Source organism: Grosmannia clavigera, assembly GCF_000143105.1.
Source record: "Grosmannia clavigera kw1407 unplaced genomic scaffold GCSC_167, whole genome shotgun sequence".
Lineage (NCBI taxonomy): Eukaryota > Fungi > Ascomycota > Sordariomycetes > Ophiostomatales > Ophiostomataceae > Leptographium > Leptographium clavigerum.
In genome coordinates this window covers 825,076-1,092,094 of record NW_014040772.1, presented here as the reverse complement: position 1 = coordinate 1,092,094, position 267,019 = coordinate 825,076, and the positions used below count along the sequence as shown (strand labels likewise).

The 267,019-nt window shown below is 55.3% G+C and overlaps 77 protein-coding genes across 77 annotated transcripts; 42 read left to right on the top strand and 35 right to left on the bottom strand.

Moving 5' to 3' along the window:
* Positions 1–1,757: 1,757 nt before the first annotated feature.
* On the top strand, positions 1,758–3,073 carry CMQ_6439 (FAD-binding domain containing protein; the record flags this gene model as incomplete). Its single annotated transcript, XM_014315504.1, has 4 exons — positions 1,758–1,961; positions 2,081–2,227; positions 2,277–2,516; positions 2,588–3,073. The coding sequence occupies 4 exons, from the start codon at positions 1,758–1,760 to the stop codon at positions 3,071–3,073; spliced, it is 1,077 nt and encodes a 358-aa protein (XP_014170979.1).
* A 254-nt stretch (positions 3,074–3,327) lies between these two features.
* On the top strand, positions 3,328–3,708 carry CMQ_6068 (adenosine deaminase; the record flags this gene model as incomplete). The annotated part of the gene is made up of 2 exons (XM_014315133.1): positions 3,328–3,596; positions 3,654–3,708. 2 exons carry the CDS (start codon positions 3,328–3,330, stop codon positions 3,706–3,708), a joined length of 324 nt encoding a protein of 107 aa, XP_014170608.1.
* A 340-nt stretch (positions 3,709–4,048) lies between these two features.
* On the bottom strand, positions 4,049–6,877 carry CMQ_6360 (uncharacterized protein; the record flags this gene model as incomplete). Its single annotated transcript, XM_014315425.1, has 2 exons — positions 4,049–4,318; positions 4,379–6,877. The coding sequence occupies 2 exons, from the start codon at positions 6,875–6,877 to the stop codon at positions 4,049–4,051; spliced, it is 2,769 nt and encodes a 922-aa protein (XP_014170900.1).
* Positions 6,878–8,079: 1,202 nt separating this feature from the next.
* CMQ_6306 (uracil phosphoribosyltransferase) lies at positions 8,080–8,973 on the top strand (the record flags this gene model as incomplete). Its single annotated transcript, XM_014315371.1, has 3 exons — positions 8,080–8,219; positions 8,309–8,839; positions 8,922–8,973. 3 exons carry the CDS (start codon positions 8,080–8,082, stop codon positions 8,971–8,973), a joined length of 723 nt encoding a protein of 240 aa, XP_014170846.1.
* A 314-nt stretch (positions 8,974–9,287) lies between these two features.
* On the bottom strand, positions 9,288–9,942 carry CMQ_6370 (transcription elongation factor; the record flags this gene model as incomplete). The annotated part of the gene is made up of 4 exons (XM_014315435.1): positions 9,288–9,445; positions 9,533–9,580; positions 9,646–9,784; positions 9,895–9,942. The coding sequence occupies 4 exons, from the start codon at positions 9,940–9,942 to the stop codon at positions 9,288–9,290; spliced, it is 393 nt and encodes a 130-aa protein (XP_014170910.1).
* A 1,018-nt stretch (positions 9,943–10,960) lies between these two features.
* CMQ_6493 (GTP cyclohydrolase) lies at positions 10,961–13,986 on the top strand (the record flags this gene model as incomplete). The annotated part of the gene is made up of 17 exons (XM_014315558.1): positions 10,961–11,298; positions 11,365–11,483; positions 11,577–11,585; positions 11,654–11,723; positions 11,786–11,925; positions 12,005–12,048; positions 12,118–12,155; positions 12,224–12,293; positions 12,368–12,407; positions 12,477–12,532; positions 12,602–12,644; positions 12,708–12,778; positions 12,851–13,010; positions 13,187–13,349; positions 13,450–13,479; positions 13,703–13,788; positions 13,913–13,986. 17 exons carry the CDS (start codon positions 10,961–10,963, stop codon positions 13,984–13,986), a joined length of 1,551 nt encoding a protein of 516 aa, XP_014171033.1.
* Positions 13,987–17,786: 3,800 nt separating this feature from the next.
* CMQ_6162 (uncharacterized protein) lies at positions 17,787–18,422 on the top strand (the record flags this gene model as incomplete). The annotated part of the gene is made up of 2 exons (XM_014315227.1): positions 17,787–18,255; positions 18,334–18,422. The coding sequence occupies 2 exons, from the start codon at positions 17,787–17,789 to the stop codon at positions 18,420–18,422; spliced, it is 558 nt and encodes a 185-aa protein (XP_014170702.1).
* Positions 18,423–19,818: 1,396 nt separating this feature from the next.
* On the top strand, positions 19,819–22,568 carry CMQ_6302 (40S ribosomal protein s3ae; the record flags this gene model as incomplete). Its single annotated transcript, XM_014315367.1, has 8 exons — positions 19,819–19,832; positions 19,980–20,064; positions 20,140–20,165; positions 20,308–20,809; positions 20,876–21,013; positions 21,614–21,653; positions 21,757–21,827; positions 22,092–22,568. 8 exons carry the CDS (start codon positions 19,819–19,821, stop codon positions 22,566–22,568), a joined length of 1,353 nt encoding a protein of 450 aa, XP_014170842.1.
* Positions 22,569–22,776: 208 nt separating this feature from the next.
* CMQ_5988 (alpha beta hydrolase fold family) lies at positions 22,777–23,895 on the bottom strand (the record flags this gene model as incomplete). The annotated part of the gene is made up of 5 exons (XM_014315053.1): positions 22,777–22,808; positions 22,881–23,386; positions 23,459–23,583; positions 23,639–23,678; positions 23,741–23,895. 5 exons carry the CDS (start codon positions 23,893–23,895, stop codon positions 22,777–22,779), a joined length of 858 nt encoding a protein of 285 aa, XP_014170528.1.
* A 495-nt stretch (positions 23,896–24,390) lies between these two features.
* CMQ_6235 (uncharacterized protein) lies at positions 24,391–26,235 on the top strand (the record flags this gene model as incomplete). Its single annotated transcript, XM_014315300.1, has 1 exon — positions 24,391–26,235. One exon carries the CDS (start codon positions 24,391–24,393, stop codon positions 26,233–26,235), a length of 1,845 nt encoding a protein of 614 aa, XP_014170775.1.
* Positions 26,236–27,681: 1,446 nt separating this feature from the next.
* On the top strand, positions 27,682–29,400 carry CMQ_6214 (cyclic-AMP receptor-like protein; the record flags this gene model as incomplete). Its single annotated transcript, XM_014315279.1, has 2 exons — positions 27,682–27,944; positions 28,014–29,400. 2 exons carry the CDS (start codon positions 27,682–27,684, stop codon positions 29,398–29,400), a joined length of 1,650 nt encoding a protein of 549 aa, XP_014170754.1.
* A 154-nt stretch (positions 29,401–29,554) lies between these two features.
* Positions 29,555–31,442, bottom strand: CMQ_6072 (uncharacterized protein; the record flags this gene model as incomplete). The annotated part of the gene is made up of 2 exons (XM_014315137.1): positions 29,555–30,183; positions 31,301–31,442. The coding sequence occupies 2 exons, from the start codon at positions 31,440–31,442 to the stop codon at positions 29,555–29,557; spliced, it is 771 nt and encodes a 256-aa protein (XP_014170612.1).
* Positions 31,443–34,496: 3,054 nt separating this feature from the next.
* On the top strand, positions 34,497–36,853 carry CMQ_6060 (purine transporter; the record flags this gene model as incomplete). The annotated part of the gene is made up of 3 exons (XM_014315125.1): positions 34,497–34,631; positions 35,870–36,280; positions 36,356–36,853. 3 exons carry the CDS (start codon positions 34,497–34,499, stop codon positions 36,851–36,853), a joined length of 1,044 nt encoding a protein of 347 aa, XP_014170600.1.
* A 772-nt stretch (positions 36,854–37,625) lies between these two features.
* CMQ_6458 (26S proteasome-associated ubiquitin c-terminal) lies at positions 37,626–38,603 on the top strand (the record flags this gene model as incomplete). The annotated part of the gene is made up of 1 exon (XM_014315523.1): positions 37,626–38,603. One exon carries the CDS (start codon positions 37,626–37,628, stop codon positions 38,601–38,603), a length of 978 nt encoding a protein of 325 aa, XP_014170998.1.
* Positions 38,604–38,775: 172 nt separating this feature from the next.
* On the bottom strand, positions 38,776–41,241 carry CMQ_6112 (ring finger protein; the record flags this gene model as incomplete). The annotated part of the gene is made up of 4 exons (XM_014315177.1): positions 38,776–40,226; positions 40,280–40,970; positions 41,042–41,146; positions 41,218–41,241. The coding sequence occupies 4 exons, from the start codon at positions 41,239–41,241 to the stop codon at positions 38,776–38,778; spliced, it is 2,271 nt and encodes a 756-aa protein (XP_014170652.1).
* Positions 41,242–41,820: 579 nt separating this feature from the next.
* CMQ_6392 (putative carboxymuconolactone decarboxylase) lies at positions 41,821–42,826 on the top strand (the record flags this gene model as incomplete). Its single annotated transcript, XM_014315457.1, has 3 exons — positions 41,821–42,069; positions 42,231–42,548; positions 42,650–42,826. 3 exons carry the CDS (start codon positions 41,821–41,823, stop codon positions 42,824–42,826), a joined length of 744 nt encoding a protein of 247 aa, XP_014170932.1.
* A 12,944-nt stretch (positions 42,827–55,770) lies between these two features.
* Positions 55,771–57,715, top strand: CMQ_6356 (c2h2 finger domain containing protein; the record flags this gene model as incomplete). The annotated part of the gene is made up of 2 exons (XM_014315421.1): positions 55,771–56,269; positions 56,337–57,715. 2 exons carry the CDS (start codon positions 55,771–55,773, stop codon positions 57,713–57,715), a joined length of 1,878 nt encoding a protein of 625 aa, XP_014170896.1.
* A 2,354-nt stretch (positions 57,716–60,069) lies between these two features.
* Positions 60,070–61,385, bottom strand: CMQ_6204 (fibrillarin; the record flags this gene model as incomplete). The annotated part of the gene is made up of 5 exons (XM_014315269.1): positions 60,070–60,385; positions 60,454–60,607; positions 60,670–60,751; positions 60,812–60,985; positions 61,377–61,385. 5 exons carry the CDS (start codon positions 61,383–61,385, stop codon positions 60,070–60,072), a joined length of 735 nt encoding a protein of 244 aa, XP_014170744.1.
* A 558-nt stretch (positions 61,386–61,943) lies between these two features.
* Positions 61,944–62,951, top strand: CMQ_6301 (60S ribosomal protein l17; the record flags this gene model as incomplete). Its single annotated transcript, XM_014315366.1, has 3 exons — positions 61,944–61,946; positions 62,319–62,720; positions 62,799–62,951. The coding sequence occupies 3 exons, from the start codon at positions 61,944–61,946 to the stop codon at positions 62,949–62,951; spliced, it is 558 nt and encodes a 185-aa protein (XP_014170841.1).
* A 1,104-nt stretch (positions 62,952–64,055) lies between these two features.
* Positions 64,056–64,262, bottom strand: CMQ_6222 (uncharacterized protein; the record flags this gene model as incomplete). Its single annotated transcript, XM_014315287.1, has 1 exon — positions 64,056–64,262. One exon carries the CDS (start codon positions 64,260–64,262, stop codon positions 64,056–64,058), a length of 207 nt encoding a protein of 68 aa, XP_014170762.1.
* Positions 64,263–64,924: 662 nt separating this feature from the next.
* Positions 64,925–66,305, bottom strand: CMQ_6324 (uncharacterized protein; the record flags this gene model as incomplete). The annotated part of the gene is made up of 4 exons (XM_014315389.1): positions 64,925–65,022; positions 65,090–65,296; positions 65,555–66,169; positions 66,224–66,305. 4 exons carry the CDS (start codon positions 66,303–66,305, stop codon positions 64,925–64,927), a joined length of 1,002 nt encoding a protein of 333 aa, XP_014170864.1.
* Positions 66,306–67,693: 1,388 nt separating this feature from the next.
* On the top strand, positions 67,694–69,712 carry CMQ_6244 (uncharacterized protein; the record flags this gene model as incomplete). Its single annotated transcript, XM_014315309.1, has 2 exons — positions 67,694–67,862; positions 68,010–69,712. The coding sequence occupies 2 exons, from the start codon at positions 67,694–67,696 to the stop codon at positions 69,710–69,712; spliced, it is 1,872 nt and encodes a 623-aa protein (XP_014170784.1).
* A 2,555-nt stretch (positions 69,713–72,267) lies between these two features.
* CMQ_6107 (cytochrome p450 monooxygenase) lies at positions 72,268–74,159 on the top strand (the record flags this gene model as incomplete). Its single annotated transcript, XM_014315172.1, has 6 exons — positions 72,268–72,555; positions 72,619–72,744; positions 72,807–72,966; positions 73,023–73,631; positions 73,696–73,848; positions 73,891–74,159. 6 exons carry the CDS (start codon positions 72,268–72,270, stop codon positions 74,157–74,159), a joined length of 1,605 nt encoding a protein of 534 aa, XP_014170647.1.
* Positions 74,160–75,663: 1,504 nt separating this feature from the next.
* CMQ_6218 (c6 zinc finger domain containing protein) lies at positions 75,664–77,808 on the bottom strand (the record flags this gene model as incomplete). The annotated part of the gene is made up of 7 exons (XM_014315283.1): positions 75,664–76,755; positions 76,825–76,861; positions 76,923–77,150; positions 77,207–77,506; positions 77,563–77,604; positions 77,676–77,708; positions 77,774–77,808. The coding sequence occupies 7 exons, from the start codon at positions 77,806–77,808 to the stop codon at positions 75,664–75,666; spliced, it is 1,767 nt and encodes a 588-aa protein (XP_014170758.1).
* A 15,695-nt stretch (positions 77,809–93,503) lies between these two features.
* On the top strand, positions 93,504–95,456 carry CMQ_6124 (FAD/NAD(P)-binding oxidoreductase; the record flags this gene model as incomplete). Its single annotated transcript, XM_014315189.1, has 1 exon — positions 93,504–95,456. One exon carries the CDS (start codon positions 93,504–93,506, stop codon positions 95,454–95,456), a length of 1,953 nt encoding a protein of 650 aa, XP_014170664.1.
* Positions 95,457–96,125: 669 nt separating this feature from the next.
* Positions 96,126–96,799, top strand: CMQ_6478 (nitroreductase family protein; the record flags this gene model as incomplete). Its single annotated transcript, XM_014315543.1, has 2 exons — positions 96,126–96,422; positions 96,482–96,799. 2 exons carry the CDS (start codon positions 96,126–96,128, stop codon positions 96,797–96,799), a joined length of 615 nt encoding a protein of 204 aa, XP_014171018.1.
* A 300-nt stretch (positions 96,800–97,099) lies between these two features.
* On the bottom strand, positions 97,100–98,864 carry CMQ_6410 (phosphatidylserine decarboxylase proenzyme; the record flags this gene model as incomplete). Its single annotated transcript, XM_014315475.1, has 3 exons — positions 97,100–98,216; positions 98,277–98,408; positions 98,485–98,864. 3 exons carry the CDS (start codon positions 98,862–98,864, stop codon positions 97,100–97,102), a joined length of 1,629 nt encoding a protein of 542 aa, XP_014170950.1.
* A 686-nt stretch (positions 98,865–99,550) lies between these two features.
* Positions 99,551–101,609, top strand: CMQ_5978 (uncharacterized protein; the record flags this gene model as incomplete). The annotated part of the gene is made up of 3 exons (XM_014315043.1): positions 99,551–99,826; positions 99,891–100,583; positions 100,893–101,609. The coding sequence occupies 3 exons, from the start codon at positions 99,551–99,553 to the stop codon at positions 101,607–101,609; spliced, it is 1,686 nt and encodes a 561-aa protein (XP_014170518.1).
* A 405-nt stretch (positions 101,610–102,014) lies between these two features.
* On the top strand, positions 102,015–102,971 carry CMQ_6245 (short chain dehydrogenase reductase; the record flags this gene model as incomplete). The annotated part of the gene is made up of 2 exons (XM_014315310.1): positions 102,015–102,127; positions 102,209–102,971. The coding sequence occupies 2 exons, from the start codon at positions 102,015–102,017 to the stop codon at positions 102,969–102,971; spliced, it is 876 nt and encodes a 291-aa protein (XP_014170785.1).
* Positions 102,972–103,146: 175 nt separating this feature from the next.
* CMQ_6470 (methyltransferase family) lies at positions 103,147–104,540 on the bottom strand (the record flags this gene model as incomplete). Its single annotated transcript, XM_014315535.1, has 2 exons — positions 103,147–104,368; positions 104,431–104,540. 2 exons carry the CDS (start codon positions 104,538–104,540, stop codon positions 103,147–103,149), a joined length of 1,332 nt encoding a protein of 443 aa, XP_014171010.1.
* Positions 104,541–104,837: 297 nt separating this feature from the next.
* On the bottom strand, positions 104,838–108,842 carry CMQ_6263 (hydantoinase; the record flags this gene model as incomplete). Its single annotated transcript, XM_014315328.1, has 3 exons — positions 104,838–107,640; positions 107,752–108,329; positions 108,429–108,842. The coding sequence occupies 3 exons, from the start codon at positions 108,840–108,842 to the stop codon at positions 104,838–104,840; spliced, it is 3,795 nt and encodes a 1,264-aa protein (XP_014170803.1).
* A 906-nt stretch (positions 108,843–109,748) lies between these two features.
* Positions 109,749–110,246, top strand: CMQ_6323 (L-psp endoribonuclease family protein; the record flags this gene model as incomplete). The annotated part of the gene is made up of 3 exons (XM_014315388.1): positions 109,749–109,901; positions 109,964–110,121; positions 110,180–110,246. The coding sequence occupies 3 exons, from the start codon at positions 109,749–109,751 to the stop codon at positions 110,244–110,246; spliced, it is 378 nt and encodes a 125-aa protein (XP_014170863.1).
* A 162-nt stretch (positions 110,247–110,408) lies between these two features.
* CMQ_6096 (saccharopine dehydrogenase) lies at positions 110,409–112,488 on the bottom strand (the record flags this gene model as incomplete). Its single annotated transcript, XM_014315161.1, has 12 exons — positions 110,409–110,447; positions 110,519–110,637; positions 110,703–110,812; positions 110,883–110,971; positions 111,048–111,391; positions 111,461–111,499; positions 111,559–111,641; positions 111,707–111,830; positions 111,908–111,928; positions 111,986–112,267; positions 112,319–112,398; positions 112,475–112,488. 12 exons carry the CDS (start codon positions 112,486–112,488, stop codon positions 110,409–110,411), a joined length of 1,344 nt encoding a protein of 447 aa, XP_014170636.1.
* Positions 112,489–112,815: 327 nt separating this feature from the next.
* CMQ_6253 (uncharacterized protein) lies at positions 112,816–113,336 on the top strand (the record flags this gene model as incomplete). The annotated part of the gene is made up of 2 exons (XM_014315318.1): positions 112,816–113,007; positions 113,058–113,336. The coding sequence occupies 2 exons, from the start codon at positions 112,816–112,818 to the stop codon at positions 113,334–113,336; spliced, it is 471 nt and encodes a 156-aa protein (XP_014170793.1).
* A 1,147-nt stretch (positions 113,337–114,483) lies between these two features.
* On the top strand, positions 114,484–117,450 carry CMQ_6286 (importin beta-2; the record flags this gene model as incomplete). The annotated part of the gene is made up of 4 exons (XM_014315351.1): positions 114,484–114,585; positions 114,639–115,608; positions 115,786–117,296; positions 117,349–117,450. The coding sequence occupies 4 exons, from the start codon at positions 114,484–114,486 to the stop codon at positions 117,448–117,450; spliced, it is 2,685 nt and encodes an 894-aa protein (XP_014170826.1).
* A 1,170-nt stretch (positions 117,451–118,620) lies between these two features.
* Positions 118,621–120,219, bottom strand: CMQ_6137 (endosomal spry domain protein; the record flags this gene model as incomplete). The annotated part of the gene is made up of 3 exons (XM_014315202.1): positions 118,621–119,516; positions 119,585–119,890; positions 119,955–120,219. 3 exons carry the CDS (start codon positions 120,217–120,219, stop codon positions 118,621–118,623), a joined length of 1,467 nt encoding a protein of 488 aa, XP_014170677.1.
* A 441-nt stretch (positions 120,220–120,660) lies between these two features.
* Positions 120,661–120,900, top strand: CMQ_6073 (uncharacterized protein; the record flags this gene model as incomplete). The annotated part of the gene is made up of 1 exon (XM_014315138.1): positions 120,661–120,900. The coding sequence occupies one exon, from the start codon at positions 120,661–120,663 to the stop codon at positions 120,898–120,900; it is 240 nt and encodes a 79-aa protein (XP_014170613.1).
* Positions 120,901–122,117: 1,217 nt separating this feature from the next.
* CMQ_5931 (phosphatase dcr2) lies at positions 122,118–123,977 on the bottom strand (the record flags this gene model as incomplete). The annotated part of the gene is made up of 4 exons (XM_014314996.1): positions 122,118–122,382; positions 122,448–122,974; positions 123,058–123,888; positions 123,960–123,977. 4 exons carry the CDS (start codon positions 123,975–123,977, stop codon positions 122,118–122,120), a joined length of 1,641 nt encoding a protein of 546 aa, XP_014170471.1.
* A 1,468-nt stretch (positions 123,978–125,445) lies between these two features.
* Positions 125,446–125,979, bottom strand: CMQ_6030 (high mobility group protein; the record flags this gene model as incomplete). Its single annotated transcript, XM_014315095.1, has 1 exon — positions 125,446–125,979. One exon carries the CDS (start codon positions 125,977–125,979, stop codon positions 125,446–125,448), a length of 534 nt encoding a protein of 177 aa, XP_014170570.1.
* Positions 125,980–127,392: 1,413 nt separating this feature from the next.
* On the bottom strand, positions 127,393–128,272 carry CMQ_6387 (uncharacterized protein; the record flags this gene model as incomplete). Its single annotated transcript, XM_014315452.1, has 2 exons — positions 127,393–127,693; positions 127,752–128,272. The coding sequence occupies 2 exons, from the start codon at positions 128,270–128,272 to the stop codon at positions 127,393–127,395; spliced, it is 822 nt and encodes a 273-aa protein (XP_014170927.1).
* A 619-nt stretch (positions 128,273–128,891) lies between these two features.
* On the bottom strand, positions 128,892–130,249 carry CMQ_6236 (uncharacterized protein; the record flags this gene model as incomplete). Its single annotated transcript, XM_014315301.1, has 2 exons — positions 128,892–129,666; positions 129,732–130,249. 2 exons carry the CDS (start codon positions 130,247–130,249, stop codon positions 128,892–128,894), a joined length of 1,293 nt encoding a protein of 430 aa, XP_014170776.1.
* Positions 130,250–138,413: 8,164 nt separating this feature from the next.
* CMQ_6428 (uncharacterized protein) lies at positions 138,414–139,247 on the top strand (the record flags this gene model as incomplete). Its single annotated transcript, XM_014315493.1, has 1 exon — positions 138,414–139,247. One exon carries the CDS (start codon positions 138,414–138,416, stop codon positions 139,245–139,247), a length of 834 nt encoding a protein of 277 aa, XP_014170968.1.
* Positions 139,248–140,951: 1,704 nt separating this feature from the next.
* On the top strand, positions 140,952–144,833 carry CMQ_6168 (RNA polymerase 2 mediator complex subunit; the record flags this gene model as incomplete). Its single annotated transcript, XM_014315233.1, has 4 exons — positions 140,952–141,879; positions 141,954–142,129; positions 142,322–143,456; positions 143,509–144,833. 4 exons carry the CDS (start codon positions 140,952–140,954, stop codon positions 144,831–144,833), a joined length of 3,564 nt encoding a protein of 1,187 aa, XP_014170708.1.
* Positions 144,834–145,122: 289 nt separating this feature from the next.
* Positions 145,123–150,059, bottom strand: CMQ_6303 (uncharacterized protein; the record flags this gene model as incomplete). The annotated part of the gene is made up of 2 exons (XM_014315368.1): positions 145,123–146,919; positions 147,276–150,059. 2 exons carry the CDS (start codon positions 150,057–150,059, stop codon positions 145,123–145,125), a joined length of 4,581 nt encoding a protein of 1,526 aa, XP_014170843.1.
* Positions 150,060–150,699: 640 nt separating this feature from the next.
* CMQ_6348 (flavin dependent oxidoreductase) lies at positions 150,700–152,238 on the top strand (the record flags this gene model as incomplete). Its single annotated transcript, XM_014315413.1, has 1 exon — positions 150,700–152,238. The coding sequence occupies one exon, from the start codon at positions 150,700–150,702 to the stop codon at positions 152,236–152,238; it is 1,539 nt and encodes a 512-aa protein (XP_014170888.1).
* A 582-nt stretch (positions 152,239–152,820) lies between these two features.
* Positions 152,821–155,069, top strand: CMQ_6258 (aromatic amino acid aminotransferase; the record flags this gene model as incomplete). The annotated part of the gene is made up of 3 exons (XM_014315323.1): positions 152,821–153,046; positions 153,126–153,828; positions 153,908–155,069. The coding sequence occupies 3 exons, from the start codon at positions 152,821–152,823 to the stop codon at positions 155,067–155,069; spliced, it is 2,091 nt and encodes a 696-aa protein (XP_014170798.1).
* Positions 155,070–155,551: 482 nt separating this feature from the next.
* CMQ_6116 (60S ribosomal protein) lies at positions 155,552–156,744 on the bottom strand (the record flags this gene model as incomplete). Its single annotated transcript, XM_014315181.1, has 3 exons — positions 155,552–155,758; positions 155,809–156,467; positions 156,540–156,744. The coding sequence occupies 3 exons, from the start codon at positions 156,742–156,744 to the stop codon at positions 155,552–155,554; spliced, it is 1,071 nt and encodes a 356-aa protein (XP_014170656.1).
* A 2,830-nt stretch (positions 156,745–159,574) lies between these two features.
* On the top strand, positions 159,575–162,805 carry CMQ_6480 (uncharacterized protein; the record flags this gene model as incomplete). The annotated part of the gene is made up of 2 exons (XM_014315545.1): positions 159,575–159,624; positions 159,700–162,805. The coding sequence occupies 2 exons, from the start codon at positions 159,575–159,577 to the stop codon at positions 162,803–162,805; spliced, it is 3,156 nt and encodes a 1,051-aa protein (XP_014171020.1).
* Positions 162,806–163,528: 723 nt separating this feature from the next.
* CMQ_6166 (duf1531 domain containing protein) lies at positions 163,529–164,035 on the bottom strand (the record flags this gene model as incomplete). The annotated part of the gene is made up of 1 exon (XM_014315231.1): positions 163,529–164,035. One exon carries the CDS (start codon positions 164,033–164,035, stop codon positions 163,529–163,531), a length of 507 nt encoding a protein of 168 aa, XP_014170706.1.
* A 436-nt stretch (positions 164,036–164,471) lies between these two features.
* CMQ_6331 (apoptosis-inducing taf9-like domain protein) lies at positions 164,472–164,840 on the top strand (the record flags this gene model as incomplete). Its single annotated transcript, XM_014315396.1, has 2 exons — positions 164,472–164,616; positions 164,668–164,840. 2 exons carry the CDS (start codon positions 164,472–164,474, stop codon positions 164,838–164,840), a joined length of 318 nt encoding a protein of 105 aa, XP_014170871.1.
* A 194-nt stretch (positions 164,841–165,034) lies between these two features.
* CMQ_5989 (uncharacterized protein) lies at positions 165,035–167,061 on the bottom strand (the record flags this gene model as incomplete). Its single annotated transcript, XM_014315054.1, has 4 exons — positions 165,035–166,286; positions 166,338–166,501; positions 166,572–166,913; positions 167,026–167,061. The coding sequence occupies 4 exons, from the start codon at positions 167,059–167,061 to the stop codon at positions 165,035–165,037; spliced, it is 1,794 nt and encodes a 597-aa protein (XP_014170529.1).
* Positions 167,062–167,322: 261 nt separating this feature from the next.
* Positions 167,323–170,341, top strand: CMQ_6435 (small nucleolar ribonucleoprotein complex; the record flags this gene model as incomplete). The annotated part of the gene is made up of 3 exons (XM_014315500.1): positions 167,323–167,499; positions 167,568–167,595; positions 167,652–170,341. 3 exons carry the CDS (start codon positions 167,323–167,325, stop codon positions 170,339–170,341), a joined length of 2,895 nt encoding a protein of 964 aa, XP_014170975.1.
* Positions 170,342–170,733: 392 nt separating this feature from the next.
* On the bottom strand, positions 170,734–172,013 carry CMQ_5972 (heat shock protein DNAj; the record flags this gene model as incomplete). The annotated part of the gene is made up of 3 exons (XM_014315037.1): positions 170,734–171,027; positions 171,095–171,881; positions 171,934–172,013. The coding sequence occupies 3 exons, from the start codon at positions 172,011–172,013 to the stop codon at positions 170,734–170,736; spliced, it is 1,161 nt and encodes a 386-aa protein (XP_014170512.1).
* A 1,193-nt stretch (positions 172,014–173,206) lies between these two features.
* CMQ_5984 (methyltransferase type 12) lies at positions 173,207–174,812 on the bottom strand (the record flags this gene model as incomplete). Its single annotated transcript, XM_014315049.1, has 7 exons — positions 173,207–173,903; positions 173,966–174,055; positions 174,127–174,160; positions 174,244–174,314; positions 174,430–174,471; positions 174,537–174,661; positions 174,756–174,812. 7 exons carry the CDS (start codon positions 174,810–174,812, stop codon positions 173,207–173,209), a joined length of 1,116 nt encoding a protein of 371 aa, XP_014170524.1.
* A 1,470-nt stretch (positions 174,813–176,282) lies between these two features.
* On the top strand, positions 176,283–177,902 carry CMQ_6490 (proteasome regulatory particle subunit; the record flags this gene model as incomplete). The annotated part of the gene is made up of 1 exon (XM_014315555.1): positions 176,283–177,902. The coding sequence occupies one exon, from the start codon at positions 176,283–176,285 to the stop codon at positions 177,900–177,902; it is 1,620 nt and encodes a 539-aa protein (XP_014171030.1).
* A 171-nt stretch (positions 177,903–178,073) lies between these two features.
* On the bottom strand, positions 178,074–179,552 carry CMQ_6014 (alanine aminotransferase; the record flags this gene model as incomplete). Its single annotated transcript, XM_014315079.1, has 1 exon — positions 178,074–179,552. One exon carries the CDS (start codon positions 179,550–179,552, stop codon positions 178,074–178,076), a length of 1,479 nt encoding a protein of 492 aa, XP_014170554.1.
* A 7,025-nt stretch (positions 179,553–186,577) lies between these two features.
* CMQ_6011 (uncharacterized protein) lies at positions 186,578–187,088 on the top strand (the record flags this gene model as incomplete). Its single annotated transcript, XM_014315076.1, has 2 exons — positions 186,578–186,770; positions 186,826–187,088. The coding sequence occupies 2 exons, from the start codon at positions 186,578–186,580 to the stop codon at positions 187,086–187,088; spliced, it is 456 nt and encodes a 151-aa protein (XP_014170551.1).
* A 245-nt stretch (positions 187,089–187,333) lies between these two features.
* CMQ_6402 (WD repeat protein) lies at positions 187,334–193,635 on the bottom strand (the record flags this gene model as incomplete). Its single annotated transcript, XM_014315467.1, has 5 exons — positions 187,334–188,239; positions 188,299–188,868; positions 189,375–189,593; positions 189,941–192,102; positions 192,813–193,635. The coding sequence occupies 5 exons, from the start codon at positions 193,633–193,635 to the stop codon at positions 187,334–187,336; spliced, it is 4,680 nt and encodes a 1,559-aa protein (XP_014170942.1).
* Positions 193,636–195,121: 1,486 nt separating this feature from the next.
* Positions 195,122–197,756, top strand: CMQ_6165 (translation elongation factor ef-1; the record flags this gene model as incomplete). Its single annotated transcript, XM_014315230.1, has 3 exons — positions 195,122–195,446; positions 195,609–196,235; positions 196,318–197,756. The coding sequence occupies 3 exons, from the start codon at positions 195,122–195,124 to the stop codon at positions 197,754–197,756; spliced, it is 2,391 nt and encodes a 796-aa protein (XP_014170705.1).
* Positions 197,757–197,918: 162 nt separating this feature from the next.
* Positions 197,919–198,585, bottom strand: CMQ_6498 (methionine-r-sulfoxide reductase; the record flags this gene model as incomplete). The annotated part of the gene is made up of 2 exons (XM_014315563.1): positions 197,919–198,259; positions 198,348–198,585. 2 exons carry the CDS (start codon positions 198,583–198,585, stop codon positions 197,919–197,921), a joined length of 579 nt encoding a protein of 192 aa, XP_014171038.1.
* A 460-nt stretch (positions 198,586–199,045) lies between these two features.
* CMQ_6062 (stromal membrane-associated protein) lies at positions 199,046–201,052 on the top strand (the record flags this gene model as incomplete). The annotated part of the gene is made up of 2 exons (XM_014315127.1): positions 199,046–199,163; positions 199,296–201,052. 2 exons carry the CDS (start codon positions 199,046–199,048, stop codon positions 201,050–201,052), a joined length of 1,875 nt encoding a protein of 624 aa, XP_014170602.1.
* Positions 201,053–201,413: 361 nt separating this feature from the next.
* Positions 201,414–201,707, bottom strand: CMQ_6085 (uncharacterized protein; the record flags this gene model as incomplete). The annotated part of the gene is made up of 1 exon (XM_014315150.1): positions 201,414–201,707. One exon carries the CDS (start codon positions 201,705–201,707, stop codon positions 201,414–201,416), a length of 294 nt encoding a protein of 97 aa, XP_014170625.1.
* A 1,320-nt stretch (positions 201,708–203,027) lies between these two features.
* Positions 203,028–204,533, top strand: CMQ_6297 (duf500 and sh3 domain containing protein; the record flags this gene model as incomplete). Its single annotated transcript, XM_014315362.1, has 4 exons — positions 203,028–203,064; positions 203,151–203,254; positions 203,318–204,375; positions 204,470–204,533. The coding sequence occupies 4 exons, from the start codon at positions 203,028–203,030 to the stop codon at positions 204,531–204,533; spliced, it is 1,263 nt and encodes a 420-aa protein (XP_014170837.1).
* A 509-nt stretch (positions 204,534–205,042) lies between these two features.
* On the bottom strand, positions 205,043–207,355 carry CMQ_6031 (uncharacterized protein; the record flags this gene model as incomplete). The annotated part of the gene is made up of 3 exons (XM_014315096.1): positions 205,043–205,239; positions 206,285–206,885; positions 207,155–207,355. The coding sequence occupies 3 exons, from the start codon at positions 207,353–207,355 to the stop codon at positions 205,043–205,045; spliced, it is 999 nt and encodes a 332-aa protein (XP_014170571.1).
* On the top strand, positions 205,986–206,445 carry CMQ_6308 (uncharacterized protein; the record flags this gene model as incomplete). Its single annotated transcript, XM_014315373.1, has 2 exons — positions 205,986–206,130; positions 206,291–206,445. 2 exons carry the CDS (start codon positions 205,986–205,988, stop codon positions 206,443–206,445), a joined length of 300 nt encoding a protein of 99 aa, XP_014170848.1.
* A 703-nt stretch (positions 207,356–208,058) lies between the features above and the next one.
* CMQ_6414 (chromatin remodeling complex subunit) lies at positions 208,059–211,325 on the top strand (the record flags this gene model as incomplete). The annotated part of the gene is made up of 1 exon (XM_014315479.1): positions 208,059–211,325. One exon carries the CDS (start codon positions 208,059–208,061, stop codon positions 211,323–211,325), a length of 3,267 nt encoding a protein of 1,088 aa, XP_014170954.1.
* Positions 211,326–215,311: 3,986 nt separating this feature from the next.
* On the top strand, positions 215,312–216,497 carry CMQ_6226 (short chain dehydrogenase reductase; the record flags this gene model as incomplete). The annotated part of the gene is made up of 2 exons (XM_014315291.1): positions 215,312–215,697; positions 215,768–216,497. The coding sequence occupies 2 exons, from the start codon at positions 215,312–215,314 to the stop codon at positions 216,495–216,497; spliced, it is 1,116 nt and encodes a 371-aa protein (XP_014170766.1).
* Positions 216,498–217,535: 1,038 nt separating this feature from the next.
* Positions 217,536–220,844, bottom strand: CMQ_5941 (serine/threonine-protein kinase; the record flags this gene model as incomplete). Its single annotated transcript, XM_014315006.1, has 4 exons — positions 217,536–217,637; positions 217,720–218,054; positions 218,112–219,609; positions 219,672–220,844. 4 exons carry the CDS (start codon positions 220,842–220,844, stop codon positions 217,536–217,538), a joined length of 3,108 nt encoding a protein of 1,035 aa, XP_014170481.1.
* Positions 220,845–225,959: 5,115 nt separating this feature from the next.
* On the top strand, positions 225,960–229,986 carry CMQ_6027 (RNA-binding effector protein; the record flags this gene model as incomplete). The annotated part of the gene is made up of 2 exons (XM_014315092.1): positions 225,960–228,949; positions 229,104–229,986. The coding sequence occupies 2 exons, from the start codon at positions 225,960–225,962 to the stop codon at positions 229,984–229,986; spliced, it is 3,873 nt and encodes a 1,290-aa protein (XP_014170567.1).
* Positions 229,987–230,243: 257 nt separating this feature from the next.
* CMQ_6434 (essential cytoplasmic protein) lies at positions 230,244–234,886 on the bottom strand (the record flags this gene model as incomplete). The annotated part of the gene is made up of 5 exons (XM_014315499.1): positions 230,244–230,682; positions 230,741–230,880; positions 231,280–232,703; positions 232,818–234,083; positions 234,154–234,886. 5 exons carry the CDS (start codon positions 234,884–234,886, stop codon positions 230,244–230,246), a joined length of 4,002 nt encoding a protein of 1,333 aa, XP_014170974.1.
* A 614-nt stretch (positions 234,887–235,500) lies between these two features.
* Positions 235,501–236,526, top strand: CMQ_5948 (5-methylthioadenosine phosphorylase; the record flags this gene model as incomplete). Its single annotated transcript, XM_014315013.1, has 2 exons — positions 235,501–235,531; positions 235,619–236,526. 2 exons carry the CDS (start codon positions 235,501–235,503, stop codon positions 236,524–236,526), a joined length of 939 nt encoding a protein of 312 aa, XP_014170488.1.
* Positions 236,527–236,877: 351 nt separating this feature from the next.
* On the bottom strand, positions 236,878–241,658 carry CMQ_5994 (uncharacterized protein; the record flags this gene model as incomplete). Its single annotated transcript, XM_014315059.1, has 3 exons — positions 236,878–237,291; positions 237,424–241,518; positions 241,620–241,658. 3 exons carry the CDS (start codon positions 241,656–241,658, stop codon positions 236,878–236,880), a joined length of 4,548 nt encoding a protein of 1,515 aa, XP_014170534.1.
* A 944-nt stretch (positions 241,659–242,602) lies between these two features.
* On the top strand, positions 242,603–244,567 carry CMQ_6497 (t-complex protein 1 subunit epsilon; the record flags this gene model as incomplete). Its single annotated transcript, XM_014315562.1, has 4 exons — positions 242,603–242,612; positions 242,778–242,826; positions 242,924–244,040; positions 244,109–244,567. 4 exons carry the CDS (start codon positions 242,603–242,605, stop codon positions 244,565–244,567), a joined length of 1,635 nt encoding a protein of 544 aa, XP_014171037.1.
* A 489-nt stretch (positions 244,568–245,056) lies between these two features.
* CMQ_6193 (hect domain containing protein) lies at positions 245,057–249,165 on the bottom strand (the record flags this gene model as incomplete). Its single annotated transcript, XM_014315258.1, has 3 exons — positions 245,057–246,588; positions 246,644–248,892; positions 248,960–249,165. The coding sequence occupies 3 exons, from the start codon at positions 249,163–249,165 to the stop codon at positions 245,057–245,059; spliced, it is 3,987 nt and encodes a 1,328-aa protein (XP_014170733.1).
* A 1,513-nt stretch (positions 249,166–250,678) lies between these two features.
* On the top strand, positions 250,679–252,448 carry CMQ_6433 (c2h2 finger domain containing protein; the record flags this gene model as incomplete). The annotated part of the gene is made up of 1 exon (XM_014315498.1): positions 250,679–252,448. One exon carries the CDS (start codon positions 250,679–250,681, stop codon positions 252,446–252,448), a length of 1,770 nt encoding a protein of 589 aa, XP_014170973.1.
* Positions 252,449–253,361: 913 nt separating this feature from the next.
* On the bottom strand, positions 253,362–255,120 carry CMQ_6136 (vhs domain containing protein; the record flags this gene model as incomplete). The annotated part of the gene is made up of 5 exons (XM_014315201.1): positions 253,362–253,696; positions 253,775–253,931; positions 254,008–254,487; positions 254,556–254,951; positions 255,109–255,120. 5 exons carry the CDS (start codon positions 255,118–255,120, stop codon positions 253,362–253,364), a joined length of 1,380 nt encoding a protein of 459 aa, XP_014170676.1.
* Positions 255,121–258,466: 3,346 nt separating this feature from the next.
* CMQ_6118 (duf1752 domain containing protein) lies at positions 258,467–260,378 on the bottom strand (the record flags this gene model as incomplete). Its single annotated transcript, XM_014315183.1, has 3 exons — positions 258,467–259,540; positions 259,834–260,207; positions 260,279–260,378. 3 exons carry the CDS (start codon positions 260,376–260,378, stop codon positions 258,467–258,469), a joined length of 1,548 nt encoding a protein of 515 aa, XP_014170658.1.
* Between the last annotated feature and the right edge of the window lie 6,641 nt (positions 260,379–267,019).

The window sequence follows — 267,019 nt, the reverse complement described above, 5'->3', positions numbered from 1 at the left end:
GACATGTGGCAGCGCAGCCATTCGGTTTTCTACTTGCTGGAGCGGGCGGGCCTAGCTGGCCAGATTAAAACAGAGCTCTAGCCTCTCGCCGCCCTTTCTTCCCCTAGTGTGCGTTTGTGCGTGTGTGTTTTCGTGTCTCGTCGCCAGCTTGCTATGCAGCGTCATGAATAATAGCCATTGGAATGCGGCGGCCAGCCCTTGTATTTTTCGTGACCAAGGCCTGATATGACGGTCTGTCAGCTGTCGGCCATCGGATCGTCTTTTCCTCTTTGGCCTGGCTCAATCTGGACCTTGTTGCGGCCCTGCCGGCTGTCCTGCCGGCTTGCACCCCCTTCCCCTGCATCTGCCAGAGTGACAGCGTGAAAAGGGAGTGCCAGCTCGACCGATTGCTGTACCACGTACGAGTGTGCTCCGGGTGCGGCCCCTTTCGCGGGCAGCTGTCCGCGTGCGGCTCTCCTGAAGCTACAGCCGGCTCCGGAGTTGGGTCTTGGGGATAAGCAGACCCACTCAGGGCAGGATTGGTGGTACGAACAGGATCTGCACGGATGGGGAGACTCGTCGCTTCGTGTCATAAGCGACGATATATTGCAGCTGCCGTGGCTCTAGACTTGGCTGCGCACTATCTGGTTCGGGCATAACTCGCCATCTCATGTTGTCTCTTGCTTCTTGACCTGAGTAATACTCACTCGTCTCGTACGCATACTCCTTGGCGGGGAAAAATCAAGTGGAGACTCACGTGTGTCTCCAACTACTGACGAGGTACTGGATACAATAAGATCCGAGTACTCGTACTCGTATGTCTGTTTAGTATTCATCCCAAGTGACGTAGAACATTGTCGCTGCTCGTATCCTACAACCAATGCGTCTCCCGATCATCTGTCCTGGCGGTCAAAGCTCTCCTAGACATATCGTACACTCTGCATCTCCTGTTTGTCGTGAGATGCAAAGAGCTGCCATATGAGTTGTTGCTAGTTGCCAGAGCTGATCTCGTAGATACCTCATACACGTGACCACCGCTATTTGCACTGTTCGATTCTACTCCGTACCCTGTCTCTTACTAGACGCGGCACATCCAGTGATACAGTCTGCTCGCTTTCTTGGCGTGGATGCTAACTTATCTTACTTCAGACGATTAGCTAAAACACCGTTATGCCGCCCTAGACACGGAACCAGATCGCAACGTTTTTTATAAGGCGCGGGTCTTATGCATCATGCACATATTCTGTGCTCCGTATATGTCGAAAACAGCAGGGATTTGCCTGCTCCACGCTGAAACGGCTTCGTACGTCGTAGAGTATTCATTCGTATGCCGAACTTGTGTCTATCGAAAGACGCTAGAGACGAGAAAATTGGTAGTTGGCCCAGAATGGCTGAGGCTGCACCAATCACAATTAGGGGCGTCTCAGCCCCAGACCGCTTGTAGAGGAACCATTTTTCTCTCTCCTCAAAGCGGAAAAGCCCCTATCCGCTTTCGTGGTGGTCAGCTTCAACCTATCCCCAGGACCAGGCTGCCGGGTTCTACGGACAAAGTTATGAACAGAGACTTTAAGTGAATGTGGGGTCTTCAGCTTGCAACGATCACGATCTGGAGTTTCTGGCTAACGGATTTGAGAATGAAGGCGGCGACTGCATTGAGGTCGTGGATGAGAAGGTGAAATCCGGATGGACGGACGTACATATAAATTGTAGACGTGCTCTTCTGCGTGGCAGATCTGTTGCGCTCAGTCCTCAGCTGCCTCCGACAGTAGCTGTATACAATGGGTCGAAGCTTTTTTCCCCTGTCCGTGGTCGTGGCCGTGTTGTCAGTGTCTGTAGCACTCGCCAAGAGGACCTGCAGTCTCCACGCACAGCTTGCCGCCGTGCTGTCTCCCGAGGCTGAGCTGTTTGTTCCCTCAGACTCGGACTATGGCAACGCCAGCATTCGTTGGTCCAACTTTGACGAGCCCACCTTCCAGGCATACGTCGAAGTGGACACGGAGCATGACATTTAGGAAACTGTAAGCAAGGGTCCGGTTCTATTCAGTGAAAGGCAGCACCCACTCACTAGACGCTCCCAGGTTCGATTCGCTAATGAGCACAGCCTCGCCTTCCTTGCGGCCACGGCTGGACCTCCAAGCTCAGAGGTGTGCAGGGCGGCATCGGAATATCGACTGTCAAGCTGAACGCGACAGAGATCAGCGAGGACGGCAAAACGGCCCGGCTGGGCGGCGGCATCAAGAGCGGTGCAGTCGAGAAGTTCCTGACTGCCAATGGCAAGCGCTCAAGTAAGTTTACAGGCACTCAAGGGGGCTGGCCAGAACTTTGGCATCGTCACCGAGCTTACCTACAAGATCTACGATGCCCCTGCCGAGGACAGTTGGATCGTCAAGACGTTCATATACTCGCCCGACAAGATTGCCGACTTTTACACGCAGATGAACGACTTCACTGGCAACGGCACCGACTGGGAAGCCCAGCCGGCCGGCCTTCTCCTGGCCTCCCTCTATATCATGGAGACGAGCGTCAACCCGGACGCGGTATGTTGTTTTCCGGCTCCTCGACCATTTGCGTGTTTGCTGCCATGCTGACTCTACCATCGGGCCCGCAGCCGGTGCTTGTCTTGCTCATGGTCTACGACGGCACCGAGGAGGGGTTGGAGTCGATGGCCGCCCGGTTCCATGCCGTGGGCCCTGTGTACAATTTTACGGAGACGGTGTCCTATAGCGAAACATCGCCTCCTCGAGTACGGCTGTCGCCCATCGGGACCAGGGCATTATTGTGTAAGCTTCAGAACGTGCTTTCTGACATTGTGAGAGAGGCCGTCCCGAACACTGTTTCTAGGCTCTTCTCGGGAATTTACTGGGACGCCGAGCACGACGCGGCAACGAAGCAGGCCGGAGAGAAGGTCCGGAGCCTGCTCTACAACGGCACCGGCAGCTCAGACCTCAACGTCTATGTCGGCTATGCCAATGGAGACGAGACCGCCCAGCAGCTCTTCGGAAGCGACCGCTCCAAGCTCGAAAAGCTGGTGCAGCTGAAAAAGCGCTACGACCCGCTGGAGCGCTTCAGGTTCTATGCTCCGCTTACGCAGTAGATGTGTTGATAAGACGTTTGGCTTGGCGAGACGTAGTGTAACAATTCGCTGTTACTATTAGTATAGAGTACATGTAATAATAAAAACCGTGCTGTATCTTTTTAGTAGCGTGGGAGATTGTCCAGCTGTGTGGAGAGTCCGATTTTGGAGGGGCAACTGCCCTTTTTGGCCAGAATGGTTATCACGACAGCACACGGCAGCTCATTCAAAGATAGCAAATACTCAACGAGCTTTCAACCAACCCAGCCAACAAAATGACAACAATTTACCGCCTCGTCTTTCTCGTTCCTGAGTCCCACGTTGCCGCCTGTAAGGCTGCCGTGTTCGCTGCCGGCGCCGGTCGCTACCCCAAGTACTCTGAGTGTTGCTGGACCACACTCGGCACTGGCCAGTTTCGTCCTGGCGAAGCTGCCAATCCAAACATTGGCACCGTCGGAACCTTGGAGCATGTCCCTGAGGTCCGCGTTGAAACTGTCTGTTTCGGCAAGGACGTCGCCCGCAGCGCCGTTGCTGCCCTCAAGAAGTAAGTCAGCCACCGCCACCGTCCCTTTCAGCCCTCTGACAATCATCACAATAATAGGGCGCATCCCTATGAGACGCCATCGTACGACGTCTACCGGTGCGAGGATTTTTGAAGCGCACGTGAAATGCGTGCAGCCCGCATATGGCATCATGAAAGCTCGTTTCTCTTGCTTCACACCTAGTGTATGACATGCAGATATATACATGAAACGCAGGTCACCCCAGCTCTAATATCCATTCAACTTGTACCACCCTCCATTTCCGGTCCATGACCACAATAAAACAAGATAACAGGGCCCAAATCATACACACTATACCTCACACAAAGTCCACCGCCCGTCTAACGCCAGGGTGCATTTCACTGCCCAGCACGCCCTCTCGTCGTATCTTTCTCATCTGTGCATCTCGTCGTTGACTCATATCCTTTCGTTCGCTGCAGAGATGGCCATCTCCCTAATAAGCCCGCAGTTCCAGTTCACGAGCCAGCGCCTGAAGTCGAGCTGTGAAGTGGCTTGCCTCTGCACCGTCCACGTCGCTTGTCTTCCCCACCTTATCATGGAAATCGATGAACTGGTGGATCGAGTCCAGCAGCGGCTTGAGACTGCCGTTGGGGGACAGCCGCTTGAAAGCCTTGTAGACTGGATTATACCGACACAGATACCCAAGAAGGATGGAAAGATATGCAAACGCAACATTGATCTGCGTCTTTTCTTCCGAATCGGCCTGCACGCAAACATGGTCAGTACACTGTCTCTCACACCACCTCCAATACTAACAACATACCTCAGCAGCAATAGACCGACCGTCAAGGAAGGACGCTCCAAGTCGCTCGATCAACACTGAGCCACCGCCCTCGACCAGCGATTCGGCCGCCGTCTCGTCATTCTCCGAGAAGTTGATCATCACACCCAGCATCAACAACAGCTCATCCAACGCGCCTGGGGTGACGTCGCTACCTGTCTTGACACAGCGAACAATGCCTGCCAGCGCTCGGCTGCCCTGTTCTGCTAGCCTTCGCAGGTGGCCTTTGTCCACGTAATGGCGTGCCGCTTCCGGGTTGTTGTTGGCCGTGTTCATCGCGAGTTTGAGGGCGAGCAGCTCTAAGCCGTTCAACTGACGATCTAACCTCTGTTTCTCCTCGAGCGTTACCTCCAATGCATCTGCAACGATGGGAATATAATGGCGGGTCCACTCGGCACCAATGTCCGACTGCATAGCAGCCACCGAATGCCTTTCCAGCAACGATAAAGCAAGGTACATATCAACTGTCTCTGCATTGCCAGAAAACCCGAGAGACATAACAGATGGACCCTGTTCAACCTCGTCTTCTCCGTCTACATTATCGTATGCTGACGGGAGAGTGGAGGATACGATGGCAAACAGTTGTTTTGTCAGGGATGAGGACAATATGGTATCGTTGTCGCCGAAGCCACCACCGCCGTAAATCTGCTGCACAAACAAATGCAAGCCCACCAGAGCAACCGTTCGCGGGGACATGTCGGACGGGGCCGCCGGAGCCGGCTTCCAGATCGGTAGCTTCTGCATCGCCTCCTTCAGCGTACCGAGTATCTGGCGAGAGAAGGCCGAAACGTTGTTCTTCCGGTCCTTGGCTAACCTCACAATGTCCTCGTCAAAGCGGAGAAGAACGCCGAATAGACGATCAATCTTTTGGGTCCGCAAATCGCGCAAAAATCGACCAGACACGGTTCCGTTTGCCAGAAGCGTGATAACGATGCATCCCAAGACATATCCGGCAACCACATCAGTCTCTTTTCCAACATCGCGGAAGAGCTGCGTCTCGGAGCCATGATCGCGAAAGTGCCGCATGAATGACTTGCCTTGCAACTTTCCTGCCATCTCCAGCAGTGCAGACCGCCTTGTCGACGACGCCTTGCCGGTACCCGAAGTTCCGATACGGTCCATAATATCGACCAGCTCGTCAGAAAACCGGCTGTTCGCCCCGGCCTGTCGAAGCTCGTGGATGCTCTGAATAGCACCCTGTGAAGGGCCGCTCGCATCGTCGTCGAAATCAAAAGCACTGGGCTTCGGATCTGCCTCCGGTAAGAGGCTCTGCAGAACAGACAGGTCGCTACCTGACGGACCATCCAAAGCCGGCGGCTGTTCAGCCAGCATTGTTCTCTCCACGTTGTATGTGAATTTGATGTTGGGTCGTCGTGCTGTCGGACGACGAGCTAAGGTGCCTGGTGTTGACGGTGCAATGGGCATTCTCCCAGGCGAAGCCGTCACGAGGCTATCTACGTCCATGAAAGCCGTCCGGTTGTCGCTGACCGGCGTGCTCCGTCTGTGCCGGTATTTGGAGGCAATGGTGCATGTTTGGCTGCTAGCCTCCTCGTCGTCCCCCATATCCAAATCTCTAGAGTCTGTATCCTCTCCATCTGACTCTGACTCTTCTCTCTGGGCGGCAAGGGTATCGATAAGCCTCCGTCGCTTTCTCTGTGCTAACGCTGCTGGGCGTGTTTGTGCTTGTTGTGCTTGTTGTGGCTGTGATGACTGGATACCTTGAGACCGGAAAGGCACGCCCGATGAAGGCTGCACAAGCCGCTGCTGCCGGACGATTTCGGCTGCGACCCGAGCCTTGCTAGGTGGCGTGGACTGCGCGAGGGTCCTAGAAGCACTTGATATCGCTGCGTCTCGCGGGGGTGTTCTCAGCGAGCGTTGATGCGTCAGGGAGGCTGAAGGTGACGAGCTACCGAGAACGAGGGGATTTTTGGTAGTCCTAGAAACTCTGGTGGTAGTAGAATGAGGCGAGTCGAGGGTGATTGGATCGGGACTGGGAGTAGACTGCAATGGCTTCGCGGTGCTGATGCCAGTACTGGACTGTTGGCAAGCTGCCGATTCGCTTTGGATTGACTTTCGTTTTGTTCCACGTGCCGTTGTTGGTGCTGGTAATGGTGCTGGTGTTGCGACAGGACGGGCAACTGCTGGATGTTTGGGGTCGGCAGCACGCTTCAATAAGTGAGTAGCCGGCACTGCTAAAACTGTTGCCTTGCTAATTGCTGATGGCTTCGTAGACGCCCTCTCTGCTTGTGTGGGCTTTTTCCGGGCTGGTGTCTTTGCGACAGGCGGCGGGTCGTCGCCAACATAGTCGAAGTCGTAAATGTCCTTCACAGGGGCCTTCGCTGATGCTTGCGACGATTCTGGGATGGTTTGGGCGGAGGCAGAGAGACTTGCCGGTTGATTTCGTGATCGCGACATGGCTTTCCCATACGACACAAGCTTCTTCTTGGAAGGCTGGCTCTTGTCGCTCCACGTGGATAGCATGTTGGTGGGCGTGCGCGCGCGTGCGCCCAGATGAAGATGATATTACTTTGGCAAGGGAAGAATGCGTGTCGGTGAGCGAAGTGAATCCTATCTGAGTGCGCGCATCGGCAGTGCAGCCAGTTGATAGAATGACCGAGCAAAACAGTCTTGCTCTGCCAGGATGGGAGTGTGAGCGCTTGCTCGTGGTTGGTCGGATTTGTTGTTGAAGGAAAAGAAGAGAGGAAGTGGGGATGATTTCGCGACGTAGCAACTAAAATCAGGACATTGAGTGAAGCAACATAATTAATCAGCAGTAAGGTATATCAGAAAGCGCGTTGGGTAGGCTAGACCATGTTTGAACGGAAGCGGTAACAAAGAAGCAATGGGTAAAGAAAAGCAGGGAGAAAGAGCGATCGCAAGTCGAAATATCGCAAAGCGCTGGAAGTCAAAGACAGGGGTGCAGATGGGCCGATGTTTATGGAATAGAACAGGACCTCCGTTAGAACCGGAGGCGCAGGGCAGACACTGGGCAGGCACTGTGGAGGCTCTGCCACACAGCAAAAGGCGGTCAGACAATGGTTAATAATTGGCTAGATTCAGCCGGCGATCAGGTTCTGCTGTGTTGGTGCACAGTGCATTATTAGCAGAGAGCACGGTTATATGCACCAAAGCCGAATTTCACGCAATGACGAAAGCGGCATCTAAAAATGGGGCGTACTACATTATATCTTACATTTGAATTTGCCCTAGCTGCCCCATCTGAAGGCCAAAAAAAACTACAAACTGCACCAGCCAAGCCAAGGTGAGTAAGATACGTGGAGAACGGCAGTAAGATAGTATGTTAAAAATAATAGATACATGAAAATCTCGAACAGCAAGGCGTGCTGATAGAGCTCAGCAAAAGCTGATAATAGTCTAATTATGTAACCAAGTCGACCGTTATCGTTGGTATCGTAGCGTTGAGTGTGTAAAAATAGGACATTCCCCTCCCGTTAACAAGATATCTATTACTGTAGAAACTCTCGCAAACAGTTCCCTGTGTCGTACGTCGTGAAAGAACTTTTCGAGAGCTGTCCAGACGACAACGACCGGCACTACGACACAGGAGAGCCAACACCCCTATCCCGCTTGCTTTGCCCGTCTGTCATTCTTTCGCGTTCGCTCTGCACGTGCCCCTCGTCTCTCTAGATCAACTCTTTCGAGCTTACCCTCTTTTCGACGACATGGCGTCCAAGCCTGCGACCACCCAGTGCGTGGGGCCCACGTACAAGACAGAGAAGCCGACCGCAACGGTCTCGACGCCCGTTGAATTCGACATGGTCACGGTGCTGCCACAGACACCTCAGTTGATCGCCCTCTTGTCGTAGGTTTTCTGCCTTGCTTTTTTGCTCTTCCTTCTCCTTCTTCTCCTCGCACGTGGGCGTTCTGCCGGTCAACTAACAGCTCCGACAGAATTATCCGTGACAAGAGCACCGATCGCGGCGACTTCATCTTCTACTCCAACCGCATCATCCGACTGCTCGTCGAGGAGGGGCTCAACCACCTGCCGACGGTCGAGCGGACGGTGACCACGCCGGTCGGACGGCCATACGCCGGCCTCCAGTTCCAGGGCAAGATCTGCGGCGTGTCCATCATGCGGGCAGGCGAGGCCATGGAGCAGGGCCTGCGCGACTGCTGCCGGTCGGTACGCATCGGCAAGATCCTGATCCAGCGCGACGAGGAGACGTCCCAGCCGAAGCTGTTCTACGACAAGTTGCCCGAGGACATTGCCGACCGTTGGGTGCTGCTGCTGGACCCCATGTTTGCCACCGGCGGTTCGGCCATCATGGCTGTGGAGGTGCTTATGTCGCGCGGCGTGCCCGAAGATCGCATCCTATTCCTCAACCTGATTGCGAGCCCCGAGGGCATCGCCAAGTTTGCACTCCGGTTCCCGCGTGTGCGCGTGGTGACTGCCTTTGTCGACGAGGGCCTCGACGGGAAAAAGTGCGTATTCCAGCCCTCAAGCATCGTGACCGCCGCTCTGCCCTGCTCTCCTCTCGGCCGTACTGACACGCTTGTTTCACAGCTACATCGTCCCGGGTCTGGGTGACTTTGGCGATCGATACTACACGGTCTAATAGTACAGGTTGCCAGCTGCCAGAATCAGGGTGTGCCCTATCGAGATCTCTCTTTCGCCCCATCTACCCACCCCCCGCTCTTGCTACCCAAACTCAGCTTCCGGAAACACAGACACATCCCGTCCGCCTCGTGAGGCATCGGCCGGACTCGGTTCCCTTAATTTTCGCGATCATATCCTCCGCGTTCCTCCAAAACCACGTATACATAAAAGTAGTATAGTTTGGTAGCGATCGTGGTTGATTTCGTGTTGCTTTGGAACCGTCGTCGTTGGAACACGTGCTCTCCTTTGTCTTGTTTTCCTCCTTTTCAATTCTCAGTCATACTCGTCGTCGCCCACGACGCCGTCTCCGTCATAGCGCCTGTCGCCGCCGTCGTCGTCATCGTAGGCATCTCCTCGTGAAGGCTTGCTTGACAACCGGCCCGAGCTCAACCGTTCATGCCTGCTATCACCCTCGACCTTGGCAACGGAATCTATACAGAGTCAGCGACTTGACGGAGGAGACAAGGACTGAAGAAAGGAAAAGCGATGGGAGGGGGGGGTAGGGAAGGGAAACGAACCGGCGGCATCCACCCACTCGCCGTACACATCCACGGGTGCGGATAAGTCTGAAATCTGGTCAGTAGGAGATTGCACAACAGGTGACTCACGACTCGTAGCGGTCGTAACGTACAGTTGATATCGCACTGGAACTTCTGGCCGCAGACCTTGCACTCGAGATAGCCGATGCCGACCTTCTTGTCCAGCTTGACGGCTACACTCTTCTCGTGGTTGCAAAAGAGGCAGGTAAATGCGGTCGGCAAAGGGTCGGACTAGTTTACGTCCAAGGTCAGCAGGATGTAGAAGTGGCAGTGGTCGCAGATGGAACCGCCGAGAAGGCTGAGGCAGTCGCCATGACGAGTCACCCTCAGACAAGACATACCCTCTTTGGGCCGTTAGGCTTGCGCGAACTCTTCTTGCGCTTCCCCATTTCGGCGAGAATGTAGAGAACGAGGGGTCCGGGAGAGTGACGGAAGTAGCGGCAGCACGGCTTCGGAGTCGTGCGTGCCGCGCACAAGCGAGGCCGATTGCTGTTTTTTGGGGGGTGTGGTTCTCTCCTGGCTGGCGCAAGAGTGGATGTCGGTGCACGCGTTTGTATGGGGAACAAAGAAAGTATACGGAGTACGGAGTACTTCGTACGAATAGAACGTGTCTGCAGCTGAGGTTTTTTGTGGGGCCCGGTTCAAGTTCTTCATGACTGTTCAGTCTCCCCAAAGCGGTGAGTGCTGATGTCTAGAACCCCCCCCTTGCTATCGATATGCCTGTGTCCGATAATACCTCTGTCTGATGAGGGGGAGGGCCGTTTTATTGTGAAATAGGTCACTGGGTCGGCCTGACCGACTGCATCTGGCCCTGTAAAGAGGCAGTTACGATGGACGCGCTGGGGGCAAGAGCAGTTGGCCTCGCTTACTGCACACAAAGAAACGGACGTGTGGTGCAGGTAGAAATGTCTGTCGAGAAGCTTAGGAACATTGACTTACAAAACGTCCGCCGCCAAATCATATCTCCATCTGCTCTCCTTCTGGCCCTGCATACTTATCAGCTGCTTCTGCCTTGGAACTTACGGCAAGCTCCCTAGTCAGCCTACCCGCTGTTATCTCCCACTTCGCCAGCTGGCCGATTAGAAACAGCTGCTTTTGACCAAGCTGTTCGACCAAGCCTGCTATTCGTCCAGACTGCTTGCTCGGGTTGCACGTTCGGGCTGCAAGGGCCACTATCACTGCTGCTGCTGCCGCTTCTTCTCTCGTACTGCTACACCGTTTCCGCATACCATTGCAGTCTCCTGCAGGATTCCACCACTGGCCTCTTTTCCCCCTTGTCTGCACTTCCTTAAGTTATAAGAGAGTGTCCTCTCCCAAAGAGATCACAGTACACAACCCACCTGCCGTCTTTACACCTCTCAATCACTCTACAACAGCACTCCCTTTCACCTCCCCGCCATCCGCTCCATGGCGACCGTTTCTAACCCCGCCACCGCCTCCGGGCCCGTCGACATGACCACGATCGTGGACATCCTGAAGCGCATTGAGCTGTCTCAAGCCGAACTTCTGACCGCTCTGCAGTCATCGACATCGGCGTCGACAGGATCTGCTCTCCTCCCACCACATGTAGCTGCTGCTGCTGTCGCTGCACTTATCCCCTCCTCTTTAGCAGTTCCGCCAGCTGATACAGCAGGCGAACAGTCTGCTGCCGTGCCAACTGACGAGACAGATGGCTCCTCGACGACCACCCTCGCAGCAGCGTCCAGCAGCCCAAAGTCGCCCTTTACGTCACGCATCGTGCTCACGTATGTGCATTCTCCCCTGGGAAGCCGAGGACTATAGCACCTAACTTATACCTCCCAAAAACAAAGCACCTATCCTAAGCAGATCGGCATCAATCCGTTCACGATGAACTGGGGCGCGTTGGACCCCCAAGAACGCGGCCCAATCGTGGTATCTAGGTCGTCATCGACCATCCGTCGACGCAATGGTGTGACTATGCCAGGCGTTTCCAATCCTTCTGGTGGTTTCGTGCGGGAGAAACTGGCTCTGTGCTAACATGACTGATGTTGTCTACTGTCAGCTATTGGAGGTTTGTCTTGATTGCTTATCCAGTTCCAGTGTCCTCACTTCAGAAAACTAACATGTTCATCTTGGCAGCACACGGCGGCTCATACTCGATATACTATGCACTTGCACTAGCCAGCCAAGAACTCAAGGCCGATCATAGGTGGGCATTCGAAGCCCCTTCAACCTATATGGGTTTCAAAGGTGTTCTGACCACCGCTCTAGACCCGACTTTACGAACACGGAGCCAGCCGCCGCCCTCGGGCCGTTTCCTCAATGGGGCGACAAGAAGAAAATTGTCGCCATGGATCCATGGGGTCATCTGGCCCCGTTTCTTTGGAAGAAAGAGATCGACAGTCAAAACGGTATGCTCAGTGTCACGCAGATGAAGATCTAAGTCGGCTTTCTGCCTTTATCATCTAACCGATGATGGCGCTGCAACAGTGGACATACGGCCGACTATCGCTATCACCAAAGCGCACATGATTGTTAGTATCCCTGCTGCTGTTTCTTTGCAGCTGCTACCGATTCGTATCAACTAACCAGGGCTATTGCAGCTCCCCGAACTCGAGGAAAGCGTCCGCAAAGGCAGACTGTGAGTGCACACATTCTTTTGATGGCTGCACACTATCACAGAACTTACACATCTTTTCCCTATATTAGCGTCCCCGATGGCAAGGTGTGCTTGAACGAGAAGGGAGAATTGGCCGTGACGAAGTTTGCGGTAGAGCCGGTATGTTCAATTCATATTCGGGTGTTGATTGTTGTCCATCTTTGCCACTTTTTTTGACAACTCCTTTTCCTCAGGTTTGGTACCTTCCAGGCGTGGCTGAGAGATTTGGTATCGGTATGCATGGTGGCGTTGATGAAGATCCCGGGGTCTGCAAGGGTTTTTTTTCTGACGCTCTGGACATAGACGAAGGTCTCCTCCGTCGATCGCTTTTTGAACATACCGGGGGCAGCTATCCTGAGGTTCGTGATAGGCGAAGGCACCGGTGACTATGTTTCAGCCGCATCGAAGCTGATCTGTCTTTTATGCAGCTCATCACGCGCGGCGACATCAAGGTATTCTTGCCTCCAATCGGTATGTGCTCCGGGAAACATGCTCAGAGTGAAGAACAGCAACGCTCACAATTATTCTCTCCAGGCGGTCTGACAGTCTACTGCTTCGGAGATCCGGAAAAGATGTCCGATCCGGCCTCCAAATTGGCACTGCGGGTACATGACGAGGTGATTCTTGACCATATTACTTTTTACGCTGTATCGCACCGAGTATTAACGCCATGCCAGTGCAATGGAAGTGATGTTTTTGGCTCAGACATCTGCACGTGCAGACCTTATCTCATCTTCGGCATTGAGGAGGCCGTCAAGGAGGCCCAGCGCGGCGGCAGCGGTGTGGTGATTTACTTCCGGAAGGAAGGCCGCGCTCTCGGAGAGGTCACCAAAGTGAGTGAGAGACCAACGTGTTTTATCTCCCCTGGGGAGGGGTGTATGTAAAATGAATAGGCCGCAACAAGCTGACATGTTACAGTATCGTACGACAAGACTCATTCTCATGCCAGTATTCCAGGTATCCGCCTGGATATCGAACCGTTATCTGGCTACTGACAATATTTCTTTCCATAGTGGTGTACAACGCCAGGAAGCGAGGCGAGGACCGCGCATCGGACTACTTCAAGCGGACAGAGAATGTTGCCGGCGTCAAGGACATGCGGTTTCAGGCCCTGATGCCTGACATCCTCCACTGGCTGGGTATTACCAAGATTGACCGCATGCTCAGCATGAGCAAGTACGATTGGTCTATTTTCTTATTTTCTTGCTTTTATTTTTTCCACTCGCCTGTCACTTCCGTAGGCTTTCTACTGGCGGTCTGGCTAACACAATTACAGCATGAAACACGATGCCATCGTTAGTCAAGGGTATGTATCCTGTTACTCGAGAAGCAGGTTTGTCACTGTCGGCCGTTGCTCTCACACCAACTTCCTGGAATGTTGGTGTCTCTGCAGTCCGCCATGTTAGAGATGACCGGATGGCTTTGACAAGTATACGGCTGATTTTGAGCCTTCTTGGCTTTTTTTTTTTTGCCCTCTGGCCCCGAACGTCTTTTTCTCCAGTAACGTGCAGGCTGACAGGTCACCCTAGTATCCCTATTATTGAGCGTGTCGAGCTCCCCGAAGAATGGATTCCAGCCGACTCTAGGGTCGAGATTGACGCAAAGATCAATGCCGGTAAGACAGCTTGATGTCCCACTCCTTCTGTTCCCACTCTCACCCCTCTTTCTGTTGCCTCTGCGAATGAGAGAGAGCAATTCATAGAGGGCGGCATGACACTAATGCCGAGTGCTGTCCGCAGGATATTTCACAACTGGACACAGAATGACAGCCGATGAGCTGCAGGCCGTGCAGGGTAGAACCTGGGAAGAGTAAGCACATGATACCCACCACCCATCTTATCTCCCCGCCCGCTTTCTATGGGAATACGTTAGTAAGCGACATCGGGGCAGCTGACATGGCCTCCGCATGAAAGTGTCGACCATTGAACCACCAGCCGGCCTCTGTTGTTTGGTCGAGCTGAGAACGAGGAGCGGGGGTAGCAGCTAGAAAGAAGAGGGTGTACGGAAATGGCCCTATGTCGGATGAGCGTGGCTGCGGTACCAATCGCCTATCTAAACAGAGGAGCAGCTGTCCAATTCTGGCCGGCAGAGCTGTAGCTACGACGGGAAGCAGGGAGACTGGACTGACCCTCGCTTTGTCAGGGTAACAACTCGCCAGCTCTGTCTGTTACCCTATTTGGGAAGACGTGATTTCCGGAAAGAAGGGGGGATAAGAGAGTGGTGGAGTGTGGGAAGATATGTACGTACAAGCGCTGTTAGGCCGGTTATCAATAGTTATGTATGTATCTCGCTGAATCAAAGCCCCTCTTCTTGATTGTAACTTTGACCGAGACATGATTGTTCTTGATCAAGCATTCCGGTGAGAGAGGGACGGGAAGAGAGAGCACGAGAGGGCGAGCAGAAATTGGTGAAGGGGGGGAAATGCATCCTTCGTTCCTACATCGGCCTTGCCATCATTGCCGTTGATTATCTCTACCTCCGCGTCGACCAGCCCAGGACTTGTATCATATCGTACTCCGTAATGTGACTAACAACGGTCTGCCGTGGATTGCATGATGCCACACGCGATGCGATTGCTCGCGTCTGCAATCGATCGGCCTGCCTCTTTCGCTTCCACGCGGGAGAGTTGGGGGGACGCGTCGGACATAATGAGGCATTCGTGTGCTGGCAACGCGTGTATGGAGAGAACGCGAAGTTTGTGTTGCCCTAAACGATCCTAGCAAGAAGCCTTTCTGCATCACCACCATGAAAAGATTGCTGCCTACGACGTACTCCGTAGATTGACCAGCCCCCCATCCATTCTCGCTGCGCCGTCGGGCAAGAGCCATGAGGGGCGCGCCTTCCGCTTATATTTTTCATTATTTTGTATTAAATCCGGCATTAATATAATTGCTGCACCCCTTCTTTTGCACATTCCCTGCTTTTGATCCCCCTCATGCCGCTCGTTCCACTTGCATGCTGCACATCGTGCGGGTTACAGGCCCACCGTCCACGGTCATTCTCGACCGCTGGGTCGCCCCGGTGAGGTACGAGCTGCAACCCTCACACCGGAAAGGCTCCGGCAGGATCTCTGTGGTACGAGTACGACGCGCTCCGTACCCGCACAGAGTACGGTCAGAGAGAGAGAGGGGAGTTCGAGTCGGCAGAAGAGGAGCTGTCAGTGGTGATGCAACCTGTTCGTCTTCCTCGGCAAACGTCCTGCCATGGGTTAGTCAATAGTCAACCACGTGATGGACAGCTGACATGGGTGAGAAGGCCAGGTTGCCAACAATACGAGCAGAGAGCGCAGCCCAAAAGACGTGGCCGGACAATTCCGACTTAGTAACGGAGAATCTCACATCTCTGGCAGGTGGAACGTGTCCCTGCAGCCCGAGCCATGGTGTACCGCAGGGCAGAATCAATGAGAATTGCTCAGCAGAGGGAATAAAACGCCGATCTACCTGGTGACCAACATTCGCCCGGGATTGGTAAATGCAAAGCTGCCAAAAGGCGAACCGAAGAGCTCCAATGGGAAGGGCGGACAGGACGGGAGAATGCTTGCCGGGCAGTTTTGTTGAGAGGCTGGTTGCGATACGCTGCAACTCGGCTGTACAATACCTTGTAAGATACTCTTGGCCAACGCATCTTCGATCCTCACCCCCCATCGGCGGTGCTATATTTCTCATGTACCCACTCTTCCCTTCCATACCTCTTTTCGGTCTGACCCCTTTTCCCTTGAAGAAGGGAAGAAAGCCGCTACCAGCCGGGATGCATCCGTGCCCAACTGACTTAGTCTAAAAGGGAACGTCTCCTATTTATGGGGTCTCCTACACCGCAAAAATAATTTAAAAAATAAATAAGAGAGATGGAGAGGGATGGAGAGGCAAAGCGTTATCTGATGCGTATGAGTACGAGTTCTTACTCTTCTGGAACCGGCAATCCCGACTCTCATTTCCGGGGTGCCTGTCACGGGGAAATCGACGAGATCATGGGGATGAGAGATAAAGCCATCAGGACCCGGACAGCCAACATGTTCTGGCAGAGAACTTTTGCGCCGACAGACCGACTCTGGCACACCACCACTGCGACACATGTATCGCACATATGCACTACATAATAGGTGCTTGTGCGTGGCAGCCACGGCCCTGCAGCACGAGAGAGGCTGCTGTGGGGGATACCATGGCTGGCCGGCTGGGACTGGACGGACTGGCGGGATTTTTGTGGATGCATCGTGCCAAATCCACACACACCGCAGCCCTGTACCTTCTGAGCCAACGGTTTCCAGTCTTGCGGCCGACACGGTGCAGACCGGTATCCACAGTGCTCCACCCTCCTCCTGCCAAAGGTTTTTTTTCTCTTGCTCCTCTCTTCTGGCGGTCATGCCTGCCTAACCGGCTGGGTCCTGGCCTCGGGGTCGTGTGTGGCGTACACAAAACAACACAACACCAGCGCCGACACAGCCAACAAGGGGTCGCCTGCCCAAACTCCTGTCTCCATAATGAAGGCCTATGTCTGGTGGGAACCGGTAGGATGTGGGACTGGTCGAGATCACAGATCGTACGGAGTAGAAGGAAGGACGAGCAACAGGACCAACGCGGATCTTAGCACCCAAGAAACCCCAAGAGACCCTTGAAAGCCAATGAGAGAGACACACGATCCGGTTAGGCGAAACGGTCGGTGCCAGAGACGCGAAAAACTCCATTCTAAGATACCATGGCAGTGTCCATTTTCTTACAGCCATGAGAAGGCGAAGCAAGAGCCCAGCAGAAAAGGGCCTCAGAGATGGCCAGAAATGACCAAAGAAATGACCAGAAATGACCAAAGAAATGACCAGAAATGACCAAGGATTAACCCCAAATGACCGCGAGATGACCCCCATTTCGTTTCCGTCCCTCGCAATAACATACCAGAATTTGCCTCAACCCACTGACTTGGCCAAGTGGCAGCGCCCGACAGGATGTGATTACCGTATCCGGGATGGACGGGCAAGAAGTCTGTTGTTCAGGGCGTCTTCTCTCTCCCTCCCCTCTCTCCCCTGGTCGTTCCGAGCCATGCACGTCGGCGGGTTCCTGTCTCCCCATTTCCCTTTTGGCACGACCATGGGGGGCCCTGTCAGCCCAAACGGCCAGACTCCTCTGATACATGTACCGTACCCGTACCCTCGTGCATGGTGTATTGTTCTCGTTTTCACTATTTTTCCTAAATTCTATTTCTTAACCCGTGGGCTTCCTCTCCTCCTTCGAGCCCTTGTTCGCCCTGAGCCGATCTATTATTCCATATTCACATCGTAATCCTATTTTATATTTCCTCCCCCTGGTAATTACTCTTTATATATCCCTGCTGCGCCTGGCCACCACCGCCTCTTCTCATCCACGCCCTCGATACGACTTAGTCACCATCCCGGAACGACCACGAGTACTTAACGATCAAGCATCCTCTCACCGGTTAAACATCAGCATATACACCGTGCTCACCGCAACACGCAACACCGCCTTGAACGTGTCGTCGCCATCGATCGTCACACTCACTGCTCGGGCCTTTCACTCAAGATATAAGGGTGACCTCCCGGCCTTCTACCTGCCACTTGTGCATACTCTGCTCTCGTGCTCTCAAAACACAACACCACACACACCAATGCAGCGAGACTCCTCTCGCTCGGCCAGCCACAGGAGGCCCCGCCTCATGCGTGCCTGCGCCACCGAGCCATCTTCCATCATCACCGCCTCGATCGCGAACCACAGCCCAGCGTCCCCTAGTGACAGCAGCATGAGCGGCCGTCCGAATGCGTATCGACGTGCCACAGACCTGCTCAACCGTGTCGCATACATGTCGGCATGCGCCTCCTCACCCAACGCTACCTACACCAGCAGTCCCCGACGGCCTACATCGCTTCGCAGCGTCCCAGGAACGTCTTCTGAAGCTATCGGCGTCTCCCACGGCCCCGGAAGCCGAGGTGCGGCCGTTGCTGTAAACACTCGCAGCAGTGGTGAGGACATTCGCAGCAGCCGCCGGCGATCATCCGAAGACGTCTTCGGCTCATCACCAGCATCAACCAACACCGGCACATCACTAGACGACGACCTTCACTCACCATCTCATCCATGTCAGTCCCTCCCCCAGTCTAGTCTTTAATACAGATCATTCAATCGAAGGACGAACGCCATGCTAACCCCATCTCCAGACTCGGTAAACTACTTCAGCTTTCCAAGCTTTGACACCTGGGACCCGGATAGCCAGGATAAGGAGGACGAGGACGGCAAAATGCCTTAGAGTCTCCTGGCCTGGCAATCAAAGTCGAACATCAACTTATGAAAACGCACAAAAAACAATACCTGCGAGTCGCTAGTGCGACCGTTTTCACAGCAACAGAAATTCGGGAGAATGCCGCGTGCTGGAGTGAACATTTACGCAACACTTCAGTACAGTGGCCGGCATTCTACCCCTACCATTCATTTTCCTTCTCCTTTTCTTATCAAGTGTTTCGAAAAAAAAAACACCATTCGAGAGAGAGCTCCTAGAGCATAAGGCAAACCGCTGGAACGCGCCTCAGCCCTGTCTCTTACCCTCACCCTTGGTCACTCGACCATTCCCATCATTCATCCCCCAAAATCGCTGCCGCGTTGGGCGAGCAAGGCGTATATGGCGCTGGCGATGCATACCATTGAAACATATGTATGTCTTGAGTGTGATTACTCATTATGGCAAGTTCGTTCCACGAACATAGAACCCAAACAGCAGAGGGGAGATGTACTCGCTAGAGCAGCATGACACCCATCCCTCTATTTAGGGTCACAGTGGATGGCTCGTCTGAGCGTCACACAATACTATACCACATCACAAAAATCATTAAATTAAATAGAAAAAACTACTTCTACCAAATTATAGCGCTGCGTGCCATTCCTTTTGTCGTGTTTGTGATATGTACGAAAGATGGGGAAGATTGCCGAGTTAGCAGGAAGTGTTTGACTGTCTGACTCCGGCCCATCGAATTTGCGCAAAGCAGAGGTAGCCTTTGCTTTGCAGAAGGCCACCACCGGTGTCAGGAAGTCTGGGTTGAAAGGAAGTACCAGTCCAGAGCGAAAAGCATGGCACCACAGCACAACACTTTTACCAACGGAACACTGCAGCGCGAAAGAAATGCATCGCGCCATGAAAACCGGGAGACTAGAAAGTTGTGTTTCCCGCAAAGATTATAAGACATCATACTCCATCCTCTTTGAAGAACCCGTTCACAAGCCCGGTATAGATCTCATACTGCAGAGCACCTGCTGAGGATATTACAGTACGCATACCGAGATTACATTATCACAATAAGCAAGCCGGAAATAGGCGTGTATATTACTAACCGAAATGGTGCGATAACACGCTATCCGATCTCCTTATCTACTGGCCCTGGCGTCCTTTCAAAAAAAACGGAAAAGCCCTAATTCAAATGTAGCCAATAGAAGCTTATTATACGCCCAAATTTGGACCCACAAAGGCCCTCTGCGCCGCCCACAGATTCCGTAGCTGACCAAAATCTGCAATTCTGCCAAGGCCCTCCCCTCTATAGTCGGTCTCGAATATTTTTTTCCTGCCCTTCCTATTTTCAGACTCCCACACATCTCTCAATTTCATCACCCGTTGCAATTGTCCATTCAAAGTTTGGACAGTCGAATCAGCAAATATGGCGGTTGGAAAGTACGTGCAAACCCCCTCGGCCGTGGATGGACGAACTCTCGCTGTTTTCGTTTCTACCCTCGCCTCGAGATGACCAGAGGATAGCGCAGCGACACAGCGACAGGACGAGTCCGACGACCAGCAGACATGCTAACGAAGCATCTACAGGAACAAGAGATTGTCGAAGGGCAAGAAGGGCCTGAAGAAGAAGACCGTCGACCCCTTCACCCGCAAGGACTGGTTCAGCATCAAGGTCAGTCTAATACGCTCCATGGGGAGAGCAGAGAAAGACGACTGGAGAAGAGGAATATTAACAACGTCATTACAGGCCCCTACCACCTTCGCCCACCGGGAGTAAGCATAGAGAACCCCTACCTGCGAGATGAGGTTGCGAGAAGATGGAAAGCTGGCCGACTTGGAGTTTCAATGCACGCTTGAGGACGATCGAAACTCTTCAGCAGTTCTCAGTTCTAACCCTGTCTTTCTTTTCCTGCAGTGTCGGCAAGACGCTCGTCAACCGGACCACCGGTCTGAAGAACGCCAACGATGCCCTCAAGGGCCGTGTCGTTGAGGTCTCCCTCGCCGACCTGCAGAACGATGAGGAGCACTCTTTCCGCAAGATTAAGCTCCGCGTCGACGAGGTTCAGGGCAAGAACTGCCTAACCAACTTCCACGGCCTGGACTTCACGTCCGACAAGCTCCGCTCGCTCGTGCGCAAGTGGCAGTCGCTGATCGAGGCCAACGTCACCGTCAAGACCACCGACGACTACCTGCTGCGCCTGTTCGCCATCGCTTTTACCAAGCGCCGCCCCAACCAGATCAAGAAGACGACCTATGCCGCTTCTTCGCAGATCCGCGCCATTCGGAGAAAGATGACCGAGATCATCCAGCGCGAGGCCAGCAGCTGCACTCTGCAGCAGCTGACGGCTAAGCTGATCCCTGAGGTCATCGGCCGCGAGATTGAGAAGTCCACCCAGGGCATCTACCCCCTGCAGAACGTGAGCTCACTCTCCCTCTGACCCCCTTCCACTTCCTCCCTTGACCCGTCCTCTAACCCGTCACAGGTCCACATCCGCAAGGTTAAGCTGCTGAAGCAGCCCAAGTTCGACCTGGGCGCCCTTCTGGCCCTGCACGGCGAGTCCGGCGGTGGCGAGTCTGGCGAGAAGGTTGACCGGGAGTTCAAGGAGGTCGTCCTCGAAGAGGTATGAACGGGACTGCTTATGTATGGTGGAAGCGGTCCGGAAGGCTTGTATGTAGGGCGTCTGCTATGTGAAACCAAAAAAAAGTTTTGAACATGAACATGAACAGGAACGAGCAAGATATCCGTGTCCTGAGTCAACGCCAAGGGGAGGGAGAGAAGAAGAAAAAGAAAGGAGGAAAGGGAAACGGAGCATGGGCAACGGTTTACTCTTTTTGTGTTCCTTTTTTTTAATCGAGAGAAAAAACAACTCTTGCCTTACAATATCTCCAAAAGTCCTCTGCACGGTGGTAGCATATCTATCACTGCCCTTCTTCCAAGCATTTTAAATTGCGCATCGGAGGTTCTTGATCATTATAGAGAAACCTGTGCTAGTTACGACATTCGGCCGAAATGGGAAGGCGCGCTCATCGCAGCCTGCTGTGGCGAGGCCCGCGCAATATGGCCAGCCAATGGCAGATAATCGCTCGACAGATGGTCCTCACAATAAGCCCATGTTTTAAATCCTTCACATGTCAATTCTCCAAGAAACAGAGCTGTGTAGCTGATCATACGGCCTTTTTTTTCGCCCATTATGTCCAAAGCTACTGAACCCTTCCTTAAGATTCTCATCATCGGGCCCTCCAATGTGGGCAAGTCAGCATGTATGGCCTCCTTCTTAAGGATTGAGATAGACCTGTTTCCTCGGTCTCTTTGTCTTCACCGGCTCTCCTCTTTTTTCGCGCTGCTAACCTGGCCAAATGGAAGTGCTCAAGCGATACTGCGATGACGATTTCGATCCGAACGATTCCGCAGCTACCATCGGAATCGACTTCCGCGTGCGTCCAAGGCGCTGTTGATTGCTTTCTGCGTCTTCTTTCCTCTTGCTCCCTATCCCTTATAGCTGACTCTTCATGGGCCTGGTTCTTAGATCAAGCGTTTGTCTGTCCATGGAAAGACATACCGCGTAAATCTACTCGATACGGTGAGCAGCTGCGCGACTCTCCTGTGTCCCCACCGGGCCTGACCGTCTTGTCAATCTTGTCGATTTGGCGCGACCTTTGCCTCTCTTCCTCGTTCTTACGTCCTCTGTCATATTCTAGGCTGGCCAGGAACGCTTCCGGACTCTGTCTACTAGCTACTACCGCGGCGCCCATGGCATCATCTTCGTCTACGACCTCACCAGCCGCCCCACGTTCGCCCAGATGGACACCTGGTTCGCTGAGGCCGAGGCCAACACAATCGCAGCTGCGGGACCAAATATGCCGCCATGTCAGTATTGCCTCGTCGCAGCCAAGGCCGATCGTGCCGACACCAGCCGTGTCGTATCGACCGAGGAAGGCCTGGCCTTGGCACGCAAGTACAGTCCCCCCACGGCGGATGAAGCCGAGCCGCTCTTCTTCGAGACAAGTGCTCGCACCGGCGACAACGTGCGTGGTCCCTTTCTGGCGCTAGTGGACCGCATCGTGACATCCGGAATGGCGGCTGGCTCGACGTCGACAGCAGCCCCAGCTGCGATCGTGTCTTTAGGAGACGCAGGCTCGACAGGCCCTGAGGACAACTCTGGTTGCGCATGTTGAGAGCGCCCGAACGAGTGAGATAATCGTGAACACAGCAACGGAGTAATTTGTTTTTTCCTTCCTATAGACTGATGATACTGTTGATCCCGTTTTTTGCGTCTCTGGGCTAGAAGTTGGCGTTCTTTGAATGTAATCACTCTATGTTGAATGTTCTATGTGCAATTCTAAGTATATCGTCTCTGCCACAATATGTGATGCACTAACTTGCTCAATCTTTGGGTGCAAGGAATTGGACAACGGCTGTTTCAAGTCAGCATATAGGACGTTCCTCTGGCCATGTCTCTTTCTTGCTGCACCTTGGAAATAACATACCTTGCCGGAACTGCTCTGGCTGCTCCGAGATCAGCCAGTGGCCCGCGTCCACGTCGACGAGCTGAAACAGCGGAAAAAACTGGCCGATGACTGGCAGCACCTCATCAGGCACGTACTTGCTGTGTGACCCGCGGACAAATAGCGCGGGCTTCTCAAAGCGCGCTGTCTGCGGATCCTGGAACGGAAAGTCGCCCATGTTGTCGAGGGCCTTCCCCAGAATGTCAATTGGGACGCGGAAGCGCAGCACATTGTGACCATTGACGTGCACCCGATGCAGATTTCCCAGAAGAAACTGCCGCACCGGCAGCGATGGCTCGTATGCTTCCAGGATCTTGTCGGCATCGGAGTGACGCGATACACCGGCACGATCGATCTCCTTCATGGCACGGGTGTAAGTGCCAAAATAGCTCACCAAGCCGGCATCAATTGGAGCATTGTCGACGGGGATAACGTCGCGTAATAGCTCAGGCCGGCGCAGAGCCAAAGTCATGGCTGTCTTGGCACCCCTGGGGTAGAGTAAGAGACGGAGCGAGAGAGGCAGATAGACACACACAGAGAGAGAGGAAGGCGCGGATTACATGGAGTGTCCAATGAGGGTGACATCCTTAAGCTTGTGCTCATGGATAAAGTTCTCCAGATCGTCGGCCATGGCATTGTAGTCATGGCGTGGATTATGAGGAGAGTCACCATGATTCCGAGCATCCTGCAACATATGTGAGAACGGACGGGCATCTAGAGAGAGTCTCAGACAAGCTTACCGGCGCATAGACGTACCGGCCTAGATCACGCGCGAGAGCCCTGCATGATATCAGAGACCATAACTCGGTTGTCTTATCGGAAGAGGATGTCTTGCTAATTACCTGCTTATGCTCCGGTTGTTCTTCTTAGAGCCGAAGAGACCGTGCAGAAAGATGATCGGCTGGACATGCTGGTTTGTCACCGGCTTGGCTGGAGAGTGCAAATCATAGGACAGTTTGACAGCCCCAGGAATTTGTCCTGCGGTCGAGGAGGACATGGACCTTGTGAAGGCATTGTTTGGTAGCCACGACCTTGATATTGTTGAGGGAAGCGGCCGAAAGGCGGCTGCAGACAGCCCATCCCTACACAATCGCAAAACCGATGTTGGACACCTATATGCCATGATGTGCCGAACGCGTCCTAGGCCTGAACTGCAAGGATTTGACCGGTTATCGTCACCGTCGCCGGTCGGATCCGGTGTCAATGTGAACTTTTAGTCGAGGCAAGCCACAGCTGTGTCGATTGTGGCTGTGCCTCACATGTGGGGCTTCTCACGCTCCGAAGGTCCATCTTCGGGGCCTTGTTCCTGAGCTAGAGTCCTCCGGATTTCTTTGCGAGTCCGAACTCGACAATCTGGCACGACACCTATTGGCAACTGGACAAGGTGGACAGAGACGCACACCGATCGCATAACGAGAGCGCCAAATTGCGAAGGGAGAAGACGACCGGAAGACCCCTGCGAAAAGCGTCTCACCTCGGCTATAACTTCAAAATGAGGCCTGGGCGCTTGAACGGCCCCATGTTCAAACGTCCCATCGTTGTCGCCCTCTTCCTCCTCCTCACCACCCAGGCTGCCTTTGCAGCAGCATCATCCGCAGATTTACAAGCGGGCCGCAGGAACTCGGCGCCGTCGCCGCGCCATGACAGCTCCCGATCGTCGTCAGCATTTCCGCTGATCACCTGGCTGCGCGACTCGGCCATCGAGCTCGTCTTTGGCAAGCACCCATCCTCGTCTGGCGGTGGCAGCAGCGGCAGTGTAAGCAGCGGCGGATCGCACTACTCGTCGTACTACCAGCCTGCGCGTTACTCCAAACAGACGGTCATCCGATTTATTGTGTCGACGGCGGCCGAGGAATTTGCGCTCGCAGAGGCGACTAGTCGGCTCTTCCTGGATATCTGGGTATTCAACAACCACACGGGCACAGTGGACGTCCGTCTCAACAAGGAAGATGTGCCGTCGCTGCTGACGCTCCTGCCAGAGTCGCTGCACTACGCCTTCTCGCCGCTGATCCCCGATCTGGCCGTGGCCGTGCAAGACACTTACCCCAAGGTAGCAGGGGCCAAGAGTGCGGCGGTGGCGCAGCTGTCTGCGTTCACGTCGGGCGGGAGCACGTCTGCCGCCGGCGTGGGTGCGGTTCTTGGTACGGGACTGGACAATGTTTTCTTTCAGGACTACCAGCCGCTGCCCGTAATCGAGCAGTGGATGAGGCTGATGGACGTCATGTTTCCCTTTGTGGAGATGATCAGCGTTGGCCAATCGGCCGAGGGTCGGGAGGTTTTCGGTCTGCGAGTGGGCGCATCGAAGAGAGACGACGACGGTGCCGACGACGTGAATGATGGCGACGACCCGGAACAGCCGGAGCCGAAACCGGGGCCGTCGACGAAGAGGAAGACGATCCTGATGACGGGTGGGCTGCACGCGCGGGAATGGATCACGACGAGCACAGTCAACTACGTGGCCTGGTCACTGATTGCAGGCTACGGCAAGGCACGTCTGATCACGAAGCTGCTGGACCACTTTGACGTGGTGTTTGTGCCGGTGGTCAATCCGGACGGCTACGAGTACACGTGGCACACGGACCGACTGTGGCGCAAGTCGCGGCAGGGCACCAACTTCCGGTACTGCCGCGGGCTGGACCTGGACCACGCCTTTGGCTTCGCGTGGGACAACAACGTGCACGTGGAGCCGTGCTCTGAGTCGTACGGCGGCGAGGCAGCCTTCCAGGCGGTGGAGGCGCGTACGCTGGCGACGTGGGCGCGTGGCGAAGTGCTGCTGCGGGACGTCGAGTTTGTCGGCTTCCTGGACCTGCACTCATACTCGCAGCAGATCCTTTTTCCGTTCTCGTACTCATGCGAGGCTGACCCGCCGAACCTGGAGAACCTGGAGGAGCTGGCGGCTGGGCTGGCCAAGGCCATTCGGCTGTCGACGGGCGAGCTGTACAGCATCTCGTCGGCGTGCGAGGGCGTGCTGAGCATGGGCGACTGGTCGTCGGGTGAGCCGGCGCTGGGTCGTATCGAGTCGGGCGGCGGCTCGGCCATCGACTGGTTCTACCACGAGATGCACGCGCGCTATAGCTACCAGATCAAGCTGCGCGACACGGGCAGCTACGGCTTCCTGCTACCGTCGTCGGATATCGTGCCAACGGGCGAGGAGATCTTCAGCGCGTTCAAGTACTTTGGCGACTTTCTGCTAGGCAACAACGGCATCGAGCGGTCGTTTGGGCCTGACGACAAGGATAGCGGCAGCAAGACGAGCAAGACGAGCAAGATCACAGAGTTGGCAAAGGGCAACAACGGCGATCACTGGACTGAATTGCGGAGGCGAACGCAGAAGTGAGAAGAGGGCCAGAGGAAAGGCACCGTTTTCTTGGTTTGGGTATTCTTGTTTCTTTTTCACAAACGACCGGCGTTTTGGGAGGGATTGTACGATGACTAAGCGACGTAGTTCTACGCCGTACGCCCTGGGATTTCACATGTTGCGAGGCATTGTTCGGATGTCTGGTTGGGTATATACGATGGGAGCAATCAAAGTGCCAATATTGCATGTTAGTAGCAGCTGAAGCTAAGCAAGCCGTTTTGAAATTGCGATGTGTTGTCTGCGAGCAAAGTTGGGGAAAGAGCCACTGGGGGCGGGTTTAGTGCGGGGAAGGAAGGAAGGAGTGCGCACGCACCTCTTTGCTCCTCACTATCCCATCTCCTGTGGCCCGAGAGCGTCGTTCTGAAGGATTCCTGCACACCATCTTTGCTACTGCTGCTACGGTAGCATACCACTGCACACTCTCTGCAGTGTTCTGGAATCCCTGCAGCGGATGGGCAGTAGAAGGCAAGATGCAGCAGTCACGCCTTCGCTCAGGAACCAACACGACTCGGGCCGGCTTTCTCACTCAACGGTCGCTTCTCATGTGTCGAGTTTGGCTTGGAGGTCATACAGGAATGGTCGGATTTTGTCCGGGTCCTGATGCGCTCTCGTGCATGTGAGGACATATTTCTTCTCTGATTACCCCAAGCCTGCCCCATGTCCCACCGGCGACGTCGTATTACCAGAGACGGGATGTGCGGGCATTGCTGTGGAGAAGGGGACGAGACACGGATGATGGCGCTATCTCTCAGCTGGGCTTGCAAGAGGAGATCCGCCTGGTCTTCTATCCGCTGATGACTGGTATGTGTCATGTTTGCTGTTGCAGATTGTATCAGATGTTGGATCTTTCCGCGAGGCCATGCTTTCTGGCGGCTGTGCATCTACAGTCACTGGGATTTTGCTACCTTTCTCTGGAACAAAGAGTGTCTTCCAGACTGCCTCTCGCCCGAATGCACCCCCTGCTGAACGGCTGGAGACAAGGGCATTATCTTTGGTCGAGTGGACCCCCCGACGTGGCCCCTGTCAGGTTGAGAGGCCTATGAGAGGCAGAGGAGGCAGAGGAGGCAGAGGAACAGATCTGAGGAGGAGAAAGGGGGGGAGGAGCGTCAAAGATTACTCCGTACGGCACTATGTCTGGTAAGATGCTTGCTTTGTGTTGTTTCCCCCCCCTCTTCTTCTGCTGCTCCCTGTGCGCACAATGCAATCTATACAGGAAGATTGTCAGCCTCTGCAAGGCATCCAAACTGCCTGTCCTGCTTGTCTACCTTTCGAACCCCCAATTTCTTTATCAAGCGTCTTATTCGCACGAGCGTTCTTGGCATCTCCTCTCTTCTTTGTTCTCAGGATTTCTCTTATATGAGAGACGATGTAGCGGCATTCTGATCAAACACCAGGCTTCTTCATTTCTGTCCAACAAAATCAAACATGGATGCACAGACCCTGACCGACTCACAGTTGAGAGGCTTCAGTGTCACAGAGCGGGTCTGCTCTGTGTTCTCGCTTCTCGGCAGCATCCTCGTCATCAGCACGTTCTGCGCGTCAAAGTCCTTTCACAAGCCTATCAACAGGCTCGTCTTCTACGCCTCGTTTGGAAATATGATGACCAACGTGGCCACGCTGATGGCTCGCTCGTACATTGACCGTCCACAGTCGCCAGGCTGTCAGTTCCAAGCCTTTCTCATCCAGATGTAAGCAGGTCTTGGGGGGAAAGAAGAAAAGAAAGAACAGAAAACTGATACGTCACCCTCCCATCCCAGGTTTATGCCTGCAGACGCCTTCTGGACATTGGCCATGGCCATCAACGTCTATCTGACCATTTACTGCAAGTTTGACGCGCAAAAGCTGCGCCGCATGGAGACACCGTACCTTGCCTGCTGCTACGGCGTGCCCTTTGTGGTGGCGATCGCGTACGTCTTTGTCGACGACCGGCAACATGGCCGAATGTACGGCAACGCAACGCTGTGGTGCTGGGTCAGCTCGAGCTGGGATGCCTGGCGCATTGCCACCTTTTACGGCCCCGTCTGGGTCGTCATCCTGGTGACCTTTTTCATCTACATTCGCGCCGGTCGCGAGATCTACCACAAGCACAAGCAGCTGCGTGACTTTCAGTACAGCAGCAGCCACCAGGACGTCGAGCCGCTTCCGCCTTCCGACGATATGTACGGCACCACCAAGATGACCGAAGTTGTCGTTACCACCGAAATTTTCGGGCACCCGCAGGGCCAACAGGACATTAACCTAGCGCCTTTAGGCCGCCGCCCTTCGGTCATAAAATCCAGCGATGTCATGGCAGCAGGTGCAAAGGGAGCAGATCTAGACGGTCAAGCAGCAGCCTGTGTCGTCACCATCTCATCCGACAGGTGGCCAGACGTCGTAGTCGTGGGCAGTGAGGCCGATGCTGACGATGCTGACGATGCTGCTGCTGTTGGCGGCATTGTCAAGGCCACGACCACAGCCACGATCACGGCCACGGCCACGGCAACCATCCGCAATCCAGCCAGCCAGCGCATGCGTCGCCGTGCCGCCTACGAGGCCAACAGTGCGGCCTGGGCGTACGCCAAGTGCGCACTGCTATTCTTCACGGCACTGTTGGTCACGTGGATTCCCTCGAGTGCAAACCGCGTCTTCTCTGTCGTCCATGTAGACCAGGTCTCGGTGCCGCTCGAGTACATGAGCGCCTTTGTGCTGCCGCTGCAGGGCTTTTGGAACGCCATCATCTACGTCGTCACGTCGTGGAAGGCTGTCTGCACGCTGTGGGATGACGTCACCGCTGAGGCCCAGTGCAACCGCAGGCAACGCTGGCTGCGAGGAGCACAAGGATCGAATCAGCAGCAACAACAGCTCCATCCAAGTGAACAGAAACAGCTGCACACCGATATCCACCTGGTCCGTGTCGACGCCAAGGCAACCCAGCTCAAAATGCCAGGCGCCCGGAGCCGCAGAGATAGCGACGAGATGCTCGTCCGGACGGTCGGTAGCCATTATGCAGTCGATGGTGATGGTGATGGTGATGGTGATGGTGATGGTGATGGTGATGGCGATGGCTACGGCAGTTCCAGCAGCCGCGGCCAGTCGGAACAGAGCTACGAGAACGAGAGCGTGAAAGAATTCGCCGTCGTCCGCACGAAATCGCTAGGCAGCTGAAGTATGTTTGGGAAGACATCGTGTCCATGGGATATGCTGCTTCAAAGATTGTGTGCCTTGAACTAGCCTCGAGTGATCTCTCCTGCTTTCAGATCTAATCGTCCCATCTTGTCTTTGTCATCTGATCTATTACTTCGCACATATAGTAGCACATCTAGTTCCTTCCACCCCCTGGCGCCATGCTCTTTTTGACGGCACCCAGGATGTGATACTCCCACGCTGTCTCCAGTCTGAGGCATTCTTCGCGGCACAACGCATCCTCCCACCACCACCGGTCTGCCGTCACATATGACCCCCATATATCCTGCCACAGCTTCTGTCCAACAATATTGTGAAGCAGTCGGAGCTGCCTGTCGTTTGTGCCTTGTTCGTTTTTATCGGCCTTCTCTTTGCCCTTTCCATTGCCCAATTTGACTGAAGACACTTCTCTGGAAATGCTGCTGTCACCAGACACGTCAGGCAAAGCAGCCGGAAACCTGCTCACCACTTTGTCACCCTCTCCAAGCTGGAAATGTGCGTCCCGGAGCCACGGCAGAAATTGTGTTGTCGGGTTTACGCACCGAAACTGTCGCTCTAAATTGATCAGCAGATGTTCCTCCAGCCAAGCCCTCATCCGTGGTCCCAGCGTTGCCTCCACTGGTAGGGGGTCCATGAGAATTAGGTGCAGCGTGCCTAGCGGCTTGAGGACACAATGCATGCTGCGCAACAAGGACGGGATCTCTCCGGCAGAAAGGAGGACCGGAAGTGTCTGCGCGTAGATATCTGAAAACATCTGCGGTGCGACTGAAATGGACATGCACGGCACTGACAAAAACACCATTGGCGACACGTTCGGAAACAGTCGACTAGAGAGAGGATTTGGCGACATATGGTGGACCGGGACTCCCACATTCATAGCTGCAATATACGATGTCGTTGCTAGCTATGCGTTAGTTGATGGTCTCCACGGACCAGACGAGACGATGAACCCACCGTGGCTTTCAAAAAAAGCCAGAATGCGTCGGTCAGCTCGAGGAACCTGTGCGACCCCCCTATCTGCTGGTGGGTTGATTCTGTGGAGAGCAGACAGCATCCAGCGTTTTTTCTCCATTTCTAGCTCTTTGTACAAAGCCGCGTCCGATGAGTTGCCCCATTCCTCCGTCAGCCGCCTCAAGAAGGTCTCGTGGCTTGCAGCTGCCATCTGAAGAACCTCCCTCTGCATGCCTGAGAGATCGAGAGACAGGGAAACTAATCTTTCGTCTTGCGAGGCCGAAATTGACTCTTCCGAATAGTAGGAAGATGCCGATGGCAATGATTCCGATTCCGATCCGATCATCACACTGGCCGGAGGGTTGCTGCACTTCCAAGACTCGGGAGGGTGCAATTCTTCCACCCCTTCCCTAACCAACAATGGACGTGGTGGTATCGTGCAGGTTGCTTCCGGCAGGCTTTCGATTGGCAGACTAAACAGGGCTCTGTTCTGCACCCTCTTCTGGGAGGCTGGAAGGCTATTCGAAGTCACCGGTGACTGAGATCTGTGATATGAAATCAATGAGAATTTAAATTACATCACTCTTTTCGGCGAAAGTCATGAACAGAGAAAGGCTACGCACGTTTTGTTTCGCCGCTTCACTGGTGTTGTTGGAGGTGACTGGGAAGGAGACAATGCTCTCGTATCAGCCGACAGTTCATTCCCCAGCCCTGCTGATAATGCTTCTGCGCTATCATGTGTCAGTTGTGTCCTGTTGTCAGAGGAAAAGGCTTTCTGTTCTTCCTCTGAAGTAGGCTCTTCATCGAGGGACAATATGGTCATCAGCGAAATCGGGACCGTCCACTTGGAGAGAATTGAATCTACAGAATCCATGCAAAAGTCAGAAGATAATCCAATTTGCAGTCCCCTGGACAGATGCAGTGCTCTTACCGTCTATCGATGATCTGTCCTGTGAGCTGCTAGAGGACTCAAGGTAGTTGTCGTGATGGGTGCCGACGAAGTCCTGGGTCGACTCCTCTCCCTGAAGCAGACCAGGTGATGACGGATCTGCGTTTTGAGCCCCGTTTACCATGTTGCAGCCAGAAATCTGGGAGCTTGATGCAATAGACTGTGTTTGGCGTTTGGTTTTTGTCCTCAGGCGCATGGCTGAGAAGAAGCTATGGGATTTTCTGCTCTGTGTTGAGGATCCGCTTCTGACTGATGCTCTGGGCCTCCCACTACTCCTGCCATCTTCACTTTTCTTCTCCAATTCTCGCCGTGCCTTCCTCTGCCCCACAAGCTCCCGCTCGGGGTCCGCCCAAACAACATCAAACATGGTTGTTTGCAGTTATCTGCACAAGTGGTCGTCGTACTGTAGCTAGCCTTGGCAGAGAAAGTGCGTCAGTGCATGCGGCGAACGACGTCGAGAATGTTCGTTGGTAAAAGAGTATGAATTGCCTTCTCCTGCAAAAGTGTTTGGAGTATATTGGGAATGATGCGATAGTATGACCCTATAATCTGTCACGAAGTCTAAGTCGGGGCTCACTTGAACCGATTCTGTCTTTGAGAACTGTCAACCACTAATTGCTGAAGTTGAATCTGCTGTACGAATGTATATTGATTTTCATTTTGTTAAAGCAGCTGTGTTCGGCAGACTGTAATTTGATAGTAGGAGAAAGAGCGTGTTGTGGGTGTGACGACTTCGTGTGGGCGTACCGGGCCGCTCCATTCAAGTCAAAGTCGTGAGAGAAATATTATAATATCACTGGACCGCTAAGAAAGCAATGCAAGTTTCCGTATAAAGACGAGAGATATTTTGATAAGTGTACCCAGAATCGCAGGCACCAGGAGAGAGGCTGCAAGCCACGGTGGGGACTAAGCCAAAGAAAACAGCCGATCGACCTTTTGTGTTGAACAAGATTGAGTCAGATGATCGTCAGTTGAAGACTGTCTAGAATCAAATGGTAAGGTGACAAAAATGTGAGGTGGAGGTGATAGCCGACAAAAGGAGTCTAAAGTGTGACACGGTCTGAGATTAAGGAGCCGATCAGATCGCAGTTAAAGTCAAAAATCGCCTGGACCCAGAATAGTCAACTTAGACAGAGCTACAACAACAGAGACGTTTAGAATAAACAACTGGCAGAACGAGTTGTGAGAAACACGGCAGTCAGCAAAAGAAGGATGTCCGTCGGTCTTCCCTATATGAAAAGCCGACGAGCCAAAGTATATAACTCAATCAGCTTACTCTGGAATATATGGATCTAGCATCTACTGATTCTGTACGATGCAAACGCCGAAGGAACATGGTTGACAGTCGTGCTACCCATCTCTCGCTCGGATCCCATCCTCGGACAAGAGCGAGACAATGTGCGCGTATTGTGAAGAGGATCATAATTGGTCGCCAATAGATATCAGTTATGATCTCTAATCAAGAACAGTACGGCGTAACAAAAACGTTTCCTTGCTAGGACGGAGTGCCCTTTCTATTCAATTTGTTAATAATGTAGACGATCCGTAATATATAAACATAGTAATCTGGACATCAATTTATGGCTTAAATCGACTTCGTGCGTCTGATTTTGCTCTTAGTATAAGTTGTCGGGCTTGGTGAAACGTAGTCTACAATATATATCGCATCGAGTGCCATCCATAACGAGTTCCTTGCGGTTCCTCGAAGTTCTTCAGAGGCACTGAAAGTTCCACAATAATACTTGTCTCGGGAGATTCAGTAATACAGCTATATTTAATCCAGCACAATTTACCGTATATAAACGTGAATATCTAACTTCCAAGATCTCTGTACTCCGTGCATTCATAAATCCGGAAAGCAGATAAGAGGTCATCTATAGCTACAACGTACGATTGGATTCCCAGCATTGGAAACCTGTTTGCGGAACGGTAGGGGATATCACGGACAGTATTCCGTAAATCCTGTCAGCTTGTTCGATTTAGGAATACTCTGGGCTTGAGTATGAGTGACTGGCTTATTCTTCGGAACAGCCTGCATAGCAAAGGATCATGGCGTAAAGGATGCTTATGTTTAGGTTAACGCCAAAGCACCGCTTGCCTTAGGTCTCACCGGGATGAAGAGTAGATTTAGGTCATGCTTGGCCAGACTCTCGTTTCCTTGTTGTTCCAAGGGGATGCCTTACCACGAGAGGCCAGGTGGCCTACAGCTGGAGATCTCGCCGAAATAGTCCACGTCTGTGCATTGAAACTCTTCTAAACCCTGTCCAATCTGCCAAACTCTGCACGATATTGCTCGTTGCGCTATCGATTTCGTGTCAATCGTACAGCATGAGCCTGTGCTCGTACAGCGGAGGTAGTTGACCTATTGCGGCCATACCGGGGCCTTTTTTCTCGCCTCATGCGAACTATTTTCTCGCGTTGTTTCACTACAGCAATACTAGTGAATACAAACCATGCTGGTTGGCTGTTGCCACTGTATCTAGCATCTTCGGCGTTCCGCTTCTCTTTTCAAGAAGCGACGTGCCACCATAGCCATTTCCCTTCCCCCCAAAACACCCAAAGAGCCTGTCTGGAACTTCAAGACTAGGTGAGACTAGCACAGAATTGCTGCGGTCATCTGCATGTGTGTTAGAAATTCGGCCCCGTTTGGTAGTTCAGATCTGATTATGATGACGGCAATTTCATGAGGAATGAGCAGAGTACAGAAGAGTATATGGAATTGGTCAGGCAGCAGCTTAAGCAAACTCTTTGTACATCGGCTTTATAAGGTGAAAGCTTTCATCTTTGGTGGAAATACCGCTGAGTTAATACTCTGTTTGCCATTATTATCAGAATTCTTGTTAAAAACCCATCGCGTACCTTCAGCTTTCAACCACCTGGCGGTAGTTTACATGATCCAATCACCATCGTGCCTTCCCTTTTTGATCTCAAGTCTATCGGCTCTGCTCTTAAGATATCGTGTAACAGCAAAAACTGTGGATTTTGCATCAATTCAATCAGTTGATATCACCAGCACTCTCCTCCCACAGCTGATCGCATGCTAGCATGCACCCTTGGCTTCCTAGCAGCTCTCTTTCAACAATCAATTCGAGGCGCTCGGATATATAGTCACCACATTCCCTTATTCACCATCTGGATTGTGAAGGACAGGGAGGCTTTATCTGAGCACATATCCAAGATGATCTTCAGCGGACTCCTCGAGGGTGGCATAAGATACCGGATCAGCAACATCAGAGACCGATTGGCCAATATCAATGAGGCAATTAACAAGTCCAAGTTTGGCCGTATCTTCAGGCTCCGAGGCTGTGCTCACGTACGTCTTCTTTGCCTTTGATTTTGGCCTCGCAAACGTCCTTCCAGATCAGTCATTGGGACCAGGCTGATTGTTTGCGTTCCTCGATCTTTAGTCTGAAGAGATTCGCCATGCAAACTTTGCCACAGAGATTCGCGCAGGCCTCACGACATTTGCAACCATGGCATATATAATTGCCGTCAACGTTAGTAATGCGTCCTTTATCGGCTCTACTCATGGCCCTTATAGAGTCAACTGATGCTATGGCTAGGCTTCTATTCTTGCTTCTACCGATGGAACTTGTGTTTGCAGTGATCGTATGTCTGATGGAGACTGTAACAACGCCAACTTCAGGACTTGTAAGGACGGTAAGATAGCCAACTTTCGATATGAAATTAACGATAAATATCCTGCTAATAGGACTACTTGTGAAGAGCTTCATCGGGACTTTATCACCGCCACCGCGATTGTCTCTGGCCTCGCTTCCATGGTTTTCGGCTTTGTAACAAATCTTCCGGTCTCCCTGGCGTATGTTCAGTGCTTTCCTTCACCGTCCTGCACGGCGCATAATCTTCTGCGGCTGACACATACAGGCCTGGAATGGGACTCAATGCATACTTCACATACCAGGTCGTCGGTGTGTCTGGCCAGGGCCCCGTCCCCTACCGACTAGCTCTCACAGCCGTTTTTGTTGAAGGCTTCATATTTCTCTTTCTTGCGCTAACCGGGATGCGACAATGGCTCATCAAAATCATCCCGGGAACACTCAAGACAGCCAGTGGGGTTGGAATTGGGATGTTTCTCGCTCTTGCGGGCATGTCATATGCATCGGGCATAGGCATTGTGTCAGGAGGGGGGTTGGCAACGCCTCTTGCCATAAGCGGCTGCCCCGAGGAAGACATTGACATAGACGGTACTTGTATGGCCAACGTGATGCGAAATCCGAAGGTAGATCCGACCTTTGGCGTATATTTGGTTTGGGCACAGAGCACAAGCTGACAATGTGTCGAAATGCACAGATGTGGCTCGGGATTGCTGGAGGCATTCTAACGGCTTTGCTCATGGCATTTCGAGTGAAAGCGGCAATAATTATCGGAATTGCATTCGCGACTGTCGTATCGTGGCCGTAAGCTTGCATATTTTCGCGATATGCTGCCTGGAAGCAGAAAGCGAGGCTGACTAGCTGCAGGCGCAACACGACCGTTACGTATTTCCCCCACACATATGAAGGCGATACACGATGGAATTTCTTCCGACAGGTGGTCGCATTTGCACCGATCAAGCACATCCTTGGTGTTCAGCAATGGGATCTGAGCGGCGCGAGCGGCGCGCACTTTGCTGTTGCACTGTTCACGTTTTTATACGTTGACATTGTCGACTGCACGGCGACTTTATATTCGATGGCACGATTTAGCGGCAAAACAGGCCCAGACGGCGACTTTCCACGATCAACTGCGGCCTACTGCACGGATGCCATTTTCATTTCCATTGGATCTGTGTTTGGGTGCTCGCCTTCCACGGCTTTTATCGAGAGCGGTGCTGGCATCGCGGAAGGCGGCCGCACAGGCCTGACGGCCATGGTGACTGGGCTCTGCTTTATCATTTCTATATTTTTCTCTCCGATTTTTGCATCAGTTCCACCATGGGCGACAGGCACGACACTGATTGTGGTAAGTGGTTTTCGAGACGTCCAGTGCTAGTATATGCTCATTCTGGAACAGGTTGGCTGTCTCATGATCCGACAGGTAACGTTTATCAACTGGAACTATATTGGCGATGCAATACCGTCGTTCGTCACCATTGTCTTTATGCCGTTTAGCTACAGTGTTGCGTACGGCCTAATGGCGTCAGTACCCCATCCAGCCCCTATCAAGATGATTGCTAATACGCTGTACAGGGGACTATTTGTATACATTATCCTCAACAGTCTGATCTGGGTGGTTATTCGACTAACGGGAGGAGCGATTGAGCCTCGCGAGTATGACTTGAAGGAGTACTGGACTTGGAAGCCGGCCGGGAAGAAGCCAACTGCCTTCCGTCTTTTCTCACGACGATCATATTGGGGCGGAAAGGAAAGTATCCGTGGAGACAACGAGTCGGCGTTTCCTGGGGGAGATAACGAAGAATCATTGCACGATATACACAGTACGTCGGCCGGCGGATCAACAGAAATTGGTGATCGGGTGGCCGGCTCTGTGGCAGCTCCGAAGCCAGCTTTAATGGCTACGAACCATGCCGGTTAATAGACGGTGGACGGCTGTGTCAGCGAGAGAGAGACATACGAACAAAAAACATTGCTTCTAATACGTTGGGGAGACAAGAAGGAAGTTAAAGACGGAAGACAGATGGAAAGACGACGAGGATGGGGACTGATGTATGGGCGAGAAGGCGATATTGCTATTCTTCAATGTATTGTGACGAATTGCTTAGCAAAAGGGAAGCCGGAGAGGTCTGCCGTAGTGGATAAATGAAGGGCCGAGACAAGTTGAATTTCTGGCCTGAGACGGCCCCACCGGAGTGGCCTCCCCCGCAAGTGGAGCTATCTTGTAGGCAGCGCCCTGGCAGCAGCTGCGTAACGGCTAGAGCTTTCTCAGGCACACACGATATTGCAGCATTTGCACAACGCGGCCTACGGACGCACATATTGGTGGTCAGCTTCGCATACGCCCTTTACTCGTCTTGTTGCTAAAGGGGACTCCTTCTGGCGACAGCACGATCCTCTAATCGAGAAAAGCGGCTGGTAGAAGGTCCACTTCTCCCAGATCGTCAAGATGAGCACCGGAGGGTGGAATACGAGTAAGCAGCTTCTATGGTAGGCGAACCAGCCATGAGGCCGGGGCTGAAGAGCTTGAGGGAGATGGAGGGCTGACAAGAGAATGCCGGCTGGCAGTCGAGTCCGATGCGGTGAGTTTTAGTGAAAGTGGAGACAAAAAAGAAATGCGGATGCAGCCGATGCGAAGAACGAGAGAGAGAAAGAGAGAGAGAGAGAGAGGCTGACGGGGCTGGGCGGACGTGATGCAACAGGGCGTCTTTACGTACCTATTGGAGAATCTAGGGGTCAAAGGCGTGCAGTTCGAAGAGCTGCTGTCGCTGGACGCGCAGGCGCTGGCGGAACTGCACCCGGTCTACGGCATCATCTTCCTGTTCAAGTTCCCGACGAACACGCCGTATGTGAGCGATGGCGGGGGACCACGCGACGGCCAATTCGACTACGAGATCGGCTCGGACGGCCGGCTGTTCTTTGCACAGCAGACGATCCAGAACGCGTGCGGCACGCAAGCGCTGCTATCGGTGCTGCTGAACAAAGCGAGCGAGGAGGATGGGCTGGACCTGGGGCCACACCTGCGGGCATTCCGAGAGTTTGCCATGGCGCTGCCGCCAGATCTGCGCGGCGAGGCGCTGAGCAACGACGAGCCGATCCGCGACGTGCACAACTCATTTGCCAAGAGCAGTCCGTTTGTCGACGAGACGCAACGGCCGACATCGGCTGACGATGCCGACGACGTCTACCATTTTATTGCCTACACGGCCGTGGATGGCCGTCTGTACGAGCTGGATGGCCTGCAGCCGGCGCCGATTGATCATGGGCCATGTGGTTCCGGTTCCGGCTCTTCTCTCCCCTTTGCCGAAGCTGCCATCGCTGCCGTTCAGCGCCGTATCGCTCGCTACGGCGCCGATGAAATTCACTTCAATCTGCTCGCCGCTGTGCGCGACCGCCGGCTGCAAGCCCGCGCTTTCGGCGACGCCGACCTGCTCGCGGCCGAGACCCGCAAGCGCCGCGCGTGGCAGTTCGAAAACACCCTGCGCCGCCACAATTTTGTCGGCTTCGCCCACGAGGTGCTCGAGGGCGTCGTCGAGGCCAAGCTGCGCCAGGACGACCCGGCCGCCTACGACCGCTGGGTGGCCGAGGCTACCGCCCGCATTCAGCGACGCGTCCAGGAAAAACAGCGGCGAGGCGTCCCGCTCGGCCAGGACGTGCACGTCGAGGAGTAGGCGAGCCTGGGTGACGTGACCTGGGCTTACGACAAACGTATCATATAGAAATTTTCATGCGTTGCTGATTACGTCACTAGTGGCCAATGGCAGGAAGAGTAAATAGTTGATTACAAAGGCTTCCAACTCCGGAAGGCACACCAAGCGTCTGGGTGATGGTACATTCTCTCTCTCAGCTGCTCATGTCGGCGCCAGCTGCTGCCACCTGGCCGTCCGAGCCCGAGCTACTGCTGCCGCTCTCGCTAGCATTACTGCTGGCGCTGCTGACTCGACTCCGCAGCGGTGCAGATTCCCTCCAGGCTGCAGACGTTGTCTGGCTTCCCTGTGAGCTAGGCCCTGCGCTCAACGAATCTGTGTTTGCCGTCTCGGCCCCATTAGAGGACCCGCTAGCCTGCTGTTCGGTTGGGACTGCAGGCACTGCTGTCTCTGCGGCTGCTGTTGACATCTCGCTCGCACGCTGCAGCGGGATCAGCGACCAGCCTGTTGGGATCTGCACGCCTGCTGGCAGCTCTGGGCTGCCTGCGTGGATCGGGGGTGCCGTCGCGTCTGTTGCCAGTCGGACAGGCGTCGTTGCAGTCGCGGGAGCAGCAGCTGTGGTTGGACCGGTGGGTTCTTGGCCTTGTCGGAGACGAATGTATTCTGTCATCACGTGTCGCATGTTCTGGGCTTCTAGAGATGCATTTTGCATCAGCCGCAGAACCATATCGACGCGCTGCTCGATCGCCTGAATGTCGGCCAGGATCGCTTCTGGCGACAGCGGGTCTGCCATTCCGTGGAATGGATGTCCGCCAGGAAGTCCGCCTGGCAGTACATTTGGCAGTACACCTGGCAACGGAGCTTCTGGAAGGGGTGCAGCACCAGCACCAACACCCGCTCCTGCCCCTTCTCCGGCTCCGGCTCCAGCCACAGCCGCCGGGATGCCCAGACGCTGAGCCATCTGCTGTATGTCCTGGATCCCTCCCTGGGCGATGCCCAGCCTCAAGGGCCCAAAGTTGAACATCCTGACAGCAGCCGCGCCACGTTGACCGTCGGCCAGCTGGCCATTCACGTGGGCGCCCGCTTGTCCGTTTGGAGCAGGGAGTCTGCCCGCAGCCCCAACAACCCCAGCAACTCCGGCAGCTCCCTGGTTCTGTGCCGCCGCGTTCACACCATCAGCCGCGCCTCCGTCGCCTCCCTGATCGCCACGCACGTTCAGCCCCAGCCGGAAGAGGACCGCATCTCCATTCCGGTTCTGCGTCTCTTCGTGGACCGTCACTGGCCGTCGACAGGTCGGACACACCTGCTGCCGCTCCATCCAGCTCTTGAGACAGCCCAGATGCAGAATATGGCCACAGGGCAGCTTCTTCGGCCGCGTCCGCTCGACCGCCGTCGTGTCGTTGGCATCCCATACATGCATATCTTCCCGACAGATGATGCACGTGTTCTCTCGTGACAGCTCCTCTTCCGTCGCGTCGGGGTGTCTGTTCATCTCCCGCATCGCCTGCCGGTACTTCATGAGTGCACCCAGGCGCTTGATGAACGACCGCACCGTCATGAAGAGGTCGCGAATGATGTGCAGCGGCAGTCCGTAGAATGTCAGCAGCACAAAGAAAAACGTGGCGTAGAGGCACAGCTTGACAAAGTCTGGACGTTTGTCAGCAACCAGCTTTCTCGCTTTCTCGCTTTCTCGTACGCACCTGTCCAGAGGTCCAGTCCAAGGACATACTGGCCCTTGGCCTCCCAGCCGGGCACCTCAATGTCCATCTCGTCAATGTCGTCTTCGTCTGGTAGCGGCAGCCCGTCGTCCGGCTCGCCGGCCTCGCCGGCCTCGCGGCGCCGCAGCACCTCCTCCCGCTCCTCGCGCACCTGCTGGCGACGGGCCTGCAACCGGTCCCGCGTCTGCTTCCGGATGATGTTGATGTCCATCAGCACAATCATGTAGCGCGAGGCCATGTGCAGCGACGCGATAAAGAGGACGGCAAACTCGAACAGGAACATGACCATCATGTCGGCTCGTGCTGCCTGGATCACTGTGCGCACCGCAAAGCGCAGCAGCAGCAGGTCGTAGCCTAGGCTGAGCAGGAGGGACACGCTGAGCCGCATGTGGAAGAGCCGCGGATTCGCCGGTGGCTGTTGCTCGAGCGCCTCCACGCGACCCTCGCCAATCCAACCCCAGACCTTGCCGGTGAGCAGGGCCACGAAGAGCACGATAAACGACCCACCAATCTCGTCGCGGAAGATGGTCATGGCCAGGCACGTCTCCGTCACGGCAAACCATGCCTTGTCGTACAGCTGCTCGACCTCGACCGCGCGGAGCCGACCGTAGCATATTCGTTGCAGCCCGTATACGAGGGACGAGTACAGAAGGATGGTGAGGTTCACGAGTACCTGTGCGTGCGCATCGGAAGCACCGGTCAGCCGCAACAAGGACGGAGCAGAGGGATGAACGAGTCACGTACCATGAGACTCAGGTTGCTCTGGAACAGATGGACTGTGGCCGAGTAGAAGTTGGCCCGCTGGTGAAAGGCCGAGACGATCACGCCGGCCGCTAAAGCCGTAGAGGCCTGTGGCATGAGAAAGAAGACCGTTAGCTATGTCCCGACCAGCTGCGCCTGTTCTCCTCCCATCCACTTACCCCAGCATACCACGCTAGGCGCATCCCGAAGTGCTCTCAACGTTGTGTGGCCGATGTCTGCTCGTCTTCTCGGTGGTTGAATGGGTGCCGAATTTCCGGTTCTGATGTCGCAATTGAAACTGGTGCAGAAACCCGCCAGCAAGTCTGCGAGTCTCCTGGAAGAAGGTGCAGCAGTATGTTGCCGTCTTTCTGGAACACGGATGCGCGATGCTGTGTTTGGAATCCAGCCCCCCTCCTCGGCAAAATGGACAGCTAAAGGCGATATCGTCGATAAAGACACCTTGGCTGTTCATAAGCCTGTCTTATGACGCGGCTGGTAAGAGCTACAGTCACGTGATGATAGTAAAAATGGGGCTTTCGGTTCAAAGATCGACCGGTTCCGGCTATCTTCAGCGATGCTCCAGTGCTTCAGAACCCTATCATCGAGTACAAGATCTGCCGTTATCAAAGTTTATATTCTAGAGCTTGTTTGTTGGAGCCAGCGCTCGTAAATTTTTGAGACTCAGGCTTGGATTCTCTTGGGTCACAACTTTCCGAGGTCCTCATATCTGATTGTCTGTTGTGTGATTTCTGGATCAGTCCTCTTTGCAAATAGATTTTCGAATGGCTTCCTCCAAGATGGCCATTATGACGCCTGAATTTCTGGAAGCCATTGCAAGCCAGCGGGATCTGCCAAAGTACACGTGGTACTTTATAGCGTCGACAGTCTTGTGCGTCCTAAATCGGCCACAGGAAATTCAAAGAGTGTATCTTTACGCCATCGAGCATGCATCGAACGAGGAGCAGCTGCATGTATCGCGACGCATGCGTGACGCACTTATAAAGACAGCAGCAGTCGGTGGAATGCCCAAGGTAAATTGATCTCAAGATGTGTGGGTTTTTGAGTAGTCTTTTGTGGTTGGTCACAGTTGAGAGGTGCAGTATATGATGCAGATGCAGTCTGATAGATTGCCCGTCTGATTTCTGTCAAAAATGTGTCTGATTGTCTGACTGTCTGTAAACCGGCCTAGCAGACGATCAATGCCATGATGGAGCTGGCCACGGTGACCCCAGACGACCTTGTCGATGCGCCAATAGGCTTTTCGCCGGCGTCTCGTTCCGGTGACCTCTGTTATACCTCATCGGCGCAAATTCTGCAGCGTGGCCAGTCCTTCTTCAACAGGATCTACGGAAAGGTGGCCACGAGAGTCATGGGACAGATGGATCGCTGTGGCACGCCCGATCTAAGCTTGACGGCACAGCTTGCATACGGGTACGTGTTGAGCAACACGGACATTCTGAACTCAGCCGAGACATCCTTTGTGATGATTGCCGGTCTCATTCCCCAAGATGTGAGTTGGGAAAAGAAAGCATGTCTGGACGACAGAGACGGTGCCTAGAAGAAGATCAAAGGAAATCAATACGATTCGGCTGATACAACAATCTGTACCAGGTCAATCCCCAGCTCAAGGGTCATCTCAAAGGTGCGCTCAATGGCGGCGCCACAGTGGCAGAGGTCATGGCCGTACGGCACGTAGCCATTGAGATTTGCAAAGCCGCCGACATGGTGATGCTCAATGACGACGACGTGGGCAGCTGGGGCTGGCGCAGTGCGGTTTCCGGCCTTTGAGGCATCGGCATCCTAGAGGGACAAAAGAGCATAGGATAGATGCCAGTACTGGATCTCAAGGTCCGCATCAATCAGTACGAAGCGCAATATACATACATCCAAGTATCTTGCATACAAGAACGCAGGTTGATATTGCCAAGATACTCGGGAATGAACATGGGGACAAAAAGGAAAGAGACAGGGAGACAACGACGTATGATGCCGACTGGGCTAGAATTGGGATCAGCGAAAATAGAAAGCTTCGACCCTGGCTGCAGTTGCTAAGACATCAGACGACCAACAGTCGGTCTACAATAACCACATGGCATGCTGAGACATGTTGCGGTATGCAGCTCTGCAAGCAGCTTCCGGTGTGAATGATAACACCTGCATGGAAAGAATGGGCTCGACAGGGACGATGGAGAGATATTTGAGCTGGGTCCTCACCCAACGTTCAGGAGAGGGGCGTCGGTGCACATGGTCGAGACCCAACTTTGCCCAACGGCATGCGGCAAGAGGAGAGAGAAACGGGCTTACTTCCAACGGTTTGGTCATGGTCCATGCCCCAACGTGCCTCGTACGAGGGTCTGCCGGGCCACGATTGACTACTGTACGGAGAATTGGCAGGCCAGAAGAGCCTTAGGAGTAGTCCAGGAGAGATGTGGAAAAAGACAAGCGCACTGGAGAAAAGAGGAAGAATAAGGGGTCAGCCATAGCGGCCCGACTTTTCCCCCAATATTTCCGCAGAGAACTCACGCCATGCAAGCAAATGATTTCCATCAGACCAGCTAGCACAAACGGCGTGGCGTATTCCTATGGGGTGTGAGGATAGGAGATACGGCCTCGCCTCTGGCCGAGAGAGGATTTTGCATCCGAAGAGCAGTGGGAGGTGAGAGCCAGTAGGGACCGCCACGGACGCGCCCGTCGGGAGGGGGAGGGGGGGCGAAGGACGTCCGCGATGGACCTAGAGACTACTGGCTGTGAAGTGTTCGGACTCTGGGAACGAGTTTAGCCTGATGCCGTGCTCGCATATTCAGACGTGGGTGGTGTGGTGAGGATGGAAGAAGGCGGCTTGATTCCCCGATGTCCCGATTTCCTGTTTTCCCTGTTTTCCCTGTTTTTCCTGTTGTTTCTTTTGTTTCTTTTGTTTTTGTTTTTGTCTTTTTGTCTTTCTGTCATATTTCTTTTTTTTTCCTTTTTTTCCTTTTTCCCGCTCTCGAGAAGATCGAGGCCCTCCGGCCGGCGCCAACAGACGGCAGCTGCTGTCAAGACCGTGGCAGCAGCGGCAGTAGCGGCAAGTGCTGAGCGTGATGGCAGCCTCCGGTCTATGTGCAGCCTCGCCAGGCGAGTTTGGCGAGCGCCAGGCACCATCTCCGGGATGAGGAGGCGGTCTTGCTGGGGCCTTACCCCCCTCGCGCAATCGTTGCTTCGTCTGGCTGCACACCGAAGCAGCGGACTCAATAATTGTCTGGACCACGCGCTGCGGCCACTTGGCTGCAGCATGTGTGCAGGGTGCATATTCGTGCAAGTGTCAACGTTCAACTTACACGACGAGGAAGCAGGGATCGGCCAGGCAGCCAGACGGACAGGATCGTCTTTTCGGCGTACAAGTACATACCAGTATGGCAAACGAGCACAGCGCTCCACAGAGAGCCCACCCTACGAGTATGTATTATTGTCTTTTTATTACCTCGGTCGCAGGCTCGTGCTTCGTGTCTCACTGCTCTCAGACATTGAGCGCGGCCTCTAAAAATGGTAATTACGCTTGCTCGGACCCGGCCAACCATAGTGTGGCTACTGGCCTGTGCAATGTTTGAATTTGTATAGGGGGACCAGGGGTAAGGAGGTATCTTACTGATTGTGTACTACGGAGTTTGTAGAGCGACCCGCCCCCCCAGTTCAACCTTGCCGATCCAGGCTCTGCATGCACACAGATCGCCGACCACACAGGTCGCCGACCTCCCTCGCGGGGTCTTTCTAGACTGATGAACCAGTAGGAGGCAAGGAGAGGTTGAGGCGGCATCTTGTGTACTCAGGAAAATGACACAAAGAGCAAAAGATGAAAAAAGAAGATGAAAAAAAAAAGATGAAAAAAAGACAAAAATAAGACAAAAATAAACGAAAAAACAATCGAAACGAAAGTACGACGTACTACATAGTACGTGCAGAGTAGTCTATAATGTCAATCAAAGCGGCTACTCGTAGGGATCGACTGGCCGCCACGAATCTGGACTGGCCCGGGGCCGCTATCCTCGGCCGCTCACCGCACCTTTTTTCCTCTTTGCTGACGGCCTGCTGTCTCTGCGTTTCCGGTCCCCCCCTCTCTCGTACCCGTAGAGGTCAGCGTCATGACGGCCTCGAAAAGGGCGGACGTTGCAGCATAGCTGGAGCGCAAGAGGCAAAATTAAGGGCGAAGCCGACGAAGAGCGGAGAGACCGATGTGACTGCGAAGAGTGACTGATGGCCACTGCCCACGTTTTCTCGGGAGGCGTAAAGGCACGCCACGGCACCCAGCTCCCAAGACCCGCCTATAACAGAGAGAGTTATAGGCGTGGTCCCTGGCTCCGGAGACTGGCCTCCGCCTCGCTCTGCCTCACGCTTCTCGCTCTCTGCCTGGGCACACATCCTCGCCTAAGCCAGCCTAGGAAGATTTAACCGCGTAGGGTATGATCGCGACGGAAGGCAGTACGATGTCGTAGAATAAGTCAGTCCGTGGCAGAGCTCAATAACACAAAGGGTTGTGGGCCTTTGGAAAGACAGGATATACGACGCAGTACATCGTACATCGGTCCTCTGGCCGTGTATGTACGGAGCGGCTCGGTGCTCTGTTCTCAGTGCTTCTTGAGAAACCCAATCTGTCGGGACGTCCGGCTTGGACGTGGTACTCCTAGTCTGATCGCCCTGTCGGTATGTAGCACTGAAAGTGGCCCGCCGTGATGGGGGGGTGAGGCAGCTGGAGAGGCTCTGCACTGCAGACGGCTTGCAGATTCTCCAGCGACAATGTGACCATCTACTACGGAGTTGTCTGTCTGCCAACACCTGCTCTCGGCCCTCACGCTGGCCGAATTCCGAAATCTGCTGTCCCCATGTGACAATGCGACCTTGGCCCAAAACACACAGCGCACAAACCACAATCCGCAAACCACAGATCACACACTCCCACCCCCACGCGCTCGTACTCGTATCGCTGGGAAGCAGATTGGGCGAAATACGACTGCTCCGTAAGCCCGCTTTTGTGCGTTGTGGCGTATTGCCCTTTTAATTGCGGTGGATTGGCATCGTACTGCTCATGTCTGGCCGGGGCAGCAGCATCTTGTGCCGACTTGGTCCCAATTGTGCTTTTGCCGGCGTCGTCTGTGCATTCGGATCGCCACTCGCTAGCAGCCTGCCACTCTCGACTATCTCGCTTTCCTACTATGTACACGTCGCATTCGGGGTGGATTGCTGTATAAATCGTCGGCGACAAGCATCGGCACGCGCACATCCGATTGTGAAAGACGTGCTCATACTCACGTACTTACGAAGCACTGACACGACAACATGTCGCCGACTGGATGACGGTCCTGTAGCCTCGCTATCGACCACGGAGGACCCAGAACCCTGGGACATGTCAGGCATCGGGAGCTTGATCGCCCAACAGGGACAGGGGCTGTCAAGATGCGCAAGACGCGGCTCTCTGAAGCTGTCGCTGTACTATGTAAGATACGTTGCCAGGACTCCGTGTCCAAACCTCAGCCTTGTTCGTTAAAGAATTCGCTGTCTGCACAAGAACAGCATCTTATATATCTTGCATGACCAGTCAGCGATGCATGAATTACAAACATGCACTGCGACACGCCACAAAACGCCTGTCGTCTGCTGCGACAGAAGCCTGGCTTCCCTTCTCATTCCCAGGCCTAGTGCCGTCACATTTCCAGACTTTCTTTGCTTTTCCTGTCCCGACCGCTCTGCTGCCCATCCGCAGTGCGACCGGAAGCGTATCCTGGACCAACCGGCTTCCCGGTCCTGACCAGAACGAAGCATGACGGCGCCTCCTGCCCCAAATATGTAAAATGACGAAAAGCAACGGAACTGCCAACAGGGCCCGTCGCTTATGCCGTGTCACCTATCCGTCGCAACACCTGTCCGGTCCCGCAAATCGGAGAAGTCTTTTGCGCAGCTGCTGGCGACCCACGGCGGCACACTCACCGCCATCAGGCGTCTGCCTCTCGCCCAAGCTGCCGCGCCCTCTGCAAGCGTCTGTCCGCTGATTTGCTCTTTTTTCCCCTCTCAGAGAGGCTTCGTGCCCTTGCAGAGCTGACGTCCGCGTCTGCTCCCATCCATTGTGGTAATTTCAGCTCGCCACTGTCGTCACGCCTTGCTGCTCTGAGCCATGTGGCATCGTCGATCCGACCAAGAAGGGGAAGGCAAGCACAGAAAAAGGAAAGCCTGGTCAGAAACAAGAGGGAAGATGGCGAATGAGGGGGAGTCCCGACGTCGTATTCTCTCCCACCCATGCATAGGCTGAGTGGTCCCCGAGGCGGGGACGACAAAAACACAGGTCATTACACGGCTGTTGATCCCTTCCGCGTTGGAGCTTCCATCCGCACTCGCACGGGGATCGTGCAAGCTGAGTTGGAGTGGATGGAATACACTGAACGAGCACTCGTGCACCGGGCCAGATGGTCCAGGCATCGTTTGTCGAAGAAAACCCAAGCTCTGCATGAACTCATCGCTGGGCTGCTCGGCCCAGGCAGGACGCGACACGTGTGCATCGCGACGATGCCGTCTCGTGGACCCTGGGCATCCAAGAAAGTTCTCATGAAACAGCGTCTGTGCCCTGTCTGGCCTGTGCTTGCACTGCAGTATAATTTGAACCCAGATAAATATAGTTGTACGCGGGGCCACATATAGTATTCACCTAGTCGATATATGTATGTATGCGATCACAATGCCTGGCAGAAAGGAAGAAGAGGCAACGCATCCTGGCCCTGGCCCTGATCCTACCTACTTCATACTATGTATTCCCCCTTTTGTCTTTGTGTTGTGTGAGATTTTTGTCATGCACACGCACGCTTGGCTTTCCAAGCTGTCGGATGCCAGGAAACGGCAATACGGCGGCCTAAACCCACGCTCTGGCAGGGGAGGGGCTTGCTAGCGGGCGTTATAGGCTTCGCTTTAGTGAGCATACTATGTAGTTAGCGGGCTTCCGGAGACCGGTAAATAGACTGCCGCGTTGCAGCCAATAGGCATGCGTGAAGCCAGGATCAGACGAAAACAGACTTCGGACATGAACTTGCACAGAGTGTTATTGGTGGTGAAAAGCAGGCCTACATTGAGTGTCTCTGACGCCCGACATCCGTTGCGCCGAGAGCGAGCAACGACATCATGAACAAAGAGCAAGCATTGCACAGCATCCTCTCCCTGGGCTGTGTCTCACTTTGGTCTTTCGCATGCGAGATACGTGCATGTATCAGACTTGCTCGACCGCGATCGAAGCCCCCTTTCAACGCCGACCAAGACCGTTCCGATGCACGTATACGTAGAATCTTACACGTATCTTACATATTAGCAGCATTCTCACCACGACAGACCCGCAATATCGCTGTGAGAAATATGACCTCTCGGCGATGCCGCCACGCTAATCCCAGACCGGCTGGTCTGTCCGGCTGCCTCCTGGAGGAACTATCCCCTCCTGCTATGGATGCGCTATAATACGCCAAGCTTCGGCGGAGTTAGTCCGCTGCACGGCAGCCTCGCGGCCACCACACCGCTCCAGCCACTGAAACGGCGCGAGACCGAGCACTGAAACGCAGCGATTAGTGCTCCGTACCTCCGCTGCAACCGCTGGGAGACAGTGCTAGAGATGCAGCACCGGACCTCTGCTCGCACACACGCCCCCTCGACACCGAAAACCGCCTCTTGTAGGCACCACCACGCCAACGTATCGCAGGGCTTTCTCCTTTTCCCTTCCCATTGCCGTTTCTCCCGACGAAAACGAGAAGAAAAGTGCGCGCTATGGCCTGGCGGCCAGATACGAACTCTGTCCGGGCGGTTATCAAGAAAATCGCGGGCGAGCACCGGCTTCCCAATCAGGCAATGCTTGCGAATCATTTGTTCCTGTGGAGGAGCACGACCGAGAACTTTCTGCTAGTTTGTAACAGGGCTCTGCTCTACTCCTAACTCCGTACGGAGTACACATGGACGAGATAGACAATGGGGTCTGCAATACGACGTAGATTAATCGGCAGAAAAAGTGGCAAAACAACGGGAGTAATAGGGAATAGCAGAGCCAAAGTACAAGATAGGCGACAATCAGCGTAAGTACCTCGGCTTGTGGGCCAGGTATCTTTTCAGATAGGAGCACGAGCAGAAATAATGAGACTCTACCCCATCTTAAATCTGCACCCCCCTCCCCCCCCCCCCCCGGGCCTACTGTAGGATGGTCGGCTCTGGCCTTGGCACCGCCGCGTGCGCTGGTGGTGAATTGGATGGAATGGTTCAGCCCTATGTCCTGTACCCTTTTTTTTTTAGGGGGCTTTCGTCTAACCAGATACCTAAATACTACGCAAAAAGCCCTAGAGCAGAACGAGCCGCACATTGACACATTCACACACATCTTGCCGTCAAGGTGAAATAGTGCAGCCAAGCAGGCGCGCCCAGATCGAGATAACGCCTTCTGGCCAGAGAGGCTTGTCGCCCGATTCGGCATCTGCCGCGTGTCCTGTCCCTCTTTCTTTTTATAGCCCGCGAGCCGCACACAAGATGTAGACGACATGCGCCTTGGCAGCGCCTTCCATCTCACCTCATTGTTACGCTCCGTACTCGCACCATGTAGCTGCTGTGGTGCACGTCTTCTGCACTTGAAAATCCCGCGTTTGGCCTTCTTTGCGGTGGAGTTATGGGGTGGGAGATCTCTCGGGCAGGAGCTAACGGGTCAATATTCAGGTTTTTAAACTGACCGGCTGTCGACCGCCTTCCTTTTTGCAACCGTCCTTTGGTCCTTTCGGCCCAAGACTCGCCGTCGCCGAAACCCCTTTTGCCTACAGGAAATTATGACAATAACGCTACAACCAATCAGGTCCCAGAAGGGCATTAGCACAAAAAGGGGTGGCTTGCAGGCGCATATTCATGTGTAATACTCCGTACATTCTGCTCTGTCTATTTATCTCGCAACCTGCCTTTCGTCAGATGTCTTCGCACGACTCCTCGTCCCGAATCTGACAATGCAGACTGAAACGGGACAGAGACGCAAGCTGTCATTCCGCACCACCTGCAATGCCCTGTATCTTCCTCCCGGGCGTATTACCTGCAGTGTAAAATATCCTTGCCCGCTTTGCGCTTTGTTTTGATAGGACGTCGTTAACAGCTGTGGTCGTGTACGAACACTCCACAGGCGCACTAATAAACGCATGGTTGAGGGATGAGCAGTCTCGACTGAAGAAATGCCAAAGGAGGATGCCGGCGATCCTCGTACGGGTAGTATCTTACATAGCAGCAAAGGCCTTATTGAAAGAATATTCCCTGTTGTTCACTCTCGGCTCTTGCGCCACCTTGTAGGGCTGAAGCCTTCGCTCATGTGTCTGGTCTCCAAGTTTCTTAGAGTCCCACTTGCAGATGCTGTCGATTACCTGTCTGCGAGTGCGCGTGTCCGGTGACTGACAGCAGCAGACAATATCTCGAGCGGTCTGTTATGTAAGATACATGCACCAGCGCAACGGTAATTAGTTTGTTGGGATTTACCAGCATCCGCCACAATGGGCCACAACTGCCCGCATTCTCCGGACCCTACTATCTGAGATACCACTACATACTACTGCGCGAGCAGGGAGGCTTACATGGTGGTAGGTTCCCTTGAGCAGTCCCAATTATAAGCCAACATGATCTGACAGCTATTTATCCGTACCACGTTTTCGTCTTTTTTTCGTTAGTTTCTCCTGCAGTGATTTGAATCCGCCTCTGCCGTGCGCATTTAACCAGCTGTCGTACACAAATATTATCGTTGGCAGGCGACTTTTTTTTCTTTTTTTGCAAACAATAAAAATATAAAAATAAAAATAAAATAAAATAATAAATTGTCGGTTGTGTTAGCCGTTGCTTTTCCGCCTCGCACCAACACGTTATCGCATACTGACCCAGTACCAGGGACGGGCGAGGGAGGACCTGCTGCGCCCCATTTTTCTTCCTTAAAATAGGTCTGGGTGCGTAGTTTTGTGTCAGTCTGTCGGGTTCCAACCAATCAATTTGCCAGGTTAGATCTGAGGGGAGGAACCTTCTTTTCCTCCAAAATTTCGGGCCTGATGACGCTAGTCTGTATTGGGCAGTATAGCTGGGACGAAAGTACCTGTATCTTAGTCTTGCGTCACGCTGGCTTGACTTACCGCTCCTACGGGGTTCTCCTGTCTGATATTATTGAATCTCCTCTAGTGGCCAGTTTCAATTGCCAATATCCCGGCCATCCTATTTCAATAGCAGCAGGAGGGCGCTCACATATCGATGGCAGGGGAGCTCATTTTCATGCCTGTTGACTTGCGGGAAAAGAGGAAAAAAGGATGACAAGGGTGCTCCGGAACGGCAAGCAGCCATGTGTCTTGCTAAAAAATGAACTGGGTCGCGTATTGTACTATGTAACATCAATAAAAATGGTAGAGAAGGAGGGGACAAAAGGAAATTGCTACGAGGTGGATGATGCAAGCAGAGATCTATCATGACCATGTTTACTCTGTACTTTGATTATTTACTCGTATACCCAAAGCAGCCCAGCGGTGTTGGCGGTGCGACAGGGAAAATCTGTGATTGACACCCAACCCTGATGCGGAGTACTCTGCTCGTACTCCGTACATAGTATTCTCCCGATCCGTTCTGATGGACGCCCCGGACCTGATCTTCTCGTGGTCGGAGCTCAGTGGTCGGAGGCGGGGGACGATTGGGTTCGTGGTCCTGCTCTCGCACCCTCACCCCAGCACCCGTTCTGTACATAGTGATACAGAGTAATCAAAGCTCTCCGGTACGCACTAGAAGAGCTGATACAGGGGTTGGTCCGGCCTGGCCATGCCGACGAAATCATTGCTCGTCTTCGGACGTGAAGCAGCACAGGAAATCACTGTGGACCTTCTAGAGAGATACACCCTGCCTTGCCCCGCGATGCTCGCGACAGGCATGAAGAGCGCCAGGCTCTGCAGTATTTGCCTCGTCCCGCAATGTGTCCGCACGGATACACAGCGCGGTTCGCTCGGGTGTCAAGGGTGTGATGAAGGCGCGAGGCCTGCCACAAGATGCGGGTATGGGGCCAAGAATGGAGAACGGAGGACCTTTGAGAGCTCTATAGTTGCAGGTCAAGTGGAGCTATTATTACTACGGAGCAGTAGGACTCGTTGCCTTTGGGCTGGCGATCCACACGTGCGTCATAGGAGAGCCCGGTCGAAGAGGGCGTTGCACTGGGAACAGCACTACGAGTACGGAGTACTTGGGCAGACATGGTAGCGACAGCACAAGCATAGGTACGGAGTACACAGTAGTGGCGTTTTCATATCGGCCTGGGGAAGGGCTCTCGCCAAGACAAGCGCGGGCCACAAGGCAGATTGATTGCCCATCCCACCCGTGTACTATGATTTAGGTCGCCGACCTGAACCAAAAAAAGGTAACATCGTGTGCACATGTCGCTAATGTGCACCGCCATGGCTGCTCTTTTGGTTTGGCATGGCCATTTGTTCCGTCCCCGGCAATCTCAAGTAAGATACTTGCCGCTGTCCGTCTACCGGGAGGAAGCAGCCTGGCGAGAGGGGGTAGACTACTACTCCGTATGCCGTCTTGCGAACCTGTCGCAAGGGTCGCAGCAGGGAAGTACACCGCACTTGTGTCGTGACAACAGGGGTTTTGATTTCCGAGGCAGCAATAATCTATATGTGCCCCCTCTCAGTGATGATCGTCCCGTCTCTGAAAGCGCACTACTCTCTCGCGCTTCAGAAGCGAGGTTTGACCGCTTTGGAAAAAGCCACACTACATAGTATGTAGACAGGGAACGGCACTTGCAGGACGGCATATGCACGATATGCAACCCGTAAACAAGCAGTAGCCGGATGGGTAGCACTGCCCGTGGCGGAAAAGGCAAGACTCGACACGGCCGGGTCTCTTTCGTCTTAGCAGCCGAGCAAAATCGGGGATGGGGGCTCCTGGCGACGTGGTGATAAGGCTGTGTGCGGCGGTATTCTATTGCAAAGTGGCATGGGGGGGATTGGGCTGCCAATAGGCAGTGGGCCAGATGCTCTATCAAGCTCCATACAGAATACGGAGTACATCGTGTACGTCGTAGATTGCCCCCTGTTGGCCGTACTCCAGCCAATCATGTGTGGTGAAATTGGGGCGATCCTATTAGTTGAAGGATCTAGGCTTCGATAAAGCCAACAGCAGCAAGCAGCTATCTGAAGAGCAGGAGTTCCACATAGGAATAGCAACAGACAAGCACACCAACAAGACAGCTTGATCGCATTGAGTCTATCCAATAATGGTAGCGTGCATAACCATGGGCAAAGAACATAACAGACGGGAAGGAGGGTGTGCACCGATATAAAAAGATATCCCTTCCCCGGCCTGAGCCTCCACACGATGGCACCGGCTTGGAGGCTTGGTGCTTGACCCAGCCCATCCCCCCCTCCCTTTCCAAAGGCACCGTACTACGTAGGGAAGGCCGAGAAGCCGCCCTTGTTTGGACAGGAAGCTGGCGTCCGGTATCCTTCCGGCTGTTCCAATCTGCATCACACTACTGACGGGGATTTTAATGACAAGTCAATATGCACGATGTAGGCTTTTTTTCGTCACTGCCAAATGACAGAAGCAATCTGATAGCGCTGGCAGATGCCCCGTAATGGCAAAAGCAAAGGATGACCTCGTAATAGAAAAAGTAGATCAAATTGAGTTTTTTTTTCTGGGTTCATTTGTCCAATGATTGGGAGTGAAAGAAAGGCAGCTAGATGGAGGTGGAGTGGAAGGGTATGTATGCACAAAGATGTGTTGGCACAGGGTGTTCGGGTACATGGTGAACTCCGGGCACTCTGGCAGAGTGAGCAATTGCGGTGTAAGATGACAAGAGGACGCGGATGGAATAGCACGCGACAGGGCGCTTGCTGGCAGCAATTTTAAACTGCATCGTCATTTCTTCCGATGAGCTCTGGGCGCTTCTGAGTACTCCGTACACCTCCGTACGGACTACGGAGTACGCGGGCGGCGGTGCACACAGCGCGGAATGACCTGTGAGGACCAACCAGTTCCGCTGGGCGTATAGCAAGCGCATTATGATCCGCAGGCGCCGGGAAGCCCTCTGTTGCCGTCGCTATTTTATTTTGCAGAAAAAAGAAAAATGGGGACGAGGCAGAAAAATTCGCTTCTCCGCTCCCGACTAGGAATAGTGCACTCCGTACTAATACCATGTATGTAAGATACATACTCCGTACAAGCGTTGGCCAGCAAAAATAAAACATACCCATACTATGTAGTGTACGGAGTACTCTGTACGAGTACTCCCCGTGATGGTGAGATATGGGGCAGCTCGGGCGAGGAAAAAGAAAAGAGCGGAAAGAAATACACTATCTTACCACGAGGCACATGACGTGAAGGATGGAAACTCGGGTCTTTTTTTCAGAACCAATAGCATTCCTGTTCTCTTCTGACATGCATGGCCGTTTGCTTCACCTCCTGTCCTCTGCATGTCTCTTGACCCTCGGTGTTTCTGCCACATTCTATCAGTACGGAGTACATGCTCGTATGCCAGTTTTGTTTCCGTTTGGCGCGGCCGTGGAGACCCCAAACTAATGGAAGCAAAGAAGAGTGGGCTCTGGACCATGTAAGATACGGAGTACGTATCTTATGTACCGAATGGCTTGCAAGGAACAGCCCCTAGCTCTGCACTATTTTGCACCTCACAAACCCTGCCCACTGTTGCAAGGCAGGCACGGAACGCACTCTGCGACCGCTCGACCTGCGCCATGCCATCGACCTGCAAGCAAGCCCGTATCCAGGCCATTGGCAACATGCCAACACCACAGGCCCGGTGGGATACGAGTGTCTGTACGAGTACACCGTCTCCGTGCTTGTGGCACTGCGGAACAGACCGCATATTACAGTACTGCAGAAAAGCGATGGAGATACAGAGCAGAGCAGCCAGAGAGGGACAGCCAGCGAGCGGGTAATATCGACAGGGGGCGGGACCTGGTCCAAGAGCAGGTACCTGATTGCTTGTCACCTGCTTTCGCTGGGTTGTACCTGCTCCATTCTGCGAGTTGGAGGGATGGGCCTTCACACACCCCTCCACCTTCTGGTACCCACACACCCCACCGCAATACACACACCCCACCCCCCTGTCACTCCAAGCCTCCCTCTCTGGCACTCTTCCCTATCCAACAGAGCAGCCGGCGAGATGTTCGATACGTCGACCGAGTATATATCATGAATGAATGGCCCCCCATCACCATGAGCTGGACACATTCTTCTGGCCTGGCTTCATCATCCACCGATCGTTCACAACTCTGTTGCCTCCTGCTTGCCCTACTTTCGTTACTCTTCCCGAGAGACATTGGCCACTTGGGATCAACATCAACTCAACCTCACACGTCTAAACTGTCTCCCCTCCAAGATCGCTCAGCACCTTACGATTGGCGTCCGTGTTTAACAGGCCGAACAACATCCAGCATATGCCAGCGTTGCTCCGCCCCAAGTCGTCGACTCTTGTTTTAGTCCTCCAGACAGTCTCTCCGTGAAAGCCTAAAACGTAAGTCAGCCAGAAACCATTGGTTCGGCCTGACCGCGTCAACAGCTCCTAACGGTTGCCTCTTGGCTGTTCAGCAGTTGCCGGCTCTTCTTTCTGAGACAAGCGTGCTCTGCTCACTGCAACTATTGGTGCTTGGCCGCCAGCTAGAAATTCTCGGCCCTTCCCCCCCATCGTTGCCAACCCACCAATAGGCTTTTTTCCACATAATTTCTCACTGCACACAATGCGCAGTGGATCAGAGGATTTCAACTCGCTATACCCCGAACCCCCCCAGGGAGTGTTTCCCTCGCCCTCCTTGACCATGAACCACCACATGTCCCCCGACGGCTTCTTTCGAAGACAGGACTGCTATCCCACCAACACCGTGGCATACAACCATCCTGGCGCCACTCTCTACACAGACGCTCCGTTCCATCCTAGCATGTTTGGCGATCGCTTGTCGCCGACAATGTACGCCGACGATCAAGACGTCCACCTGTCGTCGTCAAGCCTGTCCACCACCTCGGGCGCCTCTGCACCCTCATCTGCCGTTGGCTCTCCTCGCTCCAACCACGATCACCCTCCCACTATCACTGAGTGGCCTGCGCCGCACTGCCTGAGCGTCAGCCCCGGTATTGTTGGCCACAACGACTTCTTTGTGCCCAGCGAGTACAGCTACCCCACTAGCAACATGGAAGAGTTTGCCCAGTTCGAGTTCGCACACGGCAAGCCGTCCTATGTTCGTAAGTCGTCAACCAGCATGAATTATCATATCAGCTAAGTGTCAGGGTGCTAACACTTTCATCACAGCGGACCCGTCTGTTCTGCATCCTGAGGTTCGACACATGGGCATTCCTACCTACGACGCCTTTGCGCCGCATACCCACCAGACGGCTTACACCGTCTCGCCAGAGCACTCCCCCGAGCTGAAGGCTGGCTCCGTCTCTCCCTACCCCAACAGCACCAGCACCTACCCCCACTTCAGCAGCCCGTTCCTGGCACCCACTCCAATGGAGGTCCAGAGCAGACGGGGCAGCCGCAGCTCTTTCTCGGGCTTTCCGTCGGAGCCCCAGCTCTCCGACGGCGAGGGAAAGGAGAAGCAGCGGTGTCCGCACCCTGACTGCGGCCGGCGGTACAAGGATCTGCGCGCTCACATGCTCACTCACCAGAATGAGCGGCCAGAGAAGTGCCCTATCCAGACCTGTGAATACCACGTCAAGGGTTTTGCACGCAAGTACGACAAGAACCGCCACACTCTCACGCACTACAAAGGCACTATGGTGTGCGGTTTCTGCCCTGGGTCTGGATCTCCGGCAGAGAAGTCGTTTAACCGTGCCGATGTGTTCAAGCGCCATCTGACAGCCGTCCATGGCGTTGAGCAGACGCCTCCCAACAGCCGCAAGAAGACGACACCCGGTGGCAACGTCGCACAGAAGCTGACCATGTACGCGCCAGACGCAACGGGCAAGTGCAGCACTTGCTCTCAGACCTTTTCCAACGCACAGGAGTTTTACGAGCATCTGGACGACTGTGTGCTGCGCATTGTGCAGCAGGAGGACCCCGCTGAAGCTGTTAATGCTTCCCACCTGGCAGAGGTTGAGAACGACGCGGAGCTGATGGAGACCTTGGAGAAGAACCAGCTGCCAACGACGCCGGCTGGCGTTCAACCTGTCGGCGACGGAGAAGAGGACGACGATATGGAGGAAGAGGACGGCGACGAGGATGCCTCCAGAGACGATGGCTCCTTCAACGGGCCGTTGGGATCGCCCCGCAAATCAAAGGGCAACCCGGTAAACGGTGTCCAGAAGTCGCGTGGCATGACTCACTCCCGTGGTGGTGTTCCCTTCACAGGCAAGACGCGGTCACGGCGCAGCCGCCAGAACTACCCTAGCTCGTGGGGCTTTGACAAGGGCCAGATGACGATGCGGAAGCGCGTCATGACCGTCTTTGCGGGACCCCGGCGCCTGGCCAAGGATGACATGATGCTGTCTACTGAGCACGAGATCCGCCTCAAGCTTTCGGATGGCAAGGCCTATGTCACCGACTTGGACGTGCAAACGATGAAGCGTGCGGAAGGCTTTTTGCAGTCCACCGAAGAGGAGAAGGGTCTCTGGGTCTCTGACGACCCAACTGAGGAGCAGACCCGGGAGATGCAGGCAGCGCAGGTGGTGGCCTCTACCATCATGTGATTGTCCGTAGCCGGACGCAAAACAATACCCTCCCCCCCCCCCTAAAAAAAGGTCCGGAAAACCACGAGGCTCCTTAGCCTCCTTGTTATGTTTTGATATTTCTTTACGTTTGGGATGAGGCGAGGCGCAATCAGTCTTGAGTGGATGGATATTGGGCTATGAAATGATTTTGGGTCACGACTATTTGGTATGAATTGGAGGGCGATCATAGGTCATCTCAAGTGTGTTGAATACTTTCCGATGTCATATATCGACATTTCGTCTTTTGATATTGTTGCCGGCTTCCTTTATGGGTCTCAGCCTAATTGGCGGCAAGATACCCCGATTAATATATGAGTCGTGCGATACAGCACGATATCTTCGACCAGTACTACTTATTGTTTTGTTTGTATTAATGTCTTCCGTATTGCAAGCCGTGATTCGTTGCGGTGTGGCGAGATTCTATGAGGACGGAAGAAGCGTCTCTTTCCCCGCGTTGTCATCCCTTGCGGAAAGGAGCGCCGAGGTAGGAAGGAACGAGCGGTTAGCCCACAAGAGGGTCCTTCGTCCTGCGGAAGATAGTAAAGTCTCGCTGATTTATGCATAGATGCACGGATGAGCCAAAGGTCATTTGTGAGTCTGCTCCTGCATCATCTTCCCGACCTAGCCAGAAACCAGCAGAGAGATGTGGATCACGATATGCTCTACACCGCCCATACTGGCCGAGGGCGTCAGCCATCTAGATACGACGCAAGTATTTGCAGCGGTTCGAAGTAAACCGACAACCTGGTGTGCTAATAATGACCGAACGGCGAGATATTATTGGCCGATGCGGACGTCGATGAGGAAAAGGACAGGTCTCAAAGGCCGGCGTGAAAAGTTTCTATCACATCAATGGTGAGCTGGAAATGTCGCTGGTCAATGCAGCTACCACCAATGTGTTCACGGCTTTCTGTAAGACAGTCGCTAGACCGGTAGCACAGCAGCCTGCGGTGGCCCGTATCCTGGCTTCTCAAGGAAGCAATAAAGGAAGTATCTCGCATGACCTCCTTTGTGTTGACTTTATTGGCTTTCATATCGGCAGGGACAAGGGGCTTTCCTTCTTCGAAGAGAGCATCCTGGGTACCGTCGGTTTCGAAATGGAGCGCATACGGGAGCGGAGTTGCAACAGCGAGGAACGGCCATCGACGGCGGACTGGACAGGTCGACGATAAGACGGGGGGAAAACGATGGCTGATCTCGTGGTCCCGAGCACCGCAATTGTGTCGACACAGACCGGTTGACAGTACTGGCAGAAACTGACAGAATGATCTTTCCAGTGAACTTGGCGCCTAGGCGGACGATGAAAATCAAAGACGAAGTATGCACGGGCCCGAAAAGAAAGAAGAAGAGAAGGGCATGACATCCTATATATATATATAAAAGCATACACTAACGTGCACTTACATAGCATACGTCTATATATACGTGCGCATGTTCAAAGTCCCACATTTGCATAGCCTCAGGGGAATAGTCATCCTCTCATTACGAGAACAGAACTGCCATACCGCTCCCGATATCCACAGCCCCTCTGGCTCTGGGGTGTCGAGAATTAACAGAAACGGAAATTCATGGTTTGCGCGTTTTTAAATTGGCAACGGCTGGCGTTGCTGAGCCAGACATGGGGTCTTGGGCGTGCGGCTGAACGCTCACCTGAGTGCTGTCAGCGTCCTGATTTGGCCAAACACGCACAAACGTATCCCCACAAGGAGCAGCGACTATCGAAAAGAGAATATGCGTTGGGTCCAATGGGTGTGCTTGATGGAGGTCATCCTTTTTTACGGCATGTTCACTATGATATCTTGGCGATCTCGTTCGTCGAGAGGGATGTTCATGTGACCGTCAGCCCGAGGTTACCAACCAGGGAAATATTAGCTGAGGTTGGATGTTTGACGAATGGGAAAGGAATATTGTCTTCCAACCGGGCGATCCGTGGTCACAAATCCAATCCATCCATGGCTCACATACACGCACGCGCGACGGGAAGAAGCGATTAATCAGTGGCATACATGATGTTTAGTTTACTCCCTGCAACGCCGGATGCGCCCTCCCCCTTCTTGCTGTGGCCAAGGAAAAAAGCAGTGCCGCAATGGTGTAGGTACAACAGGATTGAACAAGGGCAAAAAGGGACAACCAAACCATCCTAATACGAAAAACAAAAAGCAAGCGAAGCCATAAAATCCCAAGTCCGCAAATCAAACATTCAGAGCCGCCAAGCGTCCGGTCAGCATGACACAGTCCCGGAAATGGGACGGACAGCAGCCAGCTAGTCAGCTTGTCAGCTGTCAGCAACAGACGCCCCTCCACAGTCCAGCACCGTCAACACTGCTATCAGCTCAACCCTCAAACTCCTTCTGCAGGTACACAGCCGCGACGAGCGCGTGGTCACGCTCGTACGGCTCCAGCGTCAGCTGCTCCTTGGGGAAGAAGCGGTCCTCCTTCAACTTCTGCACCTCGCTGGCGAACACGGTCTCGGGCGGGGCGGTCGAGTCGATACAGTTGGCCTTGATGCTCAGAAGCAGGCCACCGCCTCGCCGCAGAAACATGCTCGCGTTGAGGGCCACAATACGGGCCTGATCGGGCTGGGCGACGTCGCTAAAGATGCAGTCGACAGTACGGACGATGAAACGGTACTTGAGCGGGTGACGGGCACTGTGGAGAACCATTAGTAACGGATTAAGCAACAAGAAGCCGGAAACCCGGGAGGATGTTCAACGCACTCTTCCACGATGGGGATGACATTGGGCCGCTTCGAGGCCATGTTGATCAGGTCGCGACCCGAACGATGGCTGAACTCGACCGCGTAGACGGTTCCGGTAGGGCCAACCAGGTCGGCAACGTGCGACACCGACGTACCAGAGGCAGCACCGAGGTCTGGACAGATAATGGCTGTTAGCGATCTGAAAGCCCACTAAGATCAGGCAGACAATACATACAGAGAACCTTGGAGCCGGGCTTCATGAAGATGTTGTCGACACCACCGAGGATACCGGCAGCGATCTTGGAACGGAAAGGGTTCTGCACCAGAGTTAGTGGATAGGTCCGACAAGAAAAAACAAAAGGCTGATCAGCACTTACCCAGACGCGGTACTCAATCTTCCCTGCTGGCGTACCGTCCTCGTTCTTGACCGAGTTCTCGACCGTGATGCGCTTCTCGCCGTAGACAGAGATGCCAGGGGCAATGTTTGCCGTGGCCAGCAGGTCCTCCTTGCCACCGCGGGCAACGAAAATGCCCTTGTGACGATGCGGCTCCTAAGCAAAAGAGGGGCGGTCAGTCGGCCATCCAGCACAGGACAAAAGCAAGAGCACAGAGTGGGAGGCTCAGATACATACCACGACGACCTTCTTGCCACCAGCGGCACCAGCGGCACCACCACGGCCACCACGGCCACCAGGACCGCCACGACCACCTCGTGAGAATCCTCCACGGCCACCACGATCACCACCGCGACCGCCACCACGAGCGCCGAAGCCACCACGGCTGGGACCTCCTGCTATTCGAGTGAGTAAGACAGATCACAGCCACGGCTGCGGGAAATCATCTCTGCTTACCTCCTCCACGGCCACCCCGAGAGAAACCACCACGGCCACCACGATCACCACCCCGTGAGAAGCCACCACGGCCACCACCGCCACGCGGAACGAAACCCATTGTTATGTGTGTTTTGTTAAGATCGCCTCAAGGCGAAGACGAATTATACCGATAAAGATCTCCAGCAGCTACCCCGTCGAAATGTCTGTTGCTTGTAGATCGAAAAAAGTGGTATAACACCAGAGACAGAAACGATGGGCAAAAAAAAAAGAGTCCGCCTTGGAGCTTCAAAAATTTTTAAGCAGCTTTTCTTTTTTCTGCCGTGACCAATAATTCCTCGAGGCCGGAAACCCACATCGGATCAATTGTTCTGCCATGCCGACCGGGCCGGCTAGCAGTATCTGCATAATATCACGTGCACAGTCTCTTAAACAGTGGACCTTTGCCCCGCCAGGCGAATCATGGTAGGGCTGTCCAACCCTAGCCCTTCTTTCGGAAAAATGATCGAGCCGTGGTCAAAAAAAAATGGGCGGTGCGGCCCACCTCTGCCATACGCAGAGAAAAAAATATTGGTGGTCTCGACACTACTTCGAAGAAAGTTTTGCGTCCATTCCTTCTCCGCAAGCACGATCACCACAACTCATTTACTCAACACCATCTTCCCCCCATATCATCAAGATGGTAAGTTTTATCTGCAGAAAATATTGTTTGCGGGATCATCACGGCAGGTCGTCTGTGTGCGTCAAAAGGAGGTTGCGGGTGAGAATGTGCGGCAACGACAATTGGGCAGTTTCTTCGCGACGACGACAAAAGAGTCACGACCAAAAACCGAGGTGTATCGACGACAAAGCGAATAACGAGTGGCATTTGTACTGCTACGTGCAGAATAGAGCGCCAATGTCCCACATATACTCCCACGCCCCGTTCTCGTCTGCCATCCATTGAATCTGTCACAGCTGAAAGAGGGGGAAACATGGATGAAGCCGCGGACAATTGTTCTTGCTGCACGAAGAAATGGTCATGGCTGACACTGTCTCTCTTTCTCTTGCACAGGTTCGCTACGCTGCGACGGAGATTGCTCCCGCCAAGTCGGCCCGCGCTCGCGGTGCCTACCTGCGCGTCTCTTTCAAGAACACCCGCGAGACGGCCCAGGCCATCAACGGCTGGAAGCTACAGCGCGCCCTTACCTTCCTCGAGAACGTCAAGACCAAGACCGAGGCCGTCCCCATGCGCCGGTACGCCGGCAGCACCGGTCGGACCGCCCAGGGCAAGCAGTTTGGTGTGACCAAGGCTCGCTGGCCCACCAAGTCTGCCGAGTTCCTGCTCGGCCTGCTGAAGAACGCTGAGGCCAACGCGGACGCCAAGGGCCTGGACACCAGCAACTTGGTGGTGAAGCACATCCAGGTCAACCAGGCCCCCAAGCAGCGGCGGCGGACGTACCGTGCTCACGGTCGGGTATGTGATTCTCCTGCTCAGCGCTCATCTGTCCTGTCTTTTGGTCTCCTCGCGCTCTCGTGCTGACAATTGCACCAGATCAACCCCTACATGTCGAACCCATGCCACATTGAGCTCATCCTGACCGAGGCCGAGGAGACCGTCGCCAAGGCTGAGGTCGTTGGCGCAAACGAGCACCTCAGCTCAAGACAGCGTGGCGTGCGCGTCCGCAAGGCCCTGACTGCCGCATAAGCGGAGACGGGTGAAGACGAGCGGGCGAGAGGGGCTGTGTGTTGGCGTGTAGGGCTACTTCAATGGAGGTCGGGAAACGCGAAATCTATTTTTTTAAACCCCTGGGAAATCAAGAAAGTAAAAGACGCCACCCTCGGAGTACAAGGAAGAGGGGAGGAGCAGGTTTAGAAAAGAAGGGATGTCTTGCGTTTCTTTCTCTTTTCTTTTGCCCTTCATCCCCCCGCTGCACAACCAATTGTGGCTTTCTGTTATGGGTTGCGTTATTTCTATTTTTCTAAAAAAAAAGAGCATAAAAGCATACCGAGGTGGGACGTTGGTTCGCGAGGTTCCCCTAAAACGAAAGAGGACTAAAAAAAAAGAAGAAAATATCCAAATTGCTTGACATAATGTAACACCCCTCAAAGTTCCATGTCTCTCTGCAAAGTGCTCACGGCTTTGTCTATTTCAGTCCCGCAGGGACTTCACACTTTCTTTTACCTGAAGCTCTAGCCACACTACAAGACGGCATACGTTCGCATTGAACACGAGAGAACAATATAAGGCAATAGGCGTAGTTGCCATATGCACGCAGTAATTTTCGTATTTGTCGAGTATTGCCGAACCGTCATTATTCATCAGGAGATCTCTTCATTAATATGGTCTTGTCTTACAATTTGGGGAAAGTTGACGCACTATCCAAAAATAGCGTAAACGAGCAGAGACAATTGGAGTGAAGAACAGAGGAACGAAAGAAATGGGATGTGGAATGAGAAATAGAAGACGGGCTGGAAAAACAAAAAGTCGGTCTTGACAAGACTGAAAATCTGCAATATGTAATACACGGCATGTGTATCACACAGAGGAGGACTGCGTTGTTGGCTAAACGGTGGCAGAGTCCCAGGACTCTGTCCAGTGTAACGTAATGATTCCAAGCTCGATAGGAACGGGCTATTAGGAGGCTGATATCATGAAGCTGAGAGACGGAAACATAATAATGAGAAGGAGGGAGATAAGAGAACGTAGGACGAAAGGAAAACGACGAGTCCAGTAATCCGAAATGAGGTAACAGATGCTACGTAAGAACAACTTCCAGAGACAGAAATAGCCGAGGACCGGAAGTTTGGGCTACTCTGGCATGCCACCGTACTCGAAGACGCTGCTCGACTCTGGTTGGCTCTGTATTTGCTGTAGCTGCTCTTGAAGATTCATGTAGTCGGCTCGATGAAGGTGGCCGACAAAGTTGACCGGATAGTTATGCTCAATCGTATATTTCTTCATGTAGTTGACCCGTGACGACGGATGCAACCGATCCATATCGTTTTCCGGTATCATCCGAACGGGAGAGAACCCGAGTTGTGCTTCACCGCTTAGAAGTGCCGGGGATTTGTGGCCTGTGTGTACTATGCCATGGCATTCAGGGTGTGCGTTTGGCTTACAGCCCTGATTACCGTACGTCAATATCGGCCTATGTGTTTATGCCACTTCGTCAGTGCATGAGCTTTAATGTGGTCAATGTGAATGATCAGATATCCAAAGTATTCACGCACACGCCGATAGAATGGCCTTCCCACCGCTCCAAAAGGATAAAGCGTCTGTCTTTCGTAAACACGTCATCTCGTCGTGTCGAGAACGCACTTGATGGGGCATACACCTTCGCATTCGCCCCCATGGGTTGAGACCACTCGATTTTCAGAACCTAGTACAGACAGTCAGCCTCAAGACGCCAAATATATGTACAAGCAGCAGGTCGACATACACGGCCGGGCCAGAAATCCTTTGAGGGGTGGATGCTGAATCCTGTATGCACTATTAGTAGGGTCCGGAGAGTGTCCTTCCTGAAATCAACCTACGGTGGTCGGTATAGCGTTTTGCTTTTTTAGGTTTAGAGTACTGCGTATCGGGAGACTTCCCCTTTGATACTGCATATGCGTTTCTATCTGCTGCAATGTGCGATAAGTGTGTCAGTCCTGTACAGATTGTGATGCTGGACTGGTTCAAATCTTGCCTGGCATATTATTGCCTGATGTCATCTGCTGGTCGGCTAGATCGCCCAACAGCTCGTCATCTCCATCTTCAATAGGGTATTTAAGCCCTATATACATGTCAGCCCAGGTAGCCATCGGTCTATTCATATCATATAACAATATAGCTAGTCTCACCTTGCAGTTTCTCGTTCGAGTCGAAATCCGCGACGTAGCCTGGATCCCATGTGGACGATGACGGCACTGGCCCAGATGCAAATGGCCGTTGCTGGTTTTCATCATAAGGATTGACAACACCGACGGTGATGGACTGTTGCTTTGAGTGTTCGTAATAGCTGGAAGTGTAAGCACTCAGACCTGGCTGTGGGTAAACATCACCCGAATCTTGATAATGTCAGCCGGGTTAGGGTTTTGAAGATATATTCATACGAGAAAACTGACACCGGCTGTTGCCTCTTTCGAGCGTGGGAATCGTGTGATTCTGTCCCCTCGACCTTGTGGATGTATTTGATCCCCTCCTAGGCGTAGAGCTGATTTTCATTAAAGGAGCTGGATTTCTGGAACTGTGCTTGGGGTGTGGGGTCTGCGAATAACTCGAGTCCACAGGAGACTGCACTGGGTCTGCACTCTGGACATGGGGACTAGTATACGATCCGGATCTCTCGTGGTTGGATATATGGGGGGTATCGTTTTCCATTCCTTTGGTTTGTACACTGTATACGTTCTGGCTAAAAAATGCTCCAGTTGCTGCGAACGTATACGGAGACTGTTGGATATAACCGGAGCCGGTATCTTGGTACCCATACTGAGGCTCTCGGACATAGTCGGCTCCAAGTTCTTGATGCACATACTGGGGCTGCTGAGTATAATTGTTCCCTAAGCCTGGGTACCCGTACTGGTGCATCTGGGTGTAATTGGTGCTTGGTGTGTAGGCCGTATACTGAGACTGGTTTCCGGACGAGGATGTGTCCCGCAACTCTGGAGTCTGAACCGGGGGTTCTCGTTGGATGTGGCTACCCTTGTATGGTCGATGTGTGTATCGTGCGCTGGTTAAGGACAAGGCTGTGGCCTGCGTCCCCGTGGTGATACTCGAGGGCATGCTGGAGGTATAATCGTAGTTGAAATCATCGATGGAATCATTTGATGATAGCGACACTCTACCGAGCCGGTTACTTACATCATCTACTTCATTCGGGATAGATGTGCGAGGCTTATTGTAGTTGTGCACGGCATCTACAGCAGGCAGATTGTCTTGCTCTACGCAATGTGTGAGAGCCTCTTCAGCGTTCCAATTTGACACAACATTCTCACCTGTTTTGACGCCTGCGATAGAGGTGCTATCACCCAAGTGCTCCTGACCTGTCTCGAGATAATCATATTCGTATTCATCCATGTTGTCGCGCGATCTTCATTGGTGGTGTAGAGCGATGCTCAGACCTATTGCCGTAGGTGCCAGGCGAAGTTGGCTGTCGTGAGAGTGGTGAAGAAGTCAATGAATTGATCTGATGCTGGAAATCCAGGAAAAGAGCACAACAGAAAGCGCACAAAAGGCTGGCATGGATTGCAATGGCATTATACGAAGCAAAACCCCTGACTGCTTTTGCTCGAAAAAGAGGAGATTTCCAGAAACACGCAAGGCAATGCGGCTCTGCACGCTGTGCCAGCGGACACGTTCGGCACAGAATCCAATGGTAGAGTGTGTAGGGGAGGGTTGGAACGGCCATCTTGGCTGGAGGCAAATTGACTTCATTGGGTCCACGTAATTCTTGTGACGCACGGGAAGGCAGAGAATTGACAGCAGAGGCGTCTAGCTATCTGAGAGGGTGTCCGAATGAGCTTTCCTGCTGTGAAGCGACGCAGCCGTAGATGGGTAGTGGCTGGCTGCTGGCTGCTTGGAGGGTAGGCTGCAGCAAGAATCACAGCCGGTCCATCATCCCTGTGACCGTAAGTAAGCACGGCAGCAGAGAGCAGCAGCCACACAGAGATAAGCCGCTGGAAGCGCCATGCACAGTCGCCTTTCCCATGCTTGGACTAGCCGTTCACGGCGGTAGGTACCTGCAAAGATGCCCAAGCTGGAGCCTGGCGACACGTTCCTTTGGTCGTGAGATTTGGAAGGATAATGAGAGTGGCTCTTGGCATTGCCGTCTGCCCACTGTTGATGACGCAAAAAACGGCTGGACACGAATTGTGTATTTGTACAGAACGTGGAGTCCAAGACCATCATCTTCCTCGTTGATTTTAGCAGTGGGTTGGGGTTCCAACCACTAGCGACAAAAGCGGCACGAATAGTCTCGACATTCTGGAGGTGGGCCGCTTAAAATGCACGACGTAGTGCGTTCGTAAATATGAGGAAATGAAACAAGGAAGAAAACAAGAATACACGTAGAATATGCAAGATGGAGAGATGACGGGCGGCTGTTGATTTCACTGTTAGTACTGGGAAGGAGCCATTTAAGAGTGCCTGCCCTCCATAATAATCTGCCTCGTCACGGCGCGTCGAACTTGGTATTGTGTAATTGGCTGCCCTATTTTTATTTTATCTTAAACTTTCCCCTCCCTGTACTCCGTGTCATATGTCTTTTCATCTCCGGATTTTCGCATTCTCTTACAAGAAATCAAGCAAAGGTGCACTTGCAATCCCAGCCTCCTCACAAGTTGCCCTTTATAACGGCGCTCTCTCATGAACGATCTACGCCGCTCCCCTTGGAGCGCCTTCATAATCAAGCCAAACAACTTTCGCGATTGAGCGTCCTTGCAAGTGGAGACCACAAGAGCATCGTCATGGACATTCGATCAGCGGCAACGGCCGATAGCACAACTCGAGAAAGCGAAAGCGACGAGGAGGCTGAAGAAGAGAAACGAGACTATAAAATGCAACGAAGAAAAAGCACCGGAGATGTACCGATCGCTGTAGAACGTGGCAAAGGTGTGGGGTCGTTTCGACAGTGGAGTACGTGATCCCTCAGCTATTGACTCGTTGCTTTGGGAGAAGGGCAAAGGCTTTACATAGAGGCGTGCTGGTGCCAGCGGCGTTGGGCCATGAATGAAGACGTGCGACACGTGTCTGGATGTTGACATCACTGACGCGCATGCTTAGCACCTTTGGCCGCGATGCAAGAGAACAACAAGCGTAACATGGACGATACCGTATTGCACGGCGAAAATGTTGCGAGCCGTCCAGATGGCCTTATTACTCCCATTCCGATGTCGTCAACTCTGCGCATTTCCGAAAGCCACAAGGCGCTCGGTCATCCCTCCACTCCTCCAGCCTCACTTGACAACGCTTCCATCCCCCCTCTGGCAGTGGATGCCCCAGATATGGATAAGACAGCGGAACTTGTAACACTGTGGTCCAAAATCAGCACTGCGCAGCTACGAAGCGGACAATGCCGAAAGACCATGGCCGAAATGCGGGTGCAAATGAGGGCACTTCGACAGCAGAGACGAGAAATGGAGAATCGCTTCACAGAAATGGAACATGACTTACCCAAGAGTCTGCATACAAATTTAATTAACTCCTCACGAGAATTGCAAAAGAAATACGACTCTGCTGAGTCTAAGTATGAGGTTTTAGAGACGGAGTTGGAGGAGTTGGAGGCAGTTAATCAGGATGCCGAGGTCAAATTACTTCGACTGTTGCTTGTCGGTCATCCGGCAGAGGATGCCATTTTTAAAACCCTCGCCGACAGAAACATGGCTACCCGAACAGAAGGAGATACATCAGTTACTAACGATAATAGCAGAGAGCAAAGGGAGACGGGATGTCTTCCAAATGGCCACGGATCTTTTACGATGAACATTTCTTACCCCAAACCGACCAAGGACCCTTCTTTGGATGAACCCTTACTTATGGGAATATCTGGAGACCGGTACTCGGATATCCATCCTCTATATGCAGAACTCATTCACGCCATCGGGGACCACCAGATGGCAGACGAGGGCGTTTCTGAATTACTTTTAGAGCGCGACATTATTTTAGGCGAGCTGCAAACGAAATTACTATTGGAACGCATCCAACAAGGCAATATGTACATGAGCGAGAAGGAACTCGAGGCCTTAAAAACGAGCTTGTCTAAATCAAGTCCTGCTTCTCTCGCCGAAAACTACGCGTCCTTTATGGGAGCGCAAGATGCAGCCTTTTTACGGCAATTCGACAGCAAACTGGACGCTTCCTTGGACGAGCTCAATTACCAAGAGTCGAGGATCAGCACGTTGCGTGAAGTCTGCATTGCCACTGGAGCCATGAGGAGAAATATGCCGTACAGAGAGGAGTATGCTATTTGGGGTCAGACTGCCGGTGTTGAAAATGACGACCTGGTGCAAATGGCCATGGCGGACGCACCGCCACAAGGGACAATGGACCCAAATGCCCTCACACACCCATATTTCCCTATTCTGTTATCCAGTCCCAAGCACCTGCTTGAGGTGGAGCCTCTCACGGCCAAGGCGGCGCTGCAGAGGGCACTGAAACTCCCTGCAGACTACCCGATGCGGGAGCTGATGGTGCAGGAAAAAGTCAAGGAATACGGAATTTCCACCGCGTTGACACGATTTAAGGAAGGGCACAAGACGGATTTCATCAATCGCTGGCTGCTACAACGTCTCCGCATCTCTCCCCTAGAGGTGGAACTCCTCTACTCTCTCTTCAAAATGAGACTCGAAGTGCTGAACTATACGCAGTGGCAAACGGATGTTCTCCGTTTCTGGACGGAGGATGGCCTCCAGTCTGCATCTGGCCCGGTGACGGCCTGCGCCTCGGTTCCTTCAATATCTTCGGAGGAAGCAGTTCGCACCTTTTGAATGGACACAGATTACCGCCCAGTGTCGCCACCTGAAAAGCAGTCCACAAGCCCCATGTTCTCATTGATGAGCACAGAGATAAGTCACTCGTTGGACCATGCAGGCGGGCGTGTAAGGGTAACTTAAGCACTGCATCACACCTCAGGTAATCGTGAAGACGGCTCGAGCGCTTATATAGTACTGAGAATCATGATACTTAAAGGTGCAGGATTTTGGTCTATGTTCTTTCAGTACCCCGTCATCTCGTGTCGACTTCGCTCTCTTTTGTTCTCGCTCGCTCGCTTTGTTTGTGTGAAGTTGCCTTTCGAGAGCATAACGCACATGGGTTTTCTTGTAATATATTCAGCGGTGTTTTCTTTTGTTTATTTCGCTCTTTCTGTCTCTGTCTGCGTCGATTGATATCTTCATGCGATACCCCGGGGAGCGTTGTGAGTGCAGAAATGTATAACACTATGCTTGTATGAAACTTTTACGGCCAGTGCAAAGCTTTTCGCATCCTGGTGTATGATAAGGGACGAGGGCAACGTGTACAGCTAGTTTGACCATTTAGAAAGCTGCGAATAATATTTGCTGCGTAACTGGAGTGTCTCGCCTGACTGGGAATGTGCCTTGTTGTCTGCGGAAAAGCCAATCCATGCCTCTATTGCATAATACGGGGTATGTATCCTATTGCACAGTGAATATGTGCGTCTTATGACGGGAAGAGAACACTGTGTACTATGTACGATGCATTTAAAGTACTTCTATCTCGAGATATTGAGTTTGGTGATTGCACCATGGGATTAGCTGCTGACCTGCGTACCTAGTTCTTGTCGCTCTGCCACCATATCAGCTGCAGCAAGGCGCAATGCTCTGTATGTTCCCCCGAAAACCTAGGCACGAAGACTTGATGGACGGCTATCGGGCGGCCATTACATGCAATGTGTACTTCACCAAGTACCCGGAATGCGAGTACAGACCCCCACGAATAAGTTGCACGATTGCCCTTTGGGGCAATAGAAAGCTTATGCAGCTACCTGCACCATTCTACTGCTCCCATTGCGGCTTAATGCAGGCTTGGGCCAAGGCTGATATCGGCCGAAACTCGGGCGACATGGACGGCAATGTTCCTCCTTGGTATGCATTATGTTCGGGGTGATGCAGACAAAACCTAGGCAGCAGCTCGACAGCTACATAGAAGAGCGTGGTGGTGACATATGAGGCGATTCACGTTCAGATAACGGTGCTTAGCTTTTCTCGCCCTACGGAGTGCACATAGTAAATTTCGGCTCCGGCAGTCTCATCCGGACAGGGAAGCCAACAGAAAACGTTGGGCCTAGAGCCGGCGCGATGTTACGACAGATACGATGCCGATTGCTTCTCCTTCGAGCAGCGCTGTTTCCAGCTCCTCGCCATGGATCTTACTGTGTAGTGCATACGCTAATTTAGTGGCCGCTGTCCCTTGTTGCAGGGCCTCTTGGCGTTGGACCTGCGCCTCGGAAGCTGTTACATAGTACAGCCGGCGCCGAAAGAGCGGGTTCTCCAGGGGAAAGAGGTCTGAGAGACGTTTCAGACTTTACTTGAGACACTGCAGCAGGAAGCGGGACAGCCGCGGAACGCGCCTGCCACAGGCAGCAGCTTGCTGCTGCTTCCTAATACGGAGTACTCCGTAAGAAAGCTTGAGCTTTTCCATGGCAATGCCTTGTGATTCGCCATCGCCTTCCATCTTGGCCAGCCATATCGTCTCTCCTCCTCACATGCAAGCGACACACACAAAGATGCAAGCCTCGGCATCACCGCCCTTCTTGGCCCCGTCTGCACTCCACAAGGCTTGTCCTGCTGCCGTGTCACAGCCATGTCGCGAACCGCTGTCGTCTTATCGGTCTCCGGTCCTAAGGACAAGATGCGAGAGTGGCAATGGACGAAAAGGGAGAGACACAGACGCAAATGCACACAAACCAGGCACGATTCTAGCAATGAGGCTCTAGGGTCGTTGCTCTTTTCTAGCTCGTTCATTGCCCTGCAAAGCTTCGGTTTCTTAACCGCGGATGTGCCCCCCCCCGAACGTCTGGATACGGTGAACCTCTCTACCCGTTCTTCTCGCCGTTCTTTTTATAGCTGCGATTTGACGTATCAGCTGCTCTCGGGACTTTCTTTCGGGTTCTGCCTACTTGACTTCATTCTTCAATATCTCTTTTGCAACCCCTTTGTTTCGCTTGCCTTTTCTTCGCTGTCCTTTTCTTGTCCACCTCCTTTTCTCTGCTCTGGCCTCCTTCTTAATAGCCACACTTTCTTATTATTTCGCCCAAAATAGCTTAATCAAGTTGACGATCAACCCCGAAGCTGCAACTCATCGTCGTCTTGCCCTACTGAAATAACGTCTCTGTCAAATCGACATACGGATGTCCGCGTTGCCACTCAATGGATGTCACTGCGTTGGAATTTGAACAGCCCGCCCTTCCTTAAGCCCCCACCTGGATTATCTGCTTTTCAAGACTTCCGACCTCTCTATCCTCTTTACATGAACATAGCAAAAATCTCTCTCTTGTGCTGGGTCCCCCTCTGCACCGTACAACATGTCGAACTGTACTGCCACGCCAACCTCTTTCTTCCTACAGAAATACAATATATTCAGCAAAATAGACTCCTGCTTGGATAGATCTATAGCGGTCCGTGCAATTATCGCCACACCCACGTGGCCCACTGGCCGTCTTTCCTGCTATGTCGCGGCCGCTTGCGTGTTGCTAGCAGTGTACATTATCCGCCCAGCCGAGCAGCAGAAACCAAACTTCCCGTTTTACAAGGCGGCAAAGGCAAAATGGATTTTTGACGCAGAAATACTGATTCGACACAGTTACAACAAAGTTCGCTCATTTCTTGCAGACACCCGTGGCTTGTTTCAAGCAGCTGACCTCACCTCTGCTCAGTTCTATGATCGAGTATATCAAATCAAGGCTACGGAAGGACTGCAAGTCCTTATCCCGGCCAGGTTCATAAGCGAGCTGAAGGGCTTGCCCGAGCATATATTGAGCGCCACCGAGGCTGTCAACGATGTAAATAGGGTCGACCGATTGCCTTTCCTCACATCACCAAGCTTCCAAGCTAACTCGTGAAGGCTATGCTGAGCAAATACACAAAATTCAGCCTCGGCCACAATGGGGACATGCTTTCTGCCGTCATCCGCACCAAGCTGACGCAGAACTTGGCCCGCCTGGTACCTCAACTGCGGAAAGAGATTGAGTATGTCGTGGCTACGGAGTTCCCCACGTGTGACGGTGCGTTCTGAATCCTGCTAGTGCTCGCAGTCTGGCCGGACTGTCCCTGACCAAAGCTGCAGACTGGACGCCCGTCAAGGTGCATCCGTTCGGCCTCCGGGCTATAGCCCGCCTCAGCGGCCGTGCCTTTGTCGGTTTGTCCATTAGCCGCAAGGAGGAGTGGATGGACACAAGCATCAACTTTGCCATTCACGTCTTTATGGCTGTCATCAGGCTGCAGTTCATCCCGTCCTGGCTGCGTCCCATCGGCCAGTATCTTGTCACAGACCTGCGCCGGATCCGCGCCGATATCACTCGCGGCCAGGCTATGCTGCAGCCTATCATCGAGGAGCGTCTGCGCGATATGGACACTCCGGGGTATGAGAAGCCTGATGATCTGATCCAATGGCTTCTCGACACGCTTCCGCCTAGCGAGCGCCATGACTACCGTGCCCAGACTGAAATGCAGCTGGTGCTGAGCGCTGCATCCATCCATACGACTAACAACCTGCTGGCAGACTGCATTTTCGACCTGGCTGCATACCCGGGTGTGCAGGACGCGTTGCGCCAGGAATCAATTGAAGTGTTGTGTAACGATGAGGCCTGGGCACGCAAGGACAGTTTGGCGCGCCTCAAGAAGATGGATAGCTTCATCAAAGAGGTGCAGCGAGTTTCGGGCAACATAAGTAGGTTGATGAATGCCGATTCTTTATCCTACCCCCTGGATACACTTGCTAACGGGCTGCTCAGCTGGATTCATTCGCAAGGTCATGCGTCCAATCGTCCTCTCTGACGGAACTCACCTGCCATCCGGCACAAGGCTTTTGGCACCGCAAGCGGGATACTCACAAGACGAGCGTTTTTACCCGGGTGCCGACGTGTTTGACCCAATGCGATTTTTCCGCTTGCGCCAGCAACAGCAACAGTCCGATTCGAAACTGAGAGAACAGCGGAGCGGACACCAGTTTCACTTTACGTCCATTGGTGACGCAAATATGAACTTTGGCGCCGGCAAGCACGCGTGTCCTGGCCGCTTCTTTGCGGGCAACGAGATCAAGATGATGTTGGCATACTACCTTATCAACTTTGAAATGAAACTACAGCAAGGCCAAAGGCGACCATATCCCATGATGGTGATGATGTCCAAGACCCCTGACCCGAACGGCGAGGTGCTGTTTCGGCGACGAACGGTGGACCGGGTTGATGGCGATTGAAATGGCGATCGATCGCCATCCACTTCTGCTTTCATATTGAGATCGTTGGGCATCTGAAAGCCTGGAGCAGTTTACACATATTGGGCCTGGAGCTCCAATGCGAACTTATCCATATGCATAGATGCATATGTATATATTATATATATATATGAGACTGGGAAAGGGGGACGGCGTTGATAAATTGTCCTTTGGTACGGCCTGGAAATTAAGCGGGCCATTCGCACTTGATTTGATACTCGTGTTCGTGTGTTTTGCAGACTACGCGCACGCTCAAGATTTTAAGAACAATGAAAAGTTGGCACATTGTCTTCCTTTTTATGCTGTGAAACTGACTTGCTTATTATTATAACAGCCGCTAAGTGTTGGCAATATTGATGTATTGGCCAAACTACCTGGCATCCCATCCAATTGCCGGGGCTGCCCTTCCTCAATCCAAGATATAACACGCAGATAAATACACAATCAGAACAGTACAGTATGTGAGTAGGTAGCTTTGAAAAACTCCAGCGCAATGCAACTCCAAAAACCTAGCTTTCCGCCATTATTTTCCGTCCCTAGCAAAGCTCGCCAGTGAAGGCTATAATCCAAAAACAGCAAAGCAGTAATAAACCAAGCGCGCAAAAAATAAAAATAAAATCTCAAAAAAGTATGGCTTCCAGAACAGTCCGCTATGCAGTCGGGTATCGTTATCCGTCGTATGTCGTCAAAGGAGTGTGTGTCTATGCCGAAAACATCGTCATAAATGTCTAAAAGGAATGTATGTCGTTCGTACAAAATCCGTCCAGAAGGAGTGTCTAGTGGGTATCATGATATAGCAGCAATAAGGAGCGTTGGTTCAAACAAGAAGTATGCCGCGTGTCGTTAAAAAGGAGTGTCGTGAGATCTCTGATTTATGCCAACGGCGCAGCCGGCCATTTCCGTCGAGATCGTGTTGATGATGTGCAAAAGGATTGTTGTGTACATTCGCGCCTGTGCTGGATATGCAGGTAGAAAAGGGGCGGCTACCAGCCGGGGAAGAAAAAAAACCAGTGAAAGAAGATGTTAAAAATATAAGTGATCAAAACAAGGGGGTCGAACTGGAAGAAGAAAAAAAAAAAAAAAAAAAAAAAAAAAAAGACAAATTCGAAAAAAAAGGTTGATGGTGAAGCGGTGAAACAGTCGGAAGGAAGATGGGAAGAATCAACCTTCAGTCTTCGTCTCTTTCCCCTTTCCTTTATTCGCAAAAGATGCCCGACGGACCGAAGCGTAGATGTGTCGGTGTTGCATAAGAGGAACCGACGCGGTCCGGGGCGCAAAGGATAGGGACGAGTCTTGCGAAGAAGGTAGCAACAGCGGGGTTGGAACTTCAGGTGGTGGCGGATATGAGCTCAAAGAAGCCGACATTGAGGGAGCTGGCGAGGGCACTGATCGTATCCTGAGGCAAAGCACAGAGAGAAGAAAAACAAGTCAACCAAATTTGCCCTTCGGATGGTTTCGTCTTTTCAGACCCGGGAGGCCAAGACGGCTAGATCCAGACGGTCTGGAGTGGAGAGACGAACCCGACGCCAAAGTTGTTTGATCCACCCAGCATCTGGGCATGTCCCATGCTGTTGACACTACCGCCGGAAGCGTAGGTCACGTCGTAGGGGCCGAAGTCATCGTTATCGCTGTAGGCCACCGAAGAGCCATCGCCGAAGTCCCCAAGCGTGCTTGAGGCCGGGCTGTAGCCTCCATAAGAAGGACTGGGGATGTTGAGGTACTGCTGGGCCACATATGGGGATGACAGCTGGAGCGGGCTGATGGCCGAGCTCTGGCTTGGTTCAGCACTCAGCAGCGACAGGTCTTCCGTGCTGTAGCTGAAGTTCGGGTGTGTCATGATCCCTCCCGCGCCATAAGCCATGTGATGATAATCTGACGGTCCCGTAGTGGGCGGCATAGAGAGCGAGCCCGAGACGGATGAGACATGGTGGCTAAAGTTGGGCGGGTTGAACTGCGGGAACGAAGGCGTGCGAGCCGGGTGAACCCAGCCCATGCGGGAGCGGAATTCGTGCACAACATCGATGGGGAATTCCATAAGCGACAAAGGCGTCTGCACATCGCCTTCCACGGCGCCATTGACGTTGATCGATAGCAGGCGGCGGGCGATCTCCTCGACAGGCCCAATAGAGAGACTGCCAAAGTACGCCGCACCGATCTCGGGGAACAGGCGTTCCATGACCAGAGCCACCGTGTAAAGATGTGCGATGGTGATGAGGGCACCGGGCGAGCTGCCTGCACTCTGGAAGTAGCGAACAGGGGTCCAGAAAAGCCAGTCACGCAGAGGGCGAAGTCGGGCAAACTGCTGAGCAACAGGAGTGTTGCTTTCCTTCCGAGCGCCCTTAATGAATGTAATGAGCTGCGAGATGGCCCTGGTGTCCTCCTTGTTGTGCTTGAGGTAGGCCTCCACGTTCTGCAGCTGTTGCGTGGTGCGCACGAAGAACTCCAGATCCTCCTTGCGAGGCTGGTTCGGCTTGTGGTCCGGAACAGGAGACGGCGGAGCCGTAGGGAAAGTGCTGCTTTCGGCAATGAAGTCGCCGAACTGGGATTCATGTTTCCAAGGGCCCATGGCTTCGATAACCTATAAACGATGGGGTTAGTCTAGTTCGCAGCCAACTTACGGCCAGCACTGCTCCGAAATGTCACCTACCGAGCGGGTGCCCTGCATCAGCTGGGTCCAGCTACGCCTGGGAGTGGGTCAGCGATTGTAAGTGAGATGCACTGCCTGTTTCCAATTATGCGACGTACCAGTCTGTAGCCTGCCAAGATAGAACAAGCGAGGCGGCGAGAATAGCATCCGATGTCTCCCTGGAAAACGTGCTGATGGCCTCCTGCAACCCCTTGAGGGCAATTCCCCGGTGCTCATCTGCCATGATGCCAACAACGGGGCATTCGTTCAGATAGGTCATATGACTGGCCGAGAATGCAAGAAGCGCGTGCATGACATAGTTGTTAGTCGCACCGATCTTGATGATCCTAATACGATCGTCAGTATGCCAAAAATGCAAAATTGGTCAAAAATCAAAACTCACGTCGGAATCTGGCGCGTCCAGATGGTGAAGCCGTCAGCATCAATGCTCCGCAGCTGATGGCAGATCGAAGCAACATGATAAATCAGGCGCAGATTGTCCACAGAAAAGCATCGAGGATTCGGTTCCGGGTAAACATTCAGTTCCGGAAAGGGGAAGACGCCGGTTTGCTGCCAATGGCTGATTTGAGCCTCAATTTCAGGGGTCCACATAAGATCCGGACGATCAGGCGAAACGGAGCGGTCGTCAGGAATGGCGATATCATTGTAAGGGCAGCGAATCTTATGCTTGGTACAGTTGCGGCTAAGTAAAAGTTAGCATTATGAGGACCGTGGGACCTCAACCGCTGTATAACATACCATTGAGGAAAGGTCTCATCGCATCTGATGTGACGCCGTTTGCTGCCGACAGAGTTAGCCAAATCCATTAACCTGTATATGCTGCCCCAAAAGGCGCCATGTGGCAAACATACCAAGTCTCACATCCCTTGCGGGACTTGGTGTGACTGAGAGAGATGTTAGCCATTAACTCCGTGGACGGTACAAAATTTGATGGGAGCCTGTCTCTTACCTGCGACGAGGGGGTCCACCGCCGGGGCCAGCCATTGCTTAGATAGAAGAAAGAAGCGAGTGACGAAGCTGCAAATGCAGTCAGTACAAGTCCTATTTACGTCTTTCGATGCGCCCTGTGGTATTTTCGGCTGGATCACGAGTGGCGCTCACCTAGAAACAGATATTAAAAAGTATTGTCGATCACGACGACAATAAGAATAGATTGCGAAAAGCGAATGTGATACGAGAGCGTGTCGAGAAAGGGCCGATGTTGGGCTGGGAGTTTGGAGAGGCCAGCAAAACAGGGCGGTCCAGAATATCTCTGATCCGGGATAAAGGTCCTAGAGTAGTGAAGCTGTCAAGGACGGCGGCTTGAGACGGACTATTCGAATGGCTATGACTGAATGGTGAGCGTAGTCCTGGCGCCGGAAGAGTTGGTGGCAAGAGCGGGTTGCTGGTAACGCTTTTGAGAAGCGATCGATAAATTTGCTCTTGGGAATTCCCTCTCTTTTATAGAGCTGCTGTGTTGTGATTTGGTGATTTGGGTATTTCGAGATGACGAAGGTCCGGTTAGAATTTCTCTTTCCGATCTTCTCGTCTCCAAACACAAAAAGAAACAAGCGAATGACAGGAGCCACGAGGACTTCCTTGGGGGTTGCTAAAAGCGAGTGTGGGTTTTTAAAGTAAGAGCCGGAGCAAAGTGCCGAGTATATGTTGAGATCGATAATGCGAAGAAGAGGGAACAGGAAGGCTGTCGGAGAGGGGGGCCGTTTAGTTAAATACCACGGGGGGGCAGTGCATGTAGTCAGCCAGGCGGTATGTTCTATCTCGCCTGTTGTCAATGCTGGGTGTAAGAGCGCCAGGCAAATAGCACCGAGAAGCCCGGGGGGATTGGAAGGGGGGGAGGGGTGCAGAGTGTGTTGTGGGTGTGTGGGCTGGTGAGGAGACCATGCTGTTTTGGGGGGGTGTTTTTCACTCTTGTCCATTTCTTGGTACCTGGTAATATTCGTTCTATTTTGCTGTGTTGGGTGGTCAAGAGTTTTGGGAAGGTGGGGCAGGCAGAGGCAAGGGTAGCCGGCGGAAAAAAGCAGCGCAGAGGGCGATGCCTGAGATCAGACAGGCAGCAGGAGTGAAGGGAGAAGCAGAAAGAAGGAAAAGAAGGCACCAACGGACAAGACACAACCCACCGCGCTAGAAGAGCGGCCACCACAGCACCGAAGAGTGCTGTAGCTCAGTGGCTGCCACAATAGGGAAGGTGGCTGTGAGGGTGTGGATGGCCTTTGAGTGGAGTGGAGGGGGTGTGGGTCCGTGTTGTGGATGTGTGTGTGCCTTTGTGGGTGTGAACGTGCAAGAGAGAGCTGTTCGGGCGTGTGTGGGCGTGTGGGCGCGCGGGAGACCAGCACTTACTTGCCTGTTCTGCTACATAGTAGACGAGCGCTTCTGGGGGATTCTGGTGCCCTCGCGTACGGACCGGCCTGGGGCTTGCGGCGCCGAACGCCTGTCCGAGGCGAGGCAATACGGCAAAGGACCGCAGGGGGAAGGCAAGCCTGGACCGGCGAAATTCAGGACCAGAGACGTTACGGAGAACGAGGCGATGACAGCATATGGCAGGGCCAGCCCACAATAGCGACATGGAGGAGGGTATTTTCGGATTTTCCATTTCCATTTCGGATTTTCCATTTTCCATTTTCCAATTCCCGCTTCTGGGAGCCTGGTACCGAATAAACCGTTGTGCCACGAGATATGAAAGGGACATTCAGACAGTTGTGCCCATGTATCTTCCGAGGCTCCCGCACAGAGGCGCTGCACGTATTGTTACGTCATGACGCTGCTACGGAGTAGGCTATACCTGAAGAGTACGGGGAGAGGTGGTCTGAGCTTGGCCCCAACCACACCACTATTGGGTGCTGTGGCCGTTCTAGGTAGTTTTCTCGGCACCATAGCCGCCCAGGGACTAATTCCAATGCCCATTGCAGTAAGATGCTAGAGCATGAATGCTGCAAGCTTGCTATGCAAACGGCAGTGCGGTGCAGGCGCAGCTCCGCTATGGCCAATGTTGGGACGACTGCTAGTCCCGACAGACGATGGCCAGCAGTGGTGCCAGCAGACTCGATTCTCTTTTTTTTTTCGCTTCTATTTCTGCACTGTCCTAGCGCGACGGCATGTATGGCAGACGGCCAGCGAGATGCGCCAAGTGTATCAAGACGACTATGCGACCAAGCAAGCCAGGAGTCGCTTTCTACAACAGCAGGGTGAGAATAGAGCGGCTCAGGAGGGGGCATAATTAGGTTTAGCATTTCGCCTTATGAGAGCACCCTACGTTCGGATGGGAGCCGCCGCGATGAGCAACCTGGAGGCGAAGTCTGCAAAAGGAAATGAGGCCGCACTGGCCAATAGGACCAGGGCGGTGACATTCTGGAAGAGGCCAGCAGGAACGGATACTGGTTGGTTGGCACGGAACTGTGCGACCGGGGCGGTGCACGTCTTTCCCTCTCGACCACTGAGCTGTTTACCGTGTATTGGAGTGACATTCTGCCCCTAATAGCATGATACGGCCCAAGGTGGAGCAGCAATCATACTGCCAGTGATGGCTCTGCAGGGAAGGCTGTTTCCGCTGTTCGGAGTCCTGTCGCAGGATGCCAACAGATAATGAATGGGGCCGTCTCTTTTCGCCTACGACGTAGCCAATAACCCCCGCACAGTCGCAAGCACAAGCGACATCTTACCACCATGATCAGCAGCCCTCTGCAAGGGGCGAGCCAGAAGGAAAAAAAGGCAGGAGTGGGTTCAGACGGACTTTTGTCGGTCAGAGACATGTTACGTAGCACTTCGGCCTCAACCAAGCCCAACAGAAGCCGGGCAGCCATGCTTTGAAAGGGAGGAGCAGATGAGAAGTGTGAGATGGAAAAATGTAAGATATGGCATGAGCATCTCTGTACGGGGCGCATTTGCAGGTGGCGGACGGCGATCGGCCGTCTTCCGCGTGTGAGCGCGTCTAAACGCAGCCCAATAGCATGAAATGCTTCAGCCGCTGCGCCTGCGCCCGTTGACTCTTGCGCAGTGGAGTGTCCTCCCCCTGGAACAGCATACTCCGTACATACTCCGTACGCATAAGATATCTGGCATACTAGCATATTGGTCGCGGAAATATTTCCATAGATAGAACTGCGCCGTGCTCGCACGCAAGATACCATGTAGCATTGTGCTCCATCGGGAAGCAGAGCCCTACAGCTGAGACAGACAAGCATAGCACAGAACAGAGGCGGTGACCGCATGAAGTGCCGTCTTCGGCCACGGCCAGCGAAGAGGCCGGCCCCGAAAGGGAGTAGGCACAATACAAGTGACCGTCAGTGCGTCGCCGTTTTGCCGACCAGTTTAGCAACGACTGGCTGAATTAGGAAGCTGGAAGCCAGGAGAGAGCCCTGAGAGGCTATAAGAGGCTATAAGAGGCTATGAGAGGCTATGAGAGGCTATAAACAGATCAGCCCGTTCTAGCAAAAGGAGAAGGTTGCGCTTACTCCGTGATGAAGACGACCTTGTGATGGATGATAGTACGACGTACTCGTAGGTAGGATTGAGGACAGACGCAAAGTCGAAAAGCGCCCCCAGACAAACAGCCCTATGACGTATAAGGAAAGAGCGGCGATGCCAAAAATAATATCGTATCGACATCAAAGCCCGAGAGGCGATCTGCGATTCCTAGAGCTTGACGGGATGCACGAGATTTTGATCCGCAGCACTATTTCTCGTATCCTACGACGCTTGATGTGTACCTATCTACGACGTATCTCATTTTGCCAAGCTGTCCGTCTTGAGACCGCCCGTGCCAGTGTCCTGTTTTCAATGATACCCTCCGGTGAAAAAGCCGGAGCTAGCATGTAACCCGCCGGCACGAACACCGGCGTCCACCGGCCTCGAGCAAGGCAGAGTTTATTTATTGGGATTAAAAAGTACAGAAAAAGTACAGCGCCACAAACGGACGACAATCTTCCAAAGGCGACTGTTATTCAGGCTTGGCAAGACGCCTGCTCCCAGATCAACAATTACTGCCTATTTCATTTTTTACACTCCGGAGATGCTCAAACGTTACCGACGAAATTTGTCCGCGTCGGTTTGTCGGATCGCTTCATTCACCGTCGGCACGGATCCTTGTTCCTTAGCCTGACCCAAGACAAAGAGGGCGAAAAGAAAGGAGAGAAGAGAGTGGAAGGAAGCCGAGCCAGGGCAGTTGCTGCCCCACTCTCTGCTGTTGCTGAATCTTTTTCATTTGTGTGTGGTGTGAATGTGTCTGTGTCTCGGGTGCTGCGGGTCGTTGAGCTGGGTGTCGACATTGGCCTCCTTGCCTGTTGCTTCCAGGTACCGACAGGCAGGGACACCAGCTTCCTTACTGGGAAATATCGCAAGGACAGCATGGGGACTATGGCGCAGGGGCTCCTGTCCTAGTGGCTATCTTAAAAACCCACAGCACTGTCGACATCCAACAGCTTAGCGAAACCCGGAAAAGGCACCAGAACCCCGTCTCGGCTTGGCCATCCCTACTGCTCCGTACTCCGTACTTCCGTAGCGAATAGGCCTCTGCTCCCGCGCCCCTCTTAGTGTACCAAATGCGACATGGTGCGGGATGGAAGTGTATTTTATGCTCTGTCCATACGGCTTCCGAACGGACCAACTGCTTTCGTGTCATTTTGGGTGTGCAGTTAGGGTGGAGAAGAAGGATGAGGTCGCAGGCGAAAATAAGATGCCATTATGATTAGAGGGAGGGATAAAGAACAGGGCCAACAGGGAGGCTGGGGAAGTCGTCTGGGTCATGGTAAGATCCGAGAACTCACGAATGCCGGGGAGACATGAAACAGACGTTTCTCGTATCCCGAGTTGGCACTTTTCCAATTCAATCCGTCTGGGGAATGTGCAAGCAAGAAGCCTCCCTTTCGGCCTGAGGATGCCGAAGATTTGTAATCTCGCAATGGGGAGGTGGTAATCTGCAAGATGGCTAACTGGGAAGGGCATTTGGGTGTCGACCGTCGAAATAAGTTTGCGCCGAAAGCTTGTTGCTAGCAGCAACCCCAGAGGCGACTTCTTTACAGGTTTGGCTCAAGAGCCGGTCCTGCCGACCGGTCGGCCCTGCCGTCAACGAAGCCTTGCCTGTTACATGCATAGTAGTATGAGCAAGATACGTCGTAGTACGACGGTTACTATTACAGGCGAAGGAAACCGCCCCTGTACAAGTACTCCGTAAGATACCAGCTGGGGTCCGACCAGGGTTCTCTGGCAGGCAAGCGGTTTTATTTGCATAGTACGGAGTACTGTGCGCGGTCCTGTGGGGAGGGTCGCTCCTGCCTCAGGCCGTTGTGGCCACAGCACGGTGTGCAAGAGTCGTATGATCAGCCGACAAGCATGTTAGGCATGATTTACCGGCGATACCCGCCAGAGAAAAGGAAAAAGAAGAAAAACTAGCGTAGCGAGCTGGCGCTATGAGGCAGAAAGCGCACTACAAGATCCGGCGCGCGTTAGGGGTGCCACCTTTCTGCGCTAATGCCCTGGGTCACGCCGCCAAGGTCGAGCTACTGCCCCGGGTAGGCAAAAAGAGACGAAAACTGCAAGTGCGATGGAGGAGACAATGGGCGAGAGAATAATTAAACTCTCGGCAACTCAGGGTATGGCTGCCTAGGGTCCCTCCACTGAATGACTTGCTCTCGGTAGTGGCTTCCGCCCCTTTTCGCCCATGCCTCCTTCCCTCTTTCCTCGCAACCGGTCAGATTGTCAGATTGTTAGGATGCCTGCGAAAGGACCGCTCCTGCCTCACCAGTGACAGCGCGCAGGGGAGACAAATGGATGGGCAGGTGCGAAGCAGAGGAGGGCTCCTCGCTCGAAAGTGAAGGACCAATCTCGTAGGCTCTTGCCATTTGACCTCCATCCCTCATCTCCTCGGTCCTTCCTCTTCGTGGCTAAAATAGCGCAAGACCAGAGGTGCTGGGCATTGTATCGGTGACTGCATCTCGCGCAGGCTAATCCAGGCGATCCATGAGGCGAGGCGTTGAGCAGGCAGCGCACGGTATTCAACAGAGTCCGCCGGCCTGACCGCCGTCGTCAAAGCCCGCTCTCAGGCGGACCCAACAAGCCTGCTGTGACACGGTGGACGGCCACAAACGACGAGCCGAAGGGACAGGGACCATGGTACTCCGTACATACCAGGACGGTTACTAAGATACCTGTACTCGTCGTATCTTACATGGACATTTAGGGGTGACGGACAAACAACTCCCATGACGTCCCCTGCCGAACGTTTCAAGGCTAGTCCATAAATGGAATGGTCCGTTTCTATTTTGAACGTTAAACTTTTTCCCTCACCCATCGTGCAGAATGCCAAGTGTTTGCCAAGACAAATGCCCCAATGTCTAGAAGGGAAAGAAAAAGAATAAAAAACAAAGTCGGCACAGCCTGACCATGTGCACGGTGGATAGACCTGCAGGCGGCGTGGGATGGCGGTCTGCTTAGCACACGCTGAGTGGAGCTACGCGCAAGCTGCGTGCCAAATCAAAAGGCGTCCAGTGTTGACTCGAGAGCTGTTGTGTGGCTGTTTCTTGCATAAATCCCGCCTTTTTCAACCCCCCCTCCAATTCCCCCCCGCGCGCCTCCAGTTGCTCTGGGGTTTCGCTTATTACAATAACAATACAGTCCAAAAGTAGGCATTTTGTGTCAGTTGCGCTCCCTGGGAGCCCACTATTGAAAGCGCATCCTACGGGGATTACAAAGCGCCCGGGCCCATGTCTCTCGTCAGCTGCATCTGCAGCTTTGTTCTGCAGCCTGTGGTCTCCTGCTCTCATCCTACAACGTTCCATCGGAAGCGTTCATGATACCGTGCCCCAGTCGAGCCTTTGGGTTTCGAGGCGAGGACTGGCCGCTAGGGCCGGCAGGCTTACTGCTTCTGGCCCAAAGGGCGGCCTATCAATTGGCTCCGAACATCGCCGAAATATCGCGGTCTGTATCGTCACTCAACCGCCCTGATTGGCTGGATCTGCGCCCCCTTCGCTCATGCCGTCTGATGGCGGTCTGTCCACAGGTGGTAAGACTCCTCTGTACAAAGGAAAGAATGCAAAAGGGGGAGTCGCTGTTTTGTCGCAGTCCCGCTGGACTGCATGACCGCCACTGCGCTCACCGAATCCTTTCTCTGTCCAGTCTTCAAGACAAGAGACAAAATTAAACCGATTACCCCAACCACTGTGCAGAAACCAATCACCGTGCGGGGTACTCGTGACTCAACAGCGTCCCCACCGGTCCCCCTTTTTTGGCCAGCCTGGAAGCAGCTCCGTCTCGGAAGCGGTATGGGTACTACTACAACGTATGTACGGAGTGATTTACAAAAGCACACAGCGAAGCCCGTGCAGCAGGTGCGAATACTTGTACCAATGTATGGAGTACGCTTCGCAACCTCGCATTGGCAAACCGGCAGCTTGAGGGTGTATCGGCATGACGCAGGATGTGATCGTCTCGCAGCAGCCAATCGTCTGCCCGAAGGTAAGTGGTCGGACACTGTGAAATGCCCGTAATCAAGCGACTATCGTGCAAGACACACGGCACGCGGCACAACCACGCAAAATGCGCATGATGAGCCATCCCGCTCGCTCGCCGTCAGGTGACAGGGCGTCGGAACATTATCTTACTAATAAACATTCCGCAAAACAGCGGTCGGTGGCCATTGGCCGGATGCCCGCTAGCGGTGCTAGCGTCTCTGAGTGGCGGGCTTACAGGGCACAGGAACAGCGCTCGGCATACTAAATTTAGAACAGGGTGTGGAATCCGGAATCTGCTCAGTTGCAAACGGCGGCATTGCGGAGAAGCCAGACAGCGGAGGATCACCGTCCAACACTTTACCCTACTATATAGCCTATGCAGTGTACGGCCAGTATCGCAAGCATCTTGTAGGTCCCCGTGTCTCGCAAGCCAGCGCGACAAGTGTCGCCGCTCGCCTCACCATATGTTCATCACGCTCTTGGCAGCCTTTCTTTTTCTCTTTTGCTTCCTCCACTCCCACCTTGCATTGCTGGCGCTCCTCCTTTGGCCCGTCCTTCCGTGTTACGTTGCACATCTGCCACGGGTGGCCAGCTGTACTATCTTAAATAAGTAAGGCTGCACGGCCAAGCTCACCCTGTCTGACGTCTTTCTCCAAGCGTTTTAGTCCAAGCCTCGCCACTTGGAACCCTTTTGGGCCCAACTCTGTTTGAGCTGACTACATACCTGCCACGTTCGCTCCTGTTTCTTGGTCCTACCAAACGTCGGCGGCTTGGCGCTTTCTCTTCTACGATGCAGCTGATCCGCAATTTTGGGTTTTGATACCAGAGATAAAGGCCAGCATGTGCTAAAAAAAGCACGAGCGAGGTGGTGAAGCTTTAGCACGCGGGAGGAGAGGCGAAAAATAAGGAAAAAACCAGAGGCAATAGCGTATTGTATCTTACAGCTTACTCCGTAGGAAAGATCATGTAAAGCCACCAAAAGTAGATAAAGCCGAGGGCTGGAGTACCTACTCGAGCTAAGGAGTAAGCAAGCAGAGCGAATTCCTTCGCCGTGTACTCCGTACATATCATACTTTTCCACTCTCGCCTTCGCTCTCGCCTTTTCAGCCCCGCTGTTCCCTGTATTATACTGTGATCAGATTTGTAATCAATTCCTGTGAGCGTAGAGGCAAAACCAGTTTTGGCACTACCCGTAATATTGTCCTTTAAGCATATTGATAACCGTATCCATGCGCACATGGTTTTCGACCAGGTTTTGCTTGCAACAGGTCAGGCTCGTAATAGTATGATCAGAAGAGCCCAACAGACATTAAAAGCTGAGGCTAAGCCGTTGTTTCTCTACCTGTTTGCTACGTGTAAAGGCAGTCAGAAGCATGGGTGAATATCCTGTGTCCGTACATGCATGTAGTCGTACTTGAAGCTCTGACTACTTGTTTTGTGCTAGACCTAGCGACTGCGCCTCAACCGATATTTCTTACCAGTGCCACCCGAACGGCTTCCTTTTCTCACACCCCCCTTGTTTTCAGGTAAGGATTTGCTCGCAACGCCTGATAGATTGTAAGATACTTACGTTCCCGACGCTAAGCAGTCTTTTTTCTTTTGCTGCTAGGGAGTCGGGCTGTGCAGACCCTCAATAATTATGCAAACACATTTACGTATTCATAGAGATACAACATGTATTTGCGATTGGCCAGGAATCAACGCCGACCGTCCGCCGACAGTAGGATAGGCAAGAATAGTATCGAATATAACGGACTTGATGGAAAAATAACAGGACGGATACTATTTAAAGCCTATACAGACGAACAACAAGCAGCAAAACCCGAGCTTGCGACTTTGTACGCATGACGATCATGCCCAGAAGGGTGGCTACAACCTGGTTAGTGGAAGATAGCTGGCCTCTTGACATATACGCTGGGTTGGGAAGAAGCAATAACAAAGCAAACGAGTTCATAAAGCTTATGTTGTATCAAGTGATGACATATAGTATAGGATCGGCTGTACCGAGATATTATCAACGATACTTTTTCTGGCTTGCGTTTTAGTCCTTGAGTGCTCATCCGATCTCAATGGCTACATGTTTTGTATGGTCTATGATACTGCGCCGGAGCAAAGTAGCTTTGGGACGTCTCCACGCAATGAATTTGCTGGCAAAGCCAAGCTCTTTCACCGTACCACTGTTCGTCTCTAATGGCATAAGCAGGTTTAAAACGCCCCTGTTTTACAACCGTTTAGCACAAAAATTGGCACTTTTGGGTTGACTCAAACAATTACTTTCCTATTCATACTATGTGCCTCGTTCGAGGCAAGCATCACACCTATCCATACTGCAATCTCGAACAGCACAGCCGCTCAATCGTGCCATAAAAACAATGCGGTACACTTTCCACAATTTCAAGTTTATCCCATCCAACTCTAGCCATGGTAACAAGCATCCGCCCCCCGTAGCAACGAGGCTTTTTTTTCAGATAGCCGAGAAATCAGGAATCGGCTTTCGCTTGAACTTCTTTTTGGCACCAAACTTGAAGCTACGTTGACTGAACGAGCTCATAGTGCCCGCAGCAGCATCCTGGAGTGCTTGGCGTAGGCTCCGGTGTGTACCTCTGCCAAGTGACGCGTCTGTGTATCCCACCATGAGCGCCTTTTCTATGGAGCTTTCAGTGCTTCCCGAGTCGCAAGAGTTTCTAGAGGGGGGTTCATGGCCTTGTCCATCATCTTGTGCCCCAAGATTTCTGCCATGCGCATATTTATGATTTCGTTGTTCGTGGCCATGGCTTGATTTAGGCGTGAAAACCGTTAAAGCTGTGCTCTGAGCTTCCGTTGTCTTTGAAACGCTGGTTTTGCTGCAGTTGCAGCTGCCTTGAATAGGTGCATTCTGAGTCTGTGAAACCTTGCGTCTAATGCTTCTCATACTGTTGTAGATTTGAAGTGTCTTGCTTGGCATTTTATCGCTGGAGACTGGCCTCACAGACATAGTTGCTCCTTGCCGAGAAGCCGTATCATTCCCCGCCTCTGCTCCACTGACAGTAGTGGTCGCCAGTTCACAGTCCTGCTTGCAAGCTGGGCACTTCAAATGAAATGTCGTTAGATTGACGTCGACGTTATCTGTAAGGGGAGAAAAGAGGCTGTTGACAGAGCCGTATTCGCCACCAAGCGAGTTCGCAGCTTGGTGTGGGTTGTTTGCCTTTCCATCAGGAACATATGGCGTTTCTCTGATCTGAGATTTGGGTACTGTAGTTCTTGAATCCTTGTGTTGTTTTCCCATTTCGACGTTTCCAACACCCACCGTTCTTTGGCGCAGCTGCTCTTTCGGCCTGAGCCGAGATGCCTCAAGATTTGCATGATCATTCTTGTGATGGGCGTCACAACTCTTTTGGGTATGATGGCCCAGTATTTTCTCTTGGCGGTGTGCGGTTGAGGAAATCTGGCCAGCCGCTGATACATCCCCAGTCGAAGCCCGGCCTAGCTGTTTCTGATATTCAGAAGAGTGTGAGGTAGACGAAGTGTTCCTTTGCTCTCCGGCCAAAGGCACAGCGGTATCTGGATCACCCATACGGCGCTCCTTTCTCCTGCACTTTTTGATAACCATACCCTTCGGAGGATGGGTAGCTTGCTTCTTACCATCCGTTCCATGTATCGGGCATATGAAGGATTCTTTCTCGCGACCGTGGGACTCAGAGGCTGGTGTAGATTTGCCCGAGGTAGCCCCACCACCACCTCGCATCTGTCCTGAGAATGATAGTTCGCTCCTCCGCATGGGCTGTTTCCTTTTGTCTTCTTTTTTCATTTCCAAAACATCATCTTCCTCGTCCTCTTCCTCTTCGATGGAATCGTCAAGGCCTTCGGGCGTCGGGAGAGTTTCTGCCATGACCTCTCTCTCTTTGCCTTTGCCTTTGACATCATGGGCGCAGGGTTGGTCACTCTTTGCTGTCTGGGATCTGGAGTTGAAAGTCTCCTTCACATCTGCAGGCAGATTTGTAGCAACAGGGGAGCTGGTGAGGCTCTCACCCTATTAGAAATTAGTTACTCGGTCTGACAGTGTTGATAAAATAAGTTACTGGGAGCGGATACCTGGCTCCCTGATGCAGAGGTTGGCATGGCTTGCAGCGTAGAACCGCCAGGCTTGGAGGCCAAGCCTTGATGCAGTAGAGTCAATCCAGTCTGAGCGATAGCTGACTTTCCGCGGTGTTGGCCAATTCGGGAGGGGGGGTCAGTAGACCGAGGTGAGCTTCCAAATACGGAGTCTGATATGGGGTTCTGAAGTAGTGGATGTAGATCTGGGTGCTCTCGCTCTTGCTCTTGCTCTTGCCCTTGCTCTTGCTCTTGTTGTTGTTGTTGCTCCTGTTGTTTCTGCAGCAGCAGCTGTTGCTGCAGATTTTGTTGCTGTTGCTCTTGCTGTTGACGTTGCAGAGCATCTGCTGTTGGCGGTGATTGTGTATATGCAGGCGGCTGGCTAGAAGGCTCGCCTTGCTGATTGGGTTCGACGTGATTTTTGGAGTCTTTTTTTCCAAATGTACGACGACTGGTCTTCTTCACATTCTCCCAGCCAGCCTTTAATTTCTTCATATTTGGAGGCATTTTTAGAGTTAAACGAAAAGCGTGGTCGTTGTGCGAAAGTTTCCACTACCGGAAATACAAGAACAAAGGCAGGAGATTGGCCGGTGCCGTCTTCGAGTCGATATCGTGCTGCCGTCTTTTTTCAACTTGTCGATGCTTGAGACCGAGAAGCAGACGGAAGGCCAAGAATAAACAAGGAAACCAATCTTGCGACCAGCCTATGACATTAAAAGCTGAAGTACCAATAAGGAGGGTAAGGCATGTCACAAATTCTTGATGATTGCACAGAGAACGAAACGCGGAAATTGATGGAGGAAAACACTGTCGGACGTGGGAGCATGAGTGCTTCTTAAGAGATTTGAATGGATTTTACAACAAGAGAAAGCATGGTTCGACATCTTCATGACTCTTTCTATTTGCAAGCATTGCTTGTCATATTGTGTACGAAAAGCCGCAAAGGAAGGGGCGCAGGACATTTTCAGTATTCTGCAAGAAGCAGGAAGGCACGAGCTGCTATTTCTGTGATCATCGCCTAGTATGTTTTTTTACTGAGGTAAGACGACTAATCTTGCTCCCTCTCGAGCTAAGGATAACGGCCACGAACGAGGGAGGCAACGGGATTGATCAAGAACCGAGTAGATGGCATTACTCATACTTTTTGCCTCGGCCTGCTTCCCTGAACTTTGCTGTTCACAAGCACACGTCGTTTCCCAAACCGTATGATCGCTCTTGAAAGTATTGAGCTAGGTTTATAACCAGCAGGTGTATTACAATAAGCGACTTCTTCCTACCACTAAAGAATACGCAGGAAGCGGTATCGGGTATCTCGGGTCCATTCGGATCGGTTGAGAGCACAGTTACACCGTTTTTTCTGCAGACATCCACAGAGTTCAAAATACCATATCAAGATACAGTCCTACTCGCTCACAGTACAATTTTGTGTTCATCACTCACCCATGCACCCGATGCCGGCCGATAGCTAGTCTTGCCAAATTTTAAGCGTCAAGCAGGTAAAGACTGACAGATCGGGCATCGATACAATTAAATCCTGCCTTTGTATGAACCTGAACGGTTGGGCGTCAAAGTTCCATACATAGCGACATGTAACGCATTGATAGAAGATGAGAAGGAGTTGAGAGAATGCAGAAATTTCATACCATTCTAGGGATGGAAGGCAGATGAATGTATTTGAACTCAAAACAGACGGTTTAGACCAGTTGATCCCAAAAAATTAAAATTCAGCGTTCTGGAAAGTAGACTTCCGGCTCGTATGACGCCTCTATTTGGGAAAATTACGAGTACGGAAACCCTGTTGCAATAACAGCCCCTGGGCATGCCCGAAAAGGCCAGAGAAAACCGGCAGGCTACTCCGTACAGCTATTGGGATAGGCGAAGAGCCAGTCAAACCAGGAAAAAAAAGCGTGCCAATGCTTTTAAATGATGATGATCACGAGTACGAGTACGAGTAGTTTGGGGTAAACACGTCGCCCTGTGCGTATCACTGCTCAGAGTAGATTAATTGTATGTGCGACCAGATTAGCGTATGTATCGTTGTGGCGATAAGATTGGGCCAGTACATAATATGCACTTAGCACCACCCATACTCCGTACTGCCGTATGTATTACCGGATGGCTGCAATGTAAATGTCTACATGTGTATGGAGAAGGGCATGGAGGCGATGGCAGCATCCATAGTCAATGTTCCCTCGCCAATGTATTTAGAGATACGACACAATGCTCAAACATTAGTTGTTCTCCGTACATACAGTAGCAACTTGATATATAAGCCTGCAGCGATCCAACGAGTCTTATCAGATCATCTGACAATAAAAATTGAAATTAATTATCGCGGTGAGCAATCTGGTTGGGCAGCCAGGCATGCGGAGTACGGGTACATGCAACAGGCAAGCAGCACTAATGTCAAAGAGGAAAAAAGGACACGATCCAATTTTACCAAGGTGTTGTTAGTTAACATACGCGTGGACAAGGCCCATAATGCGAGAGCGGAACATCCCCGGGATGCGTTTCTATCCACATTCGTACGAATGTCGTTATCAGATCGTAGGTGAACAACATTGGGCGCGTACTATGTGTGTGGACTTGGCGCTGTCAGGGAGATGGTTGGAAAAGTAGGGCAATAGTGCAACATAGTCAATAATGTGCTCAGTGTACTCAGGGCAATGCTGTCTTGAATAGTTTTTCTGACAAGCCGTATTGCAGAGTACTCCTGTACATATATGCGAGGAGAAAGACACAAAATCTTATCTCATCTAATCGAGACAGCACGGCTCCTCATACGAAACGGACAAAAGGCCCACCCACAGGTACACCGTATGCAAATTGTCAGCTTTACACTGGCTTGACCAAGAAAAGCGGCGCTCGCTAGCCGAGGTCGGAGACGGCCGGCAGCAAACGCCAAACGGAATGGGCTTGTCGTCATGAGTGAATTGAACATTGCGAGCAGATCTTCGACCCAGACATAACTGGAAGCAGGGCCAATGGCATAGCCCGGTTGTGTGGGCGCTGCCGAACTGTCGAAAAGGGTGCAACCTGAAAGAAATTGAATGAAGAAGCAGAGTCACATACGCCGTAGAGCTGGAGCCGGTGGGGGGATAAGAACCGAGACTAAACGGCAGTATGTCCTGATGAAATGTGGAGAATTGACTGACAACCGGTGGCTCAACGGAATAGACATTTCCCGTAAGTAAAAAGTGGCAAGGTCTCCTTTCTAATTAGACCATTCCAAACTTCAATTGCGAGCTCCTCTTGGCCGTGGCCAATCCTTTGCTACCGCTTTTTGCAAGAGCCGGGATTGCGGAGAGAAAGGACACACGCAGCGTCCTAAACAATTTTCCGGGTTGTGCTCGTAAAACACGTGATGTATTGTCCGAGAGCAGCGGCGCAGGGGTTTTGCGATGCCGGCAGATTTGGGCGCTGTTGGTGGGCGAGCAATTACATACCTGCTTTTTTCCACAAAGCTACCGTCCAAGCCTGCTTGTTAGCGAAAGTGGCGAAGGCACCGCCAGTACCTAATCGGATGCCGGAGATGGACGCGCTTTGCCAAGATACCATGCTATCTTACTATATTGCCGCTTTCTCCATGCGGTTCTGCAATGCTCTGGGGCTGTGGAGCACTGTGCAGCATACTGGCTGCGACTAGCAGCCCAATTTGCGGCCAGAATCGGAAGGACGCTTACAGAGGGTTTTTTTCCGCCCTCCCCTGCCATAACCGGCATCTCCACTATTGACTACTCATACTTACCTGGTGATTTTTATCTCGAAAACAACCTGGCTTTCTGGCCTTCCCCTTTCTCTCGCTCGAGGTTACCAGCTCATTATTTCTACTACGCCGGTCCCTCTTCGTCGTGCTCCATCCGTTTCATCCTGGCATCACCGCGCCCTCGTCCCGTTTCTGTTTCTGTTTCTGTTTCTCCTTCCCCTCTTCCTATCAAAGCCTTGCTCTTCTTCTTGCCTCGACCGACTTCGCCATGCGTCCGCAGATTTAGACGAGCCGACTTCCACTCATTTGCACACCTTCCATATCCCTTCGACTCGCTCCTGTCTTGTCCTCCCCTCTGGCCGAGCGCCTCGCTGCTGGTCTCGCCCAGTCGACATCCCCACCTCTGTTTCGCTGCCTCTCTCCTTCGTCACGCCTCACAGCCTGTCTTGGACTATATCGCCATGACGACCGACATCGCCCGCACGCGTCTAAGCGAGATCTTCGCTGAAGAGGCGGCCGCTACCGTTGCGGCTGCCACGGCCACCGCTGCCGCCGCCAATGACGGTCACGTTGCCAAGCGGCGGACGCCTTCTGCTGCGCCCTCGTTGACCTACTCTGATTCGGGAGACGAGCGGGACATTGACGATTCCAGCCCTACAGACGAAGACGATGGCGCTCTGGCGACGCCACGCCGGCGCCGGGCCTCCACACGCCTCATTGCCCAGAATGCAGCAGACATTCGGCGCATCACCGGCGAATCCAGCACACAGCTAATCAACCGGTGTTGTGGCGGTGGCTGCTGCATGAAGCTCGACTCCAAGGCGGACGGCGTGCAGTACGAGCATGTCCCGCTTCCCGAGAACGTCGCATTTCGCTCCCTGCAGCTGAAGATCGACGACGAGATCCCCACTATCCTCAACAACGTCACAGAACTCTCAGAGCAGACAACCTTTCTTCTGCCGGTCGGTCAGCGGACCACAGAAGATTTGGACAAGGAGAAGGAGGTTGTACTGGCCACTGCCACTGCGTCGGAAACACAAGCACCCACGGCCGAGAGTCCCAAGGGTTTGTCCATACATGATATGGCCAAAGACCTATCCGACCTGGACACGACCGTCCAGCCGCCCACTTTTGTGCAGCCGCACCCACCGTTCCATGTCTTCCCGGCCCGTATCCACAACACACGCGAGCTTACACGACCTGGCGCGGAGAAGCGCACCTACCACTTTGATCTCGACGTCACCGAGTACCCGAAGGGCGAGAACATTGACTTCAAGGTTGGCGGTGCCATTGGCGTGATGGCCCCGAACGACTCTACCTTGGTGGATGAGATCCTGGACCTGCTGATGGTGCCCCGATTTCTGCGTACTAAGCCGGTTTTGCTGCGCACTACTACGGGACGTTGGCCTACAGTCTGGGGCGCAGAGAAGGCGCGCGAGATTGTCACGACCCGCCGCGACCTGCTGACCTGGTGCTCCGACGTGCAATCGCACCCCCCGACCAAGGCTCTCCTGCGCATTTTGGCCGAGTACGCCTCCAACGAGAATGAGAAGAAGGTGCTGTTATATCTTTGTTCGGCCGAGGGCCAGGGTGCCTTTTGCGACTTCCGCACAGGGCCTCACGTGTCGCTCGAGCAGATTCTCAGTGCATTCCCCAGCGCGAGACCACCTTTGGATCTGCTGCTGTCCGTGCTGCAGCCGCAGATGCCTCGGTTCTACTCGCTCTCGAACGATCCCCATGAAAGCGCGGCCTCTGCGGGGAAGGGCAGCAGCACGCGCCGGGTCATTGAGATCGCCGTCACCGTTCATGAGTCGAGTGACTGGCTCTGTGGCAAGCGCACAGGCATCGGCTCCGGCTTCTTTGAGCGCCAGGCTCTGCGCTTCCTGGAAGCGCGCAGCCGCGGCGAGGAGCCCGAGCTGTGCATTCCCATGTTCAAGGGTCTAATGGCCAACCCGCTCGCAAAGCAGTTTGTGCCTGACGGGCCGATGCTGCTGATTGGTGCCGGCGTCGGCATAGCGCCGTTCCGCGGCTTTGTGCAGCGGCGGCTGAAGACGGCCAACTGCGCTAACAAGGTGTGGGTGCTGCAGGGCGTGCGCGACTCGCTGGTGGACGAACTCTACAGCGGCGAGTGGGGTGTGCACGAGGACGAGGTCAAGCGCGTGGTGGAGAGCCGCCGGGGGACGGGCCGGTACGTGCAGGAAGAGGTGAAGCACCAGGCGGACCTCGTCTGGTTCGTGATCAACTCGGTCGACGGCCGCGTGTTTGTGTGTGGCAGCAGTCGAGGCATGGGCGAGGGCGTGCATGAGGCTCTCATCGACGTGGCCATGCAGAAGGGCAATCTGGACCGTGAAGAGGCGCGCAAGTTCTGGGAGCTCAAGCAGGAGGTGGGCCAGTACATTGCCGAGACATGGTGATCGGTTGTCTGCAGGCTTCTGGATATCCATTATATACCTTTTCCGTCCTCCAGAGTTTGGGGTTTTCACATATGACGGTTGGAAAAAGATGCTGTAGCATCGATTCACGGCACAGAAACAGGTGTGCGTCCAAGGTTGGACCCCGCATGCAATATAGAAAAAGGCAGAGGTACGGAGTAGACCGGGCGTTTAGGACTAATGAATGTATTGCTGTTCTCCAACATTGAGCGAAAGACACGCGCATCACGTGACATTCAGCAAGGCCTGCTATGCGTACCTGGTCCGGTCGGGGACTTTTAGTCGGTGCAGGAATGGACCGGCATCAAGGATTACGAAGAATTAGGTAAGATGCGAGATAGAAGCCGGGAGAATGAAACAGCGGTTCCAGTACTTTACGTCCGTCCGCCGGCGTCCGCATCCGCTTCTTCACCCCCTCCTCGCCTCCACTTATCTGCACTTGTAGGGCTCCCGCCATTTCAGCGTAGTATTGCGCATGATAAAGAGCAGAGCTGATTTGTGGTCCGCAATATAAAAACCATGATACCCAGCGTACTTCGTTCGATGGCCCGACCTGTTTGCTCCAAGCTTCTCTATTCCCAACACATCTCTGCCACGCTCGCGAGCCCCAAGACCGCTGTCCACTCACACATCCGCACCTTTACCCGCACAATGGCGACCAACAAAGCCGACGGTCTGCTGCAGCTGTTCAAGGAGCGCCGCAGCTACTATGTGCTCACCAAGGACCTGACCGTGTCCAAGGACCGGGTGCAGGAGATTGTCAAGGAGGCGCTGGCCCAGGTGCCCAGCAGCTTCAACTCGCAGTCCAACCGGGTGGTCGTCCTCTTCGGCGCCGAGCACGAGAAGCTCTGGGACATCACGTCGGACGTGCTCAAGCCCATCGTGCCTGCTGACGGCTGGGAGGCCACCGCTGGCAAGCTGGCCCTGTTCAAGGGTGCTGCCGGCAGCGTACGTCTACTCTGTTTTTGTTTTTGTTTTTGTTTCTGCTGCACGGCTGACCGGAATAGGTCCTCTTCTTCGAAGACGAGGCCTCCGTCAAGGAGCTCCAGACCAAGTTCGCCCTGTACGCCGACCGCTTCCCTGCCTGGGCCACACAGTCTATCGGTATGCTCGAGTTCGGCGTTTGGACCGCCCTCGAGGCCGAGGGTCTGGGCGGCAACCTGCAGCACTACAACCCCCTCATTGACGCCAAGGTGGCCGAGACCTGGAACGTCCCGACGTCCTGGAAGCTCAACGCCCAGCTGGTCTTTGGCGGTCGCGGCGCCGAGGCTGGCCCGAAGGAGTTCAAGCCCATTGCCGACATCTACAAGGTGTACGGCGCGTAAGCTTGTTCCGTGCTTGTCTCCAGCTAGATCTAGACTAGAAGCTTGCAAGCCCAATTACAATGTAATCAACTCTACGACTGCTACGTGTCCGTCTACTGTCGGCAAGCTAATCACATGACAACCACAAGCCTTGGCTGACTAAGGACAACCCCGTGTGCCTGTATTTTGTTGAACATGTGATGAAATATTATGCGCTCGCTTACGTATTTTTGTTGAAAAAAATCTAGCCATGTTTTTTCCCGATGATCCAGACTCCAATGCTGCTCCTGTTCAGCCCCGTCTCCGTCTCCGTCTTCGGCCTCACTCGTCGACAAAGCCGAGAGCCTGGCCCATCTTGACCGTCTGGCCCTTCTCGACGGCCCAACGCCAGCCGGCATGGGCGGGCGCGGTAGCAGTGGCGCTATCGGCGGTAGTCTGGACGGGGGCTTCGAAGACGAGCACGACGGTGCTGCCAAGCTGGAAGCCGCCCATCTCCTCGCCGCGCCGCAAGGCATAGCCGTGCAGGATAGGGCTAGCGGCCGCATAGGTGGCCTCGGAGAAGCCGGCATAGACCTCGCCACGACGGGCGGCGTCCTCGGCAGCTCGATCGGCAGCGGTATCGGTCGTCAGGCTGTTGGTGCGCAGCTCGCGATCAAAGTTGACGACGATGGATCCGACGTTGGTGGCGCCGACGGGAACGTAGCTGAAGAAGCCCCAGCGCCAGCGGCCGAGCAGTACGACCCGCTCGTTGAGCGTGAACAGGCCGGGCAGCGTGCGCTGCAGATACGGTGACACGCTGTAGAGCTCGCCGGCAAAGTGGCGTCGCCGCTCGACCACCCAGTTGGTCGGCGAGTGGAAGCGGTGGTAGTCGCCGGGCGCCAGATAGATGACGGCGTAGTAGAGCGTCGTCCGACTGTCGCGTGCCAGCAGCTGCTTGTGCCACGGCACGTCGAGATCGGCCTGCACCTCCGAAACGGCTGACGTCGCGGCTGCCCCGGTCGACTGGTCTTCCACTTCGTCTTGTCCGCTGCTCGGCTGCTGTGATGCCATCGGCGCGCCCGACAGCAACTCCGGCAGCGTGTAGGGGATCCCGTTGACCCGCGCAAACTCCTCGTCCGGGTGCACCGACGTCTCGCCGTGGCTGCTTGCCGTCGGTGCGGCCGCCGCGCTCTTCCGGCTCGCGCTTGACTGTCCGTTCGCGATGCTCGGCGTCGGCGTATGCTTGCCCAGCAGCGCGTCCAGACTGTATGTCATGCCCTTGACCTGCTCAATGTCGCCGCTCTCAATCGTGCCGAACTGCAAGATTCGCCCGTCTGATGGCGACAACAGCGCGTTGTGGCTCGGATGCAACGGCCGCATTCCATCCTTAAGGGTGCGGTAGAAGAATGCCGCCAGATTCGGAAACTTGTGCAGGTCCTCCTCCTCGATTTCGCTCAGGCTGTCGGCTGTTAGACGGGCTTTTCCTCTCTCTCTCTCTCTCTCTCTCTCTCAAACTTACTTAACTCCAAACACATAGCTGTAGAGCTTGAACCCTGGCACCCGCAGATAGTATGGCACTGTGAGCTCGTTGAAGCGGCCCCAGAGACGGGACAGTGCCTTGAGCGGCAGCGTAGACATTACCCGCACCTGCCTGTGTCTTGTTAGCTGCCGGTCCTTCTTCCACCGTTCTTCCGCCGTTCTTCCGCCGCTCTTCTCTTTCCGCTTACCAAGGCCCTTCTGGCCTTATACGTGGCCGTTTCGCAGGCGCAGGACCGGCGTCCTGGTCCCGCTCGTCCTTCTCGGCATTGCGTCGGGACACCTTGTAGAATTGGACGATGCCCAGGAAGCCAATGCCCAGCCCGACAGGTATCCGGTGCCAGCGGAATTTCGATTTTCTCAGCACGTTGCGGAGACGGGTCGAGAAGCGTGATCGCCGCGGGCCCTGCTGCTGGGAGAAGAGCCGGATGGGTGACGGCGGAGTCGAAGGCCGAGAGGAGAGTGATGGTCGCAGCGGTGTTCCCAGGAGAATCTGCCGCTCAGACACGCTGAGGCTGCTCCTGGAAAAGCTGCGTCTATGCAAGCCCAGGCGACCTGGCGTCGTCGACATCGTGCCGGTTGTGCGGAGAAGCCCCAATCGAGGCAGCAGTAGGGATGTGCGAATGGCTGCAGTCAACGTGCCGGCCAGTCGAGCTGTCTGGAGCGTCCTGCAACCGCAGCAAAAAGCTTGCTTCATGGATCTTGCTGCTGAACTTGCACAGAAAAGGGACAAAACGGGGAAGCCTGGCCTTGCACCGTTTTAATGAGGTTACGGTGGGCCGGATGGCACTAATTTGCCACGAGTAATCCCGTATCCGTTTAGAGCTCCGTCTCTTGGTGCCATTTCAAGCTGTACAGAGTACCTTTACATACAGCGGCACTGGAGCCGCTGGCTTCCCGAAGTATCTGTACTTAATACGGAGTGCTGCAGGGAAGACTGCCAGCAATACGTGCGCGGCCTGGCGAAATCCAAACGTGGAAGCCGCGACTGTCTCAATAGTTGCCACTATTATTGAACTGTCAGCTTGCTGTTGCATGTGGCCTTTTCCTTCCCTTTTTCGTTTACATCCTCCCCCCCCCATTTTCACCTCGTCTTTTGTAACGTATTTTTCTCACTTCTTCTCGAATGACAGAGGACAATCGGTCTTCTTCCATTTCTGCGTGCAGGCCCGGGACTGCTTTTGCGTCGTCTGGCCTTGGCTCTCGAGCTGGCCTAACACTCGTCGACGGCGGCTGGTCTCTGCCTCGATTTCCACAATGGTCGAATCTGCAGCTCCCGCAGCTGTCCCGGCTGACCCGACAGAAAAGTCGGCTGAGCAGACGGTCGATTTGCGTCTAATCTCACCATCATGGGAGACGGCAGACTCTCCTCTTCTCGCTGGCCTGTCGGCGTCTACCACGATCGGCCAGTTGAAGGAGCGCGTGCAGGAGGAGGTGACCACTCGTGGTCGCTCGTGGCAGGGAATGCGCCTCATCCACCGAGGACGAGTCCTGGAAGGCGATGCCAGAACCCTGGCAGATGTGTTTGGCCCGGTACGATAAGATACCTTGCCGTTAGCTTTTCCAAGGCTGGAAGTCGTCTTGCTGACTTGCCTAGAACCCGGAACCCGGCGCACTGGCTGTGCATCTTGTTCTCAGAGACCCTGGCAGCAATTCGACTGCTCAGCCTGCCTCGACCATGCCGACCGCTCCATCCTCCCAAGCCGCCGCCACGGCTCCGCCGACAGCGACCATCCCTCGACTGAGCCACCAGCAACATGTGGCCAACCAGGCACAGGCACAGGCACAGGCAGCCGCAGTTGCAGCTGCTGCTGCCACGGCTGCAGCCACTGCCAATGCTCGCTGGATGCACCACTTTTCGGCCTTGAACAACATGCAGCAAGGCGTGCCCATGCCCGCGCCCACCCCGTCGCAGCAGCGGTGGTCACCGGGGATGCCAGGCCAGCCCGTTCACAATACCGCCCCTACTGCTCACGGCCAGACGGCCGGAGGCCATCCTTCCCAGGAGCAAGGACAGCCGTCTGCGGCCGAGGTGGCGGGATTGTTCACTACGACAAACGTGACGGTTCAGAATGCCGGCGGGCGTAATACGGTTACTTATTCAACAACAACCAATTTGCCGGCGAGAGCTGCAGCTCCACAGCCGCAGGAGGCTTACATCCTGTCGTCTCCTGCGGGGCCAAGGGCTCTTCTGGTCCATGGCGACGCAGAGTTGTACCTGGCGCGGAATGCGTCTGCTCCGGCTGCTAGCAACCAGGGAACTGGCACGCTGAGTTCCGGCGAAACGTGGGTGCAATTGTTTCGCCGAAATAACCAGCTTGTTACATATGTTCTGCAGCAGCAGCAAGGGTTGCAGCTCCAGATTCAGCAGATCCACCAACGGAACCTGCATCTGCAACACATGCTGCAGCAGAACCAACAACAGCTGCAACAGCTGCAGTTCGACCAGGGCCGGCATCAACTCTACCAGCAGTATATGTCTCAACAACAACAACAGCAGCAGCAGCAGCAGCAGCAGCAGCCACAACATCCGCGACAGCAGCAACAGCAGCAGCAAAATGGGCAAAATGGGCCCGTGGTCAACCCACTTATGTTTCAGGGCGCGCATATGCGGATCAACAACCCTGGAGCCGGCATGCTAGCAGCCATGGTGCCCCATATATGGCTCGTCGCACGGCTGCTACTGTTTGTTTGGTGGTTCACGTCGCCTGACGCGAGCTGGACACGATGGTCGATGGTTATACTGCTCGCAACGGCAATGTTTGTGGCTAACACGGGAATGTTGGACGGAGCGGCGAACCATGTATGGGAGCCGATTCGCCGCCACCTGGACGGTCTTGTGCCAGCAGTGAACGTCGGCAGGGCACCGGGTGCCAACGTGAACGAGCCGGCGGGTGGACAGCAGGCCGCGGCTGTTGTGCCGGGGAACAACGGTGGAGGAGCAGGTGGAGAACCGAACCCGGCGCAAATGGCTGCTCGACTAGTGGGGCAACAGAGACAGGCCAATGGAGACTGGCTGATGGAACAGATCCGGCGTGCGGAGCGGGTGGGCATAATGTTTCTGGCCAGTCTCGCGCCGGGGGTGGCCGAGCGCCATGTTGCGTTGGTGGAGCAACGGCAGGCGGAAGCAGAGCGACAGCGGCAGGCAGAACGAGATGCAGCAGAGGCTGCAGCTGCAGCGGCAGTGGCAGAGGCAGAGACAGAGGCAGCAGCAGCGGCGGAAGGGGCAGATGTAGAGGAAGCGGAGGTCACAGGCGACAGTACGGGAATGGATGGGATTGCAGCTACACCAGAGGTGACGACAGCAGCAGAATGAGAGGGAGAGATTGCGGAGGGACGTCTTGCATGAAACGGGAACGGCACGAGAGCAGTAATTGCAGATAGCGTTCATAATATATTCACATACGGAGTACAGAGTACTCCGTACGTTCGGTGGTAAGTTTGAATCCACGCATCGTCCGGGGTTTATGTAAGCGATTGCAGTAGCGTGTGTTGTCTCAGATTAGTGAGCAGGGGTGCTGGGCCTCGGCAACTGCAGACGCTAAGGTGATTTGCGGGGGGTTAGAGGAGATAAAGACGACAGCTTCTACAATAAGACAGAAGAAGCGACAAGGAGAATTGTGAGAGCGGAAAACGAGAGCCAGCGAAAGAAAGAAGAGACGGAAGCAACAGAAAGAAAGAGACAAGAAAAGCGCCCAAACTGTCCAAGCGATCCGTCACGATGACCGACTACGACATCAACATACCGAGTACCGAGTCGCTCTTCTCGGTCAAGGGCAAGATTGCCGTGATCACGGGCGGCTCCCGGGGACTGGGTCTGAGCGCGGCTTCTGCGTGAGTTGTGCTGCTGTGCTGCTGTGTTGCAGTGGTGCAGTGCCGGTCTCGCCTCTCACGGTCACGTGCTAACAAAGACAGGTTGCTACAGGCCGGCGCCGCCAAGGTGTACGTGTCGTCGCGCAAGAAGGAAGCCTGCGAGGTGGCAGCGGCAGCGCTGAACGGGCTGTCGGGCCTGCAGCCGGGTGCGCGGGCGATCTCGGTGCCGGCGGACGTGGCCACGATGGACGGCGTGCGGACACTGCTGGCGGCGGTGCAGGCCGACAGCCCCGACGGTATCGACATCCTGCTGGCCAACGCGGGCGCCACCTGGGGCGCAGCCCTGGAGCAGCACTCGGACGCGGCCATCGCCAAGGTACTGGACCTCAATGTGCGGGCCGTGTTCAACACAGTGCGCGAATTTGCTCCACTGTTGGCGGCCCGCGGCTCCGTCGAGTCGCCCAGCCGCATCCTCGTCACCGGCTCCGTCGCTGGACTCGGTCTCGGCTCGCTCGGTCCTCAGGCTACCTTTGGCTACAGCGCCAGCAAGGCGGCCGTCATCCATCTCGCCCGCAACCTCGCCGTCGACCTTGGCCCTCGCCATGTCACCGTCAACGCCCTCGCCCCCGGCTTCTTTCCCACCAAGATGTCCCAGGGCCTGCTCGATATGGCCCCTGGTGGCGCCGACGCCGTCGCTCGCTCCAACCCTATGCGCCGCCTCGGCCGTCCCGCTGACTTTGGCGCTGCCGTCGTCTACCTCTGCGCACCCGCCGGCTCCCACGTCAACGGCGCCACCCTGGCCATTGACGGCGGCGCCATGTGGGCCAAGGGCGAGCTTTTGAGCGTGCACTGGTCGAAGCTGTAGGGGTGGAGGGCTGGGAGGTAGCAAAGACGTGGTAGATACTCCGTAGCTGTATGAGAATCACAGGATAGATCAAGTCACGGGAATTCATACATGGATGACTCAGCAAGCACGTGTATTCTCTCTTTTCACGTCTTTTCACCCTTGTCTCCGGTCTCAGCCTTCTCGGTCTTTCCTCTCACCACGGCTTCCGCGCCACCCAGAAGCTCGACCGGTACACCGTCTGCAGCATGGAGCGGTCGTCGTGGATGTAGGGCGTCTCGCGGGCGGTCTCGCGGGTCTCGACCTGGAACCCGATGCGGGCGACCAGGGCCATGACCTCGTCGTCAGTCAGCTCGAAGCTGCCAGGATCGGCGATGCCGGATGAGCTGGCGGCATCATGCTCGCCGTCGCCGTCGTCATCGCGGCCGTGGTTGCCTGGTGCGTGGTTTTCAAAGTGCCACAGCAGCGGGCCGACATTGACGAGCAGGCCGCCCGGCCGGAGGCAGTGCCACATCGTTTCGAGGTAGCGGATCAAGTTCGGGGCCGTGTCGAGGAAGAAGACGCAGGCGACAGCGTCGAACGTGGCCGCGTGTTCTTCGTCGCCGTACAGGCAGAGAAAGTCGGCCGCACACATGCTCATGGACCCGGCCGTCTGCTGTAGCGTCTGTAGCGTCTGTGCCGGATGCACGTCGGGGACACGGCAGGCCTGCAGCTGGCGGGCACGTGTGCCGTGATTCGAGAATGAGTGCACCCATGGATAGACGGCGTGCTGGCCGGCACGCTGGGCAAAGTTAAGCACGTATGATGACGCCAGCAGCTGGTGGTACGAGATCTCGTTGCCCTCGGCTGCATAGCCAGCACAGCAGAGATCGAACACCAGCCGACCCAAGCCAGCCCCAGGAACCAGCACTTTCAGAGATTCCAGGGGTGCCCCTCCTTCTGCTCCTCCTTCTGCTGTCGCCAGACTCTTTGTTCGCTTCGTCCTCTCCGTCCTTTCCGCTGCCAGCGCTTGCATCACCGGCCCGTAGCTGTGCTCGCGCTCTGCCGCTCCCTCGGCCGACCAGTCGCGGTAGAACTGCCGCAGCGTGCTGCGTGCCTTGTCCACATCCGTATGCTTGGCTATACCTGCCCATGGCGCTGGCAGCGACGGTTCTCTCTCGCTGACCGCTCTGGCCTCTTGGGCCTCTTTCGACTCGGTCGGCCCTGGCGGCTGTCCGCCACAGAACGACTCCAGCCCAAAACGCACAATCGCCCGCGCCAGGTCCGCGTTGCTCTCAATCGCGTCATCCACCCGGTCTAGCGTCTCCAGATACGAAAACGGCGGTGCTGCTAGCATCTGCCAGTGCTCTTGCGACAGCGCGTAGAACGATTGCCGCCGCAGGTGTGTGCAGTGGAAGTGCGACACCTTTGCATATTGTCTGCCACTGCTGTCAGTGTCGACGCCGCAAAGACAGAAAGACGGTCCAAACCGCATTCTCACAGAAACGAGTCCAGCGCGCAGAAGAGCACCTTGACCTCTTCGGGGTCCTGGATGGCCGCGTCGTCCACCTCCCAGCTCGAGTCGGGGCCCGCTGCTGTCGTCGTTGCCATGTCGATGCGTCGCCGTGCAGAGATCTCGCTGCAGCTCTGTCGTTGTCAAGCAGCTATCACCAAGAGGTGAGACCTGGGCAGCCTGGCCCTATTGGTAGTAGCTAAGCCCGTCGTACCTTCCTGACTCGCTTTGCGCCTGCCGCCTTGGCCTGCAGCTTTCACCGCCTTTGCCCCGCGTTCGAGTGTCGCAAAGAGTGCAAACCATCTTACATCACGTGCAGCCAGCCCAAAATCAAAACTCCCATTGATGCCGCCTTGTGCTTTGATTTGGAGTCTCTTGATTTGTCTCTACAACCCTCATGCCTCCTCCTCGGCTTTGCCCCAGCCACCGCCACCGGGCGTGTGCAGCACGATCCGGTCGCCCGCCTCGAACAGCGCCGACGCCTTGCCGCCAAGGCTGATGGCCAGCCCGTCCTTCTTGCGCAGCCAGAGATTGCGGCCCATTGCGCCGTCGCTGCCGCCGGCTCGACCACGAGGCGCCCGTGTCCGCCGCTCCGACAGGATCGATACCTGGATGCCGGGAATACGGAACTCCAGGTCGCGCACCATGCCGTCGCCGCCACGATGCAGCCCGGCACCACCAGAGCCTGGTCGCAGACTGAAGCTGTGAAGCAGCACCGGATAGCGCTTCTCCAGCACCTCCGGATCCGTGATGCGTGTGTTGGTCATGTGCGTGTGCACACCGCTGGTGCCGTCCCACGTCGGCCCGGCTCCGGCTCCGCCGCCGATCGTCTCGTAGTAGCCAAAGCCCGCTTCCACTGTCGCGCTGCCGTCGGCCGCCACCCGTCGGCCACCCATGCCAAAGGTCAGGTTGTTCATGCAGCCCTGGCTGTCGGCGCAGGCCCCAAAAGCCGCCAGGATCACGTCCGTGATGCGCTGCGACGTCAGCACGTTGCCGCCCACCACCGAAGCCGACGGCGACGGCGCCAGAATCGACATGGCCGGCACCCGGATGTCGATCGGGTTGAGACAGCCCTGGTTGAGCGGCACATCTGACGCCAACAGCGCCCGCACGCAGTAGATGATGGCCGAGTGCGTGATCGCGATCGGCGCGTTCGTGTTGCCGTACACCTGCGGCCCCGTGCCTGTAAAGTCAAACACCGCGCTGCCCGTCGCTTCGTCAATCGTCACCGTCAGCACGATCGGCGTCCCATCGTCCATGTAGTCGACTGCGCGCAGCGGCTCGCCCGCCACTGATGCGTGCATCTTCTTGAGCAGCGCCCGCACCGCCTCCTCGGCATTGTCCTGGATCGCATACATGTAGCGATGCACATCTGCCAGCCCGTTCTCCTGGATCAGCGCGTGAATCAGGTGGATGCCCTGTTTGTTGGCCGCTACCTGTGCCTTGAGGTCTGACAGGTTGTCGCTCAGCTTGCGCGTGCCCGAGCTGCCCGGTTGCTGCGCCGGCTCCTTCAGCAGCAGCTCCACCATGCGGGCCTCGTTGAATCGTCCGCGGCTCACCAGCTTCTCGCCAAAGATCGCCGCACCCTCCTCGTACAGCCAGTGCGAGTCCGGCGGCATGGACCCAGGTCGTGTCCCGCCAATGTCTGCGTGGTGGCCGCGGGAGGCCACGTAGAACACAATCTCGCCCTGGTCAAACACAGGTGTCACCACCGTGATGTCTGGCAGATGCGTCCCGCCGCTGGTTGGATGGTTGGCCACCAGCACGTCGCCGTCCTCTAGACGGCCGGCCCACGCCGTGTGTAGATGCCGCACGCAGAATTGCATGCTTCCGAGGTGCACTGGCACGTGTGGCGCATTGCATACCAGCCCACCGTCCGGCGAGAAGATGGCACACGAGAAGTCCAGTCGCTCCTTGATGTTGGTCGATACCGCTGTCTTTTGCAGCGTGCGGCCCATCTGCTCTGCAATCGACATGAACCGGTGCCCCATGATGGAGAGTTGGATCGGGTTCACGCTCTTGTCTGCTGCTGCCCCTGGTGTCGCTGTCGCTGCCGCGGTGGAGCTAGCCAGGTCGATCATAACTGTGCTATCGAGGATGAGCGCAGTGGCTCCTGGCACCACCAAGATGGTCTGCGTCTTGTCTAGGATCAGGGCTGGACCGGCAATGTGCGTGCCGGCCTGCAGCTGGTCGAGCAGGTACAGATTCGTCGGAACCCGCTGTCCGGCTGTGCCGTCATCGAAACAGACCAGAGCTGTGGCTGCGGCCTTGGCTGCTTGCACCGGCGGCCGTGCACGAGCCTCCTTTGCCTGCTGGAACGGACTCTTCTCTGTGTGCTTTGCGGCTACGCCGACTGCCCGCACGCGGTAGTCGTCGACGAGGATGCGCTTCTCGGGAAAGACGAAGCCAAACTCGCGCAGATGGCGCTCTTCGAACAGCTTTCGGAACGACTCGATGCCGTCCTGGTGTTCTCCGTCCTGTAGAATCATCGTGGCCGCCGTGACGCCCTCGTAGCGCATGTTGAGGTAGCGCTCCAGACGGATCTGCGACGCATTGATGCCCTGGCTGACCAGGTGTGCCATGGCCGCGTCCGACAGCTCGGCCAGCGTGCTGCCAATCACAGCCAGGTTGGCTGCCTCAAACGAGATCGCCGCCGGCTTCTGCTCCTCGTGCACGAGATCGGCAAGCGAGAGCCCATAGGCCGACAGGATCGACGAGTACTTGTGAATGACCACCTCGGTGACGGACAGGGCCTTGGCCACATCGCAGGCGTGCTGTCCGCCAGCACCACCAAAGCACGAGAGCATGTGGTCGGAAGTGTCGAAGCCGCGGGCTTCCGTCAGAGCCCGAATCGGCCGTGCCATGACTTGTGCAGCCACGCGGAGAAACCCGAGCGCCACCTCCTCGGACGTGAAGGATGCACGGCCGGCAGCACGGTTGTCGGCATTGATCTGCTCCGTCAGCTCCGCAAACTTGGCAGCCACGATCTCGGTGCCCAGCGGCTGGTCCTCGTTGGGGCCGAAGATCTTGGGAAAGTATTCGGGGGCGATGCGGCCGAGAAAGAGATTTGCGTCGGTGATCGTGAGCGGGCCACCCTTGCGGTAGCATGCGGGACCAGGGTGTGCCCCGGCAGATTCAGGGCCTACGGCAAAGAGGCCGTTGCGCCAGAAGAGCATGGAACCACCACCAGCAGCGACCCTGTATTGTTAGGATATGAGAAAGCAAGAAAGAGGGAGCAGAAACGAGATGTCAAGAGAGAAAGAGAAGCAAGAGGAAATGACAAAAGAGGAAGGGGCGACGCAAACTCACGTGATTATGTCCAGCTGCGGCGACTGGATCGAAATGCCGGCTGTCGTGGTCTCAAAGACGTGCTCGTAGGTGCCGGCAAAGCGAGAGCAGTCGGTGGATGTACCGCCCATGTCGAAGCCGATGATGGGCTTGCGGGCATCAGCATCCCAGGATGTCTGGGCATAGCCGACGACGCCGCCGGCCGGGCCGGAGAGGATGCTGGCAAGACCGCCAAAGCGACGAAAGTCGACGAGGCCGCCGTCGGACTGCATGAACTCGCAGCGCAGGCCCTCGGCCGCGAGACCGCCCTGAAAATTGGCCGAGATGGAGTCGATGTAGGCGCGCACGATGGGCGTGAGGTAAGCGTCGACGGTGGCCGACATGCCGCGCGGCACGACCTTCATCATCGGTTGTACGGCAGCTGACTCGACCACGGAGAAGCCCATCTCGCGGGCGAGCGCGCCGAGTTGCTGTTCGTGCAGCGGGTAGAGGTACGAGTGCAGCAGCACGACGGAGAGCGAGCGGAAGCCCTGGAGCCAGAGCTGCTCGAGCGATGCACGCACGGCCTCCAGGTCGGGCGTCCGGAGCACGCGGACAAGCTCGCCGGTGAGGCCGATGTGAAGGTCAGCATCGCTAGCAGAAGCAGCAGCAGAAGCAGAATCACCAGCAGGATTCTCCGACCAGGCCTCCAGAGTGACCCGCTCGTCCACCTCGACCACCGACTGGTACAGCAGCTCAGGCCGGGCCACGGTCAGGTCAAAGATGTCGGGCCGCGCCTGGTTGCCAATGTGCAGCAGGTCCCGGAAGCCCTTGGTGATCAGCAGGGCCGAGCGCGCGCCCTTGCGCTCCAGCAGCGCGTTGGTGCCCACCGTCGTGCCCATGCGGATGCGCGCAATTGGCGACGTGTCCAGCGGCTGGCCGCGTGGGTGCGGCCGTCCCGTCACCAGCTCCAACACCCGCCGCACGCCCTCTGTCGGCGCATCGCTGTAGTTGGCCGGGTCGACCGAGAGCACCTTGAGCACGATATCGTCGCGGCCCGGCACTGAGGCGTGGATGTCGGTAAACGTGCCGCCACGATCGATCGAGATCTGAATGCCCGGATTCAAATTCATGGTGAAGAAAACAGGGGGAGACAGTGTGTGTGTGTGTGTGTGCGGTACCAGACCGTCAACAAGACGACCTCAAAATAGCGTCTGCCCGTATTTAAGGCCGCACAGCCGGTGGTGGGCTGGTCTTGTCGTGACTCGGAGAGCTTGGCCGATGCGATCGGAGAGCAATTGCGGATTGCGTAATAGCGTCAAAGCTTAATTGGCTGGATTTTGGCGCAGGTCTGCCGTTATCTGAGCACCAGTCGTGACGGGTCGGACAGGCACAGCGATCTTGAGATTGGCGGGAACAAAAGCCGGCTTCTGGTGGACCTTGGCTGATGATGGAAGCGCTCTGTCTGCTTTGCGGTTTTTAGACACATAAACGTCGCATAACTATTATACTGCAAATCACAGTGCGGAATATACTTACACTATTGATATATTGCATGGCGAACAATCAAACCTACTCTGTACTCTGTATATATGATCGGTGCTGTTGTCTTGGTTGATGTAAAGAGCGCATATCTGAATGCTCGCAAACAGTTGTAGCCTTCAACGCTCAATTGACTGCAGTTCTCCCGAAAGCAGGGTTAGATTATAATAGTGTTCCATTAGGAAGTCCTCCACTTCCAAAGCTGGGTTACGCCAAAGTACGTGACTCTGGGCACGTGATCCTGACCCCCGATGCCCTCCGGAGTTGTGCGTCTTTGCGTGCTGGCATGGACGCTGCGACCCACTCGGCCACCGGTACCGCCGACTGTTGCGGGGCATCACGGCAGGCAGTCTTGCGTGGGGGTCAGTGCTCGTCGACTACTATATAGATTAGCGTGCCGATCTCTTGCAACTTCGTACACGTATAAGTTGTGCCACTGCCTCTTCCCCCTGCTTTCTGCCCATTTTCATCCCACAAAGCACACATCTGCCGCAGCCATGTCCAAAGAAGCCGTCCGCACTGACAAGGCGCCTGCGCCCGCCCCAATCTACAGCCAGGCAATCAAGGCCAACGGCCTCATCTTCTGCTCCGGTCAGACCGGCAAAGATGCCACTGGGACATATGTCTCTGGGACGGTCCAGGACCGCACTGTATGTAGACCCCCAATCGACCCCAAAGGCCTCTCCCTCTCTCTGCTGACACTGCCCGACAGCACCAATGCATAAAGAACCTAGAGGCTGTCCTGGTGGCCGCGGGCTCCAGTCTCGACAAAGTCGTCGAGGTCAACGTCTTCCTGGCTGATATCGACGACTTTGCCAAGCTTAACGAAGTCTACATCCAGTATTTCGGCGATGTCAAGCCTGCACGCACGTAAGCATCTCTCTCCCCTGTCTCAGACATAAGCTGTTCCTAACCCCTACTTCTCTAGATGCGTCGCTGTTAAGAACCTGCCGGACTACACAGACGTAGAGATCAAGTGCACTGCCCTGGCATAACCTGCTAGATGTCTATAGAATATACGGTGCACAACTTTCATGAAAACCACTTTTTTCTAGCCATGTCCATATCCTACTCCATCTAGCGACTTGTTGCCTGCACCATCTATAGCCCACCGATGTAAACCTAACGTCTTGTGTCTACCACGACATGACTTTGATTTATGCAATGATCTCCTCCTTGCACTCGATGCCGTACTTCTGTACATGAAAAAGACAGTTAGTATGTATGCCTCTCACAGAACGATGCAGTCATTTGTAGTTGTCCTTACCTCCTTGAGCACCTTGATGAGCGGGTTGTTGATCTTGCTGCTCATCGGAGCCAGAACACCGCTCTCGGAGAGCGTGCCATCAAGAACCTGCTGCACAGCAACCGCACACGGGATGCCGACTGATTGAAGTCGTCCTGTCAGTCTCCACTTCTCCAAGTCTCGAGTATGATCAAGGATTACTCACCGAGCTTGGCCATGGCCGAGTAGCCGTTCGGGTCACCGTACTCGCACAATGTCGAAGTACGGGTCTGCTTGGTGCCGTCCTTCAGCTCAACCTCGAACTTGTGCTGCAGACTGATGTGGTTGTTAGATAGGGCGTCTCACAGAAGAACAGGGCTGTCAGTGTCTGCAGGTGCCAGCTTACATGACAAGGTCGCGCTCGCCCTCGGTGTACTGCATCTTCTTCTCAAGCGTCGCACAAAGCGTGTCCAAAGGGTTGCCTCTCGGGATGGTCTATAGGCCCCCATAAAGGATCATGTCAGTGATTCTGTGACGAAAAGGTATTTGAGGGATGGCAGAAAAAGCTTACGCTCTCAGAAGAGAAAAGGCCGATCCACTTTAGACCTGCCAGGATGCGCTCCTTCTGCTCCTCATCCTTGAAGATCGTCTTGGACGTAATGGTAGCAATGAGGTCCTTCTCGTCCGAAGATGGGGCGCCAACGATCTTCTGCGTGGCCTCCTTCCAGGCAATCGGCTCCTTCAGGTAGCTCTGCTCCTCGTCCTTGAGGAAGCCAATGTCAACAAGGACCTTGACAAACTCAGGGAAGCCTGCGTATCTCAGAGTGCCTCTGATGACAGTCTCGGCCTCCGGGATGTTGTAGAGGTCCTTGTAGTTGGTGGAGTCGCGGTTGGGGTACGCAACAAAGGCGAAACCTTCAGATGTCGAGTGTCAGTACGGCAAGTTGCATAGGCGAAAACCTCTGCTCTGGCGGCTCCTCTTACCAGGGAAGATGTGGTACGGCTTGGCGGTGGCCATCAGGTCTAAGGCGAGAGCACGTCAGTTCACAGAATAAGCAGAGCAGTGCCGGGACAATGCGCACCTGGACCGGCAATGTTCACAACCTTGCCATCCTTGTAGAAGCTAGCAGCGTTTCTCAGGGCCAGAAGCACACCGCGGGGGGACCTAGAGGCCAGTGTAAGCGAAATCATGCTGTCTATGTGACCTGATTCCAGAGAATGGTCTCTTACCAAGAGAACTTGTAGCCCAGCGGGTTGCCAGAGTTCTCTGGCGCCGGAAGACCGCCACAGTAAGAGAGGAACGAAGTAATCTTGCCGCCCTGAGCGTGGACCTCCTCGATCGTCTTAACGGCGTCTTGATAAGAAGAAAGCAAACGTCAGTACTGCTATGGACGCATGCTTTGTTTCAAGCTCTCGGCGCCAGATACTTACAGAGGTGGTCGATACCGGGGTCTGCAGATGGAATTAGCCTCATTGTCTCCAACACAAAATAACGAGACAGGATCTTACCCAGGCCAATCTCGTTCATGACGGTGATGCCAGCGGCCTTGGCCTCGGCGGCGAGCTCCTTCATGGCCGGCGAGACGTAGCTGGTGGTGACGACATGCTTCTTCTGGCGAATGGCCGACTTGATGACCGAGGCGTGGAAGGTGTAGGGGATCAAGCTGATGACGAGGTCATTCTTGCCAATCTCTGCATCCAGAGCCTTCTCGTCGGTCACATCCAGAGAGATGGGAACGGCGTTCTTGACGCCGGCCGAGAGAGCCTTGGCAGACTCGAGAGTTCGGCAGGCTTGTATAGGTTAGTCACTAGGTCCATCCACCAGCCCATCGCTCCACATACCAACAGTCACGGTGACACCCGACTGGGAGAGAATATCGAGAGTCGGCTTCGTGACGAAGCCGGCACCGAGCATAAGAACCCTGTGTAAGAGAGCGGATGTCAGCACGTGTGCTCTCCCAATCACGACGATGGTCGCTACTGGAATAGGGTTCGTACTTCTTGGACGCCATCGTGAATATGTTCTTGAACGGATCACAAAGGTAATGATATCAGTCTGGTTTGCAATGAGGGTTGCTTCTCGACTCTGACTCAAGAAGTGGGATGGGCATAGTGCATTTTGGGGGTCACGTGGACCCCGCCATGGGAAAATTCTGAGGCATTCTTCCGATGTCGGTTCTGAGAGCGAGTAGTATGTGCCTTTCCCCTGGGAAGCCGCCAGACGAACTAAAACGGCAAAGTGCTTGTTTGTGGGGCACATCTCGAGCTATCTCTGTATCGACTTTTAGGCCTTGTCAGCTCCCACTTCTCATCTCCGATCCGACATCTCAGCCGCAATCATGGAGCAAGGCAGTGCCGAGAGCACGACGGTCTCTTTCGCAACGCTGCTTCCTCGGTCACAAGACACTGAGCTCCATGTGCGCCTTACGAGCAGGGCCAAGAGCCTGATGGTGTCGGTGGCGACGACCGGCACAGACGAAGGAGACCACGCTCGATCCGAGCTGGGATCGTTTGTCTATGCTCTTCCAAACGTAATGCCGGCCGGTCCCCCTGTGCTTGCCTTTGCGCTGACAAGTAGCAGAGATACCAAGCCGGCGACCCGCTGTGCACGACTCTCTACAGCGACGAGAAGTCGCTTGAGTTTGCGGTGCGGCTCGCGAAGCTGATTGTCAGGAGGACGCAGATGGTAGCCTATGTTTCCACCTCGATCAGTCTTGAGCGCATGGGGCTAGGCGGCACGGTGGAAGAAATCCTAGAGGCCTACCAGGCCGTGGTGACCCCGCTGGCGGGATATCTGCCGAAGTCCCAGCCGGCTGTCCAAACGAACGGTCTGTCCTCATTGGCAGACGAGCAAAGATAGCACGGGCGGCATCATTGGAGGTACAGTGGTCTGAAAGGGGTGGGGCGCCGTGTCCCGAGAGAAGAGCCAAACTGCACGACCATGAGGCAACCTGACGAAATGAGGGGAGCGTTCCCGCGAGCGGTCCGACGAAATGAAACAAGGAAGACGACAGGATAGGCTGCTGAGTGGCGAACACGGGTCGCAGCCAGGGTACGAGCCGATCAGCTGCATGGCAAACGGCACGGGTGAGAACGAGGCTAGGAGAGATGAGCATGGTAGCCAGGCCGGTTGCCTGGATGGATGCCTGGGTGGCTTTTTGTTTCCAGGGTCAAAGTTGGTCATATGAGCAGATGATGAAGCATATTCATATCCGGCCCGTGAAGCGGTCTGAATCATTGACGGAAAGCGGCATGGCCTGCTTCGCCAGGGGTTTCGTGGCACGTTGGTAATAGCCGTTGTGCTGCCTGAGAAATAGGCAACCAAACAAGCGACAGCGATGTCTCTCTGGACTGTTTCCTGTCCTTCAGGCAGAAGACGGGTCTTGCTCGATAGTAAGGGGTGCTCAAGTGTGCAGCTGTGCAGTGAAACGAACACAGGTCATGCTTGGCATTGAAAGCCATGGTCAGCCGCCAGAAGGGCGAGGCTAGAATGAGAAAGCTGCATGTCTCGTACGAAGCGATGGCGTTTGTGTCACAGCAAAACAAAGATAAAATCGGTTATGGTTTGATTAAAGCCCAAGATAAAAGAGGGGCTGCTTCCACCCACCAAAGCCGTTCAGTGATGGTGTGGACTAGACCCCGCTAACTCGACACTGTCGAAATTTCGGCCATACAGTCTGCATGCTACTCTTATTTATGCTTTCTGCATTGTGATCACCGTTGCCAGAGCGCAGCTTCAGCCGCTTTCCGCTTCTTGCCTTCTGCTTTCACAGCTCCCGACTGCACCGAGCACACCATCCATGCGACTTTTTGCAGCTTTTGTCGTCCTCTATTGAGTCTGATCCGTACAGCGAGCTGCTTTGTCGCCGGGTTCCCGGCCTACCGTCTTTCTGATCCGACTTGTCGCAACCGGCTCTCAAGACGGACTAGAGACGTGTCCGAGGCGTTGTCTGCTCCCCAGCCCAAGCAACCCGACCCCAGCAGGCTCGCTCGCTGCCTCGACCGCCATGGCATGGCAGCCGGCCCCAGAGTCGTTGCGGACGCTCATTGGCTGTCTCAAGGACTCCCATAATGGCTTTGACCTGACGGCCCAGAAGCAGGCGGAGATTGTAAGGCCGGTTGCTTTGTATTTTTGTTGTCTTGCGTCTGCTGACACGTGCAGATGCTCACGCAAGCCAAGAGCTCGCCCGACTTCAGCAACTATCTTGCGTGCATTTTCTCGAGCCCAGCACAGCCAGAGGGCGTCAGCATGTCTGGCACCGATTACAACGTGGTTCGATATGCGGCGGGCATCATGCTGAAGAACACGGTCAAGACGTCGTATAAGCAGCTGCTGGAGCCGAGCGTGGCGCTGATCAAGGCAGCCGTGCCGCTCGGGCTGCAGGACGAGAGCCCGCAGGTGCGCAGCTACGCGGGCAGCATTGCAACGGAGCTGGTTCGCCGCGGCGGACTGTACGCGTGGCCGGAGCTGCTCAACGACCTGCTGGCGATGGTGGGCAACACGACGGGCCAGGTGTCGGTGGCGGCACAGGAGGGCGCGATGGCGGCCATGACCAAGATCTGCGAGGACAACGCGAGCCTGCTGGAGCGCGAGCAGAACGGGCAGCGGCCGCTCAATTTTCTGCTGCCGAAGCTAATCGAGGCCTGTGACAGCCCGCTACCCAAGGTGCGGGCGCAGGCGCTGACGGCGATCAACGAGTTTGTGCCGCACAAGTCGCAGGCGATGCTGGTCAACATCGACGCGCTGCTGCAGCGGCTCTTTGCGCTGGCGCCGGACCCGAGCTTCGATGTGCGGCGGCAGGTGTGCCGGGCGTTTGTGTATCTGGTGGAGACGCGGGCAGACAAGCTGCAGCCGCACCTGGCCGGGCTGGTCGACTACATCATCACACAGCAGAAGGACGAGGAGGACGAGGACCTGGCCTGCCAGGCGGCCGAGTTCTGGCTGTCGGCCGGCGAGCACGAGTCGTTCTGGCGGAGTCTGGTACCGTTCATCCCCAAGATCATTCCAGCCCTGCTGGAGGGAATCGTGTATAGCGGCGAGGATATTGCGCTGTACGGCAGCGCGTCGGACGACGAGGACGAGGACGACCGACAGGAGGACATCAAGCCGCAGTTCGCCAAGCGCAGCGGCGGTCGCGTTTCGACGACGGGCGGCGGCTCGACGGCGACGGCGATGAGCGGTGGCCCCGGCAACGGGTACCAGAAGCTGGACCGCGAGGAGGGCGAGATCGATGAGGAGTCGACGGCAGGCGGCGACAACGACGACGACAACGGTTTCTTTGACGACGAGGCCGACCAACGCTGGACAGTGCGCAAAGGCTGTGCGGCGGCGCTGGACGTGTTGTCACGTGACTTTGGAGACGCCATGTTCGAGTGCGTGCTGCCGTATCTGACGACGAACCTGCGGCACGCGGACTGGCCGCAGCGCGAGTCAGCCGTGCTAGCACTCGGGGCCGTGGCCGAGGGCTGCATGAACGCAGTACGGCCACACCTGCCGCAGCTGGTGCCATACCTGATCACGCTGCTGAACGACTCGGAGCCACTGGTGCGGCAGATCACGTGCTGGACGCTCTCACGCTACGCACTGTGGGCAGCCGGGCTGCCAGACCCGGCCGAGACGACGGCCTTTTTCGAGCCGATGATGGGCGGGCTGCTGCTGCACATGCTGGACCGCAACAAGAAGGTACAGGAGGCGGCGGCATCGGCCATGGCCACGCTGGAGGAGCAGGCCGGCAAGACGCTGGAGCCGTATGCAGGACCGATCATCCAGCAGTACGTGCAGTGCTTTGAAAAGTACAAGGACCGGAACATGTACATCCTGTACGACTGCGTGCAGACGCTGGCGGAGGCGATCGGGCCTCTGCTGGCCCAGCCAGAGTTGGCAGGCCAGCTGATCCCGGCGCTGTTCCGGCGATACGACAGCGTGCCGGATGAGTCGCGTGAGCTCTTCCCACTGCTGGAGTGCTTCTCGTACGTGGCCATGTCGCTGGGGCCGGTGTTTGGGCCATATGCGCAGCCGGTGTTCCGGCGCTGCGTCACCATCATCCACCAGAACCTGGAGCAGGCGCTGGCGGCGGCAGCCAACGGCCACGTCGACGCGCCGGACAAGGATTTTCTGGTGACGAGCCTGGACCTGATCAGTGCTATCATCCAGGCGCTGGCCGGTGGCGGCGAGGCGGGCGCGCTGGTGGCCGACACACAGCCGGCCTTCTTTGAGTTGCTGGGCTTCTGCATGGAGGATCCGAGCGACGAGGTGCGGCAGTCGGCCTACGCCGTGTTGGGCGACTGCGCCCGCTTCGTCTTTCCGCAGCTGCTACCCTGTCTGGCCGACGGGCTGCTGCCGATCCTGGTGCGCCAGCTCGAGGTCGACGGCCTGCTGGACGACGAGGCCGACAGCGGCTTCAGCGTCATCAACAACGCCTGCTGGAGCGCCGGCGAGCTGGCCGTGCAGCTTGGCGATGGCATGCGGCCACACGTCGACTCGCTGCTCAAGAGCTTCGTCGCCATCCTGACGGACCCTCACGTGCCGCGTGGCGTGAACGAGAACGCAGCGATTGCGCTCGGCCGCCTCGGGCTCGGCTGCAGCGAGGCCCTCGCGCCCCATCTGCACACCTTTGCCGATGACTTTCTCGCTTCCATGGACGGTGTCGATCCGACCGACGAGAAGGCTACCGCTTTCAAGGGCTTCACCATGGTCGTGTCCCACAACCCGGCCGCCATGGAAAAAGTCCTGCTGCATTACTTCCGCTCTATTGCCCGCTACCAGGACATTGCCCTGCTCAACCCCATCAAGCAGGACCTGCACGAGGTTTTCCAAAATGTGAGTTTTTATTTCGTTTTCTTTCTTCTTTCTCTTAGCACTAACTCCCTAGATCCTCTTCCGGTACCGTGAGCTTATTCCCCAGTTCGACACCTTCCTCGCCCAGCTTGACCCGCAAGACGTGGCCGTCCTGAGGACCAGCTACGGCGTCTGAGACGGCAGAACTCAAAACTCGCCCGAACCCGTGACCGCTTTTCGGCCATTTGTTTTATAGCGCCACTGCGGCTTTTCCGTCCCGTCTCCAAAGTACCCGCACGTGTTGGCAAGAGGTGGAATGAGCATCCTGGATACGGTTTTTCTATTGTTTGTTCTTTGATTTTCTAGGGTTGTCAGTGATGGAAGCAGAAGAGGAGGACAATCACAGCGGAAGATACGCATGCATATGAGGAAGATTCATTGGACTGGAAGAAAAAAGCATGTTGACACTATCGAATACCAGTGGAGGAAATCACGACAACATACGTAGACTTAGCTAGTAATAACTTACTTAGATAGCTTTTTTTTTTTTTTGCACATCACGGCCTGAGCGTCTGCATGCAGTTCATTGAACAACGATGTATATATGACTACGGAATGCAGCTCTTCTCTGCACCGACAATACAGGCTTCGATACTCGTCCACGCTGGCCGGACCGGCATCCCCTCTGCTTTCTCTACACTTCTCCGCCAGCAAACTAATGATCCAAGGGAAAATATGGGTGACAGTGAGGGTTCGTGTAAACAACACCAGAAGACGCCATGCTTTGCACCCCAGGATGAACACTAAACCGTGATGGAACCAAATCGAATGGACAAAAGAAACTACTGCTCCCCCCGCCCTCTTTCAATAACAAAAAAAAATATAACGAACGCATTGGATCTCTGTCGCCCAGTATCATCCCCTGGACGCTGTAGTCAGCGTCATGCGTGTGTGTGTGTGTGTGTGTGCGTGCGTGCATGTGTGCGTGCACGCGTGCGTGTGTACGTCTCTGTCTTGTGAGTAGGGCTTGTGTGCATGACTTGGCCAAGACGACGCCGATAATGCCGGTAAATGCATCCACTGCCGCCCTCTCTCCCAGTCGCCGTTCGCCTCTCCAGAAAGCCTCGAACAGAGGCAAGCACAAAAAATGGTATCGTGTCGTAAATCGCGTACAGTAGAAGCCGCAAAGGTGTGTTTCGTCCCACGGGTCCTGCCCTGTAAATTGTTCTGGACTTTGCCACATGGCACCAGTGCCAACCTCCACACCAAAAAGGGACGTGTGTACGCACAGCTGTCCACTCTTTCTATTGGCTATACTTTTGATTTCCGTTTCGCATCTTCTCTCTCTCGCGCCCTCCAGGCACTCTCAACGGCCAGACACTGCGCTGTCGCTCCGATCGCGCCCGGCACCCTGGCGTACTGCATCGCGGTAGCTCGGAATCGGCGGTCCGCTCCGGGAGTTCACGCGGACTATCGTGGCAGAAGACGTGCCACGACTGCGTCCGCCGCGCAATAGGCTAGCGTCCTCGCTATCTGTACTGCTGCGCCGACTGTCGCCGTCTTCCGACTGTGGAGGGCTCGTGTACTGCGGCGGTGGCGGGCTGTTCGGATGTTGGAGGCCTAGTCCGACTGACGGCCCGTTTTGACCCGTGGTGATGCTGCTGCTGCCCTCGCCTGCCTCGTCTGTAGGTACCAACTGGGCCAGAGAGATATCTGTCGGGCTGCGTATCGGGCCTGGACTCGTAGGCGGCAGCACGCGGAACGTGCCAGACCTTGATCGGCTATGGCCGGGATCGAGCATCTGCGGCCGGTTGGTGGTGTACGTGTGGACCGATTGGCTGTGTCCGTGGCCGCGGGGGGGAAGGCTGCTGAAGCCGTCTTTGCTGCCAGTCTCCAGGAGAATGCTGCCCTGCTCAGAGCCGTAAGGCGGCGGAGGCGCTAAAGAGCCCGTCATTGGGGCCAAGCCCCATTTCTTGACGTTGGCTTCGACGAAAACGAAGCCGGCCTGGCCCAGGTTCACATGCACAACAGCCGGGCCATTTGCGCCCACAGCCGGGAAGAAGTTGTGCGTTTTCAAACCGTGTGCCACATCCTCGAGCCTCTTGCCGTTGCGCGTGTAGAAAATCGTACCCGTTCGCGGTCGGTAGCCGACGCCAATAACATCGCCCTGCACATACTGGGGACCATAGGAAGACGGAGAGAACGGTTGGTTATTGCGGCGGTGGCCGCTCGATAAGTACGCAACAGAATATTTGTGAAAGCCTATGGCAAGAACACATGTTAGTTGGAGCCGCACTTCTTGTTCCAAATCGGACGCGAGCATGACATACCTGGCAACCGGAACAAAGGGTATGGTTTCGTGGCCATGCCTATGCTGATCAAAGTGTTCTCGGGTTTATCGAATATCTTGGCCTCCCAATAGTACACTTCGTTCTGCTTGGGTACGGGCAAATTGCACATGACAGTGCATTCGGAGTCAAAGAATTCAATCTCCGTGCGGGCCTCCACAAAGCAGTTCGCAATTTCGAGCTCGGGCTCAAACTCCCATGCAGAGACTCCCTTTTCTTGAATGGCCAGGTACTGCGATAGTGAGATGTCTGTCTGCACAGATTCGGGTGGATTTGCAGTGACAAAAGCTGCCAAACAGAAAGATGGGGTTAGCAACAGCTCAACAAAGAAGCACGGCACAGCTTGACACACCCTTGGCTCTCAAATATTCCGTCCGCTGCAAATCGTCCATCGACTCGAGGGCCTCCTCCTCCTCCCGTAGAAAAGCTTGCTCGTCGTCATATTCGCCGGGGCGGCCAATTCTGTCGAGCAAGATGCGACCAGAAGCGGTGCATCGGAAGAAGTAGATGGCAAGAAAAACAAGGGCGATAACCAAAGCCGAGCCGAGGGACGAAAGCAACCCAATGAGAAGTCCGTTCAAGGCAGCGCTCGAATCTGGCGACTCGTCGAGACCCATTGTGCCGACGCTGTTTTGGATCCGTGGGCGTCCGTTGTGGCTCGTCGATTATGTTCAGCAATCTCGCAAAGGTCACCGTAGCAAGGTGAAGGATGTCGAGAATCAGACGGCGAAGCGTCACCGTACGATAACTTGTTTCATCCGCTGTGCAAAGTGGCCCGGTGCCGGAAGTGGACGATGCGAAACGACGAGAACCAGTGTCGTCCTGTAATATGACTACTCAGTGCCTGCTGAGTTGTAATTCGGACGATTCGGGTCGTCGGATCGGATTGTGAGGTAATCGGGTGACCCTAGACAGCTGTCCGGGGGGGGGGGAAGGCAAAACAAGAAAGCGGCAGAATCCGGAAAGGCGAATACAAAACAAAACTAAAGAAGAACTAGAGATGGACGTGTCCGAATCGCACGAGATAGATGTCGCAAGAGTCGATAGCGCCGGCCTGTATGAACTTGGCGACTCGTGGAGGGCAGACGGAAGATAAGGCGAATAGATACAACAGGACCAAGTGGAAGGTCGAGGATGAGCAAGCAGGAGCTGAGATGTTCGAGTCTGCAAGACTGAGTTCTAACGAGGAGGATGAGCGTGAGCGTGAGGCGCAGGAGAGGAGGCAGGCTGGCGTAGAGAATGCGTCGAAGACTGGCGAAGATTGCAGAGGCAAAGTCGTGACGACAAATCCACGATAGGAGGACAGGGGTGGGCAGAAGTCGAACAGCAAGAGACCGGACGATGCAAGGAGGCCAGGCGATAACAAAAGGCCCAAAGACAAACAAAAAAAAGGGCCGAGGCTGCGATACAGCGTCTGACGACGGGATCACGATTGGGACAGGAGCGAGGTAAAAGGAAGAATAGGGAGGAGAAAAGTCAATAACGGTCCAGGCATTGATGACGATGGGGCCGCGAGTGTTTGGTGGAGGTGGGTGATGGCGGTGGATACGACGACGTTTGGGCAAAAGAGGTGACTGACTGGACGAACCTGACGAAAGATATGTACGAAGTACAAGGTAAGGAATGATTACATAGTGCACGCGTTACTGCACTAACTGCTCGCAGCTACGTACGGAAACAGAACGTATAGGCCTAAGCAGCGCCTGACTAATGGCGGCCCGCCTGGACCGTATTGCTTGCGTCTGGCTGACAGCAGGTTACGATAGTATCGCACATGGCTTTCTTGCCGCCCGCATCACTGTGCTACTCCCCCAGACAGTTTCAGCAGCAGACGCATGCGGTTTCACCCACTGCCCGCCCAGCTTCTTGCGCCCACTTGCGGCCAGGATAAACACGAGTTGTCGTATCCATATCTTACAGACTCCGTAGCAGAGGGGCAGCGGCGCTGCCAATTAGCGTGAAACCAGCCTATCACTATTTTAATGCTGCCGCTGCAAGAAAAGATAGCAGGGCATCCGTACGCCGTACTCCGTATGTTCTGCAGAGCCGCTGGGCCGCCAGGCAGCAGGGAAAGGCTGGGAAAGTCCCCTGAGAGACCCGCACGGACTCCTCTAGGTCACCCCTCGCGTTCCAGGGCCGACAGATCAGCCTCTATTCTCGGCTCCGATACATAGTATGGTTCTACCTCGTGACCTGCAATTGTTCTATGTAGCGCTCACCGAGATGTTCCGAACACCCTGCATGCGCGTTTTCGTATTAAACAGCCGCAACTGCTGGTAAAGCCTATCTGGACCTTTTCGGCCTTTTACGTGCCACACACAGTCATACCCAATCCATTTTGGTGCCGACCTGCAGATTGCAATACGAGGGCAGTGTAGAACAAAGAGTCCAAGGCAAAACGCCTAAGCAATGCCGGGGAAAGAGATCGCCAAAAGGGAGACAAGGAGATGACGGTTGAACACAGCAGCACGGGTACTAAATGAGCAGACCTGCCCAACGCTCTCACTTTGGCCGCTCACTCTTCAGCCGGCAGGACAGGCCGGCCCGCATCCACAATGATCTGGACGTCCAGCTGCTTGCCAACATTTTCGCCATACTCTACCCGCTTCCAGGTGGCAATCCGGCCCTCGTTCATGTCGAAATCGAACACCCGGATTTTGCGGAGGAAGCCGCCGTAGCCGCCATAACCACCGAAACCCGCTCCACCGCCGTAGCACATCCAGAGCTTCGGCTGGTTGCTTTCGTCCACGGATAGGGCGCAGTACTCGTTAACATGATCGCTGTGCCGCATATTAGTGCCAACGAAGAGACGCACGATGAGATGGAGTAAGGGAGAGAAACGTACTGTCCACAGCTGACCATAGAAATGCCCTCTTCCACCAGAGCGTCGCGGAACTTGGAGTTGAACGCCGGCGCCGTCGGGGGCTCCTTCCAGTCGCCCTTGAAGTAGAGGTTCGGGTCGCGGTACTCGGGAACCGGAATATGGATGAATGCCACGTCCATGTGCATGTGCGTGTATTCGGCGTGGCTCTTCTTCAGTCCCTGTGCCGTCTGGCGGAACCAGTCGATCTGATCCGGTTTGAGCCAGTCGTAGCCCTTGTACTTGTGCTCATCCGGCGAGTAGGCGTGCGTGTCCAGAAGGTAGATAGTCAGTGCCGAGTGCGATGAGCCGCCTCGTGCCAGCACCTCCACCACGTAGTTCCCTACGCCGGCAATGCTGTCCGGGCCCGCCTCCGACAACGATAAGGGCAGGGTCTCGATGAGCGCCATCTGGCTGGATCGCGGCAGCGAGCCCTCGTCGTCGTGGTTCCCGAAAATGGAGACGTAGGGGATGTTGTGCTTGATCAGGAGATGTGCATATTTGAAGATGGCCTAAGATTCCCGAAATAGAAGCGGCAAATCGTTAGTTTTGCAGTTTCCGCCGCAGAAGTCCCTCCTCCAGCAGGCCAACTCACCGACTGTACATCCGGAGCCGTTTCGCCGTTGACCTGGTCGCCACTCAGCACGACCAGGTCTGGCCGCTCCTCCTCCAGGACGCGGGCCACAAAGTCCAGCGTTCGCGGGTCTGCCTCGCACTTCCCGCCCTTGTACGTGTCTGGCACGGCATCGCGGCAATGGCCCACGCCCGTGCTCAGGTGCAGGTCGGCCAGCTGCACGATCTTAAACTTGCCATTGTCGCCGATGCGCAGCTGCGGCTTGTTCACGTCGTGGTGGCTGCCAGTGCGCACGGTCACATGGGATACCATGCTGCCGTCCAGGAGCAGCGGCGTGCCCTTGATGGCCCAGCCGTCACGCGCCTCCACGGCATCCTCGCCGAACAGCACATCCACGGCCGTGACCGCGCTCTTCGTGTCGGCCACACGCCTCTTTGCCGTGCGCTTCACCCACAGGCCGGCACCCCGTGAGTCCCAGTGCTCCTCCTCCTGTCCCTTGTCGCTGGACCCGGGGTCGAGCCTTCCAACGGTGACGTCGACGACGATCTTGTCCTCCGGCTGCAGCTCCTCCTCTCGCTTCCGCTGAATGTGCACATACGCATGCGACAGGCTCTTGCCCAGATACAAGTCCTTCTCGATGCGATGCCACACATCAGAGTCCAGCGTGCACGACGAAAAGACATTGAGAGAGGAGCACTTGGTGATGCGGATGTCGGTGATGATGAGCCCATTATGGGGCTGTGGGAGATATTCATGCAAGGCATTCGGCAAGACGCGGTAGTTGCGATCGAGGAAGAATACGACGATGCAGGTGAAGATGCCCGCTATTGCCACCTGCAAAACGGTGCGAACCTAGGGATGCATCTACCTGTCAGCATGTGTCGTTGGGATTCTTGCCATCGGAAAACACCATTCTGACTTACGATTCGTCGCGGCGCCATGGTCAACAGATCGCGAGTCGTTGATGTACGAGTAGGTGGGCAATAACAGGGACCGGTCCTCGCCCTGTCGTAGGGATCTGCAGCGTGTCGTCTAGTAGGCGGGGGTATTACACGATCAGCCGAAAGTGGAGGAGCTCGTGACAGTTGCTGCAAGAGGCTCCAATACGGCACGCCGCCGTCATCTTCCTATGCGGCCGTATTCAGGAACGTCCAAGCCGGGCTTTTGAGCTGTGTCGCCTGTGTACTCGTGTGCACTGTTGCGGTTGTCGCTTGCCTGAGAGAAGTGTGCTTTTCGGAAAGGCTGGTTTTCGTACGGCCGTTGTCGCGATGGGGAGAACCGAGCTGACAGGCACGCGAGCAGAAGTGGAGGGCGAAATATCCTGCACTGTGCTTTAATAGGAGCCCGTCCAGATTGCTTGTGTTAGGAGTTGTGAGATGTACGGACGAAGAAGTGGAAACAGGGGCATATAGAAGCAATGACGCTCCTCACCCTTATTTTTCTTTCCGGTCTGTCGATCTGACCTGGCCAAGTAGCTTACTTTGCTCGTTTGGGGAAAGGCAGAGAGAAGTGGTGTACGGACTATTTGTGCCTTATACGGAATAATGGGGTCCCAGCGGCTTGGATCTAATTCAAGCCACTAATACGAGGCTATATTAATAACTGCAGCGGGGTCCCACCTGTTCCTTTAGTGTATTGGCTTCAGGTAGAAAATGCTGTAGTATCTTACGAGTATCGTTCATGGTCTCCTCGATTGGAGCTCAACGGTGAGCATTCGCCACAAGTGAACAACTTTTCGAAAATACGAGCAACGGAAGACTATCATACAAGTTTTCAATATGGCAGCTAGGCCGCCATATCAGCTGGGAACCCTTTTAGATCAGCACCAGCTAAGGAGCGAAAAGCAAACCCCGCCGAGAATGAAGACCAGATACACCTGAAAGAGCGAGCTGGTCTACAGTGGCAGCCGTATTGGAAACGAAAATGCGAAACACACAGTAAGGACTATAAAAAGGAAACGGTGACACATACACGTAGCCCGGCCAAGAACCAAGTAAATACGAGACATCCCATTAGAAGAGAGACGATGCCTGCCATCGACAGACGACAGGAGCCCAAGACATGACTCCCTTCTTATTGCCCATCATCCAATGCCCTGGAACGCCCATTCCATCCATTAACACATAAACACACTCGCCTAGAAAGCGTAGAGAAAGACAGAATAAGAAAATGGCGAAAATGGCAAAATGGCAAAATGAGATATGGAGAGAGAGGAAACCGGCAAGAAGTGGAATAGCAATCACGTATGCCAAGCGAGCCGCCAGCGCCCAGACGGGCTACCGTTCGCGAGAGCAACATCAGCCGGCTCTCTGGTTTCTGTCAACAAAGGCATCGCCTCATCGACACCTCCTCTGTCCCGTGCCTCTCATCAGACAAGACGCTCAACTGATCATCCCTCTCTTTCCGCCATCAATCGCTGGACTCGTCTTCCTCGTCTTCTTGTTCTTCCTCTTCTGCATAATCCCCTTCCAGAGGACTAGAACCGGTGACGCCGGCTGCCTCTGTCGCCTCCAGTGCTGCTTCTGCAGCTGCTGCTTCTGCAGCGAGCGTCGCCTTGCTCTTGCGGCCGCGCTTCCCGGGCGTCTTGGCCAAGGTCGCAGAGGCAGCCGGTTTTGGGTCTGCTAGTGCCGCCGCCTTCTTCGACTTGGAACCTGGTGGCCGCCCGCGACCACGGCCAGATCCGGATGCCGCCTTGCTCGTCGGCTCTGCTGCCGTGGCCGACTTCTTCTTCTGAGAGGGGTCTTTGGGGGGGCGTCCGCGCGGCCGGCCGGTTGGCACGTATGCCTGCGTCTTGCGCTGCGTAGGATCCATCGGAGGGCGGCCACGCTTGCCAGAGCCTTTGCCGCTCGCAGGCTTCGCTACTTTGGCGCTGCTTTCCTGGGCGGGTCGCGTCGTGTGGGGTACGCCGTCGGTGCCGGTGGCAGCTGTGGATTGGCGCGGCATGATGTGCGTGCGTGTTGTAAGATCCGTAGAAACGGAGATAGGTTGGAGAGATGTGCTTGCTTTTCGAAGGGCCGGTGGTGTTGGTAAGATACGATGGTAGTTCACACAGCTGTGTGGGCGATCGCTGCCAGGATTGATTGCTCTCAATATGAAGAAATGAATATATTGAAATGGGGTCAGAAGACTGGGGAGAAACAAAACTACGTGTCTCGCGCTGCAGGGAAACCGGTGAGCAGTTGGCAAAGAACACTTTGTTTGCTTGCTGATTAGAAATGAGTCTGGATTTGGGATTTGCAACAGACTATTGCCAGTCAAAAAATGTGAATGAGAGGAAAGGGAAGAAACGTCAGGAAAGGGGAGGGGATATTACGAGCAGGGGGTAATAAAATAGACAAGAGGTATGGAAGAGAAAAAGGGGAAAAGGGAAATATTTAATCAAGATAAAATTAAATTAAATTAAATAGGTGAAATCAATACCACACACACCTTTTCCCGACTGTGCCCAAGGCAAACAGAGCAGACCTCCGACTCGATGTTCAGCGCGTCTGAAACTGGGACGAGAAGACGCGTTTTCTTTAGTGAGAAGTGGGAAAAGAAAATACGAACACGGATTGGCATAGAGGGATATCTGCCCGAACGGTGATTACCGCATCCTAGCACCAAACGTTAGGCTACTTACTCGCCAGGCCCATGGCACCCACATCTATGTTCTCTACATAGTGATATACCGCGTTGTGGTAATTCATATCGGCGTGCATTATAAGACAGCAGAGACAGCCAACTTTTGTAACTCTAGCCCTTTTCGTGGATGTGCCTAAAGCATCACCTGTCACTTCGAAGCGTAAACTTACGGAATTGGGTGACAGAACTGTGCGAAACGGATGGCTGATTGATATGTTTATTCCCCCTGTGTACAAGATTAGTGTAAGAGGCCAGTGACAATAGCAATGCTGGGGGCCTGCCACAGCCGCACGGCCACCAACACCTCAGGTAGCTGCCTGGAAACTCATACGGGTATATAAGATACAATATACTTGTACAGTCTGATTGCGCGCCCGTTGATCAGTCAATTGTATCTTGCTATACAAAAATGCGCATTTTTAGTGTTAACTTCCGAAGAAGATCGCAAGCAGGTACTCCGTAGAAACAGCATTTACTTGGTCATCGTGTCATGTTCATTTTGCAACCTCAGAGATGGTTGCCTCTGGTCGGCTATCTCAAAAGACGTGATGATGGTCAATATACCGCCCGGGTTCCGGCCCATTGCCAACCCTCCCCAACCCTGTCCAGATACACGCATGCACACGCCCACAAACAGCCATAAGAAAAGTATCATACACTCTGTCTGTACTCTCTGGTCCCCCGTCCTCATCTAGGTTTCCATTGGCCCCCCATCCGTCGGACATCTGGCCTCTATTCAGTTGTCTTCTTCTTGGCAGGGCCGCTCTTGACGCGCTTCGCCACCGGCTTGTTCAGGTGATGTGCCGGAATCCAGCTGGCATCAAAGTCTTCGGCGCCAGTGCCCGCACCCGTAGATTCGTTGCCGGAGAGGGCAGCGTCGGCCGCCGTCGGCTCGGCAGCCACAGCAGCCTTGCGGCTCTTGCGGCCAGCCCCGGTGCGCTTGGCCTGGGGGAAGAGTGCCTCGATCCAGGTCTTGTAGACAAAGTAGAGGGTTGCGCCGAAGACGCCGGTGAGGAAGATGTACAGGAAGATGCTGTACAGGTCAGCAGGGCAGCAAGACGGAAGAGAAAGGCGAGAGTGTAGGGGCTTACATCTGCGGGTCGAAGAAGCTGATCGGTGGGTCGACAATGGTGGCCGTGTCGCTGTGGGCCTCGAGCTGGAACACATGGCCAGCGCTCGAGCTGACAACGGCCTGCAGGCTGAGCTTCACGTCGCGCGGCTGCAGGTCCAGCACAAAGCTGTAAGGGAACACCTTGGTCGCGCCGGGCGCCAGGATGGCGTCCTTGCTGTTCTCGTACGTGACGCCCGTCAGGTTGGCCACGATGGCGGCCGATGGCGGCGCATCTTCTGGGAGCGCGTTGGTCGTCAAAAGGGTGCCGCCGATCAGGGCCAGGCGCACCGGCTCGGCCTCGTGGTTCGTCAGCTCGACGGCCGCCTTGGTCGGGCGGCCGTTGATCAGCTTGAGGCCGAGAATGCTGTCGGCATCAACAAAGGTAGTCTTGACGCCAATGTTGAGCTGCGGCATTTCGGCGGCAGCTTCCTCCACGGCGGCAAAGGCGCCCAGAACCTGCAGCGCCAGGAGCGCGAGGGCGGAACGTATCATGGCAACCATTGCGACAGCTAAGTAGAGAGGGCCGGAAAGAAGGGAACCGAAGAAGCTTGAGGCACAACGTATATATCCCAAAAACCTAATTAAACATGGGGAGAGAAATGAAGGAAGTGACAAAGAGCCCACAGAGGTGTGAATATCGTGTGTCGATCTGGATGCCACTCAAATAGGGGAGGAAAGAGAAAAAGGCAGCTCCTTTCGCACAAAAAAAGCGGCTCTGCTTCCTGTGGCAATCTGGCCTTCTTTCAGACGGCGCAAGTCGGGTGGAGATCAGCTGTGATTATGTAATCTATTATCAGCACTCCACAGTCTGGCTTTCTAGCGGCTTGAAACAATACACGGTGCAAAAGCTAGCACTAAATCACCCAACAACCAAGGCCGCAAGCAAGTGAGGTGGTATTAAAGGCTGCATTATATGAAAAGTAAGAATGGGATATGGTGTCTGCCGCAGAGAGAGACTATCTGCAAAAGCACGAGCTAAGTTGTGGTTACTATACAGGAAATCGCCCTGCACGAAGAGCTACCAGCAAGGACTACGGAGTTTGAGTACTCCGTTCTCACCAACTCTCTCCGCCATCTTGGCCCACTCCCAATTGAGTGATCTGCCCTGTCGATCCTGTGCTCAAGCCAACTCCCGCAGCTCGCTATCTGGCCGCTCCGTCGACAGCTCGGGAACATCATATGTCGGTACGGGGCCGCTCTGGAAGCCCATACCATGTGCTGGTGTCGGCGATTGATATGGAGCGGCGGGCTCGTGTAGCGTGCCGGGCGTAGAAGACGACGGGGCGCCAGCCGACAGCGGCGATGTCGATTGCGCGACACCATACGCAGCGTGAGGCTCGTTATTGTGCGTGTATGCAGCCCCGGCAACAGCAGCCCCAGCAGCGGCACCAGTGGCCACTGGGACGTACCCGTAGCCAAACTGCTGTGGCGATTGGGGATTGGGTGGGTAATACTGCGCCTGCTGCGGCGGAGGATCATTTCCATAGGGCGGCTGGCCTCCGGGAGCGACGCCAGGAGTGCCTGGGCCGCCGAGATTGGCCTTCTTCTTCTGGCTGTGGCGGTAGAAGAAGAAGCCTGCAAGGGCGATGATGGCAAGACCGGCAATGCCGCCGACCACACCACCGGCGATGGCACCGGCATGGTTGCTGCTCTTGCTGCTGTTACTGCTGGCCGTAGTGCTGGCAGCAGACGAGCTGGAGGTTGTAGCGGACGTGCTAGAGGTTGTAGCGGACGTGGTGGCGGTTATGGACGACGAGAACGACGATGAAGAGTCTGAGGCGTGGTATTCGATCGGCTTCTTGCCGGAAGCCGTGGCACAACCATATGCATTGTAGCCGTAGTAGTCTGCGCCAGTATATGCGTAGGTGACGCATTCAGGACTTGCAACGTCCGAGCTGAAAAGGTCAGTCATGGAACGAGTGGGCGGAGGGAGCGGGCAGAAAGAGAGGGTGGGACAAACCATGTGAGGATGTATGAGTTCACGCTGTTGGTCAGGGATACAGCAGTCTTAGCGACACAGGCGGTCTGGACGGGGCAGCTGGAAGACGAGGACGGACAGCAGCCGATGACAAAATTGTTCGAGTTGACGACACACTCGTAGTTTGCATTGCAGTAGATGGGGCTGGTAAATTCGGCATCGACAAAGCCACAGGTATCCAGCGAATTGGCGCGAGCAAGGAGACGGCCGGTGTGGTCAAAGGGCGACGTCGGGGCAGTCGTCGGTGCTGGCGGTACAGAGTCTCTGAGCGGAACGTTGTTCATGAAGGCGCGGCTGTCGCCGTCATACAGGGCTGCATGTGGCACGTAATCCAGGTGAGTGGCGGCAGAGGCTGGCGTAGCCGTCTCGTGTGCTGGCTGCCAGCTCTGCTCGGCGTTGCGGAAACGGAAAGCGCTCCGACGGCCAGCTGCTGCGGCCGGAGTGGTGAAGCTGACTGCAGCCACGAGCGTGGCTGTTGCCAGTTGGGTGTAGCCCTTCATCTTTGTCTCGAGATAGGATCGTACGGAAGAGTTGTGCCTGGGAAGCGACCACGATCCCAATCTGCGTCCGATGGAGGGAAAAGACGGTAAAATGGGGGGAGGCAGCAGAAGGTTTCCGGCTGCTATCATGCGAGCAGCAGCCAGGGCCATTTTAATATTGCAGTTGACCGGCCTAGGCCTGCCTCATTTGCAGGAGAGACGAAGGATTGAGACTAACAAGTACCCAGTACCAAAAACAGCCCAATGGGTGCAGAAGCTGAACAGCCCAGCTCCGCCCTGAGGTGCTTGGCATCGGACAGATGTGGCCTAGTCTGTGCAAGCTGCTCATGTATCTATGGTATCAGACAGCGAGTTTGACGGAGCCATTTATAACACGGTGGGTGGCCGTTACGATATCTGTCGCAGAGGAAAGACGAAGCGAATCGGGGTCTCCATGCGCAATTGCCCGTACATAGCAGACGCGAAAGAGCAGAGTAAAAAGGAAGGAGAACCCTTTGCTGGAGGGAAAGAAGAAAACAACGGCAAAACGGCATCCAATACGAAATACGGAGTAAATGCGCAATAAGAGCTGCTGCATGTCTCTTTGTAGAAAAAAGACTAGTTCCGATGCGACGTCAATGTGGGAGAGGGGAAGTCTGCCTTGTAGAGGCTTAGCGCGGGTCCCTAGTCTCCCCATTAAGCGACGCTAGCAGGTCGTGGCTATGCTTAATTGATAGTCGGTCGAGGCCGCCACCAATAGCATCGAGTGCTGTTGTGGTTTGTCTGTTGCCGTTGCTATCGTGGCACCAGCCGCATCATTGGCTGCGGATAAGGCGGAAGATCGGTCAGGTATCAAGATGCTCCCTGTGCTCGGTACATACTCGTATGCACATAGCTATTTATATTTTCATACTGTTTGCGTGACTCGAAAACAGGGCTTTTCAGGAGCTTGCAGAAAGGGCGGCCCCTCAGACGGCACAGATACACGATTGAAAAAACAAAAGCAGGGGACGTAAGCCACCGAGCTAGCAAGCATAGCTCGGGCTAACTTTCTCCCTTTTCTTATACAGGGCCGTTAGAACGTGCCGGTTTTCTGTCTGCTTCAGATCTCTTCTTTGTTTGCCGCTGTGCCTATTTGATCTACAACCCGCACAAAGGAAGCAGCAATGCGATTCTTTGCATCTGTGATGCGCCAAGACACTCGGGTAGGGCTTAAAATGTACGTGCTCGTTCGGTTGCGACATAAGTATCGTAACTTGCGAGTACGCATCGATTGACCATAGTAGCGCCCATACGAGAATTAACTCCACAATTACCCTAGTCAATATCAACGCTTATCTTAATATTGTCATCATTCTTACGTCGTAGCTCCGGAACTAGATTTCAAAGTTCAACCGCCTCAGTGGAGATTGCTTTTTTTACGGTCCCCATGGCACGAGGCTGGTGAGAGCTGTCCAGTGCTCACAAATGTCAAGATATACTTTTTGAAGATTACAGAGCACGGAACATTGAAAACAGAAATAGCATACGGACGGAAAGCCCAATGATGGCCCAAGTGGCGTCGATCTGAACGGCTGAGCTTGCCGACGGCAAAACGGTTTCGATGGTGTCGAAGGGAGGGGACGCGCAGCATTTTCGTCCAGGGGAGGAAGCCGCAAATTGCCCGGAAGCTTGGGCCTCATTTTCCCGAGAGCCGAGGCTGTACTCATATCTAGCCTCACCTCGACTTGTCTGACAGTGTCGAGAACTGCTTGATCTTTGATGCTCATCGCCCAGAGTCGACGCATGGCGTTATTTTTAAAGCCCTTGGTCATGGAATCTGCCAAATAGAAATGGTGGGTTGAAGAAAGCTCAGAATCGGGCAAAAATGCATACGAATGGCGCCGATGGCGTTCAGCAGGGCCTTTCAAGCTGAAAAATATGCTGTGTTTCCCGAGAGCGTCTCTAACGGAGATGAAATGAAGGCGAGAGAAATAAACGCATTGTCGGGTACAGGCCTGGATGAACAAGTCGTTCTCGCAGATTGCTCTGCTGCCGTAAGAAGAGGAGACAGGGATACGAGTAACTCAACGACACCTCGAAGTCAGGGATGACGTGCGAACTATCTCGGATGGTATCTAACTGTCATATCAGCATATCTCCCGGGCGTGTCTGCACGGGCTGCTGTACCTAGGTGTCTCGCTTGTTTGCCAGATGGCTTCCTGAACTGAGCTGGTAATGAGAACATGACTCGGAGCTTGACATAGTATCTCCATCGCGATCTTGTTGCCATCCCAAACTCTGAGGTGCGTCGTTTTTCAAGCTCCGACAACTACAAACCTTCGGGCGACAAGTCTAAGCCTGAGGCATTGGTATGAGACATCAAAAATGGGACATGTTTTTACGTACCACTCTTTGTATACCTCTTGTTTCAGTCCCACTCAAAGCCCGATGTGGGGCGAGCGATCTGGGTGCTTCCAATGGAGATGTCACATCTCAGCTCAAGCATCTTCGATGTTTCGGTCCTGTACGTCCAGTCTCGTGTTTTAGTCTTTGAGCTTCCCTTCAAAACTGGTTTCAACAGGACTTGATAACGGCCTTTTATCTCACTTGTGTGGTCCCCTTGTGCTCATTGCCACGACAGACTCTGTTGAGCTGCCGTGTTGTGGAAGTCTCGGTTTCATATGTGCACCAGCCCACTTATGATACGAGAAGGACAGCAATAAAGAACAAAGCTTCTCAATTTCGAGCAAGCCGACAATATTGCCATGGAGTATCCAGCCTTCAACCACCATACTTCGTCTTCGCTGATTTGCCTCGCAGGATTTCCCATAGGAGAACATGAAATAGTTCACCGAGAGTGAATGCCCTCAATTCTGGAGAGATATGGCCCCGTATCTCATCCATGTGTCTCGCTCGCCGGTGCTGACAGTGTGTTTCTGGAAACCGGTCCGAGGTAGAGAACCGTAGTTTCCCAACAAGGCTCAGCGTAGACGTGGCAGATCCACATGATTCGTAAGCAGGGTCTCAAACAATACCGACCGAGGTCAGATAGACTTCACACATGCCGAGGCTCAGATACGGCCTCCGATGCTTGCGCTTCTGCAACATCGTATGTTTTCGCCAACTTCCTCGACGGAGCTCAGCTTGATAGGTGACATATTGAGGCTCATTAGGATGTGAAAAGCGGGACCTCAAGATAGGGCAATCTTAGCGAGAAGTCTTGCCATGTTAGGATCGACTCCACGATCTATTCCGTAGTGGCAGCGGCAATGCGTGTCCAGGACCTGCCCTCCCTCTTCGCCTTTCACGGCCTTCTGAAGGTGCATTTCCGAGGGCCTCATAGATTCGTCCAGCTGGTTCGCCTTCTGCGTGGGTAAGCACAGCTCCGTACGGCATCCTCATATCAAGTACGGTGGGTAGGAGATGAGAGGGACAAGAAACCCGAGGATTGTACAGTTTTGCTTCCTTCAAGCAGCTTGTTGACTGGCCACAATTATACCGCCCTCATTCGTGGAGTTTTTAGTCGATTGCGGGACGCAATTATCTTACCAAGACTTTAGACACACACTCCGACCCCGACATCTCTCACAGCCTTTCACAATGCCGGAGAAATAACAGCATGAGAAGAGGCAACGTCGACTCACTCAGCCGGAGACACATGTAAGAACAGCCCTATACGACGTCTTCATTGGCGACATGTAAGTTTGCAACTCCCAATCAGAGTTGTGCACATACTGTCCGAAGAAGAAAGTGCATAGACCGTTGAACTGCCGACCGCTGTTTATGCCGATGATTTTCTGGAAGGAGCGGCACTTTAACGCAGATCGAACATCCACGTTCTTACCTTGTGTGCGGCAGCCGAGATATCCGTACACGAGTTTGCAGTAACGACGACGTACATCTAAGCGATTGTATAGAGTAGATGCTTGCACCTTCCCGGTTTGGTTCGGATGGCGGCTGCCTCCACAGAAGCAGGAATTTTCCAACTTCCCCTCGAAAGTAGTCCCGACGTTGCCAGCTGATGACAGCCCACTAGCCAAGCCCTAGCGCGAAGCAAGACCAATTTGAAACCACGAGGCGAGCGTGTCTTTCTGATCATTTTTCCTTCCACTATCTCCCAGCTGGACCGGCCTGCAGGAGACGTCATTGTGCGGGGAGTAAAGAAATAACAAGGGGGGCTTTAGGGGCTGTTCCCCTCTATAACGAGATTTATCCTGTCAATCCTGTCCTCTGCACTCTGTACTATTGGCCCCCTTCGGCTACACTTATTGCAGTACTGCAGCAGCCATGGCGTGGATTACGCATTTTCTAGCACAAGTCCCACATGTGCGAGGACACTACTGCACGGTGGTGTTCCTCCTAAAGAGCCGGTGGCCGTGTCCGCATGGTGGATCCAGGGCAGTTCGGGCTTGCTCGGCCCAGCAGGGCGCTCGCACGCCATGAAACCGCAGCATCCACAACCCACGCCTGTTTCGTTTTCGTGACAATTTAGACTTTCTTCAGCTCCGGAGCATCTCTCGCTGCATTAGCGCGTATCGGCACCGGAGAACTTCCCAGGGGGAGAGGGCTCGGAGATGCATCGTAAGAAGGATCTCAAATCCGATCAACACACAATGTCCGGAGTCCGCATGTAACTTGTACTATGTAGCCGGCAAGACTGTCCGTGGCAGCTGGAACTGAATCAGATGCTTGCCTAGCCGTCCAGAAAACCCTGGCAGTTCAGGACGGCAGCAGGATCGGCTTATCGGACTACAGCTTCTCTGTCTCTCGGCCCGGGTGGCATTTTCATTCTTGCCATCCCTACGTTACATTCCAGCCGGTCGGGACGTCTCGAAGTGTGGCGTCTTGATTGCGCTGAATGGCGGCTGTGGTGGCAAGAAGAACGAAAGCGTGGCATCCTGGCTAAAGCCAATACCACCTCACCAACCCAATGCCATGGGATCTTCTGGCTTCGCTTAACCTTCTGTGTTGCCAGAAGTGGGCCATCAGTTCCTTCCGCATAAGTGTACATACGACGTATTAGTCCGTGACTTACTCGTTATCTTACATCGTATACAATGGGGCGGGGCACTGGAGCACGAGTACTTTTACTGTTAGCGTGGGAGCCCTCCCGCTAGAAGACCAAACAAAGCATGCTAGCCGCCCTTTGTATCTTAGGCTGCCAAAGCTTCCCTCGGCTTTACACGCTTCCGGCCTGCACACACACGCACGCACATTTACGCACATTCTTTTCTATTTCTTCTATTTGTGGCTCCAGCTAGTGTACACGGTATCTTACCAGCAACTACAGCAGACCCGACATGCCAGCATAAGCCCTGTAGCTAGAGGCTGGCGGGCACGCTTCGTGCATGACGGACGCAAAACGAAGTGCACACTAAGGGTGGGGGGTCTGTTGTAGACGAACGAGCAGAGACCTGACAGGTCGGCTTGGAGATCACAATCTGTGTAAGCCGGGCCGTTGCATTCTCAAAGAGGTGCGGTCGGTGTAGGTGAGGCAGCTGTCCACCAGCCATGATCGTCGTTTCTTGTAGCAGTTATGGCAAAGATATGCAGCCTGATCGGTCACGAAAGCAGATGCACCCGGGTCTCCTGCTTTGTTCGTCAAGTGATACTGCCCTTTCTCTACGATTGGAGTCCGAGTACACCGCTGTAAAGCCTGCTCGGACCCAGCCATACTCGCCACATTTTCTCCGTATAAACGCTTCTTAGGCGCTGCTTTGAGGTTTTTGTTTTAGTTTTTTCCTTTTCAGGGAGGGGAGGGGGTCTTTGGTTCTTCTGCTTCTACGTAGTAGGCTGGAGTCGTAATTACACGCGCAGATTTAGTGTCAAACTCGAGCGACCTCTGCTGAGCTTCGACTACTATGCATTTTCAACAGCATCTAGTTCCCACTACTGGATAACAACCAGCTGCTGCGGGCCGGGTTTGTCTTGGTTATAGCCTGATACCAGTTTCCACCTGCCCTCCATTGGCAGGGGAAACCTCGTACTACGGGTACGAAATAGGGTGCACCTGCGGGCGATGTGGCCGTGCAGCAGCCATTCCCGTGTGCAGATGCAGAATGTAGAAAAGAGGGAGCTTCCACAAGCGTCGATGTTATGTAGGGGGCTTTGCGGGTGGCTTTTCCGCCCCGGTGGCACATTACTGGGAACCTCGAGCTGAAAAGCGATCTGGGCTACTGCAGCCAAGGGCACTGGAAGAAATGACGGCAGGTCGCAGTGAGCTTACTGGCTGCTGCCTATCGCGAAAGACGGTGTAGCGCTGAGCGCAAACAAGCTTGCAGGGAAGTAGATCTCGATAACGACCCAAGACCAGCTGTATGGGACAACCCAAACAGGGAAAGAGCGCCCCGCCAGTACTGCTACTTCCGCCACTGCTCGGGCGGCAGGCGCCACCTGGTAGCTGCTACAACGCTCGTTGTTTCATGCCCTTGTCACTCCATACAGTGATGTATGAGTTGCAAATCACCAGTTGGAGCCTCCTTCTTCCAAGCTTTGACCTTTTTTTTGTTTTTGTTTTTCGTTCTCTGCCTGCTGATGTGCATTGCCGCTGCAATGCCTACATCCCATCCGAGTTCCAGCATCGACTCAACGAATGGCACGATTGCGCCCGGTACAGTCTTATTGGCCATCCTCCCACTCGAAAGCAGCTGGATTCCTTCTCCAGGCCGGACCAGAAACAGAGAAAAGGCAAGCAAAGCTGAACTACCGTCACATCATGTCCCGGCTTTCTTCTCCTGATTCGTCTCCCCGCTTGTCACTCCCGGAACATCAACACAGGCACACACACCCCTCCCCCCACACGGTTCCCCTCCTTTGTTTAGCTGGTGTCCACGCAAGAATTCGATTCAACGTTGACGGCCTCCCGTAAGTACGGGTCCTGCAGCCTGTGTCGTAAGTCCGCATTCACCCTGTCGTCCATGCGTGGCACCCGTCTCTACTATCCAGCTATCCAGGCCTGCTACTCCCCCACAAACTAGAATCCACTTCCTTACGCAGGCACACCTAAAGTATCTTTAATACTAAAAGGACAGGGGATTGGCATGTGGGGAGGAAGAAAAGAGAGGGGGGCAGAGTGTGCGTGCATGTCTGCATGACGGCGGGACTAGATGTGCTTCCCGAGCAGGGTGTGTACAGGGTCGAAAACACATGCCCACCATGGGACGTTCTTGACATTCCTTATTCCTTTTTCGAATCGTTCTTCTGCTCGGATTCAGCTACGATGACCTTCATACCTTATGACTTATCCTACTGACGCAGCCAATGCAGTCTCGCCTTTGCTTTAGTGTTGATCATCCATTACAAGCATACGCTTCTCATATCGGTTGACAGACAAGAGCATATATCCAGCCATCTTCCCATCGTCTTCTCTGGCCACCCAGCTCACGAGACAGAACATGGCTTAAAGACAGCCTGCCTCCTTCACCAGACCACATAGCCGATTGCTCAGCAACACGTCTTCTTGCGTACACATACCCCAACCTTGGACGTATATACCAATTGCATCACCTCTACACATCTAGCTCTCTGCCTTTCCTACTATCTTCAGAACCACAACAGATATAGCACCCTGCACACCCCCAACGTCCCGTCGCCCTACCATTTGCGTAGCCTTATGGTTGTGCCGTTATCACCTCGCATCTTCTAGCCATAGTGACCATCCAGCTACGGCCAGGCTATCCAGGAGCAACCTCTTGGGGCATCGTGTTGTCCTCTAGGATAATATTCGAATGCTACAGAAGAATAGCACATTCATCCGAAAGCCGCACCTGTCTTCAATTACCTCGGCTGTGCCGTTCTGTTCTGGCCTGAGCTGGAGAGAAGTGATAATTTCTGCCCAGGCGGCTGCTGTTTGCTCGTTTCTGCGTCCCCAAAAAAAAACGTCTGCTTACGAAGGACTTGCTTCTGAACCACTGTTTCCTCCTCCCCACTCTGTGTCCACGCAAATATTGCTTCTCGCCAACCCCCTCGGCATTCTCCGTCTTCGGTAGCTGGTCTTGCACACCATTTCATTCTCCCGTCCTGCTTCGACCTTCTTCAATCCTCGTTTAAGCTCATATAAGTGGCTGCATACCTCTCTTTGCGGACCGCCTTATCTCAGCCCACTCCCCCGCTGTCTATCTTGGACCTCTCTTCTGGACCTCCTTTCTCTCTCTTACATCCTCACATCTAAACGGAAAGATTCGCCGTCCCAATAACGTTGACAATGGCGTACAATCATCCTGGGAGCAGCCCCTTTTCGTTTCAACAACAGGTAGCGCACCCATCTTCTCGCGAAACCGCTCGCAACAACGCCCGCTCATTATCATCCCGCTCCTACCCCAACTCTTCCTCGTCATCCTCTTCTTCCTTCTCGCCATCATCTTCCAGATACTCACATTTTCCCGCCTGTGGTACCAACGTTAACACGAGTCCTTCCCAGCCGTTTGGCGACGCCCAATTCGATGTCTTCGAGTGGTATGTTCAATACCAGTCGTGCGTCCGCTACTTCCTCGACTATGGTCAATACTCCGCTCCGGTCCAGGCTGTCACTGCTTTTGCCAACATTCAACTCCCCTTCCAGAAGTCTGTCCATCCTGTACTTTCTTCCAATCTCGTGGGGGGCCCACCAGGTGCGGGCGGAGTCATGGGTGAACATGGCACAGGCCCGACCAGATCAGCGGCACAGCCAATTGCCTATGCGACCCTAGTTCCGTACATACGCCGACTGGTTGCGACGGGCTTGGACACGCCCGCCGTTCTTCACGGTTTCTTTGGCGACGACTGGGGGGAGGGCATCGGCCGCATCCACGAGACCGAGAGACGCAACTACCTCTTTGCGGCGAAAAGCGACAACTGGCTCAAGGTGAAGACCGACTACGACATGAGCGAGGACCAGACGATTCCGTTTCTCCGACCGCTACTGAACGTGTCTGAAGAGGAGATTGTTAGTGCGGAAACGACGTGGAGCGAGTGGCTTGCCATGCAAGACTGGATGCTAGGCCCACGGGCACCAGCCGGAGTTGGCGGCCGTGCCAATATTAAGCGCGAGCAGGACTGATTTTAGCGACGCAAGATGAGGATTCATACCTACAGACGCAATACGACCAAGTGCACCCACTTCCACACATACGACCTAGGCGATGAGGAATATACTCCAAGACGAGTTTCTTATTTCATATTATTTTTAAACATTTTTCGGCACTCTTCTGTTCTCTTTCGTGGAGTTGACAGGAGTTACATACTGTAGGGAGTTTGGGCACAAGAACAACGACATATCATCTAACAGCAAGAGCAGATGCTTTCCTTTCACCCGCATTCTCTACCTCTGTCTTTTTTTTCTCACCTCCGCTCTCACACCTTCGTTCCAATTTAGCACACTGGGATCCGGCTCTAGAAAACCTAAGGCATTTTATTCTACCCGTTTGGGCAGTGTCTCTCTTCCATATGGCACCCTTATCATAGGGAGCTTGTGTGCGTCTGGATCGATTTGGCGATTACTGGTTAATTCGATTAGTCGTTATGGGTTACGACTAATATCTGGTATTTGTTGGAACACTTTCGTTACATTTAGGCGTTGAAATGATACAATTGCTCCTGCTCCCTTCTCACCAATGAAGCAAGTGGTCCTCACAATACTTGGATATCAAACCCACTTTACTGTAGTCTATGCAGCCTTACATTTATAACAGGTAAGTAGTAGGGCGTCAGCAGGTCGGGTGCTTGACCATTGGCTATGACATAATCTTGGCAGCCTTGGCTGTAAAGGATGTTACGGATTGAGTTAGGAGTGCTGTTGACAATGTCAAGGGGCTTAGTACTTCGTAAAGGGGCAAACAGGATATGTTCAGGTACCTACGGAGTATTCGCTAGCTAGTGCCAAATACGGAGTAGGCCTACGGAGTACTGTATGCGTGTTAAGTAATCACAAGTCATGTGACATATGGGTGAGCCCTGATTGGTCAATCAGGGCTCCACCCTATGCAGAGTTTTATCCCTCTAGAATAGCTGCATCGACGGACGGATTGCGTTTGCGTTTTCCGGTCTGGACGTTCATTCATAGGAACGAGACAGATGGAAAGAAGAAAGAAGAAGAAGCGCGAGTGGAGATGCGGAGGGAAGGGGAATGAAATGCAAGATACTCGTCGGCCTAGTAAGATACGTCGTAGAAAGATAAAGGAAAGCAAAGGGGTGTGTGGGCTGTTGGGGGGTGTTCGTGACGGCTTCGATGCAAGAGTGTATTCTCTGACTTTGGCAGCGAGCAACGGTCTGATGTGAGGAAAAAACGAAAAGATGGGTCTCTAGCGGGGAAGGCGAGCAGGAGCAGGAGCAAGATACAGGCCCTGGTCGTTGCCGTGCTTGTGAATGCGGACAAGCGTGCACACGGGCTGGACACTCTCCTCTACTCTCTTTAGTAATACAACCAACCCTTTATGCTAAGTAAGCAGTAATTTGATAATGCGAAACGGCCCTAGCCACAGCTCCAGCCACAGCAGCCTAGCTGCAAGTCCAGGCGTCAAGATCGTGCAGCAGGCCTCATTTAAGCAGATCTACAGCGCAGTGACACGCGCACCTGCAAGGGAGGCTGATATTCCCTGGATGCTTTTCTTTTTCGGGAAATGCATCTGGCTGTCTTTTGCACACCAACTTTTCACGGGCCTAATCTGCCTCTCGAAATACTAGCGATCGGCATTTTCCTGGCGCGACCGACAACCTTTTCCGCGCGCGATTGACGACGCTCCCCGAGACGGACATCCGACGGCCGATGGCGACGGACAGCATGCTGGAACCGGAGGCGGCGGCGGTGGCGGCGGGCGGAGCATCAGCAGCGCGTCAGCGGCCGTCGAAGCAAGCCAGCCGCAGCACGCGAGCGTTGTTCCCGACGGCGTACAACGGCCAGAAGTGGGCGCGCTTTCTGGACCGGTGCCTAGCGACGCGGCTCTCGGTCGACCGGTTTACGCAGTTTGCGCCGCTCCAGCAGCGGAAGTACCCGGTGGCGCCGGCGCTGCTGGCGGATCTTCTGCTGCGGCCGCGAAGCGGCGGCGTCGGGTCCTCGACGACATCAGCGACAGCGACAGCGACAGCTACATGCGACGCGTTTATCGACCCGCGCATCCCGGCGTATCTGCAGGTGCTGCTGCAGCTCCGGCACGTCGACGTGACCTCGGTGCTGCAGGCGCTGTACCGCTACTCGACATCGCAACGAGCGGCGCAAAAGTCGGCTCACGTCAAGGGCGAGCAGCAGCAGCAGCAAGGCGACAGAGACGGAGACGACGACGACGCGAGCGGACCCTTGACGCCGGCGGTCAAGATTGAGCCGGGCAGCAGGACAGGCGGAGGACCGAGCACACAGACATCAGTCGGCCGGACGGCACTCTGGGGCAACTCGTACGCCAACGAGGAGACGACGTTTTATCGGATCACGCGTGCGGTGCGCCAGGGAACGGCTATCCGGAACCACCGTGAGGCGCTGGCGATTGCGCGCAGCATGGCGGCGTGGATGGACCTCTTCGTGGCGGCGGCGGCCGAGACGACGGTCGGCACGGTGGTCGGCACGGGGGCGCGCGACCTGACGGCGCAGGAACACATGCAGGAGGAGATGGGGGCAGCACGAGCAGCGTTTGTGATGCTGCTCCTGGCTGTGTTCGAGAACGAGATCCTGTGTGCGGCCCTGGCGATACCGGCGGTAAAAGGTAAGGAGTGTGTGTGTATATGAAGGCGAAGGTGAAAGTGAAAGTGAACGTGTGAGTGATGACTAATAATACAGGTGCTAGAAAACTGCTGTCTGCCAGCATAGGCAGCTTCGTGCCGGTGATCTCGCTCACACCAACACCGATCACGGCGCGGCTGGAGCAGTTCCGTGCCGATACGCTGGGCAGCCTCGAGCCGGCAGACAAGAAGGAGGCTGAGGCGGCCGACCTGCACGACATAATCAACTCGACGGTAGAGCTGCAGAATCTAGTGCTGCCTGAGATGCCAACTGCCAACTCGCGGGCGGGGCTTTATATATATCTGAATGCCTGTGTATGTTTTTTATCCTTGTGTTTCTTTTTTCTTTTTCTTTTTTCTATATTTCCTTCTGTTCTCTCCCCTCCTCCCCTCCCCCCTTCTCCCCTCTTCTACTAACTCTCACAGCTCGTCGGCCGGCCACTCATCGACGACACTGCCCTCTTTACATACCTACACAACCGATACCAGGGCGACCTGCAGACGACGGCGATCGACCTGATCCTGGCGTCGTTTGACGTGCTGGCCAACGCGGTGTTTCGTACGGAGGTTCACACGTCGGCACACCTGCTGCGATCGTTCCTGCTCAACAAGGTGCCGCTGCTGCTGGCGTCGCTGGCAAGCTCGCCACTGTACCCGTTCAACGCCGAGTACTGCATCTCGGAGGCGCTGAGCCGGGTGGACACGAACGCGTTTCCGACCATGTCATCGATGTTTGACGACAACCAGAACACGACGCCGCTGACGGACAGCGCGCGACAGGACTTTTGCTTTGCGTGTTGCCTGCACGGGCTGATAGCCGAGACGAGCATCGAGACGCTGCTGGGCGAGATGACGTACCAGACGCTGCCGGACGGCGGACGTTTCACCAAGGAGCGGCTGGTACAGCAGTGTCTGGGAGGCGGTGGTGGTGGCGGAGACGCCGGACGGATCACGGCGCTGGTGGGCCAGCTGGACAGCATGGACGGCAACGCAGGAGCGGCATGCCAGGCACTAGTGGCCGTGCTAGGACAGCTGTGCGAACGGCGGGAGACGGCGACGCTTAAGGGACTGTGCAACCAGCTGGTGCGCAAGCCGCTGGCTTTTGACGTCGTGCTGCTGTTCGAAAAATTGTCGGCAATAGTGTGGCCGCTGTGCCGGCTGCTGGACACGTGGCGATACGACGACGACCAGGGCGAGTACCAGCCTGTGTATGAGGAGTTCGGGGCGGTACTGTTCCTGTTGTTGGCTTTTGTGCATCGCTACGGCCTCTCGGTGGCCGATCTGGGCATCGAGTGGCCGGCAGACTCGTTTGTGGCGCGGCTGCTGACAAAGGGTCACCTTGGACGCACGCTGGCCGAGATTTCGGAGCAGGAGGGCGAGAACCTGGGCAACTGGATCCGCGGGCTGTTTGACACGGATGCCGGGGGACTGAGTGACGACCTGATGTCGTCGTGTCCGCCGCAGCAGTTCTACATGTTGACGCCGACGCTCTTCCAGCAGATTGTGCAGGCGGTGAGCACGAACGCGTTGTCGGAGGAGATGTTGAAGTGCGGGATAGAGTGTGAGTTTGATGTTCTTGTCTGTGTTGTATGGTTCGCCTGCTGACCGTGCAGACCTTGTGGACACGTTCCTGCTGCCATCGCTCGTGACGGCGCTGATCTACCTCTCGGACATGCTGCGGGTAGAACGGCTGACGGAGCAGCGGGCGATCCTGCGGGTGCTGCACTTGATCCTGCAGCCGGCGACGATTTCGAGCGAGGCGGCGACGATGCTGTCGGCGCTGCTCAATGTGGTGGCGAAGCCGCTGGAGCAGGCACTGCGCACATACCAGCGACAAGACCCCAAGAGCCAGGAGGTGGACCCGCTGCTGCGGGTGTTGAAGCCCAACATTCCGCGATCGAGGCGGACAGCCGCGGCCGAGCATAACGAGCTGACGTTTGGCAACACGAGTAACAACGGTGGCCTGGCAGCGGCGGTGCGCCAGACGGTGCAGAGCTTTGTGCAGTGGAGCGTGCATCCGGGCGTGAACACGATGCCGACCTGGTACACGCACCGGCAGTTCCTGGCAGCCCTGAGGCTGATGGGCGCGCCACGGCTGCTGCAGCTGATCCTGGACGACCTGCAGCGTCAGGTAGAGGCCGGCAGTGGCAGCATGGCCTATGATGTGGCCTGTGCCCTGGTATGTGCGCCAGACGTGACGAACGAGCCATCGCCTGCGATGCTGTATGTGCTGGGAGGAGGGGGAGGAGATCGAGGCAGCGACAAGCAGCAGAAAAACGACCTGGTGCCGAATCCGGCGACAGTGCAGCGGCGCATGTCATTACGCCAGGCGCTAGCCTTTCGAGCGGAGGAGTGGAAGCAGATGCAGCGCTCTGGGCGGCCGAGCGAGATGGTCATGGCTGAGACGATTGTGCGGCTGCACCGTCGTGTCGAGGCTCAGATGGCACCACCGCCGCCAGCAGCCGTGGCAGCCGCGGCGGCTGTCGAGATGGTCGATATGACCGATCTGGGCGGCGATCTCGGTGGCAATCTCGGTGGTGATCTCGGTGCCGACCTCACCAGTCACAACCTGGGTGGGCTCGACGGGACCGACGTCGCGGCGGCTGCAGCAGCCGCTCTCGATGGCGCGGCCATGGACAGCATTGCGGCAGCGGCTGTTCAGGCTGCAGCAGCTGATGCGGCCGATGCGGCCGATGCCATGACGCTCGACACCACAGCGCCGCCGGCCAGCAGCAAGACGGCCGCCGGCGCGGCTGTGACCGACCTCGACGATCTCGGCGATCTCGGCGATCTCGGCGATCTCGGCAGCCTCGAGGGTATGGGCGTTATGGACGGGCTCGGCGATATAGGTGGCGCCAGCGCGGCCGGCAGCCTCGACCTTGGTGACCAGAGCATGTTTTCGGACCTGGAACTGATATCGTGGATTGACATGCAGTGAGGGGTGGGTGATATGGTGGTAATGTGGTGGTGATGAAAGTGGTCTTGATGAGCGACTGGATTTGTCCACGTGTTGTGTGAATGCGTCTTTAAGACCGTCTTATGACGACTCCTTGTCTGCCTATTTGGCATTCTATGCAGAAACGGAAACCGCGACCGGCCGTGGCTGCACTTTATGTACTAGAGAGCAACTGTATGATAACAAAAGACAATCATTCTTTCTGGTCTGTTCTCTTCCTCGAAACATCCTCCTTTCCTTGTCCATCTCCTTCTTCAACCTCGTCAACGCATCAGCCCTGCAGCTCCCTCCCCCGTGCGCTAAACGCGGCGCCGGCTGCGACGATCGGTGCACGCTTGCTGTCGTCCAGCTGCGCGAACCACAGCCGCAGCTCCTCGAGATACGCTGCCTCGCGATCAACGTCCTCGACTGGCGGACCGTTGACCTGGACGGCCTCCTCGCTGCCATCTGCAAACACGGCATACGCCGACTCGTCGCCCGACAGCAGCCCGAAACCCTTGCCGGCCAGCGCCACGACGGCAAACCGGCGCAGCAGCAGTCCGTCGCCGGCACGGAATGTCGGCAGTGAACTCTTGTGGGCCCGGAAGAGATGCACTTCGACGACATTCGCTTCTTTCTCCTCATTTCCGTCTTCACCTCGCTCGACCACCGTCGGATCAGTCACCGTAAAGGTCATGGCAAACTGCCGCGTCTTGGTCCGCTCAGCCGCCGGCGATGCTTCCACCGCCACCACGGCCACGTCGACCAGCTGCGCCAGATGGAGCCGCAGTCTGTGCAGCGACACGCAGTCGGGCACCTGTGCTTGACACGTCTCGAGCAGTGCCTTGCCACCACGCGGCCTGCTTGCATGCGTGCTCGTCGCCGTCCGCGCCAGCATCACGCTGACGTCGGTCTCATCGACATCTGTCAGGCTCGAGGGAGCCTTGACCTCTTGATCCGCGTCCGTTTTCATTTCCTTCACTGCTGCATCCACCACCTTGTCCTCTTCTACCTCCTCTTCCGGCTTTTGTCTGCTGCTCCGCTGAGTCGACGCCTTCGCCAGAAGAATGCTCGCATGGCCATCGTCTCCCGCCAGTCCAGCAGTCGCTACCGCTGCCACAATCACTGTGTCTGCCTCGGCCGTCGCTCGTGGACTGCTGCTCGGGGCCGTCGACCGGCCACCACTCGATCGCAGCGACATCTTATGCCGCCCCGCTTGGCTGAGCTCCGTCTGGCTTGCCGTCGTGCTCTCTTCCTCCTCACCAGCATGCATGAGCCGGACTGGAGTTGATGGCGGCTCCGTTTCGGTTACAGGTGCTTTGTCAGCAGCTACCAAAACCACAGACTCGACCAACTCGACGCCAGATTCCAACTCGAGCTGTGACTGGGCTCCCATGTCCTTGTCAGGGACGTCTTCGTCAACAGGATTCTCCAGCACCACGATCGCATCTTCCGATGTCGTGCTCTCCATATCCACGTCCGCTGCATCCATGTCCATGGCATCGTCATCGCTCGTCTGGACGGCTACCGCTGCTGCCGTCGAGGTCACTTCCTCAACAATCATGTCATCCTCTGGCTCTGAGTCGTCTTGCCGCTCTCCGTCCATGTCGACATCGTGCACCACTTCGCTGGCCACGCTCACCATGTCTGTGTCGGTCACATTGTGGTCCTCGTATTCAAAACTCATGGCCATCTCCGAAAGCAGCTGGCTCTGGATCTGGGTGTCTTCGTCCATGGCTGATGGCGAGGACACGGTAAATGTCGGCAGCCGGATTTCTGCCTGAGCATTGTCGATTTCTTGCGTATCCAGCGGCGTCGGGAGTTGTTCTTCCGCCAATTGGGTTGGCTCTGCTGCTTGTGACGACTCTTCTGATCGTGATGCTTCTACTTCCGGGCCTGCGTCTGTGGCTTGCGAGGCTAGAGGAGGCGACGACAGAATGGCAGTCCTGTCGACACCAAAATCTTGGGACGCGAATAACTGCGTCGGAGGTGGCGAAGCTGGCTGTGCAGACGTCGGCTCTGTTTCCTCTTGAGCAGCCGCTGGGATTGGCATTGGCTTCTTCGTTTCAGTCGGCTCCGTTTCTGCTGGCTGCACCCCTGTCGGAATTGCGTTGGCTTCTGGTTCGTCTGCCACTAGCTCATCTGCCTCTGGTTCGTCTGTAACCTCATCTAGCTCCCTATCTTCTTCTTCTTTCGCGGCCACGACGTTGCTGTCATTTGCTGGTGACATTGGTGCCTCCGATACCAAGACGTCTTCCTGCTCATCATGGTCTTTCGCCAGTGAGGTTTCAGCTGCTAATGCTGTCGGTTCTGCTGGTTCTGCTGGTTCTGCTGGGCTGGTTCTGCTGGTTCTGCTGGTTCTGCTGGTTCTGCTGGTTCTGCTGGTTCTGCTGGTTCTGCTGGTTCTGCTGGTTCTGCTGGTTCTGCTGGTTCTGCTGGTTCTACCGGTTCTGCTGGTTCTGCTGGTTTTGCCGGTTCTGTCGTCGATTCGGCCGTCGGTTCAACTGCTGATTCTGTCGCCGATTTGATCATCGGTTCAATCGTCGGTTCAGTCGCCAGATCTGTCGCCAGTTCTGTCGCCGCGTTGGTCGCCGGCTCGGCTACTTGTTCGGCTGCTTGTTCCAGCGTTGGCTCGACTTGCTTCTCTCTCGGCTCAGCTTTCTGCATCTCTGTCGGCTCCTCCTTCTCCTCGCTGTTTGGCTCTGCTGCCAGCTCCGCTTCCAGCTCAGCCTCCAGCTCTGCCTCAAGTTCTGCCTCAAGTTTTGCCTCCAGACTCTCCCTATCGTCCTCTTGTTCTTTCTCCTCTGGCAAGGCCCCCTCTTCACCACCGTCGTCGTCTCCAGAAAGGCCTTCAGAGTCATACTCTTCCTCGTCGTCTTCTCCGTCCTCCTCCATCTCACTCTCGCCTACATCCTCGTCATCTACATCACCATCGACCTCGGAACCCTCAAAACCCCCCTCTTCCTCGCCCTCGCCCTCAACATCCGATATGGCCTGAGTCCCCCGAGAAGCCAGCACAACCGGCTTGCTCGTCGTAGGCGGTGTCAGCTGTGCTCGGGGAGGAGGTGGCGGCTCGTCGTCATCCGAGTCAGACAGGAGGTCAATAACAACTGGCTGCTGCGGCTGCATTTGCGTGCGGTAGAATTCTTGATGCTGCGCAATGGACTGTCCCTTGTCGGCATCCTCGTCTTCTTCGTATCCCTCTTCCTCGTCCTCTTCGTCTTCGTCGTACTCCTGACTTGCAAACCCCTCCTCTTCGTCGTAGCCTTCCGCGTCTTCTTGTGACCCGTTCTCAAAGGCAGCATCGTCCCCTTCGTATTCCTCATCGCCCCCTCCCTCCTCTTCATCGTCTGCTTCTCCGCCAAAGGTTGCCGCTCTTCTCTCATCTGGCAGCGCGTTGCCTTCGACATCGTCGTCTACATCAACATAATTCCGCATGTCGTAGTCATCACCCGCATCGTCGATCCCGGCACTTTCATCCGAAGCACCAACATCGTCCGCCCCCTTTCCGATCTCCTCTTCCCCTTCAGCTTCTTCGTCATCAACGTCAGGCTCCACTTCTTCCACTGGAGTGCTAGCTGCCTCGCCAGAATCCACCATGCCGACCATGCGCTCTTCCGCTTGATTTTGGTATCGTCTGTCGTTGTATCCGTACGTGTCTACATCACGGGGAAGATCGGTCGTCTCGTCGTTTTGCTCAACGTTTTCACCAGGCGGAGATGCACGCTGCTCTGGTACTGGCTTGGCAACAATGTGGTCTTCCACATGCCGCGCGTCCATTGACTCGGATGCGATGGGCCATACCGCTTGCACCGGAGTCATGGATGGCAGGGGGTGCGCTGGCAGTTCCTCCAGACCATACTGGTGGGCCTCGGCCATCTCTGCTATCATGCTGTCTGGTGGAAACGTCGGTGTCATCGTACTCTCCAGCTGACCAGACGGAGGTTCTGGGTAATGATACTGGGGCACGAACGGTGCCGCGACGGGATTCTGAGGATGATTGTGTCCAAACCCAAACCGTACCTGGCTGTCAAACAAGGCGTCGTCAGGCACAAAGCCCATGGCATCCGCACCAGGTGGGTTCGCGGTTGGCGGCAGCGGAGCCGCAAACAACGCGCCACTGATCGATGGCACTGGGGCACCGAAGAGCGCGTTCGAGAACATGCCGGGCTGCTTTGACGTCGTTTCGCAATCAGACGGCAGAGCGGCCGGTGCGCTCGTCTGGTCGACAGCGGAGTCGATAGGAATAGCAGCGATGGCAACAGAGACACCAACGCACGACTGGCCGTCTTCCATGACCGCATCGGTAGCCCGAACGGGCTCATTTGTTAGGAGCGTCGGACTTGATGACAGTGGTCCTGCCAGACTCTCTGGCACGGCAGAAGGCGCCTCCGTTTGCTCGCCAGGCGGCAGCCCGTTCTCGCGCTCCGGGCTTACAGACTGACTGCTGTACCGCCAGGCATTGCTGGCCCGACCAAAGCGTGTGCGCTTACGACCCCGGCCTCGCACACTTCCATCATCCTCGAAGATGTCGAAGCCGGGTTCGAACAGCGAGCCAAAGGAGATGCGTGCACGCTTGATGAAGGCCGGCGACGCGTATTCTTCGGGGTAGTCGCTTTTGCTGAGGAGCGTGCGGGCAGGCCGCAATGATGACTGTGGTGGTGGTGGAGGTGTGGAGGTTGATGATAGCGGTGCAGTCGAGTGCTCGTCGACTTCTTTCGGGACATTGTCGTGGTTCTGGTTGCTGTTGTCGTCGTGATGAGCAGCTGGCGGCTGATCGATGTGGATGCTGTGCAGCTCCTGTGCCTCGCCGACTCTGGCCTCAAGCCGCAGTTTAAGGCCGTACTCCAGCTGCCACTCGACACGTGATCCAGGAGGTCCCGTTGCCGACTCGTCTCGCGACCAGCTGACGCCGTCGAGGCTCATCAGCACCTCATCACCGCCGCCCAGGCCGCTCTGGGCAACGGCGGCCGCGCTGGGACCGTCCAGCAAGACGCGCACCTGGCCGCGAGAGCGACGCAGCCGCACATCGGACTCAGCCAGGAGGAAGGCTAGCGACTGCTTGACGGAGTTGTACGGCCACACGATGGTGACCTGGCCAGAGACGACACGGCCGGGCTGATCCGCCAGGTTGGGTTCGAGCTGGGCGATCGGCGTGGGAGCGGCCTCGCGGAGAGACGGGAACGATGGTAGCAGAGGCGGCGACGCGCCAGAACCATTGGCGGCCATGGCTTCAGATGTGGTGTCGATCATAAATAGGAGCTGGAAAGGCGCGTCATGATCTGGCGAGAAGTATAGCACGTGTTGGGCTGGGGAAGAAGCCCGGCGTTTGTACGGCAGAAGGCGCTTCGGTCTGAGTCGATGCGTCCGAGAGATTGAAAGGCCGACAGCAATGGTGCTGAATGGAGAACACAAGAGTCTCTCGGGCGGGTCACCACTTTGCGGTTGGGAGGAGGGCAAAGTGAATAACATGAGCTGTGGCTCCACATTGCCGCAGCTGGCAGCTTCGCCGTGTCGGGTCACTTGCAGCATCCCACGCTACTTCCGGAAGCAGAAGGCGGTCAGTCTCGCCTGCGGCAGAAAGCAGTGCGCCGGCTGCAAGAAAATCACATCATGGCCGATCGGCCAACGGGAGCGAATAGTGCTGCAGATAGGAGTTTTTTCTGCACTACTAGCGAGATGCCCGGTTCTATGTGATGTGATTCGTGGCGCCATGTTACGGGAAGGACTCATACGGCCTGTTACTTGGATGCAACGGCCTCGAAGCCGACGGGAACTGGCAGCCTCTGATTTTCTGTGTATAATTCAAGACGTGCGCACTTGAGGGTTTCGCGACTTAACGACGCACAGTCTCTGGACACGACCAAACATGGCCACTCTTCGCTTTGCCGTGCGCAGTGTCGCCATCATCGGGGCCGGCCCGGGCGGTTTAGCGGCAGCCAAGTACATGCGGGACCAGGGTGTGTTCAGCCGAATTGTCGTCTACGAGCAGAACGCCGAGGTAGGCGGAGCGTGGAACTACAGCGCGGTGCCCAACAGCGTCGAGCACGTGCCGCAGGAGAACGCGCTGCAGCGGCCGGATGAGCCGATCCAGCCGGAGCCACGCGAGGACGACCCGTCACCGGCGCCGGTCTATCCGACAGCCATCTACAGCTTTCTGCACACCAACGTGCCGCACCCACTGATGGGGTTCTCGGACCTGTCGTTTGCCTCGGTCTTTGGCAGCGACAGCGACAGCGAACGGCCCGAAGGTGGTGTGTTGACCATCTTCCCGCAGCGCCAAGACGTGTTCCGCTATCTGTTGCGCTATGCCGCCGACGTCCGCAGTCTTGTGCGGTTCTCGACGGTGGTCGACGACGTCCGACTGGTGCCCGGGGCATCGCAACAAAGCGGCGGTTCCGTTGTCGATCGCTGGCAGGTACACACGACGAGCACAACCGGCAAGACGTCAACGGTTGAGACGTTCGACGCCGTGATCGTGGCCAATGGCCACTACGACATCACGTATCTGCCCGACGTCCCGGGCATCCGGGCCTTCCAAGCGGCGCACCCCGGCGTCGTGACGCACGCGAAGCGGTACCGCAGTCCGGCGCCGTACACCAACAAAAAGGTCGTCGTCGTCGGCAACGCCGCCTCGGGCCTCGATGTCAGCCTGCAGGTCAGCGCCGTCTGCCGCCGGCCGCTGCTGCTGTCGGTACACACGCCCACGGATCCCGACAACCTGGCCCGCCTGGCCGACGTCGAGGAGGTGCCGACCATTGCTGAATTCCTCGTGGCCGAGCGCGGCGTCCGGCTGGCCGATGGCCGCATCGTGCGCGATGTCGACGCTGTCATCTACTGCACCGGGTATCTCTTTTCGCTGCCTTTTTTGGAGCGTGAGGGAGAGGAGGAAATGGAGCAGAAGAAAGAGGAAGAGAAGCAGGAACACAACAGGCTGCATCCACTCCTCACAAACGGCCGTCGCGTCTTTGGGCTCTACCGCGACCTGCTGCACATCGAGCACCCGACGCTGGCCTTTCTCGCCCTGCCGTACCGCGTCATCCCCTTTCCGCTGGCTGAGTCGCAGGCGGCGCTGCTGGCACGCGTCTGGGCCAACGCGCTGTCGCTGCCGTCACGCGAAGACATGCATGCGTGGGAGCGGGCGGCCGAGCAGGAACGCCCGACGTCGTTCCATACGTGGCCGCTCGGCGATGACGGCGTCTTCATCAATGAGACCCACCGCCAGATCATGGAGGACGGCGGCGCGGTAGCCCGCGTCGGCAAAGAGCCGCCACACTGGACTGACCGTCAGCTGTGGATGCGAAGCCTGGCGCTGGCTCCCAAGGGCCGGTTCGAAGATCTGGGTCGGACGGCCACGACGTTGGAAGAGCTCGGATACGTCTTTGACGGAGACATGGCGCAGTCGTAGGGAGAGGTGCTGGTCGGATCGTATGCACGGACAGACACTCGGATGGTTAATAGATACAGTACAGAACACAGATCGACTTTAGACCAGACCGCTTCTTCTTCGACAGCTGCTGTCGGCTGGCTTTTTCGCAAACTAGCAACGAACTAACAAGGAAACGGCTAGTGCTACACATGCGCTAGCCCACCCGATCGCATCACCTTATTGGCGCCCCGCTCTTGCGCTTTCCTGTTCCGTCCTTGCGTGGTCTTCGGAAAGGCGAGAGCATTGATAAGCAAATCCCCTAATTATCTACTCCCACCGACGGAGTCTGCCGTTTAGACTGATGTTGGGGACTGGAACGCTCTCTTGAGTTTTATACCATTTTGTGTGTGTTTGTGTATGTGTGGCTGTTTGAGCGTGTGTCGTACTTGCTTTGCTGCCTTCACTCTCCATTACTTTTCTCTCATCTCATCATCTCGCCGTTCCTTCGGTTTCAGACAGCTGAACATCTAAATATCATCTATCATTCTCCACAACCTCTTTGTTTTCGTCCCCAGTGTTCCTCTTTTTTTCTTGCTGCCCAACGCAACGCCTATCATAGACATGATGGATCAATCTGCAGCCTCTCTCGTCAGCTCTGCCGACAGCAATGCATCGGTGGAGTCTAGCCGGAGCCCCATGCGGTCCTCTGCAGCAGCCCTTTCTGAGAAGCCTCTGCCGCTGGACCTGACCCATCTGATCTCTGAAGCGACCAAGCTGCGCAAGGCCAGCCGCATGAAGCAGTACTACAAGTTCTTCCAGATTCCAGGTGCAGGAAACCTGGCAGGTGGTGCGTATCTCCGCTCTCTCCCCTTTCCCTTTTCTCCTATCCTTACCCTTTCTGATTCTGACTCGAAATGTTTGACCAGGTCTCCCACACGTGAGCTACTTCCCCTACGACACACTCGAGGCACAGATCGCCCAGCCCGACCGGTGGTTGCCGTCGCCGCAGACCGCCGTGCTCTCTGATGGCACCAACACCGATGACGAGGACGACGATGCCATCCTGATCACAGGCAAGATGGCCGGCGCCAAGCTGGCCTCGTCCGTCTCGTCCGCCCGCACAGCCCCGGCCGCCTCGCTGGTCTCACCGCCCAATCGCCTGGCCCCGGTCCATCTCCAGATCCCCAAGACCGTGCCGCCCAGTGCCCCCGACAAGAAAATCGATCTGGCTTCAGCCCTGCAATACGGCGGCTCCGACGGTTACGCGCCGCTGCTCTCGTGGGTCCGCTCGTTTGTCCGCGACCATGTCCACCCGAACGTGCCCTATCGTGGCGGGCCCGAGGTCATCATGACCGTTGGTGCCACCGACGGCCTGTCCAAGACGCTTGAGCTCTTTGTCAACCGCTGGAACCCGACCCACAACGACGTGCGCGACCGGCCCGGCCTGTTGGTCGAGCCGTTTATCTACGGCAACGCCCTCTCCCAGGCCGCCGCCTACGGTCTGCAGATCGTCACCGTCGAGGCCGACGAGGGCGGCATGCTGGCCTACGGCCCCGGCGGCTTGGAGGATGTGCTGTCCAGCTGGGATTCCAGCCGCGGCCGACGGCCTCATATGCTGTACAACGTGACGTAAGTTTTGGGTTTCTTCTTTTCATCGTCTTCCTGTGTCCTTTTCTTTGTCATCTCGTTCTTCTCGGCTGACCGACAGCCTGGGCCACAACCCAACCGGTATCATCCTAAGCATTGAGCGTCGCCGGGAGCTTTATGCCGTCTGCAGCCGCTTCGACGTTGTTATTATTGAGGATGACCCGTACTGGCACCTCCAGTATCCGTCTGCTGCCGAGGCTGAGGCCGTGTCACGGAACCTGCCCAGGCCCAAGCCCGCTCCCTTGACCAAGCCCATCGGGCCGAACCAGAGGTCTTCGGGCTACGACTTCCTGGACTCGCTGGTGCCGTCGTTCCTCAGCATAGACGTCGACGGCCGCGTCATCCGCCTGGACACGTTCTCCAAGACGGTGGCGCCCGGCTGCCGTGTTGGCTGGATCACCGCCCAGCCAGACCTGATCGAAAAATTCGTGCGCATCACCGAGGGCACTACGTCACAGCCGTCGGGTTTTGTGCAATCGCTGCTGTCGGAACTCGTCCGCGGCCCGACGCCAGCAGCACTGGCAGCAGCGGTGGCAGGCAGCAGCAGTAGCAGCAGGGGTGTCTGGGGCACCAAGAGAAGCAGCCCCAGCAGTTCCGGCAGCCTAGGCACCAGCAACAGCTTCGCCGGCTGGCAGACCGACGGCTGGGTCCGCTGGCTAGAGGGCGTGCGCGGCGAGTACGAGCGCCGCATGACGCAGATGTGCACCATCCTCGACGACAACGCCTGCCAGCTAAAGCAGGGCACGCCGGTGCGGCCGTCCGAAGCCGACTGGGGCGTCATCACCAAGACGAAGCTCTACTCCTTCTCCTGGCCGCGGGCCGGCATGTTTGTGTGGGTTCGCATGCACTTTGAGACGCATCCGCTGTGGCAGGCTGCACGCTCGGGCAGCGGCGGCGATATCCTGGATGGACCGGCCATGCAGATGGCCCTGCTGCTCCTGCTCACCAGCAAGCCGCACCTAGTGATCATCAGCCCCGGCGACATGTTCAGCGCCTCCGACGAGGTGCACGAGGCCCGTGGATGGGCCTACTTCCGCCTATGCTTCGCGGCCGAGTCGGACGAGAACCTCGTTGCGAGCACGCACCGTCTGGTTGCCGGCATCCAGAAGTTCTGGAAGATCAAGAGGGTTAAGGAGATTGAAGACCTCTTGGAATCGTCGCCCATCACGGCAGAGGATGCCGCGTCAGTCACCAACCTGGGCGGCCTGGCGATGGGCTGTTAGACGGGGAGCTTCAAGAGCACCTACACTTCTTCTCGGCGGATAGATTCGTTGATGGTACAACGTCTTCTCCTTTTTATAGTTGTTGTTTGCGTTGTTTCTCCGGATGAATTTGCCTTTGATGACTAAGACGGATATGTTGAGGGATGAGACCATACATGCAGCTTTGCGTTTCTTGCTGCAAGTTTTGCTTTTTGCCTTATATAACGAATGCTATTTGGATGTGTTTTAGTATTGCGGTCCTGTGCTCTCCTGTGTCTACTGGTCTGGATTAATAATAGCACAGTGACTTTGTGTGCCGTGAGAACACTGTTATTGGCACAGTTGTGATTTCCCATATTTTTTTATTTTGGGGTTATCTTTCCGTGCTGTTCGCCTGCCTTGCGCAAAGCTTACAAGATGCAAAAACAAAGATATAAACGAACCCGTTCACCGTATAAAAACCCACGTCTCTACCCATCTCCTGCTCCAGCCCATCCGTCCGCTTATACCTCGTTCAGCAGCTGCTTGAACTTGGGCGGCACGGGAGCGGCCTTCTCGGTCTTGAGCTTCTGCTGGCCGATCTTCTCCTTGATGAAGGTGGCAGCGTAGGGGTTGAGACGCAGCAGCACCTGCTTGTTGCGCAGGGGGTTCTTCTTCAGAACAGCACCGCGCTTCGTCCGTGCCTCGCCCTTGGGCGCGCGCAGGACGCTCTGGATCTCGGTAGAGTTGATGGGATACGGGTCAGGTCGGACTGCGACACGATGTTGGACGGTAGCAGGAAGTCCTTCTTGAGGGCCGACGGCGCCGTGGTCGAGCCGTAGATCTTGTCGAGGGCAGCAAAGGCAGCCGACGTCCAGATGACGAAGCGGCCGAGGTGGCCACCGGGGGCCAGCTGCAGCAGGTTGAGCGCAAAGACCGAGTTGGTCTCAACGCCAGGAATGTTGCGGAAGCCGTGCACGAGCTCCTTGCCGTCGACCTCGGGGTCGTAGATGAAGAGCGGGCCACGGCGCTGGCGGTACCGACGGCCACGGAGCTTGCCCTTACCGGCACGCAGCTTCTTGCTGTTGCGAACCTTGCTGAGCTCGTCGCCAGCACCAAGGGCAGTCAGCAGAGCAACGGCCTTGGCCGTCTTGGCATACGCAGCCTCGGCAAACGCGGCCGAGTCGACGACCAGGGGAACCTCGGGGATGCTCGAGATCTTGTGGCCGCGGGCGAGCAGCAGGGGGGCCACGCCGGACGCAGCAACGGCCGAGGCCGTGGCGAACCGCTTCTGGCCCTGGTTGATCTTGACATGCCACTTGCGCCAGATCTTGGTCGGCGCGAACATGCGGCCGGACCGGCACATGTTACCAAAGGCAGCCTGGCCGGCACGGTGAGTACCGCCACCAGACACACGCGGGATACGGGCGACAGCACGGCCTGCAGGGTGATGGCGTTGTCAGCACGATGATCTATCTCATCCATTCACCCGTCTCCGAGAGAAATACGAACCCGTGCCCCAAGACTCGGCAGACGTCTGGTGGCCGGCCTTCTCGCTGACGGAGTACGGCTGGCGCTTGTTCTTGGCCATGCCGGTGTGCACCTGCTGAACGATGTCCGGGCGGATAGGGCTCAGGAACACAGCCGGGATGGGCTGCGAGGTGCTGGTGGGCTTGCCATCGGCACCGTGGATCGTGACGGTCGGTCGGGAGGCCATTTCGAAAAGCTGTCGAGGCTGTGGTCGGTTAGCAGGCGGTAGAAGCGACGAATGGATGGCTGGCACGAACGATGACCGAGACGGGACCAGAAATGAGACAAGATACTCACTTGTTGCGGCGGCTCCGGTTGTCGAAAGTTGGTGATAAAATTTGGTCGATACAGAGGAACCACCAGCGAGAAAAAAAAAGCCCTTTAGTGAAAATCCCACATCAGAATAGCGCCTATTACCCACTACACACAGATTCGTGGCGTGAAACCCTAATCGGCTGTAGTCGATAAGTGCGCTAGCCTCATACGACATGATGCGGCAATGATTGCCCTGTTCACGTGACCTCTGGTCTAGGGGGGGGGGGTCTGCCAGCTGGGCAATATGCTAGCGCCAGCTGCCCGTCGGCGCAATACATGATGCTCGGATTTCCCAATTAGGAACTATGTTGATTCGGTCAAAGTACGAGCAAGTACTGTTTCCTGGCAGACGTTGTACGGGCTCCTACAATTGACACGGGTCTTTTTTCGGAACAAACTGTCAGCTGCTCGTCGGTCCAGCAACTGCGCTGCTACTGCAACCAGATCCGGCATGTGCGTCTCTGTATTTGTGAGCTCCCAACATCCCCATGACGAATCTTCCCCCTCTTCTCCCCGTTTACCCAGCCAACCGCCCGAAAAAATGAAGAGCAGACAACGCAATATAAAGATGTCGGGATACCATAGCTGGCAAGTTATCCGAGACCTCCACCTGGCCGGTCATCCTATATTGCCTCTGCCTACTCCATGGCAACCTTTATTGAATCATAGGTATCTTACAAAGTGCCGTGCTTTAAGTCGATTGGATGTCACCCGGCCATCATCTGGATCACAGCTTGCCTTGTTTCGGCGGCGGCTCGTTCCGTACGTGGAGCTAAGCCATTCTGTACGAATAAGCAGAACACATAAAAAGTGCAGTTTGCTTCAGCCCGAACCGAGGCTTATATGGCACATCTCGACGCCTTTCGTTGAAGACAAGCCATTTGATGGTCCCGCAGATCGCCTGTCTAAGCGGAAGTCTTGCGAGTCATTTCTATGTCTACAATCGAGCAGCGCCCGAAACTCATTGGGATGCGAATAGCCCGCGTCTCTCGTAGCACCCTTGGCCGACGCACAACGGGATACAAGGCGTCCACCGCGAGGCACAAGGCAATGGTAGCGATGTAGCACAGAGTCAGCAGATATCCGTGCGATATCGTCTGTCTCACAGGACGGACAGATAGGGCTTCAGGTTTAGGACGCAGTTCGGGCATTGTACGATACCATTCCTGTCTGACAGGGCTGTCGTAGACAGGCGATTTAATCCCCGGCAAAGAGCCGCATCAAACGATGACTTTCCTGCGGCTCATCTTGACGTGTCTCCGACTGATTGCTTTTGTTGGCACTCCGCCCTCGCTGCAGCTTCGAATCAAGAGAGCACCCGCACGCCTCAAGCACTGTTATCGTGCCGTTCGTAGCCTTTTCGGCACGGAGTAGCTTAGAGGTATGAAGTGGCCTGCATCGTGGTGCGAAGTGTATGGTAATGCTCTGCCGCGACCCCTGCAGGTTGTCTGTCGAGTTGGGCCAAATGGCGATTGGGCTTCGAAGCAAAGCAGAATGCAGACATCGTATTGGAAATGGCGAAGGTACGCCTGTGGTACTATGGGCAGTAATGCCCGTCGTTCTTTCCCAACCAAAGCATGCTGCGCCGCAGAAGACAGGCCGCCTGCTGAGTTGTTCCCGTCGTCGATTTTAGTTGTAGCATCACATCGATCGGCTGCTGACAAGCCTGACGAGAAGTTGTCTTACGACCGCTAACAGCAGCCATGTTACGTTCAATGCCCCTAGTGTGTCATGCAGCAGACAGCCGCATTTGGCCACCGACAAATCCTTTGGCGATACAGGGCACAAAGGGATTCACAAACGACAGGCGGTGGCTCATTATCCGACTTTTTCTTTTTGCCTCTGGGTAGTGCATCTCGTGAGAAAGAGTATGGCCGACGAGGCCGACGATGGCCAGTCGGGAACGATACATGCGGCGAAAAGCGTCGTGACCAGTGACCTCTCCCATAGTCGCCAGCCAGCAGAGCCCATTCCGAATCTTATAAAAAGTCGCCTCCATTCGGCCAGCGTTTCATTCCAGATCTCACCACTGTTCAAAACAAGCTTGTGTGGCGTCTGGCACTACTCAGCACAGCTGAAAAGTTACCCGCAGCATACCTACCGGCAACTCATCCCCCCACCGACAGGGTTTGTTGCTTTACCCACCCCCTGCCGATACCGAATACCCCCTGTCAGGTATATCCGCCCACTCTTCCTACCATTACGTCTGAGCCATCTTGGTGGCGGCCTGACCGAATACTATGTACAGAATACTCATTACTTGCACAGGTGCAAAAAACCCCCCGAATCGCGCAGGATCCGACCCATAAACAAGGCTGGCTGTGACTTCATTGCTGCGCTCTCTCCACTCCCCCTCGCGTTAGACTCTTCGAAAGTCCTTCCATTACATAGTACGGAGTGTGATATCTTACAATGTTTACCTCCCTGTTTGACTAGTCATATACTCCATATCCCACTCTTCTTTTGCCAAGGCTGGGCTCTCCCCCTCCATTCAATCTCCCGCTTTGGGCATCATCTCCATCCTGGTTGCAATTGATTTTCAATCCCCGAGACAATTCACTCAACGGGCTAGCCAGTGTCGCACACCAAACGGAACCCCTGTCACTCCTTAAAAGAAGAAAAAGGACATACGCGTCGTCGTGCAAACCATGTTCCTTTTTACGCCATATTGAGCCGTTTGCGAAATCCCCGAGCAACTGAGAATGGCCGGCAGGTTCTACGACGATGATCGGGCATACTACCATACCCACTCGTGCGTCTTCCCGCCCGCCTGCACACGATAGAGTAAGAAATGGAAGACAATGCTTACAGAACATCTACTTAGCAGCTTGAATACCGTCCACGGTCGGGCGCAATCCGTCCAGGTTTCACGATCGGACCATCGCACTTCCCGCAGCTTCGGCCGTGACAGACGGCGAAGCTACCCTACACGGGCCTTTGTCGAGGACGAAGCTTCGGCTCTGGCGAGGGAATATAACCCTAGCGTGATCGACTCCGCGAGCGTAACCACCGATGAGGAGCCCAAGTACCGCGGTGCCGTCGATCAGGTGCCGCTCTTTGACCCTGTTCACGAAAACAACCCAGAGCGCCGGTTTGTGATTCTGCCAAAGTCTGGCGACGGGGCGCAGAGCAATGTCGCGTCAGACCACGATCAACCGTCGGACAAGCCGAACGAGTATGAAGCGAATACGTGTCGCAAGTTCACCGTGCCACGCGTGGACGGTGACTCAGTGCCATCTGATGACGCGAAGACTTCTAAAGCAGCCGTAGCTGGTGCGGCAGCAGCAGCAGCAGCGGCAGCAGCAGCGACGGTGGCGACAGCGAAATTGACAACGACATCGGCAGAAACAGCTTCTACGACCCAACCTACCATCCAGAGGCGGAAGAGTCGCCTTGATCTGCCAAGGATCGACACAGAGATGGACGAGGAAAGATTATCCGGTCCACCACGGCCAAAATTTGCGGCCTACACAGATCAAAAGCACCACCGGCAGACAGATTATGACTTATCGGAGCAGCACAATAGTGCCTTCTTGTCTCCATCCATCACGAAGCATGCTACCAAAGGCCGTGATCGCACCTATTATGGCCAGGACAACATCAGTAGCTCTGCCACGCGCGCACGATCTGGAGACACCCGTGTAGCAGACGATAGACGAACAAATGGCAGCTCTCCCGACACCAAGTACAGGCGTCGTTCTTCTTCCTTCAACGATACAGAAAAGCCTTCGAGGCGGCTGTCTTTCACCCGTACGTCGCGGGCCGAAGAGCTTAGCACTTGCACCAGGCGGAACTCGCCTTCGCCGCCGCCGAAGGAGCGCAGGGCTGAGGGCACATCGCCAATTCGGGAATGCGAGCGGGAAAGTGAGCGAGAGCGCGAGCGAGAGCGTGAGCGTGAAAAGGAACGGGCAAAAGAACGAGACCGTGAACGGGAACGAGAACGAGAACGAGAGCGAGAGCGAGAGCGCAACCGTGACTGGGAACGAGGACACCGGGAACGAGAACGACGTGACTATGATTCGGACCGTGACCGACGTGGTCTTGGCCGGCGCAATTCGGCTTATAGGAAGCATCGAGATGCGGCGGGACGATTAGACGTGGAGGATGACAAGATCAAATCAGCTTCCACCCCGGCGTTGCGTCGTCAGCCCAGCGATCGCCGTAAAGGACCGCGCAAGGATGAGGATGCATCGAGTGGCTCAGACACGCGAAGGCTAGCTGTGGCGGCTGCGATCATCGGCGGTGTCAGTAGCAGTGCTCGATACAAGTCTGTGGGAGGCACGCCGATTTCTACCCCCAGGATCTCACAGGCACATATTCCGCCTGTTGTGGTGGGCTCTATACCGAGTGAATTATGTGAGCCGACGGCATCACCTTCCCCGAGGTCTCCTACGAGGCCACTACGTGAGGAGCGAAAGAGAAACGAGGACAGGAAGCACGGCTCATCTTCGGCTAGCTCGTCACCCGAAAGCCTTGCCAGGATTCTGGATACAGACAGGCCGAGAGGCCCCCGACAGGCCCGGATGCCAAATGTGATCCACAATCCTATAAGCTACGAATCGCGGGCGGGCACGCTGTCTATGCCACCGCCCAAGTCTACTACCTTTCCGATACGCGGACACAGCTCTGTCAGGGTTGTTGATGGGGGCCACCGCCACGAGCGATCGTCTTCTGAAGCGCGCCGTCTGCATGGGCCGCAGCTGGCAAACCCGGCACGGGCGTCAGGATTGTTTGACTACCCTCTGTCTTCTTCCCAGACCGGCCGTACGCCTGCAATCTATGTGAATATTACGAATGGCCATTTGGAGGACAGGCCGCAGAGTCGGCTATCCGAACAGGCTCTAGACTGGCAATCTGACAGCCAGCCGAGCCGAGCGCTAGAGAGGCATCCGGAGCCTGCCCTTGGAACGTACCGGCAGCATGCATACGATCTGCCCGAGTGCCCTAGGCAAGCTTTTAGCTCTAGACACCACGACTGGCGGGCGTTGGCCCAGTTCCCGGATTTCTTCATATGCCCAACCTGCTACGAGGCTGCATTTGCCAGCGGCTCTTACCGGAATGAGTTTGTCCCGACTTCCATCTACAACCGGGAGTCGAGAGTGCGGTGCACGTTCGGCTCGCTGCACTGGTACAAAGTTGCACTTTACCTCAACAACAAATACCAGCTACCAAGCCTGAGTCTTGTCAAAGTTCTGTTTGACAACGATGAGCAGCTGCGGCTTCCCTGTCCTGGCTCGAGGCATGTGACGGGCGATTGGTCGACTATTTTGGACCCATTCACGGGCAAGCCTGTGCCGGATTTTTCGGTGTGTCAGCAGTGCGCGTCTGCTGTGCGGGTGCTGTTCCCGTGGCTCAGAAGGCTCTTACAGGTTGGTGAGCCATACAGCCGTGACGTGGGCGCCGTTTGTGCACTATACCACGAGCCAGACAGAAAGCGGCTTTGGAAGTACATTGAGGTGTTTGAGAAGTCCAATGAACTGGCCGAAGCGACAAATTTGCCGCCGGATGTCGAGGGTATCGTCAACAAGCTGCTGGCGATTAACTTCACGGACGAGTGCAAACGAGACATTCCGGTTCGCGGCCGAAAGTGGTATTGGATGCGCTCGCTTCCGGATTTTGTCGTCTGTGAGGAGTGCTTTGACGAGTTTGTGTACCCAAAGGTCAACATGTACCGCGCAGTGGCAGGCGATTTCTATAAGGAACCAAAGGAGATTACGTTAGCGGCGTGTCATCTGTACTCGCAACGGATGCGGGCCATATTCTTGGAAGCGTGCAAGAACAGTGACAAGGCATTTCTGGAAGCGAAGCTGGAAGAGCGGGACCGAGTTGCGAAAGACGTGACAAACCGGCTGGGCCGGATTTCGAAGCTGGACCACCTGGAGGAGGAGAGAGAGACAAACCAGCTACTAGATATGTGGAGGAAGTGGGAATAAGCTGGGCCTGCCTTCAACACGTTGAAGAGGGGGGGAAAGCACAAGACGTCACGAGAGAAACGAGGAAACATGAAAGAGACGGGCGACGAAGGCTGGGGGGAGCAACACGGGACTGAAGAGGTTACGAGGCAGACGTGGTGAAAGGGTGTTAAACAGGGCGAAACGGGAGAGATGATGTCTGTATATTTTAAAACGTTTTTCTTCGACCGACAAAGTTGTATACGAAGTTTCCGTGGGGCTTTAGCCAAGCTTTCGCCCGGCTTTGACTTTGTGCACAAAGCTTGTGTTTCTAGCAGCATAGATACTGCAATTGAGAGCGTCTGTTTGCCATGTCATGAAACAGGCGAGGCGTCTGTTGGAGGTGGTATGGTGGCGGGGGTAGCTGCAGTGAAGTGACACCACATGCAATTGCGTTCCTAGAAGACGATCTGGTCAGTTGTACAAGTATGTGGTGTCGCTATTGGGGCAGAGCCTCAGTGGCCTAGATTCCAGTGCGCAACTAACGCGCAGATGCCGAAACGGGCAAGGACAAGAGCAGGTCTTGGCAGCATTGGGCGGTTGATCCGGGATGCAGGAGCAACGTCGTCGGTGTTGCTCCGAGATTACATAATCAAGAAAAACACGAGGCAAGAGCAAGAAGAAAGAAGAGGTCTATTCGTCGATTATTAAAACTCTATACGGAGCGCGCCCAATGCGGTCTCTCGGCCGTCCTGTTCTCTCGGGCTAGTCCTGGAGGAACTCGGCAATGTCCTTGTCCTCCTCGTCAGCCTGGGCTTCGGCGAGCTGCTTCTCGTGAGCGCTGAGAAGCTGGCGGACCATCTTGCGCTGGCGCCTCCGGGCGTTCTTGCCCCAGTCGGCGCCGCTGCTGGTGGCGGGAGCGTTGTTGTTGTCGTCGTCGTTGTCATCGTCGCTGTCGCTGTCGCCGTCGAGGCCGAGCAGGCCGGTCATGGAGCCGGGGGCAGCCGTGCCACGCAGGTCGTTGGGCGAGAGGGCTGGGCGCTTCTTGGCCGCCAGGGCGAGGGCCTCCTGCTCGGCAGCGTCGTGCTCGGCCTCGAGCTGGCGCATCTGCATCTTGCCGCCAATCTTCATGAGGTACGGCCGGAGCAGCATGTAGGCACCGGCGATGGCGATCAGGCGGATCCACTGCTGGGCTGACAGGTTGCTGATGGAGGCCGAGACGTTGGTGCTGAAGCGCTCGCGGGCGAGGGTGACGAGATCGTTGAGGCCCATGGCTGGAGGATGGAGTGAGGGTGAAGAAAGAATAGGCTGGAAAGAACAGGCCCCAGAAGAAAGAGGCCGAAACAGAAGGACAGGCAAAGAAGCAGAAGACGTCTCGTCGTCTCGGTGTCGATGGGGTATCAAGCAGGAATCAGACACGAAAAAAGTAGAAGAAAGAGTAGAAGATGACCAAGAGGAGATTCGCATGAAAAAGTCCCCTTGCTCTGGGGCCGGCAGCAGTCGGCAATAGAAGCCAGCAGAAAGCAAGGATGTTTTTTGTTAGCACGACTTTTTGGTCCTCTTCCAGGCTGTTCGTTGGCAGCGGGGCCGTGCAGGCGTGACCGTGCAGGCGTGACGCTACCGCTTGCTAGCGCAGTGGTCGCTGCATTACAGCGCGTCTCCCAGCGCGTCTGCAGCCCGTCTGCGCCAAACACCCAATTCCCCCACGATGGCGAGCCAGGACGAGCAGGAGCTCAAAGCCGCGCTCTGGTCGGTCGTCGGCGAGATGGTCGACCAAGAGTCCATCAAGCAGAACCGTAATACGACGCCGCAGTTCATCGGCGCGCTGGCCGACATGGTGTGGACGCAGATCGGTGAGTGAAGGGCGTCTCGACCTCGATGGAACCCTTTCTGACGTGTCCCAGAATCGGTGGCCCTCGACCTAGAGAGCTTCAGCCGGCATGCCGGCCGATCGACCGTGACGACCGACGATGTGCTGCTGCTGGCCCGACGGAACGGCGATCTGCACGACCTCCTTAAGGAGCAGGTCGACGAGCTGCAGGCGGCACGCGCCAAGAAGGGAAAGCAGCGGACCTGAGGACACGTGCTGGTGACAGGGAAATGCGAGAACTATATTTCGTCAGGCCTGCCTGCCATTTTTTAAACAACTGTGCGAGAATCACTACCATGCGTCGTGTCTGCATTGTCCCCCATATCCGACGACTCCTAGACCAGCCTCCATCCAACTCCCAAAATGCAATACGTGCAAAATGCAACGCCTTTTCCCATGACTTACTCCCGTCCATCCCCTCGCTTTTGCCCGTATCCCAGCTTCTCCTTGAGCAGCTGGAAAATAGACCATTCCGGCTCAGCACCCCGATACAGCACGGCCAGCCCGGTGACCAGCAGCCAGCCGCTCGCGTCGACGGCCAGGTGCACCAGCCACATGCCGACGCAGTTGGTCAGCGATGTCCACGAGAGGCTGCCGTCGGCCGGCGACAGCACGGCGAGTCCGTACAGGTCGTCGACTGGCAGCCCGTGCTGTTGCCGATAGGCATGCGCCACCAGCCGGATCATAAAGGCCTCATAGGGCGCCATCAGGGCCGACGAAGTCAGCACTGTCATGATGTCCGTTGCGATGATGGCCGGCAGCTGTACCAGCAACCCTTCGGCATAGACGGGCCCGAAGCCAACTCCAGAAGTCGCGTTGCTGCTGTCGCCGACACCATAGTCCGAGCCGCTGGTCCCTTGATGGCCACTTTCTCCTCGGCCTTCGCCTCCTTCGACGTCACCACCGTTGCCGGCCGGTCCACCCTCTCCGCCGCCAGCGGGACTCTGTCGCAGTTCGGCCGACCAGGCGCTGGGCGCGTTGTCGTTGGCGTCGCCGGCCTCGACATCGAAGCTGATCAGCGTCGCGCTCAGCTCAAACTCCTCCTCCTCGCTCGCGTAGCCGTCGTCGCCCCCACCATGGCTCGAGACCGTGTTTCGTCGGCGGACCGTCGTGGGTGACCCGGGTGCCGAAGACGACGGCGGTGGTGGAGGAGGAAGCGGTTGCAGCGGCGTGGACTCGGACGATGCGGCTGCTGTATCCACGTCGTCTGGACCAATCGGACCGTCCATGTCTTCTGCACCATCGGCACCATCACTGGCCTCGGCTGCGGATGAACCGTTTAGCCGTCTTGCGCTGATTGAGACGTACTCGGGCACGTATAGGCTGCGCGACGAACGTGGGTTTGTCGGTGTCGGCAGCCAGTGGTAGATCCTTCTGTAGAGCGTTTCCGTCACGTAAGACCATGCTCGCATATAGCTATAGAACATGAAGACGGGGGCGAAGTTGAGGACGGTGGCGCAGCTCCAGTGGACCATGGAGCGGACGGACAGCGTCGTCGGTAGCGGAGGTGGTCTTGCAATGGGCGATTCGCGGGAGAAGGGCAGAAAGTAGAGCGGGCTTGGCAGTAACGGCACAGCCGGCGCGATGCCGGAGCGCTGCAGGAAGAGGAACATCTGCAGATGCAGGCGTACAAACTGGAGGAGGGAGGATTTCCTGGCAACAGTTAGCAAGTCTCGGAAGAATGAAAAAAGAACGCAAGCGCACCAGAAGGTTCTGTGGACCGATTTGAAGCCGAGAGAAGCCCGACGAAGAGCGTGGTTGGTGATAAAGACGGGCAATCCGGTCTCGAGGGCGCGCCAGAGGGGCTGGCGGCTGAACTCGTGCTGAAGCAGGTGATGGAACGGTATCTCCGAGTACTGGCGGTAGAGCTGGAGCGAGAGTGCGAGTCAGCGACGGTGCTGAAGTGAGGCAAGAAAACCGGGAAAACGCACGACTTACCAAAATGCGCTGGCGCACGGCGTTGACGCCCCAGACGCCCATGACGCCCAGGACGCGGCCCACGTGAATCAGCCGGTGCGCAACCTCGTCGCCGTACTGCTTCTGGCGGTAGCGCTTCTCGGCCTCCTCGTCAGCTGCCTGGATGCTGCTGTCGGGTTCGGCTACACCGATGACCTGCATGACCTCGTTGTGGGCGCGCACAATGTCACGGTTCATCAGCTTGGTTTCCCTGTTGACCGGTCGTCCGCGGTCGTCGTATTCTTGTCGGTGCTGGTTCGGATCGTGATCTCGTGGATCCTGCTCGCCCTCGCCCGGGACGACAATGTCGTAGGGCGAGCGGCCCTGAAGACGTTAGAGAGGGAGGGGAAGACGTGAGAAAGAGAGACAGGTACAAAGAGGAGAGGAATAGAGAAAACGGCACAGAATGAGAAAGATAAACGAAAACCAATCTTACCAACGCTTGCGACGTCAAGGGACCGAGCTTGGTCATGGTGCCGGATTGGATGTCATGCCGTTGCAGATGGAAGAATGATGCTCATTGCATTAGCAGAGCTATTTCATCTTAGCCTGGCTGAAGGACGGTGAGCGCCACAGGTGTGGCTGAAAAGACGGTTCTCGCGCGCGCTAAGATAACTTTAAATTGTTATCGGCAAAAAAAATCCTGGGAGACGGCGGTTTTCTGGGCGAAAAAGCAGAGGTTCTTTTCCTGTCAAGGATTTTCAATCTGCTCGAGTTCTGCGACACACCCAGCATGGCGACAAAATTGCAGTTCAAGACGACCTTTGAGGCCGAGCAGGTCATCAGGCCCATATACACGGGCGGGTCGGTAGCGCTGGACAATGGGTCTCGCATCCTGGCGACGACGCTGGGCGAGGATGCCGTCCTGACGGATCTAGCCACAGGCAAGCTATTTGCCAAGATTGAAGGGGTGCGTGTGGCCGGCGGCGAACGTGTGTTTTGGGGGGAAGGAGGAGACGATGCTGACTGAATGACTAGGACGGCGAGCCGATCTCGACGCTGATATGTGCGTCTTCCTCTGTCATGCTGTTCGAGATCCATGTGCTGACAGTCGTTTGGCAGTGACCCCGTCGGCCTCGCACCTGATTGTGTGCTCGCGGTCGTTGACGATGCGGATATACCGGCTGCAGGTGTCGTTGGGAGAGTCGGTGGTGGAGCCGACGCTGGTGCGCACGGTGAAGCCGCATGCGACGCCAGCGGTGGTGCTGGCGGTCGACCGGACGAGCACGCTGCTGGCCACGGGGGCGGCTGACGGCAACATCAAGGTGTGGGACATCCGCGGCGGCTTTGTGACGCACACGTTCCGCGGGCCGAGCGTGCTGGTATCGGCGCTGCACTTTTTCGAGGTGGCCGCAGCCGAAGCAGCAGCAGCAGCAGCGGGATCCAAGAAGAAGAAGAACAAGGGTAGTCTGAGCCAGGCGGAGGTGGCCACGGTGGCTGCTGGTGCCGAGGGCAAGGAGGCCGCGGCCGACACGACGACACGGTTCCGTCTCGCGGCCGGCAGCCAGGGCGGCAAGGTGCGCGTGTGGGACCTGCATCGACGGGTCGTTGTGGCCAATCTGGACGGTCACGTGTCGGACGTGCAGGCGGTGGCGTATTCGGCCGTGCACCAGACGCTGCTGACGGCGGGCCGCGACAAGACGATGATCTGGTGGGACGCGCAGACGTGGACGTCGCGGCGGGTGGTGCCGACCTTTGAGATGATCGAGGCAGCCGGCTTTCTGCGCGGCGACAGCGACGACGACAAGGACGGTAGCAGCACGGACGTGCTGGCCTATACGGCCGGAGCCAACGGCTGCGTGCGGCTGTGGGAGACGCGGACCGGACGCGAGGTCACGGCCGAGCAGCCGACACGCTCTGACGAGGAGGCCGTCGTGGCCGCGCTGTATCGGCCGCAGCAGGCCGCGCTGCTTTGCGTGCAGCTGGACCAGACGCTGGTGCTGTACCCGATGCCGATGGGCGATTTGCTTAGTAAGCTGAAAAGCAGCGGTGCCGATGGGTTGCTGCCGCCGCTGGAGACATCGCGACGCATCTCGGGCACGCACGACGACATTATCGACCTGGCATTTCTGCTGCCGGACCGGTCGCTGATGGCTCTGGCGACCAACTCGGAGGACCTACGGATCGTGTCTGTCGGGGATGCGTCATCGTCGTCGTCGTCGTACTTTGGCCAGGACGTGGCCCAGCTCAAGGGCCACAGCGACATGGTGATCACGCTGGACGTCGACTGGTCGGGCCACTGGGTGGCGACAGGGTCCAAGGACAACAACGCGCGTCTGTGGCGGGTGGACGGGCCATCGGGGACGTCGACGTGCCACGCCGTGTTTGCTGGCCACGCCGAGTCGGTCGGCGCTGTGGGCCTGCCGAAGACGGCACCGGCGGCTGACTCAGCAGAATATACAGACCCGCTATCCCACCCGCCGGCCTTTTTGGTGACGGGGTCGCAGGACCTGACGATCAAGCGGTGGGAGGTGCCGCGCACGGCGTCAGCGTCTTCGCAGCAGCGCGCCGTGTTCACGCGCAAGGCCCACGACAAGGACATCAACGCCGTCGACGTGGACGCGCACGGACAGCTGTTTGCGTCGTCGTCGCAGGACCGCACTGCCAAGATCTGGTCGGTGCGCGAGGGCGAGGTACAGGGCATCCTGCGGGGACACCGGCGCGGCGTCTGGTCAGTGCGCTTTGCCCCGGCACACACACCGCCCGTCACGGGCGAGGACGGCACCGCCGTCGGCGGTGCCGGCAGCAGTCTGCGCAGCCGTTTGGTGCTGACCGGCAGCGCTGACAAGACTGTCAAGATCTGGAGCCTGGCCGACTACAGCTGCATCCGCACCTTTGAGGGGCACACCAACAGCATCCTCAAGGTCGTCTGGCTGGGCGCCAGTCGTGACAGCGAGCCCGAACAGGAAGACGGCACCCCCAACGGCCCCGTCCTCTTTGCCAGCGCTGGCTCCGATGGCCTCGTCAAGGTCTGGGACGCGTCTGCCGGCGAGGCCGCCTGCACGCTCGACAACCACGAGGACCGCGTCTGGGCCCTGGCCGTCCACACCACCGCCGCCGGCCGCATGCTCGTCTCCGGTGGCGGCGATGCCACCATCACCTTTTGGCGCGACACCACTGCTGTCACCGCGCAGGCTGCTGTCGAGGCCGTGCGCGAACGCGTCGAGCACGAGCAGCTGCTCGCCAACTACATGCGCCACGGCGCCCTGCGCGAGGCCGTCACCCTGGCCCTGCAGCTCAATCAGCCCGGACGCCTGCTGGCCGTGCTGTCCGAAGCTATGGTCGCTGCCAAGACGACCACTGACGAGGATGCTGACAAAGACGGTCACGTGACTAGATCCGGCGACGACTCCAAAAATATCGCTGCTGTCCTCGCATCCCTCGACGACGACCAACTCTATACGCTGCTGCTGCGCGTTCGCGACTGGAACACAAATGGACGCTCTGCCGCCGTTGCCCAGTTCGTTCTCGCCACCCTCGTTCACGCCTATCCGGCCGCCACACTCGCCGGCCTCGCCCGCCGCAGACCCGCAGACCCGACCGCCGAATCCGCCCCCAAAGGCCCTCGGAACATCAAGGACGTCCTCGATGCCCTCCTTGCCTACACTCAACGTCATTACCGCCGCACCGCCGAGCTGCTCGATGAGAGCTACCTTGTCGACTACACCCTGCGCGAGATGGACGCCCTGCAGGCTCTGCCGCCGCCGGATGTGTCTGCCGATTTGGCCGTCGATGTTGCCATGACCGATTAGTCATGCGGACCCCTCAGTATATGATAGGCTCATTGTTTCACGGCGTTTATGGACATCGGAAAAAATACAGTACTCAAACCAGTGCTTAGCCGTCCTTCGCTGCTCTTTGTCTATGATAGCAGTTATAACTTGAATTATGTAATAGACCGCAGCCTCTCCCCAAACCCAAGGCTAGAAACAACGTAATATGCGTACCTAAACTCCGCCTGCCTTTGGTTTCCATGCAAAACTTGCAAAAAACAAAACATATAGTATCCACAACTGCACACAACCGCTTCCGTATCTCATCAGCATCATCGTACCATCCCAGCACAAAGCCCGCCCGTTATCATCCGGACCTCGGTGGCTTGTTTGTATATCATCTTGCAACGCTCGCGTTTCATTTTCTCCTCTTACAGAATCTCCCGCAACTTGTGCTTCTGGTCAGCCGTCAGCGTAGTCGGGAACTTGACGTTGTATTTGACCACAAATTTGCCCCGCTGCCCCGGTTTCTTCGATATCGGCATCCCCTGTGACGGGTAGCTGTCGCTTGACCCCGGTTGTGTCGGTCCCGACTTTTCAATGTTGAACTGCTTGCCGTCAATCGTCGACACCGTGCGCTTCCACCCTGTCAGCGCTTCTTTGAGCGTGAGGTCAATCGGGAGAACGATGTCGTCGCCGTCTCGTGTATAGAGCGGGTGTTTTTTCTATCTTAGTCAGCATCAACCTGGCCCACGCATGTGCCTGATAATATTTAAAACGGGATCCTCTTACCTCTTCCACAATGAACACAAGGTCTTGCTGGCCGCCCTCCTCCTGGTCTCCGACACCCTTGAAGTGGATCTTGCTGCCTTTCTTCAAGCCTGGCTTGATCGGCACTTCCAGCACTGTGTCTGTCGTCGTCCGCTTGCCATTGTCGTCGAACATCTTACGCTTGACCTTCATCTTCTTCGTCGTGCCCTTGAACATCTCCTCCAACGAAACTGGAAGCGGCCGCTCAACTGTCGTCACCTCCGGCGTGTGCTGTCGTGCGCTGCGTCCAAACGGATCAGCCCCACCGCCGCCACCAAAGCCGGGGTGACCTCCGCGCGACATCCTAGGCCCACCACCACCGCCATTGATGTTCGAGAAAATGTCGCCAAAATCATCATCGCCTCCACCACCACCACCAGCTCCTCCACGCATGAATTCTGCAAATATCGTCTCCGGGTTGCTGAACTTGTGACCGTTGCCACCGCCCGTGCTGAAACGGAACGTCCGCGCACCACCACCCTCGCCACCCGGCATCCCACCAAAGCTGAAGCCCTGGAACCCGCCCGGCATCCCGCCAGGCACCCCACCGGCACCAGCGAACGGGTTGCCGCCACCACCACCGCCGGCTTCGTTAGGATCTGGGTACGGAGCTCCGCCTCGGAGGATGAACTCGAGGCCGTAGGTATCGTAGGCTTTTCTCTTTTCTGGGTCCGATAGGATCTCGTACGCTTGAGAACACTCCTTGAACTTTTCCGCCGCCACAGAACTGTTCTTGTTCTTGTCGGGGTGCCACTTCAGGGCCATTTTCCTGCAAATTATTAGCTGCCGGTTCAAACGGTCGGAACAATGGGAAAACCTACCGGTAAGCCTTCTTGATCTCATCTTGCGAGGCATCAGGCTTGATTGCCAGCTGGTCGTAGAGCTTCGACTCCTTGACCATCTTGACGGCTTAATAGCAAAGGTGCAGTAAAGCACGCAAGGGTCGTGTGATATGCTGATCTGGTTTCTTGGTCGACACACAAAGTTGCGTAGCCGCTGCTGTCAACGAAAGCTGAGTCCAAGATGACAAAAAATGAAAGAATATGCACAGGCTGGGGGTGCGAGCCAAGTGATATGTGTTGCCTGGGCGGTGAGGGGGTGTTGCGGCAGTGTAAATATTTTTGCAGTCGTGTCCCTGTCGAAGGCTATGTATGGGGCAGTGGCAAAATCCGATAAAACAAGAGGAACTATGTATCCAATTGCCAGCAAGGTACTGCTTGATTGGTTGATTGGATGTAATCGTTGCCCGGATGTGACGTATGGGAGCAAATGAGAGCTATCAGCAATTTGTTATTCGACAATTGGCGATTGCCTTCTATTGTGAACAACGTCAAATATAGGCCGCTGACTCTCTGTTGGTAGCCGTAAATCGTCGTCAAGACGGAATTGTTTGAGATGGAGAGAAAGAATAAGGGAGCAAGGAGGAAGCAGTAAGACGAGAGGCGAAGTGACAGAAGTAGTGCCACAACGTGCCGAATCTACTATGGGGCCTTTCCGAGACGCTAGAAGGCACTCGAAGGCCGGAGGCGGGTTGCCACAAACTGTGCTATTGTTGCTAAGACGTCGTGCTGTGCAGGACCGTGACGGGGGAGAGAGTGCCGGGGTGGTAGGAGAGTTGACTGAGACGGAAGAAGGAGGGGAGAAGACTCCAGGAAGATGTGGAAGTGGGCAGAGGGAGGTGGTGCACAAATGCGCTACCTGCCCTTTGTTAAGCGGGGACTCGCCGGAACGAACGACCTTTTGGTGGGGTTGGAGCTCACTCGTCATCGAAGCTTCTGGTACCTACTATGGCGGCCCCACAATGGAGACCAAGATGTAAATCGCTTATGTGCATATATGTGTGTAAGTCCGTGTCATTGCATGCCGAACGGTCGGGAGGCTGGCAACGACAGCAAGAAAGTGCCAGACAATTGTGCATGATTGAGCCTTGCGGTTGTGCGACAACCTGTCAGTCGGGCGGCATTTCCTCGGCCTTGTACACGTGGGCTTTGACTCGGCTCTTGGAATTCTCGGCATGTATTTGCATGAATATATCTTCGGGTAACAAGGCTAAGCAGACAGGAGGGATTCAGCCTGAAAGGCGTCAACGGCCTTTCACTCTTCCTTTGGAGCCGGTATTGCCGCTGGCACTGGTGCTTCAGCCGGCACGGGTACTTCGTCGAGAGGAGCTTCCACTAGCACCGGCTCTTCCTCTGGCAGCGGCGTTTGTTCCACCAGCGGCTTCTGGGCCCAGACCACGAGGGAATTGTAATAGGCATGGGATTTGAGCGCGCGCAGCTCCTTGCGCACGTGGGCGGCGTAGACATGGATGGCCTCCTTGGACCAGCCGAGCTGTCCGGCCAGGAGGCCTACGCTGCCCTCGGTGTCATTTTCGATGGCGGCCCGCGAGTAGAGGCCGATCTCGCGCAGCTTCGGGTCGTCGGACCACTCAGAGATGGGGATCTTGAGGAGTTTTTCGTGGATCTCGACGAAACCGGCCGCCTTGGCCGCCTTCTTCTGGACCCCGTCGCGCGGGACGCTGAAGGAACAGGTTGAGCCGAGCTTCCGGGCACCTTCACGGAAGATGACGCCCCATTGAGCGAGGGCGCTCATTTCGGGCACGGAGTCGTCGTCCGACTGGAAGAAGCCGTTGCACTCGTACGTCTCGATCCAGCCGCCGGGCTTGAGGGCCGCGTACGCCTGCTTCATCAGCACCGTCCAGTCGGGCACGCTGCCAATCAGCCAGCGCGTGTGCACAAAGTCAAGCGAGTTGGGCCTGAACGTCCAGTCGAGCGTGAAGTCGTCAATCTGGCTGCAACAGGTCAGTCGGCAACGATCCTCTACCGACAACCACACCACACCGCATCTACTTACAAGAGCACGTTGGGCGGCACCCATGGCGACTGGATCGGCGAGAGGTCGGTGCCGATTACCTTGCAGTTTGGGTATTGGTCGCCAAAGTCACTGCGTGGAGGATATCATATCCCTGTTAGCGTTGGTCCAAGATTTCTAGACTAGGCGTGATAGGTGCTCACATAGCCCAGAGGCCCGTGCCGGTTCCGATGTCAACTGCGTTCTAGACTGCATGTTAGTTGACTTCTTCTACAATGTCTCTGCTCTTTGCAATTCGCTGCGTGGGCGTGCCGTCGAACTTGCCTCAATGTCGTCTTTCAACGGTGCAAAGTGGAGCTTTCCATCCATGCTGAGCGTGAACAAATGGTGTCTGTGCAATTCGGTCAGCGCAACCAAGAGAAAACCGGAGCAGCTGATCCACTAATTCTTGGCCCCCAAGACCCCCAAGAACCTCAGTCGCTAAAAGAGGGGGCGATACTACTTACTGGATGTCCAGCGTCTCGTTCTGCCGCTCGTCATTCGCGCCCCTGCAGTGCGATAGTCAGCTGGAAGCACAACCGATGCAGCATATGTGCTCTTGGACGTAGCGCACCAATAGTTGTTATTTCCCATGTCGCTGTGGTACGTGCGCCCGTTGATCGTGCGGTATTGCAGGATGCTGGACGTTATTGAAGCCGTCGAGCTGGCGGCGTCATCGCCGAGGGCTGAGTCGGTGTCCTGGGCAACGAGTCTGTTCAGTACCCCGTACCCGTCAGGAACGACGTCCCAGTGGGCCGGACCACATTTCCACGGAGGATGGTAGAGAACCCACATCTTCTTCCGGCAGGTCGGTCCAGTGCTGCGGCGGCTGGAGTGTTGGGTCGGCCATGGTTACAGCAGTCGAAAAAAGAGAGTGTAGAGCCTGGATGCAGAAAGATCAAGACAGCAGCGTCGCTCTCAGAAATCGTCGCCCGCTGGAGTGGTAGACGCAGTCGTTGGGGCTAAAGCACAGGAAACGAATACAGGCCCAAAATGCGTGATGTGGCATTGGAAGAGCGAGGGGATGCCCTTCTATATCTTTGTTTTATCTCTTTTCCTTCTCTGCTACTACGTCGCTTGTAGAAGCCCCTCTAATACTGACTAACCCCGCCCTGCTGGCTCCTTTCCTAACACGCCCAAAGCCCTTCACCGTTGCTGTTTTAATTTGCTAGCGGCCTATCGCGCTGTTCAAAGTCCTTGCATCACATCATCTCTTGCTCGGTCACCGGACGCTAGGCTACCGTTCCGACCAACGGCGAGGCTATCTCACGGCACAACCTGCCCTCACGATCCACTTATGCACGAAGTAATATATTGGCAACGGCCATGGTGTTGGCAGTCACCGGCATTCGGAAATAGGGTCACCACGGCCCCTACACCTTTCTCTCTCCTCTACTTCCGGTAGGCTCGTTTCGTCTCGATACGCAGCCTATCAGACCGGGCACACCGATCCGTTTCTATACAATGTGAGCCGCCCTCTCCACTTCCGCTCTGCCTGGTAGAAAAGACAGGCCGCACAGCTCTCTACACCCCTGGAGTAAGCGGACGCAATATACCGCCTTGCTTTGAAACTATAGCCGAGCGAAGCGCCGTGAATCAAGTCGCAATAAGAGGACAGCAGCGCTAATCCGGTCGTCGATGTCAGATGTCGGTGTTATGATATTGGTAGACAGGGGTGAAAGGCCAATCGCCAGACGTGGCCGAATGATTTCTCTAAACCTAGAGCTGCCGGGAGCTTATGTCTTTTCTTCAGATCTAGGTGGCATGTTAATGGCACTTGGCTTATTCCTAGATCAGCAAGCTAGCTTGGTTACGGCAAATACTCCGTAGCTGTCAGAAATTGCTCGTCCGGTATAGAAAGAACGCCGAAGCTCTTGAAACAAAGGATCAAAGGATTCTGAGGTCTTTGTTTCTGTCTTGGTTGATCGAAGACAGTTGACTACTCCGGACAGTGTCGCAATTACGGAGTAAGATATTTGTATCGTAAACCAATCCGTGCTGTAGGATAAGCTATGCAATTTAGGGGGTCTACGCATATTTACATATCCTAGTATACAGAACTGTGGGCTAGTGTCTGCAGCTCTCGAACGCGTGCCTTGTCTGCCGCCTAGCAAATCCAGTCCAATCGTCACCTCGGAGAAGCTTCCAACGCAACAAAGTGGACAGAACCAGCTGGACGAAGCTCTCAACCGGGAGTGCTATATCCCCGCCCCTTTCTGTTTTTCTGTTGCATCTCTTTTTTTCCATCAGCAGATCGGCCAGCTCGACGTGTCCCTCCTTTCCAGGCCTCCCCAACAAAAGAACAAGGCCTCTGTCCGCGATGGGCTCCGACCCCCAGTACACCAAGTGGCCGCTGCTGCCGCTGGCCCAGCATGTGTTTACGCTGACGAACCCGTATGCGGGCCGTGCGGCGCAGCAGACGGCGGTGAAGGCGGTGCAGGAGGCGATTGCCGAGCACAAGATGGCGCCGCTATACCGATATCTGGCGCACCCGGTGGAAGGCGTGCTGAATGCGGTGGGCGGCGAGGGGAGCAGCAGCGGGGCGGTGCGGGCGGCAGCAGCGGCAGCGGTGGCTGCGACGGCAGCATCTTCAGCAGCGGCAGCCACATCGACGACAGCAGCAGCATCGACGACGACGACGACAGCCGGCCGGCCGCTGAGCCGCAAGTCGAGCGTAGTGGGCATGATTGCGAACAAGAACCCGACAGCGCTGGCGGCACTGGGCTGGGACGAGGAGCTGTACCAGTCGCTGGCGGCAGCGAACGAGGCCGAGCTGGCGGGTTTGCAGGCCGAGGAGGACGAGGCGGTCGAGCAGGCGGGCGAGACGGAGATCCAGGGCGTGCGCGGCAAGCGGGCCGAGTTTTGGGCGCGCGTGGGCGACAAGGAGCGGGCGCTGGCCGCGTACGAGGCCATGCTCGACAAAACGGGTCCGCTGGGGACCAAGATCGACGTCGTGCTCGCGACCGTGCGGCTGGGCCTCTTCTTCGGCGACAAGGTGCTGGTGCGCGGTCAGGTCGAGCGAGCCACGGCGCTCGTCGACGCTGGCGGCGACTGGGACCGCCGCAACCGGCTCAAGGCCTACGAGGGCCTGCACCAGCTGACCGTGCGGGCCTACAGCGCTGCCGCTCCGCTGCTGCTCGACAGCCTCTCGACCTTTACCAGCTACGAGCTCTGCTCGTACGGCCAGCTGGTCGTGTACGCCGTGCTGGCCGGCTCCGTCAGCCTCAAGCGCGTCGACTTCAAGGCCAAGGTTGTCGATGCCCCCGAGATCAAGGCCATCCTCGGCGACGGCGAGGATAAGCTGCTGGCCCTGGCTGGCGTCATCTCGGCCGGGCCGGGCGTCGGGTCGGACGCAAGCGGGGCTGCCGCTACGATTAGCACAGCCACAGCTACAGCCACCTCTTCAGCCACACCTCCGCCTGCTGCCACTGCCCCTCTTGTCAACCTCACGACGCTCGGCACTGGCGTCGACCAGCCCGTCGCCGAGGCCGCCGTCGACTTCTCGCCGCTTGCCCAGCTTGTCGCCAGCCTCTACAATGGCCGCTACCGCCAGTTCTTCCAGGCTCTCGCCCAGGTCGAGGAGCAGTTCCTTACGCAGGACCGCTACCTCCACGAGCACAAGAGCTGGTTCATCCGCGAGATGCGTCTGCGTGCCTACCAGCAGCTGCTGCAGTCGTACCGTGTCGTCGGCCTCGACAGTATGGCCCAGGACTTTGGCGTCACTGTCGACTTCCTCGACCGCGATCTTGCCAAGTTCATTGCTGCCGGCCGCATTCCCTGTACCATTGACCGCGTCACTGGCCGCGGCGTCATCGAGACCAACCGGCCCGACGACAAGAACAAGCAGTACCAGGACGTCGTGCGCCAGGGCGACCAGCTCATCACGAAGCTGCAAAAGTACGGCCAGGCCGTACGGCTGCGCGGTAGCGAGCGCGCATAGACGGAGACGGAGGGTTGTCGTGGCATTGTATTTTAGGTACTGTCTCTCGTCTTTCCACACCTTGTTTCCATAGGCAAGACAGAATAAAGAAGCAAAAAAAACACTTAGGTTTGGACTTATGACTATTTGGCTCGTCTCTATCTCTTCAAATGCTTCCAATGACCCTCTACCTCATTTGTACTGTTCCATGAAGTCCTTGTGGAACTTGACCAGATTGCCCACCCATTCGGTTCCCGGAGCCAAGAAGGTGGTGCGGAAGTGCAGGGTGCCGGGAGCCTGGCCAAACCCGCTGCCAGGCACGACGCACACGCCCGTGGCCTCGAGCATCTTGAGGCAGTAGAACTCGTCGGCCGTGCGGCCCTCGGCCGCAGCCGCTTCAGCCGCCTTGGCCGGCACCTTGATCGTAGGGAAGAGGTACATGCTGCCCTGCGGCGCGCCACACTCGACGCCCTCCATCTGGTCAAAGGCCCGGTGCAGCGCAACAGCGCGCTCACGCAGCCCGTCAAAGATGCTGTGGTACTCCTTGTCGTACAGCTCAAAGCTCGGATCACCCGGCTTCGGCGGGTTGACCATCAGCTCCACCAGACACTGGCCGATAACGGGCGCGCACAGCGTGATGCTGACAAACTTGTAGATCTCTGCCTGCACGTCCGGGTCGAAGCCCACCAGCTCAAAGTAGCCGCCACGGTGGCCACACTCGCCCACCATGCCCTTGGACACCGAGTGCAGCGACGCCAGCTCCACGTGGCCGTACTTGCCGTCAGGGTTCTGCTTCTGCAGCTGTCGCAGACCGGCCTTGAACGAGTGGAATTGGCCCTCGAACACGTTGGTCTGGTACACCTCGTCGGCCAGAATCACCAGCTTCTCCGCCCGCGCCAGCTCAATCACAGCTGCCACGTCGGCCTCCGACAGCGACGCCCCCGTCGGGTTGCCCGGGTTAATCACCACGATCGCCCGCACATCCGTGCCTGCGGCGCGTGCCTCCGTCAGGCTCGCGCGGATCGCATCCAGATCCGTCGCCCAGTTCTTCTTCTCGTCCAGGTAGTACGGCACGCACTGCGCATTGAGCACCGATAGCGATGCCGTGTACAGCGGATACTGCGGGATCGGCACCAGCACACCAGTGTGCGGACCCGCGCAGATGATGTGCAGCAGCGTGTTGACGCCCGATGACGCGCCTGCAGACAGGTAAATGTCCGCCTCGTTGGCCGGGAACCCGTCGCGGTGCTCCAGGAAGTCGGCAATGTGCTGCCGGATCGCTGGCGCGCCGTTGCTGGCGCTGTATGCACCCACCGAGCCCACATTTTTCAGCAGCCAGCGCGCCCGCTCAACGACGTCCGACTTGTAGCCAAACGTGCTTTTGAGCACATCCGGGTGGTCCAGCAGAGCCGGGTTCTCTAGCAGGCTCAGCACTTGCCGGAAGAACGTGATTGGCTTCTGGTCTAGCTGCTGCGGGTTGCCAATGTTGGCCGAAATCACCTCCTTGAACGGCAGGCCGGCCGCGATGTGATTGCCCTCCACCTTGGCGAGCCGGGCCCGGTACTCCTCCGACCGGACTGCAAGCTCTCCCCGGACGGCATACTTGGCTGCCTTGATGTGGGGGTTGATGTTGTGGTGCCCGAGGCTGCGTGCCGGCAATGCCGCGGTCATTTTGACAGAATCCGACGATGAAAGTGCTCGGCGGCTGCTAGGAGTAAAGGCTGTTTGCACGGCCGGTGTGTGAGTTTTGTGTGTCAGAGAGAGAGTGAGAGCCGTTGTCAAGCTGCGATGACGGCGAGGCAAACCAGTCAAAACTAGCGTAGTAAGAGGGGCAACTGCTTAGTTTTCAGCCCACACGCGCTATACTCGCAGAGGGGGACAAGAGAATAAGAGAGCAGTGTAACAGGATAACCGAAGTGAGAAAAATAAAGCAAAAAAATAGAGGGAACGGGGAGCTTTATCAGAATCCAGGACAGTGCAACAGGCAGGAGCACAATCCACGGTTATAGCGGTCAAGGCGATTAGAGATAGAGGGAGAAACCCCCATCCTCCAGCCAAGGCAGGCGCGAATGACACAGACCTTTCAGGCCGGCTTGCTGTTACGGCATCTGAGGAAGTGCCCGTTATGGACGTTTCGCCGTCCTCGACTGCCCATCGGCTGATTTCACCCAGACGTCAGTCCATCAGCCACAGGCTGCCTGCCCGGCTGACCTCTGGACGAAAGGAGAAACAAATCCTGTCCAGGTGAGCAGAGAGTTGGGCCAGAACGCTGTGTGGCTCGTCGTTCAACCTCTCGCTTCACATGCCTCAATTTGGCTTGCGTGTCTTCCGCGTTTTGACACTGTCTCTACTGGAGATGCACGGCCGAAGTCGGGCAAAAAAAAATTATGCAAGTGCTCTACTCCGGAGGTAAACAGCTTAAAATGTGTACCCCGTAGTAATACTCCGTATGCAACAATAGAATACCCCGGACCCCCAAAAGAGGACAGTGCAGCCGCAGAGCGACAAGGCGCATGCAAGAAAATGTCGCATAGAAATGTACATGACTTGATAGGCAGGCCGGCAACTTTGGAAACAAAACTCACCTGATGAGACGGTCACAAGCGGGGTTCGCGGGGGGGTCGCCCCTGATCTGCCCAGTGCTCTGGGGAATCGAGAGAGCATGGCTGCGGAGAAGGGCGGGATCAGGTAGCCAGCAGACTCTGCAGTCACGATCGTGCTTGACACGGCACGTTAATCGAATCGTGAGAAATGACCTTGCCCTTCCTTCCACGCTAGCTGGCTGTCGCAATGATCGCGAGAGAACTGGGGGATATAACAGTTGATTGCTAGACAAACAGGACAATCTTGCACCAATACAGCAGAAGAGCAGAAGAAAGAAATATAGAAACACAGTCAGAAATAAACTTAAACCGCCGTCACCGCTCCCTCCGAAAAGCAAATAGCAGAACGGAGCCATGGGGCTTTAATCTTATTGCCTCCAGCACTACGAGTCTTGACGGCTATTTTTTTTTCTCCGTCAACGGACCTCCAGCACGCTGTCCCCAGCAGTGGTCTCTGTTGCGATTCCCCGCGGGATGCCCGCCAAGATAAGATAAGAGCTGTGTCTCTTCGCCGACATACGACTGCACTTGTACCGCCTATGATTGGTCCTGATCTGCTGCATCCGCCCCACATCCACAGGATCCGTCTACGCATTTTTCTTCGGTTGATCGTATGCTCTGCATTGCTGCCGTCGCGAACGTTGACTGCACCAACATCCAGATCTCGTAGACGTCGACAAGATGGCCAAGAAGGGTAAGTTACGGTCCTCAGGCTTCCTGTGAAGAGCCTAGGTGCCAGTTCGACCGCCACCCCATGTCCACTAACACGCCTCAGCGAAATCCCGCGTCATCTCGGTCCGCCTCCTTTCAATGGCTATGACCGGTTTCTTTTACACATTTACCCGCCCACGCACGTCGACGCCCCTGAGCATGTTGAAATACGACCCAGTTGGTGTGTTCTCGTGATGTCACATGTCCCACGCCTCCCGCCTGGTCCTGTAGCTAACACTAAGCAGTCCGCAGGAAGGTCCTGTTCTTAGAACAGAAACGGAGGAACAAATAAATGCGACTGTCCCTGGCAAACGACTCGCTCTTTGGCTTTCATCGCGTCGCCGAGAGCAATTGTACGAATCACTGGGTGGCGATTATGGGCGTTCTGGTTACTTGGTTGGGATTTAGCTATAACGCATACATGATGAAATAGGAACATTCCATCACCAGCCTTCATGTCCCACCATCTCTTGTTGTATATGCTTCCGTCCCATATTGTCCGCATAGGATCCTCCACGACCCCTCAAGTTTGGGCATGTTCTGAGTGGCTTCCAGTTCAATATCTCGATTCGGTCCCCTGTTCTGCCGTAGGTTCGGATAAAGCTGCATCATTGAAGTATCTCGAAGTATCGCTAAAAGGCCGATCTGGACGCAAGTCATTGCTGCCCAGAGCTTTGGCAATTGCAACCAATTGCCGCCGTTTTCTCGCGACCGTCCGTGCCGCGCCCGTTTCGCTTCGCTTCGTACCACTTCCTGCGACTCCTGACTGCTTAGTCTTCCTTGTCCGTGCACTTTTGGGGCTTGAGACGATATGGGAACTGGGATCATCAATGGTATCTCCTAATTTTTCGGATATATTTCGAGGAACGCTTGTCGGGGTACCTTTTGTGGTATCCCCAGTCCATTCAATTTCTCTTGTCTGTTCCTGGCAAAGAGACTCGGACCTAAGACAGCTCGGTGTGAGTTGTCCGCTTGTTGTACTTTCATGAACCATTTCTAGTTCATCCAAGTGCAGCGATAACTGGTGATCGGTAACCCTGGCCGCCAAATAGGCAAACAGTTCGGCAATATGCTGTTCATGTTCGTGGGATGTGTCGTTTTCCGGCATATCAACACTCAGAAACTCCAAGCTCCTTTCAAATCCTCGCTGATCAACATGCTGCCGGATCTGAGCCAAGATTGAGACAGCCTGTTCGATCTCTTCCATATTAGCCCCCCCGTCACTGATGGATTGATCAGCCAGCTCTGCTCTGCTGAGCTGGACCTGAAATTTAATTACATGGCTAACATCCTGTGCCCAACATATAAGCTGATCCGTAAGAATTTTCATACGCTTCTTATATTCATGCATCTGTGTTTCAAGCTTGGCATAATCCATGTCCTTGATAGCGAGAGTTTCTTTGAGTCGAGAAATAGTGATGTTGTTGTGTGCCTCTTGCATTTGCTCCAATTCCTTGGTTGTTCTATCGATGCACTCTTTGAGGGTCTTGTTACCAAGTCGAACTTCAGAGAGTTCATTTTGCAAAGCTTCTTGCGTATTCAGGCTCCATCGATGCTTTTCTTCGGCCACGGAGAACCTTTCGTTGCAATTTCTGAGCTGCTTCTCTAGATCTTGCCTCTTCAGACGCCCCTGTTGGAGCTCTTTCTGAGTCTGTTGTTTGTTCACCTCCAGAACTCTTCGGCTTTCTCTGTGAGATAGTTCGTATACCTGATCCAGAACACGTCTATACTCGTCCTCACGCTGCCGGTGCATTTCGCTCAATTTTTGAGTGTTCGTGGAAAATTTCTCTACCAGAGCCGTCAACGTATTGTCTTTCTTCAGTATGTTCTCTTCCAGTTCTGTTATCTTAGCCGACTTCTCCTCGATCTCTATATTCTGCTTGATGGTTTTTTCTTGAAGAACTTGAAGCGCAGCGATCGTCTCCGGTGTGTCGCGAGGAATTTTCTGCAGTGACTGAAACTCCGAAAGCAAATGGCCAACACAATCCCAATACTTTTTTGCTACTTTTTCCTGTGCGTATAGCATTGTTGATACTTCCGTGTGATCCTCTTCTCGTTTCTGGCAAAGGTCCACCAATTTCTCACTCGTTTGGGTTTTTTCGTGAATTCCCTGCGCCTGTTGGGCTTTTAATATTTTCAATTCCTCGTAGAAACTCTTCATTTTGCTGCTGAACTCGCTCATCCATGTAGAATGGTACTCTTCTCTAGTTATTTGGGCCGCAACGAGCTTCTCTATAACTCTATATAAGGCCGTTAGCGATTGAACGTCGAAGCCATGGCCGGAGACATTCATACTGCAAAGCCTGAATGTCATCACTCTCTTTCATTGATGAAAGAAAGCTGAGTTGCTCCCGCGAGACGGAACCTTGTGCATCGATCTGGGTTGCTATCATTTCTAGTCTTTTCATTCTGTTATGTTATTGCACAATTCTTTTCACGAGATGTTATAAGACTTACCCAGCCATAAACCGACCTTCCCCGACCTGATTTTCTTCGGAGATCTGACGCACAAATCCATCCAATGTGTCCATGATTTTTTTGACACAGATGCTAAGAATCTGGAAATTCTTCTCTGGAACGTTTTTGAGCTCTCTTAATAGCTGGGCGTTTGTTTCCTTCTGAGAGCTCAACTCAGCGTCACGAATCTCTGCCTCAAGTGTTCGTTCATTTATCTTTTTATACGCTGTATCCGTATTAGATCCATACCAGTGAAAAACTTCATTGCCGGTGCACACTACTACTACTTACCCTGTTCTAGTGCTTGTCGAAGCTCTGCTTGCGAGACCTTCAGCATTTCATGTACTTGTTTCAGTTCCCCCTGTGCATCCGCTAGTGCTCTCTGGTCATCGATGGCTTTGTTAAAACCTGTAATAGTCTCGTCCCGGACTTTCTGCTGCTCCTCTGTAGCTTGTCTTAGAATGTTGCGACAGTTTTGCAATGTTGTATCGTATTTTTTCCGATTCTCCGAGCTCTGTTTTAGCTTACGCTCCAGCTCCTCATTCCGTTGCCTCAACTGCCTCTTTTCTGCGTCCAGAGAGTTTGCCGTCATCTTAGCATCATTCAGAGCAAAATTGAGCTCTGTGATTCTATGAGACTGAGACTTGACAACTTTTTCCAGCTCAAGAAGCCTAGGAGGAAGAGTGGCTTGCACGCCCACCAACCCGCTTTCCAGGTTGCCACATACTCCGCTTCCACTGTCTGATGAAGAATTCAAGTCTTTGATCTGGCTCGGTGCGAACCCACGAAAGGAGGGCGGCGTGATAAATTGACGAGCCGGAAGGTACTGTTGTAATGGATAACTATCTTGAGCCAAGTTTTCGGCGTTGTGGACGTGAGGACTGTTCCCAAGAACGGTAAAAAACTTAGAAGTCCTGTTGTTGGGGGCCTCATAGTCATTTTTTGCGTTGAGACTGTTGGAATGAACAGCTTGGCCATTATTCTCTCTTGACTCTGAGTGGTTCCCTGTGTTGGGATGAAAGGGTCAATAACGAGAGTTTTCCTGCATTGCTTCTGTATGATCCATTGCATCATACTAATGACTAGGGAACTCATTCCTAGAGTGCTGAGTTCGAGCTGGCTCATCCCCAAGGCCTGTGCTTTTTTACGGCTTGAAAATTTGCCAGCTGAAAACTTGCCTGCAGTGGTCGCAAGTGCGTGATCGATGCTGTAAAAATTACCTTTTCTGCTCTTTTTTCAGAAGGGGTTTCTGGGATTCGAAGGTCCAAAGGAAGCTGTTCGTATGTTGCATATGTCTTGCTGCTGTCTACGAGAATCAAGAGAAGTTACAAGCCAATTTTCATAAATGAGTTTTTAAAATAACATATGCGGACGAGGAAGTGGCGACCCTTAGGTTTGGAACTCTTGAACGGGTCGAAGGGAGAATTCGCTCGAATAAAGTTGAGGTTAGTTTGGGAAGGCACTACATTACACATTACGGCCTCAAAAGGAAGACACGCTTTCTACCCGTGTATATCGCATATCATTTAGTTTACTCGAAGAAAAAGCGCTGTAACTTTCTTCGGCATTTAGATCAGTTCTCGCGAAAGGCATATGGCTTATGTCATAAATTCACTCTACGGTAGAGAACATCAGGTAGTCTTTTTCAGCACAAGGCTACCTCCGTTGTTGTCCGCATCTTTGCTGAAACGCACGTCGTATAAAAGCCGAGGAAAGTATGGTAAAACAATCGCTGTATCCCAGCGTAGTCGCTGCTTTGCGGCCATCAGCGCGTACATGCTTACTGGGCTACGACGTATATTATATGCGGCCAAGCGGAGGGCCGCCTTTGAGGAAAAGGCAAGGCAGAGTCGTTGCTATTTCTATCCACATCTGAATATGTGGCAATAGCATGGCGCTTTTGCAAATGCAATTTCTCAAAATCGCTTCTAAAATAAGAACAAAGCGGTTGCTGCGGTCCTGCTAACAGGCCGCTTTTACTGTATCGAGAAAGTTTGTAAATAGATGCAATCTCGGTCGGGTTCTGTGCGAAACCGGCCGGATTGAAGGCCCGGCAAGGGAAATGGGAAGTTGACTGACCGCCAAGTCGACCTCGATTGTCTTCATGCGATTTTCTCATCACAGTTTTTTCGCCTTGGGGCGAGCCAAGAGCCAAAAGATCATCAAGTCTGAGTCCTTGTCAAAGCAGGGGTTTTTCTGCAGCCGCCCAGGCTTTGGGCATATCCCTGTCACCTGTGCTGTGATTGGTCCATACAACTGTGCTTCCCGAATTGGTGGACCATTGGACACGACCGGGCGCTTGATGAATCGCATTGCACCAATCAGACGGTCCGAGTCCCTTTTTGAGTGCCGGCCAAGGGCCTGTGTCCCTTTTGACTGAGCCACTCTTTCTCCTCCTAGCACGCACACAAGGCCGGAGTACCCAATAGCACGATTGCATGCAGAAGAGGGACCAGGGCCATCATGTGCATGCGGATGGAGGCGTGGGATAGGCGGGGCGACGATCTGTATGAATGAAACGAAGTAGCATCCTTAGCGATGCAGAGGTGTCACACTTGGCTGCGGCCGTAGCCAGACAACGTGCAGCAAAGGGACAGACGACCCTTCGACAAGAGGACTAGTAAGGTGACAGAAAATAAGGTGACTTTAAGTAAGGTTTACCATGTCAAAAATGAAATAATGCGGTCATACGCCTTTTAAGTGATTCTGTCCCATCACATCTAATATATACTTGGCCCCTCTCTAATCAGTTTTCGCACACCCTCCATATTGTCTCCCAGCTCTTCTTGTCCTTCTGCTCTAACCCATCCTCGCCTTTTTTAACCGCTGGACGTGATATTCTCCTTCAAGCAGAACACCAAGCCGATTCCTTGGATAGTACACAAAAACGCCCTATACTCTGGAGCACATTCATCCGTGAAGACAATGTCGGCCACCTCATCATCTTCATTCCCCCTCGCCACCGAGGACCCGTATACAGGCGGTGGAAGCAGTTCAGCAGACACTAGCATCGACAATGACGGGGGTGCGTCCGGGTCTTCTGACGGTAGCATGAGCCTCTCGCGTGGAGGTTTGGTCGCCATCATTGTTGTCGTCGTGGCTGTTGCCATAATCGGAGGTGAGCTTGTTGTTCTGTCTGCTCCAGATGTCTTCCTTTGCTCACACACCAGTAGTCACTTCGGCAGTCTTGTTCTATCTCGCCAAGAAGCGAGAGTGGAAGATCCGCCAGAGCATCCGGAAATCTGCGAGAAGGGTGGTCAACGCCCTGACGCCCCGTCGCAGCGAGTTTCCCAAATCCGCCAAAGAGGGCACTGCCAGCAACTCTCGTGGCCGTGTCCGCCTAGATGATGTCCCACCCACGCCGCGCTTGCCAGTCGATTTGGAGAAAGGCTTTGCGAACTCCGACAAGAAGAAGTACAACTTCCATCGGAAGTAGGCTGTCATGACGGGTGCTTCGGCAAGGCAAGCTGAAATAAGATGACAGATGGGATAAGCAACGTTCCGAGCGATGATAGACAAAGGAGGCGAGACACGTGTGAGATAACCAAGAAGAGCGAGCTGTTTTGTGAAAATGGGCATTGGGTCATGTTGCGTTTTAATGAAGGAACAAGCGGCCGGATTTCGACTGCCACTACCCCTGTATTATTAGTTTCTGCGGTCCGCTTCTCGAATTCCATTGCTTTACTGCTTAAGACTCCGAAAGGTGTTGCCGCTGGCGCTTCGTCGAGCCTTGTTGTCTCGTCTCGGCGCCGGCTTCTCGACAGCTTCCGGCTCCTCCTTCTTCTTGGACGACTCGGGCACAAAGGTAACCTGCCGCTCGCCCACGATGCGGGTTCGAACCGGCACGCCTTTTCCGTGGCTCCGGCTGCTCGACGCTGCCATCTGCTCGACACGGGCTCCAAACGTGCTGTCTTTCGACTTGCTGCCGCCCTGTCGCGCTGATGAAGACATGCGCATCGACACCTCGCCTCCGACAGGCTTGCGGGATGAGCTGTCAGGCTTCCGGATGCTGTCGTCAGCGTCTTCCGAGTCCGAGTCCGAATCGGCGTCTGACTTGGCGGGAACGTGCTTGCCCCAGATTGTCCTGCCGGTCTCGTCGATCCTAGTGCTCGGGTTGAGTGCCCGGAACTCTGCGCTCTTCTCATCGATGGCAAACTCTTCGTCCTCGAAGAGACCCTTGAAACGTTCGTCGCCCAGTGCTCCAGCCTCCAGATCGATGGTGTCTCTCTTCTCCTGCTTCTTGAGAAGCTTGTCGACCAGCTTTTGGTTGACCTTGACCTTCTTGTTGCCACGGATCCGGCTGGACCGCTCCTTGTCAATCCGCTCCTTGACACGCTTCATCCGCTCTTCCTCGTACACGTACGGGTTGGCAATGAGACGTGCCTGGTCGTACAACTTGCTCGCGACAAAGTAACCGTGCATGTATGGCCGCAGCAGATTTGTCTTGCCGACGAGATGAGCCAAGCTGAGAGAACGGAGCTCGGCCAGCGTGAGAAACTTGTAGTTGTCGTACGTTGTGGTCGATACCTCCTCTGCCATCTCGTCAACGAGGCGTTCCAAGAATGTGCACCATTTCGGAGCAGGGCCCTAATAAGTTAGTACTGGCTTCATAGGCCGTCCGGCGGACTGATGAACTCGGAACTCACAAGCATCGGAATAAACCACGCATGTTGCTGTCTTCCTTCGTTGGCGCTGAGCAGCATGCCCGAGTTCGGGCAGTGTGCCACCGAGTTAATGTCTGCCTCTGGCTCAATTGTCGTCCACGGCGTGCCGTCTGTCTCGTCAAAGATTTTGATTGCCCGTTTATCGGACGCCAGAATCTTCTTTTCGTCCGATGCCGTCGTCAGGTGCATCAAGTTCTTCACGGGGTAACCAAAGCCGAGATCCTTGGTCATGAGAGGCGTCGGCCGCCGAAGATCGTATATCTGCACGATGCCGGAGCTTGCTCCCGTGGCCAACGACATGCCCGAGCGCGAGAAGTCCAATGCCGAGATCTCGCCGTCGTGTGTGTCTAGTGTGGCCACCCTCGCCCGGCTCCGGGAGTCCCAAAACTCGACTGTGCCGCGCGAGGTGCCGAAAGCAGCCAGGCCGTGCGATTCTTCTGCCAGAGCAGCCACATTCACGCACCCGACGCCAATGCTTCCTTGTAGACCGCGCTCAACGCCATCATCCGCGCCCAAGTCGATCTGAAATGACTTTTGGAATCTTCCCAGTTCCTACAACACACCGAAAGTCAGTATGTAGACATGCATGGGACAGAATGAGAATATTGGAGCGTACTAAGTTCAGGCGGAACACTTCACCGAGTCCGTCAGCGTCCAGTCCGGCAGCTGGGACGAGGACCTCCGTTGAGCGGGTCGCTCATAGACAATATCGCGCCCAAACCGCGGGATTCGGAGCTGAAAATGGCATCCTGCCGGTGTGTGAAATTCTATCCTCCGATCCTCTTGGAGATGAACTATACGAGACGCATATTAAGTAAGTTTCCGCAGACTATCAACGAAGCAAAAACGAAGAGGAAGTTCGTACTCGACTTGGAATAGTCCGTAGAGCAAAGAACGAACTTTGTGTTCAAAGAAACGGTGTGGCGGGAAAAGGAAAGCGAGAGCTGGTGTAGGTTGTGGACATGTATTTGAGGCTAATTCAAAGATAAAGGTCAGTCAGCCTTGCGGGCCCGAGAAAACGGAAAAGCGTATTTGGCGTAGAGAAAGCTGGTTCTTACAGGAAAGGTTCCGGTTGACATAACCCACTCGCCATCCTCGGAGACGCGAATGCAGCCGCTGGCGCCCGTGAACTCAAAGTCCTGCAGCAGCTCCAGGCGATTCGCATATTCAGGATCGTGTTTCAGGCTTTGCTTCTTCTTGCTCGCCAACCAGTCGGGAAGAGCTCGCGAGGAGGGCCCCGAGACCGTATACACGGGGACCGTGCCGGCATTTGCGAGCTTCATTGTGTATCAGCAGTATGGCTTTCGTAGCTGGACTGCTGCTCGTAAAAAACCCGCTTGGAGTGAGGAGGAAAGGTCTGCTGCACTGCAAGGGAAAAAACTGTCGCGAAGAAAAGTTCAAAAAGTTTAAAAAATATGGTATCGATAAGAAGATAAGAGATGTTATCGGCACGCTAATGACGCCACGAGCTTTAGTACGGAAGCCGTGATAATTATACTCCTTAGCTACCGCTTCACTACACCCGAATGGCCTTTGTCTTAACAGTGCCGGTTTACAAGAGCCATAACCGTAGCTAGTATTCAATCTTGCTCCCAGACCACCCTCTCAGACACAGCTTTTTCACCTCGGCCCTCTTCAGTGCCTTCAGGCCTTGAGCCGCCTCCCGAGACTTGGCGATGTAGCTTGTCGTGAAATAGCCGATTCGAACGTAATCCTTTGGTGAATTGTCTTCCCCGTGATTATTGCCAGCTGCACCATCAGTCTCTTCTACAGAACGAAGTACAAGCCCCTGGACATCTTCCGTGGAGGATGTCATGGCCAATTTGGACTTATTTCGTCGTAGGACCAGAGCGGACAGGCATACCAGATCTTTTGCGCCTTCTAAGCTCTGTCGAGACTGTTCGTCTCTCCCGGCAACGTCCGGGAAGAACCTTGCCGACGGCCGTCTTGTGTTACCAGCGTGGATACCCCATACAGTACCATCGAACGTCAGCCAATTTGCTTCTATTTTTAGTACGGGGCCGTAGAGCTCGATCGCCGTAGAGCTCGGGTGGTCCTTCCCGTCAATGATGCGAATAGTCGCGAGCAGAGTAGCTTTCAGCTCGATGTGTGCACGTGAGTTCTCCGGCATCAGATCGAGTGCGACGGCGCCCACAATTGACGCCCAGGACCAAGTCGGTGCCACAGGTGGTCCCTCGGGCTTATTCTGTTCTTTGCCCACCTGTTTGCCAGATCCATCTATGGCTGGAGTTTCGGGCTTCTTCCCATCTTTGCGAAGCCGCTGGCCAGGTCCATCTATGGCAAACCATAGCAGATCCGTCGCCAGCCGCTGGCTCCATAGCCCATGTAGGTACGTAGATCCCGTTGCCCGTCCGACCTCCTCCTGGAGGCCCATTATGGCCACCAACTTGTCCGTGGGAGTAGTTAGCAGACAACGAGAGTACGGCTCGATAATGTTATACCACAGCTGACTGTAGCTGTACTGTCCGACCTCGCGAGACTCGTCTTCCGGTGCCGGCTCTGCACCTAACCATTTCGCCATGAGACTGAGATGGTATTTCGCCAACTCTTCCGCCACTGCTGTTGCTATTTTCTCCGCATTACCCAGGCGTAACAGCTCAAAGTCTGCCCGGAACCCGGCTCGTGGTCGTTTCTTGCGGTCGTCAGATTCATCGTTCGTCCAGGGCTCAGAATCCGATTTGAGCACGTTCTTCCAGAAACCACGCTTGCGCAGCCATACTTCCTGACTGCTTGGCGGGCTGTCTGGATGTAGCATCGGTGGTGGTGGACGTCGCCGCACCGCCTCTTTGTCATGCCATCGCAAGCCACGACCTTCACGTTCGGCTATATACAGGTCTCGGCGGGTCTCGATATTCTGCGGTGACATGTCGGGTGCATAGTGATCGCGAAAGTCTTCAGGGTAGCGCTTGTACGTGTAGCCATGGTGGTTGAGCTCGGAGGCGGAGCGGCAGCCGCATTCCCAGTAAAGCATGTCGGCACCGAAGTGGAGGATGCGGCGCGACAGAAGACGTTCCTGCATGACCCAGCCGCGAGTGTTAAGTGGTGCCAAGTTGACGCCACGATCAAAGTCGAACACGTCATCACGACGCACATAGATCACTTCGTCAGGCGTCGCTGCAGTGGGTTTGATCCCAGGTTTGGCTCCAATCTTGCACGGCTCGAGTGCCTTCACATTCCGGGAATGGAAACAGCCACCGTTACAGTCAAACGACCCAGTAGATGCAATCGTGCAGGCGGCGGCTGAGTAGACGCCGCCCAGCTTCGGCGCCTCATTTTTCCAGTCTTCCTCCCATATGTGGGCCAGCTCTTCCTTCTCCTGAAAGGTTTTATCCGATTGTGTGATGCACAAAGAGTCGATCCAGATATACGAGAAGCCAAGGTTCAGTGTCGCAGTAATTGCATCTTGCAGGTTCCGCGACAGACAGAAGAAGTCAATTCCCTGGTAGAGCATTTCAATGTTGCTCGCCAGCAGTGTGAAGGGAACCTCTTTCGTCTTACCCCAGCAGTGACTAAGGGCCACGTATTCAGACTTAGTAAAGTCGATGTCGCAGGTGTCCATGAGCTTGATGGATGCAGGTGGCATCCCCGGCTCCAAGTAGTTTTCCCCGCCATTAGAGACAAACAGCATTCGTTTTGGTCGGACGGGCTTCGAATTGCCGACACCTTTGCACAGGTCGTGACTTTCACGGCATGACTGAAGCCATTCTAAAGCCTGCTCAAAGTGCGCTTTAGAGCCCGTATTATCCTGCTCAATGGATGGCGATTCTGCATGTGGTAAAGCGGTTAGGCTAAAATCCGGATGACAGGCTCCCCTTATGTAGAGGTAGAGATTCTGGTCTAAAACTCACGGGTAGGAAGGAGGTTGCCTCTGTGTACCAGAAGCCGAGACCCAATAGCAACATCGCCCCAATATAGTTGCGTATATGTGTAAGGCGTCAGCGGCCGCTCTTCCCATACTTTGATTCGCAACCCGGCAGAAGGATTCGTCGGTCTCGAGAGCGGAATTACCTCAAATGGCGTATCGTCCTGAGTTTTTTTCCCTGACGTTGCAACGGGATTGTTTATCTGTTTGCAGCTCTCAGATCCATTTTTCTGGCACCCAGACGGCACATCGTCCCGAGGTTGATTTTCTGATAGCGTGGCGGTACTGCCTACCTGGCTGCAGCTCTCGGCAACATCCTGCCGGTGTCCAGACGGCGTATCGTCCTGACGTTGGTATTCTGACAGTGCAACAGTATTACCTGTCTGCGTGCAGCCCTCGGAGGTATCTTGCTGGCACCTAGGCGGCGCAGCATCTTGACGTTGGGTTTCTGACACTGCAACGGTAGTGCCTGTCTGCATACAGCTCTTGGCAATATCCTGCTGGCGTGGCGGACTCATAGAGTACCATAGAAGGCAGCAGAGATGGCAGTCTTTCGGCAGTGTAAGGGTTTCAGTAGCTGAGTTAGAGGTTTGTCTGGGATCTGCCAAATTACCAACGGCCTCCTCTGCTGGTTTAGCTTCTTGAGTAGCCGAGTTGGTATTTTGTTCAGGCTTTGCAAAACTGTCGACGAACTCTTTCGTCGTCCGAAATTCGTGCCATTCGGTAAGTCGGGTCAAGTACGTTTCCGAGCCTGTGATCAGTTTTGAGCTGGCTACAATAATGTTGCATCGCTCGCATAATGCTCGCCGCTCGGATTCGTTTTCTGGAAATTGCCCGGAGTCGCCCCCGGGTACTTGCTCGGGGTTTTCCTTGGGCAGTTCGACAAGAGCCAGCCATCGTTCGCGGCTCACCCGCCACGTGCCACTGAATAGATTGAAGGGAAACAATGAAGCTCTTCTGTTGTCCCCCGGAAAGTATGTAAGGACTATTAAAAATAGCACACTCCGCAAAACGTAAATCGTGGCCGCCCAGAGCATAAAGCGGGTTAATGACTGGTCGGGCCGGAATGCCCAGCCGAGCATGGCAACAATGACCACCCAAGAGCTATACCAAATGACCGGCTGGAACACGATGTATGGTGCAAAGACCAAGGTGATAGACTTGTAGAGGACGATCCAGGCAATGAACCACACATACCCAAAATCTTTGTTGTAAGGCCACATCTGGTTGTGCAGTAGAACGGCGATGGAGAAAAAGATCAAGACTGATGGTAAGTACTGGAGCGTGTACTTGCCATGTACGCCGACCAAGATGACGGCCGCCAGTGCAATAAATAACCATCCGGTTACTGTGACTCCGGGTAGGTGAAGTCCGTTGGGTCCCATGTGCACATTATACATGAGAGTAGCTACCAGCATATAGCATCCCAACGTCATATAGGGTCGAAGTATTGTCGGCACCATGAAGGCAAAAAGGATCCAAAATACCTTTGTTGGCATTTCGTAGGCTTTAAATTTCTCTTCAGAGTGTATAGCGATACCGAAGCGCACGATTGCTAACAGCCAAAGGTGAAACGTGCTTTGCAGCTCCGTCAATGGCATGAACATAACGGGCCACCAAGCTTGCGCAGCTGTCAGCCAGAAAGCTACCCATGCCTGGCGCGGAAGTTGGTTGTCTCTTGCTCGCATTACAATCAGCAAGGCGCTCATCGCACTGTAATGGAAGAATGGGTAACCGATAATCGTGAAGATGGCGAGGAAAGTCCAATACACAATCCACCCCCCAGAAGACGCCATATCGGTGGTTATTTTGCAAGTTACGTAGGGCTGGTTGTGTCGCGGAAGAAGAATAGAGGAAGGAATATTTTTGTTTACGTCAAGGTGGCTTTTTAGAAGGGTTAATCTGTATAAGAAGATCAAAGAGCAGGGGACGGTATGAATGCTGGGTAGGTGTCACAGTTATATAGCTGTGCGCCCAACCTTTACCACAAGCCACATCCAGTCAACAAATATCAGCATATAAAAACATACAGTAAAACATATTTATATAGAAAGCAGCTTACTTCGTTTAGGTATCCCAGACAATAATGACCAATAATATGGTGCCAGCATATCTGCGATTATTGGGAATATCTACTTTTGGCTAGCATGCAGTCGGTTGGCCCCATCTGAGCGCAGCCGAGGCTCTGTCTTTGCAGTATCATAAAGACTTGCTCGGATATGGATAGGAAGATGACAGCAGGTCCGACGCCTGATTTGGGCTGGCTTATATTGGCCGGAAATTGACTGTCTTTGATGCTTCTTTCAGCCTCACTGCCCAATCCAGATTATATGTAGGGAATATTGGGATAGCATTTAGGCTAACCTGAGAACGAATTGATGGTTTCGTACGCACATGCTTTCTTAGCCGGAAAGTCTTGTAGTTATATGCTCGTAGATTGCTACGCGGAGCAAGCAGACGTACTGGAGCACACGCAATGCTGTAGACTATGGAGATGGAGTTTTTTTTTGGAAATTTAGGGGTTTAAAATTTCAGTATTTCGTGCATTAAGAGCTAAAATAATGACATCAAAACGCGAAAATGAGTAGAAAGCGAGCTACATCAGACTGGCTGAGCCAATCATCAATTACTTGATGCCCGACGATCATATTAGGGGTAATACCGATTCCATACAAATCGATGAGGTCGAGTATGTACGGAGTATGCAAATGGTGATATCGGATCCAGTTAAATATTGCACAGCCCCGCAAAAGGAAGACCCGCTTATCTGCATACGTCCAACCACAGTGTGTAATGTGCAAAGTGAGCTCATAGCCCCGCCATGGAATAATACATCATACAAGGCAGATTAAAGTTTCTACAACTTTGCGGTACAATCAGCGACAACTTGCACCCCACCCATCGTAAAAGATATCGGCTACGATGTCGCGACATCAGGATTACCGCAACTATGACTACGAACAAGATCTGGGCGAGTATGACGGCGAAGACGAGGGGGATGAAATGAGCCCGGAAGACCGAGCGCTCTTGGCGCTGAGTGTAGAGGAGGCCACGGAGAGACTGGGCGAAAACGTGAAGAAGGTGCCGCAAGACAGTATAGCGGAAGCAGTGTACCACTACTACTATGACGTCGACAAGGCGGTTGCATACTTGGTAAAGACATTCATCAACCCATCACCAGCACCAGCACCAGCAGCCAAACAAGCCAAACAGGCCAAAGCCAAGGCCAAGCAGGATTCTCCAGACGGTAAGTATCATGTCTGCCTTTGTCACTGCCTGGCCGGGGATGCGTGCAGAAGAAGAGAGATGGGCCAGGGCCGCAGACTCGATGTCAACTGTCTGTTCAGCCGAGGGAGTCAAAGCCGAGGGAGCGACAACATGAGCCGACGACATCTGACGCCTCGCACAGCGAAATCTTCATACGCCAGCTTCTTTGAGGACATGCCATGGCTCGGTGTGCCGCAGTCGAGACAGACCATCTTTGTGGCACCTTTGCTGCCCAGAGGTGGCCTCTTGGGTGGTGCCAGCGTAGCACCCAAGATGTCGAAGCTTCAGGCTCTGGCGGCTCAGCGCAAGCGAAAGGCTGAGGAAGCTAAGAAGACCAAAGAGGTTGGCTTTGCAGCCGAAAAGACACAGCCGCAAGCCAAGGTCGACGAGCATACCAGCAAATCCTTGAAGCTTGCCCTCCGGGCTGTCCGCCAACCTCCGATGCCGACAGAGAAAGCCGTGACAGAGGCTCCCAAGCCAGCTGAAGCGGAAGCTCCGAAAGTGCCAGCAGCAGAAGCCGTCCCCATGGAGGGGGTGTGCGGGCCAAGCGGGGCTGCGGTGCACGAGCAGCGCGAGGCAGCCCAGGTAGCGAAGCCATCTGCATTTGCACAGGCGCTGTTCGGGCCTAAGAAGCGAAAACGGCGCATCTCGGATGTGGCAGAAGGGGGCTTCTTGGCGGTGCCGTCGCTGGCACGGGCTCCCGCGGCTGCTTTTGAGGCGTTTTTGTCACCGTCTCCCGACGATGTGGTGCTTCAGGCACAGGCGAAAGGTTGGCGTCGCGGCCAGGCAGCTGCAACTTGATCGGCACGCGTGCGCACTCACGTTTGCCCGAGATTTGCTGACGATTGCAGCTTTCGGAAAGGCCACCCCCACGGGGACACCGGCGAAAAAGAGGACCGGAGCAGCAGGGGCTGCAGGACAGACGGAATCGACGGAGGCGACGCTCGCCAACGGGGTGAAGGGGTTGAAGGTGGACGACACGCCGCTGCCGCGGAGCAAGAACCTGGACGTGCTGGCCGAGTACGAGAAGAGCGCGAAGAAGAAGAACGCGAGCTTTGTGGTGGTGGGCCACGTGGACGCGGGCAAGAGCACGATGATGGGACGACTGCTGTTGGAGATGAAGCGGGTGGACAGCCGGACGATCGACAAGTACCGGAAGGCGGCCAAGGACATGGGCAAGGCGTCGTTTGTGCTGGCATGGGTGCTGGACCAGGGGTCAGACGAGCGGGCGCACGGGGTGACGATCGACATTGCGACCAGGCGGTTCGAGACGGCGACGACAGCCTTTACGATGCTAGACGCGCCAGGGCACCGCGACTTCATCCCGAACATGATCGCGGGGGCAAGCCAGGCGGACTTTGCGGTGCTGGTGATCGACGCCAGCCGGGGATCGTTTGAGTCGGGACTCAAGGGACAGACGCGCGAGCACGCGCTGCTGATGCGCAGCATGGGAGTGACGCGTATCATCGTGGCGGTCAACAAGCTGGACACGGTCGGCTGGGACCGGGAGCGATTCGAGGCAATTTGCCAGCAGATGGGCGGCTTTCTGTCGGCGACAGGCTTCCAGGCGAAGAACATCAGCTTTGTGCCGGTGTCAGGGCTGCATGGAGACAACCTGGTGACGCGATCGACGGCGCCCGAGGCCCAATGGTACGAGGGGGCAACGCTGGTGGAGGAGCTAGACAGGTCGGAGCCGCTGGCACGGGCGCTGGACAAGCCGCTGCGACTGCCGGTAGCCGAAGCATTTCGGTCAACAGCTGGGGCCGTCACAGTATCGGGACGCATCGAGGCCGGGTCGCTGCAGGTGGGCGATGCACTGCTGGTGCAGCCTGCAGGCGAAAAGGCACACGTGAAGCAGGTGGAGCTGCAAGATGGCAGCAGCAGCGACACACAGACGCTGGATTGGGCTGTGGCCGGTCAGAGCGTGATTGTGCATCTGGCCGGCATCGAGGCCGAACACGTGCGACCGGGCGACGTGCTCTGCGATCTGACGAAGCCGGTGACCTGCGTGGACGTATTCTCGATCAAGGTGCTCGCGTTTGACATGCTCTTCCCGATGCCGGTGGAGGTGCACCGCGGGCGGATCAACGAGTCGGCCAAGATCGAGGAGCTGACGGCGCTGCTCAACAAAACCAGTGGCACGGTCGAGAAGCGGCGGCCCAAAGTAGTCAAGCCCGGGGCCGTGGCACGGCTGCGCGTGCGGCTACACACGAAACTGCCACTGGAGCGCGGCCAGCGGATTGTGCTGCGGTCCGAGGGACACACGATTGCGGCAGGGCTGTTGGAATAGGAGATGTGTCGAATGTACGATTTATGGCCTTGGTATGAGATTTGGATGCGGCAACACAATGATGAAATGGATTGGAGCATAAGCTTGGAACAATATACAATGTCTGGTTTATATTACTAATCTCGGAGAATTCAGACGTCATCGTGGACCAGCCTGCTGCACTCAGGCCTTGCTGGCAGCCGCATCTTCGGGCGAGAACTTGAGGCTGATGCTGTTGACGCAGTGTCGCTCGTCGGTCGGGGTGTCGTAGCCCTCGCCCTTGAAGACGTGGCCGAGGTGGCCGCCGCAGTTGGCGCACACGATCTCGGTGCGTAACATGCCGTGCGTGGTGTCCTCGTGGCGCACAATGGCACCGGGCAGGCTGTCAAAGTAGGCCGGCCAGCCGCAGCCTGACTTGAACTTGTGCGAGGCCTTGTAGATGGGTGCGTCGCAGCCGGCGCACGTGTAGACGCCGGTGTCAGCAAAGTGTTTGTCGTAGTCGCCCGAGAAGGGCGACTCGGTGCCTTTTTGCCGGAGGACACGAAATTGTTCTGAATGGTTAGGGAGGGAGGGAGAGAGGGAAAGAGAGGGAGAGGAAAGAAAAGAACTTACGAGGACTGAGGATGGCCTGCCACTCGCTTTCAGTGCGCTTGTCGGGGTACGACATGGTGTCCTGCTTGGCAGAGCCAGACGAGAATAAGCTGCCGAGAAACGGGATGAAGGACATGCGCCGAAGTGGACGGACAGCCGGAAACGGCAGACGGAGAAACCGGAGACGGACAGAGACTGTTGGCCGGACGAAGCTGTGAGAGACGGCGGTTACTGTGCGGAGCAGAGCTGCAGTCGGCATGTGCGATGATGGAAGAGTCTCTGGACAAGACGAGCCGACTTATATGCCTGTCGATGTTTCCTCAGCATGGATGACCAAATCTGACACAGGCTTTTTGGTCTTACAGCGGGCTCAGCCTCTGAGCGATGGCGGGGCACAGCGCCAAAGATTCCTCATCGGCGCTGCAGCAGGCTATCCCGATGTGTCATTACGTAGTGACACCCAGGCCAAGTTCTGCCTTAGGCTGCCACGGCCCCGCCAACTGGCCCCCGGCACCTTGCCAATTCCATCGTGCTGGCGCTCGATTAATATAATTAAATAGTTGATGCTACCTATTACTTATTCGCTACTCCGTACCTTTCATCCATTATCCCCTTTCACCGCATGTCAGTTGATCCATCGTGTCCCTGGCAGCCGATTGTGACCGCCTGCTTTTGTATCACCACGTCCGCCGCCGCCGCCGTCCGCGACCACGGCCATCATGTCGAGACGACCGCCGAATCCGGCTGCTGACCGGGCGGCGCAGAACACGCAGACGATCAAGACGCTGCTGAAGCTGGATGCCAACAAGGTGTGCGCGGACTGCAAGAGGAACAAGCGTGAGTGTGGTGTTTTTGGTGTTTTTTGTTGGATCATTGGGGTGATTGAGGTGATCGGTGTTTGATTCGTATCTGGTGATGTTTGCGTCTGCAATCTTCTCTCTGCCTCATCTACACCTACTAACGGTCCAGACCCCCGATGGGCCAGCTGGAATCTCGGCGTCTTCATCTGCATCCGCTGCTCGGGCATCCACCGTGGCATGGGCACCCACATCAGCCGCGTCAAGTCGGTCGACCTCGACACCTGGACCGACGAACAGCTCCAGAGCATCCTCAGCTGGGGCAACGCCCGCGCAAACAAGTACTGGGAGCACAAGCTGGCTCCTGGCCACGTTCCCTCCGACTCCAAGATGGAGAATTTTATCCGCACAAAGTACGAGTTGAAGCGCTGGGTCATGGACGGGCCTATGCCCAACCCGGCCAGCCTCGATGCCGACGGCGACGACGACATTCCCCTTAGCATTGTGAAGGAGAAGCAGAACATTGACCGCAAAGAGTCCATCCGCAAGTCTGTCAGTGGCAGTGCCTCTGGATCGGCCGCCGCTGAGGCTGCCGCCCGTGCTGCTGCGAGGTCGCGTGCTCCCGTTGTCGACCTGATCGGCGGCAACGACTCGTTTCCCTCGCCGTCTATCTCGTCGCCACCGCCGCCACCACGCGCAAGCACTGCCGGACCGGCTGCTGCCCAGGTCGCCCCCAAAGGCATCCCCGTCCCACCCAAAGCGACCACCTCCGCCAGCAGCAACAGTAACAGCAACACCCGAGACTCGCTGCTGGGCCTTGACTTCCTGGGCTCGCAGCCCGCCGCCCCGGCTCGGCCCTCCAGCACCGCTGGCTCCACTTCTGGCGGCGGCCAGTCGCGTCCAGACCTGAAGCAGTCCATCCTCTCGCTCTACGCCACCGCGCCCCGGACACAGCCGGCACAAGCACATCACGGCGGAGGCAGCGGCAGCTTCGGCAGCCTCCACTCGCCGTCTCAATCCCAAAACTCGTTTGGCAGCGGCGTTGGCGGTCTCGTCGACCCTTTCAGCAGCCTCAGCTTCGTGACTGCGCCCGCCTCCACGCCCTCGCCGAAGCCTGTCGACGCCTTTTCCGGCTTGTCTGGCCTCCACAATCGCCAGAGCTCCACCACCGGCGTCAAGACGGCATCGTCTACTTTTGGCAGCCTGGGCGGCGGCAGCTTCTTCGAGGCCAAGTCTGCTGCTCCGGCCGTCACATCTCTTCCCAAGCCGGCAGTCGCCTCCTCGTCCGCGTTTGGCGGCTTCGATGCCTTCTCGTCGGCGCCCTCCTTATCAAAGGCGACGGCAGCAGCAGCAGCAGTCACGCCAGCCGCGTCATCCAGCGCGTTTGGCGACCTCTTCGACTTCTCGTCTGCCACCTCTGCACCGGCTCCTACCGCGGCACCTGCGGCTGTCAGCCCGCCGACGGGCGCGTCCAACGCGTTCAGCTCGGTCTTTAACTTGTCGGCCCAGCCGGCCAAGCCTACACCCACCGCTGCGGCGCCAGCTGCCAGTCCGCTCGCCGCAGTCAGCGCCAACTGGTCCAACTCGGACGTCTGGGGCGGCCACGACGGCTGGGGCTCGTCGACAACATCGGCAGCACCGGCAGCCCCGACGGCGACGGCGTCCTATTCCCAACACGTCCAGCCCAAGGCGCCGGTCAACGACTTCGGGTGGGGCAGCTCTGCGGCCACTACGACGGCCAGCAGCTTTGCCACGCAGAGCATCGTGCCGGGGGCCAACGGCAGCTTTGCAACGGCGCCCAAGGTGGCCGCAGACGAGGAGTTTGGAGGATGGACATCTAGCACGGCGGTGACGACGACGACGGCGACAGCAAAGCCGGCGGCCGGATTCGGCGGCAGCGAAGACCTGTTTTCCAACGTCTGGGGCTAAGCTAGCACGAGAGAAGGCCCGAGGGACATGTCTGTGGTTTCATGAAGATGGCGGAGCCTATCATGTTTTTATTTTCAGCACTATATTTACATTTTGCATTATTGTTGGGACCTCTAGTTTTTGGTCTTTCTGTTGCCTTTCCGGGGGGATAGAAGTGATAATTGGGAGAGAAAAGGGAAAGAAATGCAAAAAGGCAGCTTCGTCCAAAAGCATAATAGTACGACAGTATGCCAACAAAGTCCACCTCTGGGAATAATAGGGGTTCGGCAAGGGAGGAGGTCTGTGGAAAGACGCAAAAAGGAAAAGTCGCAAAAGTCGGAATAAACGCCAAAGCTATGCGAGACACCAATGGCCATCCGGCTCAGAAGAACAGCCGCAACAGGTAGTAGAGCACCAGGACGATGCCGATGAGGATGGCTGACAATTTGAGGACGGCGACCTTGTTGCCGGAGGCGGCCATGCGGGTCAGGCGGCCGGCGGAGCCCTTGAGCTGAGACGACATGGACGAGAAGGTGTCATTGGTCGAGTCGAGGACGTCCTGCGCCCGCGCATTGTCGTAGATGTCAATTGTGACGCCGCGAAGAGCCGTCACCTTGGCTGCCAGCTCGTCCAGCCGCGAGTTGTTTTGGCGCTCGCGCTCATAGGCGTCCGACATGATGGACGGGAGGGGGCGACCGGTCTGGCGATGGGTATGGATAGGTATGGGTAATAGTTGATAGGAGAGACGGGCCGAGTTCGATGGGACGACGAGACGAGATCGAGATGGGGCCGTCGAACGACAAGGGGCGGTGATAATTTGGGGCCTGCAGCGTGCTCGTGTGTGTGCTCGTCGCTCTCGCAGGAACACAACTCGTGGGCTAAAGGACCGGTCGGACTGCTCGTGCCGTTTGTTAGGGGGATCGATGCCGGCTGAAACGCAGACGCTTTCCAACAAAGCACCTCGTCATGGCCGCTTTCTCGCTCCTCTCAAATGGCGAGTGCCTGTTGTGGCTGGAGATGATGACTAATCGTTCAAAGTCCGTGCTCCGTCCTGCTCCGTATCCGTACTCCGTATGGCACCACCGCCACAGACGATCACCTGTAGGGTCGGTAACCAATGGCCTGTCATCCGGTATGGAGCAGCAGCGTCATTTCTTGGCCTTGTGGCGCAGAGTCGCTCGCAGCGGGGTGTCCGCTCCACCAAAGCTCAGGCCGCCAGCCAATCGGCGCCCGCAGCTGTCAGAAACCCGCCGCCCATGCCTCTTTCCCTGCACAGACTATGTACTCGTGCTCTTCCCGCCCACTGGTCGCTGCTCAGCCCCTCCGTCCGATCCGTACAGAAATAAAGATAATAGCAGGCAGTGGCAACCAACCTCTCCTTCCGAAATCTGCACGCTTGTGACATCCGCAGCCTCTTCTCGTCTCTCGTCTCTCTCTCGTTTCGCTCTCGTCTCCCTCGCTTCTCTCTCGTTTCTCGTCCTCTCGCCCCCCCAATCCTCCATCCTCTCGTGTCAGCGGCCAACAGTAGCCGCCAAGCTTTGCGCCTCGAAGTGCCACGCGGCGGTCGGGCTGCCTCTAAAGCGTCACTCCGGGTTTTTTTTGGCCCCGACTATCGTGACCTACCACTGCCAATCCATTTCGACCCTTGTTTCCTCTCTACCCATCTCTCTTCGCCCTGCATCCTCACATCCATCCGTCTGCGCTCTCTTTGCCCTCGCCCATCTCTCTTCTGTCTCCCGGTCAGAACAGGCGCAATAAGAATATCCGCAGGACAAAGCGCCACCGCATTATTGGCTGCATTTTCACAAACGACATCGATCGGAACCGAATAGTCAAACAAAACTGTGGGGTTGTCTCATCCAGCCTCCTTCTTCTTCGACTTCCGACGGTCTGCGGCTGAGAGACCGTTTGACAGCCCTGATTTCGCTCCCTTGTCTCCCTCTCGTCCCTGTGTCCTCTCTTTTCCACTCACACACGAGCAGTCCTCACCGCAGCCATGGGTCTACATAACCCTCTTCCTTCGTCTATGGCGTGTAAGTTACCAGTCAAGCCTCTCCACACCATCTCGTGCATACGGCGTTTTGGCAGGGTGATGTGTTGATTTTGTTCTTTTATCCAGCGGAGTGTAAAAAGTGCGGAAAGATCCTCGCCTCCTTCGTCGACCCGCGCCAGGCCTTTGGCCCCGAAAAGGTCATTCCACCAAATGTACTGGCCGGAGCCAAGGTGAGCTTAACAACCCATCCCCCTTTGTGTCTCTTGAATAGCACCTAAACGGTGTGTGCGCAGGGTCTTGCCATCCTCACCGTCATAAAAGCTGGCTTCCTCGGGTCTGCGCGCTTCGGAAGCGGCCTCGTCATCGCGCGATTGCCAGATGGCAGCTGGAGCGCCCCCAGCGCCATTGCCACAGGAGGTGCCGGTTTCGGCGGCCAGATCGGCTTCGAGCTGACCGACTTCGTCTTTATTCTCAACGACGCCAGCGCAGTCAAGACGTTTTCACAAGCCGGTTCGCTGACGTTGGGCGGCAACGTGTCGCTCGCCGCAGGTCCTGTTGGCCGCAATGCCGAGGCTGCCGGAGCAGCCAGTCTCAAGAGCGTGGCCGCCATCTTCAGCTACTCCAAGACCAAAGGCCTGTTCGCCGGCGTCTCTCTAGAAGGCTCGGCCATCATCGAGCGCAAGGACGCCAATACGAAGCTATACGGCCGACCTATCAGCGCCCGGGAGCTTCTGAGCGGCAGCGAGCGGTCACCATCCGAGGCTGCGCCGCTGCTCAACATCCTCAACTCGCGCGTCTTCAACATGGGGCGGGGGGGCGGCGACTTTAACGACAGCGCCAGTGTATATAACGACATCCCCGTCTACGATGACCGCTACGACAGCAGCTCCAACAGCAACCGCAACAGCCGCGGTAGCGTCTACGGCGACCGAAACAGCTACGGCGACCGTAACGGCTACGGCAATCGCGGCAGCTACGGCGACGATGCGGTGCGCGACAGCGGCTACGGCAGCCCGACGCGCGATGATGGGTACGGCGTGCCACGGCGGGCGGCGACGACGTCATGGCGGGACGACCAGTACGACGACCGCCAGCAGACGCGGCCGTATCGCGGCAGCGTATCGCGCTCCAACACGTTCAACGACGGCGACAGAAAGATCTCGGGGGCTGGTGCCGGTCCCGGTCGACCAGCAGCGCCGAAGCCCAACTTTGCTGGCAAGCAGGCGCTCCTTAAGAAGAACGAAGCCGTCGCCCTCTTCACGTTTGAGGCAGACCAGCCGGGTGACCTACCCTTCAAGAAGGGCGACGTCATCACTGTGCTGAAGAAAACCGAGAGCGACAACGACTGGTGGTATGTTTATGTTTATTTCTATTTATTTCCCCCTTTTCCTCCCTTTCTTTCTTGTTCTTCTCCTCTCCGAATCCAGAGACTGACAGAACAACAGGACGGGAATGATCGGTACGAAACACGGCATATTCCCGAGCAACTACGTCAAGATGAGGGAGTAGGCGATGGAGCCACAACAGGTAACGATTACCAAAGGAACCCAATAGCATTGTCAAAAGTTGAAAAGAGTACGGATATATCCTTGGCGAGCTGTGGACTTTAAACCCTGCTGTTTTCTATTCTATTCTGGGCAGGGAAGGAGGCGGTCTTGGTTTGTATTAGCAGGTGACGGTTTCTTCTTTTTTAGTCACCTCTAAATGTTCATTTTTCTCATCATTCACTTTGGTTAGTTCCCACTCTTGCAGCACGCAACGGAAATAGCCTACTGTCTTGTAACCTTTGTCTATGTCTTGTTGTTCCCTCCCACAAGGTTGGCACTCGGATCACCGGCCACGTCCACCGTCTGTTTGGGTTCGCTGCCCGACGGCGCATATCCGCCGAGACTTATGATGGCAGAAGCGAGTCGTGTTGGGGTCGCCCGAACTTGAAATCGGCGTCGGATATATAGCTTTGCAGGGCTGTGCTGAGCCCGACCAGCGTTGCTGTTGCACCCTGTCAGCCCGGCAAACCTCTAAACCGTCTGCTCCACTCGTCCGATCCGGTCCCACATCCACTGATACGTCGATGACTGCAGAATGACGCGCTTGGCCAGTGGCGCCAGCGTGCTGCCGCTCGCGACCGGGTGGTGCATCAGAGACCCGTCACCCGCCAATTTTCCCATGGCTGTCACCTGCGTAGGGTAGCCGCCCACAAGGCTGATGTACGATACTCGCAGTTTTAGTTTGCAGCGTGTCGTTTGCTAGTGGTAACTGGCTTAGCCCAGCGTAGATCGTTGACGGGCGGTGCTGCAAAATGGATCTTTCGGAACGTATAGCTAGATTTCAATTGTGAGATGGGACCAAAGTTGGCTGCTTGGTATTAGAAGCTTTAGTATCGGAAGGGAACTCGTCTATGAACCTGCTCATCTGCTGGAAGAGGCGACGTAGGACCAAGGCGGTAGAACAGTAAAGCCAATCTCCCGAACGGGAGCAAATTGAGGTGCTTATCAAGTCGAAAGTATCAGGTTTGCTGGCAGTCTGTATGTGAGAGAAGCCTTTCGACAAAGTTTCTTTGTCTAGATGAACGCTTGAAGATGGCGAACTAGAAGGTATAAATACTACTCCCCAGAGAGATCATATCCCTTTATGAAATTCGGCCCTCAGACAATCAGAAGATAATACAGCTCAGTCATTATGCTGGGCTTTACTATCTGGCAACATAACGAGAAGCTTCCCAGGTCGACCGCGAAAGAAATCGAATATAGACAGTCGATGGTGTGTCTTACTTGGACTTTGTTGCTTGCAACAAGAGCTCATTGCTTTTGGTACACTCCCTTTTCCGGTCAAAGCTTTTAGCTGGGAATAAATACATGGCAGCATTCGCAAGTAGAAGTCTATCTGCTCTTAGTACTCATGAAAGGCTCTGGCTTGCTTCATACACATATCGGTAAATCGATCTCCAAATTCTCTGGCATAATGGGCCACCAAGTTAGCTTCACATTCTTCTTCCAGATCGAGTGCACGGGTGGCCTCCAAACATTCTTGCACCATCTGATCTTGCAGGGTTTCCAGAGCCTGGAGAAAATCCAGGCCAGCGTGGAGGGCCTTTTCCGGCTCGGCAGTTGGTGTCTCTGTCTGCACTTCGGCCTCAACGTTAGATATCACCTTTGTGTCTGCTAATCTTAAGCGGCCAGGTTGACTGAAAGCGTCGGGACCATCTGTCCCTCTGATCAGTAGCTGTATGGAATATGAGTGGATTGTCTCAGTTCACTAACTTTCAGTTTGGCTTGGGGTTAGCGAAATATGCCTAGTGATGGACTGTGGCAGCTCTCTTCTCGGCGGGGGCTTTGACACAGCAGCCGCCGAGGTCATATATGCCGCTGGTTGCGAATGGTGCATGGCCTCAGGCTGGGTGGAAAAGGGCGACTGGCTTTGAGACACAGCTTCAGATCGACGAATTGTGGCATCAGTTGACTCAAAGGAAGAGGACTCTCTTCGTAGCCTGCTCCGCAGCCCAGCCTGAGATGATAGGCTTAGGCTGGCGCGCCGTTTCAACGCATTCACGGGTGAAGACTGAAACCGGCTCTCCAAAGAGCCTGGGTCCCATGCTTGTGGGGCTGCATATCCCGCCATGTTCAGAAACTCCGGCTGATATCCCACCTGGTAAGATTGTGCCCGTGCGACAACGTTAGCGGGTCCCGTATTCGCCCATTGCTGATGCTGATGCGATGATGTTGCGAGAGCTGGGTGTGATGACGTCCGGCCTATCGGCTTGACCTGTGTTGTACATCGTAGGCCAAGCTTCAAAAACGTCTGTGATGCGGCTTTCAAGTCGCCCAGCCCATGAAAGCAGAGCTTGAGAAATCGTGATGTCCCCTAAGATTATTAGAGTCTTCGTATGATACTAGGGGCAGGAATTAAAACGTAGAGGCTCCTACATTCAAGGGCTCGCGCCCCAGAGACCCGGTACGGCTAGTTCTAGTGCTTTGGTTTTGCTGGTTGTCCATGTCGGAATACAGAATCGTTGCTCGTGTTGGAGGGACGAGGCGTATCTCGTGTTTAGAAAGGGCCATCTTCTTTACTTCGATCCGTCTCTTTCAGATGTTAGCTAGGCTGTTCTGTGCACAGGAAGATCCATATCTTACAATTACCGTCGTCCCCGCCATAACCCGTAGCCAGCAGGTGGCAGCGTCATCGCCCGTTGCTTCACGCGATCGGGTAGAGACGCCGCTTAAATCCTGTAGTCTCTGGACATCAAAAGTCAATTGTTGTCCTGCTCTATGGGTGACTGTCTGCTGCTCTGTGATTGCCTCTTGAAGGTTCCAAGGACCTCCCGTCAGAGACATGGTTGCTTATCCAGAGCAAACGGCGAAATGGCCGTATTTAGATGGCATTTGACGGAAAGCTTACAATAGTGAGGAGATAAATTCAAAGATTGCCCTCTAAATGTTTGAGATAAAGCCCAGAAAAGAAAAGAAGGAAGACAACGGAAGGTGCGATGTCAAATAACTACAAATGTGTTGGAAAGAACGACTGTACGTTTTGGGGAGCTACATATGGCAGTCTGGCAGAGCTTGGATTGTTCCAGCAAAAGGATAAAAACTCGAGACACAATGGAGTCAGAGAGAGTAGTATCTATCTTGGTACGAAGTCTGCGGAACAGTATCAAGCCATAAAGTCATCTGGTCATGGCTCCAGCATGTGAGGGCACATAGCATCCTGATCTCCTGGATTGCCCCAGCCACAGTATTCGAGTGTGGCACCCAAGCAGGAAACTCTGATTGGCCAGGATGTAAGGTCCGTGCACAGAAACCCAGACTCAAGAAAATATTAGCCAATTCTCACTTCGCGATCCCTAGCGTTGTTGCGCGCTTCCTGCATCCCTTCCAGGAGCATAGGAAGAGGTCTCGTCTCGACGCGCAAACAGGTCCCTGCACATCACATTCGCAACACGTCGCAACAGGCCAATTTATAGGCACTGAATAACACACGGCTGTGGCTCAGAACCCGCGTCCGCCCATCCGCCCGGCGCGGCACAGTCGGCCAACCATGGCTCCTCAAGCAGGACACACGATCGACCAGACAGCAGATTACCTCGAGTTCATCGCAGCCCTGCGTGAATACCACGCGAAGCGCGGCACCAATTTCGACCCGGAGCCCAAGGTTGGCCAGACGCCGGTGGACCTGCTCAAGCTGTTCCGACTGATTGTCGAACATGGAGGCTACGACAAAGTCAGCGAGGAGAAGCTCGCGTGGCGCAACATGGTTAACATCCTGGAGCTGTACTCGAGCAACGAGGCATCGGCCGCATACAGCCTGAAGCTGGCATACTACAAGAACCTCGCAGCATACGAGATCTCGACAATACACAACAAGGAGCCACCGCCGCCGGAAATTCTAGAGCACATCTCAGCCAAAGGTGGAGGACTTTTGACGCGCACGCTCGAGAACTTTGGTGGCCACCGGCCGATGCGACCGTCGAGCGCCTTTGACAACGGCTCTGGCGACGATGCAATGACGCCTTCCCGCCACCCGAACGACGGCACCCCGCTTAGTGGCCGGGCGTCGCGCGGTTTGCGTGAAGCTCCCCCCCAACGGGTCATCTTCCAGCCAGACACAGGTTCGTCCCGCCCATCACGACACGGCTCTGGTCACCACGGGCCCAGCCCAGGCACGCCAAACCACCTCGGAATGCAGGGTCAGCCCCATGGCCAACACATGATGGGCTCAGCCCAGGGCCTCCTCCCACACCAGCAGCAGTTCCACCTTCAGCACCAGTACCCGCAGGCCCACCATGTACCACACCAGCACTACCCCCGGAATGCCTCGCTTGTGTACAACCCGCCGGGGTCGGACATGTTCTCGCCGACTGTGCAGGCGTACGAGCCGCGAGGCCCTGTCCCCATCATCCTCCAACAGGTCGAGGCCCCCGCCACTATGCCCGGCAAATTTTTGCAGCAGCAGCGGCTGCAGAGGCTGCAGGCCAGCGGCGTGTCGCTGAGCCGGTTCGCAGGACGACCGCCGGTGCCGCCAGGCAACGAGGGCCCGAACATCTATGTGCGGTGTCTCGGCGCTTTGCGGTCTGGGCTGAAGGCAGAAGAGGCCTTTGCCCTTAGCCACTTGGTGAAGATCTCGTTTGAGCGTGGCGACAAGTACAAGTTCGAGTCGTTTCCGGGTCTCGCAGAGGGTCTGATTGAAAAGGCCCTGCAGGTGGGCGGGCTGTTCTACCACGACATTGACTGGAAGATATCGTACGATCTGGAGACAGACGAGTCGGACCTGGGCGAGCTGGACGGTATCAACGGAACGCCAGACATCCTGGAGCGGATTGCGAAGCTGCGGTCCAAGAACACCATCGACTGCATACAGACGGAAGACTTTGCCGACCAGCTTGTTCTGGTCACCGAGGCCGCTCTCACGTTGCGGAACATGGTCACGCTGCAGGAGAATGCGTATTTCCTGTCGGAATTCCCGCCGTCACGCGACTTTCTGTGCATCGTGCTGAACCTGCCGAACAAGGACTCGGTGGTGGAACTGAAGCATTGCGCACTCGACGTGGCCGAGCAGCTGACGCCGTACTTGACGCTAGACGACGAGGATCCTCTGTACCGCACACTGCTCGGGCAGTTCGAGTCTTCGGACCGGGGCATGGTGCTGGCAGCTCTGCGCGCCATTGGTCGGATATCGATGAACATGGCGCACATGAACCGTCTGGGCAACGTGCCTTCGAGCGTGCTGCAGAACATCATGAATTGGCTGCTGCTCAACGACGACGAGCTGATGGACGCCTGTCTGGATTTTCTCTACCAGTACACGGCGGTGGCATCGAACGTGGAGAGGCTGCTGCGGTCGGTGAAGACGGAGAACCTGGTCAGCCATCTGGTCCGACTGCTGTCACACGGGGCCAAGAGGGGCCACCGAGAACTCGTTCTGCAGCCGGAGCGAAAGCTGCCAGCTTCGGAGGAGGTGCTGCCGCTGCCACCAGACCTGCTGAAGCGGTTGGTGGAGACCGACGAGCCCGAACGTTGCTACACGTGGCTGCGATGCTTCTTTGAAGAAGATCCCGACTCATCGATCACACAGATTGCCATCTGGCAGGCATACCAGTCGTCATTTCTGCTACCCGTACAACAGTCTGGCCGGACGATGCTGGGCGCAGCCGAGTTTATTCGAAACGTCACGCACGTGTATCACTCGGCCGGAGCGCAGATCCAGAAGGAGCAGACGCCACAAGGCGAGGTGCAGAAGTTTATTATTAAGGGCATCCGACCTCGAACACGGCCGACCAGCCCGGAGGGCCGGGATTTCTTTCAGTGCCAATGGAAGACGCCGACGGCATCACGACCGGCGCAGCGCTGTGGCGTCTTCTTCGACACGGCCGAGAGTCTGTACGGCCACGTGCTGACGACACACATCAAGGAGACGCCGGGGGAAGACGGCAAGGTGGCCAACAAAGAGTGCGAGTGCCGCTGTTTATGGCTGGGCTGCCGAAAGTACGCCGCGGCCACGACACTCCACCTGGCCGACTTCATGAAGCACATCAAGACGCACGCCGTGGCCGCTGAGCAAGAGTCAAGGCAGCAGCAGGCGCAGCAGCAAGGCCAGCAGTCGGGTCAACAAGGACAGCAGGTGACATCGTCGCAGTCAGGCCAGCCGTCGGGCCAACAGACGCCGTCGCAGCCGCACCAGCGTCACCGCAGCAGCGTGACGAACGGCGACCTAACACCGGGACAGACGCCGGGCGGCACCGGGAGCGGGAGCAGTGGTGCCGGGGCCAATGTCGGGGTCGGTGGCAATGGCGGTGGCGGCGGCAGTGGCAGTGGCAGTGTGACTGGCAGCGGCAGCAGTAGTAGCAACAGCAGCAGCAGCAGCAAGCGGCAGAAGCGGTCGTACGTGGTACCGGCCAAGACGGTCAGCGTGACGTACGAAGAGACGGCGACGATGCGCGACGAACGCAATCCGAACCTGCCAGCACAGGCGGCCGGCATTCCGCTGAGCGCAGTGCTGGTGCTGCGAAATATTGCCCGCAACGCGTCCAAGGCAGAGGTGGTGGACGAGAAGGGCGCATCGGCAGCATCGACATCGTCGGCGGCCTCAGCAACATCGCCATCATCGCCATACAAGGGACGGCAGGATAACGAGGCGCTTCACGGCCACGGCCATGGGGTCGAGGAGCTCAGCCACGTCGAAGTGGGTGGGTGGAACGAACGGCTGTTCCGACCCATGGTGCCGAGGCTTTATGAGATCATGGCGGAGAACCGGGCACTAGCAGCGTACATCACCTCGCTGTTCCAGCTGATTGGCGAGGAGTGGTGAGGCGAAAACGTGTACGAGTACGGGAGACGGGAGATGGGAGATGGGAGATGGGAGCAATATGGGTTTACGTAGCCAGAACGGGACGGGGACGAGAGCCGGGGACAGGTCACAATCAAGGGTACTTTTCTTCTTCTTCTTGGGCTTCCTTTTGTTTTCGCTAGCGATGGCCTGATTCTGTCATGTCCTGTCTGATTGCTGCTTGGTCGTTCTGTTCTATTCCTAACATTAATATCCTGTTCCGGCAAGCTGTGAGGTCATCCTGAACGTCTTATTCATCTACGCTGCAGAGAGTGGGTTCTATTTTTAACCCCTGCTCGTATCGTTCTGTTGGCGACGCGTCTCCCGGGCAGTCTTTGTTGGGCCAGAGCAGGCCAACTTGTGCAGTGGAGAAACATTCGCCACAGGATCTTCGCGGGTAATAGTCAGGGTCCCCCAGTTGTTTCCCCAGTTTTTTGGTGCTATAAGATGAGAGTGAGAGAGAGAAGATAGCACCAGGAAGGAGGGGCAACAGAAAGGATGGAGAAAACGAGTGGAGGAAAAAGGAGGGAGTCAAGAGAGTCACACAGTAGAGAACCTGCTCTGCTCCTTGTTTTCTCGTGTTTTGCCTCTTGTTCGACCACGTGCCCACCGCGCGCTCCGTCTCGTCCCTGCTAAGGGCACAACAGTGTCCGTCTAGCTGCTGTGCAGTGGGCTGTCTCGCTTTCACTTTCTCTCTACAGCACGGTGCTCTCTTGTTGGCCGGTCGCGTGAGATTGAACATGCGCCTTTTCTCACACGGCAACCTATCTATGTGCGGGTTGATTTGCATTGGGAAAGTCCAAGAGCCCAAGGAACCCAATTCTCACCATTTTTATATCTCACCTCTATGACGGCCCGGCTACTGTTGCTTCATCTGCACGGCCATACATGCGAGCAGCCGGGCGAGAAAAGACGGTAACCCCTATCAGTCCCACCACGGCCGCCCGTCAGTGCTCTACTATGTACGAGCTGAGGGATAATGTGCCAATGCGCTGCCGTGATGCAACCATTGTGTAGCTCTTGCTTGTCGCGCTAGGCCATGCTGATCGCCGGTCTAGGCTCTTGTGCTTGGCTGCTGACGGTCTTCTTGCTGATCGCTGTGCTCTCTTTTCCCCTCTGCAGACGCCCTCTCTCATGCACACACCACCAGCTCATCCGACTGCTTGCCAATCGGAGCCACAGCCCACTCCTCCGTATTCGTACGGAAAGATGGCTCACCGGCTGCAGGACCCGCCTCCACTGCGCTCTGACATGCACGGATCAGCCGTGAAGCCGTGGAAGCAGCTCGTACTCGCAGGCGAGGCTGCGGCAACCACCGTTCCCATCTTAAGATATCTTACGTGCCTGCTTGAACGCATGATGTGTGCACCACCTCCTCCTTTACCGCTCCGCTTTCGTCTTCAGTCTTTCTGTCTCGTTCTGTCTTGCCTTCTATCGAGCAGATGGCACACGTCTGATCCGATCGGCATGCGCATTTGTAGAGCTAGAGCTTCCTAGTGCGCCGTTGGAGCTTGGTTAGTCCCTTCCGGCGGCTCCTCGGAAACGGCCTCGACGAACTAGTCGGCCAGTCTGCTGTTCTCGCGACCCTCGCGTCCATCGCTGTAGGCTGCCCGTCATAAACAATGCCCTGCGAATGCCGATCTCGACGGCTTCCACACCGCCAATCCAGGCGTGCTGGAATGCAGCCGTCGGATCAGGGAGTTCTCCCCTGTGTAAGAAAACAAAATGGGAAAAAAGGAAGAAAAAAAGAAAAGAAGAAAAAAAGAAAAAAAGCGCGATATGGGCGGCTATTCCTCTGGTTTATACTCCGTACCGTCGGCAAAACAATACGAAACAGTATCCTCGTAATTTTCCGATCGCCCCCCTTCTGTGTCAAGTAGGGCTGACGCTTGGGCGCTCTGGAATCCATCCCGACACATTGGATACGGGAGGCTGAGGCCCGTGTTTGTGCTGACTTGGGCCTCTCTCGTTCGCGAGACCTGGGCTGCTGCCTCCCGTCTGCGATAAAGATGCCTCGGGACCTTTGCACCGATACTGCAGCACGCCTGCTGCGTATGCACGACATCGAGCTCAACGGCCGGCCCAGAGACCAGAGATAATGCCGGTCGTCCTGATCGGAGCGGTGAAGACATCAGGGCCAAGCCATGCCAACCGAACCGTCCTGCTCACAAGACCTCCCAAACACGGCAGCACGCCATCGTGCGTGTATACGGTTCTCATAGCACGACCCGGCGCATGACCTGCCTTTTTTGTTTCTGTCGTTTTCCTGGTCGGGCAAAGCCAGAGACGAAGCCCTTGCAACCAGCCAAGTAGCGAATGGGTTGCCCCCCACACAGCAAAGTCAGGAAGATACCAGCCGTCCACAGAGGGAAATAAGCCAGCCCGACCACAAGCCGCCACAGGGTGGCCCGATGACCTTGTCTTGGTCTGTCTGTCAGTTTTGAAAGCAGTCTGGCCAGTGAGCAGTCGAAGCCTGCTCCTACCGGTTAATATCCGCCGGCTTATCAGTCTTGTCGATTTGCCTCCCGTCTGGGATCGGCATTCAGGCTCTGGGCTTTCCCCAGACCCCGGAGAGCGTTCTTCAGTCTTCCTGACACCATGTACGAGTATGCTGTACACCTAGGACCTCGTCGACCTCGCTTTGCTGTAGACACCCCTCCCCGCTTCCCCTGGCAACGTGCCTTCCCTGCTTCGATTAAGAGGTAGAGTAGCGCACCTTCCTCTTCGTGCCGACACCGCCAAAGACTGTCAAGCCTCCAGCTGGCTGTGATCAGCGTCTCGTCCCTGCAAAAGACAGGACACAAATAAAACTGCTAGCCCTTCTCGTCTCTGTTCCTCTTCTGTTGCTGTTCACGCTTTTGTAACGTCTTCCGTACTCTTAAATCCCAATCTTCTTTGCAATAATACTACTATCTACGTACCGGCAGAGTTCGATATCTGCCTATTAATGCCAATCTGCAACGTTTACCCGAACTTCCAAATACTGTCTCTCTTCGTTTCAACACCTCACTCTCCACATCAGGTACTTTTTCGACTTCCTCTCAACCTTCCTCGGAAAAGAGCCAGTTGCAGGGTGAGTTTCATCTCACTAGACCCTGAGTCAGGCTACACTCGCCTAGTCTTGCCCTCCACGGAACGGGAGACTATCACTGCCCCTTGTCCTTGGAACTTTCAGAGCTCAATCCCCCTTTGTTCCGACCTACTCTAGTGCATCAGAATGCGCCATGATCCCGTGCCAAAGCGTCCGAACTGAAAGCTTATTTCCCGTTACCAATCCAGAGGCATCCACTGACAGATTAAGCTCACCTCCTCTTCACACGGCCACCGCCTGGCCCGTAACTAGTCACAATCACCTTTCATTCAACTGCTCCTTCTACTATCTACTACACACACCTCCCATCCTTTCTGCTCTCGACCCCCCTAACCACCACAAACCGGCACCGGAGATCCCTCTCAGAACTTGCTGTACGACGTAGAGCTTGCGTGGATACCTCGCCCACTCTAGAACTTGCTCTAGAATTACGACGCAACACTGACACTTTTGTCTTGCCACTTTCGTTTATTCCGCCCTTGCCAGCTTTTGCATCTACCGATCCAGCTACTACCCCTGCTTTCTATATAAGACAGCCTATTCAGCTCCAACGATTGTCTGCCATGACTTTACCCTCAACGCCGTTTTGTCGTCGCTATTGAGGAGCACTGGTACTTCCATTGTACCAAACTGCTGACCCCCAGCTTGATTAAATCATTCTCTTCCGAGACTTTGTTTGGCCCATTCTTGCCCAAGCTCTAAAAGCTTTTGCTCTGCACACCCTCAGATCTTTTTGAAATCAGTTCATATTGCGAGACTGGATTTTTCTACCAACTCTTCTTGCATCTATCAAGTTCCTCAAATTCGACAAGAATTTAAAGGCAGTTTTCTACAACCTACAACACAAACCCGCCATCTCACATCCAGACATCTAACAATGTCTTCTCTCCTTCGTTCCTTCGCCGGTCCTGCGCGCTTCGCAGTCAAGGCCACCTCGGCTCGCTCAGTTCTTGCGAAGCCTACCGTCTACCGCTTGCCCACCCAGGCTCGGGCACTGTCCGTGACGGCTTCGCTCACATCCAAGAAGACTGAGGTCATTAAAGAGACTGAGGTCCCTGTTTCGATTTACAGCCCTGATGGGAAAGGCGTCTCTGCGAGTCCTGATCACTTCAGCATCCCCGTGCATGGGAAGGCGCAGCAAGCCGCCACTGTGACCGATCCAGAGAGCGAAGATGTCACTCCTCTGGATCCCAAAGTCTTCAAGTCAATGCCGCCCACTTTGCAGAAGATGACTGTCATGGGCAAGGTGATCGTTGTCACTGGGTATGTGATCGAAAGAACTGCCAAGACGGGTGAAATGAACAATAGAATACAAAAGCTAACCTGCTACAAGGGGTGCTCGGGGTCTGGGCAACTATATGGCACGGGGTTGCGCTGAGGCAGGTGCCAAGGCCATCGTCATCTTCGATGCCAACCAGAACCTTGGCGACGAGGCTGCCGAGGAGCTGCACCACAAATCTGGCATCGACGTGTCTTTCTTCAAGGTAGATGTCCGTGACGGGAACGCCATCAATGCTGCTGTGCAACAGGTCGTGAACCTGTACGGCGCTCCCGATGTGCTTATTAACTCGGCCGGTATTGCCGATTCCAACATCAAGGCCGAGGACTATGATCCGGCCATGTTCCGCCGTTTGATCGACATCAACCTGACAGGCTCCTTTTTGATGGCTCAGGCCGTGGGTCGGGCCATGATGACTGCCAACAAGCCTGGCTCTATAGTCCTCGTTGCCTCGATGTCTGGAACCATTGTCAACTATCCGCAGGAGCAGTCTTGTTACAATGCCTCGAAGGCCGGTGTTGCCCAGCTCGGCAAGTCTCTGGCTGCCGAGTGGGCCAAGTATGACATCCGTGTCAACTGCATTTCCCCTGGCTACATGGACACTGCCCTCAACAAGGTTCCTGCTCTTGATGCCCAGAAGAAGATCTGGCGCAATCTGACGCCACAAGCCCGTCTGGGCAATGTTGACGAGCTCAACGGGCTGTGCCTCTTCCTTGCATCCGACTCCAGCTCCTTCATGACTGGGGCCAACGTCCTCATTGATGGTGGCTACTCTCTCTACTAGGCCGGCTATCGAGGATGTCAACATTGATCGGCCAGGAGTTGCATCCAGTTTCGGACCCTCCATGAAGCAACGGGAAGCTTAGCAAGCGAAGGGAACGCTATCATTTAAACACTGCATGAGCATAGGTTTTTCTTGCGCAACATGCCTTTTTGAGCGTCTAACTTGGGAGATTACAAGAGTACCACCCGGGAAACTGCATTTTCTGTCTTCCATCTCGCTCTCTATTTTCTCCTTTTATTTTGCACTGCTTTGATTGTGCCACTGGGATGAGAATAGGATCGCATCTTTCTTAGGGAAAAGGTGGCCCAGTAAACTGGATGGACATAAACGAGAGTCATTGAGTTGATCAAGATAGGGCTCCAGTTCCTAAGAAAAATAGACAGGTGACAACATCTGGTTAGATTTCACCAAATCCTTGCGATATATGTGCCACCCGTGTTACGCCACATGCTGCAGACCCCTCATCTTCCACAATTACAATTGTTGTTGCGTACATGCGACATAAACAGCACGCGCTGTACTACGTTGTATTCACTGCGATGGCAGAATTGATGGATTGGTCCAGTTGTATCATTTCCAACATATCCATTCTCTCGTGGACTGCTGTAGAATAGATGTATTCATAATGGGGGTAGGCAAGTGTCTCATCTATATTGGATGCAGAGATTGCACACACAAGTACGCGCCTTCATGGTAAATCAGGTCAAAAAAAGAACATGAGATCATGGGAAGACCAAAACAAATAGTCAAGTCCCTCCTACCCTGTAGGTTCGTCGTTTCTCCCCAAAGAACAATAACTGAAGACCCAGAGGCTATTTTCTGCCTCTTTCGTCACCCTCTCCCAAGTGTAGTCGTGGCTGTAAAATAAGAGAAAAAGTAGTGCATTGGGCCTGCATGTTCCCGGTGCAGAAGGGAAAGTGGCGCTAACGAGACGTACATGTCCGGAGTATGAGGACAAGTAACGGAAGAGATGGTGTATAGAATGCTTCGGCAGCTCGTCCGGTCGCTAAGGATATCTCACAGTCTTTTGCCCCCTTTCTATTGCCCTTTCCGGGCTTTCTCAAGGGCCTTTGCCTCGCGAGCAGCCCGAACGAGAGGAGACAACTGGTTCAAATCTACGCAAAGCTTCATGAAATCGTGCTGTGAGAAGACGAATGTCAGCAATCCGGGTGCAAAGTAGACGAACAAGCGGAAAGAAACAGAGGGAGTATGAAGTGCGTACCCGTAATAAATCATGGGCGCTGGCCCGCTTGTCTGGTTCTACCTTGAGGGCAAAGTAGAGGAAATCGCGGAAAACTTCCGACAGGTTCTGTTCGTCTTTGATCACCGGTGTCCCGTTGGTAGCGATCAACCACAATGCTCGGAGAGGTGACTCTGTCAGGTACGGCGGCTCGCCTTCGATCATTTCGATGGCCATGATTCCTAGCGACCAGATGTCCACTTTGCGGCCGTACTCCTTCCGCGTGACCACCTCGGGTGCCATCCAGTATGGCGTGCCCACCATGGTTGTCCGCTTGTTCTGGGCTTCGTTGATGGTAGCACAGAAGCCGAAGTCGGCTGCAAAGAGGGGTCAGCACATGGAAGCAAGGAAAGATGGCAGTCGGGGAAACGCACTCAGCTTGATGTTGCCTTCCATGGACAGAAGGATGTTGTCGGATTTGATGTCACGGTGAATGACACCCTTAGAGTGCAAGTGCTGCAAGCCCCTCAGGGTCTCGCGGCAAACAGAGGCAATCTGGCCCTCTGTCATGATGTTGAAGGTGACAACGTCGGTCAAGCTGCCACCCTCCATATACTCCATCACCACCCACAGCTCGCCGCTGCTCAGGTAGCTGTCGATGAAGTTTACAATGTTGGGGTGGGAGCTGTCCTTCATGACGAGGATCTCATTGATGATTAGGTCCTTCTTCGGCTGCTGCTCCAGGTTCATCTGCTTGATGGCCACAAGGCGATTGCTGCCTCTCTCAAAGCCGGTGTAGACGCCACCCGATGCGCCCTGGCCAACCTTTGACAGGCCACGGTAGATGTCGCGAGGGTCTCCTTCTGAGCAGATCAGCCGCAACCTGGAGACGATATCGCCGCCTGTGTTTGCGCGTGGCCGTTGGCGCGGTTTTGGTGCATTCGCCAACTGCTGTTGCTGAGCCTGCTGCAGTTTCAGTTGAGCCTGCTGCTGCTGTTCTGCCAGCTGCTGCTGCTGCTGTTGTTGTTGATGCTGCTGTAGCTGCTGCTGCTGCTGCTGGAATGTCGGAGCTGGGTATAGCGCCTGCGGTGAGCGCGCTACGCCGTTCGCATCCGGTGACCGATTGAGCTGGTGGTGCTGAGAATGGGGAGGCGTTGGTTGTTGTACGAGGCCTGCGGGTGACTGCGGCTGGCGCTTGCTTGCAGAGCGCCCCAATTGGCCGGTCATAGCAGCCTGTGCCTGTGCCATGGCCTGCTCCTGCTGGTGCTGTATCAGCTGTTGTTGATAGGCGTTTGCCTGTGCAATGACATTGGCCTGGACGCTGGCCTGGACGCTGGCCTGGGCTGAACTGTTGGCCGTGCCGAAAGACGCAGTGGCACGAGAGCTAGACCGTGATCGGTGCTCCTCGGGAAGCATGGGAACATTCTCCTTTGGCACGCCGGACTCGTCCAGCGGCTGCACCATCCCTATGCCGGAGTCCTTGGTGGGCAAGAACGGAGGATGCGGGGCAGATCGGGAGGGTAAGCTCACGGGCGGCTTCGGGGCTCGCCGGCTGGGCACCAGGTTGAGGTCTTTCATCGGGGTTCCGAGAGGCGTCTTGGGCACGGGTGGTGGAGAGCGTGGATTCTCGAAGCTGCCATGGTGGTTGACAATTGGGAAACGGGGGCTGGCGGGCGGACTGATGAGCGACGGCGCAGCCATGTAGCCCGGGGACGCGCCAGGCTGCTGTGACGCCGGCGATGTTGGCAGCAATACGGGTTGCAGACCCGGCCGGGCATCGTGGAACTTCTCGAGGACCTGGTCCTCTTGCGGCTTCTCCGTCGTCTCTTTGTAGAAGGTGATGACCTGCATTAGTGCCTCTGGATTCTGTGTGCGCTCTTTCTCGGTAATGCCGCTCTCGCTGATCAGCCGCTGCCATTCCTTCGGCAGACCCTATGCGAGAGGTTAGAAGAGCAGCAGCAGCAGTGAAAAAGGAGGGGGGGATGTATACGCACGGTAAATTGTCCTGTGTTGCTGTCATAGCCAACATGGGTGACGTGAACAGGGTTCTCGGGAGCCGAGATGAGCGGTTTCTTTGGCGAGCCGACCAGACTGGTCATGAAGCCAGAGAAGCCGGATTTCTTCCGCAGCATGGAGGGCGCCTTGAGATCTTTGGGCTCGTCAGAGTAGCGCTTGGAGGCCAGGGATTGAGACTCGAGAACCTTGGCGGCGCTGATCTGGGGTGCAGACGGGATCTTCTCGGCCATCTCGGCGGAAGGGACAGGTGAAACAGCGGCGGAGGCGGGAGCAGACACGACGGTTGTGGTGGTTGTAGCGGTGATGGTGGGGTTGGAAGCAGCAAAGGCGGAGGTGAAGCTGCCGAGCTGCTGGGCCGACGGAGAGGCCATGGCTGGATGGAAGGGGTATTGGGCGGCTCGAGGAGGGGAGGGCGCACTGCGGGCGGGCGGTGCTGGATAGGACAACAGTTGAGTCTGAAGAGGGGCAGCAGCAGTCTCGTCAATCCGGTTGAGGATGGCAGCACCGTCAAACGGAGCGCCGATAAAGTCTTCTGACGACGAGGTGAGCGCACCGCCGTGGCTGTTGGCAGCGACGAAGGGAACGGAGGCCGTTGCCGCGGCGGCAGTGGAGGGAAGGTTGGTCTGGGGGCTCTGGTAGTTGTGGAGGTTGTGGATGTGGATGTAGTGATTTTGGAGGCTCTGGTGGTTCTGGTGATTCAGGAGGCTCTGGCTCTGGCTCTGGGCCTGTCCCTGGCTCGGGTTCTGGTAGCTCTGATAGCCCTGGTAGGCCTGCTCGCCCTGCAGAGACGGAAATCGGTAATGCGGCGACTGGACTTGGGGGTCGGCCGCGAGAAAGTCGCCGCTGGCGAGAATGGGTTCAGGTTTCGGCAGGCCGCTCGGAGCGGCAGAGGGCAGACGACGAGGCGAGGAGTTGTTGGACGACGACGCGTTGGCCGAGACGGACGAGCGAGTTTGCGGGGCACTGGGAGCACGCCTCAGACTCGTGGAGCTGTGTTTGCTCTGGAGCGATTGGATGTCGAGGGTGCGACCATCGAAGCTGAGGGAAGACGACTGCGAGCGGGCTTGAGGCGGTCGCTTGGTGAGGCGTCGACGTTGCTGGGAATTGCCGCTGGAGAAAGTGTTCAGACTCTGGCTGCCGCCTCCGTCCATGGTACACCTGTAGGCGGAGCAGGCTAGGAGCAGAGAAGTGGAGGGAAGGGGAAGAAACAAAGAGTGCGGGTAATAGTGTCTATACTTGTATGGATTGGTGACTTCTGGTGCTTCGGGTGCTTCTGGTGCTTTTGGTGGGCTTGGTGGGCTTGGTGGGTGCGCAGACGGCCTTTTGGGGGCGCCTCGGTCGTCCCTGGCTTTTTTTCCCTCTTTCCTGCTCGCTCTGGGCGGTACGCCTTCGCTTTTGGGCGTGTGAAGGCCCTGAAATGGAAGGGTAACTGTGGGCCGGTCGGGAACGGAGACGTGTAGACTAGTCAGGAAGGAGCAGGCTTGCCTGGCCAGAAAGCGACGGAGACAATGTAGCGCCAGAAATGGTCTGGATGGCAGCAGACGGTGCGTCGGGAGAAGGAGGGGGGATGTGGGCTGGTTTTGGATGGCAGATTCCTCAATCCGTGTCCAGAACCGTTAGGCTGGTCGTCTGTTGAAGAATCTCTGGTCGGAAAACTGGATGGTGGATGGACTGTGGCGTCTGCTCTAAATCTTGCCAGTACGAGTACGCAACAGAAGAAAGCCCCGGAAATGAGCAGAAACCGGCCCAGGAGCAGAGTCGTCGAGGAAGCGACGAGGGGTGGAGACCGTTTGACCAACCGTAACGGCTGCTGCGAGAGAAAAGTGCCCGTTGCGTAACGGAGGAGTGGAGACCATCGACAAAGTAAGTAAGTACCTGCACAGGTGTGAGGTGTGCAGCATGCGGCAGAAAGACGCGGGAAAACAAGACCCGAGAGTCAGGTAGTAAGATAGCAAGCAGCTCTGACCGTTGGCGATTTGGCATAAAAACAGGAAGGCGCGCAAGGGGACGGAACGAGTTGCGTTCCGAGGCTGCAGCTCAATCGCGAGATGCAATCGTGCGCTGTCCACCGCACGGAAAGACCTCGTCTCTTTTCTTTCTCTCGCTCTTCTTCTCTCTTCCCTGATCCTTGCTCCCTCCGTGCTCAATTTATTGCGCCTGTCCGGCCTGGTTGTGCCGTCGTACCGCCCCCCCCCCCCCCCCCCGGTACTCGGAAGATTAGATCTGGAGATTTTCCGTCTACGAGTACCTCTCAGCACGACTCGACGCCTGTTCGTCCGGTGCCCGATGTGGCACCACCAGAGAGTCGACCTGTCGCACCCAGCCTCAGCCGTAACATACACAGAGCACACGTACTTGTAGACAAGCGATGGGGGGGTCGCGGGGGTGCGCGAAATCCTCTGTTTGGTGGAGGCGAAAGGGGGGAGAGGGGGGAGATGAGAGAGTGGTTCGGGATGTGCTGCTTCAGAGCTTGCGACACGAGCCAGCTTACTTTCGTCTTCTCTCGCACGCGTCCATGGGCGTCTGCTGCGACGATGGAAATGCTCGATTAACCCGGTCTGATCTGCTACAAGCCACAACCAGTCGACGTCTGGCTCAGAGACGCTTACGAGGCCCTGCTTGTCGCTCTGTATCTTGCATACATGTAAGACAGAACCCTGCTTCCCAATAACAGTGGGAGCGGCTAGCTGCGACTGGGAAGCAGCGTCGTATTGGCGCGTCTGTCTGCTTGTTCCCCGTCGCCTGCTATCTGCCTTCCGTCTGCCCACTTGGCTCCCCAGTCACTCGATCCTCTAATGAGAGCTTCCCGGGCAGAGGGGACACAAACACCTCTTCGGGCGTTTGTCTTATCTGCGCCCCTGGGGAACAATCACTGCCAGGATAGCTTTGCTGATATACGAATTGCAAGACAGCCATTTTCTGCTTTGGTCAACTGGGCCCAATCAGTTGACGTGGTGCTCGTTTTCTCGGGATACAGCGGTCACTTCAGCTACGACTAACACACCGCGCGGAATTTATACTTACTACTACAATTGGACTTGCAGCCCCGCAGTCCAGCAGTCCTGGAATTTCGTTGAAGTGCCGTCAGAAATAGATAGCGTTTACTATGTATGGCTTGGGGCCGTTCGGGGCAGGGCTAAGTTTCCTAGGACGAGAAAACGGTACCTTCGGAGATTTTGTCCTCTTTCTCATTAGACTGCGAGCAAGAAGCATGAAACCTTCGCGGCAAGGCAGCAGTCTCTCGCTCGTAGAAACAAGGCGCATAGGATACATCAGTGTCTCAATGCTGAAACTAGGCTCTGACGGTCCATCTAATAGAATGGAGAAACAGAACGGCGCATGTCCGTTTTCAGCCATAGCGCGTTTCCTTCGTATTGTTCTTTCTTTTGGAAAGACATTTTTCTTCAACACCGGCAATCTCGCCGAGCTCTTTGTGTATTCAGGCAACTGATGTACGCAGAGCCAATCTGGCTCTTTGTCCTATGAATATCAGCTACCAGAAGAGATGCAGTCCAGGCTACCCAAAAGATTCTTGGCGGGAAAACCCCCCGTCGATCTCCTATGTAGTGGCAGACTAAAGCGAAACCCCCCAGAGATACTGTTGTTTCGATCTTTGTAGACTGCCTGAATGGCGTATGTTTCTTTTCGCTCCTAGCATCACAAGGTGGATAATATGTACACATAGAAAACTCCACATGCTGTATTCGTCCGTCGGGCGCACGGTAGAGGGTCGAGGGAATCCTCAGTAGATTACTCGTCTAGCATATTGCTATCTTTCACACCGTGTAAGTAGAAAGAACTCAGGCCTACTTCTCGGCGTATTTTGCAACTTTCTAGCAGCCTCTTATACTTCACAAGAGATACAAGAATACTTCTGGACGGGCATAACCCGCGAATTCGGCATCTTGCCTGTGGAAACGAAACCCGCTCTAACTTATCGGCAGTTAAGCGCTCAATTGTGCGTTTCTTCATGTTTCTTAATGATTCGGAAGGTGAATTCGAGTGCATTGTTATGAACATATGTTGCGTCAATCTGTATTAGTAGCTGTCTACCGTATCTCCAAGTGCTAGTTCTAGGTCGCACAACTTTCTTTGCAACATTCTTTCTGCAAGGACGCCTCTTCGTATCTTAGACTGAATTAGGGTGACATGTGTGCAAAGGACTTACTCCGTACAGAGTACACAAACAGAGCTATGGGACTTGATCAAAAATTACCCTTCTCCGTATAGACACCAACCACTGGTAGAGTAGTGAACGAGGTTAAAGCCACACCTTCCAGCACAATGCAGCTTGCCGTGTCTCGTAATGTGCTACATTCATTGTGGTATCAATGCTGCGCGCCGGCTAAAGACAGCCGCATGAACATGTTTTGACCACTTTGTGAACGGAACATGATCGGGCAGGAGCTTCTCGAAATTCTTTGGAGCTTGTTGGAACCTGTGCAACGTAATGCATTTAAATACAATGTGTGCATCTTACAAATTTAGCACGAGGCACAAGGCTGTGCTGAGCTTGTTCAGCATATGTTTTCCAACCAACCACTGCCTCTCAGAACACCCCTTTACCTATTCTATATTCGGCATCAATATGATGCTGAGATCAATGCATTGCCCCTAGAGAACCAATACAGTGCTTAATATTAAGTGGATACGACGACTAGCAAAGAATTGTTTGAAATGGTCTCGATAATTTTGTAATAGTCATATCAACAATCCGCCCTAGCAGAATATGCATCTTATAATGAAAAAAAAAAAATTTACCTTAGTTTTTATTTTGGCTCACATAGTGAGCAAGTACATATACGAACACCGCCAGTTATTCCGAAGGTGTGAGAGGCCACGTGATCGTGCATGTGTGCGCTTGCCTATGACGTTAGCAGTACCATGGTAGGAGATCAAAAAGTAAGATGTCCGTACTCCGTACATACGTGACATATATACCAATGCTGCTTTGACCTATCGACCGCCAAAACGACATGTCTTGACGAATACTCCGTATACGAGTATATTTTCAGCTTTCCTACGTAGTGCAGGAGCTGTGTTGTATTCCGAATACTCCGTACGTCGTGTTGTTTTGTTCTAGACCAATTCAGTCCACCGCCTAGCAATTTTGTTGGTGCGGTTCGAAATTAGGTAAGCAGACTGCGAAGGACAAATCATGAACGGAGTCGTGTCCTCCGGACATAATATAAGTGCGAGCTTTAGGACCCATGTAATTCGCATTAGAATAGGAATGGTCGGGAGACTAGTATCGTAAGTTACCGGCCTGCCAACGACTCTCCGAGCAGAGCTGTCTGCGATATGCTGACAGATGACTACTGCAGACAGCGTATTCGGGCTGTAATAATATTGTGTGCCTCTGTGTTGGGACCGGCACGAGTCAACACTCAGCAGCGTTCTTTCTCATATTCTGTAAGAGAGCTCTTATGTAATTACTATACTCCTGATATATATGTTTTTGACCATTTCCTTTTTTTATTTTGCCATGGACACGCAACCCGTAGCCATAGCTCTGAGGCCAGCTCGACGAACACCCCATTTGAAGCCATTCACCAATCAGATGGTATCAGGCCCAATTCGCCATTGATCTTCTCGCATGCACTCGAGCGCTCTTTTCTGTTCCTTCCGTTTCGCTCTCGGCGCCCCGCAGTTTCCATAACAGCCCCCCATTACGCTTTCTGGCTTCAGATATCTGTCTTCCGTCTGCTTCCTTCCATCCTCGCTTCAGCACCGGGACACCTCACAAACTCCCCGCATAGGAAGCTGTTGGGACGTTCCGCTAATAGACCTGCCTGGTTTGGCCAGCTTGCGCTCCTATTTCCTCTTTTTTATTGTGGGGCCACGTCTGGCGCCTCAACTTAGGTTCGGGAGTTGATTCCATCTTCCAATTCCTCTCCTTTTCGTTTTCCCCAGCACTATCTCTATTCTCTCCGCCTCAACGCACTTCGAGCTTCCCCTGTGCTGCTTGGCCATTGTCCATTGTGCACAGCACGCTGGGATTGTCTGCCCTGTTATATTTGCTCTTACAACGATTCCCCGCTCCCGTTCCTCCTTTCCGAGTCTTTTCTTTTTCCCTTGTTTTCGGTAGCTTTGCTTGTGGCTCGTCTCACGGATCCGTCAAGGGTGATGCATGTGCCTTTCTCTGGCAAATCTCCTGTTTAACGAACTGCTACTACAGACCGCTGTGATTGTCAATTGCCGTCTCCACATCCTCAGCGATCTCAACGCCACCACCCAACATAATAGCCCCCTCTGAACGATCGACCATGGCTTCTAGCGCTCCAGCTGCTTCAGATCTCGGAAGTGAGGCATCTGCGGCCCAGAGGCTGCTGCAGAAGCACCAGGTTACGGTCGAAGAGGTACCCGACGAGGATGACCTGAAGCACGATGCTGCCGTCTCCACTTTGGCGGCCACGGAAGCCGACGGCTCTGCGGCCAAGCCAGCTGCTGCCGATGGCCCTGTTCCATCCTGGGCGCCCACACCGTCTACCAAGGCTGCCGGCAAGCAGAAGGAAGCAGAGCCGGTTGCCATGCCGAAGCTGGACACCCAGTCACATGAGCTCTTCCCCGAGCTCGGCGCCCCCAAGAAGGCGGCCGTCAATGTGGCTCCTATATGGAGCGCCAAGAACGGAGCTGTGGCCAATGGAAACGGCACTGCAACCGGTGCGTCTAACGGCTCCGCTCGGTCGTCGATGCCTTCGACGCGGGCAGGCACGCCTGCTAATGCGAACGGAGCAGGCTCTCCTAACGGGCCGCCGTCGTTGTCGATTCCCGGGCGAAACGTGACGACCGTCTTCCTGGACGACTCGCAGATTCTCCCTCGCGGGGCCCTGAAGCGGCCGATTCCCGACATCATCAAGGATATTAACCGCAAGTCGCGCGCCAACGTCACCATGGCTCCTCCCAGTGGAGGCAGGAGACGCTTCGACGCTACCGGTCCTCCAGATGTGGCCCAGCAGGCATTGAAGGACCTCATCCAGCAGATCGGCGCAAAGGTCACGGTCAATGTGCCTATCCCGCAGTCCGTGAGGCCGTTCATCATCGGCAAACAGGGCGCCACTATCAAGGCTCTCCAGGAGAAGACCGGGGCGCGGATCCAGCTGCCCAAGGCGGAGGACGTTGCGGCGTCTGCGCTGGACGACGACGATGACGCGTTGATCGACGTGACGGTGGAGGGTAACACCCTGTCTGCCCGTGCTGCTCACGACGCTATTCTCAAGATTGTGGGCGAACGCACGGCCAATGTGAGCACCCGTCTCCGCGGTATCCCAGCCGAATTCTACCCCTTCATCGCCGACCCGAGAAACGGACTGCTCGCGCAGCTGGAAAACAACGGGGTACAGGTTCGCGTGCCGCCTCTGCAGCCCTGGTCGGCGCAGCCGCCGGCTGCTCCAGTGGCTGGGTCACGGCCGGTGTTCGTGCCCGCCGCCAACGACAATCACATCCAGCTGGCAGGTGACCGGCTGGCGGTGCAGAACGCGCGGGCCGACATCGAAAAACTGGCGGAACAGCTTCGCCAGCAGCTCGAACTGCAGCAGACGGCCATCCCGAAGGGTCGCCAGCAGTTTATTATCGGCAACCACGGCACGCCTATGGATGAGTTCTTCAACGAGACGGGCTGCGCTATCGTGCTACCTACGGACGAAGAGGACGACACAGTGACGATCATCGGCCCTGCAGACCAGGTCAATGCCGGGCTCGACCGGGCCATTGACCTGGCCATGGGCATGCAGTGCTCGAACTACGACATCTCGCGGTTTCACCGGCAGGTCCCGGGCAGTGCTACTGCCCACGCCCGGAACGTGACGCGGTATCTGCGGGAGCGGCTCGAGATTGAGCGGCTCGAGAAGGAGTACCAGGCGCACATCAACACGCCGTTTACGAGCGAGGGTGCACTGCCGTGGGAGCTGTACTCGCGTGACGGAAAGAACGCGTTCCGGGCGCAGTCGGAGATCAAGAACATCGTGACTGGCCACCCGCCTTCGCGCATGGCAACAGTGCCGGTCGACCCGTTTTTCCACCAGTTCCTCCGCAACGACGTGCGGCCGCGGCTGCAGCAGGAACACGGCGTGTTTTTGGTTGTGCCGGACGCGTCTGAGCCGGCTGCACCGTTGCTGCTGGTGTACGAGGGACCGTCGGGTGGTTCTGCCGAGCCGTACGCAGTTCCGCAAACGGCGCCGAGTGCCGAGCAGCTGGCACTCTTCCAGCAGGGCGTACGCGATGCGCAGAAGCACATCCTGGACCTTATCGGGGCACAGGAGGACATCCAGGCGGTGTCAATCGACGTGCCGCTGAAGTATCACGACCGGCTCCGGCGGTTCATCAAGCAGCAGCAGGAGAAGCGGCAGGCCAACCAGCCGCCTGTGCGGGTGTCCAACCTCGGCTCGGTGGTGACGCTGCGCGGTCCCAAGACGGCTGTCGAGGGCCTCGCGGCGAAGGTGAACGCGTTTGTGGAGCAGGAGAAGGAGGACGAGAAGGAGCGCGGATTCACGCTGTCGTTCGACTTCCCCAAGGCATACGCCAACCACCTGATCGGCAAGGGCGGCAGCAACATTCGCGACCTCCGCGACAAGTACGACGTGGAAATCCAGGTGCAGGACGGCAAGGTGGAGCTGAAGGGGCCCAAGGCCAAGGCGGAAGCAGCCAAGGCGCACATCAACGCGGTTGCGCGGCAGCTGGCGGACGAGGTGACGCATGTGCTCAAGATCGAGCCCAAGTTTCACCGGGAGCTGATCGGGGCGCAGGGCAGCACGATCAACCGGCTGCAGACGCGGTACAAGGTTCTGATCTTCTTCCCGCGGGTGGCCAAGAGCACGCGCGACGATGACTCGGCAACGGACGTGGCGAGCGAAGCGGGCAAGGGCCGGCGACAGCAGGGACCGGACGAGGTGATTGTGCGTGGCCCGAAGCGAGGAGCGGACGAGGCGCGCGAGGAGCTGATGACGCTGTTCCTGTACCTGAAGGACAACGCGTACACGGCGACGCTGAGTGTGCAGCAGAAGCAGGTGCCGTACCTGATCGGACAGGGCGGATCGGCGATGGACGCGCTCCGGCAGCAGACGGGGGCGAAGATCGACATACCGAACAGCCGCGGCGACCCGGAGTCCATTGTGGAGATCCAGATCAAGGGAACCAAGACGCAGGTAGCAGCAGCCAAGAAATTTCTGGAGGAGAAGAAGGCGGTGCTGGACGACACGGTGACGAAGACGATCGAGGTGGAGAAGAAGTACCACAAGGCGCTGATCGGCACAGGGGGGTAATTTGTTTATTTTGTTTACTTAGTTTCTTTGTCTACGACCGGATCTGCTAACACCTTCAGGATCCAACCTCCGAGAACTGGTGGTAAAGGCCGGCGGATCGGACGATCGACGGGAGCTGTCGCGCACGATCCAATTCCCGAGTCAGGACAGCAGCGGCAGCACGATCAAGGTGGAGGGCCGCAAGGCGGTGGTGGACGCGATCGTGGCGCAGATCGAGGCATTTGTCAACGAGCGAGCGAGCCAGATCTCGAGCGTGTTGGACGTGCCACGGGACAAGCATCGGGCGTTGATCGGACGAGGCGGCGAGACCCGACGACAGATGGAGGCCAAGTTTTCGGTGACGGTGGACATTCCGCGCCAGGGTGAAGACCGGACGGAGATCAAGGTGACGGGGCTGCCGGCGAACGTGGAGAAGGCCAAGGAGCACATTCAGTCACTGGTGCGCGAACAGCACAGCGTGACGGTACAGGTGCCAAGGCGGGTGCACCATGCCGTCTCGAACAACGGGCAGTTCTTCCGGCGGATGCGCAACGAGAATCAGGTGACGGTCGACCATGCGGGCCAAGCGATTCCGCCACGGCCGACGGGGCCGACGGCAGCGATGCCAGTCAACGGCAGCGGGACGGTGCCGCTGATCACCGATGACGAGGAGGCAGCAGCTGGTGCGCATTCGTGGCGCGTGGTGGAGGCGACGTCGTCGGAGGAGGGCGATATTCCATGGGTCCTGCACGGCTCGCCCGAGAACGTGGAAGAGGCTCAGCGGGCACTGGCCAAGGCGATCGAGCAGCAGGGCCAAGGCGGCGGAGCGACAGGCTATCTGCTGCTGCCGGACCCGTCGGTGTTTCGGCATATTGTCGGACACGGCGGCAAGAAGATCGAGTCGATCCGCAAGCAGAGCGGATGTCGGATTCACGTGCCGCAGGGCCGGGCTGGCAACGAGCCGATTGAGGTTGTGGGCAGCAAGGAGGGCGTGGAGGTGGCCAAGGACCTGATCTTGGCGGCGGTGACGGAGGGCGCAAAGAAGCCAGAGTGAAGGGGTGAGGGGATGAGGCGACGATGAGGGTGAAAGTATCTTCTTACGTTTTTGGACACGAAAATGGACTCTATAAAGGATACAGATAAAAGGGTGCTGATGCGGGGAACATATGAAAAGGCAGACAGAATGCGACGACTATCTGCGATGATTGCTGTATGATTGTATCATACTCGTAGCGGCACTTGAAAGAGTGTCTAGAGTAGTGCTATAACAGGCTAGAAAAGTCTACAGTCATTTCAAAGTACAGCCCCGCTCTACCGCACCAGACTGGCCAGCTCCGAGTTCTTGGCCAGGTCTTCCGTCAGATACAGCAGCGCCTGCTCGACCAGCCGGTACTGGTCCTCGAGCGAGGTGGCCATGGCGGCCACAGACGACGACGATGACGACGAGGGCCCACCGGGACCGTTGGCACCGGGCGGAGCGGCAGCACCGGCAACCATATTGGGCAGCGGGCCGAGACCGCCAAACAGGCTTGCCAGCGGGTCGTTGAGTATCGCGGCCGGGTCGAAGCCGAAGGCGTCCAGGCTGGCGGCAGCATCGGCGGCAGCGGCAGCAGCAGCGGCTGATGATGCCGACGAACCGGTCGAAGCAGCTGCAGCACCGGCCGGACCATTTGCTGGACCGGCGCTTCCGTTGAGGGGGGTCAGCCGGTCCCGGCAGCGTTCGAGGAATTTCTGGCTCTTGAGAAAGTTCCTGATTTGTCAGCGAAAATGATAAAAAATAAAAAAAAATAAAAAAAAAAGACACTTACATCAGAGCATCATCTGGCAGTGGTGGCATCTCGCCGCGCTCAATCGACAGGGCCATGCGGGCCGTGTGGTCTGACAGCGAAATGATCTCGCCCAGCAGAGCCTCGCAGCGCGTCCGTCGAGCGGCCAGAGCTTCGGCTGTCTTGGCCGACATGGGCTGTTGCTGTTGCTGTTGACCTTGTTGCTGTTGACCTCCTGGCTGCTGCGGCTGTGCATGTCCAGGAGAGGCCTCGAGTCCGGCCGCGGCTGCGGCTGCCTGCTGCAGATGATGATGAAGCTGCTGCTGCAGGTTGAACGTGCCGTTGCCAGCAGAACCAACGTTGACGCTGCCGTGGCTGCCGAGGCCACCGAACCCGCCAAGGGCGCCGAGCCCACCCAGTCCGCCCAGTCCGCTGATCCCCGTCGTCCCCAGATGGTGGCCCGACAGAGGCGGCAGCTGCGGCAGGTGGGCGACCAGCGATGCCAGCGAGGGTGCCGGCGGCGGCGGCGGCGGGGGGCCAAAAACGCGGGGCGCCACAGGTGGCGTCGTTGTCGTCTGTACCTGTGGCTGTGCGTGTGGCTGAGATGGCGGCGTGTGAGGTGGTGCCTGAGTTTGTCCTGTTGCACTGGTGCTGGCACTAACAGCAGCAGAACCACTACTACCACCACTTGTAGACTCCTGCGGCTGCACCTGCTCCTGAGCCTCCAGAGCTTCTTGAAGCTTCTGGCGCTGCTGGCGTTGCTGGCGTTTCTGGCGCTGCTTCCGCTGTCGAGCCGTGCCCAGAGGCGGATTTGGCGCCGTGGCCAGCGTTGTTGTAGCTGTAGCTGTAGCTGTGGCTGTGGCTATGGCTGTGCTTGTGGCTGTGGCTGTGCTTGTTGGAGACATCGCGGGTGTCGGCGTTGGTGGTGCCAGAACTGTCGGCTTGGCTGCTCGAGGCACAGCCGAAGAAGACGACACGGACGGGAGAGTCGTCGCGGTTGCACTCGTCATTGATGCTGGCGGCTCGGAAGGCCCCGACGGCGACCGCACCTGCACCTTGACCTCACCCTCGATGCCGTCCACTCGCAAAGTCGTAAATGTGCTCATATTGTCATCAGACACACTCGAGGCTGCACTGGCCGGCGGCAATGCTCCACCGGCCGCCCCTCCACTCCCTGCTCCTTCGGCTCCTCCGACTCCTCCGACTCCTCCTGCTCCGGTTCCTCCGGCCGTCTGAGGCGGCGCCGTCTTGACCAGCTCGCGCACAAACATGTTGGCTTCCTCGCACCCATCCATGAGGAACTTGAGACACATCTGCACGCGCTCGCGCGCAAACCGGTTGTGGTCATCGTACACACACGCGTTCAGAAGCGGAACCATGCCCTTCTCGCCCATCACCTGGCTCTGCACCCGTGCGTTGCCAGGCGTCGTCCTTCCTGGCGCCGGCTGCAGCAGGTTGGCCAGGATCGTCAACGTCTGCGTCTTGATGCCGGCCCACGGAAACTTGTGAGCCGGGTCCTGCGGAATGGGTGGAGGCGGCGGTGGTGGTGGTGGTGGTGGCGGTGGTGGTGGATGCTGCTGCTGCTGCTGCTGCTGCTGTTGCTGTTGGTTTTGATTCTGCCCCTGGTTCTGCTGTCTCGGTGCAGCTGTTCCCCGAGCTCCAGCCCGTGTCGGTGCCTCGACCAGCGGCTTCTTGGGCACTGCGTCTTCCAGTCCCTTCAGCAGTGAGATGATCTCAAATGACGCTTCCCACTCCACCATCTTCTCGCGCAGAGCGTCAATCTCCGACACCGTCGCCAGGAACTCCAGCACCTGGCTGAGCCCGTCGCGTGCTCGCTCCATGTCCCAGTTCTCTACCGGGAAGTCTGCCGCGTCTGTGATTCCTCGTCGAATCTCTCCCTGCAGCGTCATAAACGCCAAACACTCTGGCACAATCCGGCATCGCACCGTGCTGAACAGGTAGTGCACCAGCTTGAGATCGTTGCTCTCCAGCGATGGTGAGCTTGCTGCTGCTGTCGCAGCCGCAGCCACAGTCGTTGTTGTCGTAGTCGTCGTCGTCGTCGCCACCGTCGAAGCTGCGCCTCCCGTCGTCACCACAGCTGCTCCCTGTCGCCCCCCACCCGCCAGATATCGCTTCCGCAACATGTATGTCACCAGTCGCAGCATCACCGCCTGCGCTGGCGACACCACATCCTTGGGAATCCGCAGCTCCTGCCACGCGTACGGCAGAAGCGCCACGTCGTGTAGCGCTTCTAGGATCTGCGCCGTGATGTCCCAGATCAGCGAGCTCTCTTCTTGGTCCCACACCGCGATGAACACTAGCATCTCCCGCAGCAGGCTGCGCCCACTCTCACACGCCAGAAGCATCTTGCATCGCGCCTGCTGTAGGCTCTCGCCCGTTGCTGTCCGCCCACTACCCATCGTGTCCAGGATGCATGACTTGACAATCATGTGCAGCGCTTCGATCTGCTTCGGGTCCAGGATGTTCGGGATCTCCGTCAACAGCCCCAGCGTCGGGTCGTCGCCATACGAGTCGTTGTCATCCAGGTCGTCCTCTTCCTCGTCCTCCTCGTCAATGTACCGCTGGTCGTCCACCTCCCGATCGTCTCGCTCGTCCCGTCCCTCGTCGTCCTCTTCGTCTTCCTCGTCGTCTTCCACTTCCTCCAACGGTCTTCTCTCTCCCTCGTGCGCCCCGACTTGCTGCCTCGGGTTGTTGCCGCTGCCAGTCTCCCCGTCTTCGTCCTCGTCGTCGTCCTCATCCTCGTCTTCTTCGTCCTCTTCGCCTTCCTCGTCCTCCTCTTCCTCGTCACCGACCGAGAACGTGTACCCCTGCGCCTCGTTCTCGTCGCGCACCCGCCACCGTGGCCCAAACCGCTCCTCCACGATCTCGGCAAAGTACACCTGCCGGCGCCGTCCGTACTCCTTATCCGACATGGGAGCCTTCCACGCCTCGTGGTTAGGATCGCACACCCGCTCCCACCACATGTCCACCTCGTGTGACACCCGTCCCAGCGCTTCGTCCTGTGCGTACTTGCCCGCCTCTGGCCCCTCAAGCGGCCCTAGCAGCTCGGCCGGAATCCAGATCCGCGCCAGCGGCGTGGCCAGCAGCGGGATTCCCGGCGCCTTGCTCTGGTGCGAGTCCGCGTACTCCACCAGCCCCCGCTTGGCCTCGTCGCACACCGTCCCGTTGCGCACCAGCCAGTTCCTCACCTCCGTCTTGGCCACGTCGATCCGAAACCCGCTGCCGTCGCCTCCCAGGCTGTCTAGGTCGTCCTGTAGTGTCTCGTCCTCGAAGAGCACGTAGTTCCAGAACGTCATCTTATTCCGGTCGTTCTTGGCCGTCCAGTTATGCACCTGCTGCAGCGAAGTGACCAGCAGTTTTTTGTCTAGAAATACACCGTCAGTCGTGGATCACTTGCTGGACAGGCAACAGTCCGACGGGGGACAGATACGTACACAGATCGTGGACCTCGTTCAACTTTCCACGGCTCAGGTCGTCCAGCAGCTCGCTGTTGTAGCCCTTGCTGGCCAGGTTGACGCACAGCACGACTACCTGGAAGACGACCGCGTCGAAGCTGACGGCCGCGCAGATGTCCTGGGGCACCTCCGGTCGCGCACACACGAGCAGGTTCCGCGCAATGTGCATCAGCTTGTTAAGGATCTGCAGGTCTTCCTTGAGGCCGGCGTGGTTCTTGACGATCAGCTCCGTGCTGTCGTGGGCCACCGACCCGGGCCCGCCCTGTGCGTGCATGTGGTGGGCTGCTGTGTGACCGTGTCCGTTGGCTGCGAAACCGTTGACGCTGCCGTTGACGCTGCCATTGACAAGACTGCCACCGCTGCCATCGGGGCCGCCTGCCGGCTTGTCCACGTGGCCGAAAGCACCGATCGACCGGGCTGTCAGGCTGTCGAGCGCGTTGTTGAAGATGCGTGTCAGATACACCCAGATCTCCACGTTGCGAGCCAGCGACTCGCGCACGTCCTTGCGTGCGTGCGTCTTTTCCAGCGTGCGGGCGACCATGCCGGCCACCCTGGCCTGCGTCAGCCGCCCCGGGATCGACGGCTGGTCGCTAAAGTGCCCGTCCAGGCAGATCAGCGCTGCCGAGAAGCACACCTCTTCAATCGACTGCTTCGACGACGGCGCGCTGATCCGGTCCACCGGCGCCACACCACCTACGGTTATCGGTGCCATACAGCTGACTGACTGGCTGGCTAGCTGATGTGCTCCGTCGGCGAGGCAGCGAGTGTGAGATAAAAATAAATAGAAATCTCAATAAAAAAGAGGGCTTCCTGCAGGTCCGAGCTTCTACTGGCACTGTACCCCTGTCAGAAAGAGAGAAAAAGACGCAGAGCGAGCAGGCAGGGCAGAGAGTGAGATCGAGTATGAAAAAGAAAAAGGAATGGGACAGTGGCTGCCGTCGTGTTGAGCCGTAGCAGTTTGCGAGGTGATTGAGATGCGGGCGAAAAAAAGAGGCAGAACGTTGAAATTCTAGCAGCGGGTTTGTCAGGTCGAGACTTCCCTGTCGGTGATTGGCTGAGCTAAGCAGGCGAAGCTTCTATTGTGGCGAACGCCCCACTCCTTCCTGTTGCAGCGCTTGCAAATTCGCAATCGCGGGGTATTGATGCAGTATGTAGTAGTGGTAGTGGTAGCACGGAGTACTCCGTAGTAGTTTGCAGTTTTTTTCTATTTTTCTATTTCTATTTGATCTGCTTCCTCGCGATGTCAGTTCTGTTTCCCATCCGTCCTCCGTGAGTGTCTCTTGTGTCCGGCCGCTGTCGCATCGTGTCTGAAGGATCAATCCAGCCATGGCCTCTTCACTTCCCACCCACTTTGACCGTAAGTTGGACACTCTTCTCTCTGAATCCGCTCATCTCTTTTCACGCCTCTCTGCATCCTTTCTTCTGCTCTGACCCTCTCTCGCAGGCCCCGTCCGCATTGCCGTCATCGGCGGCACCGGTCTCAGCAAGATCGACGGCTACGAGCCGGTGGCCGTGCTGGACGTCGACACGCCCTGGGGCAAGCCTTCGGCGCCGCTGCAGATCGTCGAGCACCGCGGCGTGCCCATCGCCTTTCTGGCGCGCCACGGCCTCCACCACCAGCTGGCACCGCACGAGGTGCCGGCCCGCGCCAACATGGCGGCCCTGCGCCATATCGGCGTGCGCTGTGTCATCGCCTTCAGCGCCGTCGGCAGCCTGCAGGAGCACGTCCGCCCGATGGACTTTGTCGTGCCCGACCAGATCATCGACCGCACCAAGGGCGTGCGCCCTTTTACCTTTTTCGATGGCGGCCTCGTCGGCCATGTCGGCTTCGCCGACCCGTTTGACGCCGGCCTCGCCGCCGTCGTGCGCGACTGCGCCGCCGCCCTGCACGGCGACGGCGTCACCCTCCACCAGGGCGGCACCATCATCTGCATGGAGGGCCCGCAGTTTTCCACCCGCGCCGAGTCCAACATGTATCGCGCTTGGGGCGGCTCTGTCATCAACATGTCCGTCCTGCCCGAGGCCAAGCTCGCACGCGAGGCCGAGCTCGCCTATCAGATGATCTGCATGGCAACTGACTATGACTGCTGGCGCGTCGGCGCCGATGCCGACGACGTCGGCGTCAGCATGGTCCTACAGTACATGCAGGCCAACAGCGCCAACGCCAAGCACCTCGTCGGTGCCGTCCTCGACCGTCTCGCCCTCCAAGAACACGGCGACCTCGTTCTCGCCACCCATCTCAAAGGCTCGGCCGTCCAGGCTGTCCAGTTCATGACCAAGCCCGAAGGCCGCAATCCCGAGGCTGTCAAGCGCGTCGAGTATCTCTTTCCGGGCTTTTTTGAGTCGACCTGAGCGGACTCAACTATGATATGTTGATGCTGGAGTATAAGAATTTATAGATATGCAGATATGTAGATATGCAGATTTGGTTTCATATCTGCCTCTTTATATGCATCGCTGGACGTTGCTCAAGCCCAAGACGCTGTGTGCTGATCTGTCTGCTGCCCGTCAATAAGATGATATAAGACATTAAAATAAACGTGAAAAGAAACAAGGGAATTCGAAAAGCACACATCCCCAAGAATAAACGCCCCTCCCAAACTCCATAACCTTTGCCTCTGGTCGTGCCCTTCTTTTTCGGCCCTCCACCCCCCCAACCATACAAGAAACAATACAAGCCTGATGGCCAGACGCCTGCTCTTCTCACATCCACCGGCAAAGCGCCTTTGCCGCTCGCTCGGCTGCGGCAATGTGCCACGGCCGAACATCCCGCTCGCCGTCGAGAATGCCCCTGGCTCGCGCCAGTGTGCCCAGACCCCGGAACGACGACAGGAGCTCTCGCACGAGCTGCTCATACGTCCGCGGACTGCCTTCGGTGCGGATCACGTTCACCTCCAAAACCACCGGCGCGTCGTCGCGTCCGAGTCCACCCCGTTTGACAAGATAGCCGCTCACGAGCGCCGGCCGCTGGTCGATCCACGTCGCTGCTATGTTCAGCCGATGCGATGCTATCGCTCCCCACGCGTTGTCCGTCACGTCCACCAGAGCCACGTTGCCGTCGATCTCTGCCACTGCGTTGGGATCTGCCCCGGCTGCTGCCAGGTTTGCGTCCGCGCTCTTGTTCACAGCGCTGCCGTTCGAAGCCCCTGCTTTTGCCGGGCTGTTCGGCCCTCCACCCCCTCCTGCTCCTCCTCCTCCTGGTGTCGCAGGTGTTGCAGCTGCTGGTGTTGCCGGATTTGCTGGTGTCACTGGGTTGCCGCTCTGCTCGGGCGAGAACACGGCCGAGGCCTGCGGCGTTGGTGCCGGCGTCGCCGCTGAGAGCAGAGGAAGCACCGTCGGTGGCACCATCACCACAGGAGGAATCAGCTCCAGACACGGCTGTGTATCCACTGTAACGAGCGTCACGCTGATGCTGGCCCGCGTCTCGGCCTTTGCCAGCTCTGTCCAGGCCTCCATCTCCTCCGGCTCCATCGGACCGCACTTGGTGATGATCGCCCGCCAGTTCACCTTCAGATTCCCCACAATCGCGCATGTATTGTCCCAGATCTCTTGAGCCACCGCTGCAAACGACGTCGCCGGCAGCCTTCCCTTCCGTCCCACCCAGTACGCCGAGCTGAACTGTCGCCACCCGCTGCTGTCCGTCCACGCTGCCGTCATCCATCGCTCGTCCGTGCTCCGTGCATAGGCCACATGGATGCACGAGTTCTCACGCTGCACATCCACCGATGGTGTGGCCGACAGTCGCAGATCCAGCATCCGCGGCGGCGGCTGCTCCAGCAGGAAAGCTGGTGCTGGCCGCGGGCCACGCGCTGACGCACAGCGGTCGTACACCTCCAGCGAGAGCCGTAGCAGATCTGCCGGTGTCGGAACTACCAGTGCCGTCGGCGATGCAAGGAAACTCGTCGGGATCAGCTGCAGCACAAGATCGCCCGGCTCGCTGCTGCAGCCTGTCACGGCCATCTCGTACAGCTGTGAGAGCCGCTGGAATGCCAGACACGCATCCACCACCGCTCCCGTCACCTCCTCGCAGTACACAAAGTACACCACCAGGCTCTTGCCTTGCGCATCTTCTGCCGCCAGCGCCTGCGCGAGCCTGTGCACTTGGTCCGCTCCCGCAAACTCGGGGCGCGGTGTTGCTATTCCAGACGGTGTGCCCGACGACACCCTGGCATCGAATGAAACCATGCCCTCTGTGACATGGCCCGACTTTTCCGAAAGCCGGTCGTGTGAGCCAAGCCGCAGCGACTCGTACACGATCCGCATCCGGTTCAGAAATCCGTTCACCTCGTCGTCCAGCCCATCGAAGTCGGGGTACACGCAGACTGCCCGGATCTCTTTGCTGCCATGCAGCGGCTCAAGGGCCAACGTGTCCCAGAAATCAATGGCCGTAGGGGCCAGCGAAAGCGTCCACTCGTGCCGCTGAATCTCCACATGCGGAGTCGGAATGTGGAAGACGTTCGGCCTCAGTTGCTCCTGACCAAGGGGCTGTCGCGGTCGAGCTGGCTGGACAAGAAGCGGGATATCTTGGACGTCCAGGTATGGCTTGAGTGAACATCGTGTTGCCTCGTCTAGCGCTGCAGGAAGGACATCGTGAAGCGTCGCTACCGAATAGCGGATGCGCTGCAATAGCGTATTGCGCAGCTTCGTCTTCTGCAGGTCCCGTGCCTCGTCCTCGTCGAATCCAGATCGGATCGTCATCCGGGTGACCTGCTGTGTCAGGATTTGCGCCACGTCGATAACATCATTGTCCGTGTAGGCCAGCTCTGTTGGCGGCGGCATTGGATCGACAAAATACCGCGCAATAGGAACGTCCCACACACCCTCGCTGTACGCTCTAGACAATTCAGCAGCTGCCTCGGGAGTCGGCATGCTCTCACTCATATCGGGCTTTCTCGGCGCCGAAGATACAGTCATCGCCTCGTCATCGTCGTCCGTGTCCTCGGAAGACAATGCATCCTCGGATGAGCCCGACGACGAGTCCTCACTATCGTCCAAGAAGCTCTGCGCCTGTAACGAGCTAGATTTCAGTCCGCGAGTGATGCTGGTGATCAGGGCAGCCCATTCCGGAGACGAATCCGAAGGGTTGGCCTGCTTTCCAGTCGGTCGTCGGAAAGCGGTTGGCGACGTCACCATCGACAGGTCGGATAACATGTCTGTCTCGGGATGGGGCCAGCGAAAGCCGAACTTTCCGTTCTGTTCGTACTTCTTGTTGTTCTCGATCATGAAGTCGCTAAACTTGAGCCCTTGAAACAAGTTTCCTCGGCGTGCGAAAGGTTGCTTCGGCGCCACTTTCTGGCTTTTGCTGTCTTCCGTCGTTGCCCTGATGCGCTTAAATACTGTCAAGGCGTCGAATGGACTCGGTGGACGCTTGATTCCGGCCGCGACCGGCTTTGTATCGAGCGCATTCGAGGCCGGCTTGACCGCCTGGCTCTCGCCCGGGAGGTTGCTGCGCGCATTCTTCAGCTCGGGCTTCGCAAAGACGGGAGACTCCGGCCTTGAGGGTGTCTTCTCTTCTGGTACCGCTTCTTCCATCTGAGGTACTTCAGTGGGCGGTGGCTCTTGTTGATCTGCCTGCGGCGACGCTTGCTGTGGGCTTTCGACCATGTCCATCTTGTCAGAGACCGCCGAGGACGCGCCAGCATCGGCTCTGTCTGGCTTTTCGTCGAAAAAGTTGAAGTCTGCATCAGTGATGTCGTCTCCAAATATGTCGGCGCCAATGTCGCCAAAAAGGGCATCGGGTTCAGCGGTAAATGGCTCTTCCTGTTCTTCGCGTTTTGGCTCTCCACTATCCCAAAAGTCGCCCAAGGACGCGTCATGAGCACCAAGTTGTGGTACGCTGCCGTCTAGGTAGGCTAGGGCAGTGGTACTTGCCATATTCCCAGGACTTGACGTAGATCCGTCAAAAGTTGGCGTCACTCCCACAGCATTTAAGACACCGTCGGGTGGCGTTGGGTACATAGCCCCCAGAGCAGCAGAGTTCGCAGAAGCAGCGGCAGCGGCAGCGGCAGCACTGTTTATAGAGACATTATTGTAGGTGTTTAATGCTCCAGAGAGGGGTTGTCGATCAACCGACCGCTTGCCCTTGTCGTCCGCAACCATTTGAATGTCTTCCATAGGTACATCCATATCTTCCAGTTTGGCGGCAGGGTCGTCTTCCTTCGTCTCCTCCAGGTAGGCCTCCCTGATATCCGACAGCGGATCTAGTCTCTGGGATGGCGCAGTCGTTATGGTGGGACTCTCAAGACTCCAGAAACAGAGCACGGACGGCCATAGCATCACAACGGGGACATCATTCGGTGCCTCTTCGCTCAGGGAAAATTCGATGCGCAACCAAGACGAGTTCTGCAAAATTACAGGCGAGATTCCCCTGGTTTCGAGCATCTTGGAAGCAAAGTTCTTCCACATAAGAGGAGCACTAGTAGCAGAAACTTGCTTCCGTTTCAGCCCCATTCCAGCCGGCATAGGGGGTTGGTAGACGCCTCGGACCGTTGCAAATTTTCCCCAGGGCGCAGTGAGGACAGCACATCCCTCGGGCGGAATCCCAGCGTAACAGGCCCACTCCGAACAGCCCATGCCGTGAAGAACGGTGTGGGAGATGTACAAGAGGAGAGAGCCGGCGGTGGTGAGGGTAACGCGAAGGGTCGCGATCAATGCCCTGCCATCCGATCTGCTCCTCTCATCACCATCCCACAGAGGGTCTAGTGGAGGAAGCAACAATGTTCTGCTGTTGAGAGCAATTGCCCGTGCTTTTGCACAATAGGCAGACGATAGGCCCGCAAGCACGGCCGAGATAAAAAAGTTGTATACTACCTTGGCGGAAACCGGCAGAAGTCCCTTCTGGTCGGGCTGGGTGGCTGCTTGCGAATGCACGCTGTGGGTGTCGAGGTCCGAGGCAGCTGCACTGATGTTCGACGTTTGGGACAGTGGCAGTAGGCCGGCTGACTGTGATGCCGGACCCGTGGTACTTCTGGCGGTGGAATCAAACGCAGAGACGGCTGACGAGGAGCTGTTGGGCGTATTTACCGCAACCGTGTTGTGAGGTCGGCCTCCTGAACCTTTCAGGAGGCTGATGGGCTCAAACGCACCATCGTCCACAGCTATGAGCTTGTATGGCCCAACGTCCATGGTGGTGGCGAGCTCGGACTTTGCAGGCGATCCCATGGCAGAACCGTCCCTGCGCATGAGTCGGAAGCACCAGATGCACTGTCGGCGCGTGTCGGCAAATACGAGATGGCCATCGTTGCGGAGGGCCTTCTCAACGTCGGGTGCGGAAGAGGTATAGACGGACGGTGACGACGAGACGACCGGTCGATAGACGCGAAATGCGATGGACGCAATATTGCTCTGAAGAAGGGGGCAGAACCAAAAGAGTCAGCAACCAACGGTTGAAACGGCCGGACGAAATGTCTGCCGATAAAAGGGCTGAGAAGAAAGGAGAGGCTTACGACCACAAAGGTGTTGGTCTCATATTCGCCCACATCCATGGCCTCGAATGCGCCGGCCACCTCAGCCGTGTGAGGCCGAGAGGGCACGCCGCGCGTGATTGATATTTTGGCCTGCTAGGAGACCATGAATCGCGGCAAGCCCGATTTCGATTGGCTTGCAGGCAGGTTTCGCGGCGTTGACACGGTCGGCGCGGATGGTTGTTCTGCGCCGACGGACAAGCGACAGAGCAAATGCAGATGCAGACGGCCCGCGGAAGATGAGCGAATCTAACAAATGAACCGGGTCCCAGAAGAGCTGGTCTCCATCGCTGATGGCCGGACAAGCAACGGGCGGTGCAGCGAAAGCAGTTTTCTTGCCGGACAAGAAACGACGACAGAGCTCAGCCTCTCCGTGCTTTTCCAGTTGTTTCGACCTCGCCGGGTCCGTGGCGCGTGCTCTCGCTGGGGCTGGCTTTCGTGCTGTGCCGTGACGGGCTCTTGTCGTCGTCGAGCCGGAGAAAGACGCGCGAGGACGAGACACAGAGGCGGCAGAATGAAAGAGGCAAGATGAGATGCAGCGGCTGGAGAGATAAGATGCTGTTGCACACTCCACAAGCAGGAAGGCACGTCCGGGTCTGGTTGTGCAGGAAGCGAATCAGCGCCTATGCGGCCGCCAGGCGCCAAAGCGGAACAGCTGAGCAGGTCCTCCCCGAGCCATCTTTTTAGTGGGCCGCCATACATGGCCACTTGCCTTGCGTGGAAGACGGTTACGTAATCAAGCTGCGCCCGTGCCGGCAGCACGTGAATGGCCCGCTATGCTTGATAAGTGCATTTTCCGGGTGCACCTTGCCCCTGGGCAGCGAGAGAGGGGCAAAGCCTCGATAGGCAGAAAACAAAACCGAATTTTTGGTGCTTCTGCTCTGGACTGCTTGCTTCCAGCGTTACGACAACAACTGAGAGCTTGTTGGACACGCACGACCCACGCACGACAGCCTCTTTTCAAGATGGCTATGAGTACGTTGATGCCCTTGTCATTTCCGTGCCGACGCAATGGAAAACTAACAGAGGTTCCTGACAGATCTCGATTTGTCAAACGGTATGCAGAGCTATGGCTCTCCGCCCAGCTGACGGCATCCAGTCCTCCCCGACGACCGACATGCTAACAGTGTGCGTCATCAGCGGCGGTGATGAAGGATGAGCAGGGAAGGCCGTTCATCATTGTCAGAGAGTACGTCCGGATCTTGCACATCTCTTTCTGTCCTGTGTGATAGAAGCAATCCGGGGGGACCACCTTTGCTAACCAGTCTCTTCTTCTTTCGCTGCAGTCAGGGAAAGAAGCAGCGGCAATATGGCAACGAGGCGGTCAAATCACACATCCTGGCGGCGCGGACAGTGGCCAACATTGTCAAGACGTCTCTCGGACCGCGCGGCCTCGACAAGATTCTCATCTCGCCGGACGGTGACATCACGGTAACCAACGACGGCGCGACGATCCTGCAGCAGATGGAAATCTCGAACCACGTGGCCAAGCTGCTGGTGGAGCTGTCCAAGTCGCAGGACGACGAGATCGGCGACGGCACGACGGGCGTGGTGGTGCTGGCGGGAGCGCTTCTGGAGCAGGCGGCAGAGCTGATCGACAAGGGCATCCACCCGATCCGCATCGCGGACGGCTACGACCAGGCATGCGACATTGCGGTGGCGGAGCTGGACAAGATTGCCGACGTGCTGCCGTTTGGGCCGGACGACGTGGCCAACCTGACCAAGGTAGCACGCACGAGTCTGGGCAGCAAGATCGTGTCCAAGGCACACGACCAATTTGCCAAGATCGCCGTGGACGCAGTCATGTCGGTAGCCGACCTGGAGCGACGCGATGTAGACTTTGAGCTGATCAAGGTCGACGGCAAGGTCGGCGGCGCGCTCGAGGACTCGCTCCTGGTCAAGGGCGTCATCATCGACAAGGACTTTTCGCACCCGCAGATGCCGTCCGAGGTGCGCGACGCCAAAATTGCCATCCTGACGTGCGCGTTCGAGCCGCCCAAGCCCAAGACTAAGCACAAGCTCGACATCACCACTGTCGAGGAGTTCCGCAAGCTGCAGAACTACGAGCACGAGAAGTTTGTCGAGATGATCCAGCAGATCAAGGACACGGGCGCCAACCTGGCCATCTGCCAGTGGGGCTTCGACGACGAGGCCAACCACCTGCTGCTGCAGAACAAGCTGCCAGCCGTGCGCTGGGTCGGCGGGCCGGAGATCGAGCTGATTGCCATTGCCACCAATGGCCGCATCGTGCCGCGCTTCGAGGACCTGACGGCCGCGAAGCTGGGCAGTGCTGGCATCGTCCGCGAGATGACCTTTGGCACCACGCGCGAGAAGATGCTCGTCATCGAGGAGTGCGCCAACACCCGTGCCGTCACGGTTTTTGTGCGCGGCAGCAACAAGATGGTGAGTTTGTATGGCTTGGTTTGGTTGTGGTTGATGTTCTTATGTAATCATATGTGCTGACAAAGCAGATCATCGACGAGGCAAAGCGGTCGCTGCACGACGCCCTGTGCGTGGTGCGCAACCTGGTGCGCGACAACCGGGTGGTGTACGGCGGCGGCTCGGCCGAGATTGCGTGCTCGCTGGCGGTGGAGGACGCGGCCGTGCAGACGCCAGGGCTGGAGCAGTACGCCATGCGAGCGTTTGCCGAGGCGCTGGACACGATTCCGATGACGCTAGCAGAGAACTCAGGCCTCAACCCGATCGCAACGCTAGCCGAGGTCAAGAGCCAGCAGGTCAAGCAGCCCGGCGGCCGCGGCCGGCTGGGTGTCGACTGCATGGGCCGGGGATCCAACGACATGAAGGAGGCCTTTGTCATCGACCCGCTCATCGGCAAACGGCAGCAGCTGATGCTGGCCACCCAGCTGTGCCGCATGGTGCTCAAGGTGAACAATGTCATCATCAGCGGGACCGGCGAGGATGCCTACTGAGCGGAGGGAGCCCGACGAGAAGGGCGACAACAGGGCGACAACAGGCCTTTGGCCTCTAGCGGCCAATGATCCGATATACCCTCCTTCCCTGGTTGCTAGGCCGGCTGGACACGCACACCGTTGGTGGTCGTGGTGCCTACATATAGTCTGCTTATTCACTCAAGGCGGCGTCTGGACATCTCTGCTGGCTTTCTGCGTGTGTGCGTGTGTGCGTGTGGTAGACTTGAAGGGGAAAGAAAAGACTATCGAATGGGAAGAGACCAAGCTCGCAAGCCTTTCCCTTGTTTTTGGTTTTTCCCTCATCCCTCCCCTCCGGAACATATATGTGGACAGAAGAGTATCTTACGATGGCATATGAGACACATTGCAAGCCAAAAAAGAGAAACCAAACACAGACACCACCGCCAGCTCCCGCTCTATATGTGTATTACAAAGATGTGCAGCTGTGCAGCTGTGCTGCCACTGGAGCCAATCGGACCGTCGGTTTCCTCAGGCAAATCCAAAGCCCTGCGCGTTCTCCAGCGCCATCGCCAGCCGCTCCTGCAACACGGCACGATCCCGGTATACGGGCAGCAGCAGGATGCCGTAGCAGGTGTAGGCCGTCGGCAGATGTCCGCCGGTTCCTGACTCCTCGCCGTTGCGCTGGATGACAAAGTGCAGGTTTTTTATGCCGCCCACCGGCACCCGGTCGCTCGCCGTGACAAACTCGAGCAGCTTGCGCTTCATCACGTCGTCGTACCGCGATACCACGCTCCAAAAATCCCGCACCGTCCGATGGCTCGCATCCCAGCCGACGTAGCGCGCCTGGCGCCGCAGCTCCGACACGTCAATCTCTTGCTCGCCCTCCACCATCGACTGCAGCAGCGCTGGCGTAAGCAGCCGCAGCGACTTGGCGTGCAGACACGCCCGGAAGCCCCGCGAGAACCCCTCAAACTGCCGCCGCACCGACACATCCGTCAGGTAGTGGATGTAGTCCGTCACGTATGCGTTGCGGTTCGCGTTTGTCACCATCGGCGCCTCGTCCCCCGGGTTCGCCTCCAGCAGAGTCGAGGCTGTCGGCCCATAACCACTGTCGCTTGCCTCCTTGTTCTTCTTGCTCCTGGCTCGCGTGCCTGTGACATTCTCGCGGATCTTGGGCCACGATCCCGACGCGTCCATCACCCGGGAGATTGGCTGGCCAAACATGTCGACAGAGAACTCGTACGTCCGCACAAAGATGTCCTCCACCGCCCCGTCCTGCTCGTTCCACTCCAGCAGCGCCGTCAATCCGTTGGCCAGGTCCGGCCAGCCGTCTGAGATGTGGTGCAGCTCCGTCACCGGCTCGCCCAATAGCTTGCGGTATAGCGCCTTCGGAAAGGTCACCGGGAGCGACACGCCGTTGTAGAGCGCGAGCGACACCAGAATCCCGACCAGCTCAAACTTCCACTCCTCCTCCAGGGTCGTCGGACTGAACCAGGCCATGCGCGTGCGGCTGTCTACCGTAAAGGCGCCGTACGCCGGGTCGAGAGCTTCGGCAATGGCCATCCGGAAGAACTCTTGCTGCACACCGCCCGAATCCAGTCCCTCCTCGCCGCCTTCTTCGCCGAGATGAATCTTGAGTGGCCGCAGCAGCTCCCGTTCCTCCCGCCGCCACAGCTGGTCGAATGCGTCCTGCAGCACCGACGTGCGCCCGATGTCGAGGATAAGATACTTGGCCGACGCCGTCTGCAAGAGTCCCTGCAGGATCGATTTGTGGTGAGGGTTGATGACTAGGCTGCTGGGCGACACTATCGCATCCATACGGTTCTGCAGCGAGCTGGACTCCTCAAACGACCGGCTCATCCGAGAGAAGTTGATCGCCCGAAAGTACGACACGAGCGTGTCCGGGCTAAAGATATAGGGGAAGTCAAGGATATGCAGCCTCTGTTTGGTCGAGTTGAAAGTGAGCCAGGACAGCGGCGTCTCTACCTCGTCTAGGCGCTCGGCAAAGAACTCGGACCGGAACTGTGCATCCCCAACCAGGAGGGCTTGTCGTCGCTCAACTGTTGCGTATTAGTCAGCATTTTACAGAGATAGCGAACAGAGAAGGCCACTTACAGATGGCCTTGATGAGTGCGAGTGCACCACCGAACGGACTGTCTCCCGAAACATCCGGCCGTCCGTCCCAATCATGCAGCATGACTGCTCTTGCCCAGTCGAGAAGCAACGTCGGCATTCTCGTCTCATGGAGGGTCCGGTCAGCAACGGTGAAGTCGAGAATGTATGCAGCGTCCATGTTCAAGAAGTCGAGCTGTGCAAAGAGATGGTCCAGGACGTCGAGCTCGCTACTGCTATTACGGCCCACGTCGTACTCCATCAGCTCGTCGAAAATCCGCCGGGTTGTGATGGCCGTCAGCAGCCGTCTGGCCAGCCGCAGCGCCAGCGGGTTCGAAAAGGCATCGTCATACTGGAGGCATAGTTCGGCAGGTTGTCGCGCAATGGAGTTGCTGACAGCGAGGCTCAAACCCTGGGACCGGATGCGGGACATGTCGTAGAGCTTTCTGGCGCTGTCGACCGGCGGAGCAGCTGCCACAAGAGCGTGCAGGCAGATAGAGACAAGCATGCCGGCCTCCGCATTTGTCAGAAACTTGCGCGCCTGGGGGAAGAGGCGGACTGTCGGCGAGCAGAGTGCCTGCAACGCTTGAGGGGGCGCAAACAGCATCTCGGCAGCCACCCACAGGCTGTGAAAAACTAGACTTGGGGCAACACGAGTCATGCGCAGCATGCAGTACCAGAGCGTCTGTGTGTCGTAGAGCTGGCCATGTTTCGTAAACGAGCTCAGAAGCGTATGGGGATCACTCAGGACGTAGAAGAAGCTCTGCTCGGCAAACAGGCGCCATTCCTCTCCTTCTCGAAGCCGCACCGACTGGCCATGGACCAGCGACTTTTCCTTCCGCCGCAGAGGTCGGGGTTGGCCGCTGACCCTTGTGTGGAACTTTGCAACTGTCGCGGGCTCGAGCAGGTGCTGTTCGGCTGTGTGGTCGTCTTGAAGCACGTCGCACACAAAGTCGATCGTCTCGGTATCCAATCGCGTAAGTGTTTGTGGAAGAAACGTATCGAATGTGGTGTCCAGAAGGTCGGCGTCCAACAGTACAGAAGACTGATTTGCATCAGACCGATCCGAAGATGGCGACCGAGAGGACCGTGATCCAAGCTGCTCCAAACTGCTCTCGCTCCCGCTGCCTTGGGACCCATCAGCCTGGTTGCGTCCAACTTGCGGCCTGATCTCAGCGGTCATAATCGGTGGCATCTTCTCCAAAGGGACACCCTCAAAGTATGCAGCCCCAGATAGCTGGGAGATTGGGCGGGGAATCGCCGGCGTCGGCGTCTTAAGCGACTTGGTCGGCGGCGTCCTGTGATTCATACCGTCCGTCTGTATGCTGGGTATTAGAGGGGAGCGCAAGTTGGGTAGCAGCTCGTCGTTAGAGGACTCCGGGGGGAAGGCGTCGACAGACAATTTGCGTTGCGGCTTCGTCGACTGCGTGCGAAGTCGCGCGTTGGAGTTTCGCCGAGTATTTGTCGGCGATGTCGTCTGTCGCGACTTTCCGTTTGAGGTAGCACGACTGTCTAAACCAGCCAATTCTGCAGCCCCAGAGTCATGTCTACCTGTCGCATCGACTGACTCGGAGCCCGTCATATCCTTTGCTTCTTTCGCTGTCGCATCATGTCTGGGCCTTTCCTCCTGGGCCCTGATCTTCCCCTCGTCAGATGCCGGAAAGCCAGCCTGCAGCTTCTCTGCTTTCTCGGTCATGTTTTCGATAGCTGCAGGCGTCAGCCACTCGAGCATCTTGAACGCTACGGTGCCGAACATATTCGCGGCAAAAGACCGGTAGTCTTTGCTGGCAGGCTTGTCCACAATTATGAACTTCGGGGCCTCCTGCAGGCCCTCAGAGGCAGTGTCTGCTTTTGAGCGAGTCGACTTTTCCGACTGTGTCCCACCGTCCTTAGATCCTGCATACACAGCGTGCCCGTGCTTTGTTGCACTCTTCCGGTCTTTCGGTGACCCGGCACGAGCCAATGTCGTTTTGGAACTGCTCGATACGCCGTCTCCACGGGTCATTGGGGGATATTTGGGCGTAAAACGCAGAGACCGGACTGCTGCCGGGGCGGTTTTCGGAAGCCTGAGCGAGGCGCATAGGCCGACTTCGGGATTTTCCTGACTCGCAAGATGAACGGCAAGCGTGCGGGCGCTCGTGGCGTTGTATCGACGGAGGGGGGCCTGGCCGGCGATGCGCTTCCGGCAGGTGAAGCAGGTGGGATTGTGGCACTCGCTGGCACCACAGCCTTCGCATAGCTGAACGATGTATCTGAAACACGGCAAGTCAGTAGGCCTACCAAGCGAACAGAACGTAAGACGGGAAAAGAGCGACGCACTTCTGCACCGTCAGCTGGAAGTTGTGACGACGACTGGCCCGATGAATAGCATAGACACGGCGAGGATTCTCGACGTCTGCCACGAGCTCCCGGAGCTCGGCCGGAGCGTCCAGCGGCAGCCGCGGAAATGGCGCATGTTGCCAGAGTCCCGCCAGCATCTCGGCATCAGCACCATGGCCCGCAGGCGGTCGGGCGGTTAGATCCATGACCGGATGCCCAGGACGACGGGCAACAGTCTGAAAAGACCGCTATCACAAAAGGGAGAGGCGCGAGCCGCCCGTGTTTCTACCTCTTGTCGGCTGCCTTGGTGGTCCGCGATGTCGGCGGTGGATGTATACCCGCCGTACTCGCAAGCGGAAACTCGCAGCCAGCTTGATTCCGTCGTTGCACGGCCCACTCGATGCAGGCAGGCTGGCAGCAGGACGTTGGGAGATAGGCTGACGCACAGGCTGACAAATATCCGCTATCTGTCAACAGGCTGTGGTGACACCCGTTAGTTGTGTATAGGGTGCTGCTGGTGGATTCGTTGTCCGCAGCGGGGACAGGGGAGGGGTTTGCCAGCTTGCAGAGGTATTTTGTCGGCAGCTTCAACTCAAATCGAGAGCAGGAGTAGACGAGAAGCAAGCCGAGCGGGTTGATTTGGCAAAGTTCCCCGTCAGCCTCAGGCGTTAGAAACTAGTACTGCAAAGGCAGAGGCCGCTGCGTGCACGGTCCTTTTGTGGTCCAAGCGTCCCGAAGGCGAAAATGCTAGGCAGAAAAACGATGAAAAATCCTCTGCGCTATAATTGGCTGCCTCAATAGCATCCAGAAATCTCTGTCGTCGTCAATTTGCCATCAAAGACCTGAAACCTAAAACCCAGTCACGCGCCGGCCTATCTAATCACCGCAGACCGAGATCGAGCTGAGGGAATTGTGGGGTGCATCAGGCAGGGACATCTCACAGAATTCTAGGCGAATCCCTCGGTTCTGCTTTATTAATACAGCCACTACCGAATCGACGGCCCTAAAGTCCCCCCACCTTCTGGCAGCCTTCTTATCCAGTTAGAAGAATAACGAGAGAGGGCTTTGCCAAGATCCACACATAAAACACCAAAATTCCTCCCGTCTATTCCGTCGTCTTACATTTCCATCACCTTCACCCTCTCGTTCACGCTCTGTGAGACGTTACGGCATCTTGTTTGCATCGTATAAAGCATACGGTCGGAACTCCGTTCCTCTTGCTAGCGATCTCTACTACTATACCCCGCGGAAACCAATTTCTTATCTGCTTTCTCTTATTTAACATTTTTCCCCATCTGACTTCTAAAATCAAGGGGATTGGCCAGCAGGTTTGTCATTACCAAGTCGGATTTATCTAGCAATCGTCTGGGATTAGCAGGGCACAGGGTGCACGACTGCAACGTCATAATACTTCGGATATCCGGTGCATTGCGACTCAAAAAAAATTGCCCCCGCCAAACTTGCCCACGAGCTAAACCTAAGAAACGCCCGTTGGTGAACTTCTCTGAGGTGCCGATTGTCTCCCCCCGATACATCACCATCACCAACTGGCCCATCGTCAGTGTCTGCATCTTCTTGCCCCTCATTTGGCCCCTCTATTCAGCCCCTCTATCGAGATATCGCAATCCCCACTGCAAGCGGATTCGCCTGTGCATATTAGACTTTCGAAGCAGGTCGATCCCGTACCTCGTCTTTGCTCTAGCAGAACAAGCAAAGGTCATGGCAACTATAGCATCGGGCCGCCCGGCTATGAAGCTGGATGCACCGGCTTCGCATCCCTACAGCTGCAACACATGCCAGGTCGCTTTCCGGAATAGCGACCTGCAGAAGAACCACATGAAGGGCGACTGGCATCGGTATAACCTCAAGCGTCGCGTTACTTCCCTTCCTCCCATCTCGTCCGAACTGTTCGCCGAGCGTGTCATCCAGTCCCGAGCATCCACAGCTGCCGAGGCGGACAGGGCCAGCTTTGAGCGTGTTTGCGAAGTCTGCCAGAAGACGTACTACAGCGAAAACTCGTTCCGGAACCACATCTCGAGCCAGAAGCACAAGGCCAAGGAGGTCGTCGCAGCCATCCGTGGTCGGGGTGTAAGGGATGGTGATGAGGGAAGCTCTGTCTTGAGTTCCACCTTCTCCCTAGGTGAGCCTCACCAGAAGGCAGTCGATATCACCAGCGAGACTGTCGACTCCGACGCCGAAGAAGAGTTCACTCAGGTCGTGAAGAACCTGAAGAAGGCTACCATTGAAGGGGAGCCGTCTTTGCTGAAGCGCCCGGAGCATCCGCATCTCTCCGCTGCAGCCCAGCACAAAGACGAACATCCCCTGACGCAAGCGACTGCCACTTCAGCGTCCGAGGACACGGCAACTCCAGCGCTGTCCAAGTCGGGCGCGCCGGCCCACTCACTGAACCTCTGTCTCTTCTGCAACTATGCCTCGCCTTCCGTCGCTCTCAACACGGCTCATATGGAGCGCTTCCACGGCATGTTCATTCCGGAAAAGCAGTACCTCGTCGACACCGACGGCCTGCTGGACCTGCTGCAGACCCGCATCCGTGACGACCATGAATGCATCTACTGCGGCAAGATCCGAGCAGACGTGTTCGCCGTGCAGACCCATATGCGGGACAAGGCCCACTGCAAGATTCCCTACTCGACCGTCGAAGAGCAGGTGGAGATTGGCGACTTTTACGGCTTCCGTGCAACATACTCCGACAGCGAGCCCGACGAGGAGTCGAGCGAGGACGAAAAGGAATTGAAGACGAACGGCGGTGCTAAGCTCGGCACCAAGCTCGGCGCAAGGCGTGCCACAAAAACGACTGTCGCTGGTGGTGATGGATCTATGTCCGACGACGATGAGGACGACAGAGAAGGCAACGGATGGGAGACGGACAGCTCTGCGTCGTCACTCGACTCGGATGATCTGACCGCCGTCCCTGCCGACAACCACTACCACCAATTCGACCGCCTGGAGAGGCACCCACACCACAGCCAGACCGACCCTAGGGCTCACCACCAGACCGACGGCTGGCACTCGCACGCACACAAACACAACCACGCCGTCTTCTACGACGAGTACGAGCTGCATCTGCCATCGGGCCGCTCTGTCGGCCATCGGTCACTCAACCGCTACTTCCGACAGAATCTCCGCAACTATCCTTCGCTGGCCGAGCGCGAAAAGCTGGGCCACTTCGCCCTCGAGGCCGGAGACGAAGCCACCGACGCTGGTGCAGATGTCATGGAGCTGGACGAAGACGCCGCTACCAGCGGAGAGCCATCATCGGCTCTCACGCGCACAAACCGAGCAGTGTCAACACGTCCTCCACCACGCAACACTCTCGGCCTAGCCGGCGTGTCAGACAAGTCAAAGGCCGCCCTTGTCAAGGTCGAACGCAAAGCAGTTTTGTCAAAGACCATCGCGACGGACAAAGCCAGGATTCGGCACAGCGCAAAGTCCATCGGACAGAGCTTCCGCTTCTTGGGACGCACATGAGCGAAGCCTGTTGGTATCTATTTGTTTTTTTGCTGGTCCGGCCACATCCAGCTGAGATTCTGTTGTTTCTATTCATACTATCCTATGTTTTCTTCCATTTCTACGGTCCCTAAAGGCAGTCTTAGACTGCCATGTGCTATTATTCTCTTTTGTGACTACTCGTAAATACACCTTCCTTTCACGCTCGAACATGAAATGGGCTGTACAAAAAATGATAGGATTTACAGGGCAACTACGCAGTTCATCTCTTTATTCCGTCTCTCTACTCGTCTCAGTAATAACGGCAAGATAAAATTCAACTGTCTTTCCTTGGGTCTATTAGCTTACAGCTGCTGAAGGATGTTAAGGAAATCCTACAGCCTACCATTCGTTAACCACAATTTCCGTGCTTTTCACATTAAAAGACATAGAGATTAGGCACGTCAATTCAGGAGTCGTGTAATCATGCTTAGGATAAAAACCCATGATGGCAATGCTGTTGAATGATCAGCCAATTAGTAAAGCAAAATAACTAGTCTACCTAATGGAGGTACGAATCCAAAATGGGAAGCATCAAAAAAACGTACAGCAGCGGGTATTCGCTGGTCGTCACCGACCCAACTACTAATCCGCCGATTACTGGTTTAACTAGGGGAGAGCGGACGGGATCCCGTGCTTTCCAGTATCTATGGCCGTACGTGATAGAACACAGCAGTGAGACCACTTACATACCGAGTATCAATATTGTCTGGCTAGTCTCATACTTTCTGTCTCCGGGCCATGCTTGAACAGATGCAGAAAACAGCCTGGTATAGTCGAGAACTTTGCGCGCTAGTCATGCCCAAGGGCACAGAAACAACAAAGTAAAGCAGATAAAGCAATGAAGCTTACACGATAAAACAAAATAGAGACGCACTTCTCGTCGTTGTACGCATCACCACCTTGGTTCTTCCGTTTCCACCGCAGGGGTCCCTACCTCATGCCGGTCTGCAAAGGGGTCATTCTCGTCATCATCTGCATCCTCGTAGCTCTCACCACCGTCAGAGTCATCCCTTGGTGCTCTTCTTGGTGGTGGAAGCTGGCCAATGAACAGCGGCATCTGTGGTTTCGACTTGGCCGAGGGCCTAGGGGGAGCTAGAGGACGGGAGGGTGGCTTTGGTACGGATGGGGCCGTGCTTGGCTTTTCAATATCAATACTCAAGCCTCCCAGTTCAGGCACGGCAGATGCAGAGGTTGGGGATGCCGGTTCTTTGCCTTTTTCGACAATCACTGTACAGATGCGGTTGTCAGCTCGACCAATACAGACGGTAAAGTAATGGAATTGAAGCACGGTTGAGGTTTACGTACTCCGGTATCGATGGGCTTGCTCAGCCAGGTCATCATCCGAGTCACTGTCTGCGTCGATAGAGCGGTCCAGCTGCTCGAACGTCATAAGTGCAGTAACAAGTTCGTCGTTGGCGTGCAGCAGACTGCCGAGGTATTCCTCCGAGTCTACAAGATAGATCTGAAGCATTCTGTCAGTCTCTGACTCTTGTAGCCCGTTGTCAATACGGAGACCGTAGGCATTACGGGGCACTCACATATCTAAGAACTTTTCTCCGGAGAAGTTTGGCGGCTTCAAATCGCTGAAGAGCAGTCGAGTTCTCAGATATCCGCTCCTGCTCGCGGTTGATACTCTGTAGTGTGTTCATGAGGTCGATCGCCGCAATAGATGCATCAGCAATGGTAGACTTCATCAAGCCTTTTTCGGCTTCCAGATTAAACGGCTTGCGACCCTTCTTGCTGGCTTTGTCCTTCTTCTTCTTGCTCTTGTCCTTGTCCTGTGTCGAGGATAGGAAGCTGAATGACTCTATAAGGCCAGTCGGCTGTGTCTCTGTATTCGGACGGAAGCCTGACGAAGATGAAGCTTGAGTAGAGCTGGTGGCCAAAGAAGGACCCGCCGCAGGCGCCGGTTCTGAAACCGGCTTTTCATCATCTTCGTCATCGTCAAAGGGGTTTTCCGTCTCCTGCACCACCTTGGATCGTGCCTGGGTCACTACTTGCTTGCGCTGCGGAAGTTCCTACAGAGTTTCCGATGTCAGTCTCCAATTTCTTGCATGTCTAGAGGTTTATAGCAGTGGTATATTACCTTGTACAAGCGGGCAACACGTTCGAGGCCTGGTGTGTTTTTGTATTGAGTCCAGTTGCGGAACAATTCCAGACACTTCTTCTTGACATCAGGGTCCGACAAGTCCGAGGTACCGCAGACGCGGAGACGTTCCAGAAGTGGCTCGTCTGCAAAGGCGTGCTGGAAGCGAGCGCCTGCATTTTGAATCAGGCCATCCAGCAGTGCCAGAGCTCTCAGCTGCCGATGCACACTTCCATACTTGAGCTTCTTTCGAATGGCACGAGCAGCCTCGGCCGGTCCAGTCGACTGTAATTTAATCACTTCAACAAGGTCGGGGATTCCACTTAGGTCATCTTCCTCATATGACTCGCTCGTGAGGCGCTCGATGGTGGCAGTGACTGCAGTATACGGTTTTTTCTGCACCAAATAGTTAGCAGCCTACAGCAAAAGCACTGAGAGCTAAGTAAAGCATAGCCTCAAGAGGTTTGCATGTGAGAGCATAAAAGGTTACGAAATATAGGACGTTGTAGCATCTGGGTTCATATCTCTTCGTGCATTGCGTCGCTCGACTTACCTGAGAAAACATGGTAGAAGGCTGTAGCTCGGGAAAAGGTACAGCTGCGTATGAGTGAGCCCTGTTTTCGAGAGCAGCGAGACAGAAAGGCCTATAAGCGAGGCAGTAATGTGAAGCGAGGCTGAACTTGTCTCACCGATGGACGATAGCTCGAGAAGGATGATGTGCGGCTCTGCAGACAAGGTACCCCCGTTCTCATGAGATGCATCCACACGTCACAGGTATCTTAATTCGACTTGTCTCTCCGCCTTTACTTTTGTCCGACGGCCTGATATGCAGTGCAGGGTAAAGGGCAAGTGCTGTAAAGATGCAGAATAGGAAGGAACCATTGATAGAGGTCAGGCACCACCCCGCATGGTCGTCCTCACTATGGAGCTAACCCAGTCTAGTTACCCCGCTCGTCTAAGATAAGATATTTACAGCTTCGTACACAGTCCCTGAACACCGCAAATCCTATAAGTATGTCGACAATTGGTAGTTGTTGTACAATGATCTTTCGCACCCATGGTCCTTGTGATCTTTTATAAAAGGACACCGCACGTGACATTTTTTCTTTGGCTGTGGCTAGTACTGTGATGGGATTCTTGAGGGAAGGTCCCGAACGCTCTGTTTCTTATTATAGGCAACATGTTGACAGCTTGATTCATCGTTTTGTCTATCAAGTCACAAGCCAGCTACTACCTTGTCTTGCACATTGATAAAGCGGGCTTGCTATTGTGGTGTTACCGTTAAGCATCACCTACGTTGCAGCCGCAGATCGTCTACAGCCCGCGTTGCAGGCCGTATAAACGCTACCAGATGCATTTTCAGATATGTTGCTACGGCTGGCGATATTACTGCTTTCATCGTCGCCCTAAAGCTGTCTCAAAACCCATCGTACTTAGAAGTGAGCAGTGTTTAGGTGAAGTGTCAATATAATTGTCGACCAGCAGCGTCATTAGCTTTCATTCTCGTTTACTTTTCTCCTTTCACAAACGACTCTCAATCAAAATCAATCGATAGCTGACCAGGATGGTGCACTGCGATCGTAAACAAAACAATGATATCGAAGGCAATGCTCGCGCAGGCCCAACGTGTAACAATGGCAATCAAGCCTCAAATTACTCGCAGGCTCCAGCATTAAGATGCGCCGTTTATGTTAGGCTGTTTGTCGCTTTTTGTTTTTTTTAAACTACATGCTATCTAGGATAGTGCTGCTTTCAGAATGGCCACATAGAGGTAGCAAATCCGTCACCGTTTTGCCATGCGAAAGGGTTTAATACTGCTCCAAGAGCTCTGACACGATCATCTGCAGCTCAATTCTCGCGATATAACGGGAAGTCTAGAAAAGGGGGGCTGGGTCAATATGGAACGGATCGGAAAGGACGTTACATAGTACAATGCTCCTAATGCCAGGGCTAAAAGTCGGTGAAGGCGAGCGAAGGCGTGTGCTTCGCCATATAGCAACGGTAGGGAGGAAAGCCTCCGCGAGACGCTCGACACCTTACCCTTCCGCACGTAAGGCTTATTTGCGAACAGCGGTGACGACAGACCGGAGGATACTTGCCGCCCCCAATTCGTCGATGAGCAAGCTGGACAGGCTCCGATAATAACCTGCAGGTGAAGACCGAGTTTCCATCCAGGGGTTCTACATAATAGCAGCTGATTGCTCTTCTGTGCGCACAGATACTACGGGGTGTACATGAGTTTCCCATACCCTTAACAGCTATTAGCGGTCTACCTTCTTTTGGACGATATAAAAGACGGGGGGAAAACGGTTCTGAAAGTACGCCCAGTCCTATCCTAAACAGACAAAAAAGGGAGGGTATTTCTCCAAAAGCTACGGAGTACTGCGCTTACAGGTTCGTATGTCATCGAATGCAGATGCCTCGGATGTGCCGAGGATTGTACGGTATACGTAAGAGTCATCGGTTTGGTCCCCGGTTCACACCTTCTTATAGCACCAACTACGCGTTTCCTAGATGGGCGGCACATACGGAGTAGAAAACAAGGATTTCGCAGGCCCAACATCTCGTGGCGGTCCATTGTTCCGGGGTTGGCCTGCTTCGAGAAACAAAGGAACGCAATGCAATGCAGTTTTCCTCCACATGTTGATTGCACACGTAATATACGAATACCACTCTGGCTAGATTCACTTCTTCTCGTCGCGGGTTTTTTTTCGCGTTGGCAGCACTAACAAACCATCCTATAATCAGAAAGGATCATTAAAAATTTTGACCAACAGCGTAATAGTATGGAGTAACTGGGAGAGCTTCTTTGGTATTGCCAATCACCGTGCGTCGACTAGTGGAGCAAACACAGAGACAACAACATGGTATATTGCAATGTACGGAGCAGAAGAGCGCCGAACAAGGTGCTGTGATTTCCACCCAAACCCCTTGCCTCGTAGTCGCCGTGTTGTGCTCGGCACTAATAGGGTGCTGTACTAAACCAGGCACCGTTTGTACGCAGAACAAAGCACTCTGGCCCAGAATGTATGACTTTGTAGACACTGGTAAATGCCGATATCCCGTCATTCACATGCCAACTAAAAGCCACATCTTGTTCCTCTCTCCGCGATTATGCTTGCAGATGAATTCACGGTCGAGGTCCTAGGACATCACTTATTCACCTAAGTTCTACGGGAAGGGGTTTTTTTTTTGTTTTTTTTTTTTGAAATCGTCAAACTTTTTCTCGGGGGGTTTAAAGAACCACTAGCTATCTGATGTTGCGAATCTTCGTGGAGTGGTAGGTTCCTTTGCTTATTTTACAAACCCACGCCCTTTCCCACCTTTGTTTTGGTATTCCGCAAAGGCAATAACTGCGTTCCCCCTTTTGCCATTTTGTCCTCCATCATTACCAAATGACATGAAGACTATAGTAGGTTGCCCTCATGTCTCCCGCAATGTAAAGAGTACAAATCCCAATCCTTCGAGAAACAATTCGCCACCCGTACATGAAAAAGCAGAAAAAAAAGAAAAGCACAGTGGCACACATTGGTATCGTATAAGTGATAGAAAACACGAAAAACGCCGAAGTGTGCTAAATAACAAAATTGCAAAACCCCGTCCCTCACATAAAACATTGCTATCTTGGTCAGTGTCAAGACTGTAGGAGTGCGAAGCTACCCAAGCTTCGGTGAAAAGTGAATTAATTTTGGCCGGGAGTAAAGGCGTGTAAGAAACCGTTCAGAAGAGACATTCGGCGAAACAAAAGAAAATCGCCATCCAGACATGTTGTAATGCGCGAAGGCGAAAGCCGAATAGAAACAGTAGATGGAAGACCTCCTCGCTCGATGATGCTGATATGTGTAGATGGTGGTACAATGTATTCGAGAAAAATACGAAAAGAGGTGGATTTCTGTTGTTGCTCTGTTCGATTACCAGCCCTTTGCATGGTATCCGTTGAAAGCGTCCCGGTTAAGGTACTGATCCCAGCTCGAAGCACCAGCGTCGTTCTCTTTGACCATGTGGGGTGTCTCCGGGTACTGCTTCAGGTTGGCCACATCCTGCGAGGTATGGCGTCTTTTGAGCACCGCATTGGCAGTAGATGTCTTTTGTGACCGTTCCCAGAGGAGATGTCTACGAAGCGACTCCGTGAGCTCTGTGGAAAGCATGTTGCGCCGGTTCGTGCGTGGCGAATAGGCAGCCTGGTACTGACCACCTGCTGCTGCCGACGTCATGATGGGCTGTGCTGCGCTGCGCGGAATCTCGTTGATGGGCCGAAGATTCGACTGAGGACGTCCCCGAGGGCGCATCATTAGGGCAGCGTCGTCGGAATCGTTCGGGGAAGCGACCAGAGAAGGCGGCTGGCGGGCAACACGTGGGCGGGAGAGAGCCATCGTAGATTGCGACGTCATCAGCCCATTCTTCAGCTCACGCTCGCTCTTCTGGATCATGAGAGTTATGAGCGACCTGCGAGACGGTAGGTGAACCTTCGAGTCGACACGCTGGAACATGTTCTTCTCGTCAATGCTGGACCGGCCGCTTTCCTCGTTCGAGTCCTCCCAGTCCGACGAATCGTCATCGTCGTCATCGATAGCGCTTTCGTCAATGTCATCCGACTCCGAATCATCCTCGAAGACGGGGGCAGGTGGGATTGTTCGCGTCATCACTTGGTTGCTAAACGATGTCTGCTTCTTCTGTGCGTTGAGGTTGCGAGCTGAGAGCATCGCACTCTTCAGAGACCCTTCCTCCTCCGGATGTGCAATCTTCGCAGCGGAAGAAGGGCCAGCAATGCTATGAACAGAGGCGGCTGATTTCCTCTTGATCATATGGGACATAGCAGATTGATGCATTTCCAAGCTCCGGGATGGATCACTCATTGAGTCCTCACAAGAAGACGAGCCACCGAGGGCAAATGTAGCCTTCTTCGACGGGACCAGCTTCGCAGCCGGCGAAGATGTAGGCTCTGGGATTGCATCCTCTTCAACGGCTTCATCGTGTTGTGATATCTCAGCATCCGAAATCCGAATAGGAACATGAGAAGGAGAGAAACCGCGAATGACAGTTGTTGTCCTCGTCGGTGTGGAAGGAGTGACTGTGTCGGCCGCTGCATCTGCTTCGTTCGATACTGGTTCTTCAGGTTCAACTAGGGTGTGCATCGAGGAGTTCACCGACAAAAGCGGTTCTGCAATGCTGCTTGCAGAGAGCCCGGACGATTCCGACGAAGGCACAACAGGAGTAAAAAGAAAAGAAGTCGTGAAATTTCCGGGCGGGGAGCCGTGAGCGGTTCCTTCCCTTGAACAATTGAGACGACCATCTTCTCCAAGTCGTCAGATGTGATATGCCTCTCGCGACCACGGCTGCGGCTGCTTCCACAAGAATCCTGTCGCCGTATCCTGGGACGCATGATCTCGACGGCACCAGGCTCGCCGGACAGCTCCTCAGTCTCATCATCGGCGACAGACTCCACGCTGCCAGAAAGTTGCGGTACATCTTCTGCTGTGGAATGGTCGCGCTGAGGAATAGCAGTCGGCTTAGGTGACATATCTGCGGATGTCATGAAAGAATCAGACGGAATGCTGATGGGCGAGTGTGTGGTGTCTTCGACACAGAATGTTTCTCTCGTCCACAGTCGCCAGCTGAGGTTCTCAAGTCGGCGGCCTTGAGCCACCGAGTCTGCGCATCGTGCAAAAACTATAGATCTCATTAGTGAAGAACTGAGAAGGGACAAGCGTATGTCTACTTACCAGTCCACATGCTGAAGAGGTTTTGCGGGTTGGATGTGTCTACCTTGTGGATGACATTGGCATCCACCTGTAGCACCGGTGTGTCTAATGCTGAAGGCATTGTACCTAGATGTGTGTGCGAAACTCGCTATTGCGAAAGGAGTTGACGCGAAATCTGACTCTCGATTGTTGATTTTGTGTCCCAGATTTGATCGTTCGTGAGTTTGTTTCCTAATCAGTGTCGTGGAAGAAATTCCCGGCGCCCGAAGACAGTTTATTCTTCCGGAGAGTGAGCACCAAATGCGTGGGAGTAGTTGTGGCTCTTTTGAGATTATATACCGCTGAGAAGGTTGTGGCGAGTGTGTTGATCTCGTAATAAGTGAACAGGTGCTGGTTCCAAGGTAGGTGGCGGTCAGCTGAAGTTTCGATTGTTGTGTTGGTATTGTGAATTGCTGTAGAATTTGATCCTAGAGTTGGAAATGAGACGGAACATATGGAGAGGAAGGAAAAAGAAAAGACAAAACGAATGTGTGGGGGAGGGCACCAAGATGTAGAAATTATTGTTCTGGCGGTTGGATCGATTGCCAGGTGGGAAGGAGCGAGGGGGGGGGGGGTGGGATGCGAGTCTGTCTCTCGGTCCAAGTCGCGGTGAGGTGCCCCGGCTAGGTACCATGTATTTTACAGCTAGCAGGGGAGGTACGTATCTACCAATGTACCGTGGCGACAGGGAGAAGCAGACAGGGCATCCCCGATAGGTACTTGACATACCAAAAGTTCGGTACGTAGAAATTGAGAGGGGTGGCGGGCTTTCCTCGGGTATTCCAGGGGCTGGAAAGGTCAGCAGGCTCGTGAAAAAATATGGTCCACCGTCTAGCCAGACTCTAGACCTATTTCCAAAATAGGCTAGTCGCCAAGTATTATACGCTTCCGTTATGCATTTTCGCATTTTACCTTGTCCTCCGTTAGGCCGGAAACGTAAGGTAAGATTCTTACAATCTAAGCTGCTATCAAATCTATATTGACAAGCATATCGTGCTTAGGGTTTTTTCTATTATATTTCTGTTTTAGGCTCTACCTATATTGTTTTCTTTCCTTTTCCTAGCTTCTGCTTTGCCGTATAAGTGACCCTTATGTTAAGCATGCGTACGTATAAAGCAAAAAAAAAATATATATATATAGACGGAGCCCGCAAACGGAGGAATATTACTGGAAGAGGCTAGTAAAATATACTTCGGGCAGCACGCGCAAAGAACTCCGTCTCGAAAGGCTTGCCACAAGCAGTTTTATTTACCCCGTCGCAACGTACAGCTAAATAAACTATATTGCCCAAAGTGCAAAGTATTTCCTAGAACGGCAAGACCCACGTCTGAGCCCCGTTCTGTCCAATTTCCATCGACCACGAGACCTAAAGTTAACGGTGACAATTTCTTAATCCAGAAGGCTCGAGACGGCAATCAAATGCCACTACGGAGTACAGAGTAGTATCTCGCAGAGTTCAAAGTACGGAGCACTATAGCCAATAACATCACCGACCTTACAAGTAAAGGGAATGACCTCCGACATTGCTGCCAAACCTCGTGACGGACGGACATGCCTAAGCTTTCGGCTTAGCTATTGTGAGTAGAAGCGCCGGTATCAGCTGCTGTCACAAGGCGCACCAAATGTGCACATGCTTACTTTTCGCCTTGTGGCTACATAGTATGGCCGTCCTGTATTCTCCCATTTTTCCTTGGGCGGGGGGAGCACAGCATACCTAGTCATCGCACACAGCATCCACCCGCTCTAATGTTCGGCGCAACTGTTTCCCTCTCGTAATTTCTAGTATATCCCACAATGCGCTCCGAAGCAGCCAGCCGGCAGAGTGCCTGACATTAAGGAGAAGGTGATAGTACGAGTAGGGCGTGACAAAAGGGGGAGCTCGAAAGGATGTTATTGCATGTAGCCTGAGCTTGTACTGACCTACTCTAAATTGATTGCTTGTGTTTACAAGTGAAAATACATACTATGTAGTATAATTTATCACCATAGCAGATCAACTGTGGCCCATTAGCTCGTTACCGGTGCCTTTCTGTCATGGGGAAGAGGGACCCGCGCGGCTTTCGGTTCGGTTTGGAGGAGTGCCTTACAGAGTACTCCGTACTCCGTACTCTTTGATTGAAAGGGGGGAAGGGAGGCTAGCCCCCCACCACCAGCTGGCATGCCAGCTGACTTGTGCCTAGCGGATTGACGTTCCGGGCGGCTGTTCCGGTTCCGTTTGCAAGTGGCCAAAGTATGAGTAATAAAGCTACATAAGCATACTCGGTATGGCAAACCGGCAGTCACAAAGGCCATGTTTGACACTCTCGCGCTCACCAATAAGAGTCGGCTGTGTTCAAAGCGCGACGAGGACAATAAGCATTCCTAACAAAGCATATTGTGGATGTCCTTTTCCCCATCAACCACTGAGAATTGGCGTGTCTAAGAGTACTCGTACCCGTTAATACGACGTTTCCATTCATACATTACATAATCACTGCGCCTTATGAAATTCGATGAAGACGCGGCAGGCAAACTGTGATGGCGAATTTTTCAACGGAGGCTACCGGCCTTACTCTTGTAAAATTTGCAGAACTATTACGAGAACATAACCTGGTTAGCTCTCTTTGAGAACCCAAAGAATTTTTGCGCCGGGAAGGCTTCAGATCCGCAGAAAAGAAGCCGAGAGAACTCAATGGACAAGATGCCCAGTCTACAATGGCCATCCGTGCTCGTCTTCATTTTCCCATTGTTCAAGGCATTCGGCCTACTGATCACGTAGTCAGGAGCACAGCGAAGATTATAAAGACTAACAAGAATAGATCGACTGCCGTTGACATGCAGCCCAAAGATATGGTATATTATCCATCAAATTGGTTAAGCGGCGGTCCGCATCTTGGCTTGACAGCTTCATAAAGAGGGTACATACGACGTACATAGTCAAGACGATGTATCTTATCACCAAAGCTCAACAATGCTGCGCGGGGATTGGTGGATTGACCCGTCATGCCTCGGCTCTCTTGGCCTCCCTAGGCATGTGAAGTAATCGACCACCAGCGTGGTAGTGTATTGCAAGTATTGTTATAATATGTAGCACTGGCTCGCTTTCGCAAAGGTATGGCGTTTTGTCTTGCCCACTAATTACTACGAGTAGATTATATTCCGGGAAAGCAAATTCAAAGGAGGCGCCGGCCAAATGGGTGTCCTTGATCCTGCTAAGTAGTACTCCGTACGACGTAATACAGACTCGCTCTGGACTCCATTCGACGCATACGTACGGAGTACCTCGTACACTTCTACTTTTCCCCGTCTTTTTTTTTTCATTCTTTTTGTAGATCACTTGTTTGGGTTTTACTCTGAGCTCCAGGTAAAAACAAAGATCGTACGGTTTTGGTATCCTCTTCGACCGGTATGGAGCTTTTACCCCGAGGTCACAGATCGCTTGTAACCACCCCTGCTTTGTCCGAAATCTCTTTGTTGAGCCTCAACTTCTCCCTCAGCCGTCTTCAGGCGGGGAAGTGTCTACGGCACACGCATGAAAGGGAGTGTATGAAAATGTGGGTCAGTCGGTACTCTTTACGGAATTTGATGACAAGCATCACGACCATTCCAAGCACAAATATTATTAGTACGGACGCGCTTCAGTATTGAGGCATGATAAAGGCTATTTTGATGAGACGGATCTTCCTGATCAGCTGCCCGTCTTCCCAGCACCACGGTGACGGTCAATCGTGTGGGGCGCTGCTAATTACATTGAATATGACTGGTCTTTTTTTCAGCCAGTATGCTCGCTACTCCCGTAAGTAAATGCTGTCCTCCTAACAACCCCCTCTGCTTCATGGCCTCGAATCGCCGTTTCCACTTCTTGCATCATGGGAAGGTAAGGTCGTTGTCCAGAGCCCCCCGTCACCCCCTCTTCCTAAATTACGAGTACTGTGTCGACGAATTTTGGAGCATCCCAAGCAGATGGATGCTGGGTCTGGTGTGGAGCCCCGTTTCATTTGGCGTGACGCATGGATTATTGCGCCCTAAGATGCAATGGCTGGGTGCTGGGTCTGAACACTCCGTTCAGGACCGTTGGTCTGCTGTGACGAAAGAAATAGACCGCTTCGTACCCCCGGACCACTTTTGCTTTTTCATTTGCTGTTTCTTCAATACTTCTCCTTTCTCTTCCTTTCAACTATGTTCTACTGTGTAATACGCAAATTGACAAGATTGTCGCTGGTGGATATCGGTTTGCCGAGCCTTAACTAACAAAGGCTCTCTGCATGCATCTCGCAAGCAGGCTGCATGAGGAGACTCCCTGTATAAACTGCGCAGCAATTCCGGTTCTAGGTTGGTTGATGGTGCAGCTACGGTCGCATTTGTGCAAGCTGCCCGTAGGTTAATTCACCACTCACGCCATCATTGGTCCCAGGTTCCAGGTCCCAGTTCTTTGGGTTTTTAGGGGGGAACAGGGCGGAGGTCGCTTGTGTATTAATGAGTACGGAGTACGGAGTATGTACTTGCATCCTACTTGTAAGATAAGATAGATGGAGTACTCCGTACATACATGCATACAGTATATGTACTCGTATGCTGAAACAACTCGATACGACCCAAATGGTAGCAGCCTGCGATGCCTCAAGATGCACTTACGACTACATGTGAGAGCCGTAGGATCTCGCGAGTTATCGCGAAATAAGATAGGAGCAGGTATGCAACCTTCCTTCCTATGGCACACAGTAATCTAGAGCAGTTTCGGTGTGTCCCTCCTAAATAGTATGCGAGTACGAGAGCAAGATAGATATCTTACGAGCAGAAAACAAGTACTCACGACGTACGCCGATATCCGCGGAAAGAAGAAGGGCGGCCGATAACAACGGCTGTCCAGCTGGCTTCCTCAATTGACGGGCCGTCCGTCGGGGAGCACCATAGTGGCACACGCTCCTTCTACAACATGGTCAGGTGGGCAAGCATCCAGACAAGGGGGGGTCGTGGTTGGCCAATAGGATTAACTTTCCATACTCCGTAGGCACATGGGTGGGATGTAGATCCTGGTCTGGCAATCACAGACTTCCCCCCACGCCGCTATCGTTTCTTTTGGCAGCTCGACCATATCCGTTCGTTGTTACATATGTACTCCGTACTCCGTACCGTTTCGTGACGTGGGTAGATAAAAAAATTGAAATTAAATCTCTTTGTATGGAGTATTGCGTATGTATCGTGCACACCCCCTGCTGCGATGTCCCAAGATATCTTTTCTCTTCCCTTGTGACTTGATAAATGTCTGTCGTTTGACAATTGCCGCTTGACACGAGGCTTTGCGTGGGGAACGAGCGGAAGAGTGCACTCCGTACGGAGTACAGGAAGCAGGCTCTGGAGGGGGGAGGGCCATCCTCCCGCGTCTCTCCATCCTGTCGAGGGTGTTGCAGCATGTGAGTGTCGGCCCTTTCCCCAAACAGCTTTCGGTGAACGCTCCTGAAAACGAGTTGTTTGGAATCTGTGTGAAGTGCAATTTGTCCCACACAATACTTCCCGTGCCATCTTATATTATTGTTTACTCGTGTTACGAGTACATATGTATGTAGATAAGATACGACGTATAACTCACGAGCACGAGCATTAGTATTTCGTACTCCATATGTCCCATGTAACACTCCGTAAACCCAATAGTAATGAGCACTCGTATCTTTCCGACTGCGCTCAGGCCTTTCCTGGACTAACCCACAGCCCGCTAGCCCCCCTCCCCCCAATTGCAATCGTTGTATCTTACCAGATTGACAGCGCCGCTGGAATGGCTAGTGCACTTTAGCCTGCTTCTGGAAGGATCAGGCCCCCCCGCCACGAGTCTACTGATCTACGACGTGAAGCAGTCCTCATGGGGAGACGAATAACACATTCACGTGTCCTGTTTGCACATAGCAGACAGTCAGGCTCAATGTCTGCAAGTATGTAGTGTAGACCTTGGTATCAGGTACGAGCACGAGTACGAGATAGCAATAGCCTTTTTGCTTACAGCACACCGATTTTTGGGTTGCCTGCGTTTGGCCGGGAAAATATGGCGAAACTGAGTAGATCCTCTTAGGGGCGCGAACAAGGAGGCCGCTTGTCTGCCCCGTTCACCTGAACAGCCCCCTGTGCTACGAGTATGTAGTCTTACATAGTATCATATCTTATCATTTACTCCGTACTATGCATGCATGTTTCTCACATACTACGTCGTATGCAGCTGATGCCTTTCTTCCCTGCGCAGTACTGACGGATTGGGAAAAGGCTCCTTTGCGACGGTATTATCCGGTGATAATGACGGTATTGTCCGGTGATAGTGGTGCTGGGACATCCGAGCAGGCACTCATACGTGGCACAGATTGTATCCCAAGACACGACGTGAGCACCGCCTCCAAGCAGAGGGTAAGAAGACGATGCGGCCAAAGCCGATACAAAGATCCGAGTAAGAGAACAACACTAAATATATGCTCGTACCTCACAAGCTACTATATAAGATACTATACAGAGTACACGTGGCTCGTGGTCCGGCGCAAAGAAAAGCAAAAGATGGAAAGCCGGGCTGGGCAAAGCTTCTGTATCTTAGTGACTATACTCCGTAGTCGGGGCAAAATGGAATTCTCCGGCCGCTAATAGAGGCGCCGGCTGATATTAATCTGCTTAGCGCAGGGCGCATTTGTCCCAAGATTATCCGGCGCTTGTAAACAGGCCTGGAACAATACTCCAACATATTCCACGTGCCGAAACCAAGCCAACGGC